Genomic DNA, 258,773 nt, shown 5'->3' with positions numbered 1-258,773 from the left:
GAATTCAAATCCCAGGGCAACTGAAATCTGCTGCAAGTTTTGTTGGCATAATAAAATCTGCCCGCAAGAGCATTTACCAGAAAAGGAATCTCTGAGGTGAGGAGCTAGTGCCCGTAGTTTTGTATTAGATGATCAACATTTCTGAGAAAATCTAAGCTGTGAACTCTTCTGAGAAATAAGCTAATATCATAGGCTTGAAGAGCATACAGCTTCAAGATGCTAATGTTCCCAAAACCTGCCAAATTCACTGCTTGTTCAAAATGGACTCTAGCTTGGAGTCAGACACATTGATACTTCTTACAAACAAATGGCAAAGCTGTGCCTAAGAGCAAGTATCCTATGCTCCAGGGGATTTAAGGGTCAACTGTTGGTATGAGTAACATAGTGGTAAAAGCACATACACTGGAAATCCCCAGCAAAATCAGTTTATGTATCTGTCCTTGAAGCCTTTCCCTCTCCTTCTTTCCTTCCCTCCCTCTCCTTCCTTCCTTCCTTCCTTCCTCCCTCCCTCCCTCCCTTCCTTTCTTCTTCTTTTTTTTTCAGTGCCAAAGATTGAACCCAGGGAACACAGAGTTATATTCCTAGCCCTTTTAAAAATAATAATAATGGGGGGCGGGGATTTAGCTCAGTGGTTCCACCACCTGCCTCGCAAGCTGAGGACCCAGGTTCAATCCCCAGTACCAAATAATAATAATAATAATAATAATGGGGCTGGAGATTTAGCTCAGTGGCACCGCACCTGCCTCACAAGTGCAAGGTCCTGAGTCCGATCCCTGGTACCAAATAAATAAATAATAATAACAACAATAATAATTTTAAAAACTATTTTGAGACAGAGTCTTGCTAAAGTGCCCAAGCTGGTTACAAACTGACCTTCCTGCTTCAGCTTCTGGAGTAGGTGGGATTATAAGTGTGCGTCTCCATGCCTGGCCTATTTGTCTTTCTTAATAACCTAATCTATCTCATTGCACTTTTTGCACTAGAGAGAGTAAATTGAAGCTAGATCATACCCACCCCCCAAAAAAAGGAAAAAAAAATCTTCCCCCCCCAAAAAAGAGGCCAGAAAATGTTTAGGTATTTAAATAGCCAAATCCAATCCCTAATAACCCTTCTGACTCTCTATCTTCTTTTCTTTTTTAATTACAAATGTGTGACACCCACATGCAATGAAATATATTAGAACAAAAACAATATATCTGTCATGGTTCCATCTGCTAGAAACAACCATTGGAATATGTCGGTGTTTTTCCTTCTAGTCTTTTTTTCTGTGCTGAAGTTTTAGTATGATGTATTACAAATTATATGTATCATATTGTATTATAAATTGTATTGTTAAATTATGTCATGCTTACTATAAATAATTCATATACAGAAATGAATAAAAGAAGAACTAACATTTTATATAATCTCTATCCTTATTACTATTTTTAACTAAAAACAGTAGTGTCTGTCTTTAACTACATCCTGAGTAGGATTCAATGTGGTTATAAAATGTGTCTTTAAAAACGTCTTGCTAAAGCCAAAGAAATATAGAAGTGATTTTAAGAACTACATTATATTTGAAAAGATAAGAAAAACTAAAAAGACAGAGGTAGAAAAAGAATTATCTCCATAATTTTACTAAGAAAGTAAGCCAATATTTCAAAGATAAAAATTCTTTCTTTCTTTTTTGGTATCGGGGATCAAACTCAGGACCTTGTACTTGAAAGTCAGGCACGGTGCCACTGAGCTAAATCCCTGGCCCTGAAAATTATTTCTTGATAGCAAATCCAAACCACACGTGTTATATATTTCAGTGAAAAATCTTCTTTTTTTAAGAGTCACATCACATCACACTTGGGATGTTGCTCAGTAAAGCACTTATCAAGCTGCATGAGACCTTAGTTTGATTCCCCAGCACTGGAAAAAAAAGTCATATCAGAGCAAGAGAAGGTTTCTGGCTAATAGTTCATTAGCTGTTAATCTAGGAAAACACAGTGTCTTCTGATCACATATAATATTTGCTGACCTGATTTCTTAACTCCTTATTTATGTATACGTGTTCCTGGAGGTATGTCTCATGACAGCTGTCAGAAATTTTCCTATTGTTATCATCAAAAAATTTCATAGTTAAAATATAGACTATTGAGCCCATTTACATGTATGTCTCCAAGATGTATTAAACCATATCTTGATCAAGAATCTGCTTCCTACTCTGCCATAAAGAAGGATAACCTGAGTCATTTGTAGGAAGATGGATGCACTTGAGACCATATTAACTGAAATCAAACACATCAGCCTAAATATCACATGGTTTCTCTTATATGAAAAACCCAAAGTATAAATTAATTAAAGAGCAAAATAAAAAATAGTCATAGGACACAGGGAGGTAAAACTTTTGCAAAGCAGATGGGACGAAGAGATGGAAGGAGAAGAAAGGGAGGAGGGGAAAGGGATACAAACCAAGATGTGTTATGTACGTGTACCAACTCCCAAAGATGAATGTAATCAATGTGTACTGCAAATGTGTGCTGATGAAAAATGAAAAGAATCTGCTTCCTAGAATCATTAAGCATTATTGGATTCTGAAATCCTGAACAGTTTTTTTTCCTTTATGTATTGTCTAAAATCCATAACTGTCAAAAATGAAAAAGTTGGACCATTTTTTTCAAATAAAGTCTTATATAGAAACCTAATAGATAAAACATTAAAGAAAATCTGCTGTGGTCCAAGCAAGGCCTAGGGCTCAGAGGCCCCCTTCTAAAGCCCCATCGTATCCCTAGTACTATTTTTTTTTTTGGTACCGGGGATCAAATTCGGGTGTTTGCGCTTGTGCAGCAGGCGGCGAAACCACTGAGCTAAATCCCAGGCCAATTTCTAGTACTATTGTCCTTGCAGCACCCCTCAGACTGAGATTGGGTCTAAAGTAAGTAAAAATGAAAGAAAGTTATACACAAGATGCTTGTAAGAAGAGACCAAATGTGAGGGAAAAGATCAATTCTATCTTTTACAGATGCATACTTCTGATGTTTAGTGCCTTTTAAACTACACGAAGTAACACAATTATGGATATAGTCTAAAGTGGCCAATCTCAGCATTAACCAAATCAGACCATATAGGAAGTTTTCCTTTTTAATGCCCAGCTGAATTCAATTTAAATCAGAAAAATAGTATATTCACAGATATTATTAGAGATTATATAGTTAATAGGAATGTACTGAAGCCAATCCATCATTAGGATTTTAGCAATACTGGGTAAACTTCCATCTTTTTGCTATACTAAATATTGTGTGTATGTTTAGAGACTAGCCTTATCTACAGTCCAGTGAGGCATGAGAGGTTTAATTCTAGCAGGGTGTTTTGTTTCTGTGGTCCTGGGGACTGAACCTATGGCAAGCACATACTAGACAAGCACAGAGCCACATCTCTAACCTCTTTTATTCTATTTTGTGATTCTCCTGACTCAGCCTTCTGAGTAGCTGGGATTACAGGGATGCACTACTGCCCCAGCTTAATTCTAGTAGGATAAAAGACTTTTTGAAACTTGGCTTTAGAATAGCCCTATCTTTAAGCACTGCTTTACAAAATGAGTTCAAAGACCACCTACCTCAGATTCACTTTGAGTTGTTAAAAATACAGGTTTCTCTACTTCAACTCTAAAGATTCTTATTCAGTATTTGGGGAGAAGTCCAGAATCTGTACTTTTTCAAATGGCCTCCAGCTTATTCCAGTGTGTACTCAGGCAAGAAGTTGACAATAAGGATTTCCTGAGATGATAGGGAATTCTGGTAGGCTAGTATGAAGAGCTCAGCTGCAAGTAAGCTAGAAAACACAGGTAAGCATATGCCATTTGAGAACTATTTGTTTTCAGATCTAAGTTTCGATTCTTTCTCTTCTCTGTTTAGTGTAGCAGGGGGCCTGACCCTGCAGGCTGTTTCCTAGCTCTATGGGCTGCTTTCCAGCTGGGATCAGCCACAGAGATGTTCTTGCATGAATGTGATGGCATTTCTCACGCTTTTCCATCTTAAATTCTCCTAGCTCCTTCTCTGGCTGCAATTATGTCTTCAGCATGGTTCTATCAGTCTGGCCAGCTATGGTTCTTATTCTTACTCCCACCAGCTGATCACAGCCCCTGGGCTTCAGTCATCTGCTCTCCCTGTCTCTCCAGCCTAGAGGAGGAAGTGTCTTCCTGCTGCTGCTGATAATCACAAATCTTTAACATTCCCTAGCTTCCCAGCTTCTCTATCATCCCTATCACCAATTTGTTTCATTAAATCTCATCTATTCTAAATATGCAGAATATTTTCTCTTCTCTTTCCCTTGTTGGATCTTGGCTGGTATAGGACCCCAGCTACAGGGTGAGGTAATGTTCAGAGCCAGGCCTCCAGTCAGTCCCAGGGCAGCTGGAAATGGGGAGAACAAGGCAGGCATGGCCGCAATGGGACTCTTAAGTGTATCCCTTAAGAATCCAAATGGGTGACAGAGCTTCCCATAGGCCTTCACAAAAGCCCACAGGGATATAATGTCTTCTGAAAGCTATACCAGTGGAGTTACTAGTGTATAGTAGCTGCTTAATAAATATTTATTGGTTGGACATGCATAGTTTGCAAGGGAAGGTACCTGATCTAATTTAGGGAGAATTTGAAATAAATTATTTCTATTTTATCCTATCTACTAATATTTCTGCCACTATAAAGAAAGGAAAGGTTATTTTTTAAGCTGTTTATTTTTCAGCACACAAAAATTTTTTTTGAACTGGACAATATCTTCTTGGAATTAAGTCAGTTTTTTTTTTAACCAGAAAACCAAGCCTATTAAATAAGAATTTATTTTTATCCAACTGGCAATGAGCCTGATTAGCCAATATCTTACTTTTGTAACAAATACATGTTAACCAGATAATCAACGTCAGATACTTGGTATATTTTTGTTTTTGTTTTGTAGTACTGGGCTATACCCTTAGCCCTTTTTAAATTTTAGACAGTGTCTTGTTAAGTCCCCCAGGCTGAGCTCTAACTTGCACTCCTCCTGTCTTAGCTTCTCAGACTGCTAGGATTACAGGCATGCACAACCGTGCCTGGCCAGATATTTGAACTAAATTTTTACCAGTTTGTTAGTAAAATGTTAACATTTCTAGAAAAGTAAAATCCTAGTTTATCATGAGAACAAGACTCAGGAACGAACAAAATGTATTGATATTAATGAGTTAATTTTTTAGTACATGGTATATAAAATAATTTTTTATTTATTAAAGTTCCAGAAAGTCAAGTTTTCCATATAATTAGTCTCATTTAATAACCAGGATAGGTCCAGGGATTTAGCTCAGTGGTTCCCCCGCCTGACTCACAAGTGCAAAGTCCTGAGTTCGATCCCCAGCACTGGAAAAAACAAAACGAAACAAAACAGGATATGTTCATTTTATGTTAATAATAAAAAGATTATAAATATTATCCTTGTCTTTGGGGTATTGAACTATCATCAATATTGTGCTCTTTTTAACTTTTTTTTTGGGGGGGGTACCAGGTATTGAACTCAGGTCCTTGCGCTTGCTGGCTAGGCGGTGGAACCACTGAACTAAATCCCTGGCCCTCTTTTTAACTTTTTAATATGTTTCTAAGATGAATGTCCATCCTTTTCAAGTGGAAAAGAAAACAAAGTTAAAATGGAAATGTAAAGCAAAAATTTTTTCCAGAAAGAACAGCAAAATTGTTAACCATAAGGGAGAAATTGACAAATTGGTTTGACCATATTAAAATTAGGAATTTTATTTATCAAAAGATATTCAATTGATATATCTAACAAAAGGCTTCCTTTCAGAATGCATTAAGCCCTCCTAAACCTCCATAAGAAAAAGACAATCAAGGGCCATGGAGCTCAGTGGCACTGCGCCTTCCTCGAAAGCATAATGTCCTGAGTTTGATCCTCAGTACAAAAAAAAAAAGAAAAGAAAGAAAGAAAATGCACACAAGTGTTGAATAGAGGCTGCATAAATGAGAATACTCAAGTGGCTAATAAATATATTAAAAGATGCCCAGCTCTATTAGTTATGAGGGAAATGAAACTCAGAGCCATATTGAAAAACCTCTATCTATTTACCAGAACTCTATAATGAAAAAGATGTCTTACAAAGAAAAAAGTGTTGGTAAGGATGTGGGGTAACTAGAAAACTCACACATTGCTGGTAGGGGTGGTATGGTACAAACACATTGGAAAACTGTTTGATAACCCCCCCACTAAAGCTGAATACAACCATACCTTATGGCCTAGAAATGCTACTTTCAAGTATAACCTAGAAATGTGTTCCTATGTTCACCAGCATGCATGCACAACATGTTTATAGCAGTATAGCGCATAGTTGCTCCATATTTGGAAATCATCCAGAACTTATAAACAACAGAATAGATAAATAAATTATGGTATCTTCACAGAATGGCAAACATTACAATAATGAAAATGCGTGATTTACAACTACATGCAACAAATGAATGGATCTCAAAGGAATGTTGAGTGAAAGAAGCACATACTGTAGTTTCACTGATGTTAAGATATTCCACTGATAATGAATACATATTATATCACTTGTTGACATTAATTTGAAATAAATCCAAAATTATTTATGTTATGTTTTACAATGTTCTAGTGAGGCCCTTTGAATGTCAATTTGCTTGTATGGAGTTATGACTTGAATCCTAAATGTCACCCAGAGTCTCATGTGTTGGAGGCTTGGTCTCCAACTAATGTTGCTCTTGGGAGGTGTTAGAACATTTAGGAGGTTGGATTTAGTGGAAGGAAGTTAGGCTATTGGGGTGTATTCTAAATGAGATACAGTGACCCAATCTCTCCCCACCCCCACCCCTCTCCTGCTCTCCTACCTGGCTGCCACGAGGCAGCAGTTTTGCTTCACCATGCACTCCCCATGATATTCTGCCTTGCTACAGGCCCAAAAGTGATGGAGAGAACTGACCATGGATTAAAATTTCTGAAACTGTGAGCCTAAATAAATCTTTCCTCCTTTTAAGTTGTTTAATTCAGGTATTCTGTCACAGCAATAGAAAGCCAATATATGTTGGACATGCTGGCACATGGCATATATAATTGCTAATAACCACTGAGTTTTCTGCTCAGTATTCTCTTGTTGGGGATTTTGAAAAGCTCATCTTCTTGGCCCCAAATCAGGGGAGGTATAAGTAGTGTAAAAGTTCTCAGGATCTTCGGCATGCCATGTGCTTACTTGAAGATTTCTGTATTTATGAAGGTATTTTTGTTGTTAAAACAAAGAACAGGTTTGTGTAGGAGCATTGCCTTGGACTCTGCAATTGACAGAAACAGCATTTCTCATGACAGAGGATAGAGAAGGGTTTGAAGCACAGGTAAGCCTGTATGCCTTTTCCCCTTTGCTTATCTGGTTTGATTTGAATGCAGTTTATAATTCTCTATCTTTCCAAATTTTCAACACTCCAGGATCATTGCTGCTGTTACTGATAGTGGCAACCTATAATGGACAAAAGCATAATGTTAAAACAAAATGTTGCATTTCCAACTCACATGCAGGAGAAGGAAGATATTGTGTACTAGATTTCTAGTTGCTGTAGCAACAAATTACCACCAAATTAATGGCTTAAAATAGGTCAGAAGTCCAACAGGTGTCCCACTGACTGTAATCAAGGTGTTGACAAGACTGTGTTCCTGTCTGGAGGATACAGGAAACAGTTTCTTTGCCTGTTCTAGCTTCTACAGGCTACCCACTTTCCTTGGCCTATGGCCCCCACTCTCCATCTTGAAAGCCAACATCTGATATCTCTCTGACTTTTACTTCATAGCCAAGTCTCCCTCTGACCACATTAGGAAAGGTTCTCTAATTTTAAAAACACATGCTTTTGAATTGGGAATTATCCAGATAGTCTAGAATAATCTCCCCTTCTTAAGGTCCAACATAAGATCTAAAACATCTCCAACATTGTTGAAGTTACCTAAGTGTTCCTTTCCAACCCCATACCCAAGCCTGTTCCTTCTCCACCACCCTAGAGATCACTGTTTTGAATTTTGTTTTTATCATTGCCTTTCACTGAAGAACAATTTGTGGCCTTATCACATTTCATCTGTAGCCAATATTTTACATGTTTCGACCTCTGCGAAAACAGTATTATATCCACTAGTCGTATCCACCTAGAGGAGATCACTGTCCTGAATTTTGTCTTTATCATTGCCTTTCACTGGAAAGAAATTTGTAGCCTTATCACATTTCATCTGTAGCCGATATTTTACATGTTTTGACCTCTATGAAAACAGTATTATGTCATGTCCACTAGTAAGAATTTGTATTTTCATTTACCATTGTTTCTAATGCATATTTCCTGTTGTTGCCCCTTGCTATAAATTGATTATTTTCACTAGTGGATCAATTTCTGTTTGTGTAAATGTTACTCCTTACTCAATAATTTACCTTTCAATAGGGATCTGGGTGGTTTCCAGGGTTTTTTACACTTTGAAAAATGCACCTCTGAACCTTTTTCTAGTCATTGTCAACACAAAGGCTCCAAACTTCTGCCTCTAGTTCTTGGTTTTCTGACATACAGCGTGTTATTTATTTTTGTTTTTGTTTTTGTGATAGTGCAGTTGAACCCAGGACCTTGTATGTGCTAGGTGTTCTATCATCAAGCTGCATTCCTAGCCCTTTTAAAATGTTTTTTCCTTAATTTTGAAACAGGGTCATAGTAAATTGCACGAGGTGGCCTCAAACTTGTGATCTCTGCCAGCCTCCGGAATAGCTGGCAAATGGCATATTTTTGAGCATGCTTAGTACTACTTCATTGCTTCTGTAAGTCACCCTTTGCCTAGTAATTTCTGCTTCCTATTTCTGCCATCCTGCATTACAGGATCACACAAGATTTTGAATTTTGGTTCTAACAATTACTTTGCTATTTGATCTTGATAAAGCAAGTTGATTAACATCTCCAGGCATTCTTCAATGAGAGAGAATGGATATAAGATAATAGTTTCTAGGACAGTCAGTACTTTATAATTCTTCCTTAAGTAACACAACTTTTCTAGGCTTCACGTTTCTCATCTGGATTACTAAATAGCAACACATCCTTTATTTAGTGACATCAACTGGATCCAGTAACTCTTTCTTGAGTTCTTTCTATGGATAGGCACTGTTTTACATTCTGTCAGGAACATAAAAATGAATGAAAATACTTCTTGCTTTCACTGAGTTTCCATTTTATATGGGGAATACATGAGTCTACTATATTACAATGATAATAAAGTAATATATGGAAAGTATATAAAGTAATGTATGGCAAGAGTGCTATTAAAAAATACAAATTTGCATGCAAAGGTGGAAGAGACTCCTGCAGGAAGGCCCTTGATATGTTATCTTTGAGAGTAGTGTTTCCTTCCCTAAATAAAACTAACCCAGAGTAATTTTTTAAATTACCAGATTTAATGAATCAGAATTTCCAAGACATATCCCAGATAATTTGCATGCTTAACAGGCATCTGGTAAGTAAAATTTGTAGATCATTGAACTAGACTCCTATAATGGGCCCAACAGACCAAGTCAGTATGGAATCATTCATTCTAAGTGAAACTAACTCAAAAGTGTACTCATAGCTGATCACAGCAGCTGAGTGTTTATCAGTGGTGGGCAACCAACTGATTTCAATTTTTAAAATGCTGAGCTGTAACTAATTAAGTTGTTCCTTTGTGATGCTCTTCCATTTTCTGTCCATAAATGTTGCCTGGCCATGTAGCAGGTAGGAGTTCTTAAGAACTTGTTCTGGTTTTGAGGGCTACTGGATTTGTGATTCATTGTTGTTTTAGCTCAAGTAAGCTTGAAAAATGAAACTTACTTAAGGTTTTTCCTTTTTAACACATCCCAGGTGATTTTTTCCATTAGGGAATTTTGGTGGATTTCTGGCTGCCTGCCTCTCCAATGTGAGTGTGCACAGGAACTACCTGTGATCCTGCTTAAAATGTAGTGTTTGATTCTGTAGATCTGGGGTGGAGCCTGAGTCTGCATTTCTCCCTTCCAAGTACTAACCAGGCCTGACCATGCTTAGCTTCTGAGATCAGACGAGACTGGGCGTGTTCAGGATGGTATGGCCTTAGACCGAATCTGTGTTTCTAAGAAGCTTCCAACAATGCAGACATGCTAGTTCCAGGCACATTTTTGAGAAGCAAGGCTGTAGAGTTTGGTATGGTATCAGAGACCCCATTAGTGAATCTGGGGAGAGCTACAGAGCCAGCTCATAGAAAAATGCATAAACATAGACTTGAACATGAAATTGCAAAAGCTTTGGAAGACTTCTGAACATTACCCCTAGCCCCAAGATTACTAGGGTGCAACATCAACCTGGCTCTGATGAAGAACTACAGGAATCTTTGAATGGTGTCCAATATGTTTTGAGCACTGAGTATGTGCCTTGGCACTGTGGTATTAGAGATACATATCCATTCATTTAATCCTCGGAGCAGACCTATGCAGTATTATTATTTTCATTTTACAAATATAGAAACTGGGGTACAGAAACTTTAAAGTAATTTGCCCAAGGGTATTCAGTGGAGTATTCAAGAGTCTGATTCCTGAGTCTGGATGTTTAATTACTATGTGGTACTGCAAACATAATGTGTAGCAATTACTTTGAAGAAAGTGATTACATATTATTAAAATAAGATGTGGAAATGATGGCTGACTAGACCTGAGATTCTCAAATTCTGTTGGGCATCAAAATCTCTTGGGAAATTTGCCCAATGTACTAACAAAATAATGCTTGGGTTCTGACCCAGACCTTCTGAATACAATACAAAATGAGCACAAGGAGTGGGGCAAATACATTGTGAAGAGTTGTGAACAAATGGAGTTGTGAACAGAAAAGGATTAAAAAATGAGAGGTTACATTTTATTATCATCTCTAAAACAAGTGAAGAAGGTGGATTCTGATTATAGACTAGTAACTGGATGGCAATTTTCCCCAGTACTGGAGTTTGAAGCAGGACCTCACACATGCTAAGTATGTGTTCTGCCGCCAAGCTACAACCCCAGCCCTCTATCCAAGATTTTTTAAGAAGAAAAATATTCCTGTAAGGGGCAGGGGATTTAGCTCAGTGGTGCTGCTGCCTGCCTTGCAAGCACAAGGTCCTGGGTTCAATCCTGGTACCAAAAATAAATAAATAAATAAATAAATAAATAAATAAATAAAATAAATACCTTTAAGACTGTACAGATTCTGGTAATATCTACCATTTCTTGAGCACTTAGTATGTATCTTTATAGGTAATTAACCTAGATATGTCAGATGGTCTATTTTTAAAAAGATTGTTAAATAATTTGTGAGCATTTTAGAGAAAGGAAGTGGTGATCACCAGAGCCAGGTATGGATTTACTAAGAACAAGTCATGTCAAACTAACCCCATTTATTTGGTAGACTAGGGAACCATGGAAGACAGTGGGTTGAGTGGGTGGTGGGGAAACAGAAATAATTGGTGTGGATTCACAGAAGTCTTTCTTATTTTTAATATATATTGTATAGCTGTGTATGTCAGATTTTTTTTCAGTGTAAAGGAATATCTTTTTGTATGTCAGATATTTGCTATGTGATTACATCTATATTTTTGTGTTGATCATGATAATAAGCCTACCAGGATAGTATTAATGAAGCTCTGGGTTCAATTCCTCCCCCCCCCACACACAAACACTCAAAACCCTTTTTAAAGTTAAACTATTTTTAGTTAAAAAAGAGAAATTATTGTTTTCCTAAAATAAACAAACAACAACAACAAAACCAACACGAAACTCATGGCCCTCAAGGTTGCTTGTGAAGGAGAGGCTTACCTTGGTGGATTCGGATTTCTGATCCAGGGTGCCCCAACTCTGATCCTAGGCATTCACTTCCTTTTTAGTTTTTCACTAACATGGCAATTAACTATCTCACATTTATAGACTGCCATAAGTGTGAACAGAAGACATTTCCCTTTGTATCCTGTTAGCAAAACTAAGAGGAAGCCATAAAGATTTTACAAAAGATAAGATTTAAGGGCTGAGTGTATAGCTAAGTAGAGCACTTGCCCAGCAGCTGCTGACGCCTTGGGTTGATCTCCAGCACTGGAAAAACAAACAAATGGAAGTAAATATAGAAAAGGACCAGAATGTAGATAATCTATAAGATAAGACTTACCTTTAGTGTAAGAGATGTGATGGACATATATGGTGAATGTTTAAAATGTATTACCATAAAAGGCACACTGCCATTAATTTCCCTCAAAATACTCCCCCTCATTTTTTTTTCTGTTTTTTGGTTTTTTTCTGTTTTTTAAGATAGGGTCTCACACTATAGTTCAGACTGGCCTTGAACTCACTATGTACCCCCAGGCTTGCCTTGAACCCACTTCGACCCTCCTACCTCAGCCTCCAAAGTGCTGGGATTGCAGGTGTGTGCCATCACACCTGGGACTCCCCCTCACTTTGAACATACTTATTCCATTCTTTTTCCCACTTTCTGAACTGGTTTTGGAAGTCCTAGTTTGTGAATGTCTTTATGAGTTTTGATCAAACATATGGAGAATGTTGCTACCCAGTGCCATCCAATGGAAAGGCAGGCTTGTAAAAACATTACAGTGTGTCCTCATCCACCTTATTCACTGATCTGGCACCATAGGCCTTTTGGGTCTCACCCAAAGTCTAAATGATTATGAAATGTAAATGTTTTGAATTGATTCAGGACATCAACACAACTACTTCAGTGCAACTAAAGACACTCGTGAAAGAAGAATTTCAGAACTGTTTCAGAAAGTGTTTCAGAAAGGTCAATGGGATAAGTGTATTCAAAGTGAGGGGAAGTATTTTGAGGAGAATTAATGGTAGTGTAATAAATTTTTATTTTATTTTTATTACTGTAATAAATTTTAAATTTTTAAATATTCATGGTAGTTTTTTGAGTTTTTTTGGTACTAGAGATAACTCGGAACCTTGCGCTTGGGAGGCAGGCAGCGGCACCACTGAGCTAAACCCCCAGCCCTCATGGTAGTTTTTATCACATCTTTTTTTTCAAGTTACACACTGAAATATTTTATTTATTTTTTATTAATAAATTTTATTTTTATCTCCTTCCTCCCTCAAGTCCCCTCTCCCAGGTACAGAAGCTTTATTTCCATTTTTTCCTTCTATTTTCACTTTTTCTCTTGCCCCTTCCTTCCTTTCTCCCTCCCTCCTCCCTTGTTCCCCTTCCCATTTGAACACTTTCTTCCTATTTCCCAACATCCATTATACATCTCAGTCCTTATTTCCAGATTCAGTTTCTCACACCAGAGAAACAATGTGGTATTTAAACATGTGTATCCATTTTATTTCACTTAAGAGTATGGTCTTGAGGTCCAATCCATTTAGCTGTAAATGGCTGAAGCTCATTCTTCTTCATGGCAGAGTAGTACTCCATTGTATTCAAAAAACCCCACATCTTTATCCACTCATCAGTTGACAGGAATTTTCATCACATCTTGTATAGTCTACTGCCAAGATGATTTTCTCTCACTACCAGATTGTTTTAAATGACTGTTCTTAGCATTTTGTAACCCATCTTCATGATTTTTCTTTGCCTACGGACAGACTTTTTTAGTTACAAACTATTAAGACTTATCTTTTAGAATCTTATCTTCCATTAATCCCCAATGTGATTTCTACATTTTATAACCTTTGCTACACAAAGAAGTCAAAAGCCTTTTTTTTTTTTTGCCTCCTCTATGCTTAGCCACTGCTCAATCTTCAGTCTCTTCTCCCATTGAGAATGTACTTAAGACTTCTGAATTGTATGCTAAAAATTGGTTAAGATGTACCCAATGAACAGAATGCCTCTTGTGACTCTTTAGCTACACACTTTAATCAGCCCAGGTGATACCAGGATGTACTTGATACCACAGGACTAACCCAATTTCAACCCCTCTGCCAAGGTGTTTCTTATTTGGAGCTGGCTGACTGTAGACTAAAACATTAGACAAAATAAGACTCTCCTACTTTAAATTGTGTGTGTCAGGTATTGTGTCCCAGTGTCAAGAAAATAAATAAGATGAATTTTGTTACCAGACAGGTGGGGTCATTGCTGTGACTAACTGACCACATGGTTTAGAAGCTTTGGAACTGTTTAGTAGGAGGAGTTTGGGAAGGTTTGGAGGTGCCAGCTGGAGAAGCAGGCTTAGAATGTGGTAAGCCAGGTTTGATGGGCGATTCTGATTGGAGCGCAGAAGTCCATTCTGCTGATAGGAAATGCAGATGGTAAAAACCAGGCTCAGGTTTTAGTTGAGAACAAGGACTCTATTGCAGGTGGACTCCAGGCCATGCGTGTTACTCTATGGCAGAAAATTTGTCTACATTTTGCTTATGTCCTACCTTATAAGACCTTACAGGAGACTGAAATTAAGGGTGGTGGACTAATTTATCTGATGGTCATTTCAAGGCAGCTGAATGTTCAGGCTGTAGCATGGTTACTACTTGCTATTTTTAGTGAGATCTAATATGAGAAACACAATTTAAAAACCCATTTTTAAAAGTTTTCAGTTTTTCCAGAAAGAAAGCATTTACAAAGATGGATTAGAAAGGCAGGGATATAATTCAATGGTGCCGAACCAGCCTGACAAATGCAAGGTTCTGAGTTCCATCTGCAGTACCAGAAACAAAACAAAACAAAACAAAACAAAACATGAATTAGAGGAGAGATTGGTTCTTGAAAAATCAGCATTAAAAACAAACCAAGTACTTGAATCAGGACAATAGGAAAAAAATGCATAAGAGAATGCCACAAATCTGCAAGGCCTCAGACTTTGAAGTCTCAAAATTCCAACTGTGACTTCTCTTTGAGAAGAGAGCCCCAGGTCATCGTGCTTCAGAATGGCAGCCTAGGGAATTTGCTCCCTAGGATTCAGTTCACAGTGCTCAGTCATCCAGGCATTTGGAAACCTCTGGAGCCATGGCCCAAGATGGCCTGGATACTGCTCAAGCTGGTAGTAGACTTTGGCATCATCCATGTGGTGTTTGTTTAATAGGCATTTAAGGTCAGGAAGGCTTCCTTCAGATTTCAGAAGAAGGCCTGGGAGCCCAGGCAGTGTACCCCTGAGAAGGAAGTGTGTGAAGCTGTGAGTGTGAAGTGGGGACCACAGAGATATGGACTGTCTGAGGAAAGCCACAAGGAGTAGGCAAAGCCATCCCAAGAGAGAAACCCTGAGAGATACAACTACCAGCAGTGCCTTAGTGGTGGTGTCATCCAAGACCTCTGGAGCTCATATTTCATCACATCTTGCCCCTGGGTGCTAGACATGAAACTATGGGATTTAACATTTCCCCTGCTGGGTTTCAGTGTTGTTTTGGTCCCATTGGTTTCTACCTTTCTATTCCTCTCTTTTGGACTGGGAATGTTTATTTTGTGCCATTTTATGTTTGCAGTGTTTAAAACTTTCTTTTTATTTTAAAGGTGTTCTCAGCTATTGACTTGAACTTTTCACTAATGTTGAAATTATTAGGATTATGGCAACTCTTAGAAATGGACTAAATGCATTTGGTATACAGAAATGTGTGTGAGGTTTTGGGGAGCAAGGGGCAGAATGCTAGGGTTTATATCTAGATGTTCCCCAAAAGCCTCATGCTATGGTAGACAGGGTTTTGGGAGATGACTGGATCAGAGAGATGCTGTACTCATTGGTAGATTAGTCCACTTTTGAGTTTATAGCTAAATGTGATGTTGGAAGAGGCGGGTCACTGGGGGATGGCAAACCTATGGCATCTGTGCTGCAGCTGCTGTTATCATTGAAAGCTCTAAAAGGTTTGCCATCATTGGCCTAGAAGGATATATCTCCCTTCTTGGATCTTTCCTTCACTCTCTCTGCTTCTTGTCATGACATGAGCAGCTTCTCTTCAACCAGTCCTTCTGCCATGCTGTTTCTTTTCTGGAGCTGGCTGATAGTGGACTGACATGTGAGGCAAAATAAACCTCTCTCCTCTTTTAAGTTGTGGGTGTCAGGCATTGTGTCTCAGCAATGAGAAAGTGACTAAGACAACTTTATTTTAGAAACTCTTCATTAATTAAAAAACTTTAGAAATGCTTAACTTAATAGTTATATAGACGGGACCAGGGATTTAGCTCAGTGGTGCCATGCCTGCCTCACAAGCTCAAGGTCCTGAGTTCCATCCTCAGTACAAAAAAAAAAGTTATATTGAAACACCTATACCCACCAATCAGCTTTAACTAATCACTATATATGATGCACTGAACTTTAGACAGTCCATAAGCCTTTTATGAGATTTGCCAGCCCTGGAAAGCTAAGCACATTAAAACATCCCTCCACTTCTAGCCACACAACTTGGTGAACACAGTTTTTTCTCAGAGCAGTTCCATCTCAGGTCAGATGTGCCCCTGTTCTTTTGAAAGAATTGCTAACAATTACATTTTATTATATAGAAAAATTTAAATACAAGGAAAATCAAGCCGGGTATGGTGGCACACATTTGTAATCCCAGATATAGGTAGGAGGATGGAAAGTTCCAGGCCAGCCTGGGCAATTTAAGGAGACCTGTCTCAAAATAAAAAATAAAAAGGGATAGGGATATAGTTCAGAGATAGAGCACTTGAATGTGTGAGGCCCTGGGTTCAATTCCCAGCAAAACACACACACACACACACACACACACACACACACACACACGCATAAAACCAAAACCAGAGACAATAACATAATTAATTCCCACAAGTCTATCACTGAATCTTAGCAAATATATTCCTCATTAGCATAATGTTTTTGAAGTTCATCACGATGCAAAATGTATTAGAAGGTCATTCCTTTTTATTGCTGAATAGCACCCATTGTATGGATATACCATATTTTGTATAGCCATTGAACAAGGACCTGTGGATTGTCATCAGCTTTTGGCCATCATGAACATGACTGCTATGAATAGTTGTGTACAAGTCTTTTCAGGGATACATGCTCTCATTTCTCTTGGGGAAATCCCAAGGAGTGGAACTGCTGAGTCATTAGGTAAATTTATGTTAATTAAAAAAAAAAACTACCAGATATTTTTTCAAACATTTACATATATATTTTTCCACCACTTACATTCCTACCAGCAATATATGAGAGTTCCAATTTCTCCACATTCCTCCACATGCCCATTAATAGTCTACTTTGATGAAATGTTTATTCAAATCTTTTGATTTGTATTCTTACATTTGAGTTGTAAGACTTTGTTAAATATTACAGACACAAGTCCTTTGTAGATACATGATATTCACCTCCTGCCTCAAAGATGTGCTTTAAAATATCCTATAGAGCAGAGTGATGGATTTTTTTTCAGCTTTGGCATGTTTAAGTTTATTTTGCTTTCTTTTTTGAAACATATTTTGGCTAATTAAGGCTCTAAGTTAACAAAGAAATATAACAAAAAAATCGGGCAGAAGACTACATATCTGGCATAATATTTTTAAAAGGCAAAACATGCTATTTTATATATATATTTTTTTCTTTCATTAAGTTTATTAGTACATTTTAGGTATACAATACAGTTACATTCATCATTGGGATCTTTACATGATGTATCTTGGATCTTATTTTTCCCCCATTCCCCTGCCCTCCCTTCACCCCCTCCACCCTTCCCTATTTACAATGACTTTGTTTCCACTTTTTCCTTTTCTCATATTTTTCTTTTCCCTTCTTTCCTTTCCCCTGCCCCTTTCACTTCCCCTACTCCTTTAAAGACCTTTTCTTCTTATTTCACATTATCAATTATACATTTTGATCCTTACACTATATTTTTAAAGATACATATACATGTATATACATATACACGTAGATACATAAGCCATTGGGGGAAAAAACAAAGCAAGGAAAACATAAACACACAATTCTGGATAATCATTACTTCTCTTCAACTAGAAAAAAAGAAAGGGATAGAGCACACAGGTGGATTAGTGAACCTATGGCACACATGCTGCAGTGAGCTGTTTATTATTGAAAGCTCTAAAAGGTTCACCATCACTGCTCTGGGTGTTTAGTTGAGCAGTGGATTCATGGTTGTTCACAACTCATATGTTACATGTTTAAGGATCAAACGTTATATGATTAAAAACTTTAATAAGGAAAGAAACAGCTTTGACAGTAAGTGTAAAAACAATTTAATATATTGTGAATTTTTCTTTTGGGGGATGTGACTTGGGAACCAGTCATTTACCTTTTTGTTGTTGTTGTTATCATTTTTTCTTTTTCTTTTTTTTTAAGGTACCAGGGATCAAACTCGGGTCCTTGTACTTGTGCAGCAGGCGGTGAAACCACTGAGCTAAATCCCCAGCCCAGTCATTTTGTTTTTTTGAGATAGGATCTGGCTAGGTAACTCTGGCTGACTTTCCTGTTAGAATAATAGTTGTGTGCCATCAACTAGATTTTTCATATACATTTTAAATTATTTTAGTTTTTCAGTGCTATTTAAGTATAATAAAAGCTCTATTTGCTTCAGTCCATTTGGGGAGAAAGGATATGTGCACATGGAAGCATAAATACCTAAGAGAATTGATTATTACTTTGCAGACATTTTATGAAATAAGTAAGTAGTTGAGACAAGAAAAAACGGAGAGAGGGAGACTTATCAATGATATGTTGGAGAGCAGTGCAAGTAGAGGAGTAGGGACAGAAGTGAGAATTCAAAGGTATTTAAAAAGAAAGTGGAAATGTAGGATATAGATTATAGACTCCTTTCACAAGTTTAGCAATAAGAGAAGAGATACTTGTATTACAAGAGAGAAAATTTGGGGCCCAAGACAAACTTTGTTAAGCATCTGAGGATGGTCCTGAGGTTTCATTTTCAGTCCAAGACCACACTCATACCTGCTCCCAGGGGTGTTAATGGTTTTACTATTCAATCAGTATTTCCCTGTTTACTATTTTCTCCATCATTTCAAGTTAACTCATTCTCAATTATAATAGGTCACGCCAGAATCCAGTTATTACAATAAACCAAAACAACCACCCAATGAACAAAACACTCCACTCAAAACCAAAACCAAATATTTCTTAGTCATTCTTTCCTCAAATGAGAATTGAATTGGTTTCAATGCCTGCTGTGGAACCCGAGTTCGATCCCCGGTACCAAAAAAAAAAAAATGAGAACTGATTAATTGCTTATCATTTGAACATAGCACAGATCCCATTCAAAATAACAGGAAGTGACTTTAGACATTTTAATGGATTTTGATTTATTAATCTATCTTTAAAGCTATTATGTGTAATTCTTCCAAAGGGCCAAAACAAAACAAAAACACTGTTAATAAAGATATCAATGCTTTACTTCCTTCTCCCTTAAGAAAATGTTGGTGTGGGAGAGGGGCAAGAAAGAATAATTAAAGTGTCACCTCCTTGTGGCATCTTTCCAGACCGCCTACTCTTTGCTCTGGATGCCTGTTGCACACAAACCCACTTCTGTCACAATATATATTTATTTAATTACACACCAGGCTTCCTACTTGAGCTGCAGGCTCCTTGAGAAGATAATTTCTGTTGGTCATTTTGAACTCCCCAGAGCTATGTCCTGGGTCTGTTAGATACAGTATTGGCAACTCAATCAATGTTGCTTTCATCAGAGGAATGCAGAGCACCTCACATCTGTTAGAATGGCCAGTATCAAAAAGACAAAAGAGTCATGTTGGTGGGGGTGTAGAGAAAGAGGAATTTTTATCTGGTGGAAGTATAATTTAGCACAGCCATTAAGAAAAACAGTGCAGGGGTTCCTCAAAAAAGCTAGAAATTAAAAAAAAAAAGAACTAGAAATAGAGCTACCCTATATGATCCAGCAATCCAATAACTGGGTCCTTAGCCAAAGGAAATAAAATGTCAAGGAGACACCTACACTCCCATGTTTACTGTAACACTGTTCACAAAAGCCAAGACACAAAATCAACCTACATGTACATCAACAGATAAATGGATAAAAAAAATGTGGTACATATACACCGTGGAATACTATTCAGTACAGCCATTAAGAAAAACAGTGCAGCTGGGGATTTAGCTCAGTGGTTTGGCTGCCTGATGTGCAAGTGTGCAAGCGCAGAAGCACAAGGACCCAAGTTCAATCCCCGGTACAAAAAAAGAAAAAAAAAGAAAAACAGTGCAGAGGTTCCTCAAAAAGCTAGAAACAGAACTACCATATGACCCAACAATCCCATGACTGGGATTCATGGGATTGACCTCTTGTCATTTGTGATAACTTGGATAAACCCGGAGAACAGTAATAGGCCAGAGACAGAAAGACAAATACTGGGTGATCTACTTATATACAGAATCTGCTAGGGCTTTGGTTCAGTGGCAGAGCATTTGCCTAGAATCTACAAAAGTTGATCTCATAGGACAGCCTCAGGCTTTGGTGACTGGAGGGAGGGAGATGGGTAAATACTGATAAAAGGACAGATAATTAGGAGAAGAAAAGAATCCAAAATAAATATATGGAGACAGAAAGTAGATATTGCCTGGGGCATGGTTGGGCGGGGCATGGGGAGAGGGATAAAGAATAATGACTGTTTATGGAATTTCTTGGATGACTAAAATGTCCTGAAATTGATTGTGGGAGTGCTATCACAACTGGATTGCATATTTTAAACGGGTAAATTGTGTATGTGAATTATATCTTTTAATAGAACTTTAAAAAAATATTGAATGTATAATGAATAAAATCATAAATACAATTTCAAAACTTTTTTTTTTTTTGGTACTGGGGATCCAACTCGGGTCCTTGTGCTTGCAAGGCAGGTGGTGGAACCACTGAGCTAAATCCCCGGCCTCAAAACTTTTAAAAAAACACTTTAAAAGTAAATGTTTATGCCAAATGCAGTGGTACACACCTGTAACCCCAGCCACTAGGGAAGCTGAGGCAGGACTGCAAATTCGAGGGAGCTGGGCAACTTAATGAGATCCTGTCTCAAAATAAAAAAGGCTGGGATGTAGCTCAGTGTAAAGGCCCTGGGTTCAATCCCCAGTATCAGAAAAAAATTTTTTTTAATTTCAAAAGTTTTCTAGGGCCGGGAATTTGGCTCAATGGTTCTGCTGCCTGCCTTGCAAGCGCAAGGTCCCAAGTTTGATCCCTGGTGCTAAAAAAAAAACTTTTCTAAACCCAGCCTAGACTGAATCTGGCACACAGTTGATGCTCAATAAATGTTTTTTTTTTTAATGGATACTGACTACATAGATATCACAAAACCCTTCAATTTATTGTGACCTCCTCTGGAAGTAAGAGAAGCCACAGAATAAATAATGGCACATCTTTCTTAGGTGTAAAGTGTTTAAAGCTATTGGAAGCTATTCAAACAACAGTTGAAATCCAAAATTCTCATTCCTTTTAAAGAAAAACATGCTTCTTGAAATACTTATTTTACTTGTGGAAGATCAGTTGGAGCTATATTTTTAGCGTCCCTGAGTTTAATATTATTGTTCCATTGGCTTTAGGGATGCTTCATAGGAAATGTGAGCCATAGTAAGTACATTTTGTGATTTGTAAGAAGATAAACAGATAGGAGGAAAGCTATCAATTGTTAACATCTGTAGTGGTTTAACTATTAGGCAACTTACGTATTTTTTATGGTCTTTACCACTTCCCCTTGAGTAGAACACAAAGCAGGGATTATCAACATCCTCATTCTACAGATCAGGAAACTGAGATTATTAAATCTATTCTTTAGTCCTCCTAGGAAATAGGGTAGGGGGATTGCTCAACATTAAAATTACTCTGATATTTGGTAAAACTTTCCCCTCTCCCTTCAATACTGGAGATTGAACGAGGTCCTCATGCAATCTAGGTAGGTAAGTCCTAGCGCCCATAGTGAAGTCTTGATTCACGTGTACTGACTGCAACAGGAGTCAGGACTTGCAGTAGGGGAAGAAAATGAGCTCAACTCAGAAAACAGCAAAACTAGGGATTTATAGCCAAGGAACAAGTGGAGTGAAGATCAGTGGACGGAAAATTACTAAGGAGACAAGGGCAGGGGGATTCTTGCTAAACGCAAGCCAAAGATTTATACATTTAAGTGGGTGCAGGGACTAAGAAATTTGTTCAGATATCAACTATCAAAATATCAAGTGATCAGATATCAAGGGTGGGAGAATGACATAGCAGGATTCTTGCTAAAATTGGGTTCAGCTGGGTTAGACAGGAAGGCCAAGGTACAGGCTTCGCAGATAAGAGGACTAGAGGCGCCTAACTGAAGTTTGGTCGAGTAGCCTCTTTGTCACTGTCAACCCTGACCTCTTCATCACCCATTCCTACAGGAGAGAAGTGGCGGGTAGCTGAGGCTCTGGGATTAAGGTTAGGGGGCCTCGCTCCCCTTCGAAAGCAGCAATGCCCAGCAGCCGGACGCAAGGAGGCTGAGTTCAGAACCCACGAAGAACCGGCGTCGCAGCGGGGCGGGGCGGGGCGGGGCGGGGCCGAGCCGCCCCGCCCACGTCCAACCTCACGGCGCGCCCGCAGGTCGCCAGGACGGGGCCGGCGCTCCAATTGGCTGCCCGCTCTGGCTTGGGGTTCCCCGGCCACGCCCCGCAGCCCCCCTCAGCCGGAGAGGCCGCGCGCTGGCCGGCCGGGCGCTGCCTGGCGGGAGGGGCCGGAGCCCGCGTTCCTCCTCCCTACCGGTCCTCATCCTTAAAGCACGAGTCCCGACGCCCCGCCTGTTGGAGACAGTGCCGGGATCCTAAGGGCGAGCATCTGGGGCAGGCCGGAGCCGACCGAGGAGGGCCTGGGGCGACATAGTTGCCGCGGCTGGCTCGCGAGTGCCTGGACCGAGTGTTGCGGGAACTGCGAGGGGAGGGGTCCTCCGCCATTGCTGGCGGTCCGAGCGCCTCCGGGCCCCAGTCCGCCTTCAGGTCGGAGGAGCCGAGGTTCGGGGCCGCCGCCAGCCTCTGAGCCAGGCTCGAGAATCGGACACTTCGGCCGCCGGTCCTTAGTTCTGTCCACCGCCCGCGCCGGGCAGCGCCGGCCGAGACCATGTTTGACAAGACGCGGCTGCCGTACGTGGCCCTGGATGTGCTCTGCGTGTTGCTGGGTACGTACGCGCCGCCGGCCCGAGGGGCGTGTGCGCGCGAGCCCCGTGGGGCGTGGGCTTGCGGGCCGGGGCTTCCGGTGAGCGCGGAGGGGCGTGAGGGGGTGTGCCTGACGCGCGCGGCCGGGATGGACAAGAGGGGCGACTTCTGCAGCCCGGGGCTCCGCTTTGCAGTCTGTATCCCGGCGCCCGAGTGGCCGCAGCTGCCTGTCTGTCGCCCGCCGGTGCTGAGCTCAGCTCTGCTTTGACCCTGTTCACGCCTCTGCACTGCGTCCCTTGCTCCTGTCCTCTGTTTCCCCTTCCACTCTAGCTGGCGGGGGTGGGGCTCCTCCCTCCGCTGTAGAGAAGCCTGGTCACTGGCTCATCAGGTTCTGTATCGAAATTGGAGGTTTGATGCACTGCGGCTTCTCAGTAGCAGGCACCAGTGCCTAATTTGTCTTATTTGTGAGAAGCAGTTTTAAGTTTTCGGCTATAAAAGTCTAGAACGTTTCTAATTAGAAGGTGCTGCCAGGTTGTAAATTGTGAGGTTGCAAGTGGGGCTGAGGGTGCCAAGTTTCTGCCTGTTGAGTCTGAAGAAGCTTGCTTTTGAGGGGGAGGGTATCCCAGACCTGCTGTTTCGTCTCTGCGCAGTCCTTGGCGTGGCGTAGCTCTCCACCTCCAGTGACAGCCCCGCAAGGAGCATTAGCCATTCTTTAACTGCAGCAAGTTTGGCGTTATATTCCTAATAATTGGAAGACGTCAGTTCAGGGGGTTTCTGGTTGCCAGGTGTTCTTTTGACGAGAAAAATTTGATAAGTTATAGGCGTTGCAAGAAGTGGCATTTCTCCTTTTTATATGTATTGTGTAAAGCAATTATCTTGTGAGCTATTTATATTATGGAAAGCAAGAAAACCTGCCGGAGGTTTGCAGCCTGACTCTTGTTTAAGTAATGTAAGTAGTAATACTGGCAAGTTTTCAGGTCGGAGATGTGTGGTGTTAGCGTTTTAGAAGCAAGTCTGCGTAATGGCTTCAAAACAAAATTTCCCGTTTTAAACCAGTAGTTCCTGAATATTCTTGCATATTTCCAATCTCATCTCCTTGCTTACTTCCAGTCTTACAGAGTTTTTGTAGGTTTTGTTACCTGGGTTGTTTTGTTTTTTAGGAAAAACTAAATCCTGCCTAAAACACCTAAATTAATTCATTGCAATAAAAAAGTTTACCTTTGGCTAAGATGTTAAATTAGGAATATATTTCAACTTATTCTTGGTTTTAGTGGAAATTTGTTAAATTTTATTTATGTTTTAATGAAGGGAAAGGAAAATGTTCAATTGGAAGTAATTTTGGATGTGGGTGTTGGGGTGCACACCTGAAATCCTAGCATTCGGGAAGCTGAGGCAGGAAGATTGCCACAAGTTCCACGCCAACCTGGGCTACATAGTGAATTTAAGGCCAGCTTGAACTACATAGTGAGACTCTGTTTAAAAAAAAAAAAAAAAAGTAATTTTGGTAATTCTAGTGTATTGGACATTATTCTATCATTTTCATAATTATATACTATAATTATAGGTCAACCTCCCCTTTTCCTACCAGTGGGAAATTAATTTATAAAACAGGATTTTAAAAATGGACCAAACACTGAATAAGACGGATGAAACATAATGCCCACTGCTCTGAGGCAGCTGAAGCTAATGTCACACAGCCACATGGTAAATCCACACTTAAAAAAAACCTCATGTATAATGGAGAAACCTGTATGCAGTACAGTTTTATAAATTAGAATCGTGGATTATGTTTTCAGTATGATGCAAATATCACATAATTGGCCTAGAGGGATTAATTTTATTGCTTCGTTGACCTAACAGTTGCAGGAATATAATGGCTTTAAAATAGGCAATTAAGGGCCAGGGATTTAGTTTAGTGGCGCCGTGCCAGGCTCACAAGTGCAAGGTCATAAGTTCGATCCCCGGTACCAAAAAAACCAAAAAAACAACTGGTGGTTTTGGAAAATGTTTTCTTTGGGGACTTAGGCATTGAGTTTGTTGTGGAAAAAGACATTTGCCTTATTTAAAACATTTTTTTTGTGTGTTACTGGATTCTTTTGTTTTTATTTTTAAATTTAATTTAATTTTTTCTGTACCAGGTATTGAATTCAGGACCTTGCGCTTGCCTGACAGGTGTGGTGCTACTGAGCTAAATCCCTGGTCCTGGTTTCTTTTAATAGAATTCAGTGTTATTACAATTTGCCTAGAATTTCCTGTTGTTAAATAGAAAGTCACTTATCTCACTAACTTATTTTAATTAGATACATATTACAAACAGCAACGAAGGAGAGCAGTGACACAAAAGTTTTTCATGTTGACTTTTGGAAGATGTTTTTATATAGCAAACTCATTTCTAGTGGAGTCTAAGGATCATATTAAATTTGATTTTATTCACCGTACTATTGACAGCAGGAGATTGGCAGCCTAAAATCATGGTAGCTTGAAGAGGGTTATCAACTTGGCATTAACGTTTTCTGTGGAGCATCTGCAGTTAAGAGTTGACTATACCAACACAAGGATGATTAAGCATTTCATAAGTACAGGGTTGTGTGAAAGTTATTCATAATTATAATGTGAATATGTTCCAGATCCTGTTAATGACCACCCCAGCATTATACAGCATATCTATTTCAATATGATGATGTTATGTGAATTTTGTTACGCATGTACTTTATCATTTTAGCAAGGGTGATGTCTTTTGAAGTGTTCATTAAATATACTGTGTGTTTATATGTTTATGTCCCTAAATCATCATCATTACTGTGAAACATGAATTCCTCTATATACATATTCTTATTAGCCTTTTCAGTGGGCCTGGTAAATCCTTGGACAAAGAATTAAAATTCTGAGAAAGGGTGTATATTTGGTTCCTTTCTGAAGTGGAGCATAGTCTTGCCATCTTTTTCTGTGTGACTTTTGTTGTTGTTGTTGTTATTTGTTTGTTTTGGTACTGGAGATGAAATTTAGTGAGTGCTAAGAAATATCCCCAGCCTATTTTTAAAAATTTTGAGATAGGGTCTCCTAAGTTGCCCAGACTGGCCTTCAACTTGTGATCCTCCTGTCTCGGCCTTCTGAGTAGCAGAGATTACAGGTGTGTACCACTTTGTTCAGCTTCTCTGGTTCTTTTGATGAATGGTCCTATGATAGTAGAAAAGACCATATTCATTGAGCACATGAGAAAAACTGCTCTATAGGGAATGATAGTGGACTGGTATGGAAGGGGCTTATATCTTAGCCCAATGAATGAACCACGTCCTGAATACTGCTTGTTAGTGTTTAATTGCTAGAGATCATCCTATACATATTTTAGCCACCATGGTATTAGGCTGCCAGTTAATGGACACACTAAGAGATTCTGGCCACATTGGTTGAAGGCCAACTTTGTACCTTGTTGAATGCTGGTGATACAAAGATGAGGAGGACAGTCCCTGCCCTAAGGGAGCTCAGAGTCTAATGAGGGAGAAACAAGTAAACAAGAGGTTACAATATATCATGATAAGTGCAATAAAGGTATGGAATAGGTGCCCTTTGAGCACAGGGAAAGGCTTTGTCTTGTAGAGAAATGGCTCATCTGTTGTTTTTGTTTTTGAGACAGAGACTCCCTGTGTAGATCAGGCTGGCCTTGAACTCACTGTGTATCTCCAGGCTGGGCTCGAATTTGCAGCAGTCCTCCTGCCTCAGCCTCCCAAGTGCTAGGATTACAAGGATGCCCATCTCTTTACTCTTAGAGATGCAGAGATGCCAGAAGTTACCTGGAATTACTCTTACAATCTTTTTCCCCCTTCAACCTGATCTAGGACAGTAAGAACTCCTGTGTTTATGGTTTACTTGCAGGCGATGTCTAGAAGATTTAGGTGAAACTGGCTGGCAAAACTCAGTGTTTTGCCTTGTGTGGTAGTCATTTAGAATACTTTTGTGTGTACGTATTCTCCATTTGCCCCTCAGGATCTTTTCTCCACCCTGCTCTGTTCTCTGGAGGCAACTTGCCTGGGTATCAGCTGAGCCTTTACCTTTTAGTTTCTAGCTGGCTCTGGCCACTCTGTAGGAAGCCAGCAGGAGACCTGGAAGAGTCACTTCCGTCCTGCTGGATTTGTGTTGCCAGGACGCAGTAGCTCACACCTCCTATTCAGTGACTTTCTCTCTCAGCCAGCTAGACATCTTTCTGGGTTCTTGTAAACCTTGTGTTTCCCCTTTAGACATAGATATTATAGTGATGTTTCTACCTGAGAATACATATGTCTCCATCCCTTGCTGTTTTCCCCAAATCTTGCCTATACCTTTGAAAATGGTTCCTTCATTAAATTCTCTCGAATATATTGTCTGAGTGTGCTATTATTTACCAGCCTGTACTGATAACACCCACCTATATCCAAAACTGATTTGAGATAGTTTTCCTTTATGTACTAGATACCAATTCTAGTGGCCTTTAATAGGAAATGTAAATAGGAGCCCATAGGCCCTAGTTTTGGCTTTCTTGGGAAGGAGGAGTTTAATGGCTCCCTCAGCATGCTGCAGATGTGATATGACCATTATGTCAAAGTCCATAGGTGTATAATAAAATCTGGCATCAAAAACAATGGCAGCCAACACTAGGTGTTTGCCTGTGGAATCTGTTACTTTTTACCACAGTGATTATCCCAAATACGGATGCCATATTTCAGCTCCTTAATCATAATGCTGACATCATTCCTACCCTGTAAGTAAACTCCTAAGGAGTGGTCCTTTTTCCAGCTCCCACTCTGGGTGGATCCCTTCAAGGGGAAAAAAAAGATATTTTGAAAAAATTTCATACTTGGTAAATAGCCTCCAGCATTTTGTGCCTCCCCTCTTAACATTTGTCCTTCCTTTGTTTTTCCCTCCCTCCCTGCCTCTCTCCTCTTTCTTTTTTTTCTCATTCCTTCATTCCCTTCCTCTCTCCCTCCCTCCCTTCCTCCCTCCCTTCCTTTGGAGACAGTCTCACTATGTACTTGGGCTGACCTTGAACTCACTATTTAGCCCAGGCTGGCCTTAAACTTGTGGGGATCTTTCTGCCTCAGCCTACTGAGTGTATGCACCACACCTGGCCATCCACTTATTGTTTAGCACACATTTGTTGACTAGTAGGTGCTAAGCATTGTATTAGGCAGTGTACATAAATAAAACAAATAGGATAGAGTGCCCATTCTGACTGCCTTTTCAGCTTCTGTTAACTTTAAGGAAATTTCTTTTGGTTCTGATAGAAGTTTGCTGGTTTAGTTTCTCTATTTTACTTAATTTTCTTTTTTGCTTTCAGCCGCAGAGGGAAAGGAATCTCAAAAGATGAACAAAAATTTATCAAACTGGCATATTCTTGAGTCAGACTGCAATCCTCTTACAAGGCTTTCTCTGCCTTTAAGTGGATAGTTTAGAGCAAAAGTAGAGGCCTGGAGGAAGTTGTTACTATTTGGCTCTACTTGCTTCCTCATACAGTTGAGCTTTAACATAAGTTTACCTTGTTTGGAATTGGTCCTGGAAATGTTCAGAGGACTTTCCCCCTATCTTTTATGAGATGTTAAATTCTTCCTGTATATTTTCTTCGAATAAAATCCTTTGAATCTTTATTAACCTCTTTTTTATTTAGTCATTTTGGGCTGAGCTCTACCAAAGTTTCCAATATGTTACTCAGTTTGGGGAATTATTCTGATTCTTTTGGATAAGAAATTGGAAGTTTGGGCCAGGGATTTAGCTCACCGGTTTCGCCGCCTGCTGCACAAGCGCAAGGTCCAGAGTTCGATCCCCGGTACCAAAAAAATTGGAAGTTTGAATTGTTAATATTTATCCTATTAATGAAAGAAATTGAGTCTGGTGTGTTGGTGCATTTTTGTCACCCCAGCTACTCTGGAGGCTGAAGTAGGAGGATCACAAGTTGCCAGCCTGGGTAACAGTAAAACCTAGTCTCAAAATAAAAACTAACAAGGACTAAGGATGTAGCTCAGGAGTAGTGTCTTTAGGTTCAACCCCCAGCCCTACCAAAAGAGATTTTTTTGTTGTTGTTGTTTTTTGTTTTTTGGTATCTGAGATCGAACTTGGATCCTTGTGCTTGTGAGGCAAGCGGTGGAACCACTGAGCTAAATGCCTGGCCCACTTGTGTCTCTCCTTTTCAAAAAAGCGTTTGTCATCCACAGATTATGAATGGTGGTAACAAATAGTTTCTTTCCCTCCATTCCCTCCATCTTTGTTCTTTTGTCTTTTTAATTTCCATTCCTCCCCCACTCCCTTCTTTCTTCCTGATCCCCCTCCCCCCAGCCTTTAGATTTAAAGTCCAGATAGATGGCTCAGGCAGACTTGTTTTTGTACTTAACTGAAACTAGTTTAAAATTGGGAAAAACTTGTTCTTTATAAGCTGTAGGTTTTTCTTTAAAACATTAGAGACAACATCTTCTAGTGGTAAAATTTGGATTCAGAATATCTAGAATCAAATTCCAGCTCTTCCATTTACTGACTGCATGGCTTTGGAAATGTTCACTGCTTGTGTGTTTTTCCTCTCGGCAGTGTAATAGGAGAAGAACCTACATCTTACAATTGTTGTGAGACTCAAATGAGTCAATATGTTAAGTATTTATGGAAGTGCTTTGCACTTAATATATGTTTATCAAATAAAATATTTATAATCTTACCACCTGTAACATATTAGAAGTAACACCAACTAGTTTTGTATTAGGGATAGAAACCCAAACAAAACGTTTTCCTTGAGTACTCATGGAATGCCTTTGAAGTCTAATGTTTTATCAGTCATGTGTAAAAGCCACACATATGATTTCCGAGTAGTAGTTATCTGAAGCATGGTGGAAATTGATCTGTATAGTTGTGGCACAGTATAATTAAACAAATGGAAAAACTTTTATATAGTAATAAATGCTGAATTTCAGCTTATTCCAGAAAAGTTAGTTATATCTTCATTGCTTTTATTGTCCAAGTCTTTGGAATGATTACTCCCATTTAAAAAAAAAAAAAAAAAGTAATATCCCTAAAGCTTTAGAATGACGATAATTGTAGTTTCTCATTTGTATAAATTCTATTATTTGAATTCCTTTCTGCAGTTAGGCAGGCAGCAAAGAAAAACCATTGTGTAATACCTACTAATAGTCTTTCTTCTGCTTACACTTGTTTTTCAAATACTTGACATATATTAACCTGAAATTGTTTTAATGTTGGATGAATACAATGTCAAGATTTTTAAATATTTGACTTTCCATCTTTTAATTATTTATTGAGTACACATTAAGTGCTTAGTACAGTATTAGGACTAAAAATACTAGTACGAAGATTTCTTAATACTACTCTCGGAAAATAACAGGTTTATTATGGCTATGGAAGAATCAAAACGGTTATAGCAGAGTGAGACTTTGGGAAAGGACAGTCTCAAGGAAGGCTGCTCAGAGGAAATGAAGTTTGAATTGAGACACACATTGAGATTTAAGGATGAAAGTCAGTCGGGCCATGGAGGAATGGAGGAAGATTTCAAGCAATAGGGAAGAGGAGGAAAGAGTGTTTCTTGTTTTTGGTACATGGGGATTGAACTTGGAACCTTGCGATTGTGAGGCGGGCCGCGGCACCCCTGAGCTAAATCACCGGTCTGGAAAGGTTAACAAGGAAGAGGCTAGTATGGCTGGATTTTGGTATATATCATTTTTCCCCCCAGTGCTGGGGATCCAACTCAGTGCCTCACATGCTAGATAAGTGCTTTACCACTGAGCTAGCACCCCAGCATTTTTTTTTTTTTTTTTTTTTAGTACTGAGGATTGACTCCAGGGAACACTGAGCTTAGCCTTCTACCCTTTTTAAATTTTTGAGACAGGGTTTCTCAGAGTTGCTCAGGCTGACCTTTAACTTGTGATCCTCCTGCCTCAGCCTCCTATTTGGCTGGGATTACAGGTATGTGCCACTGTGCCTGGGCCCATGGTTTGTTTTCTTTTCTTTTTCCTGATGATTGAACCCAGGGCCTTCACACTGAACTAAATCTCCAACCCCTTTTCTTATTTTTTATTTTTATTTTTATTCTTATTTTTTGGTACCAGGGATTGAACTCGGGACCTTGCGCTTTCAAAGGAGGTGGTGGAACCACTGAGCTAAATCCCTGGCCCTCTTATTTTTTGAGACAGGGTCTCGCTAAGTTGCTAAGCTTACCCAAACTGGGCTTGAATTTGCCATCCTCCTACCTCAGGCTCCCAGAGTGCGGATTATAGGCTTGTGCTGTCACACCCAGATCCCAATGGTATTCTAAATAGTGAATCTGTAACCTTCATTTCTAAGTATCAGAGTGGATAATATTAATAACTGACATTTATCTGGTGCTCTCTAGGCCTTGTGCAGCCTGTGCAGTCCCTCATCTTGCTCCGTGAGGGCTGTTTGGTCATCTTGCTTCTGTAGCTGATGGAAATGAGGCCAAGGGTAGTTCCCAAACTTACCCAAGGCAACCCAGCTAAGATGTGGCATGTTAGGAACTAGGAAATGCATTTATGAGGTTCATAAATTTTGAATACTGATTCAAAAGGCTGGCCTTGAACTCACTATGTAGCCCAGGCTGGCCTTGAACTTTCAGCAATCCTCCTGCCTCAGTCTCTTAAGTCCTGGGATACAGGCATGCACCACCATGCCCAGTGTTGGTTTATGACTCTTAATCCTGTGTGATTATGATATAGTTTCAAAGTCAACATCTGTTTACCATATTTTGACCATATATCTTTCTGTCTAAAAGAGACATTTTAATTCAGACTCCTATTAACTATCAAGAGTTAGCAATAAGGGTAACTTGTTGGAGATATATCTGGAGGATATATGCCTTGTTCAGTAATATGCCTTTGTCTTCAAATAGCATGGTAGGCATTCTTTCTCAGTCTTCACAGGAAAGGAGGACCTTTGCCCTTCCTGCATTTTTATGTGAATCATGTGTATAGTGTTCAGTCACCTTCAGTCACCTTTCGGGAGGCATTCCAACAGATATAGTTGGAACCTTTTGGCTTAGTGCTAAGTTGTCACTGCTTGGAAATGTTTCCTTAGTCTTTTTCAGGGTGGGGTGTCGGAAAATGACATATAGGAAATGTATAGTGGATGAGTGCCTCAGGTAATTGGCAGTTTGTTAAACCAGGTTCTGCCTTCCTTTTGGTTCATCTGTGTCAGGAGAGATTGGTTTGCTGCTTAGGTGCTAGAGAGATAAATGAGAAGAAAAACATGATTGAATGCTTAGGATGTGCCTTTGATAACTTTTAGATAAATTCATGTTATATCTCAGAAGCCTATGAGGCATATAGTATTGGCTTAATTTTATACCATACCACTGGGATACAAAAATTTTTGGAAAAATAGACCCATAGATTTCTGATAGCGACTTGCTTGCTGTGGAAAACAAACTCATAAGAAATAATGATAATATTGTATGGTAACTTGTGGAGTGCTTATTATGTTCTAGCACTGGAATTACCAAGAGTGAGTGAATGAGGTAAGGTCTCCATCCTCAAGACGTACATAGAGCCTTCTAAGGGGACATAGGTAGATATTTTAATGAAGCCTATTTTTATTTTGGAAGTTTGCCCCTGGACCATTTCTCTTCTTTATATCAAAGATAATGGAAAGCACTTGGAATATTATTTTTGGCTAGTACATACCTATAAGGCTAGGGATGTAGTTCAGTGCAAGGCCCTGGATTCAATCCTCAGATCTGCAGAAAGCAAAACAAAGCAAAGCCAAGCCCCACAACAAACTTCTGGAAATAATTGCTGCAAAGAGTTCAGAAGTTACCAGTTACAGAATGGAAACACTGTAATGTGGGTTTAGAAAATGTGTGGCACACAGTAGGCATTCAGATATTTGTTACATGAATGGTCAAGTACTTAAATCACCCACTTACTTGAGATTTGAATTCTAATCCATCTTTTACTATGTGATATTAGACAAGTCACCTCAGCTCCTTATGAGTTTCATTTCCTCATCTAATGAGGAAAAAGATGATGCTAATAGTGCCTTCCTGTGAAATCAAATGAGATAATGTATGAGACAGTGTACTTACCATAGTCCAGGTTTACAGTAGGCACTCAAATATTGCTGCTGCTATCATCATTATTAAGCTAGTACACCAATTTGGTACCAGTGACGTGCAGTGCTGTTTAAATGTGATTCATGTGCGGGTGACTTCTTTTTGGGAACACTACTCCATGTAGTTTTGGCTATAGTTTGAATAGAATTCAGGGTGGATCCTGGCTTGCATTTCATTTTCTAGTGCCTGGGTTACTATGGGAAATGTTTTTTGATTACTTCTAACCTATTTCTTTCTGGAATGAGATACCTCATTTACTTCTGATTGTACTTCCACGTGAGCATTATTCCCACAGCTTATAGACAAGGTACCCAAATGAATGTTCATGGTTCAAGAGACCATGGTCAATTCAAAATAGAAATAAACAGTGGTGCTTGTGAGGTAAATTCTCTTAGTATTTACTTTTAAAACATGAAGATTCTGTTTCTTGAATATAAATTGATCAAGAGTTAAAATACAGATTGAATAAGCTACACATATTAATTCTCTTTATAACTTATCAGTCAAAATTTATCCTTTTGTCCAGAGTTTAAGAAAAAGGTGTATATAATGGGCACATCCATCTCTAGTGTTTGGGCATAGTTCTAATTTTAGGTGATAGTCTTAGGGGAAGTAGAATTAAACCAAATCTAAACAAGTAGAATTAAAATTTGTATTTTTATAAAATTTTCCCTTAAGTAATTTTTTAAATACGCATTTTAGAAATAACATTCCAATTTGATTTTGAAAATATCCCTAGCATAGTACTGCAATGTAGAGGTAAATGACACTTGTTATATTGTACTGTTTTTTTAAAGGGCATGGATAAGAGACAGGAATTTTTACATGTGCTCCCTTCCAGATATTGTCTGCATTGACCCAATAGCCCAATTAGAGAAAAGGTTTCTTAAATCATGATGTTATCAAAACTTGTTAGACCGGTCGTGGTTAATGCTAACTTTATAACTAGTGTTGAATATCTGTATTAAAACTTTAGTCCCACAATCTGAGTGAAGTTCTAAGTGCGGTCATTGAACATATTATAGTTAGTAACCAAATCTGAAAACAAATGAGTAGTTCTCTTTTCTGAAGATAAATTTTTGCATGAACATTCCCCCTTTGCTCAGGTTTTGACATTATAGATGATTGTGTAGTGAATGGTAATTTGTTTGTGTAACTTTTATTTAAAGAGCTCAAAGTGTGGTTTAATAATAAAAGCCGTTGGTTTGGAAGTCTCATTCTGCTCTTGTCTCTAGATTTTCAGTGATCTTCATGGATAAGATCACCAGGCTGCTTCATTTAGTCATATGTAAATTATAATGAAAATAATGTCTGCCTTGCCCATCCCTCAGAATCATAGTGTAAATGTTCACTAGCTAAGGAGAGTCAGTTGCTGCAGGACATAAGCTGCAGCAGTTGACACCAGTGGACTCAAGATAAGAGCACTTGCTGTACAACAGATTATTTTGAGCAACTGCAGCAGATTTGTAGGAGATTAATTAAAAATCTAGCTTGGCCAAGAGTAGGATGAGTGTTACTGTCAGCAGAAAATGAGAAAAATACTCAAGAATAATTAAAGCACTTAGTCTTAAGAAGTAGTAATATGGGAAAATTGGGGCCTGATACAAAGTAATGTAGGCCCCTTTCTTGACTTTCTTTTCTTGGTATACATAGGTACACGATTTTATCAGTGACTAAGTAGCTCATGAAATATTGCAACTAGTTGGGTATTTCTGTGTCATATTGTGAAAAATGGTAATACCTACTACCTTAAGAAGCCAAAACAGACTATAATTTGGTCAAACTCACTAAAATTTCAGCATGCTTCACAATGCTTGAAGTGCTGTCCAAATTGTGACGATTCTGATTTTTCATTTGAATAAGCCTGTAAAGTCACATTTATAGTGATATAAATTTCCTAAAGTATGGAATTTGTTCTTAGATTCACCAATTAATTAGACCTGTATTTAGGATTTACTAGGAAGAAGGGCATATCACTGGAGGAATGTTGTGATGATTGTCCTTATTTCATATCCTCAGACTTTTTATGATTATTGAAAAACTGAGCTGGGTGTCATAGTGCACCCCTATATTCTTGGAAGCTAAGGAAGATGGCAAGTTTGAGTCTAGCCCAGGCAATTTAGCAAGACTTTGTCTCAAAATAAAAAATAAAATTTAAAAAAGGGGTGGGTATGTAGCTCATTGTGAAGGCCCTAGTTATCCCTAGTACTGCAAAAACCAAACCAAACCAAACCAGAGCCAGGCATGCGCGGTACATGCGTGTAGTCTCAGCTATTCAAGAAGAAAGAGAGGGAGAGAGGCAGGGAGGGAGGGAGGAGAGAAAAGAGGGAAGAATTTGGAACAGAAAGAGTTTGAGATTTTGAACTATCAAATGGAATTAGTTGAGAAAGGAAATAAAGATAGTAATACTTAGGCAGCTAGGAGGCTTTTGAAACATTCTAGACTAAGGAAGTAGTGGTGGAGATGGGAGAAGGGGACAAATTTGACAGGTATTTGGGAGGTAAAAATCATTCATCTTGGTGACATTTTCAATTTGTTTTTTTTGGTACCAGGGATCGAACTTGGGTCTTTGCGCTTGCGCAGCAGGTGATGAAACCACTGAGCTAAATCCCTGGCCCAACAGGTTCAATTTGGAGAGTGTGGCATGGGGTGGGGGAGTGTTGGTCAAAGTTAGTTCTGCATTTTCTGGCTTGCATAATTGGATGGGTGTTGGTTTTCTGCCAGGCACTGAGCTGGAGGCCACTAGTATAGAACCTGAATTAGGAAGGAGGATGGGAGAATATAGTGAGTTTGGTTTGCACAATGTTATATTTAAGGTGCCTTTCAAATATCCTCAGTTGTATAAGTGGTGCTAGAGTTCAGAGGAAAGGCCTGACTTTTGGGAGACATTATTAACATATTCATGATAATTAAAGTAATAAGAATTGATAAAATCCCAGGAAGAAGTTATAAAGTGAGAAGAGGAGCAGGTTTAGGATTGAGCTTTGAAAAAACACTGACACTTTGGAATGGTTGGAAGAATAAGACCACCAAGATTGAAAAGGAACATTTTACAAACCAGGAAAGTGTTTCTAACAGCCAATGAGAGAACGATAATGTCTCTATTCTCCTGAAAGAGCAAATAAGATAAAGATTGGGAAGTATCCATTGGGTCTAGATACACAATGATCATTGAAAACCTTATGTAAAGCCATTTCAGCATTTGATGGAAACCAAATTGATATGGGCTGAAAAGTAGGTAGTTGATGAATAAAGGGTAATTGCAGGGCATAGATTACTCTTTAAAAATTTGAATAAGAAAGAAGGAAGAGTGTGGTAGGTGAAGAAGAAACCCAGACATTGGCTAAGTGAATAAATGTACACCATTAACTTCTTTAAGAAAATTTAAAGTACAGGTTAACAGGATCATTTCTGAGGCTAATAAGTGGAAGGCCTGTTAGGGAGATAGTCTGGAATAATAGGCTGTCATGATTTCCTGTGATACCTGGACAGGAAAAAGATGATCTCCACACATAAAAATCATTTTTCAATCAGTTGTAAAGAAATAGAACTTCTTACAGAAAGCTCATTACTAAAAACAGTTGATTATTTGATACATTATTTTTCAAAATAACTGTCAAACCAAGTGGTAAAAAGTTTGAGACTTGGAACATGGTATTCAAAATTTTAAAATTCTGCTTTGCTGTTTTCTTGCATCAGGTCACACAATTATTTAGTTTTGCTGAGCTGCATTTTCATCATTTGCATGATGGAGAGAATAATGTCTGTTTTACTGACTTGTTAGGATTAAATGAGAATCTATGTAAATAAAGCACCTGGTCAAAACCTAACATTTGCCTTTTTTTCCTTCTTCTCATTGTTTGGTATACTTTCAGATTGAATGTTTACTTAGCCTTAAAGAAAATTTGTGAGATTCCTTCCTTTAGCTTACCTTCTATATAAAGTAAGTTGAGTGGAAAATGTATTCTTTGAAAAATGGATATATGATTTACTATTGCAATAATAACTACTAGAAAAAGAATTTTGCCAAACTTTTCTTGGCTTGTATGTCATATGTTTGTGTGCCTTTAAAAACTTTTGTGTGTGTTTTAAACTAAGCGTACTAATTTAGATATGCCAATTTGGTGACTTCCTGACAAAGTGAGAGTTTTTATGTTTTTCTTTTGAGACACTAAAGTTAGTATAACTTTATTTTAGTGCTGGAACCTTTGCCATTTGGCATCATTTCAGACTAGACATGATGGATCCACGCAAATACTTTTAAGATTTTAAAGTAAGTTTTTATTTTGAGGGTGGTACAAACTGTCTTAAGACTCAGGATGTAAGAGCTCAGGTCAGGATTTTATTTATTTAAAATTTTTTTGTAGGTGTCTTTTCTGTTTTTTTAGGTACCAGGGATCGAACTCGGGTCCTTGTGCTTGCGGGGCAGGCGGCAGAACCACTGGGCTAAATCCCTGGCCCTTTTCTCAACTTTTTTTTTTTTTTGGTACCAGAGATCAAACTCGGGTCCTTGCTCTTGCGCAGCAGGTGGTGAAACCACTGAGCTAAATCCACCCCCACCCCCCCCCACCCCCGCCCTTTTCTGTTTTGTTTTTGCAGGGTTGAAGATTAAACTCAAGGTCTCATGCATAGTAGGTAAACACTCTTATTCATTGAGCTATAAATAACCTCAACCCAACTTTTTTCCTACACATATATTGAGCACTGAGATAACCAGTTTTGTACCAGAACGGTGAAATCAAGTTAGTCTGATTTATGTGAGTTTGAATGCTAAAGCTGTCTTAAAGAGTTTAAAATTGGTCTTCAACCACTACCCTATGCAGCTTTTTCTGAGGTATTTATATATTCAACTCTCTAGAAGATGCCTAGCTTTATTCAAGTCAATATAGTAGCCTGGTGTGGTAGCACACAGCTGTGATCCCAGCATTTGGGAGACTGAGACAGAAGAATTGCAAGTTTGAACCCAGCCTAGGCAACTTAGTGGCTTTGTGGGACCTTGTCTCAAAATAAAAATAGAAAAGGGCTGGTGATGTAGATCACTGTGAAGGCCCTGGGATCAATCCCCAGTAAAATACAACACAATACACATAACACCCCCCCCCCCCTCCAATATAGTATTAAGCACATTTGTCATCCTTTGGAATATAGGCCCTACTCTAGAATGGGAGAAGTTGTAATTTCTTGCCCAGCTTCTGATAAAGGAGACATCATTAATTAAGGGAATTTTGTGTGTGGGATTGCTGAAACTGGAAGTCCCATTGTTCATTCAAAGAGAGAAGTAACCATGTCTTCTCGCCCAAATACAGGATGAATACAGGATAAGCTTGTTTTGCAAGCTTAAGTAATATGCGTATAGGTCACAACTTTAAACTAGAGACTAACCTGTAGAAACTATTCTTTAGAGGAGAACCTTAACCCCTGACTCACTATCCACATTGTTTTTTAAAGTTTGCTTATTATTGACAAGTTGTGAGAAAAAGAGAAAGACAATTTAAGTATGTGCAGTTAACATTTGATGAAGTGTTCCTATGTGTCTGCTATAGATTTTCCAAATTAAAAATTACTTTTGCAAGTCCTGTGTGGTTGATGCATGCCTGGAATCCCAGCTACTTGGAGACTGAAGCAGGTTCCAGGCCACAGTTTTCTACAAAATTTTAGTGGTTGTGTGGTGTATTTCATTGCATGTATTTGGCATGAGCCACTTTACCTCCATTTTGAGTATTTAGGTTATTTACATGTTTTTTTGCTGTGGTGCTTCTTACAACATCCTTTTAGAAACTTTGGAAACCTTTGGATCATCCATTCCAGACTATCTCAGTGTACACTGGCCACCTTTCCTGCCTGCTTCTATCTCTCCTAATCCTTCTTTTATAACAAGATCAGATCAGGTGGACAAATTATTCTTCAGTTTATTGACTAACAGACAATGAACATGCTGGCTTCTGTGAATTCAAGGATTAAAGAGACTTTTTTTTGCATAGATAATTACAGTATATGAAATAACCATTGTGATGGATTGTATGTGTCAGGTCCATGGGGGCTTGGTAAGAGAGTAGAGGAAAAATCTTAGCGAATAAACATTTGTTAAACTCTCTTAATATGCCAGCTGCTACCTTAGACACATTACTACGTTCTCAGTCTACAACAGTTCTGGGAGTTATGTAATAAGTACTTATTTTCACTAGATGAGGACGCTGAGCTCAGACAAGTGAAAAATTTGCTCAGGTTCACTTAGTAGTAACTGAGACAATGCCAGAAATGAACCCAGCCAGTTATATTTGACTATCCAATCTATGCAGGACCACACCCTGTCACATCAAAGGATGGGTTTCAGAAGTAGCTTAATGGAAGGTAGAACGGTAAATAGGCCTTTGTTAGAGGGTTGAAATGGGCAACGGCAATAAAAAGGTGAGATGAAAAACTTAAGCCAAGCTTCAGTATTTTTTAAGAAAATTTACACATAGTAAAATTCACTCTTGCTATACAGTTCTATGAATTTAGACAATTTAGAATTTAGTCATGTAATTACAATATAGTCAAGATAGAAAATTGGCCAATTATTCCCCAGAATTGGCCTATTATTCCTTTATGCTTCTGCTTTGTAGTCAACTCCTCCTTCTGTCCTTCTCTGGCAACCACTGATCTGTTCTCTCTGCTATAATGTCATATAAATGGAATGTCATATAAATGAAATCATAGAGTATATAGTCTATACTTTTGAGTCTGATCTTTTTCACTTAGCATAATGCATTTCTGATTAGGTCAACCATTTATGATATAAATATTACTGTATACCTTTGCTGTATTTTTTTTCCCTTTTCAAAATGTGTTTATATCCTCTCCAACTCCAGTTCCATGTAAGCAGATTTTTGTTTGTTTGTTTGGTTTTTTTTTTGGTACCGGGGATCGAACTTGGGTCCTTGCACTTGCCCAGCAAGCGGCGAAACCACTGAGCTAAATCCCCGGCCCTAAGCAGATTTTTTTTTTTTGGCTAAGAATTTATTGTTATAGCTTTGGGTATCAAGAAAGCCACAAACAGATTCCTGATAAGTGCCCTAGTGAAGGGAATACAGAGAAGATCATCTACCTTTCTCTCAGTCATCTCCTTATCTCTTGCATATAGAAATCTGCATGGAAAGTTTGTTACTGATTGTGATGTTTGTCAGCTTGAAAAAAGAAAGAAAACAGCTGTTACCATGAAGGAGTGGAAGGAATGAAAGTTGTTCTCAGCCAGTTGGCACTATTTCAGTGTGGCTTTCTGGGGAGGAAACAACAGGTGACCAACTGTTGACTTTTATTACTGTGAGAGAGTGTGTGTGTGTGTGTGTGTGTGTGTGTGTACCGAAATCTCAAAAGGGCCCATGTAATTGAACCTGATCTAAAGGTTTGGGAGGTTTTGTTTGTTCATTTGTTTATTTACTTATGTTTTGGTGCTGGAGATTGAACCGAGAGCCTCACCCATGCTAAGCAAAGTGCTGTACTACTAAGGTAATGCCTCAGCCCCAGGTCTGGCCTTTTTTTATAAGCTGTTTACAAATATATTCATAAATTTATTTTAGGGCTCTTAATGAACTTGGAATATCCTCTAAGGTTGAGGATGTTGATTCAAAAATCATAGACTTTAAAACATTTTCTTTGGTAAATAACACTTATATGCAAACTGCTTTTTCTCCCTTTTGTCTCCAATTTTTAAAAAAAGATAACTGGTTCTGGGGTCTGCCTCGCAGCACAAGGTCCAGAGTTCGATCCTCAGTACCAAAAAACAAACAAAAGAAGATAACTGAATAACTTTTATAATACAGTCATATAGAGATGATGGCTGTAAGCCAATGACTGGAATGTAAGGTGACTCTTAAGAGCTGAGGGTCCCTGTTCTTTACCTTCTTATTTGTTGATACTCTGTGTCATTTCTGAATTGCACCAACTACACCATGTCCTCTGGCACTGACCCCTCTCACTTGCCTCTGGGCTCTTGTCCCTTTTCCACCTCTGCCTTACAAACTCATCAAATTACTTATCTAGAATTGAAAACCTTTGTGCTGCTGTTTTGCTTTCTCCATTTATATTTCTTTTCCTGGGCCGGGATGTAGCTCAGTGGTGCTTGCCTGGCCCAGCAAGCACAAAGTCCTGAGTTTGATCCCCAGTACCACACACAAAAAAAAGAAAACAAAAGTTATATTTCTTTTCCTTATTAGCCTCTACCCTACTTTATTCCAATCAGCCTGTTTTATGTTATATGGCAACATAATGAGCTCAGTTACCAATCTTTAATTCATTTCTAATTCCATTTCCATTACAGTTCTTTTGAATGATTTTTCTACTCAACTAGAACTTCCATTTGTCTTATTTTTCTCATTTAGCAAATGGTAGTGTCTTCAAATTCATTTCGAAGAAGTCTTCAGAGTCAGGCAAGTACAGACTGGAATCCTGGGTCTACCACTTAATATCAAGGCTGATAGTTATTATATATTTGAATCTTCCCCCACCTACCACCCCCTTGTCCTGATCCCTGCCAAGGACCTTCCTGTGGTCCTACAACTGAAAGGTTGCAACAGGACTCAGCTCCTCCAGCACCATCTGGTGTCTGTTCTTAGTGACCAAGATTAGCATGGAATTAGTTGTTAAATATTTTAAATTTCATCCTTTCTTTTTGTATGTATGACTTTGCTTCTCTGAGTCATTCCTTGATCTTTAAAATGGGGGTGATAATACAGTACTTGTTTTACAGGGTGATTCTTTGTACATTCATCAAATATTTGTTGAAGGCCTGCCTTATGCTGGGCATCAACTTAGGTGTTTGGGATATCTGTGTCTTTTTGGAGCAATGCTCTAAAGCTATGAGGATTAAATGAAAATTTATGTTAAATGTGCAGTATTGTGCTGGACACATAGAAGTGCTTACAGTGTCTTAGATCGCTTTCTTCCCCTCTGCCATGCCATTTTCATCGAGGCTAAAAGGCCAAAGAGAGTTGGGAAGAGGAGTAAAAAAGCTTTGTATTTGTGTAGCTATGCAGCGTGGTCTGGTCTTGAATGCTTAGGAGGACTGTTACTGAAGCGTTACAAAGTTATATAACACCTAGCAGAATGTCAGGACATGTGATGGGAGTCAAAAGTATCCTGTTCGAACATCTTAAAAGTTCTCCTTCACTTTACCTGACACTGTTCTTCAATGCTCTTTATCCTGCTTTCCTGATGCAAGTTGAGGATTCTTAATCTGAAAACCATTTGTAACATTTTGAATTTTGAATTTTCAGATTAAAGATGTTTATCTGGTAAAATTTGTGCAAATATCCAAATTCCAAAAAATTCTGAAATCTGAAACACTTCTGGTCTCAAACATTTCAGATAACAGATACTCAACTTGTAATTTATTTCTTCTTAGTTGATTACATTCATTGATTTTCTTTTTTCTTTCCAAGAGTATGGATTTTGTTACTTTCTCTTAGTGTTCTTAATAAAATATTATGGATTCAACTAATTTTTTTATAGTCAATACTAGTTGGCATTGTCTTCTGAGTGCCAAGTATGAATGTGTGGTAGACAGGAAGCAATTGTCAAATGATTAGGAATGGTAATCAGAAATAGGCTGTATTTGATTTGTAGAAGAAATTATCTACCTGGGAAACTTACTGTTTCTCTTACTAATTTGGTAAAATTATGAATAACTTCTTTTACTTTGGACATAACCCTTTGTAAAGGAGGGGGAGATACCCTTTCTGTTGAGAAATAACATATAAGTGTTGATTAGTGGAGGATTTTTCATGTGATAAGTGAGTTTGAACACCTGTTTCCAAAGAAAGCAATATTTTTCTCCTCAAAATGCATTTTGTCCAAACTGAATTGAACAAAAAGGACATTCCTTAAGATTTAAATGAATAGAACTTCCTAAAAATTGCTCAGGTAACACAAAATACTGAAGAGCCTCCAAATTTTTATTTACTTCTAATCTTCAACTGCTAAAAGGAGAAAATGAAAGGGTTTGTTGGTAGAAACAAATTCACAAAAGTAACTATAGTTTTACTTGTCAAATACAAATATACATGTAGAAAAATCCAAACATGGTTAAATTTACAGAAGCTGGAGTTTTTAAGGAATGGTATGTGTTTCATACATGTGACTTTTCTTTTTTGGTACCGGAGATCGAACTCAGGACCTTGTGCTTGTGAGGCAGGCAGTGGAACCACTGAGCTAAATCCCTGACCCTACATGTGACTTTTTAAAAACAGAATTTAAAAATACAATGACTAGGGGCTGGGGATATAGCTCATTGGTTCTGCCACCTGCCTTGAAAGCTCAAGAACCTGAGTTCGATCCCCGGTACCAAAAAAAAAATACAATGACTATAAGTACATGGCCAACTGAGAGTAGGGAAAAAACCAAATTAACATTTTAACAGATTGCAAGCTTTTGCTAGAGAACATATGCTTGGATGAAAAAAAATAGTCCAATTGGTGAATAGTAGTTTCATTCAACCTAGGAAATTAACCAGTTGCTCTTTTTTTTTTTTTTTTTTGGTACTGGTAAATTTTTTTTTAAGGGCTGGGGATTTAGCTCAGTGGTGCCGCTGCCAGCCTCACAAGCACCATATCCCAATTTTGATCCCCGGTACAAAAAAAAAAAAAAAAATCTAAATTTTTAAATCTTTTTTCCTTTGTTTTCTGTTAATTTCTGTTTTCTACTCCTTCCACTTTCTTGAGCTTTTAAAAAATAAGTTATTGCAATAAATGTTTGTTTCATTAATTTCTGATTGAGGAATTTATTACTCTTAATTTTTACCTGTAGTGTTTTAGCTGTATACATTTTTGATTCATAGTATTTTTTTGTTGTTGCTAAGTTGTAGGCATTTTGTGATTTGTATTTTGAGGTTTTTTTTTTTTTTTTCTTTTTTCCCTTGGTTTTTGGAGACAGAATCTCACTGTGTAGCTCAAGCTGGCCTCAAACTCAATATGTAGCCCAGGCTGGCCTTGAACTCATGATCCTCCTCTCTCAGCCTCCTTCCTGAGTGCTAGCTAGGATTATGTATGTGCATCACCATGGTTGGCTTGACTGTTTTGACGTATGATTTATTGACTTTTTAAGTTTCAAACCTAAAGATTTTGGGAGGACTGCTTTTTTTCTTTCTTCCTCATAGAATTGTTAGGATTAAAGATACTATACAAAGGCAAATACTAGGTGTTCAATAAGTGTTTTTTACTTTTCTTTTTTCCTGTGGCGCTGATGATCAAACCCAGGGTGTGGCTCATGCTAGGCAAGTGCCCTACCACTGAGATACACCCCTAGCCCTTGCTTTTGACAGTACAACAGAAAACATAAAGTTGCCAATAAGTTTGGGTAATACTAGAAAGACTTCAATTCTCCATTCTAGAGTAATAAGGAAATGAAGTGCTATAGAAAATAAAGGAGAGATGATTAGAAAAGGGTAAAATTGGAAGGAATGGAGAGGAAGGGCAGCTGGAGAAGAAGGGATATCAAGTTAATTCTAGTTGTCTTTGAAGTAATATTCTAGATCACTTTAGTCTATGAGCTTTTTACGATATTGTTATATTATTTTAAATTATATTTCTGGTATCTTTATAATGAAAGTATCAGGATGGGGATTTAGCTCCGTGGTTCTGCCTCTTGCCTCAAAAGCGCAAGGACCAGAGTTCGATCCCTGGAACCAAAAATAAATATAATTAAAGTATCTACAGATGACCTTTTCTTTGGGAGAGCTGGTTAGGTACATGAGGTAAAACTGTATGGCAAAAGTCTGTATGGTTTTGAGGAAAGGCACCATAATTTCTTTAGCATGTTAGAGGACCATGATCCCTAAAAAGTTTAAGACATTAGACTGACTTTAATTTTTTTTTCCATTACTGGGTATTGAACCCAGGGCCTTTGCATTGAGCTACATCTCTAGGTGCCCCATCCCCCTTTTTTGAGAGGCTCTTGCTAAGTCACTAAATTGCCCAGGCTGGGCTTGAGCTTGTGATCCTCCTACTTCAGGCTCTTAGAGTGCTGGAATTATAGGTGTGTACCACCACCACCTCAGTTTAGAACCTTTACTTTAGAGACTTTACAGGTAGAATAATTTGAAAGCCTAATAAAAAATTGTGCTTTTTTTCTAATAGCACTGACTACTTCTCACTTAAGTGAGAGTTAGTATTCCTTATAATTTTCAGGTTAGATCTAGATGACCAGACACTATACGAGGAATAAGATTTAGCTTTTACTGAAAAGAATCTTTAAATTTGAAAATACATATTATATAAGCATAACTATTGCAGTACTTGTTATGAGTCACAAAAACTTAAATACCTTTGATTAATATGATTTTTTTTTTTCTGTACTGGAGATCAAACCAAGGGATGCTGTACCGTCAAGCTACATCCCTATCCCTTTTTAAATTTAAAATTTTAATTTAATTTTATCTCGTAATCCTCTTGCCTCAGCTTCCCTAATAGCTGTGATTATAGCCTTGGCTGATTAATATAATTTTTATACATTTTCCTTTGTGCAGGGTAGAAGTGGTTCTAGGAGTAAGAGGAAGCATGTAGTAGCTGCTATGTAGACAGAGTTTTAAAAAAAGAGAAGCTTTGGGTATCCTGAGGACAAGAAGACATTTCTGGGTTAGAGTTGTAGGGTCACCCCAGAACAAAAGAGAGAAGATCTGAAGTTAGTGAAGGGGCTCTGAGGGTACCCCAGATATACCTGTTTCCTTTCATAGGACAGCTAGTGGCCTGGAGAGAAAAAAAAGTCAGGATTCTGAGGTTTGAGGGACACAGCAGGGCTAGATTCTTTAAAGGAAGCAGCCAAAAGTATGTATGAGGGGGAATTTTATTCTGTGCATAGGTGCACAATGAGACCTAAGTTTACTTGAGCACTGTGTAATAATTTTTTCTTATTTCTGGAATCAATTAGTTTTATGCTACCTTAGATGTAAATATGTTTTTGGAAATTTAATGGCTTTCAAACTACTAGTTTATTTTATTTTTTGTTTGTTTTTTTGGTACTGGGGATTGAACTCAGGACCTTGTACTTGTGAGTCAGGCTGCAGAACCACTGAGTTAACTCCCTGGCCCTACTAGTTTATTTTTAACTCCTTGAATCTGCATTATTCAGTATGAGAGCCAGAGCCACAGGTAATAATTTAAAATTAATTAAAATTAAATAAAATTTAAAAATTAAATCCTTCAGTTATACTTGTCACATATCAAATGCGGCCACTAGCCACTGGCTACAGTATTGGCCACTAGCTACACATTTCTGTCATTGGGATGATTATTCTTTCTGTTTTATACTCTGAAATGCCATCTTCAGGTCTGCTTCAGCAGTTGTGATCAGTCCTTAAGTTGTGTTATGTTTCAAAACATTCTTCATTCCTTTGCATCTTTTCTTATTTTGACTATTAACATACTAATCACCAGATTCTGAGCTATTTCAAAGCTGGATTAAACATTTACTTCTTTCTGTCTCTGTTTTGCAAGTTAATATCTAAAATTCTCATTACACCATGTTGCTGACCCTGAGCAGAGGGATATTTTATTTTTTACAAGATAAATTCTTTCTGAGGTCAGTTTTTTAAATTTATAATCCTTTAATAAAAAAACTCACACCTTCTTACTTAAAAACAACAAAATTGCAGAATTCAGAGATAATTTGCAGCAAAGTAGATGTTCTATTTGAGTTTTTATTATGAACACAACATGTATTTTACTGAACAAGCCTTTTTAAAGGACAAGTCCCTTTGCCCCCAATCCTGTATTTCTTGCTACAATTCGAACCTGTTACTCCAGCCAGATCAGTTGTGTCCGTGGGAGGATATGTGCCCACTGACTAGAAACAGGCTGTGTTGGAATCCTGGTTCCATCACCTAGAGTTTCTGCAATGTTCTTTATTTCTGCAATGTTTCTGTTCTTAAATAATAACCGTAGCAGGGCCCGGGATTTAGCTCAGTGGTTTTGGCGCCTGCTGCGCAAGGGCAAGGACCAGAGTTAGATCCCTGGAACCAAAAAAAAAAAAGAAAAAATAATAATAACCGTAGCAAAAAGAATGAGGATACTGATAGTATTTCACAGGTTATAGGTAAGGATTGAGTTAATCTGTGCAGCCTGTTGCCTGGTATGTATGAGCATGCAGTTATGTGTTGGCTATAAAATGTTTTGTACCTTGGGAACTCCTTGCTCATTCCCTCTGTGCTTTTGTTGATGCGATTCTCACGCTGCTCTTGCATCCCTTAACCACTACCTGCTCTCCTTGTGCCCCCCCTCCCTGTTGCCTGTGATTTACCTGCTGTATCAAATTCAATTCAGTTGCCTCTCCTGTATTAGACTTTTCTATTTCAGTTTACATTGACTTTGAATTCCTGTAGGTCCCCTTACTCTTTTTTAGTAGTCATATTTCTATTTTTTATGTTGTATTTCTGCCTTTTATGGTATTTCTTTTGAAATATTATATATAGTAAAATTAGTGGTGTAATTATTACAATCAAGATACAGAAGTTTCATCACTCCCAAAAGACAGACACACACATGCACCTTTTTTTTTGTACTGGAGATCAAACCCAGAACTTCTTCCATGGCACAGAAGTGCTCTACCGCTGAACTACATATATTGGTATTTCTTTTAAAACAATTTCTTGAGTATGCCTTCTTGTTTTTATACCTAAAACTTTGGTTCTTCAGTCTAGTATCTGTTTCATACTAGCTTGTCTCCTGCATATATAGTTTAGCTTATTATTTGAGTATCCAGTGAGTAGATGTTTAGGTATTTTAATTTTATAAAGCAAAGCCTAAAGCATGGTAAATTTGAACATATTGAGAAGCTGCTAGCCAGGTACAGTGTGCACCACTGTAGTCTCAGCTACTTGGGAATCTGAGGTAGGAGAATTAGAAGTTTGAAACTAGCCCAAGGCAGCATAGTGAAACCCCGTCTCCAGAACAAAACAAGACCAAAAAAGAAAAGAAAAGAAACACAAAGAAGCTGCTATTTTAAGTTATTTAACTTTGGTCTTTCAGGGTCTTTTTATTTAGGTGGAAGTTTTCAACTAATTATTTCTTTATAACTTCTTAAAGTGGTTTTGGAGGCCCACCAGGGCTAATAAAATTCTTTTGATTTGTCTTTGGAAAACAAAAGGTGTGTTCTTTTCTTTCTGTTTTCATTATCACTTATACTTAGGTTTTCTATTTTTTCTAGCTATTTGTTTAAATTCTAATGTGAAACAAATTCTGATAGCTACTTAACTGCATTTGACTGTTACGCTCTTATTAAATTTACAGATCTTTGCCTTTTTAAAAAATGTATTTAAGATATTAAACAGTTCAGTTAAATATGAATTAGTTATAGAATAGAAAATAGAAAAATCTTGTTTTTTTCAGCTTTAATTTTCCATGGGTCAATTTTGCCCTCTTCTTTGAGTTTCTTTTATTGATTGTTCCTAAAATCAGGTCAATGCAAGTAAGCGAATATGTTCTTGGATTAGCAAATGCTGCATGGTTTCCTCAGTTTTTTCTCTTGGGTATTATGGAATATTTAGCTTTCTCCAGAAAGGGAAAAATATTTTTTAAGATTTGTATCCCATTCAGTAGACTTTACTTCCTAAAGAAGCGAACTGAATTTAATCATATGTGTCTTTTTTTTCCCTTCCCCAACAGCTTCCATGCCTATGGCTGTTCTAAATTTGGGCCAAATATATCCATTTCAGAGAGGCTTTTTCTGTAAAGACAACAGCATCCAGTATCCGTACCATGACAGTACCATCACATCCACTATCCTCACCATAGTGGGGCTGGGCTTACCCATTTCCTCTGTAAGTAAACTAATAGGTAGTGATGGGTTTGTTGTGCTGATGGTTGGATGAGGTGAAGGAGCTGGGTGGGGGTAAAGCCTAGTCATATCTTCACCAGTGTTGATGTGGTGAATGGTTGTTTGAGAAATATACTGTTTTAATCTATAGATGTTTTTCCAGTTAAAGGTAGTTGTTACCCAAAACAGTTTAATGTCATCCTTAAGAATTATAGAGTGATTATTTTACCATGGAAAGGTTCATCTAATCATTTAGGCCAATTCTTCTTCCTGTATAAGTGGAGAAACTTAGACCCAGATATTTGATCCAAGTCCAGCAGACTATTTTATGGCAGAGCTGAAACTAAGATTATGCTTGCTTTATCATACTATTAAGTGGAAATTGAGGTCATGAAAAAAGAGATAGGTTTACTTTTTAAATTTGAGAAAATAAACTCAGCAGAAAGATTATAAAGACATGTATGGAAAATAAAATCTCAGAATACACTAAAACTGTGTCACTATTTTAAAAGTTGTGCTGTTCTTTGTGAGTGTGTGTGTGTGTGTGTGTGTGCACATGCACGCTGGAATTGAACCCATTGACTGAGCTACATGTTATCCCTTAAAATCTTTATCGTGAGACAGGGTCTCGGTAAATTGTTCAGGCTGGTTTGGAAGTTTCAATCCTCCTGCCTTAGCCTCTGGAGTAGTAAATAAAGTTGTGTTATTTTTTAGATAGTTCATCAGCTTGTAGGATAATGTTGTGTTTCACTATTTTAGATAACTGGAAACTTTTCTTCTTAGTTAAGATTCATAAACTGGGTTAAGACTGCCACTTAGGATAGTGTGCCTACTTTCTTTATCCTTGGACATGATACCTATTCTTCCTTCCTTTTAATACGGCATGGAAATAGGAAGGAGCAAGGCAAAGATTTACCTTCTTGAACTTCTTGGGAGTGGAACAGATCAGATTTTTTTTTTTTTGGACCACCTGCTTCTTGTCATTTGACTTCCTTAGATATTTGACTTATACAATTTTAGTGTCTCACCAAAATTGAGCAGTCTTATCCCATAATAGGACTGGCTAGCTTTTTCCCGTTTTGATCCCAAATTGACTAAGAATTTACTTGATTTTGCAGGATAAATATTCATTTTTTTCCCCCTAGGAGATATTTTTTTCCTAATTGTCATCACAGTATTCTGAAGGTGAAAGGGACTTGGGTATTATGTTCCAAAAGATATACAAGTATTTCTATATACTAACAATTCTAATTTGATTATAATCACTTTTTTTGGCTTTTTTTGGTGCCGGGAATCGAACTCAGGACATTGTGCTTGCTAGGAAGGCACAGTGCTGCTGAGCTAAATCCTCAGCCCTATAATCACTTTTATAGGAGTAAAAGGAAAAAAAGTCTGGGCTTAGTTTAAGGAGAGACTTGCTTTTTTCTAAGATGTCTGTTTCACCATAACTGTGGCAACATCTATTTTGTTGTCAGTCTTAATGAACACTGAATAGGGAAGCATGCTTTGACAGTGTTACTCTCCTTGTTTGAAGTCCAAAGTATTTGCTGTAGCTATTATTTTGAGCAGTTGTTGCCAGATACTGTAGTCTTTTCTTTTTCTTTTTTTTCTTTTTTTGGTACCGGGGATTGAACTCTGGTCCTTGTGCTTGCACAGTAGGCGGCGAAACCACTGAGCTAAATCCCCGGCCCTACTGTAGTCTTTTAAATACTGTTCCGTATTTGAGGGAATAATTGCATGAGGCTCACGAAGTTACTTTTAGTGATTTGATTTGTTAATTACATCTTTTTGTTAAATTTTAATTATAAAATAATACTCATTTATGAATTAAAACTTATGAAGTAGAAAAAAAAGAAATAATTCTTAGTTCTAAGGACAAATTGTAACATTTTGTTGTTAAATCCTTTAGTGTGGCAGTTTTTATAGCATTATGACCACACTACAAACTTCAGTTTTATACCTTTACTTATCTTTACAATAGATATTTAAAAAGTATTTATCAATATAAATATCAAATAACCATGGAGTTTAAATGAAGAGAAATAAGGCTAAATTATGTTTTTTAAAAAAATGTAGTGGTAAAGGACTTGGTATGAATCCTTGACTTTCTGGATTTGTTGGACAGAAATGACCTGGAAAGATATTTTAGTGCAAACTTATTTATATTAAAAAGAAGTAATAATAACTGAGTGAGTTTCTGGGTCTTAAACATGCTGATGGCTTTTGGACTAATATGAAAGGATTCTGGCAAATTCCTAGGGTAATATTTTACATACTTAATTGTTTTAATAGTTTATAACATCAGATAAGACGTTTTTGGGGAAGACAATGAAATGAATTGTTTGATATAATGTTATATGCACATACCTTATATGGTAGCAAGTAATAATATTCTGAATGATAAAATCCACATTTTAAAGTGCTGATTTATTTTTACAGTCTGAGGTCCATAATCTTTTTTTAAAATTCACTCTCTGCTCCCTCTTCATTAGCTATCAGAAAAATGCCAAATTAAGAAGACTGTGGGTTTCTGCCATTATTTGGCCTAAACTATTTTCTTTTTGAGTTTTAATGATCAGCTTTGGACTTGACCCTCATACCCCACCCTTAGTCCTTGCAAACACATGCAGGTTTCTTGGCTTTGTGTAGGTCTGTCTTCTCCTTTAGTATTTCCCTGTATATGTACTTTTATACATTTTTATATTTCTAGAAAAAGGTAAAAATTTTAATCTGGGTGCCTTTCAGAGTAATGATACTAGCAATAAAATTAATGTTAAATCTCAAATCTACATATTCAAATGAGTAAGTATACTGTTCTAGAGTAAATGTAGAGTTTGGGAATACAAAATTCTTATTTATCTTTAACAGGTTATATTACACTGACATATGTACTGACTCTGAGTAGTTGCTTTTATTACAAGGTATCATCTTTTAGTAAAAATGTTTAGCCTAAAATAATAATATAGCCAATGATTTTTGTATGTGTATGACAAATGTATACAACTCCTAAACAGACACTGTATTGTTCACGGTGACCTAAACTGCATCATTACAAACCAGGAGTATATGTGAATGTATGAAAAAGGCTTAATCTCTTTATATATCTTATAAGTTAGTGAGAAATAGATGAATGGCCCAAGGAAAAGTAGGCTGAGGGTATAAACAAAGTTTTCAGTGGGAGGGAAAAACTTCTAAGGTATATAAAAAAGATTTAATGTTCTTAAGAAATAAGTTATTATTAAAGCAACACTGAAAAGACAGTTGGCCTGTCATATTAGCAAAAATAAGAACTTTTCCTAGCTTGTCATGCATGGAAAACAAGTATTATACACAAACCTAGCAGGGGTATAAATTGTTATTAAAAAGAATATATTGGCTGCTGTGGCCGCTATATCACTGCCCCAGAGCACCAAGGAGCAGAGCCCCCCCAAGCGCAGAGGAGGTGAGTGTCCCCGTGTCCCCCCCCCACCATGGCTGTGCCAAGCCATTACCTGGATCCACACTACAGAGTTGCAGGGGTCATAAAGGACATTGTTCTGAACTCTAGAAGATAGAACAGAAGTGAACAACAGAAAGAGGGCTTCTCTGAGGCTCCTTGTTGAAAATTAAAGCCCACTGTAAAAGTGAAGAAAATCTCTGCAATAAAGGCACACCAGACCACCTTAGTTGGGGGAGCAGCAGTGTGGACAAGAGCGGCATGGCTGCAAGCCGATCCCAGCCAGGGCTCCGCCCTGACCCCAGAGGCTTAGGCACACCGGCCCAAGCCAGGGGCCCACCTGGAAAAGAGCTGCACAGGCACACAAGCAACAGCCAGAGGTTGGCCCCGATACCATCAGTAAGTACACAAGATCCTAGCCAGAAGCTTGCTCACCCAACAAGAACTGGGGTGCACAGCCCACAGCCAAAGGCCCTCTCAGCAGCTACATAGGGGCCCTAGTGAGAGGCACACCGAGATACCATCCCAAGTGTGCACAGGCCCCAGCCAGAAGGCCACCTTTCTGAACCCAGGAATTAGTGTACTGGTGAGCGGCAGAGAAAAGGCTGCTCTGTGGCTTGCTGAGAATTGAAGACCACTAGGTGACCAAAAAGTTATCTCAACAAAGGCACAGCAGACTGTATCTGTTGAAATGAGAAGACATGTAAACAAGTCTCAAAACCAGACTTCCGGATCACCTAAGGCAACCCCAAAGGGAAAAGAGATGGAACACACTGATAATACACAACCACCTGGACTCCCTGAACTGGCAACAAAAGAGGATCTGGAAAAAAATGAAATCAGAAATAATTTCTCAGATAACAACAGAGATTTTGCCCATAGCACAACACATGATTAATAAATCTAGAGAGGACACAGATTAAAAAAATAGAGGAGCTGAGAAGCATGATGGAATCCCAACATAGGAAACAAATGGAATGCATAAAACAGATCCAAACATTTCCAGATTAAAAACTCCATTGAAAGTTTACAGAGCAGAATGAGCCAATGTGAGGACAGAATTTCAGATATAGAAGATAAGATTGCAGTTAGTGGCTAGGAAAAGAAAAATTGCTTCAGGATTGTAAGGGACCACGAGAAATCAGTCCAGCAGCTGCTAGATGATGCAAAGAAGGATAATGTAAGACTGATAGTCCATGAAAAAACAGGATAGAGTGCAGATGACATTAAAAAAACTCTTCACAGAAGTGATGGCAGAAAACTTTCCAAGCAGGGGAAAAGAACTTGACATACAGATAAGTGAGGCATATAGGACTACAACTAGCGTTGATCAAAAAAAATCTACACATAGGCATATAATTGTTAAGATTCCAGAAACCCAACAGAAGAACAAAATTCTATAAGCAGTTAAAAGAAACAAATCATATACAAAGGAAAGCCCATCAGAATCACAGCAGACTTCTCAATGCAAACCCTCAAGGCTAGAAGAGCTTGGTGTGATGTATTTCAAGCCCTAAAGGAAAACAGCCTCTAACCCAAATTGATGTACCCTGAAAAACTATCTTTCAAAATTGATGGAGAAGTAAGATAGTTTCATGACAAAGAGCAGCTTAGGAACTTCATGAATACCAAACCAGCACTCCAAAAAATTTTACACAATATCCTAGGAAAAGACAATGATGATCACAACCCCATGAAGCCCAGCACAATGAATCCATTGGGCAGAAGAAGAAATTAAATGTAAAGGGGGAGAATCCAACAAAAAGAAAAAGTCATGACAATGATAAGTCAATACATATCAGTTATAACCATCAATGTTAATGGTCTCAATGCACCAGTCAAAAGAATCAGACTGGTAGAATGGGTCAAGAAGCAAGATCCAACAATATGGTGCATACAAGAGACACACGTAATTCAAAAAGAAACTCATAGACTGAACGTTAAAGGGTGGAAAACAATACTCCATGCGACAGGAACCCGAAAAAAAGGAGTAGCTGTCCTCTTTGTAGTTGAAGTGAATTTCAAACCAAAATCAGAAACACTTCTAGTCCCAAGAATTTTATATAAGGGATAGTCAGCTTGTATGTACAAATCTATTGTGAACATATTCTTTCATTTCTCTTAAGTAAAAACTTTTTTTTTTTTTTTTTTTTTTTTTTTTTGCGGGACTGGGGATTGAACTCAGGACCTTGGGCTTGCAAGGCAGGCACAGTGCCACTGAGCTAAATCCCCAGCCCACTTAAGTAAAAAACTTAAGAACAGAACTGTTGGTTCTTAACAGTAATACAGAAATTTCTGTATTGTATTCCAAAATGGTTTTTTCATTTTCATTCACATTAGCAGTATTAGAAAGTTCTAACCGGTTCACACCTAAGCTCACATTTGTTCTTTTAAAACCTTCAATTTAATCTCCCTAATGAGTGTATAATGCAGTCTTGTTATTGCACTGATTAGTATTTTTCTGATTTTAGTGTTGCACACCTTTCCTTGTGGTGTACTGGCTATTTATCATCTTGTGTTTACTTTTTAGTTGGGTTGTCTGTTAATGAGCTGTAAGAGTTCTTTATATATTCTGGTCATAGGTTATATGTATTATAAATATGTTCTGTTTAAGGACTACTTTTCATTTTCTTAACTATGTCTTTTAAGGTTCTAAATTTTGATGGACTCTCATCAATTTTTTTCTTTTATATATCATGTTTTTTGTATCCTAGGAAATTCTTGCCTACCCTAAATTCATAAACATTTTTCCTTATAATTTCTTCTTAAAGTTTTATAGTTTTAGTCTTTCAAATTTAGGTTCATAGATCCTTTCAAGTTATTTTTCTGTATGGAAATAAAGGGTTGAGGTTATGTTTTTACATACAGATACCAGGTGTTGTAGTACCATTTGTTGAAAACACTATCTCTTCCTCAGCTCTTGAATTGAGTTTATATTCTATAAAATGCTAATGTTAAATAATCTTTCAAAACTCAGTGGACCATATATGTGTAGTTCTATTTCTAGATTCTCTGTTTTATTCCAATGATCTATATGTCTTTCCTTACACCAGCACTGCCTTGATTACTATAGCTTGAGAGGAAGTCTTAAAATTAGGTAATACCGCCACCTGCCTTGCAAGCACAAGGACCTGAGTTCAATCCCCGTACCAAAAAAAGAAAAAAATTAGATAATAAATGTCTTCCAACACTAATTTTTTTCTTTTTACTTCTCTAGGTCCTCTGTACTCCTACATAACTTTTAAATTTCAATATCCAATTCTTCATTTATAGCAAGTATCTATGTATACTGTATACCTGAATATGTATACTTGAATTTTTATATATACCTTGTTTTTTGGGGTTTTTTTTAACCTTGTGTTTTCTAATCCTGCTAAATTCAAATACAAGTTCTAGGGGCTCCTTGAGATTTCTTAGTATTTTCTCTGTAGATGATCACTTTATCTACATATAAAGATTTTGCTTCTACCTTGCCAATCCTATCCTAAGTGTGTCATTTTATTGCCAGACTATTTTGGTTTGGGCCTGTGTTTCAAAGTTTAATGGACGGATGAACAGCAGGCATATCTGTCCTGTTCCCCACCTTAGGGAGAAAGCATTGTAAGTATTCCATTCATATAAGGCATTTTTGCTGGAAGTATGGAGTACATGTCTTTTACCTGTTGAGAAGGTTCTGTTCTACTTCTAGTCTCCTGAAAACTTTCACCATGAACAGCTGTAGAATTTAGTCTAATACTATTTCTGCAACTACTGATAGGATCATATGGCTTTTTCCTTTCCTCTGTTAAATTGATGACTTATGGGGGTGGACCTTCCAATGCTGAATGAACACTGTCATCCTTATAATACAACCACTTTCTACATACAGCCAGATCTGACTTCTAATTGTTTTGTTAAACAAATTTTTATCTATGTTCATACTTTTTTCTTCTATTGTCTTTATCCAGTTTTAGTATTAACACAATGTTGATTTCCTAAAATGAGGGGAGAAGTGTTCCTTCTTTTTTTTACTTTTCATCAGTTAAAATGCATATCAGCCTGTTGTTGTCATTTAGGTAGGTTTTCAAGGTAGGAATATACTTTCTTTAATAGGTGCTATTCAAATTTTATATTTCTTCCAGAGTCAGTTTCATTAATTTGTCTTCCAAGGTACTTCATAGAAGTTGTCAAATTTATTTCAAAAAAGATTTTTGTAATATGCTTTCTGTATCCTTTAAAATTCTGTAAAATCTATGGTGATGTTCTCTAAATCTTGATACTGTAATTTAAAAAATGTATAATTGATATTGTGTAATAGGAAGAAAAGATCTAAAGGAGTAGGGGAAGTGGGAGGGGTAGGGGAAAGGAAAGAAGGGAAAGGAAAAAATATGAGAAAAAGAAAAAAAATGGAAACAATCTTTGTAAATAGGGAAGGGTGGAGGGGGTGAAGGGAGGGCAGGGGAATGGGGAAAAAAATAAGAACCAAGGTATGTCATGTAAAGGTCCAAGATCCCAATGATGAATGTAACTGTATTTTATACCTAAAATGTACCAATATACTTAATGAAAAAAATAGAATATATTTTTTGACCTAGAAATTATACTGTTAACCACTTTATCCTAGGCAATAATAGTGTTATGCAGAGAATTAGTTACAAGAATATTCATGCAGTATTATGTTTTATAGCAGAAAATAAGAATAAATCCAGCTGCAGGAGTCTGTTATTATTTACCTTAAGGATTCATCCACCTCATTCATTCATAGATATATATGTCCGTGTGTGTGTGTATTCATTGGCAGTATTGGGAATTGAACACAGAGCCTTCACATAGAGATACATCTCCAGCTTTGACTTCATTCATTCATTCAGAGACAGGGTCTGGCTATGTAGTTCAGGCTGGTCTTGAATGCACTTACGTAGCCCAGGCTGGCCTTGAATTGTAGGTGATCCTCCTGTCTCAGCCTCCTGAGTGCTGGGATTACAGGCATGCACCACCACACATGGCTGTATTTTTTGTTTTGATACGAGGTCTTGCTAAATTACTAAATTGCCCAACCTGGGCTTAAATTTGCAATCCTCCTGCCTCAGGATCCCAGAGTGCACCAGAAATTACAGGTGTGCACCACATGCCCACCTTATTTCATATTATTTTTGATGATACTTACTGAAATGAAATATAGAGTCTCACTATGTAGTTAAGGCTGGCCTTAACTCACTGTGTAGGCCAGTTAGGCTTTGAACTTTCGGCAGTCCTGCCTCGGCCTCCCAAGTGCTGGGATTACAGGCATGTGCCACCTCACCTGGCTGGAATATGTGTATTGAGAGTGGAGAGGAGAAGGATACTAATGGTTCTTTCTGAATAGTAGGGTTACTAATATGTGAGGTTTTCATTTTATCACTGTATATTTTGTTTTTTCCCTGTGAACATATATTGCTTTTCAAACAAGGAAACCTATTATGAATTTTAAAAAAAACACGAGAAGTTATCTCATTTTCATTTGATATACCTAAAGTTTGTGTTAACTGTATACCCATTTTTCACATAGTTGTGAGTGCTTAACTGTTATATGTGGGTTTAGTTTTGTCTGTCTCCAAGAAAGTGCTCAAGGGAAGTCATTCTACATAATTATTCTAAAAAATACAGAAATAGAAATAATTTCTTAAATCAAAATTTAGAATAATGTACTTTAAGTTACCTTTTTTAAAGTGAAGTTGTTAGAATAACAAAAATGTCTGGCTTTTGCATACTATTAAGCATATTTTTCCAGCATTGATTATTCCTCAGTTTTTTCTATCAGTATAATAAATATATTATGTTAAGTAGATAATCATACTTTTAAACTATATAGTACAAGTTGCAAGAAATGCTTTTCATTTTTGGTAGTATAATTACTCTCAAGATAGCTTTTTAAAAGTCACTTTTGTTCTCCATTAATGCTTGAGAGGAATGGAAATGCAATTTAAAGTTTTAGAGTTAAAATTCCATCTGTCAAGTTGAGGATTTGATAATGTTTGATAATTAATGGAGATTACTATGAGTATATAGATTTTCAGAAGTTGTTTTTGGTATACATTTTATTAGGGTGACTGTTTCCAAAGCAGTTAACTATGGTCTTAATTTCTGTTCATTTGAATAGCTTACATAAGTTTCTAGTCATGAGAAAGAAGGAATGGATAGATTAATAAATTCTTACAAGGTGTAAAGTGATATACAAGTAAAATGTTATTTATGGCAGAAGCAGCTGTGGAATTTTACTCTGCATGATGGGAGGAGTACATTGATATTTGTTGAATTTTATGGGATCATAAATTTTTCTTGCTATCCATTTCCTGTACTGGTCCAGGAAGCTGGTATCCGAATAGCCTAATGCCCACAGTTGGATTCTTGTCTACCTTATTTGCATGGTGACGTAGGTGCTATGTTGCTGTTACCCAGTGGGCAACAAGACAGTACACTTGGTTAAAGTAGTGTGACATTGTGGGTCTGTTTGTTCACCATCATATCCTCAGTGTCAAGCACAGTGCTTGTTAGCTTTAGGAGTTTAATAAACTAGAGGTAGAAAATTTTAATGAAAAGTACAAAATGTGAAATGGAAGATCATTGTATATATATATATTTTTTGACACAGGGTCTCTCTATGTAGTTCAGGCTGGCCCTGAATTCACTGTGTAGCCCAGGCTAGCCTTGAACTCATGGCAATCCTCCTGCCTCTGCCTTCCTAGTGTTGGGATTACAGGCATGCGCCACCACGCCTGGCCATTGTATGTATATGTGTGTGTGTGTGTGTGTGTGTGTGTGTATTTTTTTTTTTTTTGGATCAGGGATCGAACTCGGAACCTTGTGCTTCCGAGGCAGGCATTGGAACCACTGAGCTAAATCCCTGGCCCCACTGTATATTTTTGATAATAACTGCTACCATGAAAATTCAGCTTAATGCTGAAATATACCATGTTTCCAAGTCATCTCTTAATATCAGATATAATAAGTTTTGAGGAAAAAATAAATGGGACACAATTATGTTGGATTTTTGCCTTACTAGAGATATTTAAAATATGGGGGAAATTCCTGTTAGAAGAAACACAGTTTTATGAAGGTTGGCTTAGATTGAAAAAATTTTATTTTCTTGTCTGCTTATTCCTATGTGGAACTGCATTTTCTATCTACTGTTGTGGAAAATAACTCTCTGTAAGTTCTTATGAGTAATTGTCCTAGCTTCTATTCTTTATATGATGAAGTAATAACAGACGCCAACTGTCAGTGATTTGCTGTAATCACAGATATTTTCTTTGTTTAAAACTTTGCTTTACATGGGACCTTTGGAAGAGGTAATATGTAGAATTAAATACTTTTGACATTAAAAAGTACTGGATGTTTAGATTTGGTATATTTAAGGATTTGTTATACATCCGTTTTACAGAACACTTGAAAGTATTTTGATAAAGTTTACTTTATATTGGATGAACTTAATGGAAGAAAATCATATAATTATTGAGTATGCATTGTTAATAATGAAAAGTGAAACTCTTTCATATTACCAAAGCTTACTGGTAGGGTTTTTCCAAATGATGGTTTTTTGGTTTTTTTTGTATCGAGGATCGAACTCCAGACCTTGCACTTGTGAGGAAAGTGATGTGGTTTTCAAGGGAAGTATTTGCTCATAAAATCTTTAAAAGGCTTTTGGACACCCCTCACCCCATGAAAACTTTCGTGTTAAATAAATTAGTAGTCTCAGGCCACATCATGGAACTCCTCTGCTAAGGTTAAGTGGTAAGTATAGTTATCTGATGTGCTGAGTTCACCTCTGCTAAATTAGTAGACATCTTTTCACTCTTCTACTGCATATATTTTGACAGATCTTCAGGATTTGACTTGGTTAAATGTTGCTGTTAGATGGGAACTCTTTTTGTTTTTTAGAAGCTTTAAAACCTCTACTATCATGAATGAATTATGTGTAATAAGACAATTGAAATGAAAATGTTCGTTTAATTACCACCAGGAATTAAATGTAGTGCTTTTCAATATATATTACTTGGTAATTGTGAAAACATGAGCAAAAATAGTAGTGTCTGGAAAGAAGCCATTCATAAAACCCTTACGTGTTTCTCCCATAGCTACGAACAGCTTGTGTTTCACAAGTTCTCTAGAATGCTACTCGGTATTCTTCTGTAACTACATTCCTTTGAACTTCATTTTTAAGAAATAAAAAAAAAAATCTCTCTACCACTTTTGTCAGTTATCTTTAAGCTTTTATTTTTAGAATGACAATGAGATAGAGTCTTAAGAATGGCAGTTTATAATAGCTAAATCTTGGAAACAAACCAAATGCCTATCAACCAATGAATGGATAAAAAAGTTTTTTTTTTCATACAGTGGAGCACTATTCTGCCATAAAAAAGATAAACTTCACCTGCCTCTCAAGCACAAGGTCCTGAATTTGATCCCTGGTGCCAAAAAAAAAAAGATAAACTTGAGACATTTATAGCTAAATTCATGCTCCTTGAGACTATACTCTGAAGTGAAATAAATCGGATACATGTGTAAATATTTCATTATCTCTCTGGTATGAGAAACTGAAAGTGTAAATAAGTAGCAAAATGTATAATACATAATGTGAAATAGGAAGAAATTGTTCAAAAGGAAAGGGGAACTAAGAGGGGTTGAAGGGAGTGGGGAGGGGAAGGGGATTGGGGGAAAAGAGGAATAAGATATACCATATACAGGTAAAATTTCCTGTGATGATTGTGAACATTATGTATATCTAAATTGTATCAATAAAATTAAAGAATGGCTGTTTTTGCTATATCCTGAACCTGTGTTTGCAACATGACAAGAAATAGAATGCCATATTACTTGTAGAAAGAGACATACTTTGATTGATTGAGACAGTCTTGCTGTGTTGTCCAGGGTAGTTTCTAATTCCTAGGCTCCAGTGATCCTCCTGCCTCAGCCCCTGGAGTACCAGGGACTACAGGTGTGCACCACCATGCGTGGCGAACTTTTTGTTTCTGTAGTCTTTTGAACTATGAACATTCGATACCAGCTCATAGCATAAGAGTACAGCAACCTAGTTTAGAAAGAAGCTTCCCACTTGCTGACTCTGGTGAGGGGGCATGTAGTGGTACTGAGGAACTTTTTAATCAGATGGCTTTTCAATGGCTTAGATGGCATCTTGGCTTAGAGAGTGGAGTGTAGGAGTAGATCTTGTCATTTGTAGGTGAAAGATCAAGGAGGTCAGTGGCAGGCATCAGTGATTCACTGATTTTTCCTCAGAATATATGGGAATTTTGAAGCACAATATAGTTGTGTGTTAACATGAGTTGAAGCAAATACATTATTATATTTGAATGTTAATTTGACATATCTAACACCATTGGTTTAGAAGTTGTCAATTTGAGAGGACCAAGTAAAATTTCTGTCAAATTAATTTCTTTATGACTTGAGGAAATATACCTTTGTTTAATTTTAGCAGGAAACTGTCTTTTTCCAGCATGGAAAGTAACCCTGACCTGATAAAGAAATCACTGAAGCAAGGAGGTGGAAAGAACAACTGGGAGATATGTCTCCCCCCTCCCCCTTTTAACTATATAATGTTGCTATTCCCATTAATATAATTTGGATGCTCATTGCTTAGTTTAGAATTTTTGCATATGTATGTAAACAGAAGGCTGTATTCTATTGTTTATTGAGTATTCTATATGAAGCATCGTACTAGATATGATACAGATTCTATCAAAATAAGTCCCTGAGGTTGGTAAGTATTTCTGTTTTATAGCTATAAGTGGCTGAGTTGGGATTTTAACTCCAAGTCTGCCTTGCTCTCTTGTTCATATTCCTTTTTGTTTTTGTTTTTTGGTACCGGGGATCAAACTAGGGACCTCACGCTTGCGAAGCAGGCAGTGGAACCACTGAGCTAAATCCCCAGCCCTCATACTCCTTTTTGATAGTTCCTTAGTATCTTTAGTAGGGATTTGGTCTGTTTTGGTAAGTCCTATAAGATCTTTTGTTTTGGTTTTCTTTTATCAGTTATAAGTTATAATGAATGTGAGTCTAGTTGATAAAGATCAGACTAGAGAAGAATAGTTGGAAACTTGGGTTGGTGTGATAGCATTCACTAAGGCATACACTGGAGCTTGCCTGTCTGGGTAGACTTTATCTACTGAAAGAATTCCTGAATCTGGATCTAGACACTTTAAGAATGAAGGTTTGAATTAGAATTTTGCTCCTTAGTTCCACTCCCGATATGATATATAAGCCACTTAATCTGTTCATGTATGTTTACCTATGAAAAGGATGGCTTTCAGAGGTCATGAAAAGAGGATTTGTTTCATTGATTCAAATACCACATTAATCTTAGTCTGGCCTTAGTCTAAGAAACCACTTTGGTATTGGGCTTTGAAGAAAGGCACTGGTCTATTCACCTTCTAAATGTTTTGCCAATATTATTATTGTTGTTGTTATTATTTCTTCTCCTCTCTTCCCCCTTCCACTTCCTCCTCCTCCTCCTGGATGATCAGTTACATTTTATTACTTTTGTGCCTTTATAAAAAATTGGTTGGCTATATTTGTATGGTTCTATTTCTCTATATTCCTTTATATTCATTCATTCATTAAGGTGCTAAAGATTGAACTGAGGGCTTTTGCACTGAACTACTTCCTCAGTCCTTTTTATTTATTTTTATTTTGAGACAGGATCTCACCACATTTCCCAGTCTGGGCTTGAATTTGTGATCCTCCTGCCTCATTCTCTTATGGTGCTGGGACTATAGGTAGGCATCACCACACCTGCCCAGCTTCATTGATATTTGTGTCTGGCCTTACATTAATACCACACATAACTGTATATTGGGTGGTAAAAAATATATATATCAGTACCTTAAAATTGGTTAAAAGAAAATAAATTATAGCATTGTGTTTCTCAAATTCAGGGAGTGTAACTCCTCCAATTGTAGTATTCTTTTTTTTTTGTAGTATTCTTTTTCAAAATTATTGTTGGCTGTTCTAGTTCCCTTGACTTTCCACATAGAGTATGACTATGTTTATGTTTACAAAAATGTCCTGCAGGAATTTTGATAAGAATTACCTCAAACCTATAAATCAGTTTAGGGAGAATTGACCTTTACCTTGTTAAGTCTTCCAATCTATGAAGACAGTATATCCTTATATAGGCATTTGATTTTTTTTAGTTTTAGTAGTTTCCAGCATACAGATCCTGTGTATTTTTTAAAGTTTATGCTTAAATATTTCAGTATTTTGAACTCTTATAAATGATACTGTGCTTTTAATTAATTTTGGTTTCCAGTTGTTTTTTGGTACTATATAGAGATAGGACTTTTTTGTTGTTGTTTATATCCTGTGATCATACGGTACTCACTAGTTCTAGGATTTTGTGATAGATTCTTGGGATTTTGTACACCTTCCTGGTTTTAATTCTACCTTTCTGGCTGTTTTTTTTTTTTTTTAATTGTTGTTCTTTTAAGACAGGATCTTGCTAAGTAGTTTAGGTTGGCCTTGAATTCACATTTTTCCTGCCTCAGCCTCCCAAACTCTGGGTTCTGGGATTATAAGTGTACAACACCATGTCTGGCCCCTCATTTGTAAGTTCTTTGTCTTTTCACTAACCTTTTAAATTTGGAGTGCTCTAGAGATCAGTGCTTGGATCCTCCTTTCTCCTGTAATTATACTTCCTCCTTTGTTAGTAATCTCATGTGAAATCATTGTTAATTGCCTGTTTGCCAAATTTGTATTTTTAGACTGGACTTTTCCCCCAGCCTTCTGACTCTACTCCCACTGCCAATTTGACATGTCTACTAATAGGTGCCTCAAGCTAGATGGCATCGAAGATTGAACTGTTAGGTCTGTCCCTGGCTCTCTGTTCCATCTTCAGTCTTCCCCCACAATGCACTTTTTGTTTTGTTTTGTTTTTGGTAGTGGGGCTTGAATTTAGGACCTTGGGCTTTCGAGGGAGGTGCAGTACCACTGAGCTAAATCCCCAACTCAGTTAATGCACTTTTAATCTTAGTTTATGGTGGGTTCAGTGGCACATAGCTGTAATACCAGCTACTCAGGAGGCTGAGGCAGGAGGGTTGCAAGTTTGGGCAACTTAGACCCTGTCTCAAATTTTAAGAAGGGCTAGGGATGTAGTTTAGTAGTGGAGCACATACTCACCATGTGGGAGGGCATGAGTTCAATCCCCAGTACCACAAAATAAACTTCTGGTTGCTGGAAGTGGAAAACCTTTAGGTCATTGCTAACTGCTCTTTGTTTTTTGAGATAGAATCTTGCTTTGTAGTTTAGGCAGGCCTTGAGCTCACTATGTAGCCCAGACTGGCCTCAAATTCTCATTGATGCTCCTGCCTCAGCCTCCTGAGTGCTGGGATTACAGGTGTGCACCACCATGTCTGGCATGCTGTTTCTTATAGTTATATCCAATCAATTTATTCTCAGATCCTCTTGACTTTACTTTCACATTAAATTCTGATTTTGACCACTATAAAGTTTGTACCAGGCCTGCTCCCATCTCTAAATAATACCTTGTATAGAGCAAGAACTCAGTTAATTATTGAACTGAATTGAATGATTGCTTCATTATTAAAGAAGTGGTAATCAGAGGCAGTAAGAGCTCACTTTTTCTAGTTGAGTTATAAGCTTTTATAATGAAATGTCCTTTAATGTTGATCAAAATAACAATATTTTAAGTTCTTTAATTTGTCAGACTTTGTAATAGATGGTGTTCCTTAGCTTTTCGGTCTGTGTACTGAATTGAGCTTAAGTGCACTTAATATTAAATTGTTTCGAAGACTTTACAAATAGGAAAATGCTTTACTCTCAGCCGTTATTACTTATAATTTGCCCTGTACATCTGAAAATAATAATTTTTCAGGTTTTTAAAACCTTGCCTCTAGTAAAAGTAATATTAATGAAGTACATTCCAGGTAAGCATTCCATATCTAAGAGTATGTTATGCATAAGGAAACTGCTGTGAATTGTTTATAGGAAATACATCCGTGATTAAGTGATAAAGGAATGCAGCAGTTCAGGTAAACTTTAGTTATATGGTACTCATGATCTTCCTTCTTTTCTCTTGGTTCTTTTCTCCCCCTCAGTTCAGAGGATTGAACCTAGGGCCTTTTGCACTGAGCTATGTCCCCAGTCCATTTTTTATTTTGAAACATGGTCTCATTAAGTTGCCCAGATTGGGCTTGAACTTGTGTCCTCCTGCCTCAGCCTCATAAACCACTGGCATTACAGGCCTGTTATTTCTTTTTTCTGATTCATTCTGTGTTTTGATGTGTGTTTTCTATATTATCCCCATGTGCCCCAGTGCACTTCAGTGCACTTACATTTCATGTATCAACTGGGCAGGTAACTGGACAGGTTGTTAAGCAGTCACCACAATTGCGTTCTCTTAAATATAAACAGAAGGAAAAGAAGTAAGATACTGGCATATTCTTTTTACTGTGTTTTTTTTTTTTTTTTGATTCTTTGAGACAGGATCTCTCTATGTGGTCCAGGCTGGCTGCAGATTCAGTAGGTAGCCCAGGCTGGCCTTGAACTTGATTCTCCTGCTTCAGCCTCTGCAGTGCTGGGCCTATAGGCATGTGCCATTGTATCCAGCTTCTTTATTGTCTTACTCAGCAGGAGTTTATCTTAGGTACTCGCTAACATTTTTTGACAACTTGTATTTCTCTTTTCTTTTAAAAATTTTTCTTTGTAGTGCAATAGATTGAACTCAGGGCCTCATACGTGCTAAGCAGACACTCTACCACCACAGCTTTTCCACCACCCCTGTTTGTTTGTTTGTTTGTTTATTGATGCTGGAGCATGTATTAAGGACCTGTGTATAAGCTGTGCTGTATCATTGAGCTACACTTCCAGCCCAAACTTGTATTTTCAAAATTGACTTTATTTGGAATTTTCCCCATTGGTAAATAAACAAAGCTAGATTTTAGACTAAATATATACACACATCACATGTCTGTTTAGCCCAGGGGTGCAGTCAGGTGGCAGAAATAACAGTTGACTCATTATTCTATATCTAGTCTGTACCAAGGCTTCTTCCATCCACATCCTTCTTTTCCCATTCATGCATTAAAGACAAGAATATGAACTATTTCACAAAAGAATATGAACTATTTCACATCATCTTCTCTGTCTCATGGCTCTTCTGGTCTGCTAATGGGGTCCTTTCATCTTCCAGACTACCAGGGCAGTTTTTTACCTTGCAACAAATCTCAAGGCCCCTGACATTAGTGTGTTAGAACTTCTCAGACTATTGCTTGCTGCTCTTAGCCCTGACACAGTGATTTCCTTCTTAGTAATAATTTAATATTTAAGTATTAATACTTAATAATAAACCTTCATGATTCGCTACTGTGGGCTCTGGAGTTACATGTTACTCTCTCCTGGGCATCTGATATATTTTATAAAATACTCAGTAAGAGGGAACAGAATATTGATCCATGCTACAGTATAGAACAGTGATAGTGAACCTTTTAGAGCTTTCACTGGTAACAGCCAGCCATGGCATGTGTGCCATAGGTTCCCCACCAGATATAGAAGAACCTTAAAACATTATTTTTGGAGGCATGTGTGTCATTCAGTAATACTAGCAGAGTTCCCTACAAATGTAAAAGAATTTTTAGCCATATTTTCTCAGTTTTTCTGGGTACCCTACCACCAATATTCCTAATTAAAACAGTTTATTAGTATTTCTATTATGGTTCCAAGAATAAATTAAAGACACTGTGGTGTGACCATGTTCTTAAGTTGTTCTTTCCTATCTCTGATATAGGGTAGGGTAGTGTTCTTGTGGAACAAGAGTTTATGGAAGCAATGAGTTACCATATCACATGTTCTCTTTTGAGCCTTTATACATATTCACTGGAACAAATAGAAAGCTGTGCTTATTTGTGGATGAGTATGAGTTTATTATGCAGAAATTCTGAGTCCTAAACAGGCTGTGACCGGCTGTGTGGGCATGTTAAAAAGCAGGATGTGGGAATGTTAAATGGTACAGTCTCTTTGGAAAACAGTTTGGCAGTTTCTTTAAAACTTAAACACAGAATTACCATATGAGCTAGTTATTCCACTTGTAGGTATCTACCCATTAGGAATGAAAATATATTCACACAAAGACTTGTATGTGAATGTTCAAAGTAGTATTAGTCATAGTAGCCCCAAGCTGGAAACAACCCAAATGTCCTTTAACTGATGAATAGACAAACCAAATGTGGTATATGTGTACAAAAGGATATGATGGCAACAAAAAGGAACAAATGAATGCTACAACATGGATGAAACTCAACATTATGGTAATAAGTAATGTAAACTGTGTAGAAAATGCCAAGTATCCTATGATTCCACTTATATGAAATGTCTACGAAAGGCAAATTTCTGTAGAGACAGAAAGCCTGTAGGGACTGAATGCCAATGGGCTCAAGGAGAATGTTTATTTATTTTTTCCATGAAAGCAGCAGAAGCAGGTGAGCCAGAGCTGTTCATCTTTATTCCTTCAGCGCTGCCGTTATCAGACATACCAGACATTACATCATGGTGTCCTGACATGACCATCAAGGGAATTTTTAGGGTAACAGAAATTTTCTAAAACTATTATTATGGTGATGGCTGCATGACTTTATAGGTTTATAAAAATCAGTCACTTTTTAGAGTGGAAGAATTTTATGATACTATATGTAAATTGCACCTTGAAGTTGTTTAAAGGGGGTAAGGGAAATAAAAATGAATTTTGCTAGCTAATATTAAAAGAAACGGACAAATACAGTCATGAGAAATAATGAAGAGGTATTTAGAAATGCATTAGAAATGTTTTAGAAATGCATTCTTTTAAATAAAAGAAAAAGAATGTTCAATCTGAAATGATGAAAGAACAACCTGGGTCCTAGATATACTGTAGTCCCCAAGGCCGTGCCTCCATGGTTCAGTCCCTTTAACTATGCCCCATCTCTTATTTCCATTAACAACAGTACCGTCGCTATGTTATATTAGTGGATTAATCTACTCATGAAGTTTGAGCCCACATGATCCAATCACTTTCTGAAAGCTCTGCCTCTGAACAGATAAGGCTTTTGGGGGATATTTTAGATCTAAACATAACAGTTTGTATCTTTTGCTTCCACATAAGACTATGTTCTAAGGAAATATTTAGAATTGCAAACAAAAGTTTTTATTTGGAAATGTTCACTGCAGCATTATATACGGTAATGAAAAATTAAAAGCAATCTATATGCTCTCAAAGGTTAACATTTTTTGTTGTTGTTGTTGGATACTGGGGATCGAACTCGGGACATTGGCCTTGCGAGGCAGGCACCGGAATCACTGAGCTAAATCCTTGGCAAAGGTTAACATTTATTGTTTTTTTCCTTAAATTCTTTATTGGTACATTTTAGGTATACAGTACATTTACATTTATCATTGGGAATTTGTACCTTTATATGATGTATCTTGGTTCTTATTTTTTCCCAATTCCTTGCCCTCCCTTCACCCCCTCCACCCTTCCCTATTTACAAAGACTTTGTTTCTACTTTTTTCTTTTTCTCGTATTTTTTCTTTTCCCTTCTTTCGTTTCCCATACCCTTCCCACTTCCCCTACCCATTTGGACCTTTTCTTCCTATTTTGCATTATGAATTACTCATTTTAATCATTGGTACATTTTATGATGATACCTTTTTTTTTTGGTACCAGGAATTGAACTTGGGTCCTTGCGCTTGTGCAACAGGTGGCGAAACCACTGAGCTAAATCCCCAGCCCTGGTACATTTTAGGTATACAATATAATGACATTCATCATTGGAAATTTGCATCTTTACATAATCTCTCTTGGTTCTTATTTTTCCTCCTTCCCCTGCCCTCCCTTCAACTCCTCCATCCCTCCCTATTTACAAAGATTTTGTTTCCATTTTTTCCTTTTTTTCATATTAATTCCATTTGCTTCTTTCCATTCCCCTACTCCTCCCACTTCCCCTTCCCCTTTGCCCCATTTCTTCCTATTTCACATTTATCTATTATAGCGTCTAGTCCTTATTTACACTTTCAGTTTCTCACACTAGAGAAACTATTTGGTATTTACATGTGTGTCCTATTTATTTCACTTGAGTGTCGCCTCAATGTGCATCCATTTAGCTATAAATGTCTCTAATTTCTTATTTTTTATGGCTGAGTAGTACTCCATTTTATAAAAAACCACATTTTCTTTATCCAGCCTCCAGTTGATGGGCATTTGGGCCATTTCCAAGTTTTAGCTATTAGAAACTGTGCTGCTATGAACATGGGTGCACATGTATCACTGTGGTATGATTCTTTTAATTCTTTGGGGAAGATTCTCAGCAGTGGAATAGCGGGGTCAAATGGGACTTCCAGTCCTAGTTCTTTGAGGTATCTCCATACTGATTTCCACAGTGCTTGCACCAGTCTACACTCCCACCAGCAGTGGAGCAGGGTTCCTCGTTCCCCACAGCCCCACCAGCATTTGTTATTAGTTCATTTCATGATAGCAGCCATTCTTTCTGGAGTGAGGTGGAATCACAGCATTGTTTTCATTTGCATCTCTTGAATGACCAGTGATGTTGAACCTTTTTACATATGTTTATTTGCTATTTCTACTTCTTTGTCTGAGAAATGTCAGTTCATTTCAGATGCCCATTTTGGGATTGGGTCTTTAAATTTGGGAGGTCTGATCTTTTTAAGTTCTTTATAGATTCCAGATAGTAGACCTTTGTCTGAGGAATAGCAGGTTAAGATTTTTTTCCCACATTGTGGGTTTTCTCTTCACACTGTTGGTGGTTTCTCTTGCTGTACAGAAGCTTTTTAATAAGAAGAGATCCCACTTCTTGATTGTTTGTGCTAATTCATGGGCAATTGAGGTTTTGTTCATAAAATCTTTTCCTACACCAATGTCTTCAAGAGTTCTACCTAACCTCTGTTCCAACTGGTTCAGAGTTTCTATTTTAATATTTAGATCTTTAATCCATTTCAATTTCAGTTTAGTGCATGGTGAGAGATATAGGTCTAGTTTTAATCTTTGGCAAGTTGAAACCCAATTTTTCTAGCACCATTTATTAAAGAGGCTATCTTTAATTCAGTGAGGTTGTTTGGGTCCTTTATCGAAGATGAGGTGGCTGAGTGTGTCTGGTGTTGTTTCAGGATCTTCTAATCTGTTCCACTGGTCCTCAGGTCTGTTTCTTTGCCAGTTCCATGCTGTTTTTTATCACAGTAGCTTTGTAATATAGTTTCAAGTTGGGGATTGTGATACCCCCTGGCATATCTCTGTTGCCTAGAATTGCTTTTGCTGTTCTGGGTCTCTTCTTGATCCAAATGAATGTTTGGATTGTTTTCTCAAGGTCCGTGAAGTACGCTGCTGGGATTTCAATTGGGATTGCATTGAATCTATATAGCAGTTTTGGAAGTATGGCCATTTTCACTATGTTGATCCTTCCTACCCAGGAGCAGGGGATGTCTTTGCATTTTCTGATATCGTCTTCAGTCTCTCTTTTCAGAGTGCTATTGTTTTCAGAGAAAAGGTCTTTGATTTCTTTAATTAGGTTGATTTCTAGGTATTTCAGTTTTTTGGATGCTATTGTGAAAGTAATTGTTTGCCCTATTTCTGTCTCAGAGAGTCTGTTAGTGTAGAGGAAAGCTACTGATTTTTGTGTGTTGACCTTGTATCCAGCTACTCTACTGAATTTGATTATTAAGTCTAGAAGACTTTTGGTGGCGTTTTTGGGGCCTTCTGTATAGAGTATCATGTCATCTGCAAATAATGACAATTTGACTTCTTCATTTCCTATCTTTATTCCTTTTATTTCTTTCTGTTGTCTAATTGTCATGGCTAATGTTTCCAGAACTATATTGAACAAGAGTGGTGATAGTGGACATCCTTGTCTTGTTCCTGATTTTAGTGTGAAGGATTTCAGTTTTTGACCATTTAGTATTATGTTGGCTGTTGGTTTTTCATAGATGGCTTTTATCAGTTTGAGGTAGAGACCATCTATTCCAATTTTTTGTAGGGTTTTTGTCATAAATGCATGTTGGATTTTGTCAAATGCTATTTCTGCATCTATTGAGATGATCATATGGTTTTTGTTCTTGGCTCTATTGATAGAGTGTATTACATTGATTGATTTGTGTATGTTGATCCATCCCTGCATCCCTGGAATGAATCCCACTTGATCAGGGTGTATGATCTTCTTGATGATCTTTTGCATCCTATTTGCCAGTATCTTGTTAAGGATTTTTGCATCTATGATCATTAGTGAGATTGGCCTATAATTCTCTTTTTCAGTTGGGTCTTTCTCTGCTTTGGGGATCAAGGTGATGCTTGCTTCCAGGGATGAATTTGGGAGTATTGCTTCCCTTTCAATTTCATTGAAGAGTTTCAATAGTAGTGGCAGTAGTTCTTCTCTAAATGTCTTGTAGAATTCAGCAGTGAAGCCATCAGGACCTGGGCTTTTCTTAGTTGATAAGTTTTTAATTATGTTTTCAATTTCATCAGTTGATATTGGGTTGTTTAGAATTTTTAGGTCTTCTTCATTCAACTTTGGTAATTTATATGTATCTAGGAATCTGTCCATTCTATGTTTTCCATCTTATTGGCATATAGGTTCTTGAAGTGGGCATTGATAATCCTCTGGATTTTTTCTGGGTCTGTTGTAATTTTACCCTTTTCTTTCCTTTTTCTGATAAGGTTGGCTAAGGGGTTGTCAATTTTGTTTATTCTTTCAAAGAACCAACTCTTGGCTTCATTAATTTTTTGTATTGTTCTCTTAGTCTCCATTGCATTGATTTCTCTTCTGATCTTTATAATTTCCTCCCTTGTATGAGCTTTGGGGTTGTCCTGCTCTTCTTTTTCTAGAAGCTTGAGGTTCAGCATCAGGTTGTTTAATTGGGACCATTCTGTTTTCCTAATACGCGTATTCACTGCTATGAATTTCCCTCGTAAGACTGCTTTCATTGTGTCCCATAGATTCTGATATGTTGTATTGTCATTGTCATTTAATTGAAGGAACTGTCTGATTTTTTCTTTAATTTCTTCTGTGACCCATTGGTTATTCAGAAGTGTGTTGTTCAGTTTCCACGTGTTTATGAAATTTTTTGAGTTTCTTTTGCTATGGATCTCCAATTTCATTGCACTATGGTCTGATAATGTACAGGGGACAACTTCAATTCCTTTCCACTTACTTAAACATGTTCTACGTGTGAGTATGTGGTCTATTTTTGAGAATGACCCATGTGGAGCTGAGAAGAATGTGTATTCTGATTTTGAGGGGTGGAAGACTCTGTAAACCTCTGTTAAGTTCATTTGTTCAAGAGTTCGATTGAGTTCTGGTATTTCATTACTTATTTTTAGTCTAGTTGATCTATCTATTTGTGACAGTGGGGTGTTGAGGTCCCCCACTACAATTGTATTAGTGTATATATGACTTTTCATGTCCGTTAGTATTTGTTTTATATAGTTGGGTGCACTAGTGTTTGGTGCCTAGATATTTATGATTGTCATCTCTTCCTCTTGGATTCTTCCCTTTACAAGGATGTAGTGTCCTTCTTTGTGTCTCTTAATCAGTGTTGGTTTGAAATCTACTTGATCTGCAAAGAGGATCGCTACTCCTGCTTTTTTTCGGGTTCCTGTCGCATGGAGTATTGTTTTCCACCCTTTAACTTTCAGTCTATGAGTTTCCTTTTGAATTAAGTGTGTTTCTTGTATGCAGCATATTTTTGGGTCTTGCTTCTTGACCCATTCTGCCAGTCTGTTTCTTTTGATTGGTGAATTGAGACCATTAACATTGATGGTTATAACTGATACGTATTGACTTATCCTTGTCATGACTTTATCTTTTTGTTGGGCTCTCCCCCTTTACATTTAATTTCTTGTCACACCCGATGGGTTCATTCTGGTTTGCTTCCTGGGGTTGTGATCCTCATTGTGTGTTTCTAGTATATTGTCTAAAATATTTTGGAGTGCTGGTTTGGTATTCATGAAGTTCCTAAGGTGCTCTTTGTCATGAAAGTATCTTATTCATTAGTTTTGAAGGATAGTTTTGCAGGGTACATCAATCTGGGTTTGATGCTCTTTTCCTTTAGGGCTTGAAATAATTCACTTGCCTTGATGGTTTGTGTTGAGAAGTCTGTTGTGATTCTGATGGGCTTTTCTTTGTATGTGATTTGTTTCTTTTCTCTAACTGCTTGTAGAACTTTGTTCTTCTGTTGTGTTTCTGGAATCTTAACAGTTATCTGCCTATGTGTAGATTTTCTTTGATCAAGGCTATTTGGAGTCCTATATGTCTCCCTTATCTGTATGTCACATTCTTTTCCCCTGCTTGGGAAGTTTTCTGCCATCACTTCTGTCAACAGTTTTTTTATATCATCTGCACTCTCCCGTTTCTTCATTGACTCTAGTCTTATGCTATTCTTTGCATGGTCTAGCAGCTGCTGGATTGATTTCTCATGGTCTCTTACAATTTTGAAGCAAATTTTCTTTTCCTGGTCACTAATTGCAATCTTATCTTCTATATCTGAAATGAAATTCTGTCTTCACATTGGCTCATTCTGCTGTGTAGACTTTCAGTGGAGTTTTTTATCTCCTGGAAATCTGTTTGCACCTGTTTTATGCATTCCATTTGTTTCCTTTTTTTTTTAGTACTGGGGATCGAACTCGGGTCCTTGTGCATGCGCAGCAGGTGGCGAAACCACTGAACTAAATCCCCAGCCCCTTCCATTTGTTTCCTATGTTGGTATTCCATCATGTTCCTCAGCTCCTCCTCTAGATTTATTAATCATGTCTTGCACTAGGAACACAATCTCTGCTGTTATGTGAGAAATTATTTCTGATTTCATTTTTTGCAGATCCCCTTTTGTTGCCAGTTCAGGGAGTCCAGGTGGTTGATTATCAGAGTGTTCCATATCATTTCCCTTTGGGGTTGCTGTAGGTGATTTGGAAGTCTGGTTGTGAGACTTATGTGTCTTCTCATTTCGACAGGGTGGGGGTGGGGGTGCTGTTGGTGCCCATGCGGCTCACCTCCTCTGAGCTGGGAGTGGTGGAATGGTGGCCCGGAAGCCCCTTCCTCTGATCTGGGAGCCAAGGACAATTTTTAAAGTTGTCTGTCTTAAAGTTGTATTTCTCATAGTAGAAATTTTCTATATAGCTGCAGTAAATAGCATAGTGATGTTTTGTTGAGAAGGATACAAGATATTATAACAGTCTCAGATAGCAAGCGCAGTAAGGCTGTTCGGCAATGGGAAGCCAAAGCTATCCTCTCCATTTCACATTTTCAGGGGTCAGGTAGCCACTTCTTTCTCTGTAGACCTTCTTTGCTTTCAGCCTCCTTCTATGTGCCCCAGTGTTGTTTGCCAACTTAGGTGGTTTCAGTCTTCGTTCTAATTCTTAATGCTTCCAGAACTGGAATCTGAACTAGCTTATCATTTTGAAGTACTGGAGACTGAAACCAGGGCTTTTGCACTAAGCTAAATCCCCAGTCCTTTTTTAGTTTTTAATTTTGAGACAGGGTTTCACTAAGTTCCCCAGGCTGGGCTTAATATTTATACTCCTGCCTCATCTCTCACAATGCTGAGATTATAGGTGTATGCTACCACTCCTGACTCATTTTGAGGCATAAGTGCATCAGTGAACAGCTTATGGTTCCCTTTTGGATATCCATTTTCAGGTTTAGATAATTAGTGAAAACGAAATAGCTTTGGGTAATTGCATTAGCTTTCAGTTACTGTTACAAAATACCTGAGAGAGAACTTAAAAGGAGGAAAGATTTATTTTGGCTCATGGTTTCAGTCCATGGTAACTTGACTGCTTTGTTTTTCTGTCTGTGGTAAGGCAGCACATCATGGTAGAGATTATATGGTGAAGCAAAGCTGCTCACCTTGTGGCATTTAGGAAGCAGAAAGAGACCCTACAAAATACACCCTTGAAAGGTGTGCGCCCAGTGACCTGCTGCCTTCCATTAGGTCCTACCTTCAAATGGTTCTAACCATTCCCCATAGGGCTTCCAGCTGGGGACCAGGTCTTCAGCACATGAACTTTGGGGGGACATTTAAAATCCAAATCATAATAGTAGTGTATCTCATAGACCTGTATGAGGGATGGCAAATATTGGTTGGCTAGTTGGTCTGTTGGTTGGTTATTTATTTATGGTACTGGGGATTGAACCCAGGGCCTCATGCAGTCTAGGCAAGTACTCTACCACTGAGGTATATGCATAGTGGTGGTTATTACCAATTTAGAAATATTGCTGAGGGCTTTTGTGATGCTTCAAAAGCTCTCAAGAGACTAGTATGCGTTTGTGGTAGATGTAGACTCATGCTTATGTTCCTTTTATTTTTTGGTATCAGGGATTGAACTTAGGAACTTGCGCTTGTGAGGCAGGTATGGTGCCACTGAGCTAAATCCCTGGCTCTCATGCTTACATTCTTATTTCTTAGTAAAGCTTGTACAGTCTGGATGCTGCCCTTTCTTCCATATTAAAACTTCTAAGACTGGCAATTGAAAACCCATTGCACAATGTCTTCACATTTGGGTTTAGAAATCCTTTATATTCTCAAATCTGTATCATTCACCTAGACCCCTTTAACTGAGATTCAGACCTTGGTAACCACTAGCTGATTGAATATCACCACTTAGAGGCTCACCAATTTTTCTTCCCTCTTGAACCCTCTAAAAGTTCTTTTTACCTCTGTTTATTCTTTGCTATAATTATATTCTGGGCTCTATTCAGCTTAATATTCCTGGTGGCACCTAGCAGAATGCCTTACACTGTGGATTCAATCAGTATCTGTCCACTTAAATATTCCTGTCTTATGTGATTTTATTTTGTTCCCCTTTTATCCTGAAAATACTCATGAGCTTTTTTTCCCCCCCTCTAAATTTATGAATAATTTCTAACATATCTTTTATGGTCAAAGAAAAAATTCTTAATATTAATGGGCATATATATGTTAATATTTTTCAGTATATTTGGGCAACTATTATGCATTGTCTTCAGAACAGAGACAAAAGCCTAATGAGTTTTGGGCACTAATCATATTATTTGTGAATTTAATTTCTATATTAAATATCTTATTCCAGAAGGAAGAAATGCTTACTGAAAAATGCAGCCAATTCAGAAATATGCTATGTAAAACAGTAAACTTTCCCATTATTTTGTGTAGAATTCTTACAAATAAAATGAATTATAGAAATAATGAGTGATTCTTTGTAAATGTAAATTTTAATTGGATAGTATGGTTATTCTTTGAGTAGTTTGGTTATTATAGTGGGTGGCTAAAGGTTTAGTTACTGTGTAGAGCAGGCAGCAACTAAAGTCACAGTTCTATGTATGTATTTACCTCTATAGTGTGTGCTGATAAGTGTCAAAAGTTTGTGCAAATCTTTTGAAGTTGTGCTGCATTTATAGTTACATGTGTTGAAGACTTGGATATTTCCCTCCATTTCTCTTGAGTGCCAGCAATTTGGTGAACAGAGAGTCCAAATTTAGATATGACCGTTACATAGTAATAAAGGTCAGTGTCAGCTCTAGTTGTGTGTACGTGCGTGGGTGTGCATTTAGTTAGAATTATGGCTTTGGGAGCCTTGAAAGGGTTGACAGCTATTAGCAAATTGGCTAGCAAAGAAACTTTGATTCATGTAGTCAATATCTAACTGAGAAAGGGAAGGGGAAATAAGAGAGTTGGAAATAAAAGAAATATGATTTCATGTTCTCTTTTTGGCCCTTGTAGATTGGACATATTTGGTGTTTGTGATATATACACTTGAGCAGAGTGGCTGAGGCTAGGTTGTCATTCAGCCTTTGGGGTCTTAGTGGTTAATGAAAACTATAAATGGTCATCAAGTCTTGGTGCTTCTTGGAGGGAAAGATAGTACTTGAACCTACAGTGAGTATATTAGCTTGGTTACAGTATATTGCAGAGAGTGTGTAACACTTAAGGGAACATCCTTTCAGACCTTGTGTTGAGGGTTTCTGCTAAACTAAGGGTTTCTGCTAAATTTTAAAAGACAAATCAGTACTAGTCAGTATGCTATAGTATTAGTCAGTGGCCAGGTTCAGTGAAGTAAAGGAGAACTGAGTTCTTAAAACTTAGGTTTAGGCAAAAAGTTAGGCATTGCAGGAGGTGAGTGTGAGAGGTGATCTTTACAGAAAACATTGATGATAAAAACAGAGAGCTCTCTGTTAGCTGGTTTTATGTTGTCACCTGTTGTCCATCTTTACTTAAGAAACTTGATTTGAGTCCAGACTCCTCCAACAGCTCTAAACCTATTCTGATAGTAGTGGATAATGCTATATTTAGATACTCCGATAAGCTTAGCTGTGACCATGACCTGTCCAAATGTAGTAGTGGTATAGGGATTTAATGGGGGATGTCAAAATATTACTCGCCTTTTGGAAGCGAAGTGTTTGACAAATTGGTGTGGAAATAGTGTTGAAAACCTGGCGATTAAGTGACAACTAGAATCTGAAAGAGTTCTCCCCCAAATCCATTTAGTCTGTTTTCCTCTAGAAAAAACAACTTTACTCTGAACTGTAACCCTTCTAATTTCTGTTGCATGCATTGCTGCATTTCCCTTTTACATGTGCTCTCATTTATTTTCATGCTAAATGCATTTTTAAACATAGTCTCTGGGATAATTATTGCCATTAACCAGTTTTGATAATTTTTAATGATATTTTTATTTATTCCCTTTTGCTAGCTGGATTGCCTTTTGCAATTCTTACTTCAAGGCATACTCCCTTCCAACGAGGAATATTCTGTAAAGATCAGTCCATCAGCTACCCTTACAAAGAAGACACCATACCTTATGCGTTATTAGGTGGAATAATCATTCCATTCAGTATTATCGTTGTAAGTTAAATCCACTTTTTGAAGTTTATAACTTTTGGACAGTTGGCTTAATTTTGTATTAGTCTGTTAATGATTAAATGTATAACCCTCCAAAACAATGTGGTTTTTTTAAAAAACCTTGAATTGAAGGTTTATTTGATCAAGATAATCTGAGCTATTTTACATGAGTCCAGAAAATAACAATGTTTAATTAGAAGAACATTATTGGATATGTGTAGATTTTATGCTAATCAGTTTCATGTGATTATTAAAGCTCTAATTTATTGTTTCAGTAATTGGATGATTGTCAAATGTTATAGTACTATGTTTCTTAATACTTTATCCATTGGTGGTATTTTATAATTTATTGTATCTGTGTGTACATATCTCTTCTATTTAGTCACTTTCTTTCTAGAAAAGAAAGTCTCTAACTAATGTTAAAACTTCATTCAGCTGGGGATTTGGCTCAGTGGTTTGCCGCCTGCTGTGCAAGCGCAAGGACCCGAGTTCAATCTCCGGTACCAAAAAAATCCCCCCTCAAACCCAAAAAACAAAAACTACATTCAATCTATGTTTACTTTAAAAAGAATTTTTAAATAATGCCATTAATGGAAGAGTAAAGGCACAGTTCTATAAATATGCAGCAGTGAACAGGAAAGAAATTTTACTGCTACTGAAGGCAAGATTGAGTCTTTTAACCACAATTGTAGCTGTTTTCTACAATTTCAGGTGGAAATGCTTAGAGAATGTCATTCTAGGGAGAAGACTTCTAGATTAGACTAGATGATTTTTATAATCTTTTTACTCAGAGATTCTGTGACTTAATCAGCACTGTTGTGCTCCATAGCTTATAGCTTTAGGAACTAGACTTGTTAATTAAATTACTAGCAGTTGGAAAATATGGCTATACCCAAGAGAAAGTTCAACAAGATGTTAGTATCTTCTGTTTTGGGAGATTTTTTTTTAAACTTAATTTAGAAATACAGTGTCTTTAGAGTGATCACAGCATCTTATTAGCTGTGAAAGTTAACTCATATTTTGTGATAAACAACTAATAAAAGAAAGCCTCTATTATATAAAAATGTTTGTTTCTTAAGACTGTGAGTTTCTTGAAGGCAAAGATATGGTGCCTTTTTCGGCTTGGTATCCTGACTGCCTGGTGTAGTAGAATCTGGCATGTCCTAGGTGCTTGCATGAAACTGGTCACATGAATCAAACTGTGGAATAATTGTGAAGTAACATTGTTGTCTGTCTTACAGCATTGTGAAGTTTTACGAAATCAGGGATTCTTTTAACCTACCCAAATCTTTAACCTGAGGTTCTTTGTTTTTACAGTGCTGGGGTTCCAGGGCCCAAATTTGCTAGGCAAGCGCTCTCCCACTAAGTTAACCCCCAGTTCTTAACACTGAGTATTTACTACTGAAAGAAAGCAAGCAATATGACTTAGGAAGGAGTAGGGTTTTCTTTTTTTTTGAAGGTCTTACTAAACTACATAGGCTAGTCACAAGTTTATGTACTCAAGCAATCCTCCTACCCCTCAGGAGATGGATTCTAGCTGGGTTACAGGATTACAGGAATGTACCACCACACTCAGGGGCTTTTCTTTTTCTTTTTTCTTTTTAAAGTATACATATTTCTGTGTGATTTTTTTTTTTTTTTTTTTGGTACTAGGGATCGAACTCGGGTCTTTGTGTTTGTGAGGCAAGCGGCAGAACCACTAAGCCAAATGCCTGGCCCTAAGTATACATATTTCTGAAAGATTGTGAACTATTTCAATATAAAAATTTTAACTAGCTCTCAGTGGCAAATAGCTGATTTCAGGCAAGATTCAAGTTCAGTATTCAAGTAAGCAGTGCTAAAAATATACTTGTCGTTCAGTTCCACTTTTCTGTCAGGAATTTTTAGTGTTTTTAAGAGACAGTATCTTACTCTGTAGCCCAGGCTGGCCTAGAACCCATGATCCTCCTGCCTCAGCCTCCTGGCATTATAGGCATGTATCACCATGCCTGTCTTGAAAAGGATCTTGCACAAGCAAAAATGCAGAAATCAAAGTGGAGGACTGCTACAGACAGGGTGCTCATTGCTGGGTTCCTGTGGATGCATGCAGCCTGCACAGCACACAGTCTGACAAAATAGCCCAAACTCATGGATTGGATTTCATTACCATAGGACTTTTACTATTTCAGCATAATCCATGAGAAAGTTATTTGTACATTTAGTAAAGTGACAAGTAAATTAATATAAATGTCTTAAAAGAACATACTGTTTAAAGGTGCTATAAAAGTACTGTTTTCATATCAGCAGTATCAAAGACAAACTCTGCTTAGGGCAGTAGTTTCATGTACTAATTTAAAATAGTAAAATAGTTCCAGTTCATTTATTAACTCTAGCTTCTTGCAGGCAGTACTTGGTTAGACTTGTATATGTTTACTTTTATTTATTAGAAAGTAAGGCATTTAAAGATCATGATTCAGACTTCATTCCATAGCTTTGACATGAATTGCAAATGATCCCTAATTATATGAGTGATTGAGGGAGTCTGGTAGAGAACCAAGATTAATATATTATCTTGGAAGACAAGAGAGAATTTCAATGAGGAGGAAGTGGTCAATTCTAATACGAATGAGAAGAGTTAATAAAAATATGTTCAATCTGATGATACATCTTTGGCTTTTGAGATTCAGTGGAATAAAGCAATGGAGGCAGTTGGAGCTATTTGAGGGAAATGGAAGATGTGGAAAAGTGCCAATGACTTTACTACTTTTTGGAAAGGTGGCCCCTGAATGAAACCATAGGGACAGTATAGACTTACAATCTTGAATAGTGGAGATATAAAGGAGATGGTGAGAGAATACTGTGGGTCATAGATTTAGAAAGGTTGTATCACACCATTTTTTGTTTTTCTCAGTACCGGGAATCGAACTTGGGACCTTGTATTTGCAAGGCAGGCGTGGCACTGAGCTAAATCCCCAGCCCCACACCACTTTGATAATTATTCACCTTTGATCTTTTTATTGTTTTATTCCCCCAGACATTATTTTTAGTTCTTTAATAATTCATCGTGTCTTGGGCCAGGGATTTAGTTCAGTGGTTCTGCCATCTGCCTGGCAAGCTCAAGGTCCCAAGTTCAATCCCTGCTACCAAAAAAAAAATTTCATCATATTTTTAGAGTCTAAATAAATAAACATGAGAAGACTTTTCAATTCTAGGGTTAATTAGGCCACAGTTGGCATAGGTGCACGAGTCACCAAAGGTCTAAGAATTGGCATAAATGGCCTGGGATTTAACTCATTGGTTCCGCCGCTTGCCTTGCAAGCACAAGGACCCGAGTTCAATCCCTGGTACCAAAAAAAAAAAAAAAGAATTGGCATAAAGAGCTAAAGGGGCAGTATAAAGTATTAAAATTAGAAGAGGAGGGCTGTTTTGTGTAGAACAAATAGACAGATACATCTCTACATTTAATTTAGAAGACTTGATTTAGATTTCTCTGTTGTCAGTTTTTCACAATAAAGGAGCATATAAAAAATGATGTTAGCTATCCTGGAAGCTGCTAGCTTTGTAGTGCCCTTGCCATCCTAGCACTAACAGTTAAATTTCAGCTTATGTTACTTCTGTGTATCAGCTTGTCATCTGTACACAGTTCTTAGCAAACTGGTTTTCTATTAGTGGCGAGAACAGGATTTGGGTAGCTCTAAAGAATGATGGTTATGTCTAGGAAGACTCACAGAGCTTAGTACCTGTTCTTGGAAACTAGATGAGTGCTTAAGAAAAACAGCTGACAGCTGAGATACAGAAGTTTTAACTGTTAAAATTGTGGTTGAATTATACTTGGTATGTTTTCGCCTGTCAGATCAATTCCGTAATGAAGTTTTTTGAGAAATCTATTCTGGCTGTTATTTTATTGGGAATTATTGAGACTTGTAAATGGCCCAAGAAGGCAGTATACACTTTAAAACTGGGTAGCTGGAGGCTGTCGAGGATGACCCTAAGCAAAATTGTGAAGATTTATCATCCCTACAAGTAACCATAGTTTTCCTCTCCTGTGATGTGTTCTCAGTAAAGGGTCTGATCAGTTCATTTACATTAAGGACTATAATGGGGGGTATATTTCTGTGTGACTTAATTTGTCTAGAGGATTTGATTTTTATGCAAGAGGCAATGTCTTCAATTAAAACTTATTGACTGTCTACTCAGTTTTTGGTCATTTTATCAATACTAGCTTTCTATTCAGCAATTAAGAAATCACCCTTTTATAAAGTTCAGTCTGGTCATCAAAGTTACAACATTCTAATTATGGAATTCTACAAGCCACTAAGCCCAATGAGAACAGAATTTTGTTATAGGGGTTTTTTGTTTGTTGGTTGGTTTTTTTGATAGGGTCTCAACATGTAGTTCAGGCCAGCCTTGAACTCACTGTGTAGCCCAGGATGGCCTCAAACTGACACTGATCCTTCTACCACAGCCTGTGGAATGCTGGGATTACAGGCGTGCACCACCATGCCTGGCACTAACAGGTTCTTAAAAATCCCTTTTAGGAGGCAAGCATTTATTTCATCTGTGCTAAGTCTAACCCTGAATACAGTTAGTACTCATTAATTGGAAATTTTTGAATGCTTTATAAAATATTTCTGTAAATTTAAGACAAGCAGGGAAATTGGTATATATCTCAAGTGATACTTTGTTACTTATAACCCCCTTCCCCAATTAGCAAGCTGTCTTTTCCCTAAGTGTTTAGGTTTCAGTTAACTAGAGTGTGTCTTTTTTTTTTTGGTACCTGATCTAACTCAGGACCTTGTGCTTGCAGGGCAGGCCTGGTGCCCCTGAGCTACATTCCCAGCCATAGAGTGTATCTTATTTAAGCAACAAATGTTATTCATAATGTTGCCATTCAGTATTATTTGAATTTCTCAGGATACTGACTTGTGAAGTTGTAAAGCACTTGGAGATGTTCTTATGCCTTTAAACTCCCTTACACTCATGTGCTCATCCACACGCAGGTACTACTAAAATGGGATGGTCACAGGATGGCTTTAACGCCATTTCATAAAAATCAGTGTAAAAGAGGGAAGAATCACTTGATCTTTCCTTGGGAAAAGGAAAAGTATCAAACAGAAGTCTTTTAGTAAGACTTCTTAAAAGGGAACTGACCTAAAGTTCTGGAAGGCAAGACTTGTGAACCCAGTGGACTTGTGGGCATTAGTCTTAGATTCCTGCTCTTATATTAGTTGTTTTACTCCCTAAAGCGTCTTTACCCTTTTTAATATGATGGATGTCTTTGGTCCAAAGGGATATTTGAGAAATAATAAAAGACTGACAGATAAAAGTAAGGGAGATTCTGATAGAGGAAATTTGAATTCTTTGAACAAGCTCTGGTTTTTGTCCTTCAGGACACATCACTGTCTACTTATTAAAAGCCTGGTTTAGTTGAATACAAGAAAATAAGGCCTTGTTGTTTTAGGTAGACTATGAAATGGTTTTGGCTCAGCCATTGCTTAGCAAGTGTCCACGATTGACCTGACACTTCTTGGTGTACAGTTTAGGATTGGATACCCAAAGTTGACTCTCCTTTGTGGGAGGGGCTGTTTTTAAAACTAAGAGCTTACTGTGATATATCATTTTCCCTGTTTTGTTTAGTGTGTGTTTGCTACTTTAACATACTATTTTTGTTTCTTTTTCAGATGATTGTTGGAGAAACCCTGTCTGTTTACTGTAACCTTTTGCACTCAAATTCCTTTATCAGGAATAATTACATAGCCACTATTTACAAAGCCATTGGAACCTTTTTATTTGGTGCAGCTGCTAGTCAGTCCCTAACTGACATTGCCAAGTATTCAATAGGCAGACTTCGGCCTCACTTCTTGAATGTATGTGATCCAGATTGGTCCAAAATCAACTGCACTGATTCAGGTTACATTGAGTACTATGTATGTCGAGGAAATGCAGAAAAAGTTAAGGAAGCCAGGTGAGTGTTAAATCTCTACTGCTTATTTTACCTTTGGTATTGAAATAGAAGGTTCCAGTGACTGAAAGGTGAGCCATCCAATACCTTGAAGGGGAGAAGTAATCACTGGGAATTAATTGAAATCATATGTGTGATCCTTATTCTCTCTCTCATTCTTTTTCCTTGTTTTAATCATGATGTTTTATCTGTTTAAGAACATTTTACTGAAACTACTCATTGCTGATGCATAAGAATGTAAATTGAACCTTAGAGATCATTTAGAACAAGGTCAGCAAATTTTTTCTTAAGATGCTAGATTATAATATTTAAGGCTTTATGGGCCATATGCTGCCTTTCATAACTATTGAACTCTGCCATGGTAGCAGGAAAGCAGCCATAGATATTTGAGTGAAGGGGTGTGGCTGTGTTCCAGTAAAGCTTTATTTACACAAATAGCAGCTGTCCCAGGAATCATGGTTTGCTGAACCCTGATCTAACCCAGCCATTTGTGAAGCGCTGTTAGTGTGCTTACTTCAGCAGCACATACACTAAAATTGAAGCTCTGCTAGACCTGTAGTTTGTTTGTTTGTTTGAGGTTTGTTTTTTTTAAGTTAGAATCTCACTATGAGTTCAGGCTTGCCTTGAACTCACTATGTAGTTTAGGCTGACTTTGAACTCACTTCAATCCTCCTGCCTTAGCCTGCCAAGTGCTGGGATTTCAGGTGTGTGCCACCGTGTCTAGCAATCTTGTATCTTTAGAGTAAGTTTTTTACTCAGGTAACTTGGCTCGGATCTTGACAGTTCTTAGTGCTCATGCTCAGGTTGCCTCCTCCCCTCATCACCTGGGATGGGGACTGAACTCAGGCAGGGCCTGTTACAATGCTACGGAAGGGTTCTGCCACTGAGCTACATCCTCAGTTCAAAGTTGCCTTCTTACACACCCTTATTGGAATACTACTTATATCCTAGAGCACAGTGAGGCAGAAATGAAATAGAATAGGTATAGATACAGAATCCAAAAGGTCTAACTCCTTTAATTTATATGTAAGGAATAAAATGCAGGCCCAGTAACATTAAGTAAAGCCACTAATTATTGGCAGTGTCAGTTCCTTATCTTAACTCTTAGAATTGTCATCCTTGTGTTTTATATGGTTACCTTCTTATATTTTAAGGTAGCTATTAGTTTCCCTTACTTGTTTACCATCCAACAAATGCTGTCTCTGGGTAAAATATCCTGTGATTGCTTTTAAATGATTTCCAGACACTTTGCTGTCCCTTTTGGTTCTCTTGTAAGGAACATAGACCTACAAGTAATCCCCATTTTTCATGTTTAGTGTGGATGAAAAAACACCTTATTTAACTAGAGGATACAAAATACAGTATGCTTGAAATCAAGCCATGAACAAGATATCTCTGCTCCCCATCTTCATGGAGCTTAGTCTAATGGGGAAGATATCTGAAACAAATGGTTAGAATGGAAGAGAACCTTCCTGGGATAATGAGGCCAAAGAATGGAGAGATCAGGCTGTTGAATAGCAACTTTGAAGTGGTAAGGAGCACTGATATGGGTGTAAAATGTTAGTGAAGAAAGCAGAGTGACCAGAGTTAGGTAGTTGAGAAATAGATGGCAGAAAGTGATGCTAATTAGAACTCAGGTGAGCACGCATTTTTATTAAAGGGATAGAGGAAAAATGGTCCAGAAGTGGCTTCAAGAAGTGTTGCAGACATCACCAATACTGGAGTCTTAAGAGTGGTGGTGCACACCTGTAATCCCAGAACTTGGGAGGCTGAGGCAGGAGGATCGCTTCAAGGCCAACCTGGGCTACATAGTGAGTTCAAGGGCAGCCTGAACTACATGGTGAGACCCTGTTGCAAAACAAAAACAAAAAGCAACAAAACTGTATTCTTAAAATGTATGAGATATGGAATCTGTTTTTTGCTTACTAGGGCTGCAGAACCAAGCAATGTTATCAAGAAAGGCTCTTTAATTAGATGAATAAAGTAGTAGGGTGAACCTTCAGGGAAAAATTTGAAGACACAGGGGAGGATAGGTGATTTTCACAATAGAACTGGAATTCTAGAGTGTGTTGTAGAGGATGTGGGATGGAGGGGATAATCAAATGGCATGGTGGAACAAGAGGAAGCTTATTGGAATTGAGACTGATGTTTATCACAAATTATAAAAAAATAACAGCTGAGTAAAAATATATCATGAGAAACAGAATGAAATACAATAAAATGATCATGATTTCTTTTTCCACTTGCAGCTTTATCATAGAAGCTTTTAAAAAAATTCCAACTTGGTATGGATGGCACATGATTATAAGCCCAGCACTTAGACTGAGGCAGGAGGATCATGAGTTCAAGGCCAGCCTGGGCTACATAGTGTGAGTTCAAGACCAGTATGTACTACACAGTCATAGTTGAGACCCTGGCTTAAAAAAGAAAAAAAATCCATATCTGTGAATGTAATGATGAAAAAACTACCTCTAAGGATTTAAATCCCAGGTGGTGCTTGATTTAGTGTAGGGCTGTGGGACAATAAGCCCATCATTAGTTGGAAATATCCTAAATCAAAAGTATATTTAATGCATCTACCAGGCATCCTAGCTTAGCAGTGTAGTACCTTGAGTTGTTTCCCTTCTTGATTGTGTAGCTGCCTTGGCTTGCTGCCTTTTGATTCTACCCAGAATCACAAGAGAATTGTACCACATATCACTGACATGGAAAAGGGCCACAATTTGAAGTATAATTTCTACGTAAAGTTTCTGTGTAAAGTTGAAATAATGTAAATCAAACCACTGTACATTGAGAACTATCTTTATTTAGGTATATTCCCATACCATAACATCCGCCTATCTCATGTAGACAGTGGGATAAGCTTTGTGTAGAAAGGTATTTACCAAGACAATCACACTTTTAAAATATTTGCATTACACTAAAAAGTTTGCTCCTGAGCCTTTGCAGTTAATTCACACTCCCATCTGCTACCCCCAGATCAACATTCTGTTCTTAAGGTTATGTGTTTTCTAGGTAGTAAGAAGTATTGATGTGTATAGTGTATTTTTTCCCAGAATATCTTTTTTTTTTTTTTGGTGTCAGGAATTGAACTCAGGTCCTTGCGCTTGTGCAGCAGGCGGCGAAACCACTGAGCTAAATCCCCGGCTATAGTGTATTTTTTACCTAGAGCTAAATGAAGGATGTTTATTTTCAGTGATCGAAGACTAATCTGGGGTTAACTATCTGCTTCTTATCTGTCATTATTATCCAACTTTTGCAGTGTTGGCTCTTTGTTACTCATTTTTGCCCTTTTAGCATTCTTACCCCGCAGGGTGGAGAGTGGCACTCCCCCACTTTGATGACTGAAGCCCTGAGTGCAGTGCGGACCTCAACCTAGGACTTTCGTTCTTGGTTTTTTACCTTTCCACCAAGTCCTCTGCCTGGTGTCTCTGATATTATCTTTTGTGGACCGACCACCATAAAATAGGCAGAGAAACTAACTTTTCTCTCAGCCAAGGAGTTTAAGAAAGTCATTATGGTAATAAGTGTTTACCTGAGCTCCAGAAAATGTTTTTGAAATGATTCTTTTTTTTTTTTTTTGGTATCAGGGATCGAACTCGGGTCCTTGCGCTTGCATAGCAGGCAGCGAAACCACTGAGCTAAATCCCCGGCCTTGAAATGATTCTTAAAGAAAGGATGCAGATTTTTCACACACTGTTATTTCTGTGGTTCAGGTGCATAAATTTTAGCTCAGGATTTTCTTATTATGACATTTCATATTGATGAGATTTTTCAGCACAAGCCATTTTGGTAAAATGTAAAATATTTAATACAATTTATTAAAATGACAAAAAATAATTATTTTAAAATTCATATTTGTCACACACTCTCACTGTCTCTTCCTAGTATGTATAAATTGGCTGACATACAGTTACCTTAATTGTACTTTTGAGCCAAGGACATTTAGGCTTTTCCATCAGCCTTTAAAGTTTCTACATTAATGCATATGAATTATCCACTAGTCCTTTGTTAAGGGCTGGAAAACACCTTCTTTAAAAACTGTAAGGACATTGCAGAGGTATGTACATTAAAAACTGATTTCAATGAGGAGAGCCCTTGTTAAACTTTGGAAGTCTAAAACAAGGAGAAATAAATATCAAGTGGAAAAATGAAATTTTAGGAAGACTTTGTATCTTACAAAAATGCAGTTCCCATCATTGTTTCCAGAATGAGTCAGTTGTTGCCAGTTTCAGAGCTGGATGATATTAGCACATAATTGTGGCTTTGCATTGCTGTTATATTGTGGACTGTAGTTTAGCTGGATACAGCCTTTCCTTTTCCTTTTCTCTTGCATTTCAAAGGCCAAGTAAGCCAAATGGCAAAAACATTTCAAATGCAGTATTATCTATAGGTTAGAATTATGGTATAATTTGTTCTTTTATTTATCTTCCCAGCCTGATCCCTTTTATAATTTTAATTATAAAATTATAATGTTTGACATTGGAGAGAGAGGAACATAAGGTACCCGAAATGAGTCATTTTTGTTGACTGTGTAAATGAGTCAGAGTTACGTGTTAGGAAGAGAATATGCTCCCATAATTCTGGGTTTAGGTTTTGATTTTTTCCTGTTGGTTCTTTTATTTTCTTGCCACATGCCCCTTTCCTGCACTTGTGTTGCATGTTCTCACACTGTGTCTGCCATCACTGATATCACAGGACTTAGTATGGATTTCGATTGTGGTAGCCATTAGGTCCTAGAGATGAGAACATAAAGGGACTTTAATATATACTTATTAATTTTAATATCTAGAGAGTTCTGTTCACTGCTTAAATTAACACTTGCGAATTTGCTATAAATTAAATGGGCTGTGCTTGCAGGATTAGAACATCCAGTTGTTAAATCTGCTATTGCTTATTTCTTTTTTTTTTGTACTGGGAATCGAACTTGGGACCTTGCGCTTGTGAGGCAGGTGCCGGAACCACTGAGCTAAATCCCCGGGCCAAGTCTGCCATTGCTTATGCCAATGAGAATACCATTACTCTCAGTTTTTTGCGGGGGAAAAAAAAAGACTCAAAACCCAGAAAACTAATGAGCTCCTAGTTCAGAACTGTAGCTCCCACCTGGGTCAAGATTCTTTTCAGACTAGTGGCTCCCAAACTTTAGTCATTCAGAGTCATCCAGCAGGCTTTTTGAAACAGATTTTTGAACCATATCATCAAGTGCCTGATTCCGATTCTGAAGGTTTGGGGCCGTGGGGCCTGATAATTTGTGTTCCTAACAAGTTCTCAGATGTTGCTGTTGATATCATGTGACCATATTTTGTCAGCACTGCTTTAGATCACCTGGGTTATGGGAATATTATCTTGTATGACTCTGTCTCAGGATATAGGGACTGATATAGGGTGAATTTAAAATTGTGTACAATGAGCTGGTGTATTTGCGATAATATAGTACACAAAATATTGGCTGCTTTAAAAGATATATCGTTTTCCTTTTTCTGCTTTTATTTAAATTATATGTATGTTTGTTTTCTTGTGGTGCTGGGGATTGAACCTAGGGCCTCATATACACTAGGCAGGCACTCCATTAATGGCTAGATCCCCAACCCCATATTATATTTAAATACAAACTCATGTTTCTGATATATTCTGAATGATAGGTCTCTGCATCTGTGAATCAGATATTTAATACAAAGTTATTTCTGTTTGGATTATGGCAGCCTTGTATTGTTCAGATGTTTAATTGCAGTATTGTTGAATGTGTGACATAGTTTTGAATATGTATTGTGGAATGTGAGACATAGTTTTTCTTTTTTAAATGCAACCCAGGGCAGGTAAATAAAGCTGAATTTTGAGGAAATGTCTTCTCTAATAGTGAAAAATCCATTATGAGTAGGCCGGCTAGCTGTGGTATGTATGTACCTGATAAAACCTGCTTTATAGTTTGAGAAAATGGCTTCTTCTATGTGGTTTAATTGTAAACATTACTGCATGAATCATTGTGCCTCCAGGAAGATTGATTTGTTCAGGTTTATCATATTTCTCCTGCATATGTAACTTTATACTTCCTTTTAAATCATATATACATATGGAAATATCAACATATAGAATGAAATAGGGGATTATTTTAAAAGATCTTTCACTTTATGAAAAGACTTTAGGTATTATATTTAAAAGGAATATGACTTTAAGATCAGTACCTCTTTCCAGCTCCCTTGTTCTACAATGCCTTATTGCTCTTACACCCTGTCATTGGAGACGTGGCCAAGATGCACATGTCGATCTTTTGGTGCTATGATGTAGATAAGATGCTTGGAGATTGAATGTGTGATGGTGTGGGTGATGGAAAATGATAGATGCCTTAAGGTAGTATGGCACATTAAATCAGAGGATGGCAGTATTACCTCTAGTTAGAGGAGGCATTTTGGATGATGAATAAGATTTGATTGTAGCCAGGTATACACAACCATAATCCCCCAACTTGGGAGACTGAGGCAGGAAGATTGCAAGATTGAAGCCATCCTGGGCCACTTTGTGAGACCTTGTTTCAAAATGAAAAGTAAAAAGGGCTGAAGGTAGAGCATTGATGGTAGAGCATTCACAAGTCCACTCTCAAGTACCACCAAAAGAAATTTTTTTTTGAAACAGAATTGAAATGGAACATGTCACAGGTCCAGAGAGCCACATGAGCAAAGGCAGGCAGGCTGGAGGCCGAGGGGATACAGGTTTGGGGTCAGATATTAGTGTGCTGGAGTATTACTCTAAAGAGTTTGAACTGAATGGTGTAGAAAGTGAGTGGAAAGACTGCAGTATGGAGACAGTTGGAAGAATATGGTGCTAACACTTGCACAAGATATCAAAGCAGAGCGTATATAGAACTCAGCAACTTGCTCCTGGGGGATAGGAGTTTCACTGAAGTTGAACAAGAGAGTTCTTGCAATAAACGGTGCTGCTCAGTTTGCAGGAAATATGCAAGTAAAGAAACCAGTAACAGGCTGGGGATATAGCTAAGCAGGCACAGTGCCTGCCTGGCAAGCACGAGGCCCTGGGTTCCATTCCCAGTACCAAAAAAAAAAAAAAAAAGAAACCAATAACAGCCCCTGAAAAATACAAAAATGTGCTGTACCAGAATGCCAGACTTGCCTGGACCAACTAAATTTGCAAGCAGTAACTTCTTGACCACTAGTGCCTGGATCTTGACTTGAGTTTCTGTGATGATGTTTGTTCTCCATTGAGCATGCAGACAGGAAAAAAACTTTTATTACTAGAGAATTTTTAATGGTTCTTTTTTGGGAGAGTGAAGCTTGGGAAGACATTAGATAACAGTAATAAAATTAATATCCTGATAGATAATGAACTTACCTTACTGTACATGGACTGGAGAGACAGATTATAGGACTGGCTAACCTTTTAAGTTTGTATATTTACCATTAACATTGTAGGTAACATTGCAACTACAGTGTTTTGCTTCTGAGGTAATATTTGGAAACTTACAAGATAGGCAGTTTTCAAGAATTTTATTAAAGAACGAAACTGCTCCTTTATACAGACAGTACTTAAAACTTCTCCTTGTCATTGTTGTTATTATTCTGTCTACCTTTGAAAATACTTTTGAAACTTAAATTTTAAAAAATTTGCAACAGAATACACCTATATGAATACGTTATAAATATTACTCGCACAACCAATCTGGCTAACCTGGATTGCAGTGTAAAAAAGATTTTGGGACATTTTACACACATTATAAAGATGCTTGCCAGATGTGTTGAGAAAAGATGCAGTACTTTCTTTTATAAGCTAAGACACTTTGCCACTCTGGTGAGAATTTCTGAGAGAAGCATCACAACAGCTGGGTGTTAAACTGGACTTCCTAATGCTCCTAAGCTTTGAAAATGAAGTTCAGATTTCTCACCACCGTAAGGGAAAATAAAGTGTCAAAATCAGATAACTTACCTCATGTAACAGAACAGTTATGTAGTATTTATTACATGATAAAGTGATGATGCAGAGGTAACATTCCTTTTATTATCTATTTTGAGAACTAATGAAAGATTAGGGTGTATTTGAGGAGACAATAATATATTGGATAATATTATTTACTATATGCAAGAAAATATATATAATGAAGAGCATGAAACGTGTTGGGAACTAGTAAGTAGTTAACAGATGGTGGTTCTGGAGAGGTTAATGGGGCTGAGGAAGAATGTTACTCTGTGCTCAACAGTCTATTCTAGGGAAGGGCCTGAAGCCGGGGAATAGTATGCTTTCATCGTTTTTGGTGAAAGTCATTTAGCTTTCCTCTCCTTCATCATAATCTAAATACTAAAATGAATATCTAATGTTTTATGATAGAAATTGCCATTATTTTTACAGGAAAAGGATGTGGGATACTAAGGGAAATGTGTCTTTTCTGCTTTTGTCAGTTGGGTAGAAAAGATCTCTGAAAGTGAAGTATTGTGACACTCTGCTAGGCCTTGTGTACAACATGAGCTGCAGTGATGTCACCTGGTCTAATCTGAAAGAGTGACTTGTCCAGCTTCCTGTTGGGCTCAGCTGTTTTGCTTCTTACCTTGCCATTGACAGTGTCTACTTTACCTCTCATCTGCATTTCTGTATTAGTAGAATACTAAAGACCCTTCAGTTGCTGTCTTGAGCCTTATCTTTTTTGAGCCTAGTGACCAGGAGTCAGTGGTGATTTTGTGACCTGCAGGAGGGTTGAAAGTTAGTATACCAAGCTGCAGGTGGTAACAGAAGACTTTCTTGGCCTTGTTGCTGCCTTTTTGGGGAGGACTTAAAGTAGAAGTCTCTAGCTTACCTCTGGTTAGCAGTCCTGCCTCTTACACACACACACACCCACCCACCCACCCACCCACCCAGCAATTTAAAATGATCTTTTCTTTCTAACTCAGCAGTCTTTTACCTTTTAGGAATAGTCTTTTTTTTTTTTTTTTTGGTACCAGGGATTGAATTCAGGTCCTTGTGCCTGCAAAGCAGGCAAGGCAGGCTGCAGAACCACTGAGCTAAATCCCCAGCCCCTAGCAATAGTCCTTTTGAGCAGTGTTTTTAAAAAGAGGGTTGGCTGGTTGGGCACCATATGCCCTTTGTTCAGATTATTTGTCTGTTTCCTTTTTGTCTTAGATGAGGTGGCTTTGGTGATTTGGAGTCTTTATGCACGAAGTCATGAATTTTTCCTTAACAACAGTGGAAACATGTGACCCCCCTCCACTCCAAGTACAACTTTGTATGTTTCACACTTCTGCCAGCAACATTTGTCACAATCTACTCCCTCTTCATCAGTTTTAGTCATAAAGTTTCTTGCCAAGAGTTGGGAAGCATTTCTTCCCAGAGAGAAACACCTACTTCTCTTTCCTTTATCCCATGATTGTCAGCAACTTACTGCTTTCTAAATTCCTGCTTTTTGCAAGATTCTTTCATAAACAGAAAACAGATTTTCTCATCAGGTTTTAGTCATAAAATAGTACATTAAATCTAGAATTTAAAATACTCTACACATATACCAACTGTGCCCTATTTTTTCCCTTTTCATGGACCCAATAGTTTCTCTCCTTTAAGGATCATGGTCTAATACCTGTAAAGGTATATGATTCGTGTATGATAGTGACAGTGAAGTAACTGATGAATTGATGTTAATGAATAAAACAGGACAGTCCCTTCTGTCTTATTTCAGATAGGCATGTGACTTTCTATATATAATGTGGCATGGTTAAAATCAACTAACACAAGCTTTAAATGAAAATAAAGTCAATGTATACACAATTCAAGAAATATATGTTATGGTTTTTGCTGCTACTGAGATAATTTCTCAATCTCTGGGTAGTTTAAAGAAGTGAGATGAATTTACATTATTTTTACTGAATTGTATTTATGTTAATTTTGGTTGGAACCATCTTAACTTCCTGTACTATTTATCATCTTTATCTTTGTACCATTTTGGAGAGAGATACCCTGTGGTTCTTGTATTTCTAAACATTTCTAAAATGTTTTTTATATATAAAAATGTCAAAACATTTCATTAAGATGTGAGAACGAGTTTTCTGGGCCTGGGTCACCACTGGGTTCTACGCCTGGATTTGTAGGTAGGGAGCTGCGTTTGTGCTCTGAGTAGTGACCCTCAGCTCTGACACTGCCAGGAAGAGTGTAGTGTGGCAGGCCAGCTAGGGAGAAAGAGTTGGAAGAAATTTGTAGCAAGCATGTGAAAGGTATTTTGACATTTGCATTTTTGACATTTGACATATGTATTTTTATATTGAATGTGAAATTTTATAGTTTTGTGTGCTTTAAATAAATGATATATTTAAGAATATATCTTTGGTGATACTTTGTCAGTTCACATAGATTGTGATTATTGAATTCATTTTGACACAGACAGCATTCAGAAGAATAGTGCTAGAACCCTCCTTGGGTCCTTGAGTTGCTGTGGTTTTGCAGTACACATCTTTGTGCATGTGTGCACTCCTCTACGATAGATGCCTTCAAGTGGAATTGCTGGGCCAAAACATGTTTTTCATGTTGTAGATAGTGCCAAACGATCCTTTTAAAGTATACAAGGGAGGGCCAGGGATTTAGCTCAGTGGTTCCGCTGCCTGCTTCGCAAGCGCAAGGTCCTGAGTTCAATCCCCAGTACCAAAAAAAAGCCTAAAGTATACAAGGGAGCACGCATTTCTCCTCATCACCTGCTTGAGCCCCCAAGTATACTAGGTGTAGACCTTTGAAGATAATCTGACACCTGATGGCAGAGCATTTAACAGTTATTAATTGTAAATATCCTTTTGAAATAAAACAGAGCTAATGCGTAGAGAAAATTTGTCTTCATTAAGAGGTCATTGTAGCTGGGGATTTAGCTCAGTGGCACTGCTCCTGCCTTGCAAGCACAAGGTCCTGAATTTGATCCCTGGTACCAGAAAAAAAAAAAAAAGGGGTTGTTGTTCATATGTCCACTACTATGGGACATTTTAAAGTTTTTAATAGACAAGCCAAGTTTAAAGGTTATCATTAAGAAAAAAGTAAAGGTTATCACAGAGGAAAATTTATACTTCAAGCCAATCTGTGTTATGTTAATGTTATAATCAGGAAATAACAGTTAAAGAAATTCTCAGTGCAATTTGACTTATTTTGCTGAAAGTGTACAAAGGACAAATTGATATTCTCGTCAAATGATTATTTACTCATTGACAACATCTGTTTATTCAGAGTTTGTCTAATTTCTTCATATACTCATTTCACTTTAAAATATATGTATAAGGCTGGGCATGCTGGTGCATATCTGTGGTCCCAGCTGCTTGAGACTCACAAAGGTAGGCACTATATATATATATAATTTCCCCTGAATAAATGGCCAATGGGAGGCTAAGGGAGTTTTTCTCAGGCCAGAGCCAGGGTCATCGAGTGCTGCAGATCCAGTATGTTCCCTAAAAGTATCTGCCAACTCCTGGAAGCTTAGAGCCTGGCTTTGATACAAAGGCAGTGAATATAAGATAAAAGACTGAGGCTCAGGAAAATAGGAAGACATGTAAGGTGAGGCACATGGATTCTCTAAGGACTCCCAAAGGGCAGTATTGTCCTAGTGAGAGCTTCTTAACCACACTCAAGCTGGTCTGGAGCCAAAGTACATGCTATGTATGTGGCTTTAAAAAAGTGGATTGATAGTGGACCTAGCAGAGGTGCCCATAAATCTCACAAAAGAACTTTCTTTAAACCAAGGCCTGTGACATTCCCAACAGATAGTCCCAAGGACTTGAGCTTAGAATGTGATATAAGTGAGCACACATAGAAGCAAATTACCCTGAGAGTCAACAAATCCAAGTCACAGAGACTGCCAAAGATTGCAGATATCAGAATTACTATACAGAATATAAAATTGTAAAATAAGGAGATTGAAAGTATGATACAGGATGAAGAGAATAAAAATTGAGCATACAGGTTTGAAAAACAGCCAAAAAGATTGATAAAATGATACATATTTTTTAACTTAAATTTTAAAATATAACAGATTAAGTAAAAGTGAAAAAGGGAGGACTGAAATTGAAGGTTGACCTAAAGAGACCAAGAAAATGCAGAAGAGAGGTTGAGATGGAAGGATAGAATGAAAAGATATATTTCACATTCAGTCAGAATCTCACAAAAAGGTAGGACAGAGAGTTGAAAACATTCCAAAATTGGTGAATTATATAAATCCTCAGATTTAGGTAGCCAGCAAGATAAGTTTTATATTTATTATTAAGTTTTTGTTTTTTGAGACACATCTTACGTAGTTCAGGCTGGCTTTGAACTCTCTGTGTAGCCCAGGCCAGCCTTGAACTTATGGTGATCCTCCCACCTTAGCCTCCTGAGCGCTAGGATTATAGGTGTGTGCCACCATGCCTGGAAACTCATCTAATTTAAAAAGAAATCCCCTACTAGATACAGTAGTGGAACTGTATAGTATTTTGGAGAGGGAAAAAGCAGTTGAAGAGAAAAGACAGATAACCCAGAAGCAATGGCAGACAGATGGCTTATCTTTTAATAGCAAAAGTAGAAGTCAGAGATAATGTAATCAAAGTGACGAGTAAGAAAGCCATCAATGTAGACTTCATTTTTTAGGAAAACAACTACTCAAATTAATGCAAGAAAAGATATTTCCAAACCACTCCATCTTACTCCAGAAAGAATGGCTATCATTAAGAAATCAAATAATAACAAATGCTGGTGAGGCTGCAGGGAAAAGGAACCCTCCTACATTGCAGGTGGGAGTGTAAACTAGTACAACCACTGTGGAAATCAGTATGGGGATTCCTCAAAAAACTAAAACTAAAAATTCTATTTGACCCAGCTATTCTCATTCTAGATATCTTCCTAAAATAGGAATAAATAAAGGTATTGTATTCCAATGATCTATGTAGCAGCACAATTCATAATAGCTAAGTCCTAGAAGTGGCCTCTGTGTCCTTCAACAGATGAATGGATAAAGAAAATGTGGTATTTACACTCAGTGCAGTACTACTCTGCCATAAAGAAAGATGTACTCTGAGACCATAATGTTAAGTGAAATAATCAGCCACACAAGCTTAAATATGGCATGATTTCTCTTATATGAGAAACCCAAAATATAAGTGAAGAACAAAAAAGATAGATAATAGCAAACAGGGAAAAATTGCTTTTGAAAATGGGAAGGGGAAAATGAGGAACGGGGAGGGAGAAAATGAGAAGAGGATAGAAAAAGAATTAGATGTGTTATGTACACGTACCAACTCCCCACAAGGAATGTAATTATTATGTACTGCAAATGAATACTAATAAAATGACAAACTGAAAAACAAACTAAAAAGAAAAAAAGATATTCCCAAACTAAAAATATAGCTAACAGTGTAACTGCTGTGAGCCTTTTAACTTTGGAGAATGGGCAAGAGGGAAGAAAGAAAGTCTGGTGGTGAGGGAGGACCAAAGGGATTATTAGATGAGTTACTTGTGATTTAACCTCACAAGCACAAAAATACTAAATTAAAAAATGCTTTATATGAGTCTGTTATTCAGATGACCCATGAAGGCTAGACTTGATTGTTTTTGCAATTTGTAAGGCTGAACATGGGTGCAGATTTGAGAGTCCAGAGGTGGAAGGGTGCTGAGTAGAGAAGAGGCAGTGGATGACTGAATACTCTGAAGGCCGGAATTCTGGGGTTCAGTCATGTTCTCAGGATAAGTTGCTTTGGCTGACAAATGGAAGGAAAAAAATCTTAAATTTGCCATTTGTAATAGAGTCCCATTCCCAGTAAGTTAAATAGTCAAGAACAGTGTACTTGCTAATTGAAGGTTATTGTTAACAGGCTATTTCCCAGTATTTGTGAAAACAGATATTTGAAAAATACATTTTCTTTTTTTTTGGTAGCAGGAAATCAAACTCAGGACCTCGCACTTGCCAGGCAGGCACTGTGCCACTGAGCTAAATCCCCAGCCCTGAAAATACATTTTTATCTCTAGAAACTTTCTCTCTGAAAACATTTTCCTAAGATTTGATGGAAAGCTTGCTTACAGTGTTACTGTATCTTTATCTGAGTGTTATAGTGAAGTGAGGTGTTAGTCCGGAATTAGTTAAAATCTAACATTGGTTAAAATTTAAGGGTATGGTTCTTAGCACGGGCCAAAATCTGCAACAGTTCAGTTGAAGTTATTATATGAAAACAGTTTGTATTTGGACTACTCTATAAGTTTTATTAAACCATCCAGTTATTTAGTTCATTTGTGAATTATGGAAATACGCTAACTCCAGGACTTTATCTCTTAGAGACTTGAATAGAATTAGATTTGTGTGGAATAGGAATTATTTGAATTTATAATTTTCTGCTTTCTTATTACTTCTCTTTTTATCTGTAGTGAAAGTTCATATTACTATGATATATTTGATAAATTACTATGGTGAAAACTCAGAAACTGAGATTGAATAGTTACTGCTTTTAATCCCTGTCAAAGTCATAGGCAGATTTCTTGGCTGACTGTATCTTGAATAAAAATGTTTATATATTCAGCATTACAAAATATAAACCACTTTTTTCAACTAATGAAATCACTCTCTGCCCAATAAACTGTTAGGTTGTAATTTATGATTTTGTGTATAAGATACAAGATTTAGTGAAGCTAAATCATTTGAGTTTGAGAATACAGTATTTCTGTGATCACGGTTAGGTTGGCTTGATGGACTTTGACAGTCCCTGAAATTCACTTTTAATTTATAATTCCTTCAGTATAACTTACTGAAACCAACTGTAAAATGTTCAGAACTCTTAATCTAATTACCTAATTTAAAATAGGATTTTAGTACTTCACTCTTTGTTCCAAACAGTAAGGCTAAAAAGTGATTGATTTATTTTGATTTCACATAGATTAAAGCCAGAATAATTGTGAGGATTAATTACATAATTCCTGGGCAGCACTGGAATTACAAATTCTCTTTGTTTTCTTTTCTCTGGCACTGGGGATTGAACCCAGGGCCTTGCACATGCTAGGCAGGTGCTCTATTATTGAGCTTCATACCCAGTCCTTTTCAAATTTGAGACAGGTTCTCACTAAGGCGCCGAGACTGGCCTTAAACCTGTGATCTTCCTGCCTCAGCCTCCTTAGCAGTACCTGGAGAAGATTCTCAGAATATATTGCAAAAAAATACAATAAAAATTCATGATAGGAAAAACAAATTCTCGGTTGAGTCATCATCACTATATACTTAATAACCTTTATTTTCCCATTCATGGTCAGCTGCCAGACTTCCACATGACTTTCTTAGTATGTTTTATAGGGGGTCTTTTCTCTAAATCCAGGGAACCAACATTGCCCTTAAATTCTTTTGAGTAAGGCAGAATGCAATCAATAAAATACTTAGATGTTCTTATTCTTGTGTAGAGAAAGCAGTCAGGAAAAAAGTTTGAATTATTTGCATGAGCATCTTTAATGGCTAAGTCTGTGGAAGCAGAACTTAGTTCTTGAATGTTAATCAGCTTTTTCTTTTTTAAAAGTGCTATACATTTTGCACTCAGATATTTTTACACTTTAATATTGAAAGAGATGTTCATCTGCTAGAGGACTGTTGGTGCACAATTTATGTTCCACAGGAAAGCACTTGATCTGTTGGGAAATCTTAAGGCAAGATATGTCTCCATCTAAAATGTAAAATATTAATACAGATGGAAAAAAATGATTGACTTCCGATGTGTTCCAAAGGAGGGATTACGTTATTTAGAGGCAGACTTTGCAAGTGGAAAATAAAACTTCAGTCATGGTCATATAAATTTTCATGTAATAAAATCATGGCCTTTTATGCCACCTAGTATTACTCCCCTGACGTCTGTAGAAATGTTTGGCAGACTTGTTCATGATGATTCATTACCCATCCTGAAAATTTCAATAAAATGATACTGTATAGAAATCTGACCTGAGACCCTCCTTGGACTCCATGTTCCTGTCTTAATTGTCTCTCCACCCTCATCCTTCTAACTTTGAAATGTGGAGGGAGAGAACTGTATGCTCTTTGAAGCTAAGGAAATTTATGAAATCAAGATAGTTTCTGGCGGGAGATGGAAGCTCAGGAGTAGAGCACTTGCCTAGCATGTGTGAAGCCCTGGATTCTTGGCCCCACCAACAGAAGGAAAAAAATTGTCGGCCTCTGAGAGAAAATTAACATTTCTTTTCTTTCTCATATAGATTGTCCTTCTACTCAGGCCATTCTTCATTCTCCATGTACTGCATGGTCTTCGTGGCAGTAAGTACTTGTCTCCTGAGGGTTGGGGTATATGTGCTATGTGGGGTGGGCGTCTTTTCCTGTGCTGTGTGGCTGATGCCTAAGACCATCGGCAAGTCTCCTGCTGCACTGCTACTCCTTTGCTTTTACCTTGGGTCATTTTCTGGCAGTTTCTGTATCCTCAGAGCAGGTCACCTCTCCGAATTGCTGGAGTCTCCTAGTGGGGCATGGCCTTACCTGGTGCAGCAGTCGCTCTTCTTCCTCTTGCTATCTGATGTGAAGAGGGGTTGAGCTTTGGTTACTGGACGTGAAGACAGCTGTTGCTGCTTCTATTTGAGCAGATTTTGTTTGCCTTTCACTTTTGGAAATATTTCCTAGACTGCCTTCCACGGGATCAGGGTTTTGCACTTGTGTGAGTTGTCGTCTGTGTGACTCCCAAGTCCAGTTCTGATCACTAGCCTGTAGAGCAGCATGCTGAGTTGCATTTGCATTATACCATGCTGGTAGTGAGGAGACATAAAGTATCTGTACCTCCATTTTGCTTATTGAGCTGCAAATGAATATGTAGTTTTCTACTAGAGTAATGAATAGAAGATCAGGCTTTAGGACACATTCAAGGGGTCTTTGAATTTTTATTTTTTAAATGTCTTTTATTTAAATATAAATTGCTTATAAAATTATATATTCTACTGTATAGTGTATTATCAGCACAGGGTGGGGAGGATCTCTACCCTAACAGACCAGCTATAACTTCTGTATCTTAATTTGCTTTAAAAGTAGATTTTTATATAGTTGTATTCCATGTAAATTTGCAGATTCCTGGTTTTTTTTTTTATTTGATCACATTAAGTGCTGTATGAATTTTTAAAGATCGGCTTTTAAAAATCCATGCTATAGAATACTAAGACTGTTGGGAGTTAGTTTTGTTTCAGAGGAAATTTTAAGTCAACTTTACCTGAATCTTGCTTTTATTTGAAAAACCAAATTTCAAAGTGAAACCAATGTAAAAATTGCAGATGTTATATGAAATTCAAATTCATGAAACCATTACAAACTCACTTTTGGCTTCTCCTGCATTTCTGGAAACTGCAAGGCTTTCATCTTATGTTAATTTAATTTTGTGAGGAAGCAAAGGGTACAGATTCACAATTTAGGGCTTCCTTTTTAAAACACACACTCAAATGTTTTTGATGTGCCATGGGAAATGTGACTTACTTAAAGGCAATTAATAGCAAATACTATTCTAATTTCCTCTCTTCATTTACCTTTTTTTGGAAACTGCTAAGTTTCTAAAAGGAGCCTTTAAAAACAAATTAGGGCATTAGAGAAGGAGAAGGCTAGGTAATGATGAGAGCCACAATATCCTGGTAACTTTCTCCACAGCATAAGTTTGTGACTATACTGAATGGCTTTTAAAGTGTGGACATGCTTCATAGGCTGCAGAACCAGACCCACAGGGCATCTTTTGTTGTTGTAATTCACTCATGTGTGTCTTCCTTCCTTATTGAGAGACCCAGGAATCTGCTTTGGTTAATACTGATGATTTGCACTTTATGCTGTTTATGCTGTTTTTACTTTTGACTCTAATAATTTCCATGAAGAGGTCAGATAGGGAGTAGGGGTTGGAAAGGGCCACATAAGGCCTGTGAGCTCTGTAGGCCACACCTCTTGACAATCAGGTGCCCTTGCTTTCCTGATTACTTGATCTGAACTCAAGCTCAGTTTATTTGAAGGTTGGGTGATGCAGATCTGGCAGGTAACTTTGACCAACTTTTTAATTATAAAGTCTCAGCTATACCATACTTCAGCTCTTACCATTTTCTGTTCTCTCCTTCTCCAAAAGCATCTGTTGCATCTGTATATTCAAATAGAAACTTGTTTTGAGGTCTCTTTTATGAAACATGAACCTCAAGTAGACAGGATGGCATGACTGTTACAGAGGGCCTGAGTGGCAGGCCGGCTCTGTGGATCTGCCAGGGCCTATTTCTAAGCTCCTTCTTAGAAATATACACACAGGGAAAATGACCTCAACCATAATTTGCTAAAAGGATCACTGTGCGCCATTTAGATGTAAATTTTAATGAAAGAAAAGTCTATATAAATAGGTTTGTTATACACCAAGGCTTTTCTGAAGAAGAGGAACTCTACAGTAGCATCTGACTCTAGGCAGTGGAAATATTTACTTGATTAGGACATAGGCCCCAGCTTTGATTTCAGTCTTGAATACACAGATGTCTTCTTGCTTTCCAGCTTTCTGTATTTATATACAACATTTAACCTCTCTCCTCCAAATTCCTTAGGCAGTGACTCATCGTATTTCCCTGGGCATCTTGGCACCATAGGTCAGTCCCAGATTTGGGTGGAGATGTAGTCATTTAATTCCTGAAGAATTCCTGACACTACCAAATTACCGTGTAGTTAAAAATGTCTCTTAAAGCAAACACCCTGGCCATTGTGCTTCTACTTTGGCAGGCAGCCCAGCCCTGCAAACTCACAGTGCCAAGGAGTTAGTACCAGTGAAAAGCACCTGGGCTGGTGGGAACTTAGGGCACAGCTGCTTTGTGCGTAGCCAGTTTACAAGCTTGGTGACATCCCTTACATTTGGTCAGATGCCAAAGATTCCAAATTTATGTGATTATTCAGAACAGCCATGCTATAGGTGTGAGGAATGTACTAAAATACTTTTCCTGGCTCTATCCTATATTCTCTTCCCTGCCACAAAATTCCTCCTTGGCCTTACTCCTCCTGTGTTTAGAGTGCCACCCACCTATCTACCACCCTCTCTTGGATTCATACAATTCCTTATTTAGCACTGATCCTGTTACCAGTATTGCTAATATTTCATGAAGATGTTTCCTACAATGTATAGTAATGCCCAGTATTGGGCAAATGAAGAACTCATTACTCACAGCCCACAAGAATCCTGCCTAAGGTGGTAGGATCAAGATGTAAATTTAGGAATTGCATGAGTCCTAAAGATGGTGAAGTTGAAGCCCAGAGAAGAGTACAGTGAGGCCTACATTACGGTTTATCCAGTGTAGGTGGGACAATCAGTTTATTTTGCTGGGCTTGGTCTTAGAGGCAGTGTTTCAAAGTAAGTTGACCAAGGTGTATTTCTTTCTGTTGAGCATGCCGTTAGTCTAGTTCAGGGGTCAGCAATTTTTTTCCCCAATAAAATGTCAAATAACAAAGACTTAGGCTTTGTAGATCATATATTCTTACTTTTTAAAAATAACTTTGTGTGTGTGGTGAAGAAGACTGAACGCAGGGCCTTGCACATATTAGGCAAGCCCTTTACCACTGAGCTACCTCCAGTCCAGGAATAACTGGTTGCAAACTGACCCTTTGACTTTTTAAAATGAGGGTGGGGTAAACCCCTTATGTTAAGAGTATAGAGTATTAAGGGACTGTGAGACAATACACTTTGCAATTAAGTGTTACCAAGTTTAGCCAACAAGGAACAAAGTAAAAGTAAACCAGCTTCAGAAAGTATATTATTCAACAATGATTTAAAAAGTGAGATGCCTTTAATAGATGCCAAATGTTTTTTCAGAAATTTTAGCCCAAAATTGTTATGTCCTCAGTTTGAGCAGCTATAATCAATCACTACAAACTGGATGGCTTATAAACAACAAAAATGTATTAAGCAGATCTGAAATTTACATGTGTAAGCAGCATAGTGGCACGCTCAGGTTCTGACAAAGACCCTCTCTGTGGTTGCAAACTGACCCTGCTGTGGTCATCTCTTGGGAGAAGCAGGAGCACTCTCCAGGGTCTCTTAAAAGAGCACTGATGCCTTTCATGAGGGCTTTGCCCCATGATCTAATCACTTCCCAAAGCCCCACCTCCTATCACCACCTTGAGGGTTAAGATTTTAACCTGTGGAATTTGGGGGGCACCAATATTCAGGCCAAAGCAGTACCCTTTAGTGATAGTAAAATGTTCATGTAGTGTCACAGACGTTGAATTTGAATTTTTAAAAATGTGTAGTTTTTATGTAAATGAAGTGTACACCTTCTAAATATTTTCATGTGTGGCCCTATGCAACAAATTCTTCACTATTTATTCTGACCAGGTGTTTATGTACTCTGTAGAACTACGGTGGAGCTCTTCGCAACACCTCAAGTGTTGATCTGCTTAGATTACGAGGTGACTGCACTTCTCAGCAGAGCATCTGCTGGTTGCAGCTGGACCGGCCAGTTTCCTATACCCTCTTTAGGTTTGAATATCTGATTTTTTGAGCAAGTTGACTCCTTTTCTCCTTACTGCCTTAAGGAATAAGAAATTGTGGGTATAATCTCTAGTGATATCCCAACTAAGCAGCTTTTATTTAGTTCTTTAATATTACTGGAGAGGGGCTTGTATCTATTCATGAGAGAGAACACTTGACCCTGCATTGGGTAGTGACACTCACCTGGGGTTTTCTGACTAGGGGAGCCCTACCAGAAAGAGCAGTTTATTTTGCTCTTCATGTAGGCAAAAACCGTACTTGGAACTTACCTTTTCACAAGAGCCAGTAGTGACACCTGATTTCGATAGGTGCATTCTTGAAGGCTAGTGGGTTTCCAAGGCTCATTCTTCTCAGCACACTCAGTGGTGCTACTTGATTTGCTGCGTTCTTGCTTTGAGTCTCCGAAGGCTCAAGCAAACTTTTATTAGAGATGAGAAAAGAGAGGCCTAGTGGTGGTTTCCTTTTGAGGCCTTGAGGTTGACTTTTTTATGTATAGATTAAAGTAGGGGGAAGGAGTGCGAATGTTAGTCAAGTATATGCTGTATCTTTTTCATTAAGTCTTCTTTCTAAATTTGTGCTTTTGGAAACTCCCGTGTCTCTTTCCAATTCTAGAGTCATTTACCTGTTACAGCAGGGGTGGCAGTGGTGGCAGGCTCTGGTGTTCCTTTTGTAAGCAAGACTGTTAAGACTCTTGATAGTATTTTAGGACAGTGTTCAAATTTGAGAGGGGGAGGGAGTGGAGGGAGTCATCCTTTCCAAGCAAGGAAGGGAAGTCTTTTTGTATGAGCAGCTAACTAGGGATTCTTTCCAACTATTCTCCTTGTCTCGGGCTGCTAGGTTAATTCCTTTCATTTCCTCTTTAACAATTAGATCACTGCCGCAAATCTCTTATTAGTGTGGCTTCCTGGACTAGGTCTTTTCTCCTTCCCTCTTTACCACAGCCAGGGAGAGAGTCTTCCTCTCTAACTTGAACACTTTGGATAACCCTAATTACAAAACCACCCATCATGATTGGATCCCTGCCAGCTGTGTTTGTTTCCCTTGCTGGTCTGCATGGGGTCACAAGGATATTGCCACAGCAGTCAGAAGGCTTTGTCTCCTGGGAGCCCTGATGCAAAGAACTGCAAGTTACTGCCTCTGTTCTGCCCTTCTGCTGTCCCACACCAAAAAACTGCAGGTTACCAGATCAGTTAGACTGGCCAGAAGTGCGAAGAACCTTTCTTGACAGACCTGGGGAGAGCTGAGGCAAATGAGCTGTTTGGCTTAGGCCAATACAGTAAGTTTGTACTCCTGGGATTTTGTTTCTTCTTGCTCTTTGAATTCAGGTTTATAAAAACATCAGTTTCCCTCTCAGTGATTTTTTTTTTTTTTTGATACCGGCAGTCTAACTCAGGACCTCACAATTAGCAGCCAGGTCCTGTGCTGCTGAGTAACATCCCGGCCCTTTCTTAAAATTCTATAATCATTTTAGTCTCAGAAATCCAAATTTTAAAGAGGGTTTTGGTTATGCACATAGGGGAAGTTCTTAATTGGCTTTATCTTTTGGTTCTAAGCAGCAGATTCCCTTGGACCTCCTAAAAGAAAAGAGGTTTATAGTGAAGAAAGATATCCAAAAAACCAGTGTCCAACAGGAACTGAACCTGTCTCATGGGCCACTTGAGTTTTCACAGGGTAGCTGCCACTCTGTTCCCTTTTTTTTTTTTTTTTTGGTACTGGAGATCGAACTCAGGACCTTGTGCTTTCGAGGCAGGTGGCAGAACCACTGAGCTAAATCCCCGGCCCCTGTTCCCTTCTTTTTAAGTAAATGGCTTATTCTTTGCCTAATGGTAGCTTTTGCTTCCTCATAACTTTAGTTTGCAAATAACCTATCATGTACCCATTAGGTGCCCTTTCTACAACTTCTCAAGTAGAGCATATCTTCATACTTTCAGGAGGAATTCCTGAGGGAGAGTAGCCCAGCACAACTCTTGGTGAGGCCTAGTGCATCTAGTCATCTAGGCAGTGCTCTCCCAGAAGAGAAGGCAGGATGACATCGTCCAAATAGGGCTCACCCCTTCTGTTGTGTCTGTCTACTCAGGCAATTTCCTTTAGAAGGGGAACTACAAAATAACAGGCACTACTGCTGAGCCTGACGCCACACTCCATATTGGACAAGGAATTAAGTTTGTGTAACTCTTTAAAAGGCAGGCAACTGACGGTCTTACCCAGAATGTGTTCAGTGTATGTTATCTTTAAGTAAATGGCATGTACAGGGAAGGGGAAGAGTGGAGTTTGTGAAGGCAAGGACCTAGTGAACCCTGTTACTACTAGCTAACATTAAAGCATGTGTTCTGTTCCTGTTTCTTGTACTAAGAACAGTGCCTCAAAACTTCAGTTATTGGGTTTCCCTTTGGTAGTTAGGGAAACATGGAGGAACAGAGACTTCCTTTTAAAGGAAGTCATGCCATGTACTTGCTTCGGCCAAAATCATGGATGATGTACAGTAATGCCAGTGGAACCAGAAGCTATGTTTCCTGGCATACAAACACCTTAAGTAATGCCACTTCTTAGGAGTCATTTTCTTTCTTCTGGGGAGGATACATTCTGGTGTGTTTAGGATAAAAACAGCAGCCACAGACTTTCAGTTCCTTGCTCTGAAAGGATAAACCAATTTCAAAAAGTCATAAACTTTATGAAAAGTTAAAAAGTGAAAGAGTGGGAAAGGAGATGATAGTCAAGAGGTGAACATTTTGGAAAGTAAGCAATAGAGAAAGCGAATTCCTTAGTGTATAGATAGGGTGGGATCTTAGACTTGTATAGCTGAGCCTGAAAACAGGCTTTGGAAGTGGAGCCACCATTACTGTGCTCTCTTGAGGCCATTGAGCCTACTCAGTAGGAGACCTTTGGCCTGGGGGATAGAAGCCAAAGTCTGGAGTTCTGGGCCTGTCAACTATGAAACTCAAGTAAGCTAAGGTTCAAGAAACTGTTTTACTTCCTTGGGCTCAAAATGAAATGGAAGAATCCTCATAGGAAGAGCAGGGCCTTAGCCTTTGCAGGGCCGCACTGAGTTCCTGAGCCCCAGGAAACACAGCACACCAAATAGGAAGCACTCTCAATTAGCCAGTTTCTCCCAGAGCTAAACACAGTTCTGTGACCACAAATGGCCTTCAAGTCACGGCCACTTGTCACCAGAGAAGTCAGAGTCTACAGTGTAAGATTAGGAGTAGGAACACAATTAGGAGATTTCACAACTCCCTTCAGTGACATAATTTCTGGGTCCACCGTCAATGTTTCACTGATGGGAGAAATATTTAGGTAGATATTTAAGGAGAAAACCAGTTACTTACAGGGTAAAGGTTTCATGTGAAGTGTGTTAGAGCACATTTGATTACTGATCCATAGTGAATGTTAATTCTTTTCTTTGGGAACCAACATCCTCAATGGAATAAATGTGGGCAAACTAATTCTTAACATGTCTGCAGGCCACCTACCTTCTCTTTGAAAATGAATAGCTTCCAGTTACTGCAAAATTAAAATGAATCGAGACAGGGCTCTTAATAGTTTTTCTCCAGTATCTTGAAAAAGAAGTAAAAGTAAGGGGTAAAGCTGGTGAAAGCCAGTAGAACTTAAAACTAGCTAATAAGTCAGACAAACTGTTATGTGCCTTTAGAACTAGATGTTTATACTATATACTTGACAAAATTAGACAACCTCTGGGTTTTTGCCAGCTGCTGACAACACCCACAGCAGCACCCAGAGGTCTGGTAGTACATTGTGTACATTTTAAATAGGCAGTGTCAATGGGCAGAGCAAGGTACATTGTTTGAGGAGGACTGCATTTAATTAAGTCTAAAGAATTATTGAACAAGGGCCTGGGGATTCAGCTCAGTGGTTCTGCCACCTGCCTCTCAAGTGCAAGGTCCTGAGTTCAATCCCCAGTACCAGGAAAAAAAAAAAAAATCTGGTAGATATGAGAAAGGGGAAATTCTCAGATCTGAGTAGGGTACAGAAAAGGGTATGGGTGTTGTTGAAAGAACAAATTCCTTTGCTGATTGTGACTGTACTCCAAGCTGTCTGACTTATTTAGGTAGATGATTATATTTTGTATACAGACGATTTAGTTTCATTTGCCTGTCCCCCTTTTGAGACAGGGTCTCGCTACGCAGTTCAGGCTGGCCTCAAACTTGCAATGATCCTCCTGCCTCAGCCTCCTAAGTGCTGGGACTACAGGCATACACTGTCAGCCTGGCTCAGTTGCCCTTTTTAATATGTTTGAGGCTAGCAGAGCTCTCAAGTAAATTGGTATTAGGCAAATAATCTCTAGACAGTCTGGATAGAAAACAGAAATCTGGCCCAGGGTAATAACAAACTCAGAATGCTAACATTTTATTCCAAGACTCATAACTAATAAGAACACTGCCTTTGCATGGGCCAGGGATTTAGCTCAGTGGTTCCGGTGCCTGCCTCGAAAGCGCAAGGTCCCAAGTTCAGTCCCGGGTACCAAAAAAAAAAAAAAAAAAGAACATTGCTTTTGACCATCAGAATTATAGCACAGGAGGGGCTGGGGATTTAGCTCAGTGGCTCTGCCACCTGCCTTTCAAGGACAAGGTCCCGAGTTCAATCCCCAGTCCAAAAAAAAAAGAATTATAGCACAAATTGCAAGGGGAGGATCCACCCTCTTCTAATCACAAGCTACCAGAGCAATGCTGTTTTAGGCATTAATGAGTACAAGAATGCTTGCCTAAAGTCCTATTCCATGTATAATAGTATTTTGATAACCTTTTAATGCCAACTCTTTAGAGGTGTAATACTTTATAAAACACTGTTCTCGGGTAGCATGTTAAATAAATCATTTTCTTTATTCTTTTCTATTAGCTTTATCTTCAAGCCAGGATGAAGGGAGATTGGGCAAGACTCTTACGCCCTACACTGCAATTTGGTCTTGTTGCTGTATCCATTTATGTGGGCCTTTCTCGAGTTTCTGATTACAAACACCACTGGAGTGATGTGTTGACTGGACTTATTCAAGGAGCTATAGTTGCAATATTAGTTGTAAGTATACAGGGCAGCAGCCTACATTTTGATACTATTAAATATTTGGGTAAATAGAAAAAAACTCTCAAGCCAGGCCTGGTGGTGCATGCCTGTAATCCCAGCACTCTGGAGGCTGAGGGGTAGGAGGATTGCTCCAAGTTCAAGGCCAGCCTGGGCTACATAGTGAGTTCAAGGCTAGCCTGAACCACATAGCACACCCTATCTCAAAAAACCAAAAGAAAAAAAAAAAAATCTCTAGTGAGAAAACTATGAAAAAGTAGAAAACAACTTAGTATTTTCTATTAAAAATGCTAATGTTGGCTGGGGATTTAGCTCAGTGGTTTTGCCACCTGCTGTGCAAGCACAAGGAGCCGAGTTCGATCCCCAGTACCAAAAAAAAAAAAAAAAGGTAACATTAAAGATAGGTAAAAACCAGGTTACTCTGCAAAAGTTGGAAAAATTTTAGTATTTTTATTGTAAAAGCCTCTGACTATAAACAGTATTTCTTGGTATGAACTGAAAAAAATTTACATGAAGAATAACTCATTAAGTCTTAGTGTAGGATGAAGCTATTGGTAAGATGAATAAAGCAACTCTTATTTGTAATAATATCCTTTGAAAATACTCCTATTGGCACTAACTTTTTTTACATCCTGAATATGTACCATCCAGTGGATATTCTCTTGTTTATATTTATCTTGGGAAAGTGCTTGTTTCAACTTTGCGTGCAGATTTCAAACTGAATTGTACTGTTAAAATATTTTGTCCTGTTCTAAATATAACTTGTTCTATCTAGGCTGTATATGTATCAGATTTCTTCAAGGAGAGGAATTCCCCTTTTAAAGAAAGAAAAGAGGAGGACTCACATACAACTCTGCATGAAACACCAACGGCAGGAAATCACTACCGGAGCAATCACCGGCCTTAAAGGGTGGCAAGGTGGCAGATGAAGCTGGTCTGCTTTCTAAAGAAAAACAACTGCAACCAGAAGGCAAGAAGATGTACCCTTCTTCTTGGTGTACAGGCATTTATGGGACTGCTGCTACTATACCTCTTGGATGCCCACTTTATTTGTGTAAATAGTTCCAGTTAACACAATGCTTAATACCTGAAGTTCATTCAAAAAATTTCAAGCCTTCCACTAAAAAAATGCCCCACCTATACATTTTTATTAAAAAATGTAATGCTTATGTACATATGTGTATGTAATACGCTTTCTTAGGATGACTGATTTAAATATAATACATATTAAAATGTTTGTGGACAACTTTCTTGAGATGAAGAACCACATAAATACTTTGAAGCATGTGCAGTCAAATGTAATCAGGTGGTGAATAATTTTAAAGTTTCACATTCCTTAACCTCTTTATAAGTACAGGCTTGCAGCAAACACAATATCTCTCTTGATTTTGGTGATTCCTAAGAGAAAAGAAAATAAGGTTTCAACTTTTAAGATTACATACAAAGCATGTTACTTTTTTGCTGAGGCTTTAAAGATGCACAATAAACCTGATTGAATTGGTGAGAAAACAATCTAGAAAATAAAAAAATCTTAGAACATCCATTTAAGTCATCTACAACATCCATTTAAGAGGTAGAAAACTTAGAGACCAGACCCCTGTTTTTTTGATTTTGAAGTACTATGTTGGGGGGCTTGTGTATCTAAAACTATTTGAAAAGACATTCTGGGAAGGATTAGGCTATCAAATGAAGTTAACTGATCCAGAAAGCATGGATTTTTACCCTACATCAGAAGACAATATATTATTTTTAGTTATCACACAGAATTCTTATTGGACTAAGGCAGGACAAATATAAATTTCATACCTAGACTTAAACTGAGTGATTAGGCCTGCCTGTACTAACCACGTGGAAACATAAGCTAATATTAACACCTAAGTTAGCAGAAATCACTAGCACTGACTGACTTAGACCAACACAGTGGGCTTCCATTCTTTGATTCTTTACTTCATAGTCTTGGCTTGGCCATGAGGAAGCGACAAAACTATTTACAAGCATGGTATGTTCCCCATTACTATCACTTTCATCTGGTCTCCCTGCCTCCACCTGGCTATTCTATGGGCCTATCCTTAATGCAACAGCAAGAAATACTTTTATTTAAAAAAATGCTGCAGCACATCACTTTTCTGAACCTTCAATCACTGCAGAATAATGGCTGGGGCAATGTCATTTCCTTTCTCCCCCAAAATTCCTATTTCTACCCGCTGCTCATGCTGTTCTAGACACACTTGCCTCTTGCCGTTGCTCAATATACCAAGCATATCTAAAGGGTCTTAAATGTCACTTTTTTTTGGTACTGGATATCGAACTTGGGACCTTGCACTTGCGAGGCAGGTGGCAGAACCACTGAGCTAAATCCCTGTCCCCTAAATGTCATCTTTTGCCTGGAGGCTACTGGACCACCTCATCTATCTCCCAATTCTCTTTTTCCTGGAAACCCTCCCCCATCCCAGTTGTAGACTAAGGACCATGTGGTATATTAATTATGGACTTGTTTGTAAGCTCCATGGAAGCAGGGATTTCATTTTGTTTACTGCTGCATCCCTTAGTGCAGTGATGGCAAACGTTTTAGAGCTTTCAATGATAAATAGTGGGCTGTAGCACGAGTGCCATAGGTTCACCAACACTGCCCTGGTGCTTAAAAACAATGCCAGATAGTAAGTGCAAAATAAAATACATGAAAATGAGCATAAATACTGAAATCTCAAGACTTTTTCCCAATAGACCCTCTAAAATTTTATAGAAATACTAGGTAGTCCTCTAGTGTCCTAGGTTGTGTTGATGGCTCAAGTCTCACAAGATTTTCCTAAATTACTAAAAAAGCTTATGAATGTGATACTGACCTTCAGCAAATTTATTTTCCAGCTCAGTGTTTCCAATGGCTTTTGCAGCCTGACACATTTGTCGAAGCAATTCTTCTAGGCGCCTCATACAACGAATTATGCTGCCTGGAGAAAAAAGGAACAAATTACTTGTAAAATTGATATAAAATCAAGAACAGTTGAAATTTTAAGAGGCAAGGCAGGAAAACATAGGATGCTTAACTAACAGTACTTTGAAGGACTTTCCATGAAGTAAATAAACGAGCAAACCTGACTGGCTTGCCTGCTAGGCACTAGGAAGTCTACAAAGAAAGGTTTAATTCCAAGCTTTGATGATTGAGACACAGATTTACTACTAATATCTACTAGAATCAGGTAAACAAAATGCCTTGAGAGAAGAGGAGAGCAACTTTGGGGAAGGCTGGCAAACAACATATACTGTGGGTCTATAAGAAGAAGGTCTCTCAGGCAGTGACAAGGGAAGCCCACTGAGTGCACAAGAGGCCTGCAAAGTGCAGCTATTCAAGGACCCTGGGTGTGGCTCACTTGGCATCTGGACACCAAGCCTACCATCCTGTAGTGAGAATCCAACAGGATCAGATATCTTTTTAAAGGTGTCACCATTTAGTCTTCTTGACTTTAGACAGTTTCATTTCATTAGTGCTTTCTTCACAGTGGTCCTCATGGAGGTACCAAAGGGGAGATAAGCCGGTGTATCCCAACTCTGGGTGGCAAGTGTGTCTATATCACAACTAAAGCTGTAAAGTTTCACTTGTTAAACTTGTGCCAAGGAGGGGCCCAGGATCCCTTCTCAAAGTGCTAGCTACCTAAATTTAAGTGTCTTGGGACTTTGCATTTAATGTCTGAAATACATTAGGAATATCAGTTCTCAAAATATCACTATAGAAACAGCCCCATTTTACCTTCTTGCAACAGTGGAATAATTAACATTACGTTCTTATAATTGCTGCTCAATGTATTTTAATGCCCTCCATATTCTAAGGGAGGAAAAATAGGTGAAAGCCAATTCCTAAAGCAGAATGCAAATAGAAATCTGATAGTTTGTTTTCTTTTAATGTGCATAGCTCTTGAAATAATTCTACTTTAAACACAAACATAAATGTGAAAAATTCTGAAGTTCTTTATGGTCGGTAACAGCAAAAATTCAAAGGCTTCCCACATGTCCAACAATATTATACAACTATTAAAATTATGATATTGATATATTCATTTATGTAAGTGTGGATACCATAACCGAGGCAAAATTAAATGAAACTTGGCCAGGATCATTAATCTAGTGAGGGGGTAGGACTTAAGCTCAGGGTTTGTCCTATTTGCCAGGTATGCGGGCAGCTGGAAAGGGTGTGATCAAGATTGAGGAAAGTCAAAAAAGCGCGGAAGGTGGCCCTGGGATTCAGAGAAATGAGGGATAGAAAAAGGATACATGCATGTGAAATGTCTAGTTGTAAGAAAACAGGTTTCTAGTTTCCATCTACATGTAACAAGAATGATCAAACAGAAAGCTGGGTAAGTTGGAAGTAGATGCTTGTGGACAACAGTTAAGAATCTGAAATTGCCACTAAGGGAAGGGGTAGAGGAATCCCAGAAGTCCTGCATGAAAGATTCAAGACTTTGGTCCTGGAAGTGCATTTAAGTTGTTCCTTCTATCATCCAAGGACCATAATCATGACACTAATAAATTATGGGAAAGACTAAATGAAGTAATACGTACAAAGTGCCTGGCACATATTGACTGCTCAGTACTCATCATTTTTTTACTATTACTGAGAAGGTCTGATTTCATTCTGAGATAAGATACTATGGGCCTTAGTGACATCAAGACTTAATTTTACCCAAAAGAACACTTCTGCGTAAGTATGTAAGTAGAGAAAGTGAGTTATTAGATCACTCCAGGTTGGTGATGCATGAGGCAGAAGGAGAATGAGAAACCCAGTTACTTCCTAATTCTACTTCCATGGCTATAAAAAGAGGAAGTATGTGAAGAATTTGGGGAACATTTTCTAGGCAGAGTGGCTGTATCCTCTCCCAATGCAGAAAGCCTCCAAAAAATGAGGAAGTGGCCATATGATACCCATGACCTATAGTCTACTTTCTAAGGTATCTCATACTGAGCCTAATCAACTACTTTGAGCTTTCAAAAGTTAACAGATTAAAAAAAAAGTTTATTGTTTCTTCTACTAAGAACCTTTGACAGGGTAAAAAAGTGACTTCACAAAAGTTTTCAAGTAGCCATGACAATATCACTACCCACTCCCAACATTGCTACTATCATTTTATAGGTGTGAAATAGAAGAGTTAGTGCCTTTCAAGTTCAGATTAATAGTTTTAGAAGAAATGATTAGAAGCCAAGACTTCTGACCCCCTTTACCCCCAAAACTACAATGGTGGGTAAAGTATATTAGCTACCCTTTAGAACAATGGGTTCCTTTTTGACCATTGAGGGTGAGAGTTTAAGGAAGAATCCTGGGCTTTTGTAAGCTAAGAACCTTGTAGGAGGTTAGCTGAGGAAATTAATTGAATACAGATAAGGATCAGTGAAGAATACTTAGTTAATAACCTAAAGGGGAAATAAAGCAGAATGTCTTCTTAAAACCAGCTGCCTATATAGAGATACAGAAGACAGAAATGCACAAAAACAGCCTGAGGGTAGGAAAGAATGAGACAGAGGAAGAAATGGGAAGGAAAGCAAAACCATTAGGCAAACACAGGAAACTAGCTTCCCAAGTAAGGGAATGAAAGGAAATCCAGATTCCAAAGCTTCTGGTTATCTAGACAAGAGGGTAGGGGGTTGGATAGAGGCAATTAACATCATATTACGTACACAACCAGAAATTAAATGTTTGTACAAAAATTCTATTTTAAAGGAAAAGTAGTGCTTTATATTTAAATTCACAACACTTTAAAAAAAGGAACAATATATTCACAGATAATTTAGAGCTGAAATGAAGTCCTTTAAAAAATGTTCTATGGGATGCCAGGTATCAAAAAACCAGGCAGGCTCTCTTGCATTGTTTTGACTGACTTCTAATGTGTACCAGGAAACACAACCTAATACTGTTTTAATATTTTTCAAAATTAGGGTAACTCATTTTAACCTGAATCTGCCATCATCAACAGAAGCTATGTCATATGAAGTAAATTATTAAGATAAAGTATAAAACTAAAACAAATGCACACACAGGCCAGAGCACCCTCGTGTCATATACTTTGCAAATACTTCAATTTCTGGAAAATTTATCTCTGACAGTTTCAGATAACATGCAAACAATTAGGGAAATGAGGTCACCAGGTACAGGATTACACAAACAATGGCTCTGGTTGTTATCCCAAGTCTTATCAATAAATTGCTGTGTGTGAGCAAACAGTCTACAGCTGACTGCAGCCTAGAGGTTACTCCCCACAGGGATTGATGAAGACCACTGTTAGGCAGTGAATTAGCTAGCATTTTTCCTACTTAACCATAGTTTTCTGTAGTCCAACAAAACTTTCCTCACTCCCAGCTTTGGAAATCATTGTTTCATCAATTAGACTAGTTAGACTAGACATGAGACAAAAGCTTCAAAACCCTAACTCATTCCCAGGCAATCTGAAGTCGATGAAAAACAAAAGCACACTGATCTACGGGTTTGTTATAAATTTCTTATGGTTTCATCACAGCAAGAAAATTCTAATCACTGCTTTTTTGAGGTTTTCAAATAGTAGTAAAATACAACATAAAATTCACCATTTTAATGATGGTAAGTGTACAATCTAGGATCATCGCTTTTTTGTGTGTGTGATACTAAAACAACTTTATTTTGCATAACAAGTTTATTTTTTTAAAGGCATATAGAGAAAACAAAGTAAACATTTAAACAAATTTTAACTTCTGCCCTAAAACTGTTCCATTAAGTGTCAGTCTCTAAACATTTTTAGTTCAGTAATCATCTTCATCAGAGTCCATTACTTTTCTTCTGTTGAATTTAACTGTTGTTTTCTTTTCTGTTTGTTGGCTCACTTTTTCAAGGATTTCTATTAAATTTTGTTCTGAGACCTTCCCACTTAGCTGTCCATACTTTGCCATCTATATAAGGTAATTCTCTATTGCTTTCGTTTTTTCAGGCTTTACAAGTGCTAAGTTACTTAACCTGGCCGGGGCTGATTGATCCAGAACTTGCCCTAAGATACTGTTTCTCATTTCTGCTTCCCTGTGCTTTGCTTCCTGTTGTGCTGCATCATTAGGCTCCCCGTGTTTCGCCTGTAGCTCAGCCAGCCTCTGCTCAGCCAGCCTCTGCTTCGCCAGCGCCTCCAGCTACTCATCCGCCATGGCGCGACCATCGCGGAGTAGCAGCAGTAGCCACTGTCCGGCCCACCCGGAACTATCACATCACTTTTTTAGGACACGTTTACTGGTCTCAAAGAAACCCTGTTCTCTTTAAGCAGTAACACTCGATTTTCTACTTCCGACAGTCCCTGGCAACCAGTAACTTGCTTTCTATCTCTACAGAGCTACCTATACTTACATTTCATATGAATGAAATCACACAATATGTGGGTTTTGTGTCTGCCTTCTTTAATTAGCTTCTCGATGTATTGAACGTTCACTTATAAGGTGATCTGGTTTTTTTTTAACAGCCAAAAGATATACCACATTTTATTCTCCTATTGATGGACATTTGGAGCTACTTGATTTTATTTAAGGGCATTTTTATAAAATACTAGGCTTACTTAGTTCATTAGCAAAACAGTATCATTCTCATTAAAACCAGAAAGCAGCAAATTTCCCCAGATGATATTTCTGCTTTTAGTTTTCTGGCATCCCTAGAGTGGTTACTGACAATTCACGCCCCAATTTAGTACTCCTACCTAGTTTGGCCTGAGGTTAAGATTACAAATGTATCCTGCTAAAACTACTCACCACTAAATCCCACCTTTGGCTGAACCTTTTCTTAAGGGGACAGAAGCTGCATACACTGCACCCAGCATAGTGCTTGAGTCTCACTAGGGTCTCAGAATTAGGCACTAATAACTAAGTCATTTAGCACTAAGATTATACCAAAGTAAACACAAACATTTTAATAAAATATTACTCTTATCATTAGCAAGTACTTTTAAAATCCTCTGTAAAATCCTCTGCAATACGGACGTACAGTCCTAAGGCTAAAACTGCCCTTCGAAAGGCACTCAAGAGAACATGTGGCAGGGATAGGTGAGCTTTACAGCATTTGTTTTAAAAACTTGCAAGCAGAAGTATAGTGAAGAGTTTCAAAAGGTAACTGTCATAAAAATTTTCCTGGTGGCAAATGCTCACTGGAAAGTAACTCCTTTCTCTGTCCTTTATACTTGATTAGAATGAGTATTTATGCATATTCAGAAATAATAGTACCAGCTGGTGTTTAGTTCATAATTTATCTACTTAAATCAGTTGGCAGAATGAAACCCTAGGCAATTAGCCCATACAAATATTTTGTTTAAATGTCATTCAATTTTTTTTTTATATGAGACAACTATATTCATTTTTTTCCTCAGGGTGATAATAGTTACTTATATAAAGTCTTCAAAATTTTCCAATTATAAATGGTTCTCTTTCATTAGACATTCCCCAAAACACATGACTTTAATCATGACACTGTTAACTAGCCCCTGTTAATGTTGGAAGAATATGTAAAACTACTTTTGAGGCTTAGGGTGTGAAATAATCAGGCAACTTTAAAAAATAAAATTCAGTATCTTATTTGGAATGAATATGGTTTGAACATAGCACATTAAAAATTCCCAATGCAATTTAATTTTCTGCCTATAAAAATATAGACTGTGGGCCAGAGCTTTATTTTTCCAATCATATTAAGTGTGACCAAAAACAAAATGAGGAAACAAAAGGCTATTCGGAAACAGAAGAACTAAACAACATAGTAAAAATAAAAACAGGAACAGTATGATGGAAAAAGGGAAAAGTACCCTATTCTTAGGGGTTTATTCTATTTTTAAGAGGTAATATATTGTTTATCTCAACTTGAGGGAAAAAAGGGGTTAGCTAATCTAATGGTATCCAGACCAGAAAAACTTGAAAACTGTGCTATTAGACATTCAAGTTATAAAAATCAAATTTTTCAAATTTTCAAACTTAAGATTTAAAGCAAACTATAATATAGAAATAACCCCAGAAAAATTCAAAGGAGACAGAACGGACTAGGAATGTTAGAATGCTATAGAAGAGGTCAACTTATAGTGCTATCTGGTATTTGGGCAGAACTACAAACGGTCTCCAGTTTAAGATTTATCTTCCATACATGACAACTTGTTCATTTAAGCAGAAAGAACTTCTAAAAATCCAAAGAATAGGGCCAGGGACTTAGCTCAGTGGTTCTGCTGCCTGCCTTGCAAGCACAAGGACCCAAGTTCGATCCCTGGTACCAAAAAAAAAAAAATTCTAAAGAAAATTTTACAGGAATCCCTAGATTTCTATGAAAACAAAGTTCAATGTAAATACCTAATTTAGTAAATGTAACTTACCACTAAAACGTCTACATAAACCATTGTTTTCCAGACAATTACAGTATTTCTAAATATGCTCTTCTTTAGTTTGTTTACTTCTTATAATTAATCTGTAATTATTCTTTATATATTTTCCTCTACATTTTCCACTTAAAAGTTCCTCCATTTGGGTAACAATTATTCTTCAGTTTCTTAAAATTCTGCTCATTACATTTAATTTGCTTTATGTTGTTGTAAGAGTCTGAGTGAAGATAAGTTATTAGATATGGAATGACTAATCATTTTCTGCTCTAACTATAGTGAAAACCAGAGCAAATCATTAAGTGCTAGCCAAGATAACAAAAACAGAGAGCATTACATGCACACAAACATGACTTACTATGATTCTCTATTTACTTGTGATAGCAGTCTTTGGCCCAGAATTATATCCAGTTAAAACAGTTTCCTAAAGAATTTATTTATTTATTTTTCTGGTACCGGGAATCTAACTCAGGATCTTGCACTTGTAAGGCAGGTGTAACGCCACAGAGCTAAATCCTCAGCCCCTTCCTAAAGAATGTATAATGAGCAGACTGTGCTTATTAGGTAGTACAAAGGATCTGTACAGAATAGACAGAAGATTCCATTTTATTACTAAATTTTTTAAGGAAAGTTTTGTCTTTATTACAGGTAGGGAAAGACATGCTCTGCACAGCAAGTTTGAACCAAGTAAAAGTAGGAAAAAAGTACACTCTACAGTATGACAGCGGACTATTGAGAGAAAACACAGTATACCGCCACCACAAAGTTTTAAATACATTATCCATGTTTAGATAAAATAATGTATTTTTATATCAAGATGAAATATAAGTATATGAAATTTAACCATACCTTCAAAGACATCTGTCATTTTGCAGATATGGGCAAATGTAGCTCCTGTTGCCCAGGTATATACCACATCCATTAAGTGAGGTTTGAATGAGCTTAGATAAGTTTCCTCATCAATTTCCAATTTTGCTTCTGCTGAAACTTTTGCAATTCTTTTAGCACATTCCTTTAAAGACAAAAGACATGGTTAAAATTCCATACTTATGATCTCCCATATTACTTTTTTCTCTAGGTTTCTAAAATCAGTATTTTATAAAGTCCCTTTTTAATCTTAGATGGATATTCTCCTTCTAAGTACCTGCTGTACTGCTAAGTGATTAAATAAAGTTTCTCATGTTGAAATGGCTGAGAAAAATGTATCAAGAGCATGAATTCTACAAAAAAATCTCAGAAATTGTCACTAAAATTATTCAAGAGCACCACTGAACTAATCTGTTTCATTAACATAGCAAAGACAGTAAGACAGACTTAGAAAAATATAAATGCTATGGCAAAATATTCATTTAGTAAAATATTTAGTTCCTCAATAATAATTTAGCATCCCAATAATGCTTAAAAACATGATCTTGTTTCTCATTTTTTAAGTAATCCTGAGGGATGTTAAAATGTTCCAGTGAAGGGTCTTTTTTTATGATTCATTTTTTTGTTCCTTTTTTGTAATGCCTTAACTTGTCTTTCCCTGTTTCTCTAATATTGAAAAATGTAAATAAAATCAATTCATCCTAGAAAATAATAAAAGAAGTAAATTTATTTCTATAAGATACTGTGGCTTTGAGGACCTAGAGGTAAATAATTTCTTATGACAAAGCAGATTTTAAAACTTTGTTGCAAACAAAAATAGAAAAATGTGCTAAAATTTAAATCCTAAACGAATGTAGACAGGCTATACTGACAATACACTACTTGCATTATTTTCTCCCCTCAGTATTAAAAATGGCATCTCATGCAAAAATTGAACTAAACCTAGTATTTATTCTTTTTTGGAGTACTGCAAATTGAGTCTAGGAAGCACTGAGCTACATCCCCAGACCTTTTTATTTTGAGGGTCTTGGTATATTGCTCAGACTGATCTTGAACTTGAGATCTTCCACCTCATGATCCAGAGTAGACAGGACTAGAAACATCTGTTACTACAACTAACTCATAATAAGCCACTTTTTGGGGGGTGGGGGTGGGTTTGAGACAGTCTTGCTATGCAGTTCAGGTTGACCTTGAACTTGCAGTGATCCTCCTACCTCAAGCCTCCAGAGTGCTGGGATTACCACACCTGGCTAATAAGCCACTTTTAATACTGAGGAAGGAAATGATTCAATCAATGAATTGCAGCATGGCCAACACACATTATTCAGTTTTCAATCTGCACTCTCAAAGATTATACAATTCTTTACAATAATGAGGCAGAATCTTTACTAAAATGAAACTCAAAATAAATGTTAATAAAATAGTATTAAATGACACGTGACATAAAATGAAACATTTAATTCCCGTTGTCTCTGTAGAATGATAAAGTCCTAAGATTAGATTGCAAAAAAACACTTATTTTACAATATACTATTTTACCTGCATTTGACGAAGTGGTCCTGCTAACTGTTCTGTTAATTTGGGCATCTCACTAGACTACAAAAGAAAAGAAAAATTAGATATAAAAACACAAGTTTAAAGTACAATATATAGTACCTGCTTGTTTAAATGAAACAAAGTCTTTACAATACCCATTAACATTAAATTATAAGACTGCAGTTATTAGCATTTTGAGTCTCTAATCAACCCTTACGTTACATAAGCAAAATCACTATTCCTCTCATTTTCCATTACTACATTCCAGAGGGGAAAAAATGACACTGCTAAATTTGTAAAGTATACTAACAAGCTATGGATTTTTTTATGACTATAAATGGAGCTGAAGGATAGCAAATATTACACACAGCTTAGTTACCTGAACATATAATTTATCATAATAATTTTGAAATAGTTTTAGTTTGTAGGAAACATGATCTTAGAAATCAAAAATTTAGGATGAATAAAGAACATTAAAACGTCTCAATATGTATTTTATCCAGATATTTCTACTTCTTTAGCCAAGTATAAAATAGTTAACATTTTAATCTGAATTTGTGTTAATATTTCTTTTCCACTAGTGAGGGTTATCAATTTCTCACTTACATAATGCAAAAAAATCTAACAGAGTTTTAGATCCATCCCTAAATAGTTAAATAAACTTGGACAAGCTACTTGATTACACAAAATTGATAGGCTTGTGAGAGTAAGACAGTATTTGTGAGAAATTTTTGACAAAGGCAGAGTTGCTATACAAAAATTAAATTACGAGTATAGTGTACATGTATATAATGTATGGAACAGGATTTAAAGTAACAGAGGCAAATATTAAATCCATTAGAGGTTAGTTGCCATACATCTGACTGTATGTTAAGTATCAATAGCTACACAGGACTTGGTTTTGACTCAAAACATGTATATTATATAATAAATCATTAACTAGGGTCTATATTATTTGTTTTAAACCAAAGCTTATTGATGAGTGATGAAAAAGCAAAATGGCCAGAATGAACGCAATATCTAAGTTTAACAATTAAAAATAAAGACCTCTTGGCGTGGAGATTTAGCTCAGTGGCACTGCACCTGCCTTGGAAGCACAAGGTCCTGAGTTTGATCCCCAGTACCACAAAAAGAAGAAAAAAAATAAAAATAAAGACCTCTAAATATCTTTGATATTGTGTTTATTCATGGACAACAGTAACTGATCATTTTCCTTTTTCTGGCCACTATAGGTACAAGACACTGGTCCCAATATAAGGAGAACAAATGTAATTTCACCAATGCTCTCCCCTACAGATTAGTGCAATTTGCTCTCTCATCTCTCCTTTAAGCCTCAATTCAAATTTTACTTTATTGGTAAGGATTTTTCTAATCTTATTTAAAAGTATAACCCCCCAAAATAACTAAGTAAAACTATAACCCCAACATTCAGGCATCTCTACCCAACTTGTCTGCTTCACTTTTCTCCAAAATCTTCACTTCTACTTGAAAGAATATGTTTGTATTTTACTTTTTTATCTTCATTCACTACAGAAGTTTCTGCTGTATTTCTAGTGCCTTGATGGGGGGCACTGCACACAATGTATGCTTAACAGATATTTGTAGGTACGTGATCTCTATATTACAAAGATTTAAATAATCTTTAAACTACTTTTAATATTATTTAAAAGTGTAAGACAATTTAAAAAAAATATTTTCAAGTAGAAGTTACCATGATCAAGCAGATCAAGTATCTTACTACATTTATTCTTTCTGGCTAGAACTTCATGTGACTTTTACTACATTTTCCACTCAACATTAAAAGGATAACCACAAGAATCAGTAACACTGCATGTAACAGTGTAGTTTCACTGAATAAATCTTAACACATATAGTGACATCTTGCTCTAAGATTCAAGAATTGTGCTTTGGTTAAACCCAACTCCTTTGAAGAAGTAACATAACTGGCCTCTTAGCCACAAGATAAAGTCTGAGATGAATAAAATACTACTGATTCTCTTATCTTTAAATCTTAAATCTGCTCAAAGGAAACAGCAAAAGATTTCCTTATCTTGGGAAGTGATGCAGTAAAATTTTGAACCTAAGAAAAACAACAGTTACCCTCATTTTGTAAAGCAATGCATTCCTCTTTGCTGGGTGTAGTGCCACATGCCTTAATTCCAGCACTCTGGGAGGCTCAGGAGAATTGCCAAGTTTGAGTCTAGGTGGTGCAATTTAGCAACTTAGCAAGACCCTATCTCACATTTAAAAAGGCCTGGGGATGTACCTCAGTGTAAAGGCCCTGGTTTCAATCCCTAGTATGACCCTACAAAGTAATGAATTATTTTTGTATGTAAATTACTTCAGAGGTATATGGCAGCATTCTCAGGAGGGCATGCATTTTTATTTCTAAAGTTATTGTTCTATTTGTCATTAACACCACTACAGCCTAATTCTAAATCAAGGACCTGGGAGAAAAGAATCTGCCTACTTCAATAGTAGGCACATTTGATCTGATCAATAAACAATAAATAAGACTTTCAGGTATGGAGATCAAAAGCAGAAGTGGGAAAAAAAATGTCTTCCGCAGTTTAACTAAAAGTTAAACTATATATATATATATATATATATATATATATTTTTTTTTTTTTTTTTTAAACCCCTCTAATAAGTTAGATAATAATAGTGAATCTAGGGCCTTCCCCATGCTTGGCGGTCTATTACTGAGCTATTCCCGGCCCCGTCATTTTTTAATTTCTTAAAAGCTCTGAAACACGAACTAATTATTTACTTACATGAAAATATTATTGGTAAATCAACAAAAATCTTACCCTCACTGCCTCATACCTTGCCAATGACATCTAACACTTTAGTCTCTAATAGCTGCTGCATAGTTATCTCTAATAAAAGGGTGTGTTCAATTCAATCTCATTATCCCTCATCATTTGTATTAGCTTTTCCTAATTTAATTTTCAGATATCTTTTTCACTCTAGGACTGTTTGACTAGGGCCAGATTTTCAAATTAACTGGGTCAAGAACACACTAAAAACTCGGAATCTGATTAATGATGATTGTCCACAAATAGTATTTTATCTTTCCCAGCACTACATGTCTAATTATTCAATTTTCTACTACATTTGTGTTAAAGCTGCTTTGATTTGTTACTAATATCCATCATGTATACTACTTAACAAATTATACGATGTGTGAATTAATAAGTAAGATATGCTAAACCTATTAACTTACATTCTCTTGAAACACAAAACAACTCAATAATGCTGTTGCTTGTTCTGCAGAAAGGTCATTGAAAAGGCCATTAAACATCATCTCAGTTAGAAGGAGCTCATCAGCGCTATCACAAAAAAGAAAATAAAATTTAAATGTCAGAATATAAAGAAACACACATACATATACATATCTTTAGTAGGTAGTTTTTAATAAAATGTATGATGTAACAATGAGGAGTAATCAATGAAAAATGACAAAGATTAAAAGAAATGGAAGGTCTCTATACCTGTCAATGTGTAATAACAGTATATGTAATTTGGGCATTTCATATAACATCGCAAATTCCAAAAACAAATACATTCATTCAAATAATCACTTAACTTTCAATATACCATGAAAAAAGTCATCAGCATTTATTTACAGGGCTCAAAGAATTTTAATTGGAAAACCTGGTGGGCCGGGGATTTAGTTCAGTGGCACCACGTCTGTCTGGCAAGCATAAGGTCTTGAGTTTGATTCCTGGTACAAAAAAAAGAAAACCTGGTATCACATTAACCTGTGCTAACAATTAAATGATGCTGGGTGAGTCCCTGCCTATTTCTGGAGGCTAAGAATTGTCCTAGTTCACACGGTCTCCTTTTGGCACCTATAGACATCTGAGTTTTTTTAACACTTGGGACAGATGAAGACTATGAATAAGTCCACAACAAGAATGCCCCAAACCATTTACAAAACTTGTAATTCTCTGGCTCTGTCCATTAGGGTGAGGCTGATGACATTAAAAAACAAAAAAACAAAATAATATAAAACAAAAAACACACAACTGTTTCAAAAACAGCTGTATGCACTGAGAATCATGGCCATCAGTGTATGAACAAAACAAACATGTTCAGGTACAATGCTGCTCATGACCACCCACCATATCTTGTGACTTTCAAGTTAAGGAGGATAGAAGTAAGCTGGCTTCTAAGGTACGAACCATTCCTCATGGAGGGAAATAACCGATTTTTTAGGATGGTGCTGTAAGCAGTATTTTCTATTTTATCACTAGTGTACAAAGACTGCTGTTTGCACATGCAAGAATTTCAATTAAAATGGTGTAAAATTTAAAATTTAGTTCCCCAGTCTGACTAGCCACATTCATGACCACTGCAGATATAGAAAAGTAGCCACGCCACCATCAAGAGGTGGAGTCTGTCCTTCATTTGAACCTGGGAGGGTTTGTGACACATCTGTAATCAAGAGAATGTGGTAGAAGTGATGCTTTATGAGATCTAAGCTAGTTTACAAAAGGTAAAGCTAGGTCAGAAAAGATGATGCAACCCCCATCTTGGACTGCTAGAACACTCATGCATGAACCTTAAGCCTCCACGTAGGCAGTGCTCACACTGTGAGGCTGCCATATTGTGCAGACATCCAAACTAGCCCACAAAGAGAAAGAAGGGGAAAAGAGGAGAAGGAGATGAGAAAGGGGGAAGAGAGCAGAGCAAAGATGGAGAGAAGGATCCATTTATTTATATCTAACATTTCCAGCTGCTCCAGACTCCTACTGTTCAGCTTAACAATTTGTGTGATGATAATCATAGGGGATTCCTGAGCCAAGACCATCGAACCAAGCTCTTCCTGAATTTCTGACTCAAACAAAACCATGAAAGAATAAAACAACTGTTGTGTCATTTGTAAAAATTACCCAAACTAAAAATACAGTTGTCCCTCCATATCTACAAGGGACTGGTCCTAGAATACACCTGAGGATACCAAAATTCAAGGATGCTGAAGTGCTTTATATGAAATGATGTGTTACTTGCAGGTAAACTACACCAATCCACTCATATACTTTAAGTCATTTCTAGACTGCTTACAAAACCTAATGCAATGTAAATGCCACGTGAACAATTGTTTCACTGTATTGTTTAGAAAATAAGACCAGGAAAAAATGCTAGTATATGTGCAGTTATTTTTTTCCCAAATATTCTTTTCTTTGTTTTTTTTGGGTTTTTTTGAGACAAGTCTCGCTATACAGTTCAGGCTGGCCTTGAACCTATGGTGATCCTTCTGCCTCAGCTTCCCAAGTGCTAGGATTACAAACATGCACCACCACTCTTGGCTTTTCCAAATATTTCTATCCACAGTATATATAGATATAAAACCTGGGGAATATGGAGAGCAACTGTCTATTACATCTAACTTTAAGCTGTGGTCATGCTCTATTGTAATATTTTGTGGTTAACTCAAAAATCAGTAAAATCTGCTATACATTTAAAGGATAATGGTTACTAGACTAAGTTTTAAGGCAGAAAATGTTCATAAATATTTTTTAAAAGTATACAAAATTGGGTTTCAAAGTAAATACATCAAAAGACGGAATGTTTATGTTAATTACTAAGATCTAAGAGATTTTTTTAAGTTCTCAATTTCAAAATACAAAACTGTATTTTATGCAGGAAGTATTATAAAACAGCTATATTTAAAACAGCTTTTTTTCCCAAAAGATTAACATCTTTTATTTAGAAGAACAATGAAATTTTACCTGCTTATCTCACAAGCCACTCGTCCTTTCATTTCTATAACATCAGAAGAAGTAGCAAATCCCAACCTTCTTAAAACACGTTTGCGACATTTAAGCTCATCCATTTGTAAAACAGTTCTTGCTCTCTTCAGTTCTCGCTTTGCAGACTTAATATCTATTGCAATCTAAGGTATATAAAAATAAAGAATGTTCAGTAATAAAGTGAACCCACAGGCCAGGGATTTAACTCAGTGGTGTCATCGCCTGCCTCACAAGTGCAAGGTCCTGACTTTGATCCCCGGAACAAAATAAATAAATAAAATAAAATAAAATAAAATAACACTGTAAAAGGAGATTCACTCATGAAAGAGAGCAAAAAATATTTTATAAGGCCACCTTACAATATACTTTCCTATTAAAGCTTTAACTAGTGGGGATGGGTGGCTGTAGTACCGGGGCTTCTTACATGCAGTCCCATGAGAGCAATGATGTATCTGAAAAATTAATAAATAGTAGCTAAAATGTTAAGTACATAGAAAACATAAAATGTCCATTTGAAAAGCAGAGGGAGAAGACATTAAAAATTGTGAAAAGCCTAAGAAGTAGGGGAACCCAGCATGGCTTAAGCATGAAACAGTAAGGAGGAAGGGCTAGGAGAGGATACCTATTTAGTGAAATATATAAAATTGTACTATGAAAACAAAGTTTGCCATACCTGTGCTTTTTTTTCACAAAGTGTATACACAGTTTCCAAATTTGGATCATTGTGAAGTGGATGAGAATACATTCGATGCTCAAAAGCCTCTACTTTCTGAATGACTTTTTTCAGTCCTTGATCTTGAATGCCCATATCATCAATCGGATCTAATAAGGGAACACCATCAGGAAAACGTTTCTGAACTTCCTGAAATAAAATATGTAAAATTCAAATTTTTCTTATAGACAAAATTAAGACTAATTTTAATCAGTATTTCTTTTTATGTATTTTTCTGTGTACATGGACATAAAAAGGATGTGATATATTTTTCCCAGTTAAACTGGAAAATATTTTCCCACTGCATTACTTTTGAAAACACTATGCTATCATTTCCCAATACAGGGATATATTATAACTCACCAATAAAACCAGTATTACATAGTTCAAGAAGTCTGGATGTGCCCCAACTTACTAATAAATCTGTTAGTATATTTATGGTGGGTGTAACTTCTTACCATCATATATAATCTTATACTTACTGTCTCATATGTGGAAGTAATTTTTAATTTTTAGATTATTTCTTCAGAGTTTATTCCTAGTTAAGGTCCTACTGAATTGTAAAATATACCAACATTTAAAGAATCTTGATCCCTTTTGCTAACTTCTTTGTTACATGATTTAACCGTTAAATACAAAAAGCCTGAGTTCAGAGAAGGGATAGCTCACTATATAGGCTGCGAACATATTGCGAGAATTTTAGGATCTTGAAGAGGCCTCACAGGTCAGAAAGAATTTGGCCAGTTAGCAACTGCCTAGTATGTGCCAGGCCCTGAGTCGATTCCAAATTGGGGAGGGGGTATAATGCCCTTACAATCCTAGCTTCTTGGAAGGCTGAGGCATGACGATCACCTCAGCTCAGGAATCTGAGACTGGCCTGGGCAACATAGTAAGACTGTTTCAAAAACAAAAGGAAGCTGGGCATGGTGGTGCACACCTGTAATCCCAGGACTCAGAGGATGAGGCAAGAGGATCACCATTGGTGCAAGGCCAGCCTGGGCTACATACTGATTTTGGGGCTAACGTGAACTACACAGTGAGATTCTGTCTCAAAAAAAAAAAAGAGGGGCACAATAATAGAAAAAACCACAAATGTTAGTGGTTGAACAGCATGACCACTGCTATAGTAAATAAGCCAATGATGCAAGTTGTTTCAAGAAAATGATTGCTAAGGGGCTGGGGATTTAGCTCAGTGGTTTCACAGCCTGCTGCGCAAGCGCAAGGACCCGAGTTCGATCTCCGGTACCAAAAAAAAAGAAAATGATTGCTAGATGAGCATATTTCCAGATAGGTTTGACCCATTCAAAGGGGGTTAATGCCAGTATAAAAATCACACAATCTATAAATCAACTAAGCAGAATCATAGGCATAAAGTTTAAGGACAAAGAAAACAATAAAATTTTAGTTCTATAGTTTAAACATGTATAATTAAGTAGCAAAAATGAAATATTTAGTCATTAAATGAAGGAAGGAGTCTTTTAACAGGTTCATTTCCCTTATTTTTCTTTCTCTGGTTTCCTATTATGTGGCGATTGACATATATACATCTATGAAGGAACAAGGAAAACAGTAGTCCAGCTTTATTTAGATAATGAGGCAAAACTGAGACTAAGTGAAATTATTGCTGAAGTTAATGTCAAAGTTGAAATATCTTGTCATGAGGATCCAACAGTGATGTTTAAGACAAATGAATGTTGATCAAACTATTAAATGTTCCTTTAACACTATTTAAATGTGTACTGACCAAATAATTGTTACTTTTTTCTAATGGAAAATGAAATTTCTTAGCAAGCCATAATTATTCCTATTGAAAAGAAAATATTTCACCCATTAATCATACTCAAAAATGGTTAAAAGATCTGGTGCATGATTTTATACTTTATCTCACTAATATAGTGAAACATAACTATTTTCACTAAGGCATTAAAACAAATTATATTTACCATGTAATAGTTAAGATTAATGGTGTAGTTTTTTTTTGTTTTTGGTGAGCCCTCCTTTAGTAATCCACCTTGCTGATGGATTCAGAGGAAAAATCTACATGTAGATCTGTTGTAATTATTTTTATGGAAATAAATGCCACATATTGATAAGTGTTTCTACTTTCCCTGAAAGTAATATATTTTGAGGCATTTCAATTGCCTTTTCAAAAACTCTACTGATATAAAATTTAAATTTAACTTGTAAAACTAACATGCATACCTGTATTGACTTTAAAACACTCTGCCTATTGTCCAATGGCCGAAGGTCTTTAGGAATGTAAAGTCTAACACTACTGATAGCAGACAAGAGATGCACCAAAACTGGAACAACCTATGAACAAAAAGGTATATAATAGTACAATTATAATTACATATTTTCAAATTCCACCATTTCCTAACTTGGATCCATCAAAGGAAGCTTATATGTCACAAGTTTAAGTAAGTAATAATCATTATAGCACAGCCACCCACCTCTGGAGCTTATATCTCAGTAGAGACTGTACTTAAAAAAGAAAAACTTGGTTCTGCCACCTGCCTCACAAATGGAAGGTCCCGAGTTCAATCCCCAGTACCAAAAAAAAAAACAAATTTAAAAGAAAGAAAAACTCTTTCAAATCTTTAACAGGCAAATAAAGGATTTTCTCAATACAAAATTCATAGTTTATTAATTTTTATGCTCTCACTACTTGGCACTTTTTGTAAAGACTAGCCCCTAAATTCCCACCATACTAGAAATTGAGAACTCTACCAGTGATTATCCCATCCCACCTTTTTGATCACATATGAGTGTACTCGTAGTACTACAGAAGAAAGTAAGGGGTGTATGTAGATTTTGGATGGACTGGGATGAAGAGACTGGAAAAAAAAATATTTTAAACAGAGAAAACAGCATAATGCATGAGATATAATCTTTAATGGGCCAGGAACTTAGCTCAGTGGTGCTGTTACCTGCCTTGAAAGCGTAAGGTCCTGAGTTCGATCCCTGGTACCGCAAAAAAAAAAAAAAATTTAAGAACACTACCTATAAACTTTCTTCCATGCCTTCTCCAGTCAAGAATATTCTGCTTGGGCCGGGGATTTAGCTCAGTGGTTCTGTTGCCTGCCTCGCAAGCACAAGGACCCGAGTTCAATCCCTGGTACCAAAAACAAACAAAAAATAAAAAATAAAAAAAAGAATATTCTGCTCTCATCATAAGTGATTTTGCTTCTTTAAAGTGATCTAAGTCTAGAAGGTTTGGATAAACTTGAGGCAAGGTTAACAACTTCACAGGTACAAATCTGTCAGCACAGTGGTCTTTCACAGCTACTTTTATACTCATCGCCAATGAAAAAACAATTGTCATTGCTTGTTGGTATTTGTAATGTTTTACTGAATAGAAATGATATAATGGTTGAACAAAGGCTCTAGAGACAAGGTCAGCTGGATTTAAATTCCGTCTTCAGCTAGTTGTATGACCTTGAATAAGTTACCTAGCCTTTCTAAGTTTCAGCCTCTTCATTCATAAAAACAGGGATAAAATTACATCTATCTCATCGAACCACTGTGACTATAAAACAAGGCAATGCTGAGCCAAGCATGTAGCTCAGTGGCACCACATCTGCCTGGCAAGCGCAAGGTCCTGAGTTTGATCCCCAGTACCAAAAAGAATAATAATAACATAAGGCAATGTATATACAATACTTAAGTTAACATGCTCATTTTTTACAATTAGTGTAACAAATGTCTAGCAGATGTCAACAAATCTGCATATAATAGTGCTGAAATAGCAGAGATCATATACTCAAATGTCAATGAAAAAATGGCATAGTCCTTATTCCATGTTAAGTGAAAGAAAACCGGATACAGTGCAATTTAAAGAGACAATTAATGTAATAGGTAGCAATACAGTAGTAATGTTTCTAGATCTTTCTTTTAGTTTTAAAGCCAGAAATCCAATTACTTTATAATCTCAACTTTTAAAATTTGACAACTAATTTATATTTTCTCTATTTCTCAGCCTTTAAAAAATTAGGATTTTTTTCTAGCACAGCAACATTGCAACTGAATGAACTATAAACTATTTATTGCATTTTCTCAACTATATTTTTCAAACTTTTAATACTTTGCCAAACTAGTAGTTTTTGTGCTTTTTGTCTCTCCCCAATTATCTTTTTGGGGATGTGTATATGTGCGCATTGTAGGAGGTTATTTCTTCTTGCCTTCCTTTTTCCTCTTCTTCCTTTTTTAATCATCTGAAATTAAGTTGCAGTAGTATGTCATTTCATTTTACCATGTACCTTTTAAGCAGGCATGATGTCACACACCTGTAATCTAGCACTTTAAAAGGCTGAGCCAGGAGCATAGCAAATTCAAGTCCCACCAGGGCAATCTAACAAGACCTTGTCTCAAAATAAGAAATAAAAAGGCTTGGGGGTGTAGCTCACTGGGAAGGCTCTGGGTTTAATCCCTAGAAACCCCAACAAGAATCATGAATCTTTAAAAGACAAGCACTTAAACCAGTATAAAAATATAAGATTCTAAAAAAATTAACAATAATATAGTATCACCTAATATAAAGGATATGCTCAAATTTCTCCATCTGACCCAAGAGACCTTTTATAAATTACTTACTATTGCTGCTGTTGCTACTACTACTACTGAACAAAAATTTTTTTTTTTCCATACCGGAGATCGAATTCGGGACCTTATGGTTGTGAGGCAAGCAGCGGAACCACTGAGCTAAATCCCCAGCCCCTGAACTACATTTTTGGATCCAAGATCCAACCAAGGGACATATATTGCATTTAGTGTTCCTATTTCCTCAGTCTTCTTAACCTGACATCTGCTACCTTTTTTGCTCCTATGGTATTGACATTTTCATACAGTTTGAAATTTTCAGAAAGGTGCATGAATAGGATCAAAGAATGCATTTCCCTGTTATCATTCTCCCACACAAAAACAGTACAAGTAGTCAAAAGAGAAAATCCAGTGTGATACAATGTCATCTCATTTACAGTTCATCTTAAGATTTCATCTACGTACACAAAAATGTTTTTTACACCACCCTCCTTTCATGACTACTCTATGGACCCAAATCAGGATCATATACTGACTTTAGTTGTTTATTTATCTATTCTCATCTAGAACAGTTCTTCAGTTTTACTCAAAATTCTGACATTTAAAGATATTTTATGTTAGTTATTTTGTAGAAGAGTCCTCTACTTGGGTTTGTCTAACCACGAGGAATCACTAGATTCAGGTTATGCATCCTTGGACAAAAATGAGTTCTATTTTTTTCAGTCCACTGGTCAACATCATGGATGATATTAACTTTGATCCCTTGATTAAAGTGGTATCTGCTAGGATTCTTTAGTATACAGTTACTATTTTCCTTTTTACTATTAAGATTCATTAGACTTTGTAAATATCCTACTCCTCATTAAAATTTCAATCACTAGTTTCACCATCCATGGATAACTTTTTCCTAATTATATGTGTGAGGTTACCCAATGTTGATTTTTCTACATCTCCGTTCTTTCCTACATTTAAGATTCTTTTTTTTTGGTACTGGGATTGAACTCAGAGGACCTTGCGCTTGTGAGGCAGGTGGCACCACCACTGAGCTAAATCCCTGGCCCCATGTGTCCCATTTATAACAGCTGGCCATAATAAAGGGCAGTGGTCAGATATATTTGAAGTTGGCAAAGTAACAGTGGCAAAACTACAAGCAATATTTAGAGCACACTATTAAAACTGTTAACTTCTGCTAATCAATGTAATCCAGAGCTGGCTTGTGCTCCTGTTCTTGCTCATTCTCTACAAACATTTTCTGGAAAAAGTAAGTTTAAGAATGTTTATGTCAGGCTGGGGATGTAGCTCAGTGGCACCGCACCTGCCTGGCAAGTGCAAGGTCCTGAGTTCAATCCCCGGTACCAAAAAAAAATGAATGTTTATGTCATAGATCAAAGGAAGTCATGAGATAAAGCTAAGTTTGGCATTACATACACTCAAAAGGAAGAGAAAAAAAGATTATGGAAGCCCCATTTTCACCTCTTATAAATGACTTCTAACCTACCCTGAATAGTGCTACTCAATCACTGAAATTGAGAACTGATGTTTGCTTATAAATTGTTATGGAACTATTTCCCTATGTCTAGTATTCCTATCAATATAGTCATCTATAAAAGCAAACAAAATAATATACATATTTCCTCTTTATTCTTCTGTCAGTAAGCCAGAGAGAACAGAGTAACTTTGAGTTTTTAACAGTTTTAACATGCTCAGCATATGTTGCTGCCTTTGCTGCAAATGTAATTCTTGCCTGAAAAAGTTATGGTTACTTCATTTCTAAAATCTTCTTCACTAATTCCCTGATCCAGGGAGTTGGAAAATACATCTCTCATATTCGCCTAGGTCTCTGAAGAAGCAGAAAATGCTTCCCATTAAGCTTCAATCAATCCCCCTTGAAGTCACAAATTATATACAAATTATGTTAACACGTTTAACCCCCCCATATCCTTGTCTGCGTATGCCAAAATAAAAGTAATTTTTTAAAATGCTATAGAAGCAGAGAATAGATCCTCAGTTTGCCCAGGGTTCAGTGAACACTTCCCTGGAAAGGCTGTTTATTGAAATGAACTGCAAATTGTGATTATTAAGAACTGCAAAGCTTCTGGTATCATTAAGTAAGCTAGGCTTAATAAAACTTGGGTCTGGAATAAAGAAACAGCAAATGTTTCACCTCAAATTCAATGTCTTAGACATGGCTGCCTGGACCACATTCTTGGAAAAGAGTCTAAGCTTTCAGTGTGAGAATGTCATGACTTATTATCAATGTCTGCCATGAGAAGGGGAAACTACTGGTATAAGTGCCACATGTTTGCATGAGTGCCACATGTTTGATATTTCAAGACCAATAATCTGTAAGGTTCTTCTGGGTACAATGAATATGTGCCAAGTTGTGGAAGACTTTACCTCTTTTATAGCTAGTTAATAGATAAAATAAATGTTAGGAAAAAAATCATACAAAATTCTCTTGATGGTGGAATTCTGAAGACTGAAAAACAAAGATGAAAGGCTCAGTAGTGTTCAGAATTATAAATAACTTTTAAATCATCACTTAAAATATATGATATAAATTGTCTTTTTAAAAACTGCCAACTCCAACTCTCATAATGATTTATTGATCCAAAGAGGCAGTTTATTGTGTTGTGGTAGTAAAGTTTACTTTCTAGAAACCAAGTTTATTATAACAAATATAATTTCCTAAAAGACCCTGCCAATATGCCACATACTTAAAGCAATGTTTTAAAAACAACAAAATCCTATTAGGATTTAACAGATCAAATCAAATAGATATTTAGCATTTGTGCAAGAAAATTTTACCAAAAATCTATTTATACCAACATAAAAATAGAAAACATTCAAGAAATACAGGTATTTCATGTGGCAAGTTTTACATTTAATTAAAAGCACATATAAATTAAACAACTAAGAAAACATAGGTAAGAATATTTAATTACCAAAACAATTATTTCAATCATTACATACTTCCATGAGAATAAGAGATAAACAGCATGGATGGACTCAAACTATGAAATCACATAGTCACAAATAATAATGAAACAATTTCATGGTAAATGGTAAAATCCAGCTTCATGTGAAATTTAAATTATTAAATTACCTTGTCATTATTTACTTGGTCATAATGTGATAAAAGATGAAGAAAACTAAAGTCTCAATCTTTGTGATATTTCAAATGGTATTGTTAAGTTAAAATGCCTTAAAACTTCTCCTTTAAAAAGTATGACAGTATGCTTATTACAATCATCAAAAAAACCTCTGGTGATGATAAATCACAAAATACCTGAAATCTAAAACATGAGAAGTCAAGTACAAACCTGCATCTCTCCTTTTTCATCAGGTTTAGCTGGTTTTGCAGCCTCTGTAGCTGAATTTTTCAAGCTCTCTTTGCTACAGCGTAAAAGTACTTCTACGACATACAAAGGATCCAGTTCACCAGAATTAGGCTAGAATAAAAGAATAAAGGAAGTTTATTAATTTTTTAACACTGACCCACAAATCTGAAGTTCTATGTGTGCAGGGCCTATTTTCTTAGCACTTAGCCTAGTGCATATTGTACAGTAAATACTTTTATAATAAAATGAAGGTTGTCTCTGTGTCCTTCAAAACAAGAATATATAGCAATAACTCAACATAAGTGAAATTTAATTTAATAGTATGATCACTATCAACTGTGACATAAAATGCTACTTTTAAATTTCTAATGATTAGTTTATACTATTATCCAGTATTAGAAAAAGAAACTAAAAGAAATGATGAATATTAGAAAATGAGTATATCTACAAATCACCCTAATGAAACAACATGCAAAACAGATTATTTTATGGCTTAGTGTACTGGCATTTTGTGATTTTCATATCATTTTATTAAGATTTTTATTTCTCTAATAAATCCATGGTTCTCAAGGTCTCAGGACCAATCACATCTTCTATACTATGGTAATTTATGTTAAAGAGCAGCATACTTCAAACAGTAAAGACCTTTCATTTCAGTACAAAATCCCTCCTTGCTTTTTAATAAAATATTTGAATGCCCTCTTTTGTATGAAATGGATAGGAGAAAAATCAGGGAGAACAAGGATCTGACTATTAGGCCACCACTTAGGACATTAAAACCTGAAAATTTGTCAGTAAACAATAATGAATCCATATCTATAATCTATTTCTGCAAAAAAACACATTTTTAACAAAAGTGAAATGTATTTCCAAACACAGTGGCATCTCAGTTCACGAACTTAATTTGTTCTACAATTTTGGAAATGATGGCTGCAGTCATGTTTGTCACCTGATGGTTTGCAAACAAAAAAAATTTTGCCAAGCCCTTCTGTCTGCAAACCACACTGTTTACAAACAAAAGCATTCATGAAACAAGGTACCACTGTACTAACCATAAACACAATCACAACTATTTTAAATCAGTGAGTTCAAATTTCCTTAAAAGTATAAGCTCCATTTTCCAATCTAAAAGCAAAATTAGCTCTATTCAACATAAACTTTTTCAAAATCAAGTTATTTAAAAAAGTTTCAAAGCATTTTTCAGTTCAGTTTAGACATGAAGACAGTGTTTTTCACTTGGATGACTACTATCTGCAAAGACTATGTACATATACACCTAATTATTACAAAATAAATTTTTTAAACTGTCATATTATCTTCTCACAGAGGAAAAAAATCCTGAGTAAGGAGCATTCTATAATTGGAATAATGAATTTCCTCCAAAGAGTTAAAGGAAATACACTACCTGGAAGTAATCTATTAAGACTTAAGAGCAATCTTACTGTTACTGTTGTTGGATTTAGTTTTAATTCTGTAGATTTTTAGTAAATTTAATATTTTCTCCATATAAAACCACAGAAGTGACTATAAAATATATCATACATGATTATCTGTCTTTGTAGAGCTATCTACCCTATAGAAACATATTTAAAAGCATTCTTGGGGCTTTTTTTTTTTTTTGGTACCGGAGATCAAACTCTGGACCTTCCGCTTGCAAGGCAGGCGGTGGAATCACTGAGCTAAATCCCTGGCCCGTTTTATTTTTTTTTTAAATGAAAAAACAAAACAAAAACAACGTTCTACTCTGGTCCTCATTCTACCTGTCTAAAAGAAGTCTCACCAACTAGTACTATTTTTACACATGAATTAAAGCTAAATAGGTAAAAAGTTTTCTAAAGAAAATCTACTGAATGTGTATATATAAATGTAATTATATTTGCTATAATTTTTCTGCACTAAAAAACATTAAACCAGGGCCAGGAACTTAGCTCAGTGGTTGTGGTGCCTACCTCACAAGCGCAAGGTCCTGAGTTCGATCCTTAGTACCAAAAAAAAAAAAACAGAAACAAAAAAACCCGATAAAACCTAGGTTTATTACGGCAAAGGCAATGTGAGGAACTCTTACAAATCCGCTTCCCAGTAAAACTGGAGAAAACTGGTTTTCATAAAAAAAAAAAAAACAACCCAACCATTTACATGTCACTGGAAATAGTCCCAAGGGACTGTATCAAATGAAGAAACACCCAGGGTTGGGGATTTAGCTCAGAGGTTCCCTAAAGGAAAAGTAGAAAATTAAGGCATGAGACAGGAAAAATCAAGTAACAGAAATAACTCCAATTTACCAATAAAATTAAATGTAAATGGATTAAAGCAACCCAGAAAAGGCAGATACTTACAGATTTGATAAAAATACAAAATAAATTAAATATAAGAGACATTATTACAGGAGACAGTTTAAATTTACGGATCAAAAAAGTCTGAAAAAGATGAGATATATTATGCAACCAAAAAAAAAGCTTAAGTGGCTATACTAACATGATGTAAGATATACTTTAATAAATGAAGTAAACACTTCCTCTAACAAAGGGAGAAACAGACAATGTAACAAGAACACACTCCTAAGTAACCAATGGATCTAAGAAGTCAAAGGAGAAATTAGAAAATACCTTGAGAAGAATGAAAATGATACAATATACAATACTAACAAAACTGAAAAATCTCTGAATAAAGGACTGAAATTATGAGAATCAGAAATGAAAGGAAGACATTATGAACAAATTTACATAAGTGAAAGGATTAAAAAGTAACAATATCTATGACTGTATAAGAATAAATTAAGGGCCAGGGATATAGCTCAGTGGTGCCACATCTGCCTAGCAAGCACAAGGTCCTAAACTCAATCCCCAGTACTAAGGTGACACAAACTAATTTCCTAGTAAGATACAAATTTTGTACAGTACTTCAGGAAAAGAAACCTTGCCTAGCATGACAGCACATGCCCGCAATCCCAACTACTTGAGAGGCTGGGCAACTTATACCCTGTCTTGAAAATTTTTTAAAAACAGGGCTGGGAAATGTATCTTAGTATAAAGCAGTACTGAGTTCAATCTCCAGTACAAGTCAAATAAAATCAAATAAAAAAGACAAAGAGGGGCTGGGGATTTAGCTCAGTGGTTTTGCCTCCTGCTGCACAAGCGGAAGGACCCGAGTTCGATCCCCGGTACCAAAAAAAAAAAGAAAATTTCCTCAACCAGATGTAGGGTACACCTACCAAAATTCCACAGCTTACATTACACTTAACAGTAAAAGACTGAACTTTTTTCCGTAACACTGGGAAAAAGACAAGGCTATTTGCTCTAATTACTTCTATTAACAATGTGCTAGAGGTTTCAACTAGGCAAGTACCTAGGCAAGAAGAATATTGAAATAAAGGGGCGGGGATTTAGCTCAGTGGCACCGTGCCTGCCTCGCAAGTGCAAGGTCCTGAGTTTGATCCCTGGTACCAAATAAAAAAAGGAAAAATAAAAGGCATCCATATTGGAAAGGAAGAAGTAAACTATTTCTACTTGAAAACAACATGATCTAGTATGTAGGAAATCCTAGGGAATCTGCTAAAAAAACAAACAAAACAAACTATTAGAACCAATAAGTCAAACAAGGCTGCAGGTCACAAGATCAATATACAAAACTCAAGCATACTGCTATACACTTGCAATAAACATATAGAAAAATGAAAACTGTAAACAAGTAGCAATCCAAAAGATTAAAATATTTAGGAATAAATTTAGCAAAGTAAGTATAAAACCTGTACTAGGAAAATAAAATATTGTTGAAAAAAATCCAGAGATCTAAATAAGTAGAAAAATATTCCATGTTTATGGATCCAGAGTTATTTACACGTTCCATCTTAATTTGTAGAAAATGAGAAGCACATTCTAAAATTTGCATGGGAGACACAGGATAACCAAAGCAATCTTGAAAAAGATGAAAATTAGGAGAAATATTTCCATTTTCTTCAAAATTTAGTACGATGGCAGTATGAGGACAGAAATACAAGTTAATGGAATAGAATTATGAGTCCAGAAATATGATCAACAGTTTTAATAAGGATGTCAAGATTATTTAAAGGAGGAATTTTCTAAATAATGGTGCTAGAGCAAGAATAAAGCTGGATTCTTACTTTACACCATATAGAAAAGTTAAGTCAAAACAGATCAAACACCTATATACAACAAATAAAACTGGCCAGGTGTAATCCCAGTACCTGGGAGGCTGAGGCAGGAGATCGCTGAGAATTTGAGACCAACCTGGGCTACATGAGTTCAAGGGCAGCCTGAACTACACAGCAAGACCCTGTTTCAAAACAAACAAAACTGTACAACTCTGGAGAATAAAAATAAGGCGAAATCTTCAAGATTTTGTTGGCAGTGGTCTCTAAGATATAACACCAAAAGCACCAGCAATAAAAGGAAAAATAAACTAGATTTTATCAAATTAAAACCATTTATATTTTAAGATACAGTTACATAGCAGGAAAAAATCAGCTAAGTGTTGGTGAGGCTGTTAAAAAATTTAAGCTCTTACACACTGCTCCCGAGTATTTAGAAAAGGTGCAGCCACTTTAAGAAAACAGACTGGCACTTCCTTAAATGTTTATCCTGTACAGCTTCCAAAGGCTTCAGCAACTACACTCCTATGCATATACCCCAGAGAAATGAAAACATGCATACACAAAATCTTGTAAACAAATTTTTACATAAGCATGACTCATAACAACCCAAAAGTATATCAACCGATGCTTGGGTACAAAGTACAGTACATCCAGACACTGAAATGCTGTTCAGCCAAAGAAAGGAACAAACTACTGATACATACCAAAACACAGCTAACACTTGAAAACATTATGCAAAGTCAAAGAAGCTAGTCACAAGACTAAGTATTATATAATTCATTTTATGAAACTTCTATAATATGCAAATCTATAGAGAAAATACACTAAAAATCGCTTAGTGGTGAGGGGTATGAGAAGACAAGTGAAAGATACAGATTTTATTTTGATGTGAAGAAAATGTTGCAAATTGGTGGTGGTAAAATCGGTAAATTGTGCAGTATTTTAATATTACTCCAATAAAACTTAAAGAAACACACACACAAAACTAAAACCAACAGTGAAAGGAATCTATAGCATTACAATATACTGGAGGTAAAAATAATCAACCCTATGCAAAATGCACTTAACTATATCTAAGCTACGGAATGAATAAACTTATAAATACATGTCAGTTTTCCTATTGTAGGTCACAAAAATGTGGATAGAACTATAATGTTTAGCATTCATTCCATATATTCTACTGTACAAAAAGAGAACTTAATAGCTATCACAGAAGCTTCACTACTGACTACTCTTTTAAGTTAATCTTGCAAGAAAAAAATCTTACCTATATTATTAATATGACTAAAAAAATTGTGTATGTGTAGAGTTTGGGAGATGGTTAAGTTTTTGATAGTTCTTTCTCTTGGTTGAAGATGAGTCATAGAAAATATAAAGAACCTTAAGAAAGAGCTGAGCTTTAGTCATGGCTCAAATGAATAACATCCGTGCCATTTTTTCAAGGTTAAATATTCTGAACTTCATTCCATTTTTGAGAAAGAGAAGAAAGTACTTTAATGGGAAAGGGAAAATTCATCCAGTTTAACAATGTTAGAGTGTATTCTACCATCTTTTACATATCCAACTTTAAAACATCATCATCAGGCACAAGAGGTGAGCCCCTCCTAGCACCCAGGAGGAGGCTCCCGGCTGCAGTACCACCCCCTCAGTGCACAGGAGGTGAGCCATGCGGGTGCCAGCAACCCCCCACCCGCGCTCCCAACAAAATGAGAAGACACGTAAACAAGTCTCAAAACCAGACTTCCAGATCACCTAAAGCAACCCCCCAAAGGGAAACGAGATGGAACACACTGATGATATGCAACCACCTGGACTCCCGGAACTGGCAACAAAAAAGGATCTGGAAAAAATAAAATCAGAAATAATTTCTCAGATAACAGCAGAGATTGTGCCCATAATGCAAAACATGATTGCAATCTAGAGAGGACACTGATAAAAAAATAAGAGGAGCTGAGGAACATGATGGAATCCCAACACAGGAAACAAATGGAATCCATAAAACAGATACAAATAGATTTCCAGGAGATTAAAAACTCCACTAAAAGCTTACACTGCAGAATGAGCCAATGAGAGGACAGAATTTCAGACACAGAAGATAAGATTGCAATTAATGAACAGGAAAAGAAAAACTGCTTTAAACTTGTAAGGGATCATAAGAAATCAATCCAGCAGCTGCTAGACGATGGAAAGAAGAATAACAAGACTGATTGGAGTCAATGAAGAAACAGGAGAGAGTGCAGATGACATTAAAAAACCATTCACAGAAGTGATGGCAGAAAACTTCCCAAGCAGGGGAAAAGAACTGAACATACAGATAAGTGAGGCATACAGGACTCCAATTAGCCTTGATCAAAAAAAATCTACACATAGGCACATAATTCTTAGGAGTCCAGAAACCCAACAGAAGAACAAAATTCTACAAGCAGTGAGAGAAAAGAAACAAATCACATACAAAGGAAAGCCCACCAGAATCACAGCAGACTTCTCAATGCAAACCCTCAAGGCAAGAAGAGCTTGGAGTGATGCATTTCAAGCCCTAAAGAAAAACAGCCAGATTGATGTACCCTGCAAAACCATCTTTCAAAATTGATGGGGAAATAAGATACTTTCATGACAAAGAGCACATTGGGAACTTCATGAATACCAAACCAGCACTCCAAAAAATTTTAGACAATATCCTAGGAAAAGACAATGAGGATCACAACCCCAGGAAGCCCCGCAGAATTAATCTGTTGGGCCTGACAAGAAATTAAACGTAAAGGGGGAGAATCCAACAAAAAGAAAAAGTCATGACAAGGCTTTTAAAACTTTTAACTTCGTCTCCCTAATGAGTGTATAACTCAATCTTGTTATTGTACTGATTAATATTTTTCTGATTCTAGTGTTGCACACCTTTCCCTGTGCTGTACTGGCTAACATCTTCTTGTGTCTACTTTTTAATTGGGTTGTCTATTAATGAGCTCTAAGAGTTCTTTATATATTCTGGTCATAGGTTATATGCATTGGAAATATGGTCTGTTAAAGGACTACTTTTCATTTTAATGATGTCATTTAAAGTTCTAAATTTTGATGGAATCTCATTTATCAATTTTTTTCTTTTATACACCATGTTTTTTGTATCTTAGGAAGTTCTTGCCTACCATAAATTCATAAACATTTTCCCTTGTAATTTCTTCTTAGTTTTGTAGTTTTAATCTTTCATATTTAGGTTCATAGAGCCTTTCAAGTTATTTTTATGTATGGAAATAAAGGGTTGAGGTTAATTTTTTATATACAGATACCAGGTGTTCTAGTGCCATTTGCTGAAAACACTATCTTTCCCTCTGCTCTTGAACTGAGTTTATATTCTATAAATTGTTAATGTCAAATAATCTTTCAAAACTCTGTGGACCATATATTTGTGGTTCTATTTCTAGGTTCTCTGTTTTATTCCATTGATCTATATCTTTCCTTACACCAACACTGCCTTGATTACTGTAGCTTTAGAGGAAGTCTTAAAATTAGGTATTAAATGTCTTCCAATACTGTTTTTTTTTCCTTTTTACTTTTCTAGGTCCTTTGTACTCCTACATAACTTTTAAATTTCAATATCCAATTCTTCATGTAGAGCAAGTATACATTGACCTGAATTTTTATACATACCTTGTGTTTTCTAATCCTGCTAAATTCAAATACAAGTTCTAGGGGCTCCTAGAGATTTCTTAGTATTTTCTCTGTAGATGATCATTTCATCTACATGTAAAGATTTTACTTCTACCTTGTCAATCGTATGCTAATTGTGTCTTTTTATTGCCAGACTATTTTAGTTTGGGCCTATGTTTCAAAGTTTAATGGACAGATGAAGAGTAGGCATATCTGCCCTTGTTCCCCACCTTAGGGAGAAAGCACTGTATCTTCTCCATTCATATACGGAGTTTTTGCTGGAAATATGGAGTACATGGCTTATCTGTTGAGAAGGTTCTGTTCTACTGCTAGTCTCCTGATAGTTTTTACCATGAACAGCTGTAGAATTTACTCCAATACTTTTTCTGCAACTACCGACAGGATCATATGGCTTTTTCCTTTCCTCTGTTAAAATGATAACTTATGGGGGTGGATCTTCCAATGCTGAACCAATACTGCCATCCCTATAATAAAACCACTTTCTACATGCTGCCAGATCTGACTTCTAATAGTTTGTTTTGCTAAACAAATTTTTATCTATGTTCATACTTTTTTCTTCTATTATCTTTATCCAGTTTTAGGATTATCACAATGTTGATTTCCTAAAATGAGGGAAGAAGTGTTCCTTCTTCTGCTTTAAATGTTTGATATTATTTATCAGTTAAAATGTATATCAGCCTGTTGTCATATAGGTAGGTTTATAATCTAGGAATATACTTTCTTTAATAGGTGCTATTCAAATTTTGTATTTCCTCCGGAGTCAGTTTCATTAATTTGTCTTCCAAGGTGCTCCTTAGAAGTTGTCAAATTTATTTCAAAAAAGATTTTTGTAATATGCTTTCTATATCCTTTTAAATTCTGTAAAATCTGTGGTAATGTCTCCTAGATCTTGATATTATAATTTTAAAAATGTGTAACTGATACTGTGTAATTGGAAGAAAAGGTCTAAACGAGTAGGGGAAGTGGGAGGGGTAGGGGAAAGAAAAGAAGGGAAAAGAAAAAATATAAGAAAAGGAAAAAAAAATGGAAACAAAGTCCTTGCAAATAGGGAAGGGAGGGCAGGGGAAGGGGGAAAAAAATAAGAACCAAGATACATCATGTAAAGGTACAAGATCCCAATGATGACTGTAACTGTATTTTATACCTAAAATGTACCAATAAACTTAATGGAAAAAAAGAAAAACATCATCATCACATTCCCCTCAACTTTCTATCCAAATACTGTCAATTCTAGTTACTCAGTCTCCTCCTACTCAACCTTTCCTTTTCTATTCCCATCATGTCTGACTCTCACCCCAAACAGGAGTAACAGTCTCTTTAATGGACCTACCAGAGTCTATTGTGCTATTCTTTCCAAAAAAATTTTTTTTTTGGTACTGGGGATCGAACATAGGGCCTTGTGCTTGGGAGGCAGGCAGAGCATGACTGAGCTAAATCCCTGGCCCTTCTTTCCACTATTCTGAAATACTTCCATGAAAGTTACTTCTGATCATGTTAATTTCCAGCCCAAGGGAAAATAAGCAAATCATCAAGCAACAAACTAGCCATCAACAGCCTGCCATTGCTCTCAAATGTTTAGATGTAGCCCCAATATATGTACTCAAGACCTGTATCTTAACCATTTCCCATGATTATCTCTGATCCTTGTTTTTCTGGTACTGGGGATAGAACTCAGGACCTTGCACTTGCAAGGCAGTCGCGGTGCCACTGAGCTAAATCTCTGGCCCTCCAATCCATTCTTAAGGTCACTTTCCTTGACTTAAAATAGTCTGAGATTACTGCCTACCACAGCTCCTCCCCTTTTGCATGTACATTTTAACTTTCTCACTCTTCATGGTTCTGTTCAACATTTAAATTCTCTTCGATCTCAGATGTCATCTCCAATAGCTCGATATAATTACTTTCTTCTCTCTGCTTCAAATGCACTATTACTATACCTTTACTAAAGTATTTATTTCACTGTGTTATATTTTCATTATCTGATTGCCACTATTTACCAATAGGTAAGCATAGGGTTTTGTATCGATGGTCAATAACTGCATGATAAACTGACATCAAATGAGATAGTGTGATAATACCTTTAAAAATTCCTGTAAAGTAGTAATTACTAGTGAAGATAATCTTATAAAAATTCCTATTAATAATTACTAGTGAAGATAATTTATTGAAATGGAAGTAATAAATATTAAGGTCCTCAGTGATATTAATCATAGATCATAAATCAAAACACCAATCACAAACCTAAGATTTTGATTTTCTTACAAATAATGCCTTCAACATCTTAAAGTTTGTGTATTTCAAGGCTAGCTTTCAGTTCCAAAGCTTAATTCCTGTTTCTACTCCTAGATAGGGAAAAAAAGTTAAAGAACGAAATAATGAAGTAAAAGTACATTTTGAAAGAACCTAAGTGCCTGAAATTGTGGTACACTCCTGTAATCTTAGCATTCCGGGATGCTGAAGCAGGAGGATTCCAAGTTAAGGCCCAACCTGAGCAACCTAGCAAGACTCTGTGTCATAATAAAAACTAAAAATGAACTGAGGATATAGCTCAATGCAAAGGTCTTGGATTCTACTGCCAATGATGCGGTAAAAAAATTTTAATTTTAAAAAAAAGGACATAGATATCATCTTATGTGAACTCAAATTTTAAAGACAAGGAAAAACAGGCATGGAGGCATAAAATGTCTTGCTTGAAATCACTTATTATCCTAAAAAGTAATGCATATTGCAGCTGAAGTAAATGTAATTGGTAAAATGGTTTGAAAATTAGTTTCAAGATACTCATCTAGTAAATTAACATGATCATCCTTGATTTTATAATCATCCATACATCTATAGTATATAATAACCAAAATTAATTTTATTATTACCTGTTTAGACAGAATAAGTTAAACTGATGCACTCCAATTTACTTCAAGTCTCTAACATATACCTAAAAATCTTAATTTTCAGTATCAAAAGCTGACTTTATCTAATATTCAATTTAAAGACTAAAATTATAAAAGAACTGATGAACTCAGAGGAAAAATGTAAACTCATATTTTGTTGTTAAAAATAAGGACATCTGGGGCCGGGGATTTAGCTCAGTGGTTCCACTGCCTGCCTCGCAAGTGCAAGGACCCGAGTTCGATCCCTGGTACCAAAAAAAATAAAATAAAATAAGGACATCATTTTGAGGACAAAATTTTAGATTACTTAAAAAATTCTTCAGGGCACAGTTTATTACATCTTATCTTAAGGTAATCCTATTACACAAATTAGAGTCTGAAAAACCATATCACTAAAAACCCATATGTAATTTGACTTTAAGGATAACAGCTTACCTTAACATTTGACTTTTTTGAGAAATTCACTACTACTCCCCAGCCAAAGTCATCTCCTTCATTTTTTACCTGAAAATAAGCAAGTAAATGGCAGCATATTGAAAAGGCAAGTGTAACCTTCCATCCCTACATTATAAGCTAATAGAACTTTTAAATTTCCTATTTTTAAAAAGATAAATTCTAAGTTCAAGTACCAAGATCTTAACCTTATAAGGAAAAAAAGCCAAATTTCACAAGTCCATAGTGATAGGCAAACAATAAAAACGAGTGTAATTTGTTCTGAGAATAATTTAAGTCTTTTATATCTAATGACTTTATCTAAGATCTAAAACTATGTTTTAGATGGCATCTGATAATCAGAAATACTTTATTTTATTTTATTTGGTACCAGGGATTGAACTCGGGACCTTGTGCTTTCAAAGCAGGCGGTGGCACCACTGAGCTAGTTCCCCGGCATCAGAAATATTTTATACAATAATTACAAAATTATTTCCAATTTATATTTCCCAAAATGAAAACCACTGGTGATTTTTAAAAAGGCCTTTCACCTAATCCCACAAATCAGTGTCATGAAAGAGGTAAATTATCATAAATCAATTACTGTACCAGAAAGCATTTACCAAAGTAAACACTAGATCTTTACCCAAAATATTTTTTTTTGGTATCGGGGATTGAACTCCGGACCTTGCACTTGCAAGGCAGGCCGCAGAACCACTGAGCTAAATCCCTAGACCTACCCAAAATATTTTGAAATATTGAAACGGAGAAATATTGGGCCAGAGATTTAGCTCAGTGGCACCACGCCTGCCTTGCAAGCACAAAGTCCTGAGTCTGATCCCTGGTACGAAAAAAAAAAAAAAAAAAGAAAAAAGAAATAGTGAAATATTTTATAAACAATGACATACCTTTACCAAACGACCTGGTTGTAGAAATGGTAAGCAGTATTTGGGTTTATGAATATATTCTTCAATTTCTTTACCCAATTTGGCAAGCTGTTGTCTAATCTTGTAATAGATGACTACACTTTCTTCATTGGGAATTACTATTTTATTATACTGTTGTTCTGAGTTCTTAACCTCTGAAAATAAAACATACGTATAACACATGTATATACTTGATAAATTATATTTTTTCTACTGTAAGTATAAGGAACAAAGTCAATTTGCATAATTATATCGGAGATTTTAAGGAAAAAATTCTTCAGAGATGACTAAGGCTAGTTATCCCTTCCTTCTCCGTTAAGATTCACCTTATGTCTCTGCCTATGGCAATTTTCCTCTTACTCTATCTCTGATTCTATTCCCTGCCCTAACTTTGTTTCTAGTGCTGACTTCCCTTCCTCATTCATTCCATTATGCCTCCAATCCATTGTAAACAAACTATTTTTATTATGATAAAATACATGTAACATAAAATTTATCATCATTGATAGTACATTCACAATGCATGCAATCATAACCTTTGTAAGTTCAGGAACTTTTCTACCACCCCAAAATGAAACTATACACATTAAGAAAACACTTCACTTTCTACTTCCGCTAATCTCTCTGTGCTTTCTGTCTCTATGGATTTTTTTTTTGGTACCGGGAATCGAACTCGGGTTCTTGCGCTTGCGCAGCAGGCGGTGAAACCACTGAGCTAATTCCCCTGCCCCTCTATGGATTTTTCTATTCTAGGTATTTCATATATATGGCAACAGATAATATGTGGGCTTTTATGTCTTGCTTCCTTTACTAAGCATGCTTCCAAGTTTTATGTTGAGTATATACCAGTACTTCATTTTTTAATGTCTGGATAATAGTCAACTATGTGGATATACATTTGTCCACAGATTTATTAGCTGATGGACACTTGGATTGGGGTTCTACTCTCTGGTTATGATGCATGGTGCTGCTATGAACATCAAACAAGTTTTTGATTGAATAGGTTTTCAATTCTTTGGATATATACCCAGGCATGGAGTTACTGGGTGATTTATGATAATAGTTCTACATTTAACTTGATGAACTGGCAAACTATTTTCCATAGTGACCACATCATTTTGTTGCCCCCCATCTTTTAGTTTTTGTGGTTCTGGGAATCAAACCCAGGGTTTGGCACTGTTGTTTCCTTTAAAAATTACCCATCCCAGTGAGTGTGAAGTGGTTTTGATTGGCACTGCCCTTACAACTAATGTTGAGCATCTGTTTATGTGTTTGTCATTTCTCCATCATTCGGAGAGTTTCGATTTAAAGTCTTTGTCCATTTTTAAACTGAATTTATCTTTTTGGTGTCAATTTGTAAGAGTTCTTTATATACTCTGGCTACAAGATCCTTATTAGATGAATGATTTGCAAATATTTTCTCCCATTTTTACCTTTGGACAATATCTTTAGTGTACAACAGTTTTCCTTTTTGGTGAAGTCCAATTTATTTGTACTTTTGGTGTCACATCTAATAAATCCCTATCAAATCCAAAATTATAAAAATTTATACCTGTTTTCTTCTAATAGTTTCATGATTTTAGGTCTTATATTTTGGATTTTCTTTTATTTTGAGTTCATTTTATTCATACTGTGAGATAAGGTTCTAACTCCATTTTTCTAGCAATATTTGTTAAAATATCAACTGATAATAGAAACATAGGTTTACTTCTGGACTCTGAATTCTATTCTATTGATCTGTATCAAACTCCTCTATTTAACCTGTGTGCTTAAGTTTCTAACATGTAATATGAGGATAACAATAGTATACATACACCATACAATGCTTTCCTTGAGATCAACTGACAAAAGATACAGAATTCACTTAGTCAACAGTATAATCCTTAGTAAACAGGAATTATACTACTATTGTATTATTAATTTCATCATGCTACAGAAAATGGTCTATGCTTTTAAAACATGAATTGTTTATTTCTGGACTATTTTAATATTCACATCACAGTTGACTGTAACTAAAATCAAAGAGAATGAGACTATAGATAAAGAGAAGGGGGCTACTCTATCTCTTGAATCCCAATCAGATAAAAGAAAACCTTCATTGTAAGAAGCTGGTTTCAACACAGTATAAAGTAGAAGATCCTATGGGCACTGCCATTATGAGAGCCCTACTACTTTAGGAAATAACATAAAATAAACTATAAACTCTTACAGCAGTCTGCAACCATTTTCTTCCTTTTGGGAAGAAGTGGGTGACTACAAAGATATATTCATATTATATAATATGTGAAATAGACATGTGATAGGGAAATGGACTGTCACTTCTGGAACCAGGCAAGTTTTTCAACAGGATGAAGTGTACACTGCTTTGGTGATCTAAGGCAAAATTATGAGTATCTACAACAAGGACTTACTGGGCATTTAACATAAATTATCACATTTAGTTTTTATAAACTGGATGAACCGAAGAACAGATTGAGGGCAAAACCAAATCAAATCTATGTCTAACTCCACATCTCTTGCTACTGACCACGGCATTATCTATTAACGAAAAAAACAAAAAGGTTAAAATTAAGTACGTATTTTTCATTTTAGTAAAGGACAGTGAAGTCCAAGAAATTTTATTCTTGTGGCTCACTGAAAAAGCTACTATGGATTCAGTAATTCAAAAAGGAAAACATCTCATGTAAACAAACTACCTAAGTATGTTCTAATGAATAAAGAATTGTTATGAAACAAAGATGAATTCTAGATCTCTAAACAGGCACTGAGTTTGAAAAAAAGGTCCTGACCTTTAAAAACAGAATTCAACTGCAAGAAGATACAAATACACAAGAGCAACACCAGGGAGTAGATTGTTACTCCAATCCTTTTCATAGGTGAGTCAGAATTACACTGAAACAACACAAAACTAAATAAAAGCTGTGACTTGAGGAGACAGAGGGTAGGGGGATAAAAAAATGGTGTTAATGTTTAAATTCAGAGAGTGGGTAGCTTAGTCTCGACTCTATTGAATAATCTGAACTTGCTACAGGTCATGAAGAGGGCTTTAAATAAAGAGTAAGGTACTTGGGAGTTTTTCCTCTGTTCTCCATTGTACCTGGGGTATTTTGTATAGAACTGCAAAATAACAATACAATTGAAGTTTGAAAAGTAGTCTGTCATGGGGCCGGGGATTTAGCTCAGTGGTTCCGCTGCATGCCCTCAAGTGCAAGGTCCTGAGTTCGATCTCCAGTATCAAAAAAAAAAGCCTGTCAGAATACATAAGAGAGAAAAAATAAAATAAAAGTAGGCATACCAAATCACTTATTTCTCTTGGCTATTCGGTTTCCAAGCCAATCTATCTGCTGGGTGAGAATGTAAATATAACTATTCAACTTATACATAACCTAGGGCTAACTACCTGAGGAGGAATATTTTCAAGTTTAATTCTTTGTAACTGTTATACTCTTGTATCTATTTCAGTGACATCTAAAATTTCTATGATATGATGTAAAATTAATGAATTGCATTCTTTAATACTAATCTGACCCCATCATTTATTTCCTTTATCCAACCTCAATTCCAAAGAATACTAAAATCCTGATTTTGTACATTTTATTATTATATAATTTTGATGAGACTAGGAGAGATTTACGGTTCCTTTAAAAATACTGTTCTCTCAAACTAGAATTACACTTTATCTTTTTTTTTGGTATTAAATTCTTTTATTGGTACATTGTAGGTATACAACACAATTACATTTCTCAGTGGGAACTGTACCTTTACATAATGCATCTTGGTTCCACTTTATCTTTTTTGTTAAAACGTTAGTTTATCAAATAAGCGCAAATGGCAGTATGTACTTTTATGAGAAATTTTTTAATTAAAATGAGATATGTTCTGAAATTCTATACTTGCTACTAATTTTATTAAAAAAAATTTTTTTTTTTTGGGTACTGGGGATCGAATTCAGGACCTTAGGCTTGCAAGGCAGGAGCAGTGTAACTGAGCTAAATCCTCAGCCCTAATTTTATAAGATTTTTAAAACTTCAATAACTTTGCTCATGGAAATTTAACACGTAAGCCAGCCTGCACAAGTTTTTAAAATCATTTTTGTTATCGTTTTCTTTTTCAGTTAGAGAGGTTACTACGGCTATTCTTATCACTTGATTTAAAAAGGATGAACTATGCTTAAAAAAAACAGCACTATCTGGTAGGGAGTCCAAGATTCAAACCCCAATTCTACCACCAAATGTGTAACCCTAAGATACTGAATTTCTCTACTCCCCCCACCTATTGGTAAAATGATACCAAAGTTCCTTCCAAATGGCCAGAAATATTAAGAAAAGAGTAAATAGCTTTATACTGTATCATTCAGTTAAGGATTTTTTTAAAAAAAGAAAGAGAAAGAGAATTTGATTTTTTTTTGATCTTCTAAGCCTTTTTCATTCCTCTAAGGCATATTAGAGTTTAATTTTGGCTGTATTAAAAATGAGTAAATTGAAAAAAGAAAAGAGTAAATTGCTTCCTTTGCATTAGTGACTGAAAAGAATCTCTAGTTTGTCACTGTTAAATAAATCATAGTATATTTTAAAAATGGAAATATAACTCACTGAAAAAAATATTTTCAAAGAATACTCAAAATTTTTAAAGCTGAAACAATGAGCTAGTGAATGTAAAGCATTTAACACAAGGTTAGCCATAAGGTAAATATTTAACAAATGATATCAATTATAAATACATAATTATTACCAAAACTGCACATCTGAGTTTTTTAGTTTAAAAATTAAAACAGCAGAGATATAAGAACAAACTACAAAATGTTAACAGTGACTACACAGCTGACTCTGTGTTGAGAATAAAATAATTTTAACTTTCTTCTTTTGCTGGATTTTGCTTTCCCATTTTCATGACTATGCATTATTTTTATAAGATTAACCAAACCTATAACTTAAAAATTTTTAGTTTTTTAGTCAGCTCTGTAAGATGATCAGTTACACTACACTCTACAACAAAGATCAACGCACAATTCTATGTGAATGTACTTACCACAGAACACTCACTTTGTGGACATTAATTATGCCATGGGGGAACCAATAAGAAAGTCTTTTGCCAAGGTTTTCCTACTTTCACTTTGAATTATTTCAGTCTATAAAGACTAGACTACAGTCCTGTGGTACTTTATGTAAGGACCAAGATTTGTCTAACAGAAAAAAAAGGCCAAACCAGCCATTAACATAGTCATTTTATTTAACCTATTTAGAAGAAGGCGGTTTTGGTATTTATACTTACTCTCTACTACTCCTGGAATGGCTCTATAATGTTGAAACTGGTAGAAAGATTTTTCTAGCATATACTCAGGGTTAATTTCTTCAACACGTAGTAAATTCAAAACCATGTTGTAGGTTAAATGGAAAGCACTATTGAGAGGATCAGCTGAGCCCTAAGGGAGAAAAACGTTAATTTTGTAGTTTTTTTTAAATAAATTTACACAAGCAATTTTAATCTGATAAAATGCTAATCATTTAATCTAAGAAATACTAGAATCATTCAATTTAAGAAATACTAAAAAATATGATACAATACTAAGAAATACTATTCTTCCCTTTAGTTGAGCAAAACAAAGTGGTAACATAGTTCTCTAGTTTCCAACGCATGTCAAGATCACTTTTTCCGGACCCGCCGTGGGTGGGACAGTAAGTTTCAGAGGTAATTAATATGCCACTTTCTGGACAAGTTTTTAATAGCTGGTGTGAAAAGCTATCTTTTCCTTTTGGCACACTGATGGATAATGTTTAAGATGGTTGTTCCATCCGATTAGATCTCTAAACAATAGTAAGAAGCCAGATCTCCTTTATCAACCTGCAAGGAACACGTGATAGATATAAGAGAAATAAACCTCTAAGTTACTATGATTTATGTGTTATCAGAGCATAACCTGGCCTGTATTGACAATATATATGTTTTATGATATTTAGATGAAAATGAGCTACGAACTCTTATGACAGAAAACTAATATATTGTCCCCAAATTTACAGACCATTCTTTATCTACATTGTGGTAATTCCTTGTCCTCCTACATGTGGCTGATACCAAAGAAGGGGTAGGCTAAGGATCAGACAGTATAAAGTATTTTACTGTAAAACAGAGTAAACTGAGTAGCAGAACAGTGTGACCTTAACTTGTACCAGGCTTTATGTTATGGCCTATGTCTGGATGTTCCGCCAAAACCTCATGTAGTCATAGGTGGGGCTTTTTGGAGGTGGTGTGTGATCAAGGATGTGATGCTGGGATCTGGGATCTGGGAGCAAGGATGTGATGCTAGCAATGATTCTTGATGTTATGCTAGGATTTAGGCTGTCCTACCCTATGTATGAGTGCTACTCACCCTAAGGGTGGGTAGCCTGGATAGGATATAAAAGACAGAGAGTATCACTGCTGGTCACTTGTCACTTGCTGCTTTTGCTACCTTCTGCCTGCCATGAACTGTCACTCCTCTGTGATGCTGTTCTGCCGTGCTACCCTGCCCTGGAGCCAACCAACTATGGACTGAAACCTCTACAAACTGTAAGCTGAAATAAATCTTTCTTTCTTTAAGTAATGGGTATTTTGTCTCAGCAACAAGAGAAAAAGTACCTAAGACAGTTCATATCCAAAATGTTGTCTTGACATCTAAAGTATTTTTTATCAAATGTATTTTTTAAATGCAAATACTTCCTAAGTATAAAAGTGGTTATGCAACTGTATAAAAAGAATGGCCGCTTTTTGCCTCCGGACTTCACTGGGGCTAGCAGCCGCCCGACCAAGGGCCCCGGGCCATGGGCTCAGTGGATGACCATGGGCTCAGTGTCCAACCAGCAGTTTGCAGTTGGCTGCGCCAAGGCGGCAGAGAAGGCGCCCGAGGAGGTGCCGGCAGATGCAGCCCGGGCGGCGGACCAGCTGCAGCTGCTGCACGGTGCAGGCATCTGTAAGTGGTTCAACGTGCGCATGGGGCTCGGCTTCCTGTCCATGACCGCCTGCGCCGGGGTCATGCTCGACTCCCCGGTGGACGTCTTTGTGCACCAGAGTAAGCTGCACATGGAGGGTTTTCGGAGCCTGAAGGAGGGTGAGGCAGTGGAGTTCACCTTTAAAAAGTCTGCGAAGGGCCTGGAATCCCTCCGTGTCAACGGTCCCGGTGGGGTGTTGTGTATAGGGAGAGGCGACCCAAGGGGAAGAACATGCAGAAGCATAGATCCAAAGGAGACAGATGCTACAACTGTGGTGGTCTAGACCATCATGCCAAGGAATGCAAGCTGCCACCCCAGCCTAAGAAGTGCCACTTCTGCCAAAGCATTAACCATATGGTGGCCTCATGTCCACTGAAGGCCCAGCAGGCTCCCAGCTCCCAGGGGAAGCCAGCCTACTTCCGCGAGGAAGAAAAAGAGATCAACAGCCCTGCCCTACTTCCGGAGGCCCAAAATTGAGCACAGTGGGTGGAGGATATTCTTTGTTATTAGGAAGTTTCAAGGAGCAGGCATCAATCGGCAGTGGAGAAAGTGGGGATAGGGTGGGTTTGGGTAGCTGCCACTGCCATGTAACTCAGGCCGGGGTTCCCAGCATCACCCCATCTTCCCTCAGTGGGGGGAAGGGGTGAGGCAAAGGAACTCCAACCATGCTCTATCCAAGTAAAAGTGAGGGCTTTGGGAGAGCCACCCTAGAACCTGCATGCTTTATCTGAGGCTTTACCCCCACAAAGACAGGGAAGTTGTTTTCCTTTTAAAGAAGGATATGTAATAATATTTCCCTTGCCAGGGAAATCAATTAGGTATGAGATCAGATTAATGGACCCAACCCACAAGCTACTACATTCTGTGGGAGGGAATCTCGGGAGCATCTTTTAGCATCTTTTTTTCCCCATAACCCAATCTTGGGACGTGGTGCTGGGAACTGTTCCAAGCAATGTGTTATGATGACAGGCAAAAAGGGTGGTTGGGAGAACAGTTGCAGATCTGCTGCTCCTCACACACTCCCACCCCTTTCTGGGCCAATGTGATTTTATTTATTTGCTCCTTTAGATGACTGCACCTTGGGTCCCACTTTCTCCAGGATGCCAACTGCACTGTGTGTGAATGATGTATCTTGTGCATTTTAACTTTTTTTTTAATATAAATATTCTGGCTTTGTATTTTTGTATATTTTAATTTAAGGCCCTCATTCCTGCACTGTGTTCTCAGGTACATGAGCAATCTCAGGGATAAGTTGGCAGCAGCTCCAGGTTTGCACAGCAGGAACGTTTTGTTTCTATCACTATGGAGAGCAAACATTTGGAGTGCATAGCCTATTGAAGTGAACTAACTCATTTTTGCCAATGACAGCTGAGTCTTCTGCCATAGTACCCTCTTGAAACCCCCTCCATTTTTCATAGGATAGGTTTTAAAGGGTCTGCCCCACGACTTGATCTTCTACTGGAAGACTGAAAATTAGTCCAAACAGGAAAAGGTGGTGCAGAGAAGTTAGGAGAGGCTGGGCCACGTAAAAGGCCCAAAGAGGAAGCCGAGGTTAGGTGATGTGATGGTTGTCTACAGGGCAAGGGGCTGGCTTTACATATCTGATCCATTCTTCACTAGATAAGCCTAACTCTACAATGCACAACAGGTGTATGTGTGTGCGTGTGTTTATATATTAAAAAAAGTGAGTTGGTAAGGCTGTTTTAATACCAATACCCTTGTGCCCATTATGTGCTGTGCAGGAATGGCTACACGAAGCAAGGACTAAAATTTGGAACCATTCAACATTCTTGGCTTCCAGTGAGACCCATAAAAGAGGGCCTCAGTGGTGCTAGGAGCCAGTGTCCTGCCCTGCTGCAGTAGTGACTAATAGAAGAGAAAAGGGGGGGTTCATTTACATGCTGTGAGATCACTGCAAACCTACCTCACTGTGTTCAGACAGGACAAATGCAATAGAATGCATTGGGTAATGTGTGTCTGATCCTGGTTTCTTGTCTCCCTAAAATGCTGCCCTCCTCTTATTATATTTGTCTGGGCTCTGCAGGACTTTACTGAGTCTCCTAGGTGGCCTAGTTTGTGTAAATATAATGTGTTGGTCTTTTCTCCATGTTCTTTTGGGGTTTTATTGTTTACAAAATTCTTTTTGTATTGAAATAAAAATAGCCAAAGCATCTTTGACAGAAGGTTCTGCACCAGGCAAAAGGATCTGAAAAATAAGTTTGGGGAGGCTCTTTTTGAAGCGGGGATCGTGAACCATCTTTTCTTTTGTAGTCCCCTTTTCCTTGTTTCCTATTTGGGACCAAATCTGTCCTGAAAACTTGACTCCTACCTTTTTCTCTCCCCTAAAGAAAACCTACACACCCACACATATACATATTTAATTCTTGGAGTATCTCTGCAACTCTTAACAGACTTATGCAGAAATCTTGAAGGAGCAAGGAGCCTCTACCCCTTCTTCCCAACCTCCTGAGTCAAGACGGTTATTTGATACAATTCATGCCAAGCACCTGCTGTCTGGATGGATCAAACCTACTGAGTCTGTAATCCTCAAGAAAAGGAAGTGGGGGCCTTGGGCCCTTCTATGTGAAAGTGGGGTCAGGAGACCAGGAAAGGGAGTATGAATGTATATTCAAGTCCCTCCGGAACTTTTATGCAGGTGCAAGAAACTTATGTCAAAGTGGCCTCAAGATTGTTTAATAGGAGACAGACGAATGTAACTCCATGTTTACTACTAGAAACCAAAGCTTTGTGTGAAATCTTGAATTTATGGAGAGGGATGGAGGGGGGAGGGTGGGTAAGTATGTACCTGTCCTTTCCCTGAATCCTTCACGCCATTCCGGAACTTCCCAGGACCAAGCCCCCTTGGGCTTTGGTGACCCTATCACCGGGGTGTCTATTTGATGGTTGATTTTGCTGTACCCCTGTACACTTACTTCCTTTCCTATTTTCTAATCATTTTCTAACACAAGTGCTGACTCTTCCTTCCCTTCTCCTTTCCCCAGGAAAATACAATGAATAAAAAGTCTTATTGGTACTAAAAAAGAATGGCCACACTTGTAGAGGATGCATGCTGAAATACTGTATTTAGAAATGTTATTATGTGTGCCACATGTATTTATGAATAGCACAGTAAAATATGCAAATACTCTTAAGAGTACTCAGATGCTGTTTAAATTGAGGTCCAAAGATCTACCATCATCGAATCTACTGTGCAACTTTAAATGTATGCAAACAGATTTCATAAGGAAAATGATGTATTCCTTAACTCCCAAAAAGTCAAAAGCCACCTACACTATTAGGACAGTTAGTATGTAAAGCCCTGGTTTTTATTCACTTTCCTTAAAAGTAGTTCCCCAACCCTTTTTCCCATATTTTGGTGTTTTGGGGTTTTTTTGGTACCGGGGATTGAACTCGGGTCCTTGCCCATGCAAGGCAGGTGGTGGAACCACTGAGCTAAATCCCCGGCCCCTTTTTTCCATAGTTTGGAAAATATTTTTTCCTATTTTGAAGAAAAATAGGTAGATGAAAGTGGCAGAAAGAAAATAAGAATCGTGGAAAAGTCAGGGATAACTTTTGCAACTTTGTAATTTTGCAAAACAACCCAGTCTTTAATTTTGTTTTTTCCTTCTATCATCTCCTCTAAGAAAGCTGTGGCTTCAATATAGGAAATGTTTATTTGCAACCTCAAGGTGTGTTCCTATATTCCTAGCTCCTGTGCCAAAAATTCATCTGAATTGTCACCTGAAACTCAACATGGCATTGTGACACTGTATCCAACAGTGCCAAGTATACGCCTAACCTCTTCTGTTATGAGTATTAATAGTAACCCCTTTTACAGTATCCTAATTTGGATGATCAATAATGTGACTATACCATTTAAATGAAATTTATGTCTTGTCCCATACTCTTCCCTATTCTGAACCAACTTGTCCTGTCACATTTATAAAAGGACAATGAGTTAAGTTATACAAGGTCGAATTTAGGAGTTCTAACTTAAGAATTTAGGAATTCTTTGGCTTCCTTTCTTTTAATCAATTATTGCAGGTTATTTCCTTAAAACATCTCAGGCTTTTGTTTCTCTTATCATTGTAGCCATTCTAATTCAATGGTTCATCATACATAGATTGTAACTGCCATTCTAACTGTTCTGGTTTCAATTTCTCTCCCAATGTATTTGGCACAATATTTCTGGATAAAACTTACTAAATAAAATATTGTAATAAATCATTCAGTAATTATATATAACTGTAATATAGTCATATATTCCATAAGTACTAAAATCAAGTAGTTCATAACAAATTTTTATTATTTCCCCATGAAATAGAATTTAAAAAATCATAAAAGTGCATTGTTGAAGATCTGGAATATAGACAGTGGAAAATAACAACTTGAGGAAGGAAAAGAGAGAGGTGGATCCTTGGGACCAGAAAGAACCTAAAGGGAAAGCTGGAGCCTACAGACACACTGAAGACACAGACCACAGTGCAGAAAAAGGAAGGGGCAATCTGAACTTTTGCCTCAGCTCCTGACATGTGGTGAAAGGAAAACTGAATCTACAGAAACACAGTGAAAGTGGGCCTCCAGGGAAAAATGCACCAGCGGAACACAGCAGTGGATGCTGTGCGATACAACAGCTGGTGAGTGACTCCAGTCCAAGCGACTACCATGTCCCCTGGAAAGCCTGCTTGGTCAGATGCCACTTTAGGGAGGGGCCAACTGAGCCCTGGGCTCAGAACAGTCATGGGCTGGCTTCACTTCAGGGCTCCCAGTGTTAAACTATCACAGTGATTGGGTGAGGGACAACCACAGGAGATGTCTATGGCGAAGAAACCGGTAGGCAGGCCAGCAAGAGACACCCAGAGTGTTATAAACTAAATGACTCAGGCCCCAACCCTATGAACAGATGTTAGGTTGAGCCTGAACTTCGGTGGATTTCAAAGTCCTAGAACCAACATATTGCCCTAATCTCACTTATTGGCTTGCTGGGATTATCCAGCACATATTTAGGCTCAGACCACCTCCTTTGTCTACCAGGAAGAGGAGAGTTACACCTTGGACACTGCCACAAAACAACAGATCTCAGAAGACAACCACAGGCTTGAAATCACACAGAAACCTTTTTTTTTCCTTTGTTTATTTTTTTAAGTTTTTGTTTTTTTCTCTGATTGTTTTTGTTTCTTTGTGAAGGTAAACATTGTTTCTAGTTTTTTGTTTTGTTTTTTCATTCTTTCCTTCCATCTTGTCTTCTTTACCACTTTCCTTAGGTGTGGGTAATTTTTCTCTGCCCTTCAGCCTTGCTTCTACTCTCTTTTTCTTTTTTATTTCTCTATTCTTTCTTTTGCTCCCCTTTAACTTTCTCCCCTTAGGGTAAAATTGCTCTACTGAGGGGCTATTTACTGTATATCATTTTCTGACTTGTCTTAGATTTTTTTATATTACTATAAATGGCAAGTTACTAGTTATCACAGTTTGTCATTTTTCAGTCTGTTTGATATTCTTGTTATTGCTGACTGAACTACTTTAGCCAAGGTGATATAACTGATCCTCTTTGTATGCCAACACCTAGATTGTCTGGGGGGCATAAACAATACTACAATCCAGTGCCAAAGAACTAGATGCTAGGCCAAACAGGCAGTAACTTCTCATCCCTAATAAACAAAAGAGGCAGGATCTTGGGACAGACTTAAAGGCCAAGAGCCAGCTATGCCTAGAAGATATCTCTGAAAAGTAGTCATTTCCTAAAGTGGTCTTGATAATAAAGCCACCAACCATAAGCAATTTACAAGCACCAACAAAGAAAACAAATAAACAAAAAAATAAAAAATGAGAAAACACCAAACCAAATGCAACCCTGGGCCTCCAGCTTGCCCAAGGCAAATTCCGGGGACCTTGAGGTAGAAGAAATCAAAAGCTATCAAGCTGAACTTTCTGAAATGGTAGCTGTGGAAGTAACAAAGCAGATGAATGAGTCTCTAGAAAAAACAAAACAGAAATAATTACACAGGTATTTAAAGAGATGATGACCATATGAAGGATAGGGGCAGTGAATCTAGAATACAAAAAGACAAAAAACAGAGAAGCTTAGGAAAATGAAGAAAACCATGAATGTCCAACATAGGAAAGAACTGGATTCCATAAAACACATTCAAATAGAAATCCAGGAGATTGAAAATATATGAATCAGAATCAACCTATGTGAAGATAGACTATCAGATCTAGAAGATAGGGTTGCAGTTAGCACTCATCAAATGAAAGACTTCTTAAAAATAGCAAAGAACTATGAAAAATCAATCCAACAACTGCTAGACAATGAAAAGAATAATAATATAAGATTAACTGAATCAATGAAAAATTAGAAGATAGCACAAAGGACATAAAATTCCTGGTCACAAAAGTAGAGAAAAGAATCCTAAAATTCATGTAGAACCAGAAGAGACCCAGAATAGCCAAAGCAATTCTGGGCAACAAGGGCAAGGCAGGGAGTATCACAATCTCTGACTTGAAACTATACTACAAAGCTACCATGACAAAAACAGCATGGTACTGGGGAAAAAACAGACCCAACAATCAATGGAATAGAATAGAAGATACAGAAACAACACCAAGCACACTCAGTCTTTGACAAAGGGGTCAAACATCTTCACTGGAAGAGAGGGCCTCTTTAATAAATGGTGCTGGGAAAACTGGCTTTCTACATGCTGAAGATTAAACGTAGACCCTTATCACTCACCATCCACTACACTAAAATAAAAATGGACCAAAGATCTGAATATTAAAACAAAAATACTTAAGGGCCAGGGATTTAACTCAGTGCTTCCACCACCTGCCTCGTAAGCGCAAGGACCCGAGTTCAATCCCCAGTACCAAAAAAGCCCACTTAATCTGCTGTAAAACAGAATACGTAAAACTCTTGAAGACATAGGTGTAGGCAAAGAATTTATGAAAATCTTGATTTCACAGGAAATTGTTCAAAGAATCAAAAACTGGGATCTCATCTTATTAAAAAGCTTTTGGGCCAGGGATTTAGCTCAGTGGTGCCACTGCCTGGCACAAATGCAAGGTCCCGAGTTCAATCCCTGGTGCCCCCCCCCCATATATATATAAAGAAATTTAAAAAACAAATTCAAAGACCCAATCTGAAAATGGGTATCTGATACATACTTTTCAGATGAAGAAGTAGAAACAGCAAATAAATATATAAAAAAATGTTTAGTATCCCTGATCGTTTGAGGAACACAAATTAAAACCACTCGGATTCCATCTCACTCCAGAAAGTATTGCTATCATCCAAAAATCAATCAGTAAAAAATGCTGGTGAGGCTATAAGGAAAAAGGAACCCTTTCCAATTGTTGGTGGGAGTGTAAACTGGTACAACTACTATGAAAATCAGCACAGAGATTTCGCAAAAAACCACAAGTAGAGGTTTCATTTGACCCAGCTATTCCCATTCTAGGCATCTCTCCAAGAGTTAGAAGCATCATACCACAGTGAAATGTGCATACCCATGTTTATAACAACACAATTTATAAAAGTTAAATCTTGGAAACAGCCCATATGCTCATCAACAGATGAATGGATAAAGAAAATGTAGCATTTATATACAATGGAGAACTACTCTGCAATAAAGGATAAAATGGAGTCATTTGTAGGTAAATGGATGCACCTTAAGACAATAATTTTAAGTGAAATGAAACACACAACCTTAAATATTGCATTGTTTTGCTTGTGCAAGAAACCCAAAGGATAAATAAAGAGCAAAAGGGACAGATATTGGAAGGAGGAAGAACATGTTCAACTGGGAAGGGGAAAAAGGGAGAGGGGGAGGGAAAGAGAGGAAAGGAAAAAGGGGTTAAAAAAAGAATGGAAGGGAAAAAATGAAAACAATGGGGAAAAGAAAGGGGGAGAGAAGGGGAATGGGAAAAAAAAAAACCAAGTTAGACAGATTATGTACAGGTATGAATTCCCTATGATGAATGTGAGCACTACGTATGGCAAATACATACTAATAAAAAATTAAAAATTTAAAAAAAAAGTAGGTTGTTTTAGGGCTGGGGATTTAGCTCAGTGGTTCCACTGCCTGCCTCACAAGCGCAAGGTCGTGAATTCGATCCCCAGTACCAAAAAAAAAAAGTATGTTATTTTAAACTTTTAACAGGTACACAAAGAAGTATATTAGATGTGTTATAAAACTATTATTTGCTAAGAATGAAGGGGTAAAGAAGTTAAGACAAATACCAGCCTCAGAACTGAACACCTAATTATTGTAGCAAAGTAATAAACTCATCTTTCTTATCCATAAATATTCACACAAATCTTTTGTTCAAACAGAAGGACCCCTAATACATGTTAATTCTTGATTGTAAAACCACTTCTCTTTCCAGAAGTCAATTTTTTTTAGCTCTGAAGGTCAAAATGCAACCCCTCCCCGACACCATCCTTACGACCCTTGCCTGCAGATAATTTCCTTCACAAAACCTTTAACCACAAGCAGTCCAAAATCATCTCAAATTTCCCTGAACTAAAATTACTGGAACTCATTTTCTAGCAATGAGTCTTGTACTACTTTCTGTACTATGGATCCTTAGTCAGCCTGGTGTGATGGCATATTCCTGTGTGATGGTACAACCCATACTCTGGAAGTCTGAGGTTGGAGGATTCCAAGTTCGAGCCCTTTCTCGGCAACTTAGTGAGACCCAGTATAAAGAAGTAACAATAATTTTTCCTTCAAATCAGTTCAATTTTCCTTAACCACTAACAATCTGGTGCACTGTTGAAAAGGACACATCAATAACTAAAAGGACCACATGCCTAGCTTTATATATTGTAAGAAACCAGTAAGTTTATTTCATCATTCAAAAATTAAAGAAATTTCTTCATTTTGATAAATTGTAATGATATTTACTCAAATGACTGTAATAGTTTTACATTCTTCAGAAAACATGAGCAGTATAACAGATGAGTTTCTTCCAGTTATACTGGAGAAATGTCTCTTAACTGTTGATTAAACAAAAGATCCATTCAACAGTATTTCCAGGAGGCCCACATTTTCCCACTGACTCAATTTTTGATTTGAACAATTATAATTAATTGACTTGGGGGGGGTACCAGGGATTGAACTCAGGACCTGGAGCTTGCAAGGCAGCCGTGGTGCCACTAAGGTAAATCCCTGGCCCATTAATTGACTTTTTAAAGGCTCAAATCAAGGCTTCTTAAATTTGGAAGGTAAAGTAAATATTTTGGTCTGCTCTGGGGATCTTCATACTGCACTCCATTGCCATGAGTGCTCTTTGTCTATTAGGGGAAATTGGATACAATGTGTATTTTGAACAGCCATCCTCTTCTACCTTTTCAAGCACAGATAGTTTAACAAATCAACTTATCTACTTAGAAAAGTACCTGAACTGATACAACTAATTTTAAAGTGGCTCCTGAAGCATATTCCTGGAATTCTTGATAAAAGCACAGAACCTTAACTCTGTTACCTTAAGTAGCTGTTTTCCAATTGTTGGGCTCATCTTCTCATCTACCATAAGAATTACAATCCCTCTGTCGTCCATTCCTCTTCTTCCAGCACGACCAGACATCTGAATGTACTCACCAGAGGAAATCTGAATGAACATAATTAAAATTCAGAGATTAGGAGATAATGTGATAAAAAACATACTTTTAAATTTTATTGCAAAATTTACATGTACAAGTTATATATCCCAAGAAAGGAAACATGATAAAAAACACACTTTTAGAAGAGATAGGGATGTGGCTCAGGATAGAGTGCTTGTCTAGTATACCTAAAGCCCTGGGGTTTCATCCTTCCCACCAGAAATAAAATAAAACACTAGCAACAAAATTTAGGAGAGTTTAAGTAAAAGCACAAAAATGCAAAACACTTGAGAATAATGTTTCAAAACTGAATTTTATCTCCAAAATAATGTAATTTTAAAACGAAAGTGAATTACTGTTGTATGTTTTCAAATACACCACAGCTACCAAGAAATACTGGCCAATTCACTGACATAAAAATACCTTTCAAAACAGATACAAAACAGTAAAGTCTAACAATAAACCAAATTCAACCAAATACCAATTCTGCTTTCAACTTAATTAACTTTCTTAATCTGCAAAATGAGATCAACATAAAACTAACACTTAATAAAAAGCATAATTCTTGCTTTGTGCCTTTGGAGTCTGATAAAAGTTCATTAAGAACAATCATTAAGAACAATCTAGTAAAGAAAGGTTAGCGATCTTCCTATACACAGGTTTTTCAGGGCAGCATGCAATCTCCTAAACACTGGGAAGAAGTTTAAGTACATATATACTTTTGTCCTGGGAAAAAGTCTAGATCCCATTAAAACAAAATAAAACAACTGTTATTAAAGAAGAATTGTGGCTAAAGAAGATGTAAGAACTTCTAGGCTAATCAGGTCCAAGACAAACATAGACCTAACCACCTGGGAACAAGGAAGTGGTAGAAAAAGAAACAGAATGGAAAGCCAATCTTACAAATACTGAAACATTTTTGAAAAAGCAGTCCAATAAAAATCTCAAAGAATCTAAGGACACTTTACATTGTACTGCATTACAATTTTTAAATTTCATAATTATGATCTTGAATCATGAGAAAAGCTTGCTTTGTTATATTTTGCTATGCACTTACCAGGATATAAAAATCACCCTTGCAGGACAAAGGATGCCAAGGAATAAGTCCCAAAAGATTTAGTTACCTATTCTCTGATGGAATCAAATTAAGTAATTTTAAATCAATGGATTATGAAGAACTAAAAAATTACACTAATTTAAAATATAAAACATGAAAACTTAGCTGCTTTATGATTAAAAATCATATTCCACAATATTCATATTCTACATACTCAATTTTAAAAAGTTACCCCAATGGTCAAAAAAAATAGGTATCTTTATTTAGTGTATGCCTTGACTATGGTTACAATTGAAATAGGAGAACACTGGATTTCTTTGACAAACAGGAGTCTGTAAGCTCTTACACTCCACCTGTTGTATTTGGGTTAACACCTCTGAAAAAAAGAGGTTAACATTAAAGGTAAAATGCTTATGCCAAATGCTGCCTAATTTTGTCTGACTTCTGTAACTTTTTAAAGCTACTATTTTAAATTTTTGGCCCCAATCATTTAACTTGGTTATAAAATGAAGATTAAGCATCAATGACTTGCTAATGTTCTGGCCCTCTTTTCTATTAAAGAGGAAATCTTTCTCAGTCAGGGTGAGATTTTTGATTCTTGGCTAGGTAGGGTCAGTGCCCCACCACCACCAGCCTGAAATACCCATAAAAAATATATCTTTCGCCTCTTTGTATCTCTTAAGAATAAAAGATCAAAGTGGGGGAGAGTTGTTAAGGGAGGGTGAGGTAAGAGCATAAATAAAGAAGGCAGGAAGATGAAATATAACAATGTACAAATCATATTTTATGGAAGATTGAGTCTTCATAAAGAAGACTGTGACTTTAAGACATGGCTAGAGTTGCATTCCCTAGGTTTGTTTATGCTTCTTTTCTTCTAGAATCCTCACACCCTAAATCCCAACATACTTTACACTTAATAGTTTACCCTGAGCATCACTCATTACTCGGTAGCGTGTTTGTTTACATACTGACTACCCTGAGTGTTTCTCCAGCAGGTGTCATTTCAATCGGTTGATTCTCGTATTGAATAAATTTGATAAAATTGTCCTTTTTATATTCCTGGTTACATTAGCTTATAAAAAGTAACAAAAAAAGTAATTTTGGTCATCTTGTATTTAAATAATCTTGTATTATTAATAATAATAATTAAATAAATGATTAAGTCCATAATTTAGCTTAGTTGAAATCTGTTCTTAAAGGTAGTAACTGAGAGTTCAAAGAATGTTTTTTTTGGTACCAGGGATTGAACTCGGGACCTTGCAAGGCAGGTGCTGGAACCACTGAGCTAAAATCCCCAGCTCAAAGAATGCTTCTAGGCAAAACATCTGAGATCACCCACCTTAAAAAAAAAAAGCTAGCCTCAAGCTTTTTACCTGTAAAATGGCCAATTACATCTGTGGGCAAGCCATCCTAGCCCCATAAACTAAGAACAAGACAGAATTCACTACAGTTTCACAAATTCCATAGATTTCCAACCCCTAAAGAAAAATTATATAAATATTCCAACCCCTAAAGGAAAATCTTGAGAGCTCACACTCTATTTTGAGTATATACTTTAAATCATGCCTTAATAAACCTCTTTATATCTCTTAAAAAAATAAAAACTTAAAATTAAAGTTATCAAGTTACAGAAAATTTTGGAAGACTGATCATTTCTAAAGAGAACTGGCACTGCCTTATACTTTTACACATTTTGCAATTAAAAAGAATAAAGAAAAAATGCTTTGCCTTGACAGTTCTTCCATGTGTACTTGAAGTATTTTAATGATGTTCTAACTGCTAAAAATTTCTCTAAGCAGAAAATAATCACTAATAAATTTCAAATATAAGAGGTTAAGTAAAGGACTAGACTGGTACCTAAGTACTTGTCATTAATTGACTTCAGAAGACAAAACAAAGTTTCAAACAAACTGTTTTGGATGTGAAGGGTAGCGAGTCACCAGGCATTGGACACTACAAATTCTAGCTTGCACATGAACTAGCAAAATAAGCACTGGAACAAAATTTTCACATGAAAATGAGTATCAAATATGCTGAGTTTCAGAGCAGTCAAGTATTAAGGTTTGACTGTCAAAATTTTTGCCAAATGCCAGACTATGGTAAGTCTTTGGTTCACAATGGAAGCTCAAATGTTAAGTCTTTCTTCCATCACCTGCTTTACACTCCCACAAATGCTCCAGTGCCTGTCTAGCAAATACCCATCTCTATTACTGCTTAATTTAAGGACTCCCCACTATAAAGCCTTTTCTGGGCCATTCTATACAACCAAATTCCTTTCTTATGCTATAACCTTGTGTCATTTTTAGATATAACATGATCAGACATATTGCATGTCCATCAACTTTCACCCACTATAAAATTTCACTACAGCTAAGACTATTTTTAGTTTTTTGTTTTTATCTTAGTATCCCAGTATCTACCCGAGTTCTAAGTCCATATTTTAAATTTGGTAATTGCTTATTGAATGGAATACTTGCCTCTGGATTAAAGTTCTACTTTTTATACCAGTTCACTGTTTCACCCAAACTCCCAACTTTCTCTCCTTCCTTCTGTGTTTGAAAAGACGTGTGCAAATCCATTAGAACTTCTATTTTAAACCTGGAGGGCAAAATAGTAATGTGCAACTGTGGCCATTTTAGTAGTGGTACTTTAAAGACCTTAAACTTTAAAAAATAAAAATTCTAGATTTAAAATGTTTTAAAGCCTTTATGATCATTTGTACACTTAGTTCCCATTGCTAAATTCCTTAACCTAAAGGAATTTTATTTTTCTGGTAGATGTGGGAGAAGAAAGGACAGCGCAGAAATTAAAAGATTCAAGGCTTACCTTTGATGGACTTCTTACATGGGTTGAGTATCCCTTAGCAGAATACTTGGGACCAGAAGTATTTCACATTTTTTCAGTTTTGGATTTTGGAATATCTGCATAAGTGTTACCAGTCGAGCATCCCTAATCTGAAAATCCAAAATCTGTACTACAAAATCTGAAGTTTTCTGCATATATGCCACTGAGTACATGACACTGTTTCAGATTTTGAACAATGTGGATTTTCAGATTAGGGAAGCTCCACTTGTATGAAGACAGGTACAAGTTTCTTAATCATATAGGTCTGACAGTCTCAAAGATTATATGAGCTAAAGCTATTTTAAATAAAAAAATTAAAGATAAAAATTATTTCAATGTTAATTACTTACCCATCGAAAATCTTTCCCATCAAATTTGCGGGCATTTGTAAATAAAACAGTTCTAGCTGGCATGTTAATTCCCATAGCAAAAGTCTCTGTTGCAAATAAGGCCTAAAAGAATAATTACATAATTAAAACATGTACTTTATACAAAACTAATTTTCAAGTATAGAAAGTATCATTAATTTTTAGTTATTTAATGAGATCCTACAAAAACCCTACAAAAATAACAGACCAGATGCCATTCCCTGATGTATTTCAGTATTTATATATAAAATTAAAGAACTACTCCTTGCAATTCCAAATTTTTCAATTCAGTAAAAAACAATCTTACATTCCAGTGTGATGAGTGGGGAGAATGCAACTGGTCTAATGGACAAAACATTAGGCTGAAGAATATTTTTCTAATTAAACACAAATTTGCTGGCTATTTTTCTGATAATACAGCAGTTTTGAGGGAAACTTCACCATTAGGATCCCCAAGGGGAGATCACAATCAGTAACTCTTAAGTTCAATTTTGAGACACTGTCAACAAAAACAACAAAGTTGATGTAGGCACACAAAGATAAATATATAAAAGTAATAAATTATTAAATTTTCATCAGTAAGATACCTTATCTCAAAAGAGAGCCATTTATTCATTAAAAAAAACAAAGAATGGCCGGGGATCTAGCTCAGTGGTTCCACAATATGCCTTGCAAGCTCAAGGACCCGAGTTCAATCCCCGGTACCAAAAAAACAAAACAAAAACAAAGAACCACACATGACAAAATTCAATTAATAACATAGGTATACAATGACCTTTTTTGGTTCAAAACTAAATCACATATTATTTGAATGTATGCTAGTGGACATTTCTAGGAAGTGAAAAAGGATTTTTACGTACAACTGATGTATTTGAATTTTATAACCAACCACTATCCTACTTAACTCTTAAAAAGATTCTATAAAATTGAGACTTATAAAATTTACAAGGTAGAAGGAAGCACTAACAGGTTTTACCAGGACCTGAGTACAAATACTGACCAATTACTTACTAAATTACTTAGCTTTTAAATATTCTATTTAGGGTTGAGATTCTCACAATACAATCCTTGCAATAATTTGAGTCATATATAGGTATAGAATTATATTTTGAGGTTGTTTCCCATACATACCACTTCAGAGTATCAGCATCACTGTCACTTTTTTTTTTAAAATTAGATTCTCATTGGGTTCAATCAAAATATTCTAAAAGCTCTTCTCTAAATTTAACAAATAAATCTTTCTCCTCTAAACTAATCCTTCTAATCTGTATATAAGAGGTGGTCTGGTTACTGAAACAATTCTACATATAATCATTAAATAGCATCTTCTCCAAAATTCTACTGTATTCAATAGTAGTAACACTTATTTTAAGAATGGATACAAATAATTTACATACACTCCAAAATTTATGAAGTACATTATGAATAAAACCTAAGTTCATTATGTAAGTTTTCCATAACAGTTTTTAAACAACAAAATAACCCCCAAACCACAAAACTGCCTATAGGAACCTGGTGTAGTGGTATTTGCCTATCATGGGCAAGGCCTGGGTTCAATTCTAAACAATGCAAAAATGAAACAAAACGACCTATAAATAATGCTCACCACAATTTTCAATGTGTACATAGAACACAATTCTGGGGCATAATAAATAAAAATAAAAATAAAATCATACCTTTATTAATCCTTCAGAAAAAAGAATTTCTATAGTTTCTTTCAAAATAGGAAGTAATCCACCATGGTGAATACCAATCCCTCGCTTCAAAAGAGGAAGTACATGTTCAACCTGTGATTTTAAAGTAACATTTATAATGACATCTATCAGGAAAGGAGAATTTAAGAATGTTAAGCTTGCAAATTAAGAAAAATGGGTAATTAAATAAGGAATGCCTTTTGTTTCAAGAAAAAACTTTTTCAGAATAAAATTAAAACCCAAACCAACATTCCCACAGATTAATAAAATAACAACATAACAAAATTCTGGCTTGAGTTTCTTTAACCTGAACACATAAGCATGTGTAAGTTTTACAAATGCTTTGTTGCTTCAAATTTTTCACTATCACTTTGTCTCCTCCAAAAATTATGAGCCAGGACAGCATTTATATCTGTACAAAACGGGCCAGGCACAGTGGTTTGCTCCTGTAATCCCAGCTAATCACTTGAGTTACAGGCCAGCTTTAGAAAAACTCTTGCCTTTTAAAAAATAGACAAATTCACTCAAAATATACTGGGTAAAACACATTTAACACAAATATATATTTCATTTAAAAACAAATGAATTACTGGAGAGTTCATTCTCATTAGCAATTTCCCAAAGGTCATTAAAATACTATCAGGAGTAGGCTAGGTTAACAAAGATATATAAAGACATAACTCAGTGTTTCAATACTAGTAATTCAGCCGGGAAGAAAAACTACAAACACAATTTATAAATGCCATTTTAAATGTCAAGAAACATCCTACTGAAGTCATATGGTGGATCTTTTACAAATCAAAGCATTCATTCATTCAAAGCAAAGAATGACTTCTAAATTTTTCTTTTCATGTAACAAAACTTTCATGTACTTGCTTGGTCTACAGCAATTCTCAGCTTTGTATACACAGTAGAATCATGTGGGGAGCTTTCAAAAGATTATAAAACCAGGACACAAAATAGACCAGTTAAATCAGAATCTGGGAGTGGAACTCAAATATCAGCATATTTTATAATTCCCAGATAATTTCAATAATCAAAGAAAAAATATGTTAACTTTCTTACAAAACACATTATTTTCATTAGGTGCACTCTCTTGTTTTGTTTGGTATTAAGAATTGAGAATTTAGTCTGAGATTTAGCTCAGTGGCACCAGCTGGCTCGCAAATGCAAGGTCCTGAGTTTATCCCTGGTACCAAAGGAAAAAAAAAAAGGAAAAAAATTAAGAATTTAAAAGACTTAAAACTAGCCCTAAAAATTCTGTAACAGTAATTTCTAAACCAAGTTAGCCTTCAGAAAAAAGTACCTTCAGAGAACAAAAATCACAGGGCGTGGTGGTGCATGCCTATAAACCCAGCACTCTGGAGGTTGAGGCAGGAGGATTTTGGTGAGTTCAAGGCCAGCCTGGGCTACATAAGGAGTTCAGGGCCAGCCTGAGCTATATAGCAAGACCCTGACTCCAAAATAAAAAGAGAGAGAAAGAGCAACAATCTTTCCCAGTACTTTCTCAGCAGGTTAAAATGTGAATCAGTCTTTTCAATGTATACTATAACATGTACGCTGCAATGTACAAACAGCGCAACATAGCAACAAAACTGAGAAATGCAAAGTTAATATATGCCACCCATTAATATCCATACTTTTACTGATAATAAAAAATTCACCTGAGGGAGCTTTTTATCTTCATCAGACAAGCAGTCAATTGCATTACTGAATACTTCTTCAACCATCTTCTTTTCTTCATCTAAGAGAAAATTTAAGGACACACAAATTTTAAAATGAGTAATACGAAACTTCACACATTACCAAGAATAAGATGCAATAGAGTAAAAGTAAAGAATCAGTATTTAAGATGATCAAAAAAGAAAGTTGATAAAGGATCACATTTATAAAATTCACTGCCTTTCAACACATAACTAGCAGACTCAATTCATTTCCAAAAAATGTAAATAAAAATAGTATTAACTGCATGCACTAAGTACTTCACAAGGAACATTTAATTCTAATAATTATGGGACACAGGAATTATTATTACTCATCTTTCGCAACTAAGGAAAGTGAGGCTAAGTGCAAATAGCGCTGGTATTAACTGTTAAGAGTAACAATTCCAGAGTCCATTCTTTTAACTATTACACTGCTTCCTTGTCCTATGTCTAAAAAATAATAGATACTCAATAAATACTGGTTGAAATAATCAATAGATAACCCTAAAACTTTTAAGCATATTCAGCACTGGTAAAGAAAAAACATTTCTAAGAAGAGCAATTCACTCACAAAATATAAAATATTACTAGCTTTAAAGAGGCTATTCAGGTAATCTGCCATTTTAATTTGACCCACAGAAAATAAATTTACATTAAAATACATAACATACCTGCTTTGATTAAAAAAAAAAAAAAAAAAAGAACAAATTACAACTGCAATTTGATTATGGATGAGTCAACATATTATTAATTTTTTTTTTTTTTTTTTGGTTCCAGGGATTGAACTCAGGACCTTGCGGCTTGCGAGGCAGGTGGTGGAACTACTGAGCTAAATCCCCGGCTGAGTCAACATATTATTTACAGCCAGGTGTGGTGGCACATGCCTGTAATCCCATAACTCTGGGAGGCTGAGGCAGAAGGATTTCAAGTTAAAGCCCAACCTGGGCAACTTAGTGAGAACCTGTCTCAGTATAAAGTATTTAAAAAGTGCTGGCAATGTAACTCAGTGCAGAAGCCCTGGGTTAAATCCTCAGTATTGGGAAAGAAAGATACTACTTCTCACTGTACAGAATTATATATGCTATCGGCAGAACCTAAGGACAAATGAGCTAGTATTTAGCACACTGCAATTTGTGGCCAGGCTGTGCTTCTATCTGGTTGTGTAACTTTAAATGAGGTACATTTACAGTCAAGGTACATTTTCTAGAAGTTTTATTACTTTGAGAATTTCAGCATAGTTAGGGAAAAGACAGGTTTTCTGGTTTCGATTTCTCAAAGAACTATATAGTACTTTCTATAAGAGAAGGTAGTCAGACCAGGAGAGCTACCCTTCAGAGATCAGAGAGAGCTGGGGATATGGATCAGTGCTAAAGAACTTGCCTAGTATGCATAAAACAAACCAATCCCCATTACCACCCCCACTCTCCCAAAAAATTGGATAGAGAATCACAATAACGAAGTAAAAGAAGGCATGATTCTGAATACATGGCAGTGTACTTGTATCATTTATAAGACAGAAATAAATTATAAATCAAGGCCTCTTAAAAGCCTAAATGTGCTGAAAACCTACTGTAACAGTAAGACACAGCAGATGTATTACCAAAAATATATGTTTTATTCATTTTCATGCAACACTAAAACTATGGAAATTATGTAGTACCTGTGTTGAAATCTAATTTGGTCATCTGAAGAGCATAAGCTTCACAATCTTTCTTACTAAAACTGAAAATAATTACGGGTTGAAAATTTCTTTCCATAATCATCTTCACAATCTTGAACACATTTGATGGTCCTGTAAAAAAAGATCAGGTAAGCCATAACCAAAAATTAACTCAAAATGTATGATAAACCTAACTGCAGCTAAAACTGCAACACTCTTAAAATATAGTATAAAATCTTCATTATTCTGGGTTAGACTAAGCATTCTTGGCTAGGACACCAAAAGGTGAAACAACACAGTGGGGGAAAAAAGTAAAACTAGATTTCATCAAAATGAAAAGCTTTTGTGCTTTAATAGATCTTGCCAATAAACTGAAATACAGAGAATGGAAAAAATATTGCAAATCACTGATTTGATAAAGGTCAAATACTCAGTATGAAAAGAACTTTTCAACTCAACAAAATATCCAATTGAAAAATAGACAAAGGATTAGGCCATTCTCCAAAGATATAAAAATGGCCAAAGAACACATAAAAAGATGCTTAGTATCACTGATCTCTAGGAAAATATGAATTAAAACTACAATGAAATATTATTCCACATGCACTAGCATCACTATAATTAATAGTCACATAATAATAAATGTTGGCAAAGATGTGGAAAAATGGTACCCTCATATCATCCTGATGGGAATGTAAAATGGCACAACTGCTTTTTAAAATAATTTGGTAGTTCTCAGAAGGCAAAACACACTCTGTATTACTCAACAATTCCACTCCTAGGTTCATTCATATCCAAGGAAAAAGAAACCACATATTCCCTCAAAAACTTGTACTACATGCAAGAACTAAGTATAAGAAGCATTATTTAGAACAGTCAAAAACTAAAAACAAATCAAATTCCATTCACTGGTGAATGAAAAAGTAAAATATGGCATATCTACACAATGGAATACTATTTGATATAAAAATGAAGTATTAACCACAGTATAACAGGGATGATGCTAAGTGAAAAATTACGCTAACTGAAAGAAATCAATCACAAAAGTCCAAATATGATTATTTTTATACGAAATAATCTAGAAAAAGCAAGTCTGTAGAGACATAAAATAGATTAGTGATTGTTTAAGTCTAGGGTGAGGAAGGAAGGGGTGGTAGAACAACTGCTAATGTATATGGGGTTTTCTTTTGGGGAGAGGCTTACAAAAATGTTTTGGAATTTGTGAATGTACTAAAAAAAATCAAGTTGTACATTTTAAAATAGTGAACTTTTTATGGCATGTGAATTATATGTGAATAAAAAATGCTAATCATGGTGATGTCTAATTATGTGAATATATTAAAAAATCATTGAACTATATACCCTTTAAACACATGAATTATATACTTTGTAAATTTTATCTAAATACCATGCAAGAAAAGCGATCAACCTTTATTCATTCAATTTTGTGATATTCCACTAGATCTTTAAATAGCTTCCTGAGAAAAACATTAATGAAAGACATAAAATATCAAGGTAATTTGAATATACAATTTACAAGTAAAATACTATGTAAACAAAGTTCCAATTACCTTTTGTTCCTCCTTTCCGCCCCTTCTGGTCTCCTTTTGCCAAATCTCCTGCATCTCGAAGCACTTGCATGGCAGTATTAAAATTATCTTCTCTGAAATCACCCTGGAATCACAAATTTTCCTATGGATCTTCATGAATGTTTAATCATATCTCAAACATTTTTCATACCTCAAACACAGAGCTTTCTCTAATAATAAAAGTGATTTACTAGAATAACAAAAGTCACTAAAATAATTTTAAAACTCTGTGATGAGAGTTAACAAAAGGTGAAAAGGAGAAATGAAACTGGGGAAATAAGACATAAGAACTATGAAACACATCCAGAGCCTTGTTTCTCCAGATATCTTTAAATATTGGACAAGGAATATAAGCAAACTCATGCATAAGGAAATCACAAGTCTCAAATATAATTTTTATTTATTCATTTTCATGAGCTGGGATCTCACTATGTTGCAAGGGTGGCCTCCAGCTCCTGGAATCAAGTAATTTTCCTGCCTCAGTCTCCTAAATTGCTGGGACCACAGGTGTGTGCCACCATGCCCAGCATCAAATATAATTTTTGAAATACAAATATTTTCTAAATAAATCAATTTTGGACTGTAAAACTACGAAACATAAAAAGTATATGTCATTTCTCTCTAGTTCAAAATTAATAAAGTCAAAATATAAATAATAAAGTATAACATTACAGATATAAGATTGGCAATTACTTTCTTACATTTTCATCAACCACAAGGTGAAGGCCATCTCCCCCTGCTGGGAAAATGTAGTGCTGCAATGGAGTGGGCCGATAATCTGTGTAAATTACGTGACAAGGCTGTAAAAAGAAAGAAAGTTTTATTTCTTCAAAATAAAATTGTATATTTGATGCACTGAAAAGACGTTGGGAAAATAAAATGGTGATTTAAATGATGAGAAAGAAACATTTAAAAAAGCTTTAAGCTAGGAAAGGTAAAATCAGGTATATCAAATCATATTGTCATCTTCTCAATTTCTCAGTTCCCTAATTAGAGCCAAATATATGATCTGAACTTTAATTACCTATTACCTAGACTGAGGATACTGTAATTTCAAAGGATGCCTCTGTTTTTATAGAGGAGTAATAGGGTGATAAAAGGTACATAAGGTAAAATGAACTTTTCTGTCCCACAGAGGCTTTACAACACCTTACTCAAGTAGCAGATTATTCTATCTTCTCCAACAGATTCACTGGGTTCCTAGCCCACAAAAACAACATCAGGAACGCTACAAAAATACATCTGGAGAGTTCATAATATTTATCACAAAATTAAGTTTATAAGGATATTTATGTAAAGGAAAAGACAAGGGCAGAAAAACAAAGCCAAGAAAAAATCCGGTACATATAAACAAATGCTCATAACCAAGTCCCAAACAGATATTAAATTGCATTACAAAAGCAAAACGGAAACAGTCAGTAAAAAGTATGGCTGTTTATAAGAAACATCAAATCAAGTCAAATGCTCAAGAGATGATTAGCTTTTTCTGATACCAAGGCCTGTACTCATGACTAACACAGTAAATGCAATAATTTACAAAGTTGGCAGATCATCAGGATTAACTAGGGAACTTCTGAAAATCAGAGTTCCAAGGCTCTATTCCTACAGATTTAAATATAATGGATTTGAGATGGGTCTCGGAAATTAGCACTTCTAAAAATATTTGGTTTTTTTTTTTGGTACCAGGGATCAAACACGGGTCTTTGCACTTGCCGGGCAGGCAGCAGATAAAAATATTTGATTTTGATAAGCTGCTTGATATGAACAGTAGTTTCATATCAAAATATCTTCTGTATTCCAAATAATACTATGAAAAAAGAATAGGAAGGGTATGGTAAGGCCAATCTGTAACATTTTTGAATATTAATGTTATCAAAATAGACAACAAAAATAACTGTTTACCATGTTTATAGTGGCACAATTTGTAACAGCTAAATCTTGAAAACAGCCCAAATACTCATCAACTCAGAACTGGATAAAGAAAATGTGGTGTTTTGATAAAATGGACTACGACTCAGCCATAATGAATGGTAAATGAGAAAAATTTATAGCCATATTCTTAAGTGACATAAATAGGACACACATGTGTAAATACCAAATTGTTTCTCTGGTGTGACAAACTGAAAGTGTAAATGAGGACCAAAATGTATAAGAGATAATGTGAAATAGGAAGAAAAGGGTCAAAGGGGAAGAAGGGGGAAGTAGGGAAAGAAAAAAATATGAGAAAAGGAAAAAAATGGGAACAAAGCTCTTATAAATAGGGCGGGATGATGGCAGGGTGGAAGGGAGGAAAGGAGAATGGGAAAAAACAAGAATCAAGATATATCATATACAGGTACGAATTCCCAATGATGAATGTGATCATAATGCATACCTAAAATACACCAATAAACTTAAAGAAAAAAAAAATACCTGTTTATGTAAATGACAAATCCATTCAGCAAACTGTCGGGCATTTGGAATAGTAGCCGAAAGAAAGACGTAGTGAACATTATCAGGAAGCAAAATAATAGTTTCTTCCCATACCACACCACGCTCTGAGAAAAAGAAATATACCTTGAAATTCTCTGTCATTTTAGAGGCAATACCTAAAATTATTTCTCTTAAATTTAGTAATTAAATATGTAGACAACTTCAGACAAGCATATTTTTAGCCACAAAACCTGAAAACTGTATTAGTCTTTATCATGAATTGATAGCACATTAAGCCACCATTAAATATAATTTACTCTAAAACAACCTGCAAAAAGCAGGTTCAAACGGAATCTTTTCCATCAGCTTCGCAACAGCCACAGTAACAAGGCAAGGAAATAGACTTCCACTTTACTTTGAAAGGACAGGTTAATGGCTTGGTAGAAAGTTACACCAATTTGGACACTATTACTGTATCCAAATTACCCTCATCCTCAGGAGATGAAAGAGATGTGATGAACCAAAGAATTCTAAGTCAGTTTTAATTAAAATGGAAAAACAAAACAAAACAAAAAAATCAGTCTGACAGTCTCCCTAAAAAGAAAAAAAATCAATAAAGGATGCAGGATTTTAAAACCACAACTCTGATTAGAGCTTAACTATATGAATTTGGCAAGGGAAAAATGTTCATAAATGGATTAAGCTGTGTATTTATCATAAACACAGGCTAACTGCTTCGGTTTAAAATTAAAAACTAAATCTTATTTTAAATGTGTACATATTAGACATTATCTTTCAGATGTGTTTTTATTAATGTTACTTTTCCCGGCATCCCTAAAATTCCGAACTACTTTTCTATCATATGTACTAGCATAATAGTCTGAATAAAATGTATTTAGTTTTTTTCTTTTCACCTATATTTCATAATGTTCATTTTACCATAAACATGCATTTTTTTTTATCTTGTTGTGATCATGAAGTTTAATTTTTCTTATGGGTGATGTCACAATACTTACATAATTTTAGTATTCTGAAAATAAGAAGTGTGATTCCATAATGGCCAACTGATGATTGAATCTCCCCAGACAAACATTCATATGAGTTTATAAATTTTCAATGTGGATTAAGACTTTTGAACTTGAAATCCAAAGATGGCAGTTACAGATCTTTTAAGTGATTTGTCAGTTTAAAACTCCAGGATTCTATTCTTGCCATATTTTCACATGTTGCTTATATAAAATTATTATTCTGAGTAGTGATCGCTTCCCTGTCACAGTGTAGAAGTGCCTGTGTTTTATTTTGTTTTGTTTTTGGTACCAGGGATCAAACTCGGGACCTTGCTCTTGCGAGGCAGGTGGTAGAATCACTGAGCTAAATCCCTGGCCCACCTGTGTTTTTATTTATCATTCAGATTTTGTGTAATATTTTATTTGTGTACAGTGTTTAACTGTTAAGATGTAACATATGTTAAATAAAGCTAATGGTTATTTTTGAATTTTCAAATTCATTTTTGGGGAGTATGAACTAGTTGATAAAATTCTGCCAAACTACCGCTTAGATGTACTATCTTGTAACATGCTTTCTTGAAATATTTTTGTGTTTTTAGAGATGAAGATTCCTATCAGATACAATATTGGGGACTGTAAAAATGTGGAAATAAAGCAATTGTATTTAAAAAAAGAAAAACAGAAAACTGTGCAGCTATAAACATAGGTGTGCATATATTGCTGTGGATGCTTTTAATTCTTTGGGGGGGGGGGATACCGGGGATCGAACTCGGGTCCTTGCCCTTGTGAGGCAGGTGGCGGAACCACTGAACTAAATCCCCGGCCCAATGCTTTTAATTCTTTCAGGAAGATCCTAAGAAGGAGAATAGCTGGGTCAAATGGAACCTCCACTTTTAGTTCTTTGAGGAATCTCCACACTGATTTCCACAGTGGTTGCACCAGTCTATACTCCCACCAACAGTGGAGAAGGGTTCCTTTTCCCCATAGTCCCTCCAACATTTCTTATTGGTTGCTTTCTTTTTTTTTTTTTTCTGGTACCAGGTATTGAACTCAGGACCTTGCACTTGTGAGGCAGGTGTGGGCATCGCTGAGCTACATCCCCAGGCCAGTTGATTTCTCTTTTTATTTTCCCAGTTGATTTCTTGATAACAGCCATCCTTTCTGGAGTGAGATGGAATCTCAGCATTATTTTAATCCGTATCTCTTGAATGATGAGTGATGTTGAACATTTTTTCATATATTTATTTGCTGTTTCTACTTCATTTGAGAAGTATCTGTTCATTTCAGATGCTCGTTTGGGGGTTGGGTCTTTAAATTTGGGGGGCGTCTGATTTTTTGAGTTCTTTATATATTCTAGATACTAGTCCTTTGACTGAGGAACAGCTGGCAAAAATTTTTTCTCTGTGGGTTATCTCTTCACTCTGCTAGTGGTTTCTCTTGCTGTGCAAAAGCCTTATAATAAGATGAGATCCCAGTTGTTGATTCTTTGTGATATTTCCTGTGCAATTTGGGTTTTGTTCTTAAAGTCTTTGCCTACATTAATGTCTTCAAGAGCTCTACCTTCCTCTGTCTTCCAGCAGATTAAGCATTTCTGTTTTAATATTTAGATCTTTGATTCGTTTCTATTTTAGTTTGGTCCATGGTGAAAGATATGGGTCTATTTTTAATCTTCAGCAAGTGAAAGCCAGTTTTTTATGCTTTATTTATTAACGAGGCTTTCTTCCAGTGAAGCTATTTGGCCCCTTTGTCAAAGATAAGGTGGTTGTTTCTGCATCTTCTAGTCTGTTCCACTGATCCTCAGGCCTTTTTTCTTTCCACCATTACCATGCTATTTTTATCACAATAGCTTTGTAGTATAATTTCAAGTTAGGGATTGTGCTATCCCCTGCCTTGCCTTTGTTTCCCAGAATTGCTTTTGCTATTTCAGGTCTCTTCTGGTTCCAAGTGAATTGTAGGATTGTTTTCTCTAATGCCCTACACAGAAATGTGTAAGTGGATGTTCACAGTACCATTATTTAAAGTAGCTGACAGAAAAATAAAATAAAATAGCCAACAGATAGAAACAACTCAAGTGGCTGTCAGGGTGTTTCTCTGACCTGATCTTGCTTATCTTTGAGGACAGGGTGCCTGCAGATCCCTCTTCAGGTAGGTAGCGATGATCAGCAGGCTGCAAGATGGCTGACAGAATGAACACCACACAACCTCCAACTTCATTTTTTTGTTTTGAGACAGGGTCTTGCTGTATAGTTCAGGCTAGCCTTGAACTCACTGTGTAGCCCAGCTGGCCTCGAATTCAGTGATACTTCTGCCTCAAAATCTCCACTCATCCCCAGAAAGGATGAGAATAATCCTCCCCTTTGTAGGCCTATCTTTCCCCCTCATTTCTTTTATCTTCTATCTATGACTTTTCCACTCTCATTGGGTAGGAAAGCTGATCTGTGAGCCATTCTTCCTGCTTCTTCTATTGCTGGCCAGGAATAAACCTTCCTTCATTGATCAACCGAAGCTTGGTTTTATTTATTGGTTCTTCAGGAAGGCAGCAGTTGGGTACAGCGCCCTGGTCCCTGGTGTTGGAGGTGGATGGCCGGGGCGGGTCCTGGCCCCCGTCCACACTGTGCCCCTCGCCCCATCGTTCTCGGTTCTCCAGGGGAGTGGTGAGGACGCTGTTGTCGTCCTCAGAACTGGAACCGTTGTGCAGGCTGCTCAGCAACAGGGTGGAGGTGTCCCTGATCAAGAGGCTGGAGCTCAGGGTCTCCTTGGAGCCGAGGATCAGGGTCAGGCACGAGGGTGCAGAGAAGGCGGAGTTGGATCCGTGGGTGCTGGAGCTCAGGCTGGTACGATCACTGGAGCGGGGAATCAGCGTAAGGCTCAAGGCCTGCATGACGGTCATGTTCAGACTGGACCTGGGACAAGCCACGTTGAGTGTCCCCTGGGAAGCTGTGCTCCAGGTTGCCCCAAAGGCTCCTTTCAGAACACTTTTGGAGAGGTTATGGGATGCCAACGTGACCAGCTCACTTGTGTCCAGGATTAGGGCCCCGCGAGAACCTGTAGCAAGGTTCAGGCTCTGCTTGGAGACATTTCTGCTGCCCTGGCTGAGCGGCTGGCTGGAGTGGGACTCCAGAGATGTGTCAGAGGTCAGCAGGAGCAGCGCTTGTGAGCCCAGCCTGGAGAGGAAGTGGCCAAGAGCCAGGCTTCCTCTCGAATGAAGCCTTATAAATGGGTTTGACCCAGGCCTAGGATTGGAGTTCCTGTGAGTCAACTCAAAACTCTTGCTCCGGGACAGGGATGGGAAGGCCTCCTCAGAACTCTGCCCAGAGGGGCTCCTGGAGCCCAGGTCGAGGGTCTCGGGAGAGCCAGGGCTGGGAGTAGGGCTTAAGGCTGGAGACGGAGGGCCCTGTAGGTCAGGCCTTAAGACATGATTCACATCCAGGTCCAGGGTTGCCACAAAACAGGAAGTGCAGGTCTGGAGGGAGCCTGGGGTGGTGGCCCTGCTGTCAGCAAGTCCAGGGTTGTTGTCTATCACTAGGCCAGGGGCCTCCCCTGGGTCAGGACTCAGAGTTGGATTCACATCTGGAACAAGCCCCAAGCCAGGACTTGGGGGCCGATCTGAGTTAGGAACAAGGGTTGCATCTGGGTCAGGCCCAGGGATGCTGCCAAAGCCCGGCCCTGGGGCCCCAGAGAAGTAGAGACTTGGCGTCATCTGTGGGTCTTCACAGGGCTTGAGATTCACCCCTGGACTCATTGTCATGTCTGTTGGGAGGTCTTTGGGTGCTCCTGCCCCTTCCATCCAGTGCCTGGCTGAGCTTACTGCATTGCACCTGCAAGGATGGTGTTCTTAAGCAGGAGTGGGCCCCGGAAATAGTTGTGAAAGGGGCACATTTTCAACCCCGAGAAATCCCGGTGGTACAGCCCGTGGGGCGGTGAGCGGGCTCCTGGGAGGCCCAGTGGTCGGGCAGGTGCACAGGGCGGGTCGCTGGGCAGAAGGCCACAGGGCCTAGCCTGGCCGACCCTTCCTCTTCCACGAGAAGTCGAGTCTCCCCATCTCCTGGTCCCCCATCCTCCTCCTCTACTTCACCTCTGTCTTCACAAGCAGTGACGGCCACCCAGGCTTGCTCTCGGTCAGACGCATGCGTGGAGAGGAGCAGGGGCTGTGGGGCGCTGGGTAGGACCCAAGGCACTAATGGGACTCATTTCCTACTGATGGCCTCACACTGCGTGCTGTCCTTGGTCCCCAGCTCAAGTGCCCAGGACACAGGGCACAGCCTGTTAATAAAGCAGATCCTCCTGTCCAAAAGGCTCCATTCTCTCTCCCTGACCTCAGTGATCTCCTCCAGGCGCTGGACAGGGGCTGCTAGAGTCCCCAGAGGACAGAGGCACCAACGAATTCCAGTTCCTCAGCTTAGGAGGAATGTGTTAGACTGCATTTCATTTTTTAAAAAAACTAAACTAGCAATGAAAATTGAGAATGTTAGCCAGGTATGGCGGTACATGCCATTAATGCCAGCACTTGGGAGGCTAAGGCAGGAGGAGCACCACAGGTTCAAGGCCAGCCTGGACTACACAGTAAATTCAAGGTCGGCCTAATTCATAGTGAGATCCTGTCTCCAAAAAAGAAAAAAGAGAGAGACAGAAAAAATATTAATCTTTAACATTATATGAGAAAGCTCTGTAGTAAAACCAAGTAAGATTTTTATTCCATTTGCTTCATTTGAATTTTAATTTCTTGCCCAACAAAGGTTACTACTTAAGAAGCTATACTTGAATGAAGTTCTACTGGTATAGTATCTCATGTTGTCCACAATTTAAAGAAACTATAGCTAGGGGAATTAAAAATGGCAGAGTAAAGGCCAACAGCAAGATACAGTCTCTCTGGGACTTGGAATCTCCACCTGGAAAACAACAATTTATTGAAGAGAAAGCAAAAATAGAGCTCTAAGAATCAAGAAGGAGCCAACAGGAAAACTAGAAACCACAGGGAATGAAAAACCAAAGATAATGCTGAGAAAAGAATGAAACTCTTTGGAATACCAAGTCTGTTTCCCAGGAGCAGATCCTGTCTTCACAAACAGAAACAAAACCTGTATGACTCCTCAACACAAACACATTACTGGGGCCTGTGCAATGTGTCCAGTCCTTCCTGAGACCTGGGGACCAAGGTGGAGAGCTGTACTAGTGAGGGCAGAGCCTTCCCTCTGCCTGCCGGCGTTACTGTGGTGAGCACTCCGTCAAGCACTTCTGAAGCAGACCCACCAAATCTCATGTAAGTGGTCAGAGCACAAATGAGCCTGTCGGTGGGTAGTCCTACCCTATTCATGAGCTCTTTCAGAACAATTTTCATTACTTTTTTTAAATACTGTTTTTGGCAAACACTTGATACTTGAAATAAAAAATGCATTGAGTCACCTAAAAAAAAAAAAAAAAAAAAAAGAAACTACAGCTAATGAAACAAAAATTGAAACTACAGCTAATGAAACAAAAATTGAAAGCAAAATTCAGCTCGTTATTGTTTAAAATTCCTAACGTTGTTCTTAAGGGAAATACATGGTAAAAGACCTAAACTGCAGAATATACCTGAATCTCTCATGTAATGAATTTCATCAAAAATGACCCAAGCAACTTCTCGCATAACTTCAGAGCCTCTGTACAGCATACTTCTCAAAATCTACAGAAAAATTTAGTAAGATTTAGCAGGATTTTGACATAATAGCCAACATTTACACAAAATCTTTTTTCAAATAAGGAATTTTAGATACTCTTTAGTAAATGGAAATATTAAAATAATGTTAGAAAGTCATATATCTTTGACTTATCACCAGATATTAATTAGATACAATCCATGGACAGAACTATTATCTCTATTCATCTGCATTATGAAGCCACTTCCTTCTACACAGAACCTTCCCAAATCCTTACCTGCTAGGATATAGGAGGAACTTCAATTACCTTCTAAGACACTAGATCTATATACTGTTTGTCCATTTCTGCCTAAAGTCTTTCACAATATGGATACTTACTAGTAATCATTCTCTTGATTTTTGGACTTAAAATCTTATGGATGGATAAAAAGTTATATTGGACACCAATATGAAAAGTGAGCAATGCCTTTGGCTGGCTAGCCAGACCAGAAGTTAAATTATGCTTCCTATTGTACTATATCCCTATAAAATAGAAGGATATTATTAAAACATATACAAAAGTTCTTAGCACACTAAAGATAGGCAATCATGTCCAAAACTTGAGATGTTACAAATGTATCTAAAACTCTGATCATAGGAAAAAGCTCAATATAATACTGCTTTTTGAAAAGCAAGTTAATTACTTACCTACTTGTAACCAATACTCAGATGAAGAAAAAAAAAATGACATGGGACACAGAACTACTACTCAAAGGAAACTGTTTTCAAATCTTTAGAACTACATATACAAAACTAACAAAATATTTCAATGTCATTGACAGTAATAAACCTTTAAAAGTATTTGAAAAAATGTCTGTATTATATAATTAATGACAGAAATATTAATACTTTGGAAATATATTTAATGTTATCAGAACATTTTAAAATAATGGTACCCATTTCAAATAAGTCCACTAAGAGGCCAGGGATTTAGCTCAGTGGTTCCACTGCCTGCCTTGCAAGCACAAGGTCCCAAGTTTGATCCCTGGTACCAAACCCCCCCAAAAAAAACCAAACCAAACCAAACAAAAAACCAAATAAGTCCACTAAAAAATAAAGTATTACATTTTATCTAAAAAGAGCAAGTGATAAAACACATGTACTAATGGAATAAATTTATTAATTTTAAAAGAAAAAGGTAGATGAGATACTATATAAATTACCTCTGTAGTCATAACTAGACAAGATGCTGTAGGATTAATGGTAACATCTCCAGTCATCAGACCAACATCTTGAAATTCCTCATACATTTCACGGTATTTTTGATTACTGAGAGCCTTAATTGGGCTGGTAAATATTACACGCTGTTTTTCCCTTAGAGCCAATGCAATGGCATACCTAAAAATGTTAAAATAAAAACCAATAATTAAAAACCTTCTTTAAATTATGACTTTTAAAATCTTATTAATATGTAAATCATATCCAAAGTTTTCCTAATTATCTTCAATACTATGTAGAACATTCATACCTTAATGCGCTTACTAGAGACAACTACTATACTAGTACTGTACTACTACTATAGTAGTCTAAATGAACGTGAACATCTGAATTTTAACTCTGGCCTCTCAAAGTTAATACAACTTAATTACACCAATACTTACCCTATTTCTTGCAAGAAAATATCTTTGGTTCTACCAATGGAGCCTCACTGCCTGTAAGTTTATAGATATGCAGACTAGAAACACTTAGGAAACACAATTAAGAAACCCTGGAAAATGAAGTGCGTTTTCTTCTCTAGTTTCCTAAGTTAGTCCATATGTGGTATTCTTTTCCCACATGTAATAGTTATCAACTCAGTCCTTAATTGGAAATTATGATAAGCTATTCCACAGCTATTAATAGAATTCAATATAGTGATTTTATTTTTAAAGGAAATTCAGTTAAGTATTTAAATGCAGACCATAAAATCAGGATTAAGTTTAACACTGTGGTAGATCCTCCTTGTTTAAGATACAGTTTCCATCCACAGAATGCTTATGATCTCGATGGGAATTATATTCATCCTAGCCATCCTCCAAAATAATGATATAAACAATTAAAAAAATTACAAGTTGTCCGAATATGATCAAATAGGAATTGTGAGAAGTACGACCTATACTTATGATAGAGGTAGCAAAGATGGAAAATGAAATGGATTTTAGAAGTAAGCAACTATTAGAAGAAAGGTGTCCAAAAAACTGAAGTAGGGGCCGAGGATTTAGCTCAGTGGTTCTGCCGCCTGCCCCGCAAGCGCAAGGACCCAAGTTTGATCCCTGGTACCAATCCACCCCCCCCAAAAAAAACCCCAAAAAACAAAACCAAATAAAACTGAAGTAACTGTACTAAGAAATAAAGGAAAACAGGACAATGACTACAAATAGGAAATCAGCAGAGATACCCTAATTATTAATAACAATAACCAAATGAAAACTCAAATTATTAATAACCCAATGAAAACTCAGATCAAAAGTATATAAAGAAAACATTAGGTAGGCTAAAGAACACAAATGAGATGACAAAAGAAAATACCAGTGACTATGAACATAAAGACATTATCAAATCCAAAGAAATACACAAAAAAAGTATTAAAAGAGATCTGTGGAGGGCTGGGGATTTAGCTCAGTGTTGCCGTGCCTGCCTCACAAGTGCAAGGTCCTCAGTTCAATCTCCAATACGAGTGGGGGAGGAATCTTGGGAATAATCTCTCTGACTTAATGAAAATTCTAAAATGAGGGCCAGGGATTTAGCTCAGTGGTTCTGCTGCCTGCCTCGCAAGCACAGGGTCCTGAGTTCAATCCCTGGTACCAACAAAAAAAAAAAAAAAAAAGAAAATTCCAAAATGAGAAAAAGGCAGAAAAAATAACTTAAAAATTAACAAAAAACTTCCCAAACATGTTATAAAACATTAATCTATTTGAATTTATTCAGTAAAATGAACCTGAACAGGAAAAACTGAGAAAGAACTATACCTAGAATTATAAACTGCTAAATAACAAAGTCTTTGAAAAGCAGCAACAGAAAAACAACACATAGAATAGTATACTTCAGCACACCATAAATAAGGCTGACTTCACATGAGAAAGAATGAAGTAGAATGAAACAGTATCAGCCAGCAGAATAACATATCCAGAGTGCTAAAACAAACAAAAAGTTGCCAACCATGAATTCTATTATCAATGACACTATCCTTCAAAACAAAAGCAAAAGAAATTCCAAATAAAAATTGAGAAAACTCACTGTGAACAGATTCATCCTGCAAGAAATATTTCTAAAAATCCTTCAGACTGAAAGGAAACACCGTTGTAGAATTAAAGAATTACGATTGTAGGGCCGGGTATATAGCTCAGTGGCACAGCGCTTGCCTTGCAAGCACAAGGTCCTGAGTTTGATCCCTGGTACCCCCCCCAAATAAAAAACGAATTATGATTGTATACACATATGTGCACATATAAAGCTTTTATTCACTTAGTATTTCCACAAATGTACCATTTAAAGTAATAATTATAACACTATATTACTGGGTTCACAACATATGTAGTTGAAATATATATGACAATATTACATAGCACGATAGAAAGGAAATAGTATAGCAAAGTTTCACAAAAAATTGTAGTTGTGATATACTTAAAAGACATATAGTATAAGCCCTATAGTAGCTACTAAAAATGTAACTCAATAAAGGTAAAATATAATAGAAGGCAGTAAAAGAAAAAACAAGAAACAGCCATAAGAATTACATCAAAATAACAGCCAAACTAACAACAAAAGGCAATAAATCCAATCTCATTTAATCACTAAATTAAACTACGCATTCACTGATGAACATTTAGATGGTTTTTCCCTTTTGAATAACACTATTATGAATATTTCTGTACAATTACTTGACCATCTATTTTCAATTATATAGGGTAAATATGTAAGAGTGTCTATGTTTTGGAACAAATAATGAACTATTTCCTACAGCAGCTCTCATAAATCTTACACAGTAGTTAGTAGGAGTAATTTAGGTTTGTATCATCCACCATGATAACTTTATAAGTCACAAGAAACTGGGTAAAATACTGTATCAAGAAGAGTAGTAACTAAAGAGTAGCAGTGGGGAAAATTGGCCTTAGACTACATCCTGATCTCTCCTGCCTAAAGAAATTATAAAATCAAGTCTCAAAAGGATGACTTTTTTCCAAGTATCTACACTCCAGAACAAAGCTCATAAATATGGATATAGGAATGAAACACATTCAGTACCCAAAGTAGAATTCACAATATTTTGGTATACAATAAAGAAGTAACAGATACACAAAGATGGGGAAAGAGGGAGGAAAATCAATTAAATCAGACCTAAATGAGACAGATGACAAAACTAGTAAACAAGGATATTAAAGATTATAGGATATACATAACTATACTCTACATGCTCAAGAAGGTAACATGTTAAGTATAAACAGAAAACATTAAAAACTCAAATTAAACTTTTAAAGATAAAAGTGCCTAAGATGAAAAACAGTAGATAAAACTGAAGCAGATTATAAACATTGTAGAAAAAATAAACATAAAAAAATAGAAAGAGAAACTATCAAAATAAAACAAAAAACCAAAAAATAAAATAACAGTAAGTAGAACATTAGTGGGCTGTGGGACAATTTAAAACTGCTATAAATATAGCTGGAATCCCTAAAGAACTAGAAGGAAGGAGAAATATTTTAAATTTTCCAAAATTTGATGCAAACTTAATATGCCCCCAAATTTAAGAAGCTCAACAAACTCAAGCACAAGAAAAATGGAAAAAAAAAAAAAAAAGTAAAGTTATAATCAAACTGCTTAAAGCCAGTGATAAAAATTTAAAATGGCCAAGCAAACATCCAACTAAAGCAGTATGTAAAGAAGCACAAACATAATGGCCCCTAATGAAAAGGAAAATATAATCTATCTAAAGACCAGAAAATAACATAGATAAAAGTAAAAAGAACATTTAAGCAATTTTTATAACTATAGTCCACATGTTCAAGAAACTAAAGGATAGTCAGAAGATATGGAAGATATCAAAAATAGAGTTTGGGGCTATAATCCTAACAGTACACAAGAACACAAATCCTCAGTGCCGAAATCTCAAAATTCTAACCCTCCCATCACAATTCCCAAAATATAATTCTCAAAAAAAAAATTTAAGTTGTTCAGAAAACATTTATTTACATTTTAAAAGGGGAAGTTGAGGAAATATAAAACCACAACAACATTTCATAGACCACTTTACACAGTAAAATAGACAATAATATTTTTTAGGAAAATATGAACAGGTATACTAGTGACAGTTGCATGTCTATTAACAGTTATGAGCAGAAATAAAGAAAACAGGTCAGGAGGCCAAATGTGCCCAGCCCTGTTATCTTAGTACTATGGGAGACTAAGGCAGAAAGACCCCAAAATCAAGCCAAGCTTGTGCAACTTAGCAGGACACTGTCTCAAAATAAAAAAGGATTAGGGATATAGCTCAGTGAAAGGCCCTGGGTTCAATCACCAATACTGCAACAGAGAAGGGAAAGGGGAGGGGAGGGAAGAAGCAGCCAGCCAGCCAGCCAAATGTATAAATACACATCACTATGGTTGGTAGTTGTATGTACCTAGCTTTATAAGTGCAGTCATCTGAAATACCATGAACAACTCAAGTCTTGACAAAATCTATCAAACATTGGTGGGTTGCTACCATATATGCATTTGCCTGAAAAAAATGAGATTTTTATCTTTCATAAGTGCAGATGTTCAAAAAGCACATCTCATTTTTATGTTCATACACAATTCTTTTTTTTTTTTTTTTTTTGGTACTGGGGATCGAACTCGGGACCTTGCGCTTTCAAGGCAGGCGGCAGAACCACTGAGCTTACATCCCCAGCCCTCATACACAATTCTTAAAAACAAAGTCAAACTTTGTGATAATGTACTTTTGTGCAATAAATTTGCAAAAATGCATAATGTGAATTAGAGCTCTCAAAGTCTTTACACAATTTACTGTCCAGTAGTGGAAATTATGTAAGGCTAAAATACACACAGCACAGCCAACTGTGAAGCACAATGCTGAAAATTTAAAATAAAAAAAGAGGACAAAGAACAAAATTTGATATGTTAGGTGACAAGTAATGGGCAATTCCACCAGAGTAGTCCATAAGAAATAGCCACCTTTCACAATATGTTTTAAGGGATTATGATCAGCACCAAAAACAAACAAAAAAAGGAACTTCTAGCAAAGAAAACTACAATGTTTGAGATGAAAAATGCACACAATGGGATTAAATGCAGATTCAACAATTCAGAAGATTAATGCATTTGAAAATGCAGTATTAGAAATGACCCAAAAATGAAATTCATCGGAAAAACAGTAACATGTCAGCAGTGAGTTGTCAGATACCTCTCAGTGGCCTAATGTAAGTACAGAGTTCCTGAAAGAGAACCACGGGAGCACTGCAAATAACAAACCCAATGCACAAAGAAACATAAAAATACTATACTACAATATATCACAAACAAGCTGCTTAAATTCTGATAAAGATAAAATCATAAAAACAATCAGTGAGAAAGATACTATTACTTATGAAGGAACAATGGTAAGGATCACAATAGACTTGTAAAGAATGATGCAAGATGGTGGGGGGTTGGTTACAAAAGAATTAAGATGTATTATGTACATGTACCAACTCTCCATAAGAAAAGTAATAATCACTATGTACTGCAAACGTACTAATAAAATTGAAAAAAAATGACACAAGTCAAAAGACAATCTTAAAAAAATCAGAACTCTACTCTTACGGAAAACATCTTTCAAAAATGAAAACATAAGACTTTTTTAGATGTACAAATGTTAAAAATAATTGTTTTTTTGGTACTGGGGATTGAACTCAGGACCTTGTGCTTTAAAAATAATTTTTAATCAGGAGACTTGTACTACAACAAATGTTTAAGACATTTCTTTATGCAGAAGGAAAATAACAACATAAAGAAACCCTGATCAAAAAAAATTATCAAGATAAATCATTTACTTGAAAAACACATCAAAAAAATATATTTATATAATCTATAGAACAGAACATAAAATTTGAAGGACGAAGCTACAATATTGAAGGCAAAGTTTAATCATTAAGTGCCCACATTAGATAAAAAAAAGGTCTCAGCCCGGGGATTTGGCTCAGTGGTTCCGCTGCCTGCCTCGAAAGTGCAAGGTCCTGAGTTCGATCCGCGACACCAAAAAAAAAAAAAGAAAAAGAAAAAAAAAGGTCTCAAATCAATTACCTCACTTTTCTTCCCCAAATAACCAGTAAAAGAAGAGCAAATGAAGTGAAAGATCAGAATGAAAACCAATGAAATGGAAAACAGACCAGATTAAAAAAAAATTAATGAAACCAAAAGCTGGACATTTTAAAAGATCAATAACTGACAGAACTCTAGCTAGATCAGGGGAAAAAAAGAGAGAGAAGCAAAGATCACCCTGATACCAAAACCAGTAAAAAATCCCATCATAATAAAACTAAAAAAGCAATAACCCTCAGGAACACAGATGTGAAAATTCTTAACAATATAGTAATATATTTATATAATCATGACCAAATGCAATTTCTCAGAATTATTCATCATTTGAAAAGCAATCAACATGTTTCATCACACTAGCAGAACCAAAAAGAATCACTTCAATCCATGCAAATAAGCATATGAGAAAATCCAGTATCTAAATACTTTATATGCACATACACAACACACATAATCTCTGCAAACTAAAAACAGAAGGCATCTTTCCCAGGCTGATAAAAAACCATCTATGAAAAACCCACAGGTTTAATTATGAAAAACAGAATATCAGGAATTTCCTTTAATATCAGGAATTCTATTAAAAACACTACACTGGAGGTCCTAGTTAGTTTATTAGGGTGAGAAAAAGAAATTAACATATTTAAATATAAAGACATAAGCATAACCAGCTTTATTTTACATAAATCAAACCAAAACAGAAATTTTTAATGACAAAAAAATTACAAAATATAGTATAGTGACTTGTTTGCTGTTTTGAGACAGGTCTCACTGTGTAATTCAGGTCAGGCTGGCCTTGAACCCACAATGTAGCCCAGATGGGATTCAATGAAGCCCCAGCCTTCCAAGTGCTGGGATTACAGGTATATGCCACCATGCCCACTAAAAAAGTAAATTTTTAAGATTTCATTAAAAAGAAAGTTACTTACTCAGCACATACAGTTTTTCCCGCTGATGTATGTGCAGATACTAAAACAGACTGATTATTATCAACACACTGAATGGCTTCTCTTTGGAAAGCATCAAGTATAAATGGGTATTCCTATAAAAAAAATTAATTACTGGATGAAAAATACATAGCTATCTCAAAGCACACTCTAAATAAAAGAAAGCTTAACTCAAAAGCACTATATTAGTATTATTTATGATTCTATATAGGAAATATACTATATTTACTGATATACTGAAGAATATTATACTATATTATACTATAGAATACTATACTATAGAACACTATACTATATTTACTATATATACTGAAGAATTTTAGAAAGAGGAAACATCTTTTGCCAGACATCATAGAAGTTAGTTCTGCTATTTAATCTTTCAAATATACTTGTATACACATTAAATTAATAAAATATTTACTGTTTACCAAGAATAGTACTGTGCAACATATTTTCCAAACATTACCACTAATCTTCATAACATTAAAATAAGCATTTTCTTTTCGTAACAAGAACTGAGGCTCTGAAAATATCTCACTTAAGTACACACAGCAGAGGCAGAATAATACATCTATTAAGACTTTTAAGAGTTGATGCTTACTCCATCATATTGCCTTTTTTATTTAGACAAAATTACTTGGGAAAAAAGTAGCCTCAAAATTTTTTAACCTTTTAAGATCTATTAGAACTTCAAAGCCCAGCTAATAAAAGCAGAGTTTATATTTCATTAGAAGTTTATTTAAACCCTAAAGGTACAGGCAAAATTTGTATATATGCATTTGTTTTTTAACAGAAAGGATGACAACTTTCATTAAATTCTTTTAATCTCATCACATGATACTTGATTTCCAGCATGGTTGTTTACTATTCACTACATTTTGTAGTTGACTTCTTCGTGGCAAATTTACATTGGGAAGTACACAAGTTTCATTTGAAATTTTTTTTGAAGATTTCTAAGAAAGTCTCACAAAACTTTGCCAACTGTATAATCCAAAGCACAAACCTTTGCTGCTTTTCCAATTCGAGGTTTAAGTGGTAAATAATCTTCATCTGCAGGAAGCGCAACCTGTTGTCAAATTTACAAAAAATTACAAATCTATTTGATGATTCAACACTCCAAAATTAATAAAGGTCTGAAAAATAGAACTGATGAACTAGAATGTTTCTTTTCTTTTTATTTTTTTGGTACCAGGGATTGAACTTGGGTCCTTCTGCTTGGGAGGCAAGTGGAGGCACCACTGAGCTAAATCCCCAGCCCTCTTTTATTTTTATTTTGAGACAGGGTCTCATTAGTTTTCTGAGGCTGGTCTCAAACTTCCGAACCTAAGCAGTCCTCCCACTGCAGCCTCCTGAATGGATGGGATTAAATGCATGGGCCACTATAACCAGCTAGAATGTTTTGATAGTCATGGGTACTATAAGAATAAATACCTTTAAGTATAAGACAAAAAGTTAAAGCTATAATAATCAAATACTGTATGCCTCTACAGTACTAGCATTGGCCTAAGGGTAAAGTTACTGAAGACTTGTAAGGCTGTACCCCTGAAGAAACTGTGCTTATTAAGGTCCAGTAGCTATCTTACCTATCTTATTTTGCATACCAACTGTATTTACTGACATTGATGAATGTTCAAAAAAGCTGAATAAACGTATATGGTATGTCACCATATGAAAGAAAACTATGTAGAATAAAATAATATTCTTTATTGTCTGGATCAGGAAATTAACTTTCTTCTAGTAAAGATTAAGATCTTGAATTCACAATGTACTTTAAAGTCCCAAGGCTCAAAAATACCAGTCATGCTTACATATTTCTAACTATACAATAGGAACCTAACCAATTATCATATAGTCTACAAGACCAAATTAAGAGACACACAGAAATTAAGTATCTTTTTTTTTGGTATCAAGGGATTGAACTCAGGACCTTGCACTCGCGAGGCAGGCGCAGTGCCACTGAGCTAAATCCCCGGCCCCCTCAAGTATCATTTTTAAAAGCAAAATTTCTATTAAGAAAACTAGATGAGATTAGCTGCCTTAGAAATACTGAGAGATTGTCAGTAAACTTGTGACTCAATTATAATCAAGATATCATGGGCAGTTTCAGAAAGGAATGTCTAAGAACTGACTATAAAAAAAGAGGAACCTAATAAATTCTTAAATTTAATGAATAATTTCAAGTATGAAGAATGTGTCAGAAAAAATGTGATGTTCAAAATGGAATCTATAGGGCTGGGGATTTAGCTCAGTGGCACCATGCCTGCCTCACAAGCGCAAGGTCCAGAGTTTGATCCCTGGTACCACAAAAAAAAAAAAAAAAAAAAAGGAATCTATAAAGAGGAAACAATTTGGTAGTTTATCCAGCAGTTTAGAAAAGTTAACTTATGAGTGAGTTGTTTCACATATCAGGAAGGTAAATAAAAACTTCTGGGGATAGGACTAGTTACATCTTTCTTTAAGACAGTTCTTCTATTATGATTCCAAGAAATGTTATTAAATTATAAGTTACTATGAGTTATTAAATTCAATTCCCACACAGTTTAATACTTCAGAGAACTATCTACCCACTAAATTTAAAGAAATTAGATTCTTTAGAACACTTCCTGTATCTCTTACATGTATGATGAATATGAGACTATCCTACAATATCCAACCTTTGGTATAGTAACAAAAACAATTTTCTAGATCTGAATGTGAAAGCTAGACCCGAAATGATGTGATTCCCACTATGAATGGTCAATGGAGCCATGCATGGCTGGTTAGTTAGCTGACCTCTATCACATCTCTCTTGATACTTTGTATGACATGAATAAAGAATATTGGCAGTGAACAATTAAAAATTTAACATGTCTGGGATTTAACAACAAAATGTTTTTATATCTCTAAGAATCAAAGAGTTATATTTCTATACTTTGAAGAGTCTAGGTAATAGTAACATAACACACATGTAGAAAAACAGCCCACAGATACACCAGAAAAACAGACCACCAGAACAATGATCAAGATGAAATATTCAGCAATCAGTGGTGATTTTTGACAGAATAATTTCAAAGAATTGGAGAGAAAAGAAATAAATTATACTAGAGTGATTAAAAGATGAATGAAAAGTCAAGACTTCAGATTCTTTTTTTTTTTGGTACTGGGAATCCAACTCAGGACTTTGCGATTGGGCGCCAAGCATGGTGCCACTGAGCTAAATCCCTGGCCTCTCAGATTCTTAAGCACACCACTCAACAGAAATTATGAGAAAGGACCATGTCTTTTTTCTTGTTTTATTTTTAGTAGATAATAAAACATAACTGGCACTAAAATATTTGTTTTGTTTTTTGGTACCAGGGATCAAACTAAGGACCTTGCGCTTGCAAGCCAGGTGGCAGAACCACTGAGCTAAATCCCTGGCCTATTAAAATATTTGTTTAATGAATGGCTACAACCAGGAGAGAAAAACCAATACAGTGGTTAAAATGCATCCTAAGACAAAAGATGCTTTTCAATGTTCTATGCTGATTTTTTTAAAAAAGGCAAATATGTAGAGAAAGAGAGTCTAGTCAATGAAATTGACAAAGTCTTTGTGGAGACATAAGATACAACCACAAAGACTGGCAGAACAACCATCATTAGCCCACAAGGCATAATGCTTTTTCCTTTCAGTGGACGTGAAAAGAACAAATGTGCTTAGTGATGAAGGTTTTAGTCAGAGGACACTAAGCTGACATCCTTAAGCTTCTGCAGGAGGAGATAAGTTACTGAGAAAGAAGAGGAGACAAACTGGCAAACCTGAAGATAATCATGGAGCACAGGGAGAGTTTTTTAAGTCTTCAGGGCTGTTTTCTCTGTCCTTCACAGCCCAGAGCATTGCCTAGGCTCTAAAATAAGTATTAAGTGAGTGACCAAATGGGCATTACACTTGACAAACTAAGTGCTGTTTTAAGGAAGCATAGAGGAATGTTTATCACAAAGAGGTATTGTAATAGATAAATCTGTATCAAAAGCCATTTTTATTAATTTGGAATTTCTCTGCTTATTCTCTATAGACTGAAGATTCTTCAACTGCCCAACAACTTGCTATAAAGTTTTACTGTAATGATGAAAGGCTTAATTGAAGAAAATAGTGATAGTTATATTATGTCTCTTGTATGTATAAAATCTCACTTCTAAATGGATACAAGCCACCAGGGACAACAATCCTGTGGCAGAATAAAAGAAAATGCAATTATCAGACATTGGAGAAAGACATGCAATACCAAATGATCTGCAAAAAATGGCATGGTATTTGACTTCAAGAATACAAGAATTTACTAAATAAATATTTACTGGCAGCAAAATACCCAGGTTCTCAGACATGGAATTGAGACACCTGAAAAACAACTTGGTGAAGAGGAAAAAAGGAAGCAGACTTCTAGGAACACTAGAAAGGAAAACTAGAAACTACAGAGAAGCAGCAAAAACAGCACAATACAGAGAAGATAAGAAAGTAATCAGGAAAGCTCACTTGGCTCGGGGTGGGGTGGGGTGTCCATAAACCTATAGGCACACAGAGGGACATGAAAACTGGGAGCTGCTGAATGGTAAAGACAGGGCAGGATTAAGCATTCAGACACAAAAATGTGAGTGTGGAAACAAAATAGTTCTTAGCAATGACTATCATCCTCACCCCTGCCATATCTGGTGGATTCCAATATTGCAGACCCTGGAAAGAAACTCCTCGTTCAAAAATATGGAGGAGTTATTTTTGGACTCATTTCTTTTTTATTATTTCATTGGTTTTCAGGGGGCTGATGCAGGTGACCATATACTCACAGATACTTTAAAAACAATGAGGACATGATAAAGGGATCCATCAACTTCTAGATGACACAAATATTAATTAGAATTACTGAAAAATAACCTAAGATTAATTAGAATTACTGAAAATTTAAAAGGCAACACAAAGGACATGAAAAACCTGTTTATAGAAATAAAACTTTCCAACTGTAGTTGGAAAAACTTATGTGAGGCATATAGAAACCCAAATAGCCATAATCAGAGAAGAACTTCTACGTAACACATCACATGCAAAATCCTAAGTCCAACAGAAGGACAGAATCTTAAAAGCAGGTAGAGACAAAGTAAACCCATTATTATTACAGCAGACTTTTCAACACAAACCTTAAAGGCCAGGAAAGTTTGGAATAAAGTGGTTCAAACCCTAAAACAACTTCCAACCTAGACTGATACATCCTGCAAAACTATCTTTCAAAACTGATGCAGAAACAGGTATGTCCATGACAAAGAAAACTTTAAGAAATTCATGACCACTAGCTAATTCTTGGACAGAGGATTAACATCTAGAACAAAGAACTCAAAAAAATGAGACTGCCAAGAACCAATAAAAAAATGGGCAAGTAAAATGAATAGACAGTTGTCAGAAGTAGTAGTAAAAATGGCCAATACATACAAGAAAATGTTCAACATCCTGATTAGAGAAATGCAAATTAAAACAACATTGAGATTCCATCTTACTCAGAAAAGAGGCCAGGGATTTAGCTCAGTGGTTCCGCTGCCTGCCTCACAAGCACAAAGTCCTAAGTTTGATCTCTGGTACCAAAAAAAAATGTGCAACTCAGAAAGTATGGTCATCATCAAGAAATCAATAATTGCTGGCAAGACTGCAGGGAAAAAGGAACTCTTCTATTTTGTAGGTGGGAATGCACAGTAGTACAACCACTATGGAAATCAGTATGGAAACTCCTCAAAAAAACTAAAACTAGAAATTCCATTCAACCCAGCTATTTCTCTTCTAGATATCTTTCTGAAGGAGTTAAAAGATACCATATTATAATGACACATGAATAGCTATGTTTTTAGCAGCACAACTCATAATAGCTAAATTATGAAAGTGGCCTGTATGTCCATCAATGGATAAAGAAAATATCCTATTTACACACAATGGAATGCTACTCTGCCATAAAGGATAAATTTGAGTCATTTGTAGGAAAATGGATACACTATGAAATATGTTAAGTGAAATAGATTAGACACATTTCATGGTTTCTTATATGAGAAATGCGAAATGTAAGAGCAAAATAAGAGATAATAGGAATTTGAGTGATAGATCTTTTGCAATAGGGAGGAGGACAGGAATTAAGATGTGTTATATACTTATATATCAACTCCTCATGATAAATATAATCACTAAACACTACAAATTTTCTGATAAAATTTACACCACACACACAGAAAAATTGTTAGATCAGCATCTGAACCCAGGCTTCACAGCAAAAGTCCAGCTCTTTTATTAGACAATGTATACCCTGCACAATCTTGTTTCCAAGGCCTTTAAGGTTAAGCTGCTTGCTAATTGTTTTACTACACAGTACAAAGAAAAACCCCATTTTAATACTAAACTACTGTATATTGTTTGTACTTACCTCATGTGTACATCCTTCAACAGTTTCAACGGACTGTACCTTGACCCTGGGCATCAGATCTGCCAAACTTAAAAAAAAAAATTATTAAAATGATGGAGAAATTATTTTTCTAGAGTAAATAATAATCCTCCTAATCTGCACTGTAAAGAAAATTATATTGCCCAACTATCAGTATTCCAAACTGGAAAAACTTTGGCTATTAATATTCAGAAATTTTGTCATATTATTCATACGTAGTATATGCTCAGGATTTAAAATACTCAGTTAACATCTTTTATTACAAATACAGAACAAACTGCCTGGCAAACAGATGATTCAAAAGTTATGTCAGCTTAGTGCTCGCTTCTGCAGCACATATACTAAATTTGGAACGATATAGAGAAGATTAACACGGCCCCTGTGCAAGGACGACACACAAATTCAAGAAGCCATCCATATTTTTTTAAAAAAAAAAGTTATTTTATAAAGTACCATCACTATCTCAAAACGAAGATGGTTATAAAAACACTCTATTGTGGGGGACCACCCCACTGACCATGCCCAAAGCAGGCTGTAAACAGCAGTCTGTAAAGTTACCTTGCAATTAGTTTAAGAAATGAGTCTGACTGAAGCCTACTTGACTGAAGGGAGCAATGTGGATGGCGAGTGGGCCAATATCAGCCCCCCGCCCAACAGCCATGGCACAGACCACAGAATTGGCCTGTGAAGCTATGGGGCTTGACATGAGATAACACTCAGCCGAGGTCACAAGTGACTCACATCCAAATTCGATTCCCAAAATTAAAACCTTCTTTACTAAAAAGACAAGGTTGTTTATCACAACCCATATTTTTTCTGTTCCTTTACAAGCCTTGTCTGCGTCAGCAATGTATCCCTAGTAACTACACATAGCCCCTTCACATAACCCCTTTACCCCAACTTAACTATGATTGTGTCACCACTAATTATCAGCAGTGTTGGCTGGCCAGGGTCTTTGCTGCTTGCCATAGGATACATAAAATAAACTAGTCTAATTTAGATCATAGAAAATCAGATGTATATTTCTATGCTAAACGTATTATTCTCTTATTTATTATACTTCTGAGTTCAATAACCACACTGAATAAACCCTAAAAGTTACAACATTGAGTAAAAAAGACTTTTAAACTACCAATATTATTTTGAAACCTATTACACTAACTTCGGTAAGTGGTGCATCTTAAATATGTCAATGACACATCATTTCAGCATTTACAGAGTAATTTTACTAGCTATAACAATAACTGAAATATAAAAAGTAAACTTCATCTTAATGCTAACCTAGAATACAGCACAGAAGGAAGGGAAAAGCAAATATTATGAAGATCATTATAATAAGAATCAGATCAACTAAAAATACTTGTATCAACTCTAGAAGTTCTAACTTTCAAAATCTGAGAAATATCAATACCAGAAAGTATCCAGCCACAGATATCCTTGGGTTTCCCTCACTGACAAGTGCCTTGAGATTCATAGTCATTCCACTGCTACATGCAACAATGAAAATCTAATTCCTTCTAATATTCCTTCTCACTTATTCCTTCTATTGAATGAGTTACTGTTTCCTTTTATTCTGCTCTCCCAGTGATCATCTTGAGGTATTAACAAATAAAGGAAATCTATCTTTTCTTCTTTAAAAAAAAGTCATAGTTCAAGATTCTCAAAATTGGATTCTAAACTATCCAAAGATTGAGTCATTTCTGCATGGTCATCCAATTGTCTAATCTTAAATGTTCTACATTTACAGGCTTCTATGTATACATAAACAAACTATTTTCGTATCTCCAACTTGGCAAACATTATAAAATACCAACATATAAACAATTTTTAAAACTTCATGCAATCCCCAAATAAAGATACATTTATGACTATGGAACTATTACCTTAGGTCTTCAGTTACTGACTCTTCTATCCTGGGCTTCTTTCCAAAAATGGGTTCATCTGTGCCTTCAAAATCTGTATTTCTCTTGTTTTTTCCACTATTAGTTAACTCTGATGGTAATTTACCATCAGAATGTTTCCTGAAAAGTAAACAGCTTAGAATAAATTCTGTATTACTTCTTAACATAAAGGTAATGTCATAAAATACTGACCCATATAGTATATATACCATTCACCAAAAAAGGGTCATCTTTTAAGCAAATGAATGTTACAAACCAAAACCGAAAAGCTCAGGATACTTGAACCTTTTAATTAGTAAAACTAATAACTATTCTTTTACAGTTCATATTTTTGTAGACAGATTATGATCTGGATCTGAAATGCCTCCCAAAGGCTCATGTGTTGAAGGCATGGACCTCAATGCAGCAGTGATCAGAGGTGGAGCTTTGGGGAAGAGATTAGATCACAAGTCTTTGATCTTATCAATGGATTAATTCATGGGTTCATAATTTGATGAACTATTGGGAGATGTTGAAAATTTAGGGAGTAGGACCCAGCTGAAGAGACTAAGTTTGTGCCTAGGATGTATGTGTATGCGTGTTTATCTTGTGCCCAGCATCTCATCCTCCACCTTTCTCTGCTTCCTGGCTGTCATGAAATGAACAGCCTCCTCTACCATGTAGTCCCACTGCCAAGATACTCTGCCTCACTTCAGGCCCAAAACAGTGGATGGAGCCAGGCAAACATGGGCCCAAACCTTTGAAATAGTGAGCCAAAATAAATCTTTCCTGCTGTAAATTAATTTTCCTGATTATGTTATTATAACAATGGAAAACTGACTTACATAGATGTTGAAATATTTTTAAAAATTCGTATTAATAGAAATATCACCATAAATATATTAATAATTTAAAACATTAGGCATTCACATGAGCACTTTCAATAAACATTTAATTAACATATCAGTACACGGAAGAAATTTCTGTGTGCGTGGCTGGATTTGTTCGTTCAAGTAGTGACAATAAATGGGTGCTTGAAGGACTGCATAGCTATAGGGAAAGAACTAAATCTGATCATTACTTTCCACATAAGAAAAAGACCAATTCCATGTGAATTTTGGATCTAACTGTGAAAGTCAAGAATAACAAAGCCTCTAGAAGACAACCAAAAAATCTTTAGGACTTGTTAGGTATAAAATTACTTACTAAAACATTAAGGTATGCTTAAACTGGACTGCATGAACATTAAGAATTTCTATTCATTAGAAGGCACCATTAAGAAAGTAAAAGAGGGCCAGGGATTTAGCTCAGTGGATCTGTTGCCTGCCTCACAAGCACAAGGTCCCAAGTTCGATCCCTGGTACCAAAAAAACAAAAAGAAAGAAAGTAAAAGAGCCTGGAGTACTACTTCAAAAAGGGGATAAACTTGAGGCATTTTTAGATAAACAGATGCACCTTAACACTGTAATCTTAAGTGAAATAAATCATACACACAAATTTAAATATCGCATTGTTTCTTTTGTGTGAGAAACTGAAAGTATAACTAAGGAGCAAAATGGAGTATAGATATGAGGAAGTAGGACAAACTTTTTCAAATGGGAAAGGGAAAAAAAGGTAGGGGGAGACAAGAGAGAAGGAAGGGAAATGGCATTTATTTAAAGAAAAAAGATGAAAAAAATGGAAACAGAGGTTTTGTAAATGGGGAAAGGGAGATATGGAATGAGGGGAAGGGGACAAAAAAAGAATTGATGTGTTATGTACATGTACAAATCCCCCATGATGAATGTGATCATTACTAATGTGTACTAAAAAAATTTTTTTAAAAACAGGCAAGACAAAAGATATACATACCTATAACTGAAAAAGGAATGCATATAAAATATTGGGGTAAGGAGTATAAACCAATTTTTAGAAAGGCATCCCATTAAAAAAATCAAAAGATTTAATAGGGAATTTATAAGAAAGGATAGCCAAATGGTTGATAAGTACACAAAAAAGTGAACATTATTCCTAACCAGGAAATGTAAATTAGATAATACTAAGTCAGGAACTAAAATTTTTTGATTTTAGAATCCTTTCCCAGACTTAAAAATTATAGAAAACTCCAAAGAATTGTGCTCAGGTGATTTTATTAATATTTACTCAGACATTAAAACTAAATTTAAAAGTACTTAAGGGGTGTAGGAGAATAGCTCAGTGGCGGAATGCTGCATACTTAGTGAGGCCCTAGATTTAATCCCCCACTACTGCCCCCTATATTTCTCATTAATTTGCCTTAAAATGGTAACAATCAAAACATTTTTTATAGAAAATAACTTTTACTGTTTTATATTCTTACAAATCTCTGTCATCTGTTTCTGCATTCAACTTGATGTGACATGTTTTAGCTGAAGTTTATGAAGAAAAACCCAGCCTCATACAGGTACACAACTGAAAAAAGGCAGAATATTTTTTTTTTTGGTACCGGGAATCGAACTTGGGTCCTTGCGCTTGCATAGCAAGTGGTGAAACCACTGAGCTAAATCCCCAGCCCCAAAAGGCAGAATATTTTAATAGGCTTTTCAGATAATTGTGACTCTTCCTCTAACATCATCCCAGAACTCACTCATACTTTGAGAGCCATTGCTAGAGCTACTATCCACATTTTATAGTTTGTATTAAATTTTACAAAACAATATTCACCCAAAGCCAGACACAAAAGAACTTTTTATGTGATTGTATTTATATGTCGTAAGTCACAGATGAAAAAACATGTTTTATCACTACAGTCATTTTGCGGGGGGGGATAAAAGAGGTTTCTATAATATTCTTTTCTTCCTGAGTAGCGGCTGTACAAGTATGTTCATGTCATAAAAATTCATTCCACGACCTCATTTTTCTTTGCATGTTTTACTTATTTTTAAAAAGACAGTAATACACAGTGATATTGATCTATATGCTTGAACAATCTTTCCAAAATGAAGCTTTCCAAAATTTAAAAATCCTCTCACTCCCAATTTCCTGTATCTGTTGTTAATTACTACTGTGGACTTCCTTTGGACAAACCATCAATATCCTTGGTTCTCAGAAAAATAATACAGTTGGACAATAATTATAGTCTTTCAATTTTAATATTCTATTATTTTGAGTAAGCATCAGCTCTACCACCATACTTAAAGTAATTCTACTAGGAGCTAGTGAAGACTAGCTCTCAACCTTTAAAAAAAAATCATGGTAGGACATTTGCAAAATAGCTTATAATTCTTTTTGGGGTTTTTTTAGTACATGTTTATACTTTGCAGTTTTTCTTAGTGCATGTTTATAGTATACAATGATCACATTTCTCCTGAAGTTGGTACATGTACTTATCTCAATTCTTTTTTTAATCCTTTCTTACCCTTTCTTCCATCTCTTCGTCACCTTCCTTATATGTAAGATTATCTCAATGAAAGTAACTTATTATTCTTTTTTTCGGATACCGGAGCTTGAACTCAGGACCTTGTGCTTTCGAGGCAGCCTTGGCGCCACTGAGCTAAATCCCGACCCAGTAACTTATTCTTTAATACCGTGTGTTAGGCTTCTAGGTATACAGTTCTTTTGGAGGGGGGAGGGTTGTATGTATGTCACATGTGGAACATGCAGAGTTAAAACACCTGAGTTATCCAGAAAAAAAGTGTCATATATAGATAACCAATTACTCCTAAGGTTTTGACTCACTGAAATTATCTTAAAATGTTATTTCTGGAAATTCATTAAGGTCAGCACACTTCTCTTTATGGCACCAGAAAGAGGACCAAACTTGGGGATTGAGACCAAACAACAAATTTGACAGACTAATTAAAATCAATTGTTTAACAAACTCAAATTGAGTTAGTTTGCAAAATTAGCCAGTAATCATTCAAAAACTACAAGGTCATGAAAGTCAAAGAAAGATTGGTCCAGACTAAAAAGACATGACAGCTAAATCATGTAATCCAACGTAGAATAGGAATAACACTGTAGATAATAGTACTATGTCAATGTTAACTACATAATTTGGGGTGGTAGTGGTACCAGGGATTGAATGGTGAGATTGAACACATGCTAAGCAAGCGTTCTACCACCGAGCCACATGCTAAACCCTTTTTAAAATTTTTTTTTAAGTTTTGAGATAGTCTTGTTAAATTGCCTAGGCTAGCCTCAAGCCGTTGCAAGCATCAGCCATGGCACCAGACCCAATTTCCTAATTGTGATCATTGTAATCTGTATTGTGGTAATATAAAAGGCCCTTACTTTCAGAAAATATACACTACAGTAAGAATTTAGAGGAAAATTGGCAACACATCCACATCTTCCTCTACACACTTGAGAGAAAAGTATAAACACATGACCATACATACATGTATGTGTGTTTAAAAGGAAGAAGAGAAACAGGATAAAACGTGAAACATTAATGTTTGGAATACTTAGGTGAAAAGTGTACAAGAATTGTAACTTTTCCCATAAGTGCCATTCTGACAACTTTTCCCATAAAGCACTAGCTATCAATGACTTAATAAGGTCTTGTTAAAAGTTCACAAAAGGGGCTGGGGATTTAGCTCAGTGGTTCCGGTGGAGTTTGATCCCCGGTACCAAAAAAAAAAAAAAGTTCACAAAAAGCCAACTTGAAGGGTTCTCACTGATCTCTGATTAGAAATTCAAGTATCAAAAGTAATAATGGAAGTCAGCATGGTGGCTCACACCTGTAATCCCCCCCACTTTTTTTTTTTTTTTTTTTTTTACCGCTGATTGAACTCGGGACCTTGCCCTTGCAAGGCAGGCAGCGGCACCACTGAGCTAAATCCCCCGCCCCTGTAATCCCATTTTAACCTACTGATCTATCTTGGTGTAGAACAATGAGACATCCTTCATCTTAGATGAAATAGGAAGTACATTATGCCACAATTCTCATCTAAAACAACAGAAACTGAATCTACTGTAAGCAAGTCTCCAGAGCAGTAATGTAAAATATATATGTATAGTTAGATAATGCAAGGTGTGCATGTAATTTAAAAATTTCTAACCATGCTCAAAGCTAAAAAGTGAAATAAATTTTAAATATTTTATTTAGCCCTATATAAAAAATACTATCATTTTAAGTATAATCAAGATAAAAATGAAGGCCAGGTATGGTGGTGCACACCTGTAATCCCAACATTTGGGAGACTCAGGCAGGAGGATCCCTGGGAGTTCGAGGTTAGCTTGGGCTCCACAGTGAACTGCATAGTGAGACCTTCATATAAAGTTTTCAAAATATGATGTGTTTTATCTCTGACAAGCCAGATTTTAAGTAATATAGCTATTAACAGTTATAGGTGGACAGTGACTATTAAACAATGTGGATTTAGATAAAAGGTCTATTTACAGTAAATACTGGAGGAAAACAGAAGTTAAATGACAGCACAAGAAAGAAATCCAAGATGTGGGAAACTTCAGGACAAGAGGTGTTCCTTCTGCAACAAGCTCTTTTTCCTTATGCCACTGATTGTGTTTGGAAGACTGAGAGGTCAAACCTGGTACCTAAATTCAAGTTAATAGCTTTTCTTTGTTCTATAAATGGTTCTGTACGTTTTATTGATCCATACATTGTTAGGGTCCAGTATTTTTTTTTTTTTTTTTTTTTGGTACCGGGGATCGAACTCGGGCCCTTGCGCTTGCGGGGCAGAGGGTCCAGTAAATTTTAAGTTTCTCTAAATAAGTTCACCATATCTAACATTTACCTTCACAACGTGGTAGGTATCGTTAGGCGTTTTACATTCTCTTGTTTAATCCTCACAACAATCCTTGTGGTAAACACAGTTGAATCTCCATTTTATGGACGAGAAAATTACAGCTTCAACATTAAATATCTCTCCCTTATGTTTCTTTTTGACCTTTCCCCTCTGAGACACTTTTTCCTAAATTTGTTCCACCTGTATTCAACTATTCATCACTCCTGCTTAGTAAAGACTACGTCGAGGTAACAGGCTGGTGCTACAGCACCAAGAGAAACCTTACCGACCTTCACGATCCCTCGCCAAAGATAGCGGTAGAAGTCAGCGACGCGCGCCTAAAGAAGCACCGCGGCAGGAGCTCACGCTGCCTACGAACAAGAACATCGGGAAAAGCTAATACTCCATGTTTCCCCGAACCAACATTCTACGTCTCTCTCCAACTATTTTCCTCAATCTTCTTCACTTTCCTAATCCACTCAATCTACAGCCACTTTCTTGTGCTCTTCCAAGAATCGTGTTTTCTTCCCTCAGCACCAAAAGGAAAAACAAAAACAACTTGGACGTCTTCCTTACCCGGCCTTGTCTGCAGACCCTGGAAGTCCTTTCCATTTCCCCTTCTCTTTGTCTTTCTTGGGTCCGGCTTCAGTAGTTGAGTCGTCCTCGAACACGCTGAACAGCTCATCACCAAAAGCAGCCGCCATCTTTCGAAGCAACACCGAACCTCCCTCCTACCCACAGTCCCCCGCGACCGCACCGGCAGTGACGCCAAATGAAGTTGCCACGGTAGCCCATAGGAGACAAAAGTAATCAAGTCGCAAGTCCTACTGACTTGTTTTGATTTTATGTTTATGTTTTTGTTTTGTTTTGTTTTGTTTTCTCCTTTCCGATTACTGGTAGCTAGGTAGGTCAGGAGCGAGAGAGAATAGCCCGTTTCGTGCACCGCACCCAGCAAGCAGTAGGTTCCTGGGGACAGGGAGCGGGATAGCGAGGAGGCGGAGTCTGGTAAATCAGACCAATTGTGAAGCAGCAGTCACCCCGGCCGGAGAAGCCCCGGATGGAGCACCTAGTTGGCGGGGCGGGAGCTGGGAAAAGTGAAGAGATCTCTGGGGTATTGCTTTAGGAGAGCCAGAACGTGGACCTGGGAGATTCTTCTACTACAGCTGTAGCATGGGTGGCAAGAACAAGAAACACAAGACCCCGGGGGCCGCGGCGGTCCGGGCCGCCGTGTCTGCTTCCAGAGCCAAATCTGCTGAGGCTGGAGCTGCCGGGGAAGCCCAAAGCAAGAAGCAGGTGGCCAGGCAGACCCCCGCCGTCGCTCCCAGCGCCCGGGAGCCCCGAGTCAAGCAAGGTGAAAGGTGTCGCGCGGCTCCTGGTTATCCACCCTGAAATCTTGCTCCTTCTCCCGAGGAAAGCCTTGGGCTCAAAATTCGTTTTTCCCACACCCGGCCTGCTGGCTCTCCAGGGGTGGCCATTATGTACATCGATCTAAGCATGTTAGGACTGCAGGGTTCTGGTGGTAGTCCCGTTGCAGCCTTGTGTCTCCCTTCTGATCACACTTTTCTCTTTCCAAGAACAAATACAGTGCTGTTTCGGCAGGGATCCTGCCTGAGCCATTATCAGCTAGGCCAATGCAGAGACAGGTAGGAATAGGAGTTCTTACCTTCTGGGGTTAGCCCCATTTTCTATCAGATCTTCTTATCATTTTCAGGAACGATTTAGTTCCTCTATGTGTTCTAGAAAAAAATCAGTACTTAATAAGAAGTACAGTATTCACACACTGAACACGAATGTGACCTATTTTAAAATTGTCTGCACTGTTTTCCGAAGCCTTGCACTTTTGCTTACTCTGAAAATTGGTTTGATAACTTAGAGATGACGGATTCTTGCTGCAGATCAGCAGACTACTTACGGCTGATTTCCAAAGATGAAAATTATATGTTCCTCTTGCCTTCCCTGCTAGTAGTTCTTTTGGGGGTGTTGATCAACAAATATTTACTAAGCATGTGTGTCTATATATACATATGTATATATACAAATATTTACCATGTGTCTGATATGATGTTGGAAATGAGATGAACAAAATAGACACATTACCTCTCATTCGGCTTGCCTGTCTAATTTTGGAGATAGGTATTAGCTAATCACACAGGTATGTTCCTTTATAGTTGGTAAATGCCACAAAGAAAATCCTGGGAAGAGTTAAGCAAGATAACTTAATTTTTACTAGATAAGAACAGGAATCATGAATGGTCTGAAAAAGTGACAGTTAAGTTGAGATCAGAAGGATGGGAAGAGATTAATTTTGTAAAGCACGGCGAAATAGTATACTGTACCAAGGAGAGGTAAGGAGGACAATATGCAAAGATCTTGAGTCAAAAAAGAGCTTGGGAGGGGAGGGGGGAATGGGATAAAATAAAATATATTAAAAATTTTTAAAAGAGCTTGGGGATTGTGAAGAAGTCAAAATATAAACATTGCCAAAGGAAGAAAGGCTATGAGACTAGATAAATAGGCAAATACCAAATTTTCACCTAAAGAGTGGATGATACTTACTTTGTTTTGTTTTTGTTTTTTGGAGACAGGGTCTCACTATGTACTCTAGGCTGGCTTTGAAGTCACTATGTAGCCCAGGTAGTCATGACCTTATGGCAGTCCTGCCTCAGCCTCCCTGGTGCTGTGGAATTACAGGTGTGCGCCACCATGCCCAGCTTGAATAATACTTCACTGTGCAATTTGTTGTAATCTTTTAACTACAAAGTTATTATGCTTGTAATTACAAATACATGAAATTTCTCTTCGGCTATTCTGTGGCATTTTAACTGTTGATCAGCATCGTTTTTACTTTGCATTTGTCTTTTACTGACATTTGTCTGATTTTTTTTAAATTTTCTGATAGTCATTTCTTGTGTTCTTTGGCTTTTCCTTCCTCCAGATCCCAAATGTGACCCTTTCCGAAAGTGTCCTTGGCAGTATAGTTTCCACCTACGGCCCTCCTAGAAGAGTTTATCTAGTTCCATTACTTCTGTCATTTCCATTTTAGGTAACTTCATAAGCAACATATGGTAGTCTTGTGTCCAAGTTCTAGTCAGCCGTTTCAACATTTATCTGAACTGTTTGGCTCTTTTTCTTTTTTTTTTCTGTTTTGCAAGCATCTCTAATTTTAACATGGCTAATACTAAACCCAGCTTTCCTCCTTCTTCCTTTTTTTTCTGTTTTTCCACATTCCTGTTTGTCCAACATCAAATATTACTTTGAATGCTTTCCTTTCTTCCTTGCATTCCACCTGTGGCCATGGCTCTGTGCATTCTTTACTTACATGTCTTTCCTATACACCTCACTTTTTTTTTTTAGGTACCAGAGATCGAACTCGGGACCTTTCGGTTGTGAGGCAGGTGCCGGAACCACTGAGCTAAATCCCCAGCCCCACCCTCTCACTTTTTACACGTTGTTAAAACATAGTCTAGATTATCATGAATCCCTGGATACCAACAGAGCCATTTAATAGGTCCTCCCTAGCTTTGGTCTTTTTTCCTCTTCCAGTCTTTCCAAAACACCTGTGTCAGATTGGTCTTCCAGAAATGCTACTATGGTTATACTACTTCCCTTTTCTTCCATAGCATCCTCATTGACTTCACAGTAAAATCCGAACCATTCAGCTACCATTGAAGGCCCTCTTTCCAGCCTTTTTACTAATCTTTATTTTCAGCTATAGCAAATCTGGTGCTTCCATTGCTCCAAATGGAACTGCTGGCTTACTGTAATTTTCTCTTCATGAAATGCTACCTATCCATAACACCATCTACCAAAATCCTATAATACCCTTTTTGCATATAATCCCCCCACCACCATGGATCAAATCCCAGGGCACTCTACCAATGAAGTATATCCCCAGCACTTTAAAATACTTTTTTTTGTTTTGAGACAGAGTCTTGATAAATTGCTCAGGCAGCACTCAAACTTGTGATTCTCTTGCATCAGTCTCCAAGTGCTGGGATTACGGTGTTTGTCACTGTGTCCAGCTACCTCCTTTTTAGAATTCTCTCTGATTTGCATAACCCATGTTCATGGTTGTTTATATTCTTTTTCATAGTTTTTCTTGCTTTTGTTTTTGTTTTTTTTTTGGTACCAGGGATTGACTTCAGGACCTTGTGATTTTAAGGCAGGCGACAGCGCCACTGAGCTAAATCCCCGGCCCTATATTATTCTTTTTGATAGTTAGGCCTTGTTCTATGGTACATGAGGAATTACATGAGGAACGGTACATAAGGAATTATACTTTATATATCCTACAAAATAATAGGATATAATAGAAATGTTTTAACATCTATTTATCTATTGCAATGCTATGGAAAAAAATCATTCAAAAAATCCCTTGGATAAATGGTAAAGAAAAATTCAAAGGAATTATTAAAACCAAGAAATCAAGAGAAAAATAAGTACCTATCTACTAAATTTGCAATGAGATTTTAATCTTCTTTTTGAATACTTTTAGAAAATAGGCCTTCTTTGGAGGAAAAAAGTGAAGAAGTACTCCGCTCTTTGTAGTTCCTAAAGTATACATAGTTATTTCCATCCCTCCCTATCTTTTCAGATACTTAGAAGGATGGTACACAGCGCAGTTTATCAAAAAGTGCTGTTGCCAGGGATGTAGCTCAGTGACACCATGCCTGCCTGACAAGTGCAGAGTCCTGAATTTGATTCCCAGTACCAGAAAAAAAAAAAAGTGCTGTAATCTAAAGGCCCAAAACTACTGGTACCACCAAATGGCTCTTGGCACAATTTTGGGTATTCTTGCCATTCCTGTTTATTTCATTTGTTTCTCAAAAAATTTTGGAAGAGCTATTAATATGCCAAGAAAAATTTTAGGCACTGGGGATATCACAAGAAGAAAACCTCACAGCTTTCAAGGACCTTGCATTATAGGAGGGGCAGGGGGAGGGAGAGGTGGAGGCTTATTTTGGGGGGCCAGAAGATAAGCAAAATTTCTTCTACATTGAGTTCTGCTAAGTGCTATGGAGTTTAACATAGCTGGCAGGTAGAGAAGGGTAGAGAGAATATCAGTTTAAGAGAGGAGGTCAGAAGACATCACACAGAGGTGATATTTGCGCAAAGGAGATGTGTGAAGTTAGTATCTGGGTAAGACCTTCCAGGCAGAGAGAACAGTTAAGGCCTTGAGATGCATGGCTTGCGTGTTCTAGAAATAGCAGCTCCTTTCTCCCTTTCTGTTTCTATGTCTTTGCCTTAGAAGTGCCTCCACCTAGCTAGGGAAGGTGCCTATAATCCTAGCACTCAGGAGGCTGAGACAGGAGTATTGCTGTGAATTCAAAGACAGCCTAGACTGTCTCAAAAAAAAAAAAAAACAACAACAAAAACCCCTCCACTTTTAGCCTACTTACAGTTAGCTCAGCTGCTTTGCCACGGAGTGTATCAGACCAAAGTAAGAGGTTCAGTATTTTTTTCTTCTAAGCAAAAGGCTTGTGTTTCTGGAAATCCTTGAAGTTAATTGAAATTTTAAATCCAAGTAGAAATAATACTGGGAGACTCATGTTATAAGTTCATAAAAACCACTGTAAATATGTTAGGGGAGTGTCATCAAAACATTTTGTGAAGGACAGAAAATAGTGACTTGGTAAAGGACAAATGCAATGAGATCTATTTTGGTTTTGCATAAGAATGGTTTCCCATAGGAAACATTTAGGCTGACATGATATGAAGCAGCCAGCTATTGGGAAGTCTGGAGTCTGTATTTGAGGCAGAGGGAACAGCCCAAAGATACAAAGGTGGCAACAAGCCTGGCATGTTATAGGAAAAATATCTTCAGGTGGAGTGTGAGAGGGAAAGTATTAAAATGAGATTAGAGGTTTAGGAAAGGGCTGAACCAGGTGCAATGGGAGGTGGGGAGACTGGTGTTGGTATTTAGTAGCCAACTGACATTAACTGGTGTCCATCTTAAAATTAGTGAAGTAGCTCTGGTTGTGTATACTTCTTTATAGGGCCTAACTCCTCAGATTGTGTCAATTGGCTCTGATTTCTTCTCTTGGCATTTATTATTTTAGATTATTTTGGTAATAGGTTCCTTGCTAATTATATTACTGTGGAATATAAGCCCCATGAGAACAGGGACTGGATCTTATTTGCAACCATAATTCCTGTTTGGATCCCTTGGCCTATTAAGCTTTTTGCAGATGAATGTACTGTTGATCAGAAGGCAATTAAGAGTGCTAACAACTCAGAGTAAGTGTCTTAGTGCTGGTAAGTCACTAACATCATTGTTTGATACAAAGTACAGAGCCGTGTAAAAGAAATACTTTGTAATTGAGTACTGGGCAGTATGAAATTGATTCTTTTGGGGGTTTTTTCCCCATTAATCTTATTGGTACATTTTCGGTATAAAGTACAGTTACATTCATCATTGGGATCTTATACCATGAAATTGATTCTTGTAGTTTTTTTTTTGTAATTAGCTGAGTCACCTTAAGGTAATGACTTAGCTTATCTGTCTTCAATTTCACTTTAATAAATATTTTTTTGAGAGCCAGTTTTATATGTTGCATTTGTAAATTTGGTATTCATAATACTTTTGCCATAGAGACTCTACATACAATCATCCTTACTTCCAGTTAGATTTCCAGTAACTTCTACCATCTGAAACACAAAACCAAATCTTACGGAAAGAGGGCTGTAAGTGCTAAGGAACAGCACTGTCAGAGGTCTTACGCACTTTTGGGAACCAACTTTATTCCATGGGCTATTGACTTAAAATTTGTTGTTGTTGTTGTTGTTTTGGGATGGGGTCTCGTTATATGGTTCAGGCTGGCCTTGAACTCACTTCACTATGTATTCCAGGCTGGCCTTGAACTCATGGGGATCCTCCAGCCTCAGCCTCCCAAGTTCTGGGACTACGGGCATGCGCCACCATGCTTAGCTCTGACTTAAAATTGTATTCAGAATTAGAGTTATCAATTTAACAAGTTTGAAGATCTATTTCTGACACCTTCAGTTTTTCCTGTAACAGGTTAAAGGCTAGGGTTGAAAGCTGTCAGGTTGACATTCTGAATTGGCAGCTGACCAGGCATGGTGGTGGCTCACATCTATAATCCAGCACTCTGGGAAGCTGAGGCAGGAAGCTCTCAAGTTGGAGCCAGAGACAACTTTGCAACTTCGGGCTAGAGACGTAGCTCAATGCAAAGGCCTTGTGTTCAATCCCCAGTACCACCAAAAAAAAGTTAAAAGTACGTTCCAAATCCTGGAATCTTTATTCAAGATGGTTAAATACATATCAACATTTTAGGAAGAATTCAAAAATGATAGGCCCTTTCTAGTTTACCTGATGCTCTCTCTGGTTAAATGTCATAATTCCTTCAGTTCCTTAGGTTAAGATGAAAACAGGCCCCTATTTAGGGACCCTGATTTCCACCCAGTGAATACAGCAAAGGTTGTATGATGTGTATTATTACAGCAGGTTGATACATAAACTAAATGTTATGGATTGTGTCCCAAAATTTCATGTATTGAAACCCTCATCCACAGTGTGACTATATAAGGCCTCTAAGGAAGTTATTCAGGTTAAATGACATACTAGTGTCCTTGTCAAAAGAGACACGTGAGAGTTGGATCTCTGTCCAAGAAAGAATGAGAAAAACTCATATGAAGATACAGTGAGATAGTGGGCACCTACAAACCAACAGAAAGTGTCTTAGAAAACTTCCACAGCTATCACCTTGATCTTAAACTTCCCAGCCTCCAAACCTATGAGAATCAATTTTGTTAAGCCATTCAGAAGTCTGTAGCATTTTATTATGGCAGCTTGAGCAGACTAAAACACTAGACATTAAAGAGATTTGTTGTCACCACATGGTGGCACACACCTGTAATCCCAGCACTCAGAAGGCTGAGGCAGGAGAATTGCTGCAAGTTCAAGGCCAGCCTGGGCCACATAGTGAGTTCAAGGCCAGCCTGGACACTGTACATAACAAGATGCTGCCTCAAAAAAAAAAAAAAAAAATGAGAGAGAAAGAGAGATTTGCTACATGGGGCCCTGGGTTTTAAAAAAAAGATTGCAAAACTGGAAAATATTTTTTAAAATATACTGGGATTATTACATTTAGTGATTTCAAAATAATTAAATTCTCAATTTATAGTATGGTAAAATAAATCAATAGATATAACCTATATAAAAATTATTTGGATCCTCAATAATTTTGAAGTGAGAGAAGTGATGAGACCAGAAGTTTGAAACTAGCATTTATTTCTTCCTCGTTATTCATTGTTAGATGAATGAGGATATATAATGTTTCTGTTGACTAGAACAGACTTGACAGCTTTAGTGGGCTGAATAAGTAGTGTACCCCTAAAATACTTGTTTCTACCTAGAACCTCAGGATAATATCTTATTTGGAAATAGAGTCTTTACAGTTGTAATTAAAGATCTTGAGATGAAATCATCCTAAATTTAGGTCGGGTCCTAAATATAATGATTATTGTCAAGAGAAAAAAGAAAGGGAGATTTGAGCATCAAGAGACAAGGAAGAAGGCCGTATGAAAGAGTTGGTGACTAGAGTTATGTTGCCAGTAAACCAAGCAGCACCTGGGGTGAACATAAGCTAGAAGAGACTAGAAAGTACTCTTACCTGAAACCATCAGAGGGAACATGGTCTTGTTCACATCTTGATTTTGAACTTCTGTCCTCCAGAATTGTAAAAAAATAAATTCCTGGCATATTCATCCATCAAATTTGTGGTGATTTGCTATGACAACTATAGGAAAATAATACAGCAACCTTTGGACTTAAGTCCAAGGAGAAAAGATAGGAACTCTCACCTCTCTTTTCACTTATTTTCTCACTTTTGGGGAGGAATACTTTCTCCTTGGAATTAACCATCTCTCCCAACAATCTGATAGTATTCAAGACAGTGTGTACAAAGATGAACATAGATTTAACCTACAAGATATATCGGTATTTGTATTTTAGGAAGAAATGGTTAAACTACAAGAATGCTAATTGGTAAAGTAGTTTAGAAGAAATTTTGCAAACTACTAGATTGACTCATGGTGAAGTGAGGGGGGTGCTAAATAAACAGTTGATGTTTAGCAATTTTTAAAGGAAAATTAAAATATCACAATGAATATTAATTATTAAATGTCCTTTACTATTTGTTGTCTATTGTGTACAGGTCCAAAAATTTATAGTTTTAATTCTCCAAATGATACTGGTGGTCCTGCAAATCTGGATAAATCTATTTTGAAAGTAAGTAACCAAAGTTTTGCATTATTTCAAGAAATATTTTTTTTTTAAAAGACATCCTTAAATATAAAAAAAATTATATATTTTATTCATTAATTTTATTGGTACATTTTAAGTATACAGTATGCTGACATTCATTATTGGGAACTTGTACTTTACATGATATATCTTGGTTATTTTTTTCCCCATTCCCCTGCCCTCTATTCAACCCTCCTATTTACAAAGACTTTGTTTCTTTTTTTTCCTCCTCTTCTCATATTCCTTTCCCTTCTTTTCTTTCCCCTACCCCTCCCACTTCACCTTCCCCTTTGGACCTTTTTCTTCCTGTTTCACATTATCTATTATACATTTTGATCGTTCAGCTTCTAATTGCTATGACCTTTTTGGCTTCAACAGGTGATAATTAATAACCAGCTAGAGCAAAGAATTATTGGAGTGATCAATGAACATAAAAAGCAAAATAATGACAAGGGGGTGATTTCTGGAAGACTTACTGCCAAAAAATTACAGGTATTTTGCAAACTTTTTTTTAAGTTCCATAGTTTTAGTGGGCCATTTTTAAGACAGCTCCACATGGGATGAAAATGGCTTTTTTAACTTCCATTGAGATTTCATATAGATGGTTTCCGTCTCCAAGAACAGAGGAAAGAATTGTGCCTGATATAATTTCGCACAATGAAGTGGTGATATGAAAACTAAGTTACATTTCCCAAATTCCATTATATATTTGACTCTGCCAGGTACATTACTTATATTTCTCTGACATGACAATCTTACAAAGTAGATGTATTTGGCCTCTATTATTTTAAAGAATTGAGGCTTGGAAAGATGACAAGTTATATCCTAAGGTTAGTAATTAATAGCAGAGTAAGTAGAATCTGGATTTGAACCCAGTTCTGCCCCAATATAAAGATATTGTCAGAAGTATATTGTTTTATCTTTATATATAACATTATATATAAAGATGTCATTGAAGCACTGCTTGTAATAAAATAAATCCTAGTTGTTCATTTATAGGAAAATATACTCGGCATATTATGTAACTGTTAAAAGTGCTGATAAAGAGTTTCTAATAATTTGAAAGGATGCTTATGTTAAGTGAACTATTTTGTATAAAATTATAGGAAAATAATTGAAGTAAACATACTACACTATAAAGAGTATCTTTGGATAATAAAAAGAGTACTTTCTGTTGCGCCTTTAAAAAAATATATCTATAGTTCCCAAAATCTCACTACATTGAGCACATTTAATTTTTTTAACTGGGGAATGGGGAGCTGTGTATATATTTTTTTCTATTTTGTGTGTGTGTGTGTGTGTGTGTGTATGCACACACGAGTGTATGCACAGTGCTGGAACTTGAACACTGAACTCAAGACCATGTCCATGTTAATCAGTCACTCTACCAGTAAGCTACACCTCCTCTCTGCTCCCCCAAAACTACTTTTAAAATTTTTATTTATGTCAGTTTCTGGTTTAAAATGAATGAAAATAAAATTAGGAATAAAAGAAGAGAAAAGTGACAAATGTGATTTTTATGTTTCCCTTTCATAGGATTTATACATGGCTTTACAAGCATTTTCATTTAAGACTAAGGACATTGAAGATGCCATGACCAATACACTCTTGCATGGAGGTGATCTTCATTCTGCTTTGGATTGGCTCTGTTTAAACCTTTCAGATGGTAAACAATACTGTTGTTAAATTCTTCCAGTTTCTGAAACACTTTGAAATAGTTTTGGTATTTGTATCATCCTTTTGACTTGTATTTATAACTTTTTACCATTATAATTATTTACTTTTTTAATTTCATTCTTTTCGTTATACTCTCCTTAGAGGTTGTGATCTATGCAAGAAATTTATTTTTTTGTGTGTTCATTTCAGTTTATATCATTTTATAGTACACATTCTTAAACTTTGCCTATCTAAAACCTATTAGGCTGTGTCTTTGGAATTTTGGTTTGGAAATTAGGGGTGTCCTTGGATATTAGTATTTGATTAAACACAGGGTCATGGTTTTAATCTTTTGCAAAAGTCTGACTACGGATAGCTTTAGTGGCAGATTAAGAATACTACTTCCAATGATGGAAGTAGTATACCTAAAATGTACCAATAAAATTAATTGAAAAAAAAAAAAGAATACTACCACATTGGCCCGGGAATTTAGCTCAATGGTGCTGCGTCTGCCTTGCAAGCACAAGGTCCTGAGTTCGATTTCACGGGGGAAGATAAAATACTACCACATAGTATAACAGAAAGCCAAAGAATGGGAGAGGTAAAGATCTTTTAATGAAAATTTAGGAGCATAACATAGAGTGAAGTAAGTGGCCAAATACAAGTGGGCTAGCTATCATCTGGTGAGTGTGCCCATTTCTAGTTCAACAAATAAATCCAAGTTCATCACAGGATTTCTAGTGAGATGAAGAATAGAAGAAAAATAGGTACACTTAGTCATGACAGGGCTTTATATGCTTAACAAATATTGATATATTTTATGTATTATATGCATGTTTATTTTAACACAGTTTGCTTTATCTTAAGATGCACTTCCTGAAGGATTCAGTCAGGAATTTGAAGAGCAACAACCTAAAAATAGGCCAAAATTTCAGTCTCCTCAGATACAAGCTACTGTTTCACCTCCATTGCAAACTAAAACCAAAAAACAGGATGAAGACCATAAGATTAAGGTAATTGAAGAATTAAACTTTTAAAGCTGTATATAGTCAGAATGAAGCACATATAATTGGTAAGAATATGAGGTTTCTATAATATTTTTACTTCTTAAAAATGACTAAATGGTTTGCCAGACTTTTCTATCACTATCTCAGTTTTCTATTACTACATAACCACCCCAAAGGGTTGTGGGTTGAACTAACTGTGTATTATTTCTCATGATTTTGCAATCTGGGCCATGCTCAGCTGGACATTTCTGTTCTGAGGGGTTACCTGCTAGGGCTGGAACATCCGCAGTGGCTCCTTACTCACATGGCTTGGGACTCTGCTGGAGACCAGCAGGCACCCTTTCTCAGCATGGTCACTCCATACAATTAGCTTGGAGTTCTTCCCATATGATGGTCTCAGAGGAGTCAGACTTCTAATGTCAATGCTATGTTAAATTGTTGTTATACTATATTGTTTGGAAAATATCATCCAAAAAAATCTATATGTTCATTACAGATACAATGTTTTTTTGAATATTTTGTGAGGGTTGGTTAAAACCAGTTATACAGGACCAACTATATTTTAAAATGGTGAGCCCCAGTGAACAAATTCTTACCAAGCCCCTGCACTAGTTGATGCAAGTCACATGGCCAAGGCCAGAGTCCCTGGAAGAGTTATAGGAGGACATTGTTACAGGGAGGTATAGTTCACTAGGGCATTATACTCTACAAATGATTGAACATCTATGGACATATCCTTGTAACACATTTATCTTCAAAGGACAACAGTAGTTTCTAACAATATTCCTTTTGTTCCATTTACCCCTTTATATAAACATATTCATTGGATTTTGCAAGTTTAGATTTCTTAAAATAGTGCTACATTTACTCCTTCACTGAATAATAAAGAATGCGATTCTGGGACTTTTATGTGTCTGCTGTTTTTTAGCAGGAATTATAAAAGCAGACACTTGATAGTTTTGACAGTTTCTAACTTCAGCTTTTCAGATTTTTTTCTCTTTCTAGCCAAAAAAGGAAGAAAAAAATGTGGAAGTAAATATGAAAGAATGGATTTTACATTATGCTGAACAACAAAATGAAGAAGAAAAGAGTGAAAATTCTAAAAATTTTGAGGAGGAGGAAAAATTTGACCCTGTGAGTAGAAATGTGTATTAGGGCTCTAGCTAAGTATTCTCAGACGAGATATTTAACTTTTCTGACCCTAGTTTCTTCATTTGTAAATTGGGAAAACACTTATAGGGATTGATACAAAAATTAACACAAAAAATTGGAGCCTAGCACTGTTGTGCATGCCTGTCATTGCAGTTATTCAAGAGTCTGAGGTAAAATAATCACAGGTTTGAGGCCAGCCTAGGCAACTGTTGGTTTGTTTGTTTGGGGTCTCACTATATATTCCAGGCTGACCTTGAACTTATGATGCTCCTGCGTTAGCCTCCTGAGTGCTGAGATTTCAGGCATGTTTCACCATGGCCAGCAGTAAGACCTTATTTTTTAAAATGGGAATGAAAAGGGCTGGAACCAGGGATCTAGCTCAGCTGCAAGCACAGTGTCCTGAGTTCAATCCCCATTACCAAAAAGGGGCGGTGGGGGGGGGGGTGTTAGAATGTAGCTCAGTGTGTGGCACTAGATTCAGTCACCAATACCACTACCAAAAAAAAGTGAAAAGGTTATTTTGGCTCCTGGTTTCAGTCCATGGTCAGTTGGCTCCATTGGTTAAGGACCTGTGGTAATGCAGAAAATCATGATGAAAGTGTATGGTGTATAGGAAACGAAATAGAGGAAGATACCAGGGTTCCAATAGCCCCCTCAAAGACATTCTTCCAGTGACCTGACTTCCATCCATTAGGCCCCTATGTCCTAGAGCAGTGATGGTGAATCTTTTAGAGCTTGCATTGATAACAAACAGCCTGCTGCAGCACATGTGCTAAAGGTTCTATCACCAGAGGCCAGCAACATCTACCATATGGTCCTCTGGGAAAACATTTAAGTTTCAATCCATAACAATTAAGAAAGCAAGTTGTAGGAAGAAAATATTGCAATACATACATTTCACAAGACACTTTTATCCACAATTATGTAAAGAACTTTTTAAAATCAGACACTTCACAGAAATAAACATATGGATGGCCAATGCTAGTCTTTGGAAAAAATGAAAATGAAAATTACAAAGAGATACCACTATGTATCAAAATGCCTAAAATTTAAAAGATCAGTAATACCATATGTAGGGAGGATGTGGAAGAACTGAACACTCATACATTGCTAATGGGAGTATAAAATATACTACTAAAGTAAACATACGCTTGCCAATTAAAGGAAAAATTTCACTTACAGATATTTAAGAAATATGAAAATAGTTTACAGAAATGTGCATAGCAATTTTATTCATAGCAGCCAAACTGCAAACAACCCATATATCTGTCAATAGGTGAATGAATAATCAAATTGTAGTAGAAGATAAGGACAGTCTGTATAATATGATGTACTCATTTGCGTAAAAGAAAAAACATACATAGACACATATTTACTTGTTTTGTTTTGTTTGAGACAGAGTCTTGCTGTGTAGTTTAGGCTGGCCTCGAACTCACTATGTAGCCCAAGTTAGTCTCAAACTTGTGACAATCCTCTTACCTCAGCCTCCTGAAATCTGAGATTAAAGACATGTCACCATGACCAGCTATATTTACATTCTTATATTTGAAAAGATTTATTAAAAAGTTTTTACTAGTTATTAGGACTATGGTAGTAGGGTGGCATAGCAACTTCTTTTTTATACTCTAAAACATACAAGTTTTTAAACTATGTTCCCATATTAAAAGCATGCAAATAAAAATCTTTAGTATAAGTCTACTTTGGGATTCAGAGAAAGAAGTGGCCTCTTGATTGGAGTATTAGGTCAAAACTCAAAGAAATGAAACTTGAAGGGCACACGGAGTTGAATAGGCAAATAAATAGGAAGATAATTCAGATGGGTAAAATAATAGAAACAGGATATGGATGTGGAATTGTGCAAGGGGCTTTGGATATTAAAAAATAGATGTGTACACATAAAGATAAAAGTTATCAGATAGGAGTAAACAGATGAGTTTACTTGGGACTGGAGTGTTTTGATGTCCAGCAAGTAAATTTGACAGCTGTGTATTAAAGAGACACTACAGGTTTGGGACAGGTGATTAACCAAAGGAATTTGAAATTTCAGGTCAAGTTTAATAGTATTCAAGATGGTTTGGAATATTAAGTAGTGTTTAGGTGATTTGCAAAGCTACATATTTTAGTAGCTACTGTGCATGTTCAGATGTGAAATAAAGGCTTATATTAGAAAGGAAGACTTTTTTTTTTTAGGTACTGGGGATCGAACTCAGGACCTTGCACTTGCATGGCAGGCACTGGAACCACTGAGCTAAATCCCCGGCCCAGGAAGACATATTTTAAAGCAAGAGTTAACAAAAATTAGTTATTTACTGAATATAAAAGCTAAAGAGTATTTCTCCAAAAAAAAAAAAAATACAAGTAGTAAGCACATGAAAAGATGCTCCACATCAGGAATTATTAGGGAAATGCAATCAGAACCACAGCAAGATAACACTTTTTATTCATTATGATATCTACTATCAAAAATAGGAAAAAGTTGGTAAAAATGTGGAAATTAAAATCCATGTGCACTGTTAGTAGGAATGAAAGTGGTGCAGGCATTATGGAAAACAGTTTAGCCCTTACTCAAAAAAATTAAAATAGGGCCAGGGATTTAGCTCAGTGGTTTCGCTGCCTGCTGCGCAAGCACAAGGACCCAAGTTCAATCCCCGGTACCAAAAAAAAAAAAAAAAAATTAAAATAGGAATTACCATGTGATCCAGAAATTCCATTTAGGGTATATACTCAAAAGAATTTAAAACAGAGTCTTAGAAGAAATATTTACTCTGTTCGTGGTGGCATTATTTACAATTGCTAAAATGCAGAAGCGAAGCAACCCAATGTCAACCAACAGATGAATGGATAAGTAAAAATGTTAGGTATATACAGACAGTGGAATATGACTCAGCCTTAAAAAGGAAGGAAATTCTGGCACATGCAACAACATGGATGGATCTTGAGGACATAGTACTAAATGAAATAAATCTATTATTATATGATTCCATTTATATGAGGTACCTAAAGTAGTCCAGTTCATATAGATAGAAAGTAGAGGCCGAGGATTTAGCTCAGTGGTTCCACCGCCTGCCTAGCAAGCTAAGGACCCGAGTTTGATCCCCGGTACCAAAAAAAAAAAAAAAAGAAAGAAAGAAAGTAGACTAGTAGTTGCTGGGGCTGATGGAGGAAAGGGTTACTGTTTAATGAGAATAGCATTTCAGTTTTGCCACATGAAAAGACATGTGGCATGTCTTTGAAATCCATGAAAAAACATGGATTGTAGTTGTAATGGTTGTGCAACAATATAAATGTATTTAATACCACTGAACTGTACACTTAAAATGGTTAAGATGGTAAATTTTATGGGAAAAATATTATGAAGGAGCCAAATACAGCAAGAGCTGCATAAGTGGAGGGATCGTGTTACCAGTGCCTTAGGAAGATTGAAAGGGTAACTACGTTTTTGGTGAATTTGAGGAAATAGCTAAGCCTCCTGTCTGTTACATAACTTTGATGTTTGTTTCAGCATAGAATGGTCTCACAATTCAGCTAGTTTAGTTACCTTTTCCCCACTGCACTGCACACATGCCTTTATGTATATAATCTATCATTTATTAACCTAAGGAAATGAAACAGTAATTTGAATTTAACTTTCAAGTCTTTCTAGGTTTTGCTCAGCAAAATCATGTTCATGAGTTTCGTGATACTCATTTTCTTTAGAAGCTTTATTTTTTTTCTTTTTTGCCCTATTTTTCCTTTTTTAATTTCTGTATGAAAAATTCCTAAAAGATTTGCTGGATCAAAGAACAAAGTTAAAAGATCTTAGGATTTTTGTTTGGTTTGGTTTGGTTTGGTTTCTTTGAGATGGGGGCCTCATCTTGCCTAGGCAGGTCTCAAACTCACAGTCCTCTTACCTCAACCTCTAAGTATCTGGGATTATAGGCAAGCACCACTATGCTGATCTAGACTATAGGTTTTGATACAACATATTGTGTACAGATAAAGTAATCTTGTTCTTTTTATTTCCTCTTCATTTGAAACAGAATGAAAGGTACTTGCATCTTGCAGCAAAACTTCTGGATGCAAAGGAGCAAGCAGCTACCTTTAAATTAGAAAAAAACAAGCAGGGCCAAAAGGAGACTCAAGAAAAAATAAGGAAATTTCAAAGAGGTAAACATTTTTGGGTTCTTAGATATACTGATGTTACTGTGTTAGAACATGTCTATTGTTTTTCTTAACAGTTTATACCTGGGGATTGGCAAACTTTCTGTAACAACCAAATGATACTGTATACTCTGTGGGCCATACACACTACTTCTCAACTCTGGTGTTACAAGCAATAGACAATACAAAAATTAATGGCTATGTCCTAATAGAACTCTATGGACAGTAAACTATAAATTTCATATAATTGTCACATATCACCAAATACTTTTTATTTTTTCGGCCATTTGAAAATGAGAAATATTGTTTTACAAGCCATACATGAACAGGCAGTGGAATGAATTTGGCCTGCATGCATGTTTGCCAACTCCAGATTTATACCATAAAACACTGTCCCTATTCGAGAAAGACATAAATAAAATCTCACGAGTATTTTGAATGAATATATTTTTCAGGTCTATTACATATATTAAATATTTTATTTTTAAAGCTTTTATATACATTTTAAAAGATAATAAATTGCTTGTGACTTTTAGCATAGATTCAACGAGGAATTATTAAATTATTGGCTATAAGGAGAAAGATGAAACAATGTTTTTAAAACTACTTTTACCAAGTAGTAAAGCATTAAAAACAAATACATAGCCAGGTATGATGGCACATACCTGTAATCCTGGCACTGTGGGAGATTAAGGCAGGAGGATTGCAAATTTGAGCCAGCCTGGGCAGCTTAATGAGTCTTTTTTTCAAAATAAAAAAATGGAGATGTAGCTTAGCGCAAAGGCCCTAGGTTCAATCCCCAGTACCACACACAGACCAAAAAATTCATGAAATTAACATCTCTTTTTTTTTCTTGGTAGAAATGGAAACATTAGAAGACCACCCAGTATTCAATCCAGCCATAAAGATACCACATCAACAAAATGAAAGGAAAAAGCGTCCTGTAGCCACAGAAGGGGAAAATGCTTTGAACTTTAATTTATTTGAAAAATCTACAGCTACTGCTGATGAAGAGAAAGGTTACATGAAGGGAAAGTGGTTGGGGTGTAATTTATGACTAATATCACATAATATATTATTGTAAAGCTCATTACTTTGCATTTTGGCAAACTACTTGAGATGGAAGTGAAATTACACATTCATAAGCTTTGTTTAAAAAAGTAGTAACAATTACTGTAACTTGTGTAGCAATTTGTAATTACAAATACCTTGCCTTGGTCTCATCTCTCTCCAGTCTGTTCTCCAAAATCTTAGCAATTATTTTTTTGCAATATAGGTCTAAATGTGAATTTTCTGTTTTAAAACCTATTTTCTTCTTCTTTTTTTTTTTTTAACATACTAGAGATCAAACCTGGTGCCTTACTTATGCTAGGCAAATACCCTACCACTGAGCTATATCCCCACCCTCTCTTGTTAAGAACCTTTAATAACTTTGAGCCTACTGGCATCAGTAACAAGGCCATGTCCTTTAGCATGGCATTCTAGATCATTTGCATTCTGCCACAGTCTACCTTATTACCTTGTTTTCCGGCTATATACATCGTTCTTCAAAATATTTGTTTCATGTCCCATTACTTTGATCATCCTGCTGCCCCCTCCTATTGGCTAACCTGTCCCTAGGTTGAAGGTACAGCTCAAATAGCACCTCTTCTTTAATCCTTTCCTAGTTTCTTCCATGTCATTAGATGTAAATGATCATGCATTTCTTTGTGCTCTTGAGTAAATTATTGGTATAGGTAATATATTTATCAGATTGTATTACAGTTTAGACCTATACCAAACTGTCCATTTTAAAAATTATTTATTTCAGTAATATTGCTTGAATCCTTGTGCAAATTGACAAATGCTATGTAATGAATAAAATAACACAGTCTCTGCCTTCTTGTTGTGTATAGCCATAAGTAAGGAAAGTGAGCTTTAAATATACACAAATAAAAATATAATGCCAAATTGTAACATGTACTATCAAAGAAAATTGGCTTTTAGTAATAGAGATATCAAGGTGGCTATTTTGGATTGGGGAGGCCTTGCAAATCTGACAGATGTTTAGATGTTACCCTGGTGACAGATCAGTAGAAAGAGCCTTCAAAGGGTAGAGATAGTACATTAGAAGTCTAAAGTGAAAGTTTAATGTGGTAGTACACACCTGTGATCACAGCAGTCTTGGAGGCTGAGACAGGAAGATCACAAGTTTCAGCCACATCTTTACACATGCTAGGTTAAGGTCTCTATCCCTAAGGTACATCCCAGCATCACATGACCATTTTTAAAGAATCTGTCTTTGTCTTCCATTTTAGAGAAAAAGAAAGAATCCCATGATGTAAGAAATTTTGACTACACTGCTCGAAGCTGGACAGGAAAATCTCCAAAACAATTTCTCATCGATTGGGTCAGGAAGAATCTTCCCAAGAGTCCAAATCCTTCCTTTGAAAAAGTTGCAGTAGGTCGATACTGGAAATGTAGGTATGTTTTCTGATTAACTTTGAAAATGAATGAACTTTGAAAATAATGTATAAGAAAATCTTTCTGTTTCAAATGAGTTAAGTAAACGTTTAGGAAATGCTAATTCTACATCTCAGGACTATAGTGCTTATAAATCATTATTAAATACAATACTATCAGTGGAAATATTTAAATAATATAAACTTAAGTTCAATGTTAATGGATTTCTGACTTTATTGTTCTGACCTCATCAATTTTAAAATAAATTTTTTATTTGTTTCTCTGTAGGGTAAGGGTAATCAAGTCTGAAGATGATGTCCTTGTGGTGTGTCCTACCATCTTAACAGAAGATGGCATGCAAGCTCAGCATCTGGGTGCTACTTTAGCCCTTTATCGATTAGTGAAAGGGCAGGTGAGGTTTTTTTAAGCTTAGATGCTTCAAAAACATTTGTGGAGTGATGGGTATATAAGTTGAGCATCCCTAATCCAAATATATGAATTCTGAAATGCTGCAAAATATGAATCTTTTTTTGGCACTGACTTGATGCCACAGGTGGAAAATACTGCACTCAAACTTTCCTGAGTAAAATTATTTAAAGTGTTATGTAAAACCTTTAGGCTATATGTGTAAGGTACTGTTTTTATGAAACATAAATGGATTTTTGTGCTTAGACACAAGTCCCATCCCCAGGGTATCTCATTACATGTATGCAAGTATTCCAGAATCCAACGCACTTTTGGTTAAAAGTATTTCCATAAGTGATACTTAATTTGTATTAAAACTGTACATAAAAATGTATGTGTGTGTCTAAGATAGTATTTAATTATGGCCTTCTGTTCCAGTTTTCTTTTTATTGACTGCAGCTTCTGATTATTTCCTCATTTCTGATTATTTGTAATGTGGCTTCTTTTCACCCCTAAACACAGCTTAGTCCTTCTTTTCTTAGGCCAGAGTCTCTGAGACTACTATTTGATTGATCCAACTTTTTGACTTTACTAATTTACAGATATAAAATACTTGTGCAAGATGGTTGAATTAAAGATAATTTTTTTTCTGTTACATTGTCTTTCCATTTTAAAATACTATAGAAATTGGTTCTGTTTCTCAATTTTAGATTATATTAGCAATACAGTTCCAGTTTAAGGAAAGTTTAAAGTACTACTGGAGAAAGCTGTTTTAGAGAACACAATGCTCTTTTAAAAAATTTAGATTATTGGCATTTCTGTATCATAATAAATGTGTATTTTTTTTCCTAAGAAGTTAGAACCATTGAAAAATTTAGACACTAATTCAGTGGAACTATACGTATTAGTTCTTTTTCAATTTCTGCCAGCCAAAGTTCTTAAGGTCTTTATTTCTCCCTCATTTTGCAAAAACTTTATCATAAGCTACATTTACTTGGTAAAAGTAACTATCAATGTCAGAGATACTTGTGAGTTCTTTTACAGCGCAAAATTAGAATAAGTTTCCATTTGTTGTAGACCATTTAAAATATTTTGACCTGTAATATACAAAATCTCAAAGGTTGCTTTGTATGTTTTAAAAGTGCTTTGTGATTCGTGTGCATTTTATATAGCACCATAGCAGAAGCAAATAATGTTTATTCAGTAGTACTATGCTCCGCAAATAAGCACTTCATATGTACTAGCTTGAACTTAGCCTCAGATGATGCCTATGAGGGAAGTACTATTATTAGTCACTTTCAAATACAGAAACTGAGGGGCTGGGGATTTAGCTCGGTCGTTCTGCCGCCTGTCTTGCAAGCGCAAGGTCCCAAGTTTGATCCCCGGTACCAAAAAAACCACAAAACCCAAATACAGAAACTGAGGCACCAAGAGATTAAATTTTTCCCCCAAAGACGTATAGCTAGTAAGTGAAGGGACCTGAATATTACATATTGTTTATGGACTTGTATCAATGCATGTATATATTAAACTTTTACTATTTTGAGTCAAATTATATTTTAAGTGAATTATGACTCTACTTCTAAGTTTTACTCTTTGAATTTTGATATTCAATAGTGCTGCTATTTTTTTTCCTTTGTAGTCCATTCATCAGTTACTCCCTCCCACTTATCGAGATGTTTGGCTGGAGTGGAGTGATGCAGAAAAGAAAAAGGAAGAATTAAATAAGATGGAAACCAATAAACCACGTGATCTTTTTATTGCCAAACTTTTGAATAAGTTGAAACAGCAACAGCAACAACAGCATACTGAAAATAAGAGAAAAAACTCTGAAGATCCCGAGGAATCTTGGGAAAATTTAGTTTCAGATGAGGATTTTTCTGGTCTGTCCATAGAATCAGCAAATGCAGAAGATTTGGAACCTGTTAGAAACCTTTTTAGAAAATTACAAAGTACACCTAAGTATCAGAGACTTCTAAAGGAAAGACAACAGTTACCTGTATTCAAACATAGGGATTCAATTGTGGAAACTCTTAAAAGGCACCGGGTAGTAGTTGTGGCAGGTGAAACTGGGAGTGGTAAAAGTACTCAAGTGCCACATTTTCTGTTAGAAGACTTGCTTCTGAATGAATGGGGTACAAGTAAATGTAGCATCGTCTGTACGCAGCCACGAAGGATCTCAGCAGTGAGTTTAGCCACCAGAGTGTGTGATGAATTGGGCTGTGAAAATGGACCTGGAGGAAGGGTAATATATCATTCAACTTCTCACTGAATGATGACATTACTCAGCTTTGCTCTTGGGATCCAAGAGGAACCTACACCATATACAAATTCTGGTTGTTCATGTGCTTATTTCAAGCACTTTTCATGTTTTGTTTGATAGTATATTATGCCACTTCATATGAAAAAGCCTATCAGTAATTCTCATTAAAACTCTCATAAAAGGAAACTACATTAGTTTTATAATTAAATGTTCAAATATACTGTCTACTAAATTGAACATTCAAAGAATACGGACAAATTGAAACTTTAATATCATATATCTCATGTTTTGCAAATCTTTTCTGTGGAATGCATTTCCAGAGGATCTTCATTACTTCTTTTCATTGAGCAGAATGGGAAAGCAGTATAGGTTAATACACTTGACTATTTTTCAGACTCTCTATTTTTAAAAAAATGGAAAAAGTTCTTCATTATAATTGTGCATATTGTGTACACAAAACTGGACAAATCTTAAGTGAGACTGCAATGTATAGGAATTCATTTAATCAGTTAAATTGGCTAGAATTAAATATGAATTATAGTTCTTTCTGAAGACAGCATATAATGTATTTGTTAGATGGTAGGTACCCTTTCATTAAAAATTTTTTATGTTTTCTGTCATGAAATACAAGAGGACAGAAAGACACAGTTTCTGCCCTATAAGGAATGACAGTCATGTACACAACACAAAGGAACGACTTCAGGATTAAGAAAGAAAGTGTGGGGCCAGGGGTTTAGCTCAGTGGTTCTGGCGCCTGCCTTGCAAGTGCAAGGTCTGGAGTTCAATCCCCAGCACCAAAAAAAAAAAGAAAATGATGGAAATGGATAGGACTTTCAGATTCCCATTAGGCACCATTGCTATGATACCATCTGCTTTTAGTGGTGGCAAGTCTTACAGGATCTTGGTATAAAAGTAGACCAAGGTACAGAAGCTGCTGTAAAAATATGTTCCTGAGTACTTCAATATTTTGCTCTAAGGTATTTTAGTAAAAAATTAATTTAGCATTTATTAATGTTTTTATAATCATATTAATAGTATGTAAAGCCAAGTGAATAGCTTTTTGCCTCAACACCTTGAAAAGAAGGAAAACTTTTCTGTTTAAAATTATCAATATAAAAAAAAATTTTTAATAAAATTATCAATATAAATTTTAGTTTTATATAAATGATGACCACAGGAAAATACTTTTGATATTGAATTGCACGAAATAGATTTACTTAGATTGCTATATATATATATTAACAAGATCCATATTAACAAGAGCAGCACCTGTGCTTCACTTTTTACAGCTAGATTACTTGTTAGACTCTACCCATGGCTTTGTGTTCTTCCTTCAGAATTCTTTGTGTGGATATCAGATCCGGATGGAATCTCGAGCTAGTGAATCTACCAGGTTGCTTTATTGTACAACAGGAGTTTTGCTAAGAAAACTTCAAGAAGATGGTCTTCTAACTAATGTGTCTCATGTTATCGTAGATGAGGTGAGTAGATTCTATATATCCAGATAAATTCTAAACAGTTTTATATTCAAATGATGTTACTTCTAATACCAGTTAACGTTTTCTTTGTACTTACTAAATAGGGGATATTTTACATGAAATTATTGAATATCCACTGATGAATGTCTCATGTTTATTGATTTATTTTATAAATACTATGTAATATTTGCCACATGCTATTTTACAGTTGAGGAAATCAAAGTACATAGAGGTCAAATAGCTTACCAAATTCACATAATCGGTAAGTTCTGCGTGTGAGAGTTCAATATCAGGCATTCTGGTACCAGTCTGCTTTTTTTACTGGTGTACTTCTTAACCACTATAGTTAGGTGTAAAGGATCTGCTTTAACTCTTACAAGGGACAAAAAAAAATATCAATTATGTCATTTTTCTCTCAGCTATACCTTTGAGTATATCTGGTATATCTTTTGATATATCATATCAAATTTGAATGCACATGTGAATTGAATTATCCCTAGTTTCCTATTATAATTATTCTAAATGGCATACTAGCCTTGTCTTGTAAATTAATTTGCATGTGTATAACTTTTCAAGAAAAGATATATATAGCATTTCTATTATTCAGAAATTATTAAAAATTTCTTTGATGTTAAGCTTTTTGTGAATGATAATTCACTAAGTCCAGAAAGCAGAAGTGAAAAGTTTATTCATTTTAATTAATAGGCTAAATATAGATTATTTGGTGATTTTCTTCCTTTTGTTTAGGAAATATTAGAAGAGAAAAATAAAATAAAAAGTGTCTATAATCTCATAGTTCAGGAAAGAACAATGTTAATATTTAATTCATGTATTTATCTGTGTGTATTTAGTATGTCTTATAATTTCCATCAGATATTCTACAAAAACATAATTTTTAAATAGCTTTCTGCAATGTATACTTTGAATATCTTGTGATTTATTTAACCATTTTCTTGTTATGGGACAAAGTTAGGCAGTTTATTAAATAATTAATATTTTGGTAATAGATGAATAATAGGAATTAATTTTTACATGAGGAGTGGTTTTTCTTTCCTTAATGGGGAATAAGTTGTACAGTTAGCCCCCACTCACCCCATGGAAGAGTTACACGTGGGATGCAGAGGAAACGTCACAATTACGGCTTTGCATGTCCCAGACCTAGATTTTATCAGTGTCATCAAGGATCAACATGAGCCAAAGTACTAAATATCTGTTTCTCATGAGAAATTTTTACTGCTAGGTAAGTTGAAATATTTATATCAGCTAGTCTATCACAAGTTCTCTTAGAACCCCAGATTATTAGCCAGAAATTGTTTGGTAAATATAAATGAGAGTGAATGCTAATTTAAAAATCAGACCAACTCCCTGAAGCTCTACTCTTTGATAGTTTGGTATTAGCTATCTCCTGACATGATTAACTTCAGGGTAATACCATCATCCTCTTAAACAGTACGGTAGGAGTAAAAGAAGCCCAGTAAAAATAATCATTTTACGTTTAAGGACGTAAGAGATGTTGGGACATTGTTATTCAGTATATTGTATAGGATTCTTTTGTGAAGATGTGCAAGATAGTGCTCCTGGCCTTACTATTAGGAATTGTGCAATTTGTTTTAGCTTATAATCAGTAGGTGAATTAAGTAGCTTTTCTTGCTGGCCTCCGGTACGTTTACAGCTAAGTTTTTTGTTTTGTTTTGTTTTAGGTTTGTGTGTGTGTGTGTGTGTGTGTGTGTGTTTGTGTGTGTGTGTATGTTTTGAGACAGAGTCTCAAGGTGTAGTTCACTCTGGCCCCAAACTCAGTATGTAGCCTGACTGGTTGAAACTCACAGTAATCCTCTTGCCTCAGCCTCCCAAGTGTGTGTACCACCACGCCTGTAAATTTTTTGACCATCTAGACCAAGTAAATTTAATAGTATGCCTTTTTATTAACTCTGGTTTATGTTCTTAGTTTTTTTTTTTATCCTTACCTATATAAATTAACCATCCTTTTGATGAAGTTTTCCAGATCAGTATCATCTATCAGGAGATCTCTTTCCTGACCTTCAGACATAAATATCCAGCTGCCAACTAGATACTTTCAGTATCAGGAACTTTAGCATTTCCAAACTTCAGCATCTCCCCTCCCTCCTCAGTCCTTATAACTTGCATCTCTTCTAAATCTCAGTGAATGATACCCACAATCACCTGGTAAAACCACCAGAGTAAATTTGGAGAAAAGTGAATGAATTTGAGAAAGCCAAAATAAACATGACTAGTGATTGGATTTAGGGGATGGGGGAGAAAGAAACAAGAAATCTTTGATGTTTTTGCTTTGGTGGTTTGACTAGGTGGTTGTGGAGGTCATTCACTGAGATTCAGAAGAGAGGAGAAGGAAGGAATGACCAGGGAGGGGAGATGTTGAGTTTTGAAAATGATGAAGTTGAAGTTCTTGAGACTAAACCTATCTAGTAGACAGTTGGATAATCTACCAGTGTCTCTAATTACTGTAAAAGCCACTCATGAATTATTTTTTATTTGTATTTATTTTATTTATTTACTGAGACAGAGTCTTATGTACAGTAGTTCAAGCTGTCCTTGAATTCACTATGTACCACAGGCTGGCCTCAAACTCATTGCAATCTTGCTTCAGCCTCTTGAGGACTGGGATTATAGGGTTGTGCCACGTGCCCGGTTTAGCCTCTCATGAATGAAATTCTCCACATTATAGTCAGAGTTATTCTTTTTAAAATAAAATTCAGACCATGCTGTTTTCCTTCTTTAAAATGCTTTAGTCTATCCTAATGGCTCCTTGGTTCAACAGGATTAAAGTCACAATATGGTTTACAAGGTCTTACTGTGTACCTCTCCAGTTTTACTCTCTTGTCCATCTCCCATCCCATGCTCAAATCATTATTTTGTTTTCAAATTCCTCAAATACATTATGATCCTCTTTCTACTGTGATTATTTTTGGTTTGGTTAGTTGGTCTTGGAGGGTGATGGGGCTAGAACCCAGGACCTCATGCATTCACCATGATTTTATACACATGTACGTCCGTTGACCTAAACACTTTTTCCTTCCTTTCTCATCAGGTATCTTTTTTTTCTTTTCTTTTTCAAATTTATCCTTCATTTCTCAGTATCATTGGCAGTTTCTCTTATTAGCCTTCCTGATCACCGGGATTAGTTACTCATTGTATGTAATTTGAAGCCATCCTGTACAATATCCTCTTACTGGACTGACAAATGAAGAGAACTGCCCTTGGTAACTTTAAATCCCTAGCAGCTAACACAATGCTGAATGCTTACAATTTTGTTTTAAGTCTTTGCATTATCTCATTTGATTGTTAAAACTACTCTGTGAAGTTTTTATTATGTGTATTTTCCTTTTATAGAAGAAGAAATTGACTTGGAGATATTTAAATAACTTTGCCAAAATCATACTTATAAGTGGCTAAGCTAAGAATTGAACCCAAGTAATCAATTCCAGGTCCTGAACACTTACCTACAAATGATGAAACCTACTTTGTTATCTTGATGTACTTTATCGTTGTATGCTACCGTCAATGTTACAGAATAAAAAGGGATAGATATAAGTCACGGTATAGAAAGTTAGAAAATAGACTCATATATTCAGCAGGTATTTGTTAAGTTCTGACAGTGTACCTTGTTTGTGCTTTCTAGCAGGTTTACAGTGCTCTTCCCTGAAATGCATGTGATAAAAGGGCATAAAACCTCCTTCCCACCCCCTTTGGAGAGTGATAGTTACCCTGACAGATTCCTACTAATCTGCTCCCTTTTATCTTCATAGTAGATAAATTATCAGTTTTATATAGTAGTGAGAGAATAGTTTTATATTAGTGGCAGAGATTAGGAGTAAAATTTGGGAGATAACCTAATTTTTTTTTTTTCTTTTGGTACTGGGGATTGAACTCAGGACCTTGCACTTGTGAGGTATGCATGGTGCCACTGAGCTAAATACCCGGCCCTAATGACTTTATTCTTTTTTTTTCCAGCCAAAGGGGCCTTTTAATTTTTTAGTGGGGGACACCAGAAGATATGAAAATAAGACTCCTTGTACTCTACTTTTAAAGAGAGTAAACATAATACAGTCTGTTCAGGAAGCATTTTACTGTAGCTCCAAGTTTAAGGATTTTCACTGATGACAGAAAGTCAACACCTTCAGATAGTTTCCCGCATTGCCCTGCTCAGCTTCTGAATCTTGCTTTTTGCAGACATATCAACATATTTCTCCCCAGTGTGGACAATCATTCCACCCATGATTGAGGGATCGGTCTTAACCTCTAGTTTTAATACTTGGCCTTGACCTAGGAAGCTCTTCAGGACTGCTGTTAATTCAGAGAGTGTAGCTTGGTCTAAAGGGGATGCAGTGGTCATTGTGCAAGGCACTTCTCCACGGTGGATACTCATGATGGCAGAGAAGGCAGAAATGACTCCCTGGGCATTTTCCAGGTGACCGTTTTCAGCAAGCAAATTCATCAAGTTGGATGTGAGGGGGGACAATCTCTCTTTCGCAGTGATGTCATTCAGGGTCCTCATTTTAATGGAACGCTTAATACAGGGATTCAGAATAGACGTGGCCACCTTGGGGTCCTTCAGGAGTTGTGCTACTCTCAGCAACTCCTTTTCCATTTGATCCAGTTTATTCTGTTTAGATGCAGTGAAATAGAGAGCTATGGCATACCGACCTTCAATGCCATATACCTGTACAGGTGGCCTCACAAGCTTGGCAAATGGCCTGACCACAGACGTACTGAAGTATCGCACCTGACAGTAGAGCACGAACCAATGACTTTATTCTTAATTCTAAACTCTACTTTATTTGAAACATACAGATCCCTCCCTCCACATGCATTGACTATATACTTAAATATTGATGAACTTTTAGTAGATTTTAGTGTCAAATTATTTAATCTTCTTACTAGACCTTATATTTATATATATATATGATTAATTTTTGTATTACCTTTGCATTAGGTTCATGAAAGAAGTGTCCAGTCAGATTTCCTACTAAGTATCTTGAAGGAAATTTTACAGAAACGTTCTGATCTACACTTGATTCTAATGAGTGCTACTGTAGACAGTGAAAAGTTTTCTACATATTTCACACACTGTCCTATTCTCAGAATTTCAGGAAGAAGTTATCCTGTTGAGGTAAGTTGTTATTAGAGCACATGTGTAAGAGGTTGCATTTATACCAGTTTCCTCAGAAAATAGGTCCTTATAATCTGAGCCCAGAACTATTCCTAGGATTCTACAAGTCAAGAGAGGGCCTGGATACAGAATAGTTTTTCTGGTGTGAGAAACTGAAAGTGTAAATAAGGATTAAAATGATTAAAACGAATAATTGATAATTTGAAATAGGAAGAAAAGGTCCAAAGGGGTAGGGGAAGTGGGAGGGGAGGGGAAAGGTAAGAAGGGAAAGGAAAAATTGTGAGAAAAGGAAAAAATGGAAATAAAGTGTTTTTAAATAGGGAAGGGTGGAGGGGGTGAAGGGAGGACAGGGAATGGGGAAAAAATAAGAACCAAGATATGTAATATACAGGTACAAGTACCCAATGATAAATGTAAACATATTGTATACCTAAAATGTACCAATAAAATAATTTAAGCAAAAAAAAAAAAAGTGAGAGGGCCTAGAGATGGCCATAAGAATCACATGTTGGTGCTACCTTGCCTAAGGGTTGATAGGATGGAAAGGAAAGTTCTGATGACAGACCTGAGGGGTTACAGGACATAAAATATGTTCACATCAAAATCGTTATGACCAGATTGAGAGTGGATACCTGGCAATAAGAAACCCCTTTTTCATCCTCAAATGTAGGGCTCTCTTCAAAGCTTTGTTTCTGTCTATTTTGTTTGTTTGTTTGTTTTGTTTTGTGGTTTTTTTTGGTACCGTGGATCGAACTCAGGACCTTGCGCTTGCGAGGCAGGCGCTGGAACCACTGAGCTAAATCCTGGCCCTTGTTTCTGTCTATTTTTAATGCTTTTTAGTTCAGTCTATCCTTTTAACCACTTTTACATTAAAAAAACAAACAAACATATATATATATAAAATGTAATTTCACCTGAGAACCTGAGACTTTAGCAGCAGACCCATCTGTGTCAACCAAGTTCTTCACTTCCAAAAAATACTAAAAAGTTATTTTCTCATAATCTTCTAAATTAGTTTGGTGTCATTCAAAAGCATTAATTTCTTTTTAAAATGATATTTACTGAAATGAATTTGATTTCCTCTATTTGTATGCCTCATTTTATGCAGGTTTTTCATCTTGAAGATATAATTGAAGAAACAGGATTTATACTTGAGAAAGACTCAGAATATTGTCAGAAATTTCTGGAGGAGGAAGAAGAAATAACCATTAATGTTACAAGCAAAGCTGGGGTAATAAAATATCAGGTAAAACAGAAAATAGTATGAATATTTTCCAGGGTATAACACAAGAGTTTTGTAAATCATACGGGGTTTTTTTGTTTTGTTTTGTTTTGTTTTTTTGGTACTGGGGATCAAACTCAGGTCCTTGCGCTTGTGCAGCAGGCGGCGAAACCACTGAGCTAAATCCCCATCCCCTCATATGGGTTTTCAGAACCACTGAGCTAAATCCCCAGCCCTCATATGGGTTTTTAAAAAAATCATATGGCTAACACAGTGGATTTGAGTGCAATTTGGTAAAAGAGGAAACAGATACAAGTATAAGCAAATTTATCGGGCCATTTCTTTAATCTTTGTTTCATAACCTGTAATCCTAATTTGTGATATTCTAATTGTCTTCTCACCTATTCTGGGCCATTTGGATACATGTGTAAAATCAAGAACCATATAAATAAGAAGGCATAGCTTCATAGCAATATCATTTATTGCAGAGTAAATCTGTAGTGATTTTCTCTCCTCGCTATAGGTGGTCAAGATGGTACAGACCCATGTTCTAGAACTTTTTTCTTTTGAGACAGGGTCTTGCTATGTAGTTCAGGCTGGCCTTGAACTCACTGTGTAGCCCAAGTTGGCCTTGAACTTGGCAACCCTCTTGCCTCAGCCAGGTGCTGGGATTGCAGGCATGTGCCACCATGCCAGGTTTTGCAAGATCTAGATCTTTGTCATTGGTTTTCTTACTGGCCTCTGTCCTGGCAGAAGCCAACCCTATCTCTATAGTGAAGCTGTTTAGGAGTACAGTTCTTCCTAAGGAGTTAGTCTCAACTGTTTTTAGAAATGTTACGAAAGGTACATTATCCCACATTCTAGCCAGTGATACTAGATCCATCATTTCTATTACATCTGTGATATTTTATTTGTACTTCATGCATGTATCCAAACTGATGGAATCACTAGGTTAAGGTTACTTTATCTTTTGTTTTTGGTTTTGATTTTGATTTTTTTTGAGGCAGGATCTCACTTTATAGTTCAGCCTGGCCCTGAGCTCACTATGTAGCCCAGGCTGGCCTCAAACTTGTGGCAATCCTCCTGCCTTAGCCTCCCGAGTGCTGGGATCACAGGCATGTGCCACCATGCCTGGCAAAGGTTACTTTATCTTTTATTTAATTAGATAAACCAAGAAAGCAAGACCTAAAGTCTCACAAACCAAAGAAAAGTGTATGTGTGTGTACATTTCAAAAGAGATAATTGGAACTCAGTAGCCAGAGTAGACTATAGAAGGAATGAGGCAAATATACACTACTGTATTGAAGTTATGACCTCTCTTGCCTTGGCTGCTTTTTAATTGCCAAAGAGTAATGCATACACATTTACTATGTTTTTCTACAGTTCCTCTTTTAATGTTAACGTGTTAAGATAACTGGTCTTGCTGTTTATAAGAACTAGATAAAATTATAGACATACTTGAACTTCTGATACATTTTTACTTTCAAAATTGTACTCTTGTGTATTTTAATAAAATAATGGTAACAGTGAAATAATGTTTTATATTTTTGTTCAGCTTTCTCTTGTTTGGTTTCTTCTAGGAATACATACCACTTCAGACTGGAACAAGTGCTGATTTAAATCCATTTTACCAAAAGTATAGCAGTCGTACTCAGCATGCTATTCTCTACATGAATCCTCATAAAATCAACCTGGATCTTATTTTGGAACTTCTAGTATATTTAGGTATATTTCTGTTTTTAATATGTGTCTAATTGATAAAACATTTCTAGTAACTGGAGGTGTTTTATTAATATTTCATATGCTGTTCCTTCTTATTTTGAATCAATTTTAGATAAAAGTCCTCAATTCAGAAGTATTGAAGGAGCAGTATTGATCTTTTTACCAGGCCTTGCTCATATTCAACAGTTATATGATCTCCTATCAAATGATAGAAGATTTTATTCTGAACGGTAACTATAAGTCTTTGTTATATTCCTGGTAATTTTAAAATAGAAAACATTTAAGGGCCGGGGATTTAGCTTAGTGGGACTGTGCCTGCCTTGCAAGCATAAGGTCCTAAGTTCGATCCCTGGTATCAAAAAAATAAAAATTTAAAAAAAAATTTAATATACTAAAACTCTTGTTCACAGTGTTCAAAATCTTTTCACCTTTATTTAAAATTTTCCATGGTATAGAGAGGCTTTATGTTTTTGTAACATTTCTGTTATAACATTTTATCTAGTGAAAAGTTTTTAGATACTATATCTGCATGTTCTCTTCTCTTAATATGATTAAGCAGAAGCTTGGCCTGGTTTCTAACACCCATTAATCCCAGCATTTAGAGAGACTGGAGAACCACAAATTTGAGTCCTACCTGGGCAACTTAAGGAGACCGTGTTTCAAAACAAAATATTAAAAGGACTAGGGTTGTAGCTCAGCAGTAGAGCAGTGAGAATCTTGCGGCTAAGCATAAAATGGTGACTTCCTCCCCAATAAATACAGTGGAAATCTTGGAAAACCCCAACAAGGTTGTAAATTATCATCCATACATATTGAATCAGCTATTTAACTGTTCTAGTATAGTTTATTAATGCTGTCATGGTTATCCCACTAATATCTGAGTATTACAAAAAATTTTTAAACCCTAGGTTCCATATACAGGTTAAGCATCCCTAGTAAAATTCAAAATTTGAAATGCTCCAAAATCAGAAACATTTTTCAGGAAGGGGATACTCAATCTATAGTGTATTCATATTAATTTTTTTCTGTGTTGGGTGTATATGGGGTTTTTTTTAGACTATTCTGTGAATTTCTGTTTTTAAATACTTCATAATAACTTTAAAGTTGCTTTCTATGTGCAAATAAATTTTGTTATTCTTTGCAGTGTCTTCTAAAGAGAAACTCTTGCTAAGAACTATGATTTTAACTTTCAGATATAAAGTGATAGCTCTGCATTCTATTCTTTCAACTCAAGATCAAGCTGCAGCATTCACACTTCCTCCTCCAGGAGTCAGGAAGGTAAAAATTCATTATAAGAGTTTTCATGAAATAAGTGCTATGTAAAGCATAGCAGATTCCACATGCCATGCAGCTTAGCATAATCAGAAGTGAACCCAGTATTAAAATTCGAGCATTTTTGTATTCATATTATGTGCTAAAGGATTAGACTTTTTTAGGGAGTGATTATTGAAAAATATGGCATGATTGTTGCTTGTAAAAAAAAAAAGTCACTACTTTTTCACAAAAGGTATTATGAAGGAAGTTGGATATCTGGAGGTGTTTGAGTCTTGGGAGGATTTTTGTTCTCTAGGCACTTCATTCCTAATTATTTTTACAGTACATAGACCATTGGGATATGGAACTATTCTAAGTATTTTAATTGTGTTTTCTGTTTAGGGTTCTGAATGAAGAGATACTTCGTTCAGAAGGAGGAAAAAGCACAGTGTAGGGACTGTGGGAACACAGAGCCATCAGAAAAAGCCCTGACTAGAAAGCAGGAAGCCTGGGTGGTAGTCTCTAAACTACCACTATCTGTATAGCCTTTGGCAGCTGTTCAACCTCACTTTTTTCCTCTTAAAATGGGATTGAATTAAACTGATGCTTTTCTAACTGGTCTTTGTGAACTCCAGGGATCCTGACACTATGCTTTGATAACATTTGTGCTTCCCTGTTAGGTTTGTTTTCTTTTATTTATTTTTTAGAAAGGAGTTCTCAGGGAAGGGTATGTAGCTCAGTGGCACCGCACCTGCCTGGCAAACACAAGGTCTTGAGTTTGATCCCCAGTACTGAAAAAATAAAATATACCTCTTTTTTGGTTTTTTTTGGTACTGCAGATTGAACTCGGGTCCTTCCGCTTGTGAGGCAGGCAACGGAACCACTGATCTAAATCCCCAGCCCCCAAAAATAAAATATATAAATAAACAGAAAGGGCTACCTTTTAGCAAAGAGAAAGAAAAGAAAAGAAGAAAGAGAATAAAAAAGAAAAGTTTAAACACTACTGAAGTAGAATTATCACATAGGTCTCATCCACCTTTTAATCTGGGTTCCATTGCCTAGAATAAATGAATAAGAAAAAGTATTATTCATTACTGAAATACAGCAGTGTTTACTGGAGTTTACCTAGAATTTCCTAAATGTTTATCTCCAGGGATTTAACAACAATATAAAAAGTGCAGCAGGTTGCACTATCAGTCATCACTGTTAAGAATCTTAGAGCTAGATAGACTTAAGAAATTATGTATTTCAAGGGCCGGGGATTTAGCTCAGTGGTTTCACCACTTGCCTCGCAAGCAGAAGGACCCGAATTCAATCCCCGGTACCAAAAAAAAAGAAATAGATGATCTAATTTTGGCCAGGGATTTAGCGCAGTGGTCCCATTGCCTGCCTCACAAGCACAAGGTCCTGAGTTCAATCCCTGCTATAAAAAAAAAAAAAAAAGAAATTATATATTTCAGGCTGGGAATTTAGCTCAGTGTTTCCGCGACCTACCTCGAAAGCACAAGGTCCCAAGTTCGATCCCTGGTACCAAAAAAAAAGAAAGAAATTATATATTTCCACCTCCTGATGTGCAACTGAGGTAATTGAGGCCCAGAGGTAAAGTGACTTACCCAACCTAAGAAATAACAGCTAAGACAGCAACCCAGTTCCAAATAATGTGCTATATATTTTTTTTAATTTATGAAGAGTTTTGCTGACCTGTCTTCCATTTTCAGACATAGTTTTCCATCCTACTTCTAGAATGTTTAAGATAACTGACTAGAATTAGTGGAAATATTTTTGTTATAATAAAATCTGTAACATCAGTCTAACAAGTTGAGGTGAAACTGATAAGAGCAAATTAAAATTACATGGCAATAATTTATAAATTTTGTGAATAAAATTAAAATTGACTTAAAAATTTATCAGCTATAACTAAAGTTTAAATGATGCTATATTGCTGGAAGTTGTATAAATGTTTTAGCTTTTTATTTCTTTTCAGATTGTTTTAGCAACAAACATTGCAGAGACGGGTATCACTATTCCAGACGTTGTATTTGTAATTGACACTGGAAGAACAAAAGAAAATAAGTAAGTTTGAGTTTACCAAATCAAAACATTTTTCACCTGGGAAGTTTGAGGCTCTTGAAATCTCAGGAGAAATCATAGAATCATATAGGGAAAAATTCCAAATGTCTTAATTCTTTCCAAAGCAAAAAGCTTTAAAAAAACAGTATGAGAGCCTGTAATATCCTAGAATAAATGTCAGAATTTCCTATCAGGGGTTTTACCATAAGAAATCCCAGTGGACCATAACTTTTAGAAAAGTGAATAGATCTGTAGGAGTTTTTTGTGTTTGTAAAATAAATTGCTTACTAAAAGGATTATTTATGAGATTATAATAAAAGAGCATACGTTGTGGGGTCAGAGCTAGATTTAAATTTCTGATCCATAAGCTTGAGTAAAATATAACCTTTCTAGGGATGGGGATTTAGCTCAGTGGTTCCACCGCCTGCCTCGCAAGCGCAAGGATCCGAGTTCAATCCCCAATACCAAAAAAAATAATAATAATAAAAATAAATAAATAAAAATATAACCTTTCTAATCATTTGGTTCCTTATATGTAAATGGGGAAAATGAAATTTTCCTAATTGAAAGTAGCTAGTATAGCAACCAGAACATAACAAGTAACCTTAAGTGAACCTCCAACAAAAAGATGACTACTTTATGGTACATAAGTAGGAGAGACCACCTATAGCATATTTAAAAATCTATGTACATTATTCCCAATATTAAGAAATATACCAATATCTGAAAAAAAGAATATTAGTATCCAATTGAAGGTGAATTATTGATTGTACCTTTAGAGGAAACATTTTCAGGCTTTATTTGTATCTTGTAAAAGTTATGTTGAATATTCCTAGGTCAGATTAGTTTGAGATAGGTTAAGTTAAACAAAATTTTCTTTTTCTTGTTCCATAGCTTTTAATTTGGTAATATGAGATTTAGTATGGAATGTTTGCTAAATTATTTAAATAGGAAATGTAATTTGGAAAATGTTTGTTCTCAATAGGGATGGACTCTTTTTAGTCTAAGCTCAATTTAATTTTAAGAGTTAAATATTTTCAGCTTTTTTGCAATTTTGGTGTAAGTCAATAATCTACATTTCTTCAGGTACCATGAAAGCAGTCAGATGAGTTCTTTGGTGGAGACTTTTATCAGTAAAGCTAGTGCTCTGCAACGCCAGGGGAGAGCTGGGCGGGTCAGAGATGGCTTCTGTTTCCGAATATACACAAGAGAAAGGTATGGCATAGCAATGGAAATTTGTAAGACACAGCTCAGTAGTAGGTGACATTCCTGACAAGGTATTTTCTTCTTTTTCAGATTTGAAAACTTTATGGAGTATTCTGTTCCTGAAATTTTGCGTGTACCCCTGGAGGAATTATGTCTTCATATTATGGTAGTCTCAAAGGAACTCGAATGACTTTTTAATTTCTATTTCTTTTTAGAAAAAAAAATGCAGAAGGTGTAAACTTAATCTGTACTTAATGTTGATGTAGATTTTTAAATATTTAACTCTTCTTTAAGATATGCCAAAAAAAAAAAGTTTTAGGGGCCAGGGATGTAGCTTAGTGGTGCCCCACCTGTCTGGAAAGCACCAGGTCCTGAGTTCCATCCCTGGTACCCACCCCCCAAAAAAAAGATATGCCCCTCTCCATCATTTTATAAGTAAATCCACTGTGCTTTGACTTTGCCTTAGACATGCATACTTTATAAATTAAAATACAGCCTCATAACCTAACCAGTCGTTCTCAACTAGATGTAGTATTGCCTATCAGCAGATAGGTGGCGTGATCTGGAGACATTTTAGTTATAATTGGACAAGGGGTAAATACTACTGGTGGTATCTAGTGGGTAGAGATGAGGAATGCTGCTGAACATCTGACACTACACACCCTAAAACAAAGAATTATCCAGTCCAAAATATGGGCGATGCTGAGGTTGAGAAACCTTGATATAGATCATGGATTTCCTAAGCTGACAGATTTTATAACATTCTTCTGTTCTTAGATTTTTTTTTTTTTGTGGTACCAAGGATTGAACTCGGGACCTTGTGCTTGTGGCAGCACTACTGAGCTAAATCCCCAGCCTAATGTTTATCCATATTACTGAGATTTTAGAGCCCTTTTTTTTTCCCTTGGTACCAGGGATTGATCTCAGGCCCTTACATTTGCGTGGCAGGCGGCACTGAGCTAAATCCCCAGCTGTTCTTAGATTTTTAACTGTATAAAAATCAATACTGAAAAAAAAATTAATAATGAAGAAACTAAAAATATGGACTAGAAGATTTCATCATCATGCCCACCTCTATCCCCAAACATAAACGCACTCTCCCCTTGCCCTGTATATAATAGGATACCCTTACACATTTACTCCCTTAACTCAAGATCTTACTGAACTCAAAATTTAGTTCTAGTACTATCTTTTTGGGTAGTGTTACTTCTTTCTGATCACATACAAATTTTAGTGCTTTTTTTCAATATGTAGAAATGTAACCTTGGTTCTCCTGAAGATTTCCTCTCCAAAGCTTTAGATCCTCCTCAGCTTCAAGTAATCAGCAATGCAATGAATTTACTTCGAAAAATTGGAGCTTGTGAACTAAATGAGCCTAAACTGACTCCATTGGGCCAACACCTTGCAGCTTTACCTGTGAATGTCAAAATTGGGAAGATGCTTATTTTTGGTGCCATATTTGGCTGTCTTGATCCAGTAGTAAGTGAAATGATGCTCCTGCTACTTCATTTTAAAAGTCATTTGGCTGGGAAATTGTTTAAGTTGAGAAACAATTTTTATTTGTAATTGAAAATATTTTAACTAAATAGAATTCTTGTGCTAACATTAAAACCCAAGGGACCTAAATATTTGGCAAGAATTTTTTAATATAGATTTAACTTTTCATATTTATATACTTGAAAATCTATTCGCCCATTTACTTAAAAGATACTATAGATACTGTTTAGTGAGTTTGGCTTATCTAGACTTTTGCTATCAAACAACTCACTTGAAACACTTTTTAAATTAAACATGTAGTAGCTAATTCTTAAAGGTTTTTTGTTTTGTTTTGTTTTTAAGACAAGGTCTTGCTGTAGTTCAGGCTGGCCTTGAGCTCACTGTGTAGTCCAGGCTGGCCTCTGTCACCTGAGTGCTGAGATTACGGGCATGTGCTACCACACCTGGCCTTAAGGAAGTTTTAAGACACCACAGACTTTGAGAAATAGAATAAAAAACTTTTCTTTTATCTGGGTTCACTCTCTGACCCAATAATTATCAGACTCCTCTTTTCTCAAATTATCTCAGAATTAACAAGTTGTTTATATCTGTCTAAATTTCTGGGCACATATTCCTGTAATGCCATTCCACCTTTCCAATTTTATCAAGCTGTGGCCTTTTCTGGGTTCAAATCAAGGCTATTCAAAACCATAGTAAAAGGAGGACGACTTATTAGTCTAGCCCCTGTTAAAAGTATCTTTGGGGCTGGGGGTGCCTAGTATGCATGAGGTCCTGGAAAGGGAAAAGAATAGAGGGAAAAGAAATAGATAGAAATAGAGAGAAATAGATATTCACCAAAATTGTGCCAACTTCAAAAAATAACTTCTGCCATTGTAGTGTATCTGAAAAGTTGGAACAAGTAGGTGATTGTATAGTCCACCTTGCTTTTAAATGGCATTGCAGTTAATGGAAAGTCAGCAGTCTAGGAGTCAAGATAACTGAGCTGGGATTCTTAGATTGTATCTGCCTACAGGACAGACTGTGAATCATGTATACTTATTTTCAGTTTGTTTTATTCTTTTTTTTTTTTCTGATTCTGGTGCCATTACTTCTTTGCCTCACAGAGATGCTATAAAAATAAATAACATGTTTTTAAAGACCATAAGACAAAATGAAAGTAACTACTTAATAATATGTTAGCTATGGTAAAGCATGGTAAACATGGTTTATTGCTTTATTTTACAAATCAGCTTTCAATGTGTACTTTTTTTTTTTTTTTTTTCTTTTGAGGTAGGGTCTCGTTATGTAGTTCAGGCTGGCCTCGAACTCACTGTGTAGCCCAGAATGGCCTCAAACTTGTCACAGTCCTCCTGCCTCAGCACCCCCGACAAGTGCTAGGATTATAGACATATACCACTACACCCAGCTTTTTGATGTATTTTTCTAATGACAAATTATTTGTTATTTATGGATAGGCAACACTGGCAGCAGTTATGACAGAGAAGTCTCCTTTTATCACACCAATTGGTCGAAAAGATGAAGCAGATCTTGCAAAATCAGCTTTGGCTATATCAGATTCAGACCACCTTACGATCTACAATGCATATCTAGGGTAAAGAAATCTGGGTGTTATCAATAAGCCATTAACTTGGGGTTGTTTACTTTAAAAATTACCTTTTTTGTTAAAATGACACATTTAAGATTTAAATTTATTTTTATTTTTTTCATCTCTCAAGGTATATATTGAAGATTCATAGTTATGTGCTCCATAGGAACTATATACTGATATGCATGTATTTCTAGTAGTTAAAGTAGTTTAATGTTATTCATAAACAGAAAAATGCATTGCAATTAAAATTCTTTTACATAATGTACCTGCTGTAACAAGCAAGACCCCTTCCCTTTAAATGATTATAATTTAAAATTTTCTTTTGTTACCATCTCTGAAAAAAAGAGCTTGGAAAGAAAATATGGTGAGCTTTATTCTTCTATTAACATTTTGTCTAGATGGAAGAAAGCACGGCAAGAAGGAGGCTATCGTTCTGAAATCACATACTGTCGGAGGAACTTTCTTAATAGAACATCCCTGTTAACTCTGGAGGTAATTCTTAGTATACTGCTCTAATTCAGTCAGATGGATAACTGTAATAGATTTATTTTAGAAAAAAGAATACCTAGGATACATAATGCTTGATACATTTAATAACCAATTGTTGAATTAATCTTGTAATTTTTGTTTCTTCTAACCAGTAACCTGTAACACAGTGATTTAAAACAGTTCTTAACAATCATTACTTATTCAGCAAATGACAAAAAAAAGGCAGCATGATTTTTATAGAAATAGCACTAGCTTGAGAATCAAGATAGTTAATCTCTTTAAGTATAGTTCCACATTTAGGGAAAAAGTCAAAGGAGATTAATTTATATTCTCCTCAACTCTGAAAATTGTTATTTTTCTTTAATATGGAAAATTTCAAACATACCAAAAAGTAGACTACTGTAATTTCCTACTTCCATAACTATCAGCTTATGGTCAATCTTATTTTCCTGTTCTCTGGATTATTTTTATGCAAGTCCAAGGTATCAGATCATTGTGTGTCTCTAAATTGTAGGTCTCTTTTTTTTTTTCCTTTAACATTATTACAGCTTTTAAAAGAGTCCTTAATATCATCAAATATACAATGTTTAAATATCCCAGTGAACTCATAATTTTTTTATAGGCAGTTCTCAAATCATGAGCTAAACAAGGTTCATATGTTAAATTTGGTTGACATGTCCCTAAGTCTCTTCATCTGTAATTACTCCATTCATTTTTTTTTCTTAATTAGGCTTTTTTTTTTTTTAAGGAACAAGGTATATTGTCCTGTGGAGTTTTCTACATTCTGGAAATAGCCACTTCTAGATCAAGTAACTAAGATTCAATATGTAGAAATCCCAGTTAGTTGGCCCAAAGATGACCGGACCATTTCTCCAATTTAGCCCTTTCTCTTTTGTCTCAACTTTCCTCCAACCTCCAGATTGCCTCTACCCACTTCTTGCTCTGAGCTTTTTATTCACCTTCCCTGACCTGCAAGGTTTTAGATTTCTTTGCCAACTCTGTGGTGTTATAGCAGCTATCAGTTTGGTCTTACCTCCCCTGGAATCAGAGCCTCTGCTAAGCCTCAAACCAAAAGCCTAAAGAATATCCTAAGTGTAAACATCACCTTTTAATTACTTGTATCCTGTGGACTTTTGAATAAAGCTTGCCCTTCTTATAGTAGTTTAGCTGATTGGCAGTATTAACGGTAGAAAAATATTTTTGGCCACAATTTTAGATTAAATGAAGTTTCCATAAATAAACTTTATCAGAGTTGCTAATGAAATTAAGGTGAGATTCCCAGAGACAAATAAAGAAGATACCTACAATCTAGGATCAAGATTCCTCTGTAATTCTTTCCCAGTGCTGTTCTCTATGTGATCATCATTGAGTAAAAATGTCCAGGGGCTAGGGGTGGGGTACTATTGAAGTAAAAATGGTGAATTAAATATGTTCAGGCATATTTTTATTGTTCTCATAGATATACTTGTGTTCTATGACATCTAAAGTCTTAGGGTAGTGAAAAGAGCTCACTCTTTCCAGTATTTTTTTTTTGTCTACTGTAGCCTAATGGGGGGGGCCACAATCAGCTAAATAACTTATCATTCTCTCTTTCTTACAGGAAACTAATATAAATTATACGGTATTTGGAAATCTCTGTATTTTAATTAATTATGATTATGTCTTTTCAACACAAACCAATCTAGGATGTAAAGCAGGAATTAATAAAGTTGGTTAAAGCAGCAGGATTTTCATCTTCTATCACATCTACCAGCTGGGAAGGAAACAGAGGCTCACAGACACTCTCTTTCCAAGAAATTGCCCTTCTGAAAGCTGTATTGGCTGCAGGACTGTATGACAGTGTGGGGAAGATAATCTATACAAAGTCAGTGGATATTACAGAAAAATTGACTTGCATTGTGGAGACAGCCCAAGGCAAAGCACAAGTACATCCATCCTCAGTAAATCGTGATTTACAAACTTATGGATGGCTTTTATATCAGGAGAAGGTAAAGTACTCATTCTTAATTTCAGTACTCAGGACATTAGTCTAGAAGTCATTCGTAACAAATTGGGAAGCCCCAGTGGGTAATTTATTTAGTTCTCAAATTGCACTGTTCATTTTTGTTTATATGTGAAATCCAGAAGCATGTAGATTCTCAAAAGAAAAAATTATTTTTTTCACTTACTAAAAGAAAATTAGTAAGCTTTCTACTCTGATCATCACTTTTTCTACTTGGAATAAAGACAATCATAGTAAATAGATGTTGGTTAATAATATATTAGTTCCCTCAGTATTTCACAAAAAGGTATTATCTCAAAAGGGAAAAAGACATGTATGTTCCATTTCAAGATAAGAGGCATGTTGGATGGAGTGGTAGAACTATGGATGATTTGGCAACAGTTTGAGTCACAGTATCACCTAAGATAATTTAATAGCAAATATAGATTACAGTTAAAACAATCAGCTTTTTAAATTATAGCTGCATTTCTACTTCATTTTCTTGAACTTACGCTGAAAGTTAAGATGGCATAGGCTGGGGATTTATCTCAGTGATTCCGCGACCTGCCTTGAAAGTGCAAAGACTAGAGTTTGATCCCTGGTACCAAAAAAAAACAAAAACAAAAAGAAAGAAGATAGCATAGTCTGTGCTTTGTATTTTGGATATTTTGTTACCTATCTCATATTGACTCATTTTTAAGGCAGTATGAGAAGAAAAGAAATATACTTCTCCTCCCTTTATTAAAAAATGTCTCCATTATATTTCTTAAAGTAACAAAGATCTACAATTTCAAGTACTAGCTTGAAAACTCCCAACGTTATCAAACTTAAATGTGAAACATGAAAAATTACTGACTAGCTGACCATTGATGTAGAAACTTGAAACTTAATCATAACTTTGTTTTAGCATTATTTAATATCATTAGCATTATAAAATTGCTTATACCTAGATTCATTTAAAGTCAAAGCATATATATTCTTAGACTTTGAAGGAGTTTTTTTTCTCTTTTTTTTTTCCTTATGTAGATAAGGTATGGCAGAGTGTATTTGAGGGAAACAACTCTAATAACTCCTTTTCCAGTTTTACTGTTTGGTGGCGATATAGAAGTTCAACACCGAGAACGTCTTCTTTCTGTTGATGGCTGGATCTATTTTCAGGTACACGACACAACTGATTTTATTGGTTACATAAAAATTTTCAGCTTCTAATACCATTAAAGTAGAGTTCTTAAAATTTGACATTTTATATTCTCTTCCTGTAATAACTTAAAGTAGAAGACTTTCTTATTTTATCTTGTCTTTATGGTTTTAAATCTGTTAAATTTGAAAATCAAAATACATTATCAGTAACAGTTATAATTTGCCATATATTAGGTACATTGATATTAATTTTATGTGCATTATCCAATATAATATCCTAACAACCTTGTTAGGTGATTTTTACAGATTTCTTACAGAGTCCCTCAAGCACAGTAAAAAATTAAATAACTTTTCTAGATTATATTGGTTGTTTATTGGTACAGTATAAGAGTCAAGCCTAGGATTATCAGTCCCCAAACGTGCTTATTCTACTACATCTGGTCACCCATACAAAGAGCAGATTCATAGTTTTTAATACATGCTGCCAAATTCTTTGGATAAATTACACCAAGCTGTTTTTCTTTTTTGGTACTGGGGATCGAACTCGGGTCCTTGCGCTTGCAAGATAGATGGCAGAACCACTGAGCTAAATCCCCGGCCCAACACCAAGCTGTTTATTTCTGATGATGTTTATTTCTCTGTAACCCCATCAATATTGATTAGCTAAACTAAGCAAATACAATGCATTCTGTTTTGCTGTACCATGATGGCTGTGTGCCTAGGGCTGGAGAGGTGAATTTCACATGCAACTTTAAAAAGTTTACAGTATTTGGTTCATGCAGAGAAGCTGGAGCGGTGGAGCTGTTCTAACTGGGTTGTGGTAATGGTTGTACAACTCTGTAAATTTACTAAAAATCATTGAAATTAAGGCCCATAAGCCAGGTGTGGTGGCACATGCCTTTAATCCCAGCACTTGGGAGGCTGAGGCAAGAGGATCAGTGTGAGTTCCAGGCCAGCCTGGGCTACATAGTGAGTTTTAAGACCAGCCTGCACTACAAAGCAAGACCCTGTCCAAAAAAAAAAAAAAAAAGTCAAAAGAAGACCCTTAGCAATGAGTGAACATTTTTATGGTTTGTAAGTTATACTTCAATAGGGCTGTTAAAAAATTTCCTTCCCCAAAACTTCAGTCATGACTACCACAGAGTTTATGTAAGAGTAGTTATTGGAGTAACAGTTGTTTTAGCCAGGGATTTAGCTCAGTAGTTCTGCTGCCTGCCTCACAAGTATAGGGTCCTGAGTTCAATCCCTGGTACCAAAAAAAAAAAAAAGTTATTTTAATCTGGAGATAGCAGATTTTAAAAGGAAATTAAGAGATTTGTACAGCTTAGCTACCAGGAATAATTTGCCCATATTTTACCTCATTGTACTTTATGTTAAAAATCAAGATGAACTAAGGGGGGTAAGATTTAAGATATATGCTTTCCTTGATTTATTTAAACACATTCAGAATTCCCTGAATTAACTTTGTCCATTTTGTTGACTCCTCTCAATAGGCCCCTGTAAAGATAGCTGTCATTTTCAAGCAGCTAAGAGTTCTCATTGACTCTGTTTTAAGAAAAAAGCTTGAAAATCCAAAGATGTCCCTTGAAAGTAAGTATTTAACTGTAATAGAGGTGGAAGAGAGTATATGTTTATATATATATATACTTTGTGTGTATGTGCATATATATACATATATGCATTGATGCCTAGAAAACCTTTCTAAGAGCTTTAAGACTGATTTCAGAAGTTGTTTAACATTAAGTGCACAGTAGCACATTGTACTCATAAATTATGTGTGATTAATTATTTTGCGTGGTATAATGGTATACACCTGTAATCATAGCTACTTGGGAGGCTGAATAAAGAGTATCCCAAGTTCAAGACCAGTAGGCAGGCAGATAAAATAAAAGGGACCCAAAAATTTAATAAAATATTTTATGCTGAATTCTGTCAATTTCAGACGTGTAATTACAGTATTCACAACTTGTGATCTCTTATGATTTATTTTAGTTTGCTGCTATTTCTTCTTAATTTTGCTTCTGAACTCCTGGCCATTCCATAGAAAGGAGGAAGGACAATAAAAACTGAGGATAAACTTTGCTAATTATTACCATCCTATTAAACTACATTACTATTTTAGTAATGTAGTTTTTTAAAAATTGCCAACTTTCTGTGAGGTTTGTCACAGTGTGTTTTCTCTAAACTGCCTTTCTAATTTATCCAAAATTATTATCTGTGTAAAGTAAATACGTTATCCTTCAACAGCAATCTGAAATAGACACCTGAGTTTCTAGTTAACCTGGGACAGTGTTTCCCCAACTTGCCAAATCATCAAAATCACTTTAACAGTTGAAAAAATAAGATCCAAAGCCCTGTCCCAGACATACTAATCTTCTCTATAGGCGAAGCCTATGACCGTGTTATCATTATGATTATTATTAGCTTTTTATTCTCTAACTCTTCCCCTCTACTACCTTCCGCCTTTTTAAATATAGGTTTTTTTTATTAGTTTTATTGGTACATTTTAGGTATACAATATGCTGACATTCATTATTGGGAATTTGTACCTTTACATAATATATCTTCATTCTTATTTTTTCCCCATTCCCCTGCCCTCTGTTCAACCCCTCCACTCCTCCCTATTTACAAAGACTTTGTTTCTATTTTTTCTTTTCTCATATTTATTCCTTTCCCTTTCCTTTCCTTACCCCTGCCACTTCCCCTTCCCCTTTGGACCTTTTCTTCTCATTTCACGTTTTGATCCTTATTTACACTTTTAGTTTCTCACACCAGAGAAACTATTCGGTATTCCTCAAAGAACTGCTATCTAGAACCTATAAAGAACTTAAAAAATCAGTCCTCCCAAATTTAAAGACCCAATCCAAAAATGGGCATCTGAAATGAACAGACACTTCTCAGATAAAGAGCAAATAAACATATGAAGGGCCGGGGATTTAGCTCAGTGGTTTCCCTGCCTGCTGCACAAGCGCAAGGACCCAAGTTCGATCCCTGGTACCAAGAAAAAAAAACATATGAAAAAATGTTCAACATCACTGGTCATTCGAGAGATGCAAATGAAAACGGTGAGATTCCACCTCACTCCAGAAAGAATGGCTGCTATCAAGAAATCAATAACAAACGTTGGCGGGGCTGTGGGCAGAAAGGAACCCTTCTCCACTGTTGGTGGGAATGTAGACTGGTGCAACCACTGTGGAAATCAGTACGGAGATACCTCAAAAAACTAGGATTAGAGGTCCCATTTGACCCAGCTATTCCCCTGCTGGGTATCTTCCCAAAAGAATTAAAAGAATCATACCATAGCAATATATGTGCATCCATGTTCATAGAGACGCAGATTGGAATAGCTAAAACTTGGAAAGAGCCCAGTTGCCCATCAGCTGGAGACTGGATAAAGAAAATGTGGGGTTTTTTTCTAAAATGGAGTACCGTTCATCCATAAAGAATGAGAAACTAGAGCCATTTATAGCTAAATGGATACACATTGTGTGAAATACATAGTTTATTATTTTTGAGTGGGTTGTTTTTCTGGTACAGTGTCCCACATTTAGAATTTGGTTGGTTGCGTCCTTAGGCTTTGATTGAACAAGTTATGTATTTCCTGAATTTCCTACAAGCTACTACTGTAGTCACTTATAACTATAGGCTTGATTAGAATCAAGTTTTAGGAAAGTATTTTCTAATTGGTGCTATATTCTTCCTATTGCATCACATCATGAAGCACTTCGGTTTGATTTTTCTGCTTTTAATAGTGTTAACAATTGGGCCAGAGATTTAGCTCAGTGGTTCTGGCGCCTGCCTTGCAAGTGCAAGGTCCCGAGTTTGATCCCCAGTACCAAAAAAAAAAAAAATAGTGTTAACAATTGATCAGTGGGTTCATTGTGATTATATTTGACTAAATATCCCCAGTTAATTTTCACAGCCAGGCAAATTGGGAAGCTGCTGATGTGTTCCTGCCCTGAAGATTCACACTGTGTGTCTATTTATATAACTAATTTTTGAATTCATAAACATTGAACTACATTAATTTTCTTGGACCACTAGAAACTTAGATCAGGTCTCAACATAATCTAAATATTAAGGCTTATGGGTGTCTTAGGGAGCTTTGTACATTACAATTTCAGCATTAGAATTGCAGTATATAAAGGACAGGTTGAACTTCATCTTTTAAATGAATTAACTTTTAAATGAATTTTAAAATGATTTTAGTGTTTCTGTTTCTTAGAAAAAGCAGAAGTTGCTTTGGGCTAGGAAGGAAGATAAAATACATTAGTGTCCTCTGTTTCTGGGCTTACTGAAAAGAGAAATTGTGACTCTCAAAGTTTTGAAAAGTAACTGTAGTTGCTCTTGTGCTTTCTTTCTTTTTTTTTTTTTTGGTACCGGGGATCGAACTCAGGTCCTTGGGCTTGTGCAACAGGCAGCGAAACCACTGATCTAAATCCCAAGCCAGCTCTTGTGCTTTCTTACACTGTCTTCCTCAGATTAAAACTTACGATTCTTTCTAGAAATGCCATTGTTCCACTTCCAACAAATGATCTCTCTTTCCGCTTTCCTTTTTTTCTTTCTCTTTTTTTTTTTGGTACTGGGGATCGAGCTCGGGACTTTGCGCTTGCTAGGCAGGCGCCGGAACCACTGAGCTAAATCCCCAGCCCAAAAGTTTGTTGCTGTTGTTTTTTTAATTTTTTTTGGTACCGGGCATCAAACTTGGGACCTTGCGCTTGCTAGGCAGGCGGTGGAACCACTGAGCTAAATCCTTGGCCCATCTTTCTCTTTTTTTTAATCGCACTGTAGCCCCCCCAAAACTGGTTGACTACAGACCCAGTTGTCAGAATCCCCATTGCACAGCAATAGCATGGAAACCAATATAAATGTAGTAATTCAGTCTTGTAGCCCTGATAATTACAACTTTCTGAAAAAGTGGTTATGAGATTTTTAGGAAGTGACAGTTTCAGGGCCAGCTGTTCAGAGGTAGAAGTTCAGAGGCTGTTCAGAGGTAGCTGTTAAGGATACCACCTTGGTAAATAATACCTCCTCACTTGTTCTATTTGTCAAATCCATTGGTATTTGATCCCTTTGTTGTGTAGAGAGGCCTATCACTTCCCCCACTGACACCTCTCTAAGAGCACTTCCTTGTTAAAATGTTTTGCTCTCTTTGGATTGAACATGCAAAAACTGGTAACAGTTGTTCCTTGCCCGTTCTGTGGAAATCCTGCCAAACTCTGAAGAACATGCAAGACTCAATAGAGCCTTCAGTATATTTCAGCCAGGTGAAAAAGTTGGGAAATGTCTTGTCTTAATGAAATTGTTAAAGAAAGAATTCCTCATGAAGTAACAGTTTATATCACCTTTCTGGGCCTTAGTCTATACATACTCAAATGTTGACTTTTTTGAAAAATGTTAACACTGTTAAAATAGGCATAACAATAACATTTTAGGGCAAAAAATAATGTTTTATAGGCATCTCTAGTATTATAGTGAATATTGCTGGTATTAAGACTTTAAGAAAATCTTTAAATGAAGTATTTCATTAATGAAGTGTTTGATGTGTATACATTAGAAAATGAATCTGTTGTATTTATTCATGGTCTTTTTCTTTCACTCAGATGACAAGATTCTACAGATCATTACAGAATTGATAAAGACAGAATAATAATTGATACTGAAATCTATGGTCAATTGCTTTAAAATTAAGATGAAGATACAGTCGTGAAATTATGTGAAAATGGAACATCCCATTAAGTGTTTTAACTAAAATGTTGGTACTAGCCATAACCTAAAGGTGGCAGGAAAGAAGCACATACTTTCAACATGTGTAATTTTCTAGTTCCTTTTTAACAATAACTCTCAGTATATTTGCCACTACATTTACAATAAATACTTTGGTATCATCCATAAAGGGCAAGGCCTGTGTCTGTGGTATCTGTAATTTGGTGTGTGGTTCCCTGTGCAGCCTCATCTCTGTCAGTCCCTGACATTTGGAAACTGTTTTGACTAAAGTTAAAATGAGCTCCAAAAACAATAATGACTAAATTTCCATGAAAAAGAAAAATCTCATAAGTCCATTATTTAACATTTGATACTCAAAACCAGAAACTAAATAGGACCAGGGATTTAGCTCAGTGGTTCTGCCACCTGCCTCGCAAGTGCAAGGTCCTGAGTTCAATCCCCAGTACCAAAAGAAAAAGAATAAAATCAGAAACTAAGTTTAGTATGAATAGATGCCACCTATTCTAGTAACATTCAGAAAACATAAATATGTAGTGCTGGATGATAGGCAAGAATGATTAATGCTGCTTCCAGCCTTGGGCTGGATAGCTTGCACCATTTTTCTCAGTCCAAAGCTTTGAAACCACCATTTTTGAACCCTTTTTGCACCCACAATTGAACTGGTAAATTTGGTAATCTTGAGATAGTTAATGAATACGTAGGGGGGTTTTTTCTTTTTCTTTCCCTCCTATCTTTCCTTCCTTCTTTTACCTTTCTTTCTTTGACAGAGTCTCATAAGTTGCTCAGGCTGACTTCATGCTCATAATCTTTTTGCCCCAGGTTCCCAAAGTAGCTGTGTGCCCCACTTTGCCCAGCTTTAGCTATTTTTCAGTGGTCTGTTAGTTTTCCATCATTGTGAAGAAATATCTAAGATAAATTAATTTAAGGAAAAATTTATTTTGGCTCACAGTTTTAGAGACTTCAGTCCAAGGTTAGCTGGCTCCATTGCTTTTAGTCGGGTGGTAAGGCAGAAATATCATGGCAGAAGGATATGGCAGAGGGAATCTTCTCTCCATGACATCCAAGAAGCAGTGAAAGAGGGACAGAGCCAGAGAGGAAGGGGCCAGGGACAAGATACAGTCCCAGAGGCCACACCCCCATGAACCACTCCCTTCAGCTAGGCCCAGCCCTCTTTAAGTTTCCATCACTTCCCAAAAATACCATCAAATTATGAATCAACCAATGAATTGATCCATTTATTTAGTCCTCATGATCCACTCATCTTCCAAAAGCCCCAGTCTCTGGAGCTTTTAGGTCCAAACTATTAACAGTCTTGTTTTCTCTCCTATCTTTTGAAACTATTTTGATAACTTAGAGGGATTTTCTTTTCATTTTCTATCAACAGATTGCTAATAAACTTCAAATATTGACCTTTGTAGATCAATTGTAGAAATTATACCTGAAGGACAAAAGATTAGAATTTAATAGAAATCACTTGACACTCATAATAGGTACTCAATATTTGTTAACAAATGAATAGAAATCAAAACTTTAAAACCTACTGCAGATAGAAGTAAGAACTAACTAGCAATTCCAAATGTTAGGTTTCTCCTTGCAGAGTGGCAAGGGAATTGAGAACAAGGAGTCAAATGTGACTAGTATGGAATCTCTAGTGAGTGCCTTTTCTTGGAAATATCAGCAGAAAGAGCTAGATGGGTCTTGGAGAAGTTCCACTTGAGCTATATAGAGGCAAAGGAGACTTGGAATCCTGCAAGTAGAACTAATGTTGATTAGCCATTTTGTGTGTGCAAGCTCTAGTGTCTCATATGTTTTGTTTATGATAATGATTTTTTTTTCTTTTTTTTTTTTTGGTATCGGGGATCGAACTTGGGTCCTTGCGCTTGCGAGGCAGGTGGTGGAACCACTGAGCTAAATCCCCAGCCCATGTTTTGTTTATGAACTCATTTACTTATCCGACAACTCTTAAGATAGGTACTGCTTTAACCCCATTTTACAAATGAAGAAACTGAGGCACAGAGAAGTAAATACTCATCTAACTGATCAGGATGGCCAGAGGGTCCTGTGATGATGTTGCAGAGCTGGGAAACAGTTTTGACTTTCAATGCCCCCTCTGGAGGCCAATCGGGATTAAGTTTAGGCCAGTCTGTTTCACAGGAGGTTCTCAGCTTAGATGGTTTCATCTTGATCCCATAATCTCCATCAAAGCCCTTTTTAAATCTCAACATACATTCCAGGACTGCAGGTTTTGACTGACTGGACCCCATGCTGAATCCCTACGTGTATGTGGTGTGCCCTTGAACAACGCTGCAATGGACAAAGCCCCCCCCACCAAGAGGAAGGCCACTTAGATGCCCACCTGGCTGCATCCCTCTTAGGACTTAGGAGGTCTTGGCTAAGATGTAACTGATCCTGGGCCCCGTCAGCCTCCTGTTCTAAGTGAGTCACCATTAGGCTCCATGACTTCTCCGAGGACACGAGTTGGGGCCCACTCAGACTTCATGGGATGGGGTTTCCTCACTGAGGAGCCTCACAGACCATTCCTCACAAGCCCTGAGACAGTCACAATCACACAATCATCAGGCACTCAGGTTAAATAACATTCCACACCCTGCTTTTCCCACCCCATCCTCCCACAGAAATGGACGAGTATGACTTCAGTTGCTTCCTCCAGTTTCCTCACAGAGATATTTCAGGCACCTCTTAGCACTGACAGGCCAGTGATCCTGGCTATCATTACAGTGCTGCCCTAAGCCATCTGAGGATGCCCCTAGACCCGTGGTTCAGGACTCTGCACTCGCTTCAGCCCTGTGCACTCTGACCACAGTCAAGAATTTGGAGTCCATCTCATTTCACACACAGGTACCCACAGATTCAGACAGACATGGACATCCTCCCCTTCACAGGAATTCTGAACTGGGGTCTCGGCTATGAGACCTGAGAGGTAGTCAATCTCTCTTGTCCAGTGGGACAGGCCTGGCTTGGGTTGGCCCCAGGGCATTACCTTATCCTGAAGCTCCAAGTCTCTCTGTTCATCTCCCCTTTGATTCTGGTTGGAGGAAGGTGGGTGTGCCGTTGGTCATCTGACCCATGGCACAAAGGGCCAACTTGGTTATCTTCCTGGTCAGGGAACCAAATAAAATGGCACTCAGAGGACAGGCAGACCAAGGAAGACAGCGGCACTCAGAACTGAAGGGAAAGGCAGGTTTATTCGCCAGTGGGCCTAGCAGAAGTCACCTTCTAGAGTCTGAGCCCTGTTTCTAAATTTGTTTTTGTTTTTATCTTGTTCTTCAGGCAGGGTGGGGAAAGCAAGCAGAATCTTACAGAAGCAGACTTAGCAAAAGTTTATCTTTAAGACATAGGGGGAGGTACAGGCAGCTGTTGTTTCAGCAATTCATCTTTCAGGCATAGTGACTTTCGTGGGTTTAGCAGGAGGGGT

The 258,773-nt window shown here is 36.6% G+C and overlaps 3 protein-coding genes, 1 non-coding gene and 3 pseudogenes across 13 annotated transcripts; 4 read left to right on the top strand and 3 right to left on the bottom strand.

Annotated features, from left to right (window-relative positions):
• Positions 1-22,512: 22,512 nt before the first annotated feature.
• Plpp1 (phospholipid phosphatase 1) lies at positions 22,513-110,802 on the top strand. Of its 7 annotated transcripts, none has more exons than XM_087189380.1 (7): positions 22,553-23,033; positions 78,007-78,158; positions 83,816-84,099; positions 86,346-86,465; positions 100,264-100,321; positions 109,386-109,562; positions 110,341-110,802. In XM_087189380.1, the coding sequence occupies exons 1-7, from the start codon at positions 22,976-22,978 to the stop codon at positions 110,470-110,472; spliced, it is 981 nt and encodes a 326-aa protein (XP_087045506.1). In that variant the 5' UTR covers positions 22,553-22,975; the 3' UTR covers positions 110,473-110,802. The 7 variants fall into 7 exon arrangements, with proteins under 7 accessions (XP_004848572.1, XP_087045506.1, XP_087045504.1 ...); XM_087189378.1 differs by lacking the exon at positions 78,007-78,158 and adding an exon at positions 48,733-48,887 and having other exon boundaries at positions 22,665-23,033; XM_087189379.1 differs by lacking the exons at positions 22,553-23,033; positions 78,007-78,158 and adding exons at positions 24,538-24,714; positions 48,733-48,887.
• Mtrex (Mtr4 exosome RNA helicase) lies at positions 110,695-207,462 on the bottom strand. The gene is made up of 27 exons (XM_004848514.4): positions 207,061-207,462; positions 200,780-200,917; positions 198,879-198,945; positions 193,472-193,534; positions 192,451-192,563; positions 185,416-185,590; positions 184,149-184,239; positions 177,571-177,695; positions 175,860-175,958; positions 175,141-175,243; positions 173,570-173,701; positions 171,871-171,950; positions 170,189-170,299; positions 168,495-168,596; positions 164,126-164,251; positions 152,949-153,099; positions 147,660-147,832; positions 146,755-146,823; positions 135,640-135,768; positions 129,980-130,090; positions 127,739-127,927; positions 127,045-127,208; positions 124,533-124,638; positions 121,310-121,366; positions 119,753-119,915; positions 112,409-112,513; positions 110,695-110,963 (listed from the first exon to the last, which is right to left on the bottom strand). Exons 1-27 carry the CDS (start codon positions 207,186-207,188, stop codon positions 110,911-110,913), a joined length of 3,123 nt encoding a protein of 1,040 aa, XP_004848571.1. The 5' UTR covers positions 207,189-207,462; the 3' UTR covers positions 110,695-110,910.
• Positions 116,185-116,847, bottom strand: LOC147824566 (programmed cell death protein 5 pseudogene; annotated as a pseudogene).
• LOC106009723 (protein lin-28 homolog A pseudogene) lies at positions 154,494-155,215 on the top strand (annotated as a pseudogene).
• Positions 199,214-199,320, top strand: LOC147824565 (U6 spliceosomal RNA). Its single transcript, XR_015442325.1, has one exon. It is a non-coding gene; the product is annotated as a U6 spliceosomal RNA (small nuclear RNA).
• A 60-nt stretch (positions 207,463-207,522) lies between the features above and the next one.
• Positions 207,523-255,512, top strand: Dhx29 (DExH-box helicase 29). 4 transcript variants are annotated; one of them, XM_021261416.2, is made up of 27 exons: positions 207,523-207,835; positions 215,661-215,734; positions 216,128-216,241; positions 217,286-217,415; positions 218,273-218,418; positions 219,418-219,546; positions 223,584-223,710; positions 224,565-224,723; positions 226,002-226,167; positions 226,435-226,558; positions 228,194-228,736; positions 230,152-230,295; positions 235,265-235,441; positions 236,550-236,687; positions 238,244-238,388; positions 238,498-238,615; positions 239,579-239,663; positions 241,624-241,712; positions 242,796-242,924; positions 243,006-243,081; positions 244,170-244,394; positions 245,867-246,003; positions 246,399-246,492; positions 248,175-248,477; positions 249,497-249,628; positions 251,104-251,200; positions 255,214-255,512. In XM_021261416.2, exons 1-27 carry the CDS (start codon positions 207,655-207,657, stop codon positions 255,258-255,260), a joined length of 4,029 nt encoding a protein of 1,342 aa, XP_021117075.1. In that variant the 5' UTR covers positions 207,523-207,654; the 3' UTR covers positions 255,261-255,512. The 4 variants fall into 4 exon arrangements, with proteins under 4 accessions (XP_021117075.1, XP_004848570.1, XP_021117077.1 ...); XM_004848513.4 differs by having other exon boundaries at positions 228,194-228,796; XM_021261418.2 differs by lacking the exon at positions 244,170-244,394 and having other exon boundaries at positions 228,194-228,796.
• Positions 234,379-235,078, bottom strand: LOC106009724 (ATP synthase peripheral stalk subunit OSCP, mitochondrial pseudogene; annotated as a pseudogene).
• Positions 255,513-258,773: the final 3,261 nt, after the last annotated feature.

Source organism: Heterocephalus glaber, unplaced genomic scaffold, assembly GCF_053883595.1.
Source record: "Heterocephalus glaber isolate CG9 unplaced genomic scaffold, H.glaber_assembly_v1.0 deba00001538, whole genome shotgun sequence".
Taxonomy (NCBI): domain Eukaryota; kingdom Metazoa; phylum Chordata; class Mammalia; order Rodentia; family Bathyergidae; genus Heterocephalus; species Heterocephalus glaber.
The sequence above is the reverse complement of the archived record's forward strand: the minus strand, read 5'-3'. Positions and strand labels throughout refer to the sequence as shown.

Bases quoted from the DNA above. Each gene is read 5' to 3' on its own strand.
- Plpp1 (XM_087189378.1), top strand. From the start codon at position 22,976: ATGTTTGACAAGACGCGGCTGCCGTACGTGGCCCTGGATGTGCTCTGC. The intron at 48,888-83,815 runs GTAAGTAAACTA...TTTCTTTTTCAG, and splicing joins TGGGCTTACCCATTTCCTCT to ATGATTGTTGGAGAAACCCT. The intron at 86,466-100,263 runs GTGAGTTCAAGA...TTTCTCATATAG, and splicing joins GCCAGCCTGGGCTACATAGT to ATTGTCCTTCTACTCAGGCC.
- Dhx29 (XM_004848513.4), top strand. From the start codon at position 207,655: ATGGGTGGCAAGAACAAGAAACACAAGACCCCGGGGGCCGCGGCGGTC. The intron at 243,082-244,169 runs GTAGTCTCAAAG...TTCAATATGTAG, and splicing joins AATTATGTCTTCATATTATG to AAATGTAACCTTGGTTCTCC. The intron at 244,395-245,866 runs GTAAGTGAAATG...ATTTATGGATAG, and splicing joins TTGGCTGTCTTGATCCAGTA to GCAACACTGGCAGCAGTTAT.
- Mtrex (XM_004848514.4), bottom strand. From the start codon at position 207,188: ATGGCGGCTGCTTTTGGTGATGAGCTGTTCAGCGTGTTCGAGGACGAC. The intron at 171,951-173,569 runs GTACTACATAAT...ATTTTCTCTTAG, and splicing joins CAAATTAGATTTCAACACAG to ATGAAGAAAAGAAGATGGTT. The intron at 164,252-168,494 runs GTAAGTAATTAA...ATGTTCATTCAG, and splicing joins ATGGGAAAGATTTTCGATGG to ATTTCCTCTGGTGAGTACAT.